The sequence below is a fragment of the Protopterus annectens genome, chromosome 7.part0 (genome assembly GCF_019279795.1).
Source record: "Protopterus annectens isolate FY-2018-M chromosome 7.part0, PAN1.0, whole genome shotgun sequence".
In the NCBI taxonomy this organism is placed as follows: Eukaryota; Metazoa; Chordata; order Ceratodontiformes; family Protopteridae; genus Protopterus; species Protopterus annectens.
The window spans coordinates 393,692,989-393,981,346 of NC_056739.1; the positions used below are offsets into that span (position 1 = coordinate 393,692,989).

Consider the following 288,358-nt stretch of genomic DNA (forward strand, 5'->3'; position numbering starts at 1 on the left):
GAGCCACTGTGATGAGTCAGTCAGATCCAACTGAATCGAGATGTGTTCTTCAAGGAACAATCACATTTTGACCATGGATGCTTCAGACTCTGTTTTGGGGTCTTACTCAAGAAACCTCACAATCCAGAACACATGAGGTAACAGCATAAGAAAGAAATTGTTCACTTTTCAAGGCAACAATGGTTGTTATCCTGGCTGTAACCACATTAAAACCCATATGGAAACCAGGGGCTATGCATTTTATCACAGAACAATACCACAATTATATGGTATATAAACAAGCTGGACAGTACACACCATTAGAGGCTAGTGATGAGTGTGGCAGACAGCCCTATAAACAAGGTTGCCTCTCAGAGCCACCTACATCCCATTATAGTAGAACATTCTGGTGGATCATTTGACCAAGCTATAGGCAGATCCTCACAAATGGATGATAGACATTTTTCCAAGGATAGTTCACAAATGGGATGTTATAGAAACTGACTGTTTAACTTCAGTGGAAAAATGACAACTGCAGAAGTTTTGTTCTAGAGCACCTCACAGGAAACTTGGGCAGTAGACCCTTTTTCCTTGAAGTAGGCAGGTAAAGTTTATTTAGGTGTTTTGCTATCAAGTACCATAGCAATAACAATAAGGTATAAAACAAATTCAAAAGAAATGTATGCATATCATTAAATAAATGAATATACATACATCAACTAAATAGTAAAAAGATAAACTTGTCAAAGTCTAAAACAATACAAATTTTGTGAAGATCATTGACTAAACTGGGCATATCAACATTAATTATAGATGAAAACTAATGGAAAGAGTGTAGGTATTGTAATTAACAGTCTAATGTTATCTTAAAAAGATGCGTTTTAAGGGACCTTTTGAATTCTGATAGTGTTGATGCCCTATGTAATCACTTCAAAAAAGTTCCAGAGATAAGGGATCTAACAGCTCTATAACCCAGATTCTAGAGGTTGACAGATAAGACCAAGGAGCCTGTTTAATTTCTAGAGTGGAAGACCAAAGGACCTAGCCAGGACATATGGAAATTAAACCACAATAAATTGCGGAAGACTCAGATCATGCAGGGCTAAGTAAATCATAAGCAAGATTTTAAAGATCATATGTGAACAAAAAGGCAGTCAGTTGAGAGTCTGCAGGATAGGAGTGATATAAAGATGCTGAGAAGTCATGCTGTGGAGTTCTGAATCTGCTTTGAACATTCAAGCCCACTATCTGGGAGCCACAGATACAGGAACTGCAGTAATCAAGTTAAGAAACCAGGGCATGAACAAACACAAAGTGGCCATTTGGAGGAAGAAAATGCTCAAGGATAGTGATTTTAGAGATGGAAATAGGAAGCCTTAAAAAAAGTTACCACCTGATCATGTGTCAGTGTGTCATTGAAAAATCATACCAGTATTTCCCACTTTCCTCAAAAAATGGTCTGTCATCACTGTAAATTACAATGGGATCAAGAGTTGAACAATTAGATTATCTCAAGGTGCTATGTCATGGTGAGTAACTTGAATGTGTTATGATGCAGGGGGGGCAGTCATTTGATGCTGAATGTAAATCTTCTAAAGAATCTGCAGTAGACAACAAGTCTTGAGGGAAAGGAAATTAAAGCTATGTATTGTTTTCCTAAAAATGTCTCTAATGAAGTATCTCAGTAAAAATATACACACACAGATCAGTATTGGGCCTAAACTAGAACGCTATTGCTCTCCAGATGTAGCAGTGCATACAGATGTTGAATGTATGCCTGATATAGCCCAGTAAGTATAATCTCTGAGGTAGGAGGCAACAATATTAGGACAGCAGTATCGCCACAATAGGTTTGAAGATGATCAAGTAAAATTATTAAACTAAATAAATAAATAAAAAGTAAAATTATATGGTCTACAGTGTTAAACACAACAGAGAGATCAAGGTTGACTAAAATGGAATACTCCTGATCCCTTGTTGATCCTCACTACAAGCAGTCCATTCAAAACCCAAGTAAAGTTGATATTTTCTGTGTCTGATGGTGATAGCACACTGTAAAGGGTCATGGTACTGCTGACGAACCTATTCATGCTGTGTCCAAACAACGTTCTCTCTAACCTTACCTATAAATGAAAGGTTAGAAGTGATATGATAATTGTCCACCCTGTCAGAATCAAGAAAATATTTCAAGGATGGTGTCATCGGGTCTTCCTTTAATAAAGTTTGAAAGACCCTTTTACTAGAAGAAGTGGTACCAGCCTGGAAAATCAAAGGTCCAAGCATATCAAGACAGGTAAAAAAAATAATAATCCTATGTGGCATGGGTTGAAACCACAAGTAGTAGCATGCATGCCTGTAATCATGGAAATCCAATATTGATAGTTAACCTCCTGAGACCTATGCCAAATCCAATTAATTAGCTGCTCAGTTGAACCACAAGAAGCTATCAAGCTTATTATGGAAGATGGCACAGTCTGCAAGGAGGCAAAATAACAGAGTAGCCAACTCACACCTAGATGAAAGCAATCTGTGGGGAAAGATGGTCTGGATTACTATGGCTGTCAATCACCTAAAAGAGCTTGGAAGTTTGCATTAATATAAAAGTGATAACTCTAGAAGTGATAAGAAGGAAGCATTTTTTTCAGGATCTCCACCTAATAAATCACATAGTGTTCATGAAGCCTAATGTTGGCAGCAGAGCAGGTTGTGTACCACCATTTAATCTAGTCTTTACTGCTGCCATCTCAAGAGACAGACACGCATGGAATAAAGGCTCACATGGCTTAAGGTGAAGGAGGAGTATGTGAGTCTGAGGCCAGGATAGCCAGTGTTGAGTATACCCTTCTAATATAGACTACAAGTAAATCATTTAGGTTTCCTGTGCAGATCACAGAGCGGAACCAGTGAAGAAGGGCAAATTAATCTTGAGTTAAATCTCACTAATCAACACTTGTAACAAGTTCAAGATTGCAGGGCTATAGTTTGGTCAGATTCAATGAGAATCTGACAAAGTGATGGAATGACCATGAAAATGGCAGGGGTTTAAACCCCAAGTAGAAGGTATGTGTACCAAGCTGTAATATTTGATATAAAGTATGCCTAAAATGATGGATACTAGGACCAATCCAAAGTCTCTTCTCATTCTTGAAAGGAAATCCTGAGTGACAGTTTGTCATCATCAGTCCAAATGTTGAAATCACCAAGGATTAACTAGGTAGATGGCAAGAGCACTGGGGCGATAAGGAAATCTGTGAACTCCTAGAAAAATGTTTTCAAATCATCTGGTTGGCAGTAAACGAAAAGAAACCCACAACTTTCACCTGTACTGCAGACATATTCAGAGGTTAGTTGCCCCAACCTTTAACTTAATCTTTCTCAGTGGGCAACAGCAAAAAAAAATTGCAATACCACCATTGAATTCACCAGATCTCAGACACTGAACAACAGGAAACTCAGGAGGTGTTAGAGTAGCAAAGTGTGGCCTGAAACTATCATCTAGCTAGGTCTCTGTGATAAAAACAAGGGTAGCATTATGCAGGAAGTCTGAAATGTGACTAGACTGTTTGTGAATGGACCTAACATTAGAGTAGAGTAGAGCATCCAGAGAGTGGCGAATGAGTCAACATTCATTTTTTTCAAGATGGCAGCACCCAGTGTGGCTGTAGCTGCTTCGGCTCATCAGGAAAATGTGCAGTATTGTTTAATTTTATGTCTTAATTAAAGGAAGTAACAGGATCAGACAAAAATACAGATGTGAAACTAAACTAAAACAGAGATACTGTGCTAGAACTTCGACTATTAAGCTCTCTGTGTGAAAGGCTTGCTAAGTTACTGTCTGCGGGGCCTGTAAGGCCTACAACACACTACAAACTCTGGAGTTAGAAATCATGCTCAGACATGGTCTGAAGTGCTATGTGCAAGCAGAATCGACTTTTACCAGTTACAGAAGGAGGAAAATATGAAATAGATGTGAAAGATCATGAAAACATAGATCTCTGGCTGGAATCACTGCCAAATTAAAAGCTAACCCCTACAGGCCTGCACTTCCATCTATTTTGCTGGCAAATGTTCGCTCCTTAGAAACAAAATGGACTACTTAAGACTAGACTTGACTACTCAAAGCAAGGTGAGAAACTGTTATCTTCACAGAGACATGGCTAAATTCCAGCATTAATGATAGTGCAGTTTATGTGGAGGGGCTATCATTATTTTGAGCAGACAGAACCCAGACTCTCAGTGGGAAATCTTGGGCAGGAGGAGTCTGTATTATGTCAACAATAACTGGTGTTCCAAATGTGAGTTGGTTTCCACTCACTGCTCTGAAAATATAGACTACATGTCGCTAAAATGTAGACCATTCTACTTTCCTAGGGAATTTAATGTGGTTAGTATGACAGCTGTATACATTCCTCCCAGTGCTAATATAAATTAAGTACTGGCAACATTATATCAGCTGATCAGTGAATTGCAAAACCAGAATCCAGACCATGTTCACATAATAGCAGGAGACTTTAATCAGGCCAATCTGACATCAGTTCTACCACATTACTATCAGCACATGGATTTTGCAACTAGGGGTGAGAACATATTAGAAAAGTCTATACCAATGTCAAACTAGCATTTAAAGGAGTGCCTCACCCACACCTGGGAAACTCAGACCATCTCTCTATAATGCTAGTTCCAGCATATAGACCATTATTAATCAGAGGGAAGCCATCCAAAAAACAAAGATATGGCCACAGGGAGCAGTCTCAGCACTTCATGATTGTTTTTAAAGCACAGATTGGAACATGTTCAAAGAGGTGGCCACTGTAAACCAGCACATCAACCTAGGTGAGTACATAGAGTCTGTGATGGGATATATATCAATGTGTATGGATGATGTGACAGTCAATAAGAATATCACCATACTGGCCAACGAGAAACTCTGGCTTACAAGTGGGATATACAAACTTCTGAGAACATACAATGCCACCTTTAAGTCAGGGGATAAGAATGTCCTTAAGTTAGCCAGATTGATTCTTAATAGGGGTGTGAGAGATGCCAAATGTGCCCATGGACAGAAAATTCAGAGTCACTTCAGAGACCTAAAAGACTCTAGGCATCTGTGGCAAGGAATTCAATCCATAACTGACTACGGGTCCTTATCTTCTCAGTGCAGTGACAGCCTTGAATTTCCCAATAAGCTCAGCATACATTTTAGCTGGTTTGAGGGAAAAAAACAACACTACAGCAACAAAAGTCTTTACCAGCCAGGATGATGAAGGGCTCTGTCTCAACCCAGCCGATGTTTGGAGGACTTTACGCACAGTAAACCGAAGGAAAACACATGGACCTGACAACATTCTGGGACTAGTACTCAGAGACTGTGCTGAACAACTGTCAGACTTCCTCAGTGATATCTTTAACACCTCTTTGAGTCAGGCCATCATACCCACATGGTGTACACAACCATTATACCATTGCCCAGGAAGTCTCCACCATCAAGCCTCAATTGCTACCACCCCATAGCTCTCACCTCCACTGTAATGAAGTGCTTTGAAAGGCTGGTCAAGGACTATATAACATCAAGACTTCCTGCAAATTTTGAGCCACTCTAATTTGCATACCGATCTAATTGCTCCACAGTAGACGCTATTTCATTGGCACTTCACTTATCTCTGGCCCACCTGGAAAACAAAAACTGCTATGTGTATATGCTATTTATAAACTTCAGCTCTGCCTTAAGCACAATCACCTTCCAGCATCTGATAAAGAAACTGGTTCAACTGGGTATCAGCACCTCACTGTGCAACTGGATAGTAGATAGATAGACCCCAGACAGTATGTGTTGGCAAGAACACCTTGGAGAGCATCTTTATGAACACCGGGGTACCACAGGGTTGTGTCTTGAGCCCCTTGCTGTTCACTTTGCTGACTCATGACTGCATCACCAGGTACAGTTGGAATTACATAATTAAGTTTGCAGACGACACAACAGCTGTGGGTCTCATCAGCAATGATGATGAAACAGCCTGCTGAGAGAAGGTTAACTAACTGATTGTGTGGTGTGACAGCAGTAACCTGACAATGAATGTGAACAAGATCAAGGAGATAACTGTTGACTCCAGAAGGAACCATGGAGTGCATTCTCCACTTAAAATCCACAGAGAAATAGTGGAGAGGGTAAAAAGCACTAAGTTCTTAGCGGTACATGTCGCAGAGGAGTTGTCATGGTCCTTAAACACAAATTCCATTTTCAAACGGGTGCAACAGCATCTCCATTTTCTGTGAAGAATGATAAGAGCGAACCTTCCACCTCCTGTTCCCACAACCTTCTACAGGGGCACTAGAGAAAGCATCTTGTCAAACAGTCTTTCGGTATGGTATGGAAACCTGCTCTGCTTCCGATCGGAAATCTCTCCAAAGAATGGTGAAAGTGGCTGAGAAAATTATTAGGACCACTCTTCCATCTATTCACGACCTATACTTATCTCGATGTCTCAGCAGAGCCCCCAAAATAGTCAGTCTCAGGGGCTTCACTCACCCCGCTCATGGTATGTTTTCCTTCCTATCATCTAGCAAGTGCTATTTCAGTATGTGGTGCAAAACCGCCAGATTCAGTAAGAGTTTCTTTCCATGGGTCATTAGACTACTCAGCTCTACTAATAACATGCATGATGATGGCCATCAGATGTAGTACATATCTATGCTGATGAGAACTCATATTTTTGTGCAGTAACTGAAATGCTAGTTTCAACTCACATTTTGGTGCAATAAACCCAATCGATGCGAAACTAGCCTTCTTGTGCAATACTGATAACTGTTGGAATTCTGTGCAATAATGCACTGTTTAGGTTCATAAAATGTTTTGGGTGTTATGTCTGTAATAGTTTGCTGTGATGTAGTAATGTCTGTTGAAATGTTTCTTGTCATCTTTTGCACATTGAGTCTGGAGAAATGAAATTTTGTTCAGTTTGCACTGTTGTGTGAAGTCTGAATGACAATGAAGTTTACTTTGACTTTGACTTTGAAAATATATGGCCAGTAAAAAATGCTAGTACCCTGTGTTCACTATATGCCATGCTAGGTTATGGAAAATGGGGCATTTTCCCTTCCGCGGTAGTGAGCGGATGCCAAAATGGCTGGATGATCTCCAACCCCAGCCCCAATTCTCTTCTGGCACCTCGTCTTGTGGTATGTGGCATCCACAACACACTTCAAAAATGTCTGTGTCTAGGAAGGCAAAAAGTGGCAAGAGAAGGTTCCTAGAATAATTGGTTAGAAACTCCATGAGCATAGTGAAATTTAAGCCCTCTTTGAGTAAAATCAAAACACAGATGATGGCTCCATCTAGGCATAAACAGTGAACAGCTAAACAAGTCCAAACAGTATGTGAAAGTAACAAATGGGCTTTTCAGTGCAACATCTAAACATGAGTACAGTCAACAATTTTGTGATAAATGATATTTGCTTAACTTTATGGTCTTGGCATTTCCAAATGAAAACTAAAACATTTAAGATGAACAACCACCATAGAGGTAAATCATGCAAGTAAGCTACAAGTCCAGTAGTTAATTAGATTCCAAATACTTCTGGCGGTGATCTGTTGAGAAGCTCAGCTTCCAAAAGTTGGATTTGGTGTGGCTGTACTGTCTTAACACGTGAAGTGGTATAAGGCTATTCCATTAAACTGGGGAAGCTAATGCAGCTAAGCATATTCAACAATGTGATAAAATTCAGACAACTCCAAAGTGGTAGTGTGAACGATGGGAGTCCAATGTGGTAGGGTGAACTATGGGAGTCCAATGAAATCCAATAAGAAGAAAGAACAGCAGAATCCACAGAATCAGTACAAGTAATAGAGTTCCGTCTTGAGTCAAAGTAATAAATCCCACCCCCCACCACCAAACGTATGCTGCTATGTCTCTCACTGACCTGAGCCACACTGAATCTGTGAGCCACAGAGTGCCTCTTCTGCTGTTAGCATCAAGCTTAACTGTGTAAACTTGTGAGCTAACCCTGAGCTGTCAGTCTCGCCTCTGTACAAGTCTGTAGCAGCAGATAAGGACATTCTTTTGTTTTGATGGTTCAGACCTCAATACGTTTGGATGAGGAACTATAGTCTAAACAAGAATCATGGCATAGTTCACAGAAATATTTTTATTAACAGTTGCCTGTTTAACTGCAGTTTATCTCAATAATTGCATCTATACAGTGCAGGAGCTTCCCTTTTATTCAGTTTGTTAATCTGATATAAAGCTAGTTCATCCCGTTCAGCAACACCTCATTTTATGATTTTAAGTTTCACATTTACAATGCTTCATCACATAGCTGACTCCTCAGCAGATCTCTCAAGTGAATCGTTATTTGTTTGTTTTACTTTGAAGTGAGTAAACATGCCAACAGAGCATTAATGAGACCAGACACCTGCTTATTAACAGGCACAGCTTGAGAAAGTAGTCACCAATCTGTGCTGCAGCGATGAAAATGACTTGATTTGCATCTCCCATAACAACATAAATGCATGCCATGTCAGAAATGCTGTGCATTACCTCTTTGTCTTTCTGTATAAAATCCTTATTTATGCGACTTATCTAAGATGCTTTCCTGCATAATTTGCCTAAACTTTTTCTTTTAGCAGTGAGTATTTAATCATTGTCCGAGCGTAGACCGTTAATTTGCTTTGTAATACTATGTTGTGATACTTTGGCATCTAATGTAGTTGGACATTTTTCTTGCTGACGGAATAAATTGCAAAGCTTGATTTGTGTGATGGGGAATGCAGTCCTGTCCATACCAGGCCTGTATTCTGGTAAAAGCATACTCAAAGCCATTAGGACACAGTTATTTTTGTATGATGAAGGAGGAGAGTCAGCAATGGGGATAGATGTACTTTTGTGATGCTGCTGTATGTAATGTCTGTCTGAGTCCCTTGTGTAGTTGGTGGTATTAAACAAAGGGTTTTTCTAAAGTAAGTGTAGGGTTGGGATTAGGTTAAGAGTTTTCTTGGATGAATGAGGAAGTATGTGTGTGTGTGTGTGTGTGTGTGTGTGTGTGTGTGTGTGTGTGTGTGTGTGTGTGTGTGTGTGTGTGTGTGTGTGTGTGTGTGTGTGTGTGTGTGTGGGGGGGGGGGGGTTGAAACCACTAGCCTTAACTCCAGCCCTATGACTTACCTTAGAAAACCCATTGCCTAACACTATTACTACAAAAAGGAAAGCAGTCCATTTTCCCTTTGTGATCATTTTTTGCTTCAATATTTTGTGATGCCTTTCTTATCATTGTTGTAGTAATCTTTACAACTGGGATATTCTGCTGCAGTAGACAGTCGAATTTCTGGCCAGCATACCAAAGCCTTTACTTCTTCCAGGCACCGTACATCAGACATATTTCTATGTCCAAGGCGTAAGGTACATAAGTGACATATAAGGGCCTAATCTTCAGAACTTCTTTACTGCCAGTCTGTGAATTTGGTCTGTAAAAATGTTCACTGTGTTGGTTCAACTACCAAGCCTTCTCAAGATAAGTGCCCCATTGGGGTCTCTACCTACCTGTTTCTTTTCCTAAGCTTACCAATTTACATGTCATCCAAGAAGGGAAAATGAGTGTGGGAGGCAATTCCCCATAAGGATAGATACAAGAAGTGACTTTTTTCTTTGGGTGCCACACACGACCATCCTCGATGTGACATTTATCAGGCTTTTGTTCCAAAGACTCTCTAGCTGTCTGTCATCCCTTTCTATTTACTGCAAGAACTACCATTTAAAACTTTTAGCTCAGGATATCACAGCCTCTGAATCTGTTTGCCCCAACATTTAACTACCACTTTAAAAGAAAGCTAAGGCACTCATTGAATCTGTTGCTGTCTACCCTCCACCAGACATCTCCATCAGGTTGGATGAAGAACCTGAGGACCATCCAGTGCCAGTGTCAGCTCCATGTCTAGTGACCCTGTTGGAGGCTGACATGGGGCTGCCTACCCACACTTTCACTGAGGCTGTGCCTACACCTGCTGCAAGCAAGGAGAGGCAATCTCAGATTATATCTGAGAGGCCTCTTGGGATTCCCCCAAACACTTGTTAGGGAGGAGGTTCCTGGTAACCTTATTGAATCTAGGTAGCAGTCTGAGATTCATAGAATGGTTATGGCTGAAGTTCCTTTGAAAAAGAAGTAGAAGACCAGACATGTGGCCACAGTGGCTAAAGACCCACTCAAAGAATGGCAGGATTTTACTCAGAGACTTCTCGATGTTCTTATGGCTTTAAAGCTCCCTCAAGGATTGTCTGTCTCATCCTCTCTTCCCTGGCCCTCTACTACTTCTAAACATCATAGGAAATCTGATTCATCTGATGAAGAGTTTGATTTAGAGTCTGGTGAGCAGTCATTGGTGTAGTCTTCTCAGATTCATTCCCCTCTTGCAGTAGGGTCTGAGAAGGAGGATTCCCTTTCTGCTGATCTTCCCATGGAATAATTATCTTTGGAGATATTGCAGTACTTAAGATTGAACATTTTAAATGGTATTTTCCCCTGGTTTCTGACATTCAGAATATGTACTATGAACACTTACAAATTGATTCACTTAGGCTTTCTGCAGTCCCTCCAGTATCAGATACTCTTTTGGACACCTTCTCTTTGACTACTCAAGCCCCTGTCTACAAGCCTTCTGTTTCTAAGAAGTCTTACAGGTTCTATAAAGTCCCTGAAATGCAAAAATATTTGTATAAAAGCCCTTCCTCTGACCCTACTGTGATTTCTGTGGCCACTGATAAACCATCTAAATTGCTGTCTTGGTCTAAGCTTTGTCCTTCTTATAAGGACAGTCATACTATAGAAAAGTATGGAAAAAAGTATATACTTTTGCTGCTTTAGCTTTCAGGATCATTAACTACCAGAACCATATGACTAGGTAAGTGCTGAATCTTCTTTCTATACTTGGTGGCATTCTGACTGATATGCCTAATTCTGAGGCAAAATCGTCTGCAGTTTGCATTCTGAGTCCTGCATCTCAGGTGGCTCATCATTCTATTAAGTGTAGCTATCATGCTGCTGATGCCTTCCATAGAGCAGCTGTTTCAGGATCTGTTATGAGGAGGTATTTTTGGTTACACTTGGAGGCTGTCCATTAGACAACCAGAATATTTTTGTCTCTGCTGCAGAGCTTTTTAGAACCCTTCAGGATAAGGGAAAAGTCATGCAGGATCTGAAACAGATATTCCTTTTTCTGTTCATAAATTCCAGAGAAATTACCTATCTAAATGTTCTTCTTTTGTTCAAAGGCAGTTGAGGTAGCTTCCCCCATGAACAAGCAGTCTTCCAAGAGTGTTTTTCCTTACAAGCCTTGTCAAGATTCTAAGGGTCAATATCCTTTTTTCCCCTGACAAATCTTCTTCCATTTCAGATTCAACCACTTCTACTCCTTGGCCATATTCCTCTTTCTCTCAGAGTGACTCGTGACTCTTGTCTTTTCTTGCATTACAAGAGATAACCACAAACCCTTGAGTGCTTTCCACTATCCAAAACAGTTATTTTATTGTTTGGAAGTCCCTTCATCCCTTCTCAGGCCTTCCCCAGCCTCCTCCTTACCAGATCCTTGTTTTTACTTTGGTCTGTTGGGATATTTTGGTACAGGAACCATCCAGCCAATTTCTCCCCTGCTGCAGGGCTCAGGTTTATACTCCAGGATGTTTCTACTTCCCAGAAAAGATAGGTCTTGGAAGTCCATTCTGGATCTCTCCTTTCTCAATATCTTTTTAAAGGTTCCTTCCCTCAGGATGTTGTCTCTCCAGATACCTTTTCCTATATTTCCTATATTGCTTCACCAAGCTTTTCTGGTGTCTCTGGATTTGAAGGATACTGTGGAATGTTTTAAGTTTCTTTTCATCAAGTTTGTGTCAATCTCTTCTCAGGGCCAAGTGTTTCTAGGATGGAGGATTCAGACCATTCCAATGATGGCTTTGCTTCCTCCTCCTCCCAAGGTCATATCATTGACTCTGTCTTTTCAATTCCTTCTTCATCTTTCAGTCCTTCCTGGAAGGAAATTTCTTTAAAGGAAAACTCCACCTTAGAACTCAAAAACATGTCTTTTTCATTATATCTTTGTTTTCTGGGCTATTTTATTGCCTCAAAATCACTCCAAGTGCTTCTTTTACAATTGTAATGTGTTTCTCTCAAAATGGTGGATGATGAGACCTGCCTTGGTAATGTGATCTTGTTTTCTTGCTTTCATTCATTCTTCCCAGAATGCATTTCAAGTCCTCTTTGTATGAGTAATGCTAGACACAATGAAGTGGTGTTTTCTCATGCCATTAAGATAGAATGGCAGGACTGTGAAGCACTGTCATCTAACACACCTTCTGTAATGGAGTTGCTTCTATGTTTCCCTGACTCTGTCTATGACTATGTTTCCCCTCATTTATGCACCTGTCAGAGCTTCTTGTATGCTATAAATAGCTGTTCGTTACTAACAGCAAAAGAAAGTGGTAAATATCAGGCTTTTGTAAAGGGATTATTTTGTAGTTCTAAAAGAAGTGACAACCCTTCCCCACACTCTCATGCAGAGGTGTGAAAAATCTCACTGCAGTAAATGATCCTTGATGTGCATTTACAGGTGACAAATTGTAGGCATAGCTCTCAACTGTACATATTTTTGCCTCATATGTTTATATGGTTCTCATAACATTTTGATTTTCTGGTAAATCACTGCAAAACATTGAGAACTGAAGTCAGAAAATAATGATAGGCATTTGAATTTCAGACTTAATTCCCTTCAGAAAATGCATGCTAATGCAACACCTCTTATTCTATTAACTTTCTATGTTTGTAAAAGCAACATTTAAAAATTGTCACTATTTTTGGGCCTTTGTACCCCATTATTCATGGCTTTGTCCAGATTTCTTGTTCTAAGAGGTTGAGATATATGTTGTAGGCCTCCAAATTAACTCTGTCTGCTGCTTCCCAATGCCTTTAGTGGGACGTTTATTTCTCTTTCATGAATGATGCTGAATTAAAATGCGCTTTACTCGTTCCTTAATTTCCTTAATGTCATGTTCATACTACTTTTTTTTCTATTTCATATTTATTTATAATTTGGTAACCAGGAAAATGAACTGGTCCCGGGAACCTTTTCAGCCATAACTCTGGCTACATTGGCAATGATAATAAGTAATAAATGCACTTAACAATACGAAGAAAAAAATACTGACAAAGATATTGACAAAGATTGCATGTGCTACATATAGCCAATGTGTGACAGTGAATAAGTAAAGCATTAAGCAAAATTTACCAGAATTTATACATTAATAATGCTTAACTCTAATATGCTACGTTTATTATAAATAATGAATTATATGTACCAGTATTGCATATAGTATATGTGTGTGTAAGTATGTGTACAAAAACATATGAGTGAGTGCATGTGTGTGTGTGTGTGTGTGTGTGTGTGTGTATAAAATGTAGAACTAAAATATGAGCCTGTGTGTGTACTTCATGTCCGTTAAAGTAAAACAAATCCAAAATAGAAATTTTGTGTAACTGTATATGTGTGTCCACACACACACACACACACACACACACACACACACACACACACACACACCCACACTGATATATATATATATCAGGTTCCTATTACCTGATCGAACGCTTAGGTTAGGGAATACCTAAAGGTTGATCTGGTAATAGCGAAAGCAAAAAACCACAAACGGCCGATTTAAAGCAGGGAAAGAGTCCCCTTGGCTGTTATGCGGATTTTGCCCCTTTCCCCACTGTAGAGGGATCTCGGAGTTGGTATATTTAGTTAAGGGGTTGTGGGGGGCACAGCCCCCCCACTTCATTTTGGTTTAAAATTTTTTTTTGCGGCCGAGGGAATTCATTCCCTACGTTAAATCGTCTGTTTGCTCTTTTACTTTTTCAATATTACCAGGTCGACATTTAGGTATTCGCTAATCTAAACGTGTTATCAAGTAACATAGACGCTATATATCTGTGTATGTGTGTGAGTGTATAAAAATGTATGTAGCATGTAGAATACTATATGTGTGATGCAGTACTGTGTTTAAATGCATGTCTGACTGTCTGTCTGTTTGTACATTTAAACACAGTTAAGTACTTCTGATTTCCTTTTCTTAATGTTTTAATGCGAAAGTACATAGTAAACATATGTTAAAATAAATTCCGCTGTATATTATGGTTGCCATCAATGGTCACATTTCATTTGTGGACTACAAAATGTTCATGCATTCTAACAATGTAAGGAATGACTCAAAATCAGTGGGAATCTCTTACCATGGATTTGTTTGTACCAGATATGCATCCCCCTCTGTGAGGATGCCATAAAAAAGCATAAAGGACCTTTTTATGAACATTATCAGTGCACCTAGTTGTTAGGGTTGCCACTTGTCTCTCTTTCTGCAGTTTTGTCCTGTGTGTGTGTGTGTGTGGGGGGGGGGGGGGGTTTGAAAATGGTGAATATGTTAATACTTTACAAGAAAAAAATTCTGACTTTTCTCTAAATGTCATAGAAATCTTTGATACTACATTTAAGTTATATTAACATATAAACTATTATAAACAACCAACATTTAAAGCTTAGCATTTCAATACTGTGTTGCTTATGTAAATTCGTCAGAAGAGGTGACATTTGCTTTTAAACCCCTGACTGATCTAATTGCTTTGTTTCGCTATGAAAGGGGAGTGTTAAGTTCTCCTCCTCTCTGCAATAAAAACAGTGGAAAACAGTTTCACAGATTTCTGTTTTTTTTTATATCACCTGTTGTGTTCCTGACATTAACAGGATTAACTGCCAATCTAACACTGACAGCCATACCTGACAGGGTAAACTACAGATATATTTGTGTCTATGATATGTCATGCAGGTGAAGACAAATTCTGTTAAAAAAAAGTAGGTGGGCTTTCATTTCCTTTGAGTCCAATGCAAGGAAATGAACATTTTAAAAAGTAGAAGCAGGTTTCTGGTACCTACACAATACTGGAACCATATTATAGGGAGAAAAGAAACTCACGGATTGAGTTAAACTGTAAGAGAGGGTGGAACTTTCATTTATTTTCTGAGGTTTATGGTATCCATCATTCTCATGGTCTCTTTTGCCAGACACCATATGATAAAATTTCAGCATGATCTCAAAACCATTTAGCTTCAACATTGCCATCCTCTGGATTTTCCTGTACATCTCTTGCCTTGTCTCAAGCTTAAACTCACATTCCACTGGTGGATTCATTAGGTTTCCCAGAATCCAGGCCTGCTTTTCTGGGTCCCTTTTCCCTCTCATTTAAGAGCTGTACACAGATGCTTCCAATCAGGCTGGGGAGCCTCCTCCAACAGTCTCACGGTCCAAGGACTTTGGTCTTAACAGCTGGGTGACCATATCAACATAAATGAAATGATAGCTCTGTAGCTCTCCATAGGTTCATAGGTGTGTACTAGGCTAATGGCCCTGGAGCCTTTACAAGCCTAGCCCATTGGATTATCCTGGCATTGTGCCACCCGTCCTTAGTTCCAAGTGCCTCTGTTGAGTAGAGCCACTGGAGTGATCCCCGGGGTGAATTTTCTATTTTCCATCCACTCATCAACATTTCTCTTGAAGAGGGTCAGTGAGGTGCTCTGTTATGAACCTGTCCCTCCAGCATGTTCTGTGGATTGTGGTAATGAGGTTGAGGTCTTTGGAGCATGTGGTGCGGAGGGATTAGGATTTCTTTAGATGTAGCATTTCTAACAGAGCTGGGTCAGACATGGCTTTGTAAGTCTAGCAGAGATCACCTCTAAGTAGCCGATATGAGACAGAGAATAGTTGGAGGTTTTTGAGTCTGTCCATATAGGACAAGTGTTTAAGGCCTAGGATTCTCTTTGTGAGGTACTTTTGTGGCTCTCCAGTTGTTGCAGGTGTCTTGTGAGGTACATGCCAAATGGGGCATTGTACTCGATGATTGGCCTAATGAGGGAAGTGTAGAGGGAGACAATGACCTCTTTCTTCCTGGATGCAAAACCCTTAATAATGAGATGTGCCACATAGAAGGGCTTTCTGACCACAGTGGCAATGTGGTGGTCAAAAGAGAGGTTGCTGTCAACCTGTGTTCCCAGATCTCTTATAACCTCTTGAGTGTTCAGTGGACTACCATCGATGTGGTAATTCATGGAAACTGGGTTTTTCCCAAAGGTGATGACGACATTTTTTGGCATTGAACTTAAGGCCATGGTTCTGACACCAGTCGTTGGTCTCAGTGAGCCCTTTCTATAGGAGGCCAACATCACCTGGGACGTTAATAATAGCTCCCAACTTGCAATCGTCTGTGAACTTTGTCAGCCAGAGTCCCTTCGTGTTGGCCTGGACTTCTGAGAAGTAGATGCCAAACAGGAGCGGACCTAGGACCAAACCCTGTGGGATTACACTCATGGCTGGTCGGCAGTCTGACTTGGAGCCAGCTACATTCACACTGTGGGTTCTATCTGTGAGCCGGTTTGCAACCCACCTAGTGATATAGGGGTTGATGCAATGCCTAGCTTAGTGAGTTTTTCTATGATTCCTGAGTGGGGAATGGTATCAAAGGCCTTGGCCAGATCAAGGTAGGCTGTATGAACCACCTTGCCTTCATCCAGTCAAAGAAGTCGACCAAGTTGAGCAGGCATGATCTACCCTTCATAAAACCAAACTGTGCAGGATCCAGAGTTTGGAGATTCCCTATATCCTTGCTTATTAGGTCCACGATGATGCTTTCCATAGCTTTGCATATCAGACTCATCAGGCTAATGGGGCGATAGTTCCCAGGGTCTGTAGTCTCTCCTTCTTTGTGGAGAGGGATGACTGTAGCAGTGCACCATTCAATAGGGACAAAGACTGAGGTGAGGCTGTGATTGAACAGGGCACACAGGTGAGGTGCCAGTTCACTCCGTAGTTCATGTAGGACACAGGCAGGGATATTGTCAGGTCCTATAGAAGCTATATTCTTGGCCTTGGACAGTGCTGTCTCAACCTGTGCAGTAGTAATACTAGGTGCCTGACAATCTACTGATATTGTGATTGGTCATTTTTGGGGGGAGAGGGGTAAACTTGGCACTGAATCTGTCGGCCAGTATATTGGCAATATCTGTTGGTTTGGTATAGGAGGTACCATTGTGCAATAGCTCAGAGCAAATCTGGACACTGCCGTGGAGATTCTTTACATAACTGTAGAAGGCCTTGTGGATGTCTTTACTATCTGCTGCAGTTCTGATTTCATAGTTAGCTTTAGAGGTTTTGATGAGGGATCTCAACTTTTTGTTGAGACTGATAAGGGAGTTTTTCCAGTCTTAGGACTTCACCTTATTCCACATCAGTTTCCTCCTTCTTTTGTAGAGTTTGTTTATGGCACGGGACCACCAGATTGGCCTCCTTTTTTGGAGGAGAGCATCTTAGGTCTATTGGATATGGCAAGATCCATGCATTTGTGTACATGTTCGTATAGTGCATTGGTGTATGATTTGGCAGTCATGCAACTATTCTCCATTTGCATGGGTGTAGTAAAGTTAGCCACCTCTTTTTTTAGGAGCCCAAAGTTATCTTTGGAGAAGTTTTTTTATGGTGGTTACCATTGGGGGGGGGGGGGGTGGATTTCTAAGGATTTTAGTTTGTGGTCGGATCTAACCAGGGAGGAGTTGACTATTGATGTAGAGCAACAGTTCCCCATGTTAGTAATGACCAGGTCAAGGATGTTGCTACCTCTAGTGGGGATAAGAACAAGCTGGTCCAGGGCATTGGAATTAATGAATTCCAGGAAACATTGGGCAAGTGTATTGTTACATGAGTAGTTTTCCCAGTTAATGGTAGTTGAAGTTGCCCAGTATGAGAGTGTTAGGTTAGACCCTAATATTCCCCATGGTGCTTAGGAAAGTGGAATGTGAGTCTTGGGACATGGTTGGGGACCTATAATAGGCTACAACCTGAATTGCTGTCTTACCCAATGTTAGCTGCATCTGATGAATCTCTGATGCGTTATGTTGGGCTACCAATCTGGAGGTGTGTGCATCCTTTATGAATATGGAAACACCACTGCCTTTGGAGCTTCAGTCCAAGTTCTGGGGCCGAAAGGTGTTGAATGAGTTATAGCCTGGTAGTGCAGGGGTACTTTCTGCTGCCTTGAACCAGGTCTCTGTTGCAGCACAAATGTCAGTGGTCTCCATTTTAAGGAGTGCTTCAAGTGAGTGCATTTTACGATTTAGACTTCTAGCATTGAGCAGCATGACCCTCAGATTGCATTTGTTTGTAGCTGTTACAGTGGTAATTTGGTCTTTGGAACACTGCCTAAAAAAGACACTATAGGGGTGGCAAAAGCCTTGGCCAGTAACTGGAAGCCCAGGGGTGACAGATGCAGGCCATCTCTGGCAAAGCATTGAGGTCTGTCAATCATGTCATCCCAGGCAGACAGATATTGGATCCCCTTAGAATGACGCCAGAAACTTGGCCAATTGTTGAAAGCAATCATTTTTTGCTCATACTATGGTATCAGTCTGGGTGATGGTAGGATGCTGCTCAGGGCTAGGGTCATACCCGCTTGGGCTACATAATCCAAGTGCTCCTCCTTGTCTCTTTTCATGTAGTCCAGGGAGGTACATATCAGGTCATTCACTACCCACATGTACAATGACAGAGTCATATTTGTACCTGTTGTTGAGGGACCTGAGTGCATGCATTATGTGGTGGATCCTGGTGCCTGACAGACAGCTGACTGTTACTTTCTTCTTATTAACCTAGTGAGTGGGACATCAGTGTGCCTCAATATCGAGCCACCTAAGACTAGTGTGTTGGGCATGCTGTTTTGCCTTAGGGGCTTTGGTTGAGTGGTACACTGTTTAGGACAGTTATGTGCCTCGTGATTAGTGTTGTGTTGTGGTGGTCAAGTGTGTTTCTGCCTTGGAGGTCTCTGTTGTTTGGGTATATTTTTATTAAGAGCCTCCACAAAGGTGGGTGTGTGGTTTGTGTTTTTATGTGAAGGCAGTGCTGATGTGTGTTCTGGAGGGCTATGTGTTCCATGTGGTGAGGTGCAAGTGTTGATCTTCTCTTAACCAGCTATTCTGGTCTTGGCTGGTGAGTGCGTGGCTTCCAATTTGGATATATAAGTGCATCTGTCGCAAGTCTGAGTGTCGAGGGGTAAGAGGAGAGGGTTGTCAGTGTACATGAGGCAGTTGCTACATTGCCTCAGTATGCCCAAGTTCACCAGGTTAATAGGGGAAAGCACAGGGAACTGACCTTTAGACATGCCTGGAGGGGTGGGCATTAATAATAAGTACTGGAGCTGTTTCCTTGTAGAATGTTTAGTGCTGGTAGCACTTTTGTGTGCTGCAATAATTGCTACAAGAAGTCTGGTAAAGTGCTAGACTAATAAGCTAGTAAATGTGCAGGAGAGGAGAGAACTAGCAGATCTAAGGGAAAAATTGAAGAGCAGACTTTGGCACCGCTCAGAAGCTTACAAACAGTCCTGGATACAGCAAATCTGTATCTGGACTAGACTAGTTACAGGAAAAGCGGGAAACAAGCACAAATGTGGGCTTTTAAACCAGAACATTGAAAGAGATGGAAAAACTCCCCAAACAGCCAATAAACTACAATTTCTGGGCCAGAAGCCGCTCCTCTTGTTGTAGATAGGCTACCTAGTGCTTACCACTCCCACTGACAAGCTAGAAGGCTTCCCTCCAACACAGAAAGGCTTGGGGGGGGGGGCTCAGAAGCTTACAAACAGTTCTGGACATAGCAAATCTGTATCTGGACTAGACTAGTTACAGGAAAGGTGGGAAGCAAGTGCAAATGCAGGCTTTTAAACCAGAAAGTTGAAAGAGATGGAAAAAATTGCCCAAACGGCCAATAAACTACAATTTCTGGGCCAGACACCACTCCTCTTGTGGTAGATAGGCTACCTAGTGCTTACCACTCCCACTGATAAGTTAGAATGCTTCCCTCCAACACAGAAAGTCTTGGGGGGCTCAGAAGCTTACAAGCAGTCCTGGATACAGCAAATCTGTATCTAGACTAGACTAGTTACAGGAAAGATGGGAAACAATTGCAAATGTGGGCTTTTAAACCAGCAAGTTGAAAGAGATGGAAAAAACTGCCCAAACCGCCAATAAACTACAATTTCTGGGCCAGAAACCAATCATCTTGTGGTAGATAGGCTACCTAGTGCTTACCACTCCCAGTGATAAGTTAGAAGGCTTCCCTCCAACACAGAAAGGCTTGGGGGGCTCAGAAGCTTACAAACAGTCCTGGATACAGAAAATCCATAGCTGGACTAGACCAATTACAGGAAAGGTGGGAAACAAGTGCAAAAGTGGGCATTTAAACCAGACTTTCCATTCCCTTTGGCTCCCAGATCCTCTAAGAATTTTTATAGACAATACCACCATTATGTGGTACATCAACAAGTAAAGGGGCGCAAAGTGTTAGCTTCTTTGCGGGATGACTCTTCAGGCCTCGGATTTTGCAATCCACCATCAATTAATTGCTCCTTCAGGTGGTTTACATTCCCTAAAGCACAATCTAATGACAGACAACTTGAGTAGGTCCCGGACAGATCCTCATGAATGGATGCTTCACAGGGAAGTATTCCTGGACATTAGACATCAGTGGGGCACTCCTCAAGTAGACATTTTTGCCTTCCCTGTAAATATACAACTTCCCAAGTTCTGTTCTGTGGTACTAAGCCCTCTAGCTTAGACAGTAGGTGCCATGTCTTTTCCCTGGGATGGAATGTTTCTGTATGCTTAACCCCCTCTTTCTCTCTTACCAAAAGTCCTGAACAAGATCCTCTCAGGATGGATGATCTTACGCAGGACAAGGGATCTCTCATTCACCCTTATGTGTCCACCATTCATTCAACTCTATGGGTGATAGAATTTGGTTCCTTTTAGACACCAGTTTTCTGAAGATATACTTTAGGGTTTGCAGGAGGTCACAAAACCCACTACTAGAAAATCCTATGTGGCTAAATGGAAGAGATTTTCTATTTGGTGTCTCAAGCATGAGACCTGGACCCATTTTCTGTGGGCATTCCTATAGTCCTTTCTTATTTGGGTGAGTTGTTCACTTCTGGTCTGGCATATTCGTCTGTTAAAGCTTATTTGTCGGCAATTTTGGCTTGTCTGCCTTTGGATCCACCCCTTACTTTTAGTTTTGAAGTCAAACAATTTTTGAAAGGTGTCCTTCGTATTAGGCCCCCAAGAAAGCCTATTCCTCCTTCTTGGTAACTTAATTTTTGTTCTTGATAAATTAACTGTTTCCTTTTGATTCTACAATCTCCTCTTTCTTGCAACACTGCACTTGGAAGACTGTACATTTGGTTGCTCTTACTTCTGCCAAGAAGGTCTCTGAGGTTTAAGCACTCACAGCAGTTCCACCTTTTTGGTTTTTCACAGAGACAGGGTCTCTTCATACCACTCCTTTTAAGGTTCTTAATGACTTGTCCTTGACTCAAACAATTAATCTTCCTCCATTTTCCCCTCTCCACAGAATGCCAGTGAAGGAATTCTTCACACATTGGGTTTACATAGACTGGTCAGGTATTACCTAGACAAGACAAAAGATAATGGGAAATCTGATCAGCTTTGTTTCTTTTCTTTGCAGGAAATTGGGTGTGGATGTTTTTAAGCAAGTCATCTCCACCTGGAAATCTAAGGTCATTTCTTTTTGCTGTTCTGTTCCTGGCAAGAAGCTTTCTATTCCTCCTGTTCATGCTCATTCCACCAGGGCAGTTGTTTCTTCTGGTGTGTTTTTTAAGAGTATGGATCCTAGATCCATTTTGGAAGCTGCTACTTGGCCTTCTGTATATGCCTTTACTAAATATTACAAGTTGGATGTGACTTCTGGGGCCAGAGTGGGTTTTACCAGGTTCATTCTCCATGTGTTCTTGGAGGGCTCCTCCATGGCTTTGTCCTGCCATCCTTCTTTCTTTCTTTTGTCTATCTTCCCTTCCTCAATGTTCATGGCTTTGCTTTTCCTCTTAGGTTTCTCTGGGTCTTTTGGGGCAATTCTGTTCTGAGGATTTGGCAGTTGCGCATCATTTATGTACCTTATACTTTGGACATAGGACATACATCTGCCGTATGTCACCTGGAAGGCGTAAAGACTTTTGTATGTGACCAGGTGTTCAGCTCTCAATGACAGGAAATCCCAGTTGTGAAGAATACTGCAGCAGTAAAAAGTAGGACATCTACTGCTATGATAAGATCTTACACACCTGTACCTTTTTCAGAATACCAGTATTGATCAACTGCATTTTGATGCTTGTGCATTTTTAGTAAATCATCTTGTATCCATATATATAATTATATTATCATTCATCGGCTTACAGTGCATTGAGCTCTACATGCTGAAAACTGCAATTATCAAAACAACAAATTCTTGAAACTGGCCTAATTTAAAAGGAAAGCAAACACTTTACTTTTCTGATCAGCCCACTTTATGTCTGCGTGTACTGCTCTTTTAAATTTGTCTGAATAATGGTACAGTTAGAAAAAGGGGTTTTGGATAAGGTAAGGTGTAGAGCTGGGGTTAGATGCACCAGACATTTTAGGGTTAGCACATGAGTAAGGATATAGTGGGGGGAACCTCTCTCTTGTACCACCTTACTTGTGGGCTAACCCCAGTCCTACCAGTTGCTTTACCAAAAACCCTTCCCCTATCAGTACCACTACCAAGACAGGCACAGACACACTTACACAACGCATACACAGAGAAGCATACATACATAACACTAAAACTATCAGCTTCCATAGCCCTTTTTCTAACCCTAGCCCATTAACACTCACACATGCACACACTCAAAAATATTAAAACAGACCCTCATGTACACCTCACTTAAACCACTCAGTCTATCGCCATACCTAGCCCTTATTGTAGCCCTTAGCACAAAAATCGCCATACCTAGCCCTTATTGTAGCCCTTAGCACAAAAAAAAAATACTTATCTGCATGGAAGCACAGTTCACAAACCACACAAAAACCTTTCATCCATTTGTTGATATCTCCTATCATTATCAAATGGAGCAATTTAAAATTGCAGCTGTAGACTATGTGTGCTGAACGTGCATTTGATAAAGCAGACTGCATCTGTAAGTGAAGATTATATTAGAATATGCTCACTGTCTTTTTGTGTTCATTTATGTGTAAGAACCATGGTTTTCTACAGTTGCTGTTTTCATGTCCCTGGCTTCATCCTTTTTTCTTGATCAGTACTGATCCATGTGACATGCAGTGGCTAGTCACCTTAGCAATACATTCAGGTGCCCCACCATCCTTTCTGTTAAGTAGCAGCTTCTCAAATCTAACTTTAATTTTTCCCCTTCTGTTTGCTAAAACCTGTTACAAGGGTCTTGGCAAACAGCACGCATCTGCTAAGTGACTGAACATGTTATCAAGAAAATGCCATACATGTGGGAGAATTGGGTACATAGTGTTTCTAGAAAGAGATACATGTTTTAAGAATTCATTTTGTGAAATGGATGAAGGGAAGTTTAGTACTTATTACTTGCACATCATCCTGGCTGAGAAAGAAAGCACAGAGAGTGTGAGTTAAATATTTCTTTTCTATGGTGAGCAAGGTCTTGGCCTTCAAAAAATTAACTTTCTGGAAAAAAAAACAAAACTAGAAGGGAAGCCTGTGTACTTTTAAGGTGTTATTGGAGGAAATGTTGCTATAATGAATATGCTGAAATTCAGGGAAGTAACACCATTAAAAATAACTTATATGGTATTAACAGAACTGTGACACCCCAACACTGGCCCGGTAATCAAGGAAGCTCAGTCCTGACCACTGGCAAGTGGGGGACATACACACTGGGAGGATGACAAGTACACATACAGTAAAGTGCAATTTCCCTTAAGAGCACACAAATATCACAGTCAGTCTGGGACTGGTTTCTCCCTCTTTCCCCAGATCCCCAGTAAGACTCCCCACTGGCACAGCTATAGAGTTGAAATCTCAACTGAGTGGCCAAGCTAAGGCCTCCAGCACCCTCTCTGTCCAACCAGTGCTTTATGTCCCTGTCCAAGTAGCTCACACACACACACACGCACACACACACACACACACACACACACACGCACACACACACACACACACACCTGGCAAAGGCTGGCACAAGTTTAGTACCTATGCCCTCTTCTGCCCAGACTATAAGTTAGTTTCCACTGCCACCAGCCACTACTTATCAGCTACTTTAAGGCCTTTAGCAAAGGGTCTCCAATCCTACTTTGTAATGTTACTATTATCTAAATGGTAGTCTGACCAAGAGCAAGGCTATTAGGAGTGCCCTGCATAGTGATACATATGCAAGTACTCTCAGAGCTTAAATATTTCTCACAGACATCAGCCACAAAGACAGGTTTAAATATATTTAGTAATAAATAATAAAAGACAAGACAATACTCACTAAATCATCACAGTAGTGTCAGAGTTCAAAATCATAGGAAATATTTAAAACAGCATTGCAGGACAGTTTCGAATAAAGAAAGAAAACATCTAAGCTATACTTCATTATATTCCTAGCTGTAACTAAGAGAAATTACTGTACCCTAGTTAACTTACTTACAGAATAACAAGCAGGTATAAGTGGTGAGTGGATGTTTCCAGGTCAAATACAAAATACAAAATGCCCCCCACCCCACCCCTAGAGTTCTTAAATTAATATCAGATATTACTGCTGGGTTAGCTTGGCTGACATCACTTTATGTCACCTGACTTTAGTTCCCAAGCTAACCCCCCCCCCCCCGTTGTCAGAAACTATCAGCATTCAGGATCTCCCTGTGAAAGATACATAGCCTTCAGATGTTTGCAGATCTTGAAAGTCCTAAAACAATAAAACACTTCTACATCTCAAGCCTAGTAATTATTTATCTTTCAGTGCAACACAGAGAGTCCCCTAGTATAGACATCCTGTCTCCTGTTGACTGTAACTGAAAGATAACATCTCTTGTCAATGGTCCAGTCCAGCGATAAAGTATTTCATTCTCAACTATTCTTAAGTTTTGCAAGTTAAACTGCATACATCTAAACAATTACAATAGTGTATAAAATATCTCTTCAGTACACATTTTTACAATATAACATACAGTTCTAATACATTTGTAAGGCATGCATATGAATCATGTTGACATTAATAACTGACATATAATTATTTACAAAATTCCAGATAATGGCTGACAGTATTTCTTTTTGTTACAAGAACTTTTAAAAATACTGGGAGTTGGTGATGTGAAAGTTGTTATTATATAACAAGTGAAATATAATCTTTGTTAATATTTAAAGGCATTCTACTAAGTTTGCTTGGCAGGAGTTGGCTATCTACAAACAAGTTAAAACTAAGGAAGTAAATTACTTTAATTCTGAAAATGAAGATATAAAAATGTCAATACTTATCATGAAGTTGTATTCGTGGAGCAGGGAGAGAAGTACTATTATTATGCCAGAAGATGCTAAACATAACTTCTTTAAGAGTGCTTATTAAAACAGAAGAGGAATTATATTTTCAGGCTATAAATCTTTAAAAAAAAGATACATCCCATAAATTTTCAGATTTCAAACATTGCAAATATAACTCTTGTGAAATAATAATCTGGATTTTATGTAACCATGGTGGTTGTATTCAAACCTGGTGAAACCATCAGCCTAAGTGTGGAGGTTAATTGGCAATTAAGCATTTTCTTTGAAAAGGATACCTTATGCTTCAGCTAAAGACCATTTTACATTGTTTGCAGGATTAGACATGAGTCATGCTAACAATAAATTGTTTTATGTGTTCATTCTATGAAAGACTTGATTTATAAATACCCAAACCAATACTTATAGCAATATAGCTTCTTGCCTTTGGGGGCTATTATTTGCACATCCTTTATTTCACTTTATTAAAGTATCTGACACCTGTCTGAATAGATTTTCATTCATAGTGTATTCTGTGTGCCATGAGTTCTTTGATTTGTCAAGTAAGAACTGAATAGCCAAGACAAGTTTTTTTTTTTACAATATAGTTTCTAATAACTGAGCTTATTTCACTGGTAAAGAGTATGTAAACTTTATGAAAAAAATATAACTCCTTATGTAGTGTTTGCTCTATTTCATGCTTCATTTAATGACTTTAAAAGAAAACATTAAAGACTTTGAAGGAAGGGATGAAAAAATGAAATATAATACTGTGGAAACAAAACCTGTTGTTGAAGTAGAGAATTACTCCTCAGAGTTCAGGTTTATAACTTCAGCAGGAATGTTTATTTCATAGCGGCAGTGATTCATATTTGGTTTGGGTTTTATCAAATTTGATAACAATTTAAAAAAGTGACCTCAGAAGCATACTCATGAGAAAAGCACTGTAAGTTTGTATTGTACACCTGGAGAATAAATTTGAAAATTTTATTTTAATCTGCGTGTGCTCTGCTCCTATGCTGTGCTGGATCCAAAGTCTTCTTAAGACACAGTTAGTTTACTGGTGAATCAGAGACACAGAGCTTTGCATGACTCCATCTGTAGTCTGATTAAAGCACCAAGCCTTTCAAATTGCACACTGATAAATATATTTTGCAGCTATAAGCACAGTTGCAAATAACTTATTTTATAACAAACAACACATACTATTTCTGTCAGATTGTAGCATATATTTACAATGTTTTCCTTCATTACAAATATGAATGATGACTTCTACAAAATACCTCTCTCTGTCCTTCTCCCACATAACTGAATTACTACAATTGCTATATAGAGTGCTAGTCACGCACATAGATTATGTTATTTCCTCTTGGTATCTTTTTTGACCTTCTGTGGGAAGTCACATAATGTCTGTTTTTAGACTTTTCTAGTGTCCTTTTGTGATTTACTTGCAATCACTTTTGCTGATGAGGATGCCATTAACAGAAATCTGAAAGGAAACATCTGTACAAGCTGTTCCTATAAAAAAAAACATCACATATTGCTGAGTTTATAAAAAAGGATGTCTGTTAATAGATATTTGTTCTGCAAATATGAGAAAATCATGTAATGCTTGTTTTCCAATTCTGATGCTGTGAACAGAAGGCTGTCTGTTATAGATATAGTATGAATGCACATTTTAAACTCTATACATATATTCAAGCAAACTTTTTCTTTCAGCATATTTACAACAAAATTAATTTCAGCCTTATATTCATATCTAACAATTCCCTCTGTTTTTAAACATACTCAAAACACTTTATCTAGAAAACACATTAAGAAACAAAACCTTTAGTCTTCTTTTGATACAACAAATCAAAATGCAATTTTACATAGTCAATACAATGATATAAAAGTATTACTACCAAACCTGAATGCATTTAACAATTTTTTCTTTTGCAGAACATTCTGTGAAAATATTTCATCAATAATGAACTGTGTCTGCTTTAATTTAATTTGATTAATTTATTCTTTGGCAATTACAAAGTTTCATTTATGATTTAGAACTGTTCCATTAACTATTTGCAACTGTTGAATTAACTATAAAAGACAAGAACTATGTGCTACTGCAAGCATTTATTCACTGCAGGAAATATACAGTTTCAATGTCATTTGAACCATAACATTGTGGTCATGTCTCTGAACTGCCCATCCACTTTAGTTGACTGTGAAGTGTACTCTGAAGAATGCTATTTACATATTAGTCCATTAGCTGTAACAATATTTTAATATATTTTTTTTATCTGGGGTAACCAATACTGATACAGATAAAATGGTGGTCCAAAAACCAATAATGAGACTCCAACTTAAAATCAGTGATAATATTACAACTTGACAAATTACTTTTGAACTTATTACAATGTATCCTGTACAGTATGTATTTACGCAGACTGTTTGCTATATATGCATTTCAGTCTACTAGGTACCCTGAACCCATTTTTTTTAAAACAAGGTTTTTTTTACACATATTCATTACTAGACATTAATTTCATTTGTACTGAATTCTTCTGCATTTGTACATACAAAGACTATCATTTTTATTGAATTATTTTGCATTTGTACATACAAATACTATAAAGTACATTTAGTCTAATCTTACAAATTTAATAACATTAATATTAAGCAAAATCTTGGAAAATGTTTATGTCTCTTTAGAAATATCTAGTGGAATTGGCACCAAAGGCATACGTCCTGTTATTTTAAACTACATACTCAGCAATTAGAAAAATTCATGCTTTTTTTATACCAACATTGTTTTGCCAAAAAATATTAAAAATAGTGACCATTCTTACTATTAGAAACATTTATGCATTTTGCATATCTTATTCTCTCTTGTATAGCTTTAATAAAGCAATTTTAAACCCATTTCTTGTATAGCTTTGCAGTTTAACATGTTGCAAATACAATTTAATACTAAACAATACAATAATAACTAGCATAAAATATATTGGACTTTCAGATTTAATCTGTTTACCAGTGTTTCTTATGCACTAATACATGTTTTTTATTTCTCCCCATAAAAGAGTATTGTCAAGAAGGAATTAAATATTATTTCTTCCTGTAGCTCTGTTTCAGACCCTTGTGCAATACTGCTCACATAGTCAGTGTAAAACTGAGAAAGTACCCCTCCCCCTGTAGTATTGCACTATTGTTTATCTGCTTTACGCTGTGAGAATAGAATGTATACCATTCCAATACTTTGGTTATACATTTGCTTTATTAGGTTACTAACAAACTATGGACTTTTGTTCGATCTGATCATTTTTTTATCAAGCTTTTGCTGTTTATTACCACTAGTAGGTATTTACACCTTCCTGCATAATTGATTTGAACTATATGTATACTATAGCCCATTTGCTGGCTGTACTTGATGCAACTGAGTTTTTTTACTTTTAACCTTTACTTGCAAACAAATTATCAGTGACATCTATGCACAATTGTGACATTTTATTACAATTACCAAATAGTGTTGCATGTAAACATTTTAACAATTATGTTTTAATAACAATAATGCTTTAGAAAAACTCAAGCTACTTGTATGGCAGTCAGTCTTGTTTATCTTATCTTTTCAACATTTCCTGTAACTATTCATCTAGTCTAGGAAGGTCTGAGCTCACATTTTAGACTCTATAATTAATTATTTTGACATTTTTCCTTTAGTTTGATTGTGATTTGCATAACTATGCATTTATACTACAAAAATAGACATAATTTTATAATTAGCTTACATGGATTTCAGTATTTTTTTATTTATTTAACTGCTCTGCCATTCATTTTACAAAGACTGTTTGACTAATACCATCTGTGATTTTATTTCCTTTTAAAATTCAGAACTTTAACTGTTTGGGGTGGTGCTACTATGTAATTATATAAAAATTGTCAAAAACAAATAGATATTAGTTTAACTAACGCATATTTATAGTTACATTATTTATATTTGCTGTTGTCTGCCTGTTATTCTTGTGCATTGTAACAGATGTATTTTAGATGAAAAGAACATACATGCATGTCTGTCTTGTATCTGTTTATCTTTATACAAGCATGTCAGTCTTGTGACTTTAAATCTTTACTCTTATTAACTATTTTTGTTTAATTTTTATACACTAAAACTGTGTGTACCTTTTGGCTATGCTATTAGAATAACAGTTATATGGTCTACTTTACTGTACTACTGATAAATGTCTTGACTTAACTGAATGAAAGTAAAACATTTAAGAATGATTTGTCCCTACCATCCTACCATGTATGCTTAACCATTTTCAAAACATAAACATATTATAAAATATATTTCTTTTGTACAAATCAGCTGTAGTTTCCTGTTCTTTTTAAACTCAGCTGTTATATGGAGGAAGTCAGTTTCTGTCAGTTTAGCTAATTTATTTTCTTTATCCTGCAACTGCTGTTCAAGAGTTTTCTCATAGTCTGCCTTATATGTCTCAGGAGCCTGTTCTGCTGAATCTGAAACTTTTAAGCACTTTTGAAAAGATGTATGTATAACTTGTCTAAACTCCCTGAACTCATTGTATCTGTCTTTTAAAAGTTTATTACATTCTTTTGTAACAAAATGTACTAGAGGTTCTATCAGTAACTGATTTGACTGTTGTTGCAATTCTGAAATAAACTTTTTACATCTGGTGACAGAACATAACTAACATTTGAATATAATGTCAACACATTAGTGGCATGCACTATATTTTTATGACATTGTACACACAATAAACATTTTTTATACCACACATGATTTTGTTTCAGATACCAGTCAAATATTGTAATCCATTTGCATAATGCCTTACTATTAACTTGCAATCCATTTGCATAATGCCTTACTATTAACTTGCCCTAATAAGGTTTTACGTTTGTTAATATGCAGTATATACATTTATTCTGTTATTATTATTACCTCTATGGCATTCATACTATATGTAACGCAGAATAATTTTCTTACCAGTCAACAGAGGCAGATGGCCAAGCTGCTTTACTGTAGATGGTTGAAAAGTCTCTGTAGTCACTTGTAAAGTTGGTACAGCAAAACTGGCAGTTTCAGTCTTACAACTTTGTCTTGTACCTTTTTTGGAGAATTTATGGAACTGCTCACCTTTCTGCAATGCAATCTCACTGGATTTAGACGTCTATTGAACTGTATTATTGCTGCAAACTGTAGAAAACTGTAGAAATCTGAAGTATTTCACATAAACTTTACTGTGCTTTTACAGGAGTGACTTTATACAAGGCATTACCCACTCACTCCCCCTGTTTTTGGATACAGCCTAGGAACGTTGTTAAAGGGTCACCATTGAAAAATTTATTTTAATCTGCGTGTGCTCTGCTCCTATGCTGTGCTGGATCCAAAGTCTTCTTAAGACACACAGTTAGTTTATTGCTGAATCAGAGACATAGAGCTTTGCATGACTCCATATGTAGTCTGCTTAAAGCACCAAACCTTTCAAATTGCACACTGATAAAGAAATATATTTTGCAGCTATAAGCACAGTTACAAATAACTTATTTTATAACAAATGACACATACTATGTCTGTCAGATTGTAGCATATATTTACAAAGTTTTCCTTCATTACAAATATGAATGATGACTTCTACAAAATACCTCTCTCTGTCCTTCTCTCACATAGCTGAATTACTACAATTGCTATATAGAGTGCTAGTCACGCACATAGATGATGTTATTTCCTCTTGGTATCTTTTTTGGCCTTCTGTGGGAAGTCACATAATGTCTGTTTTTAGACTTTTCTATTGTCCTTTTGTGATTTACTTGTAAGCACTTTTGCTGATGAGGATGCTATTAACAGAAATCTGAAAAGAAACATCTGTACAAGCTGTTCCTATAGAAAAAACATCACGTATTGCTGAATTTATAAAAAAAGATGTCTGTTAATAGATATTTGTTCTGCAAACATGAGAATATCATGTAATGCTTGTTTTCCAATTCTGATGCTGTGAACAGAAGCCTGTCTGTTATACATATAGTATGAATGCACATTTTAAACTCTATACATATATTCAAGCAAACTTTTTCTTTCAGCATATTTACAACAGAATTGATTTCAGCCTTATATTCATATCTAACAAAAGTGTTGTGTGGAACTAGTTGCTGTCTTAAACAATTCCCAGGAGAGAACTGTTGAGACGTCCGCGGTGGTGCAGCGGTAGTGTTGTTGCCTCACAGCAAGAGGTTCTCCCATTCAATTCTTGGCTGGAATGCAGGGAGTGCTTTCTGTGTGGAGTCTGCATGTCCTCCCCGCGGTTGGGTGGGTGTTCGAAAGACATGTGTAAATGGGTGTGCCTTCATTGAAGGTTGAACGTCGAGTTGGCACCTTGGCGTTCGTGAAAATCTACTGCCAATCATTAGCGGACCAGAGTTCCACTGTGGCGACCCCTAACTGGGAAAAGCCAAAAGACAACAACAAAATTTTACTAATTACTATGGGTAATGTTTCTTCTATGAGGATGCATGTAGATCACCTATGAGGTAGGCTCATTTAGAATAAGCCACTCTGAACCTGAAAAAAGGGGTATAAGATTCACTGAAAAGTTTTGAGAGTCACAGGTTTAACACACAAAAGAATCCAAACAAACTGGCAGAGTGGTCTGAAACTTAAGAAACCACTAGTGGATAAATCTACACCAAGACGTTTATTCACCATGGCAATTCACACAGCAAAAATGCTTAGCACAACATTTAATTCATGCGCTTTTGTCCCATTTAGAACATAGACTTTATTAGAACTACCTGCAAGGAGTCACAAATCCAAATGTATACACAAACAAATTAGTAAATGAATACTCAACTTGTAAAAAAACTGTCACATGCAACATCTAATTTAATTATCGCACATTAAATTAAATAAAATAAATTCACAAGCACTGCATTATGTATCAAGTCAGGCTGCTGGCAGTTGTTCTTGCAATGCGGGCAACCTTACCAAACTTCTTACACCCTTTTCCCAAGTCTTGAGCAGTCAGAATTCTGACATACATTGTGAAACACCAGGTTTTTACCAAACTTTCACAAGAAATCAAGGAAGAATTACATTACCCATTTCCAGACATTCACAAGGAGGAAACACGGTACAACAGAGCACTTCACTTGTTTTAGTTTTGGCTAACCAGCAAGGTCTTCCTACCCCTAGACAGAATGTAACTTTCGATTTCCAAGACTAGATTAGCAGACCCTCCATGTTTTCAGGACATGTATATGCCGAAAACAAACTAAAGACTCCTACTATTGAGGCAAGTTTGGTGACTTTAGAAAATGTTATTTAAGCTTAAAAATTTACAGATAGATAATTGTTTTTTTTTTTTAAATGGAATTTGTTAAGCACAACATATACAAAATTTCCTAATGGAGTTGAGCAGGATCCACAATTTTTTTGATAAACTGGTGTCATTTTTTAATAGGCAGGGTTTGGAATTACTTAACTTGTCATTATGTTTAATTGTAACATTACGTGTAAGTTTAATGGAAAAAGTGAAAGTATTGAACAGTTATATTCAACAGGACCTAATGTTTTCATTGCACAAGTTAAATTATGAAAGTATGTTTAGGAATATTGAGACGCAAGTGGACATTAGGAATAGGAAAATCAAGAAATTGGAAAGGGATGCTAGGGATAATCAAGGCAATACAGCTTCTTGACAACCAAGTAATAAAACAGTAATGCCTCAAAAGACATATCACCACTGTCACCACAAACCCACTAGACACAATGTTGACAATGTAGGTGATTTTATGCAAGAGCCTTTGGAATTAGTGGTGACTGGGGGCCCCTGAGAACCATACTCATTTGGCTAATGAAACAATTGGTTATAAGTTAGACCATTTAGATTATCCCCCACTCAGGAAATCCAAAAGACTGGCACAGAAGACTAGTTCCTGGAACAGATCCCCAAATCCATCCAATTAGGAAGTACCCCCATGCCCCCCCTGCAAAGATCGGGGGAGGGGATGGTGAACCAAGGGAAATAACTAATCAGCACTCAAAAATAATTACAGAACATAATCAGCACTCAAAAATAATTACAGAACATGGTGGTATTTTACTGATGATGGATAATTTTAAGATTTTAATTACAGTTCCTTAGAGATGACTGTTGACCACTTTCATTTGTTTAAGAAACTTGTATTCCCAGTAAAATTGTCAATTTGGTGGATCTTTTAGTAGAACTAAAGATTTTCACTAGAAAACTAAATCCAGCCATTTAGTTTGATGGTAAATCCTCTTTAACTGCTACTCAGTTTAAAAAGAAAAGTGTTTGTAATTATAGCCCCCCCACCCTATGTATTAGTTTTAGTCTTTGAAAAGGCTTGTGAATCTGACATACATAACATTTTACCACTAGTTTTTATCATGGAATCAGAAATTTAAATTCTATTCAAAAGGATCTTTTGGATTCACTTACTACTAACCAAAATATCAGGTTTATGAAACCTAACAGGGGAGGGGTGTAGTTTTATTTGACACCATTGATTAAACAGTGAAACATATTGTATGGTATCACGTAATGAAATAAATATAGCTTATCGAAAGATTGATCTATTCCTAAACAATTGTTTACTTCAGAGTATATATCAACCATTCAGCATTTGAAATTTTATCTAATAAAACACCTTTTATACATACTATTTCTGGGATCCTGAAGGTCCACAAAAACCTTCACAACCCTCCTTTTAGAGCGATAGTTTCTGCACAGGGTTCAAAAACCTATTCAAATGGGGTATGTGTAGACAGGTTGTTAAAACCTAGTGGCAACCAAATAAAACATATCTTGAAAGATTTATTGGAGTTTTTAGTCACATTACTGCTGAATTGGGAGAAAAAAACACTTTACCTCTTCACCATCAATGTAGTGGATAAATTTACTTGTATCCCTAAAGACCAAGGGTGGGACCTGTTTAGTGAACTCTTATCCAAATTTCTATGTTTAGACAATAGTCAGATTTCCTTGGTGGTACACCTTATTGACTTGGGGGTAATAATTTTATATACTTTGAAGAAGAGACATATAAACAAGTCAAGGTTGTTGCGATGGGAGCATCTTGTGCTCCCTGTTACATGAATTTGGTTATGTGACTTAGGAAACCAACTATATTTTTTATTCAACCTATTATTAATTTTGCAAGGTATATGTAAGATTTTTAGATGATATATTTATTCGTTGGAGTGGTACCATAGAGGTTTTGCATGAGTTTGGCTACATCAATAGTACCATTTAATTTTTAAGATTCGCATATTCTTATCACTTGGAACATATTAATTATTTAGATGTAACGATTTACAAAGAAGGTTCCAAGTTTGAGTCAGTCATTTATAGGAAATCCACCTTTACTAATGCATACCTTAATTTTGAGAGCTTTCATCCTTTACATTATAAGAGGAATTTGGTAAGGGTTGCCAGATTGACCTTTAAAAATTAATAAATCACTAAAGAACTAGATATTTGAGAAAATATGTTTTTAGAAGGGGGCTACCATTTATCTTTTGTTAAACATATCAAGATGGAGATTATTAAGAGGTGGGATAATAAATGTATACCCATCCTTTGGCAACTATTAGTGAAGAAAAAGGATGAAGAAAATCCTACAATTATCTCTGGTTTTGAAAAAGCTCTCATACCTTATAGTACAGGTATGGAAAAGGTTAAGGAATTAGTGGTAAAGAATTGGACCATCTTTCGAGGGAATGAAGATTTATAAAAATTACTTGATGATTCTTTCCATATTGTTTACAAGACTTTATCAATTTTTAAAAAAAGATATTCGAAAAGTCAGATAGTAACTGCAATAACTCTGACAAAAAATGTAGAATGTGTGGACAATGCACATATATTTTGGTGGAATTATAAGATGTTGGGAAACATAAATTGCTTTTAAAATATGGTAATTGTGACAACAGTGGCTTAATATACATAGCAAGATGTGGCACCTGCCCTACCTTCTATACTGGAAAAACTGAGAGGCAACTAAGGAGGTGAATATATGAACATTGCTATGATTTTGAGAGACAAAATATTAATAATGCATTATATAAACATTCCATCACTTTTGTAAATTTTAATACTTTTTTGGGGATTCTTGACTTCATTCCCCAAGACCCCAGAGGTGGGACATGGGGGTAACAGAGTACAAGGAATTATACTGGCAATTAAAATTAAATGCCACTTCTCGTCCAGGTATAAATGACAGCCTATCTATTGTTCCTGTCTTAAAAATGAAGGCAGCCAAGTTATGACCATTATCTATCTTATAACAATTTAGAATTTTTAAATTTTTTTCATTATTGATTTTAACTGCATTTCATAATTACTTTCTAAAATGATCATCTTTGTAATACACATAAAGTATTTTACTAATGTTTATTTTTACACTGAACAAAAAATTCATATTTATTATTTTGTTCAACTTGCCAGTTTTTTGTGCTTTTAAACACACATTTAATATACTTCTCACACAAGATTATTACATTATATTTCATTATTAATTTATTTTATTCTGCTGCTTGTTTCAGCTTTGTTTGTGAGTTTACTTTATTTCATTTAATGCATGATAATTAGATGTTGCATGTGCCAACTTGTTTTTTTTTTTTACCAATCAAGTATTTGCTGTGGCAAATAAACTTCTTGGTGTGAATTTATCCGTTGGTGGCTTCTTTTGGACTGATCTAGCAGTTTGGATTATTTTGTTTGTGTTATTGGTGTTTCAGAATCCATTTTTGGCATTATTTTAACAGTCACTGGTTTGTTACTAAAGTCACCTGATATACCTGTGTAGCTACCTGTTGAATGACTATTAATCTCTGTTTTGAGGGAAGACCAATGTAACATGAACTCTTTAGATTAAACCTATGTGTGAGAATTATGACTTATACTTACTTGAAAAAATTTAGTTTAGATATCAATGGAATCTCCTTTATTGAATAGAATGGGAATGTTCTCTGCTGTTAATTTGTAGTAAAGACCTAGTTATCTGCCCAGACCTTCTTTATAGCAAAGGGAAAGTAAAGGCTTTTCTATTGCATCTAATATGTTACAATTTGTTAATAATGTATCAGCTGATATAGTGCAAAATCTGTTTCCAAGCATTTTCTGTATTTGAGTTAGAATACTTAAGGGAAGTAATGTATGCACTCAAATGATATGCCATTAGATGATACAGTACAAGATGTCCGTGGTGATCCAATAGAATTTTTAGCTTGCTGAGACCAGATTGTTCCTGTTCTAGTTGTCTTACCATAAGGTTTGCAACCATTTAAAGTGCTGAAATTTTGGTCCTAGGTATAAGAGCCATAGTGGGTATGAACTTCAATATATGGAATATATGATAAACCCACTTCAAGATCTGTCTTCAAAATGTTTGTCAGTACAAAAATCTTAATTGGCTGCCATCAAACAACGGGCCTTTTTTCTACTTAATACCTTAACATTTAACCGCCTTTATGATCCATTGTCCTTCACTCAAGAGCAAACTACTCCTTTGTTTCACAGAATATTCCCTTTGGAACCATAAGGGTTGCTTTTATATAGACCTCCATATCAGCTTGTCCTGAGAGAAAACTCCTCCTCCTCTAAACTTGCCCCACTTATTTTGAACACTCCCTCAGAAGAGTTGACTAATTGATGATGTGGTATAGTTCTGTAAACAGCTAAAATCTCACCTCCACTATCAATCCAAATGTATCTGCTTCAATAATAATAGATAATTAGTATAATCTTATCACCCTATAATTCTGCTTTTGTTGCTAACCCATGGGCAGCTGATTAGGTACAATTTAATGTAGTCATCCTAATATTCATTCAACTGTTTGCAAATACTTATAGTCTTAAAGCTATTTTACCTTAGTGTATTTCATGTTACTTGTGATAACATTTCTTTTTCCTTTATGTACAAATTTGAGTTTTGTCCTGTTTCTGTGTTTGGGCCAAAATAGGTTATAAGTTTTGTAAATGTTTTCCTTTGTTGCTCCTTCAGCTATTTTGTCATTTGATTTAATTCCATTTGTAAATGCCTTGAGATGTTGGATGAAAAGAGTCTGTAGACCAGTCCTCTCTTCCAGTTAATAAAATAAATAGACTCAAAAATTAAATCACTGCCCAACCTCATGATGTTTTTAGATGTGCTTGATAGCTTTCACCTGCTCTACGCTATCATGAGCTATGGATAAAAATAAAAAAGCTGTAGTGTACAGTATCATAGAGCTATCAAGCACATCTAGAAACATCATGTGGTTGGGCAGTGTTTTAATTTTTGAGTCTATTTATTTTATTAACCGGAAGAGTACACTACAGCTTTTTTTTTATTTTTATCCATAGCTCATGATAGCGTAGAGCAGAAGTCAACAACTTGAAAGATAAGAGCAACAACTTTGTTTCAGTTTTTCAGAATGGATGACCAAGTATTTTGACTCCTGGTAAAGAATCTGATTTATACAACAAAGATGCATTATGATTTTAACAGCAAAAACATGTTGATTAACTTCAACAGACTTCATTTTTAAACGTTAGTCTGCAGTACAACACATAGATCCCTAATAAATTAGTCTAAGCCTTTATTTGACTTGTACACTATTAGAAATACATTGGTCTATATCACACTCCTGACTACCCTTAACTAACCTCATACCAGCTTTCACTGGGGGGCAGAAAGCATGGAGCACCATTTATACAAAACTCGCCAAACTGCAACTAGTATTTTTTTTTATTTTCTATCTAATCATGCAGAAAGCTTTGTTAAATTGTAACTGCCCATTAGTAAACAGAATTATTCTTGTTTAGAATACTAACATGATCTTGTTAATCTGCAATTTGTAGTGAGCAAATAAAATACACCTATCTCCTTAAACTGTAAGTCTGTAAACTAATTGTGTGGAATTTGAGCAAAGCCACTATATATGTAAGTGTTCAAAGGTACATGCGAAGCCATTACAACTAAATTATATCATTTTAAAGTTTAACTGCAATTCAGAGGTGAAATATTGTTAAGAAATAGTCCAGTATAGACTACAACTGAATTCCAAACAAGAATGTAACAAAAAAGTTAAAAAAATGGTAGAAGTTAAAATGGGTTGGAAGAGATGAGGTGTTTTCAGTTTCACTTCATCAGTATTCTTTTTTCGTAATTTCTTTTGTATTTCTGACTATACGCGCTAGGGCTTATTCTTCACTTCAAAGTAGCACATGACCCTTCTTCTGTTGTCTGGCTCTAGTGTATAGTCTCTCTCTATCTGGTTGTACTTCTGTTAATCTTGTACTTTAAGGCTTTAATATTAAAGTATTGTTGTTGAGCACAATTTTAATAGTTAACTTAATTTACCTGACTTGTCTTGTATTTATAACTCAAACGTATGCAATTTTTTGCTTAAGATTGTCTTTTTGTCTTTATGGCAGCATTTCTACCATCTGTGTACTTGCCTAAGTAAGGCATGCAGAGGTTTTTGCAGTTGTGAAAGTGTTTTCTGTTATCATTTTTTTTATGATGAACATCCATTGTAATGTAGCATTATAGTCAGCTCTCTGTAAATAACACTATTTCTTGATATTGATACAGAATACAATTTTGTCTCTGTAGCCATTTTGCATCAGTGTTAACCACTCAAAACAATACATTTCAAAACTATTGCAGGCAAATGCAAAGTTAAAATAAGTAAAAGAAAATGCTGTCCCTTGGTCTCATCTTAGTATGCTGTGTTTCTGGACAGCAGCGGGTTCAGATTTGTTTATACGGACAACATTAGTTTTAAAAGAACAAGGTTTAAATGTACAAAGTAGGAAGACAGAAATGTTTTAGCTTTATTCATGTGCAGTTTATAGTTCTGTAATGTCTTTGCTCTACTTTCCTATTTCATTTCTGAAAGGAATAACTTCAGGGCTAATTTTTAACACCTTTGGCAGACTTTTGTGTCTTTCGTTTTTTCCCGGTAGACTAATTTAAAATAAAAAAATATTTTGGGTTACCAAACACAAACCGATAGACAACCTGAAAAATGAAGTATCTGACATTTCATGTTGATTTGGTGTTAGGGTGGTATTCCCTTAGAACCACTACACTTTATTTTCCATCTGTTTTGTATTACTTCCTTGAGAACCAAACAGCAGTTTTCTATGGAATATGAGATCACGCATTTTTAAATGGGATTAATTATAGAAATCATAAAGTGACAGTAATCCAATAATATCGGAAACTCAGTTAGAAGTCTGAGTTGCATATCTTTATTGTGAACAGTGTGCTCTACAACTTCCAAATAGAAAAATCTGTAAAATCAGTAAATTGTTTGCACTTCTGAAGTCCACAGCAACACTTTGTGGGGAAACGTGGCTCAAATAATCATTTGGTAACCCCCCCCAAGTTCCATTTTATGGTGGCTATGTGTAGGTTACACTGTACTCCTATAAATGGTAGTGCAGTTTACTGTGTAGCATTGAACAGCAGTATGTGGGACATAATATATAGTCCCAGGTTCTGTACTTTGGAGAAACAGTTAATAGTCCTATAGAATCATTGTTAAGATATTTTTAGCTCAAATCTAAATAAAGATATGTATTTTCCTTCCGTTTGTTGATGAAGTAAATATAAACCACCACTTTGGGATATATTTATATTGTCAAATATGCAGAAACTTGCATACTGTCTTTTGTTGAGTACTTCCAGCTTGTATGCTCATGGCTGCATGCTGTAGTCTGGATTACCATCTACACATTATAAAATGGGCAAAGTTGTTTTGGAGGATGGTATACATCCCTTTGTTATGTATGTCCTAGTGCTATGTTTTATCAAAACAACAGATCCCTCATTTATTTCTTAAATGTTATATAACATTGTACACTCCTGAGAATAGAAATATATGTAGTGGTATAGCACTGTTTTGTATTGGTGAAAGAGTTGGTTGCCTCCCCAGAAGAAACCTGGGGACATGTACAGTACTTGCTAAATTTAATTGCATCCTTGGTCAGTCTGTTTACTTAAAAGTTAAAACAACTAAGTAATAAATAATGTAATAAAAATAGGGCATTTTAATTGGTTTTTGGTGAACTAATGGTGAAGGTGTGTGCTCTTGGTTTTTGATGGAAGGCATGGACTATCTAACTCATTCAGTTTTTGGAAAAAATAAAATAAACAGTCTCAGCAAAAGGCAGGTAAACAGACATTTAAGAAGTGGCAAGGGGGTTCCAATACGAATTCTGGAAACTCCTAAAACCATGGAGAGGACAATAAGTCAGAATGACTATTTAAGAGACTTTGTTCCCCCCCCCCCACCTTGGCACCCCCTTTGTCTTCCAGAAAGTCTGAATCTCCACTTTTCTCTTTGGCAACAGATATTTTCAGACAAATGGGTTCTGAAGATCAGTTGTCAGAGTTACAGATGGCATTGGGCAGAGCTTCCTCCTTTCCATGGGATAATTCCTCATCCTCCAGACAAGACTCTTATTTCCAGCTGTCCTCCATCACATGCTGTCCCAGGGAGTGATACAATCAGTTCCCTCTTCCCAGATGGGAAAGGGGTTTTATTTAAGGAATGTTTTTAGTGCCAAAGAAAGAGAGTGCTCAGAAAACAGTTCCTGATCTTTATTTCGTGAACCCGTTTGTGATAGTGCCAAAATTCAAAATGGTGTCGCTTCACAACCTGCTGCTCTTCTTCCTCATTCAAGTTTCATGGTAATGGGATTTAAAAGATGCTTATCACATACCTGTTCATCTAGATTTCAGGTGTTTCTTAAGGTTCTGTGTGTCAGGATCATATTATCAGTTCTCTTCCTTACACTTTGGACTATTTACTGCACCAAGAGTAATTACAAATTGTCTAACTCCAGTTATGGCCCATTACAGGTTACAGGGTATCCACAATTTTCCTTATTTAGATGACTTGCTTATCTTTGCAGAGTCTCTTTCAAAGTGTCAGTAATCTCTCTCTCTTGGGTGTCAGTAATCTCTATCTTGGGTGAGAAATATCTTACGCAGGCTGAGACTCCAAGAAAACATTCAAAAGTCTTTCTTGACTCCTCCTCTCAGGATTGTGCTTCTGGGGTGCCAACTAGACACTGCAATTCAAATAGCTTTTCTACCACAGGAAAAAATAATCTACATCTGTTTATATGGTTTTCCACTTAGACATTGGGGATTTTTTCTTACTTTTTTTGTGCTCCTTGGGGTTAATGTTGTCCAGGAAGGGTAAATGTCAGTGATAGATTCCCCATATAGACTGTCACAATAAGTGTCTTTTTTGTCTAGGAGCTTCTCATGACCATATGTCTTGTCCTGTTTGCATTCCAAAAGCTCTTCACAGTAGACTTTCTTCCCTTTCTTTGTACCTTGAGAAGTAGCATTTTAAGCTTCTCACTAAAGCTACAATAGAAGGAATCTCCCGCCCCAAGGGTCATCCACTAGGGAAGAAGAAGGTGCAAAAGGTGCGACCGGAATCTTCCACTGTCCAGCCTCTGCCAGGTGTTTCTCCCATTGCATTCCAAAAGCTCTTCACAGTAGACTTTCTTCCCTTTCTTTGTACCTTGAGAAGTAGCATTTTAAGCTTCTCACTAAAGATACAACAGAAGGAATCTCCCGCCCCAAGAGTCATCCATTAGGGAAGAAGAAGGTGCAAAAGGTATGACTGGAATCTTCTGGTATTCAGCCTCTGACAGGTGTTTCTCCTGAGGTTGTTACAAAATTGGAGGTTCACTCAGCTGTGTTGTCATATTTCTTTGCCACAACTATGTCAGAGGCTGGTAAAGGTCTGGCTGACAGCACATCTGAAGAAGCTTTGTAGGCATCCATCTCGGACATTCATGGGGAACCACGGCTGTTTCTTTCTGTGGGACCTAGGGGAGTTCCTCAGTTTTTGGTTGGGGAAGAAGTTCCTATTATGGATCTCGACTGCTGTCCAGGGTCTGAGCCTTCTCAGCTTTCTGGAAAGGATGTTCCTTTAAAAAATAAACAAAAAATTAAACATGTTTCTTTTGCTCCTAGGATTCCACAACGTGAGTGGAAGGCCTTCACACAGGGGCTATTTGCTGCTTTAATGTCCTTAAAGCCTCCTCAATGGGTTTCAGTTCCTGGTCCCCCTTGGTCCTCTGCTCCCCTTAACAGGCGTAGAGAACAAGAGTCTTCTGAGGATGAGTTGGATTCGGATAATGAATCCCTGACTTATTCTACTCAAATTCCATCTCCTTTAGACTATGAGTCAGAGAAGAAGGAATCTGTTAGGCCAGATGGTCCTTTTGAGAAAATTTCCTTTGGGACACACTCTCTAGGATGATAGATTTTTTTAAGTGGGATTGTGCTCAGGTCTTTGATATCCATAAGAGGTACTACGAGTTGCTAGAGTTGGGCTCCCCTAAACCTGCGACTATTCCTCCTGTTTTGGCTACTTTGCTGGATGCTTTTTCTAATGCATGTCATGTGCCTGATTCTCTGCCTCCTGCTCCCAAGAAGCCTGACAGGTTTTATAGGGTGCCTGAGGATTGTTCTTTTTGCTTTAATTTCTCCATATCTTTTGGGTTTCTAATACCATGATGGGAATGGACCCCATTCCTAAGTCGAAGTAGGATTAAAGTTCATGAAATTAGTATAGTTTCAATCTTTGATGTCAACCAAAAGTGCTCTTCACAGCACCTGCAATGTGCCCGGTAATGACTCCTTCTGCAATTTGTACAGGATTACATGGATTGATAACATATCTAAATATGATTGTAGATTCTTTTTTATAAGACCCGTTGTTCCTACTACTATTGGAACAGTTTGGGTATCTTTCTTCTACCATTAGTATGTCACAACCAGCAACGAGGTGTGCAACTGTTTCCATTCAGTTTTACAAAATCTACATTTGTCTGTTTCTCCCACATGTTAAATGAACTTTGTAAACCTGCGTGTACTGTCTTGGGCTGCCAGTATTAACCTTTCATCTCTTGGTTTGAATTCACTTGTCCTTAACCATTTCTGTGTTCATTCCTGATCAACATGAGGTTCTTCCAGAAGATTTCTATACTTGCAACTATATTTATGCATTTTCCACATTTTTTGCCTTCTCATCTGGTCCTTCACCTTATATTCTTTCTTTTGTTTTTGGCACATTCAGTTGCTACCTGACTTTTATCTACTTCTGGTTTGATTTCCATTCCTGCTTGATGCTGATATGCTTCTGCTAGATGAAGCAGAGAAGTCATCTTAGATTTATTCTCCTCAGGTTTCAAAACTTTCACTATGTTTGGGTTTTGTGAGCTCAGTAGATATGTGTGGAGTCCCACGATTGCAGATCTATACATGCAATCAATTTCAAGGAGGCCCAGCCCTTCTTCAGAATGGGGAATTTATAATCTTGGTATATACTGATTTTTATAAATCATATGGTGAGTATGAAGCATCCTTCTTGTTTTCCTATCTAATCTATCAAACACATTTTGGGGCCAGTCACCCACTTCAAAACTGTAAGTTAGGACAGGAAGAGCAAATTGGTTTATAGTTTGGATTTTGTTCCTAAATGTCAACATTGTTTTCACAATTAATTTAAGTCTTTTAAAGTATTCCTTACTAAGTTTTATTCACATTTGTTCATGTTTTACTGTTGATCCTTCATCAGTTCCCAAATATTTATACACTCCCTCTTGCTCAAGTTATTTTATATCACATTCTTGTCCCAAACTAATGTTTTCCTGGTGCTGAAATTTTGCTGCTTTAAAGTTTACTTTTGCACATTTATCAAGACCAGACGACATTCTTATATCATCCAAAAAGGTTTTGACAACCTGCAGTTGTGCTTTCAGTTCCTCATCTGATTAGCTAGTTTTAAATCTTCGACAAAAAGGAGATGTGAAGTCTTTACAATTTGTTGTTTTCTAGGAGGCAAATTATAGCCATGGCCTAAGCTGTTAAGCAAACAGCTTAATGGGTTAAGGGCAAGGCAGAATAGCAACGGTGACAGAGAGTCACCCTGGAATATCCCCCTTTGAATTTTTATCTATGGAATAATAATTTGTCCTTTATCATGGCTTAATTGCAAAGTGGTCTGCCACTGTTTCATGGTTACTGTAATATAGTCGATCAGTGTAGGGTATATCTTAGACATTTTTAAGCAATCTTTTATCCATGAATATGGGATACTATCAAATGCTTTTTTGTGGTCAATCCATGCCATACTTAGATTCTTCCCCTTTTTACAGTTCTCCACTATGACTTTATTTAACAACAAATGATCCTTTGTTCCATATGACTTTCTTTTATTGCCCTTTTGTTCTACTGCCATAATTCAGTTTTCTTCTAAATGATTTCTTCTAAATGTTTAAATAAACAACAATGCTGTTGGTTTGTTTAAGTCCCTTCAGGATAAGGGTAAGGCCTTACAGGAGCATAAACATGTGTTTGTTTCCCCTGTGCCTAAATTTTAGAGAAACTACCCCACTAAGCCTACTTTTGTTAAAGGCAATCCCGTCCTACTAAAGGGAGGAAGAGTGGCAAACAGCCTCCTCCTGCTAAGGCTATTCAGTTTTCAGGGACTCCAAAGTTGTCCTTTCCGGACAAACCAGGTGCTGTATGACTCTCCATCTCTTCCCAGCCACATTCCTCTTTCTCTTCCTGTTTGGCTTCAGATCACTCAGGATTCTTGGGTTCTGCCAATTATTTGTCAGGGATAATTCATGGTGTGGAAATTCCATCCTCCTTTTATGGGCATTCCTCAGGGAACAACTTCCCCTTTTCCCAGAGGTTCTTCAAAATCTCTTGACTCAGGTACTATTCAAGAGATGCCTGTGTCCCAAAGGGGGGAAGGGTTCTACTCCTGACTGTTTCTAGTGGTCAGAAAAGAGGGAACTTGGAGACCTATTCTAGACCTCTCTCATCTAAACATTTTTCTAAATGTGCCTTCCTTTTGGATGTTGTCTCTTCAGATTCTGTTTCCTCTCTTGCTCCCTCAGGCCTATATGGTGTTTCTGGGTCTCAAGGATGCTTATCTCCATATTCTGATCCATCCACTTTTCAGAAAGTTTTTACTTTTCTCTGTTGCTTTCTGGCATTTTCAGTTCTCTGCTTTGTCCTTTGACCCTTCTATTTCCCCACTGGTATTCATCAAATGCCTTGCTCCTGTGATTGCTTTTTGCAGGCTTCAAGGGTTCCAAATTTTTCCTAACATAGATAACCTGTTGAATCAGGCATCCTCCTCTCCAGAGACCCTCTTGCAAAATCTTCATTATGTCGTTTCTCTTCTTCAGAGCCTGGAGATCACTATAAATTTCAAATAGTCTTCTCTGACTCATTCTCAGGATCATGTTTTTCTGTGTTGCAGGATTCAGATGGTGCCATTGCTTGCATCCCTGCCCCCTCCAAAGGCCTTAACTCTCATTTCTTTCTTTCAAACTTGTCTTCCTCTGGTTTCCATTACTACCAAGGAATTTCTGAGAGCTCTGGGTTTCATGGCATCCACCATTCCAATGCTCCCTCTGGCCAAACTTCACATGAGAAAGTTTCAGTGGTTTCTGAAGTCAGTGTGGCTCCAACATGTACATCCCCTAGACTTTGTGGTTCCTCTTCTTCCTTGTCTCAGACAGGAACTTCACTGGATTCAGCAGTTGTCTCTTAATCCAGTGATCCCTTTTCATCCCTTGCTTCCCTCTCAGAAATTGCTCACAGATGCTTCAACATGGGATGGGGGGGGGTGACCTTTAGCTCCCTAAAGATACAGGGAGTGTAGTCGCCTCATCTGCAGAAGGAGCACATCAATGTCAGAGATAAGAGCTCTTCTGCTGGCTGTTCAGGCATTTCATCCTCTTTTCTGTCCAGCATAACTCTCAACAATCAGGGACAAATCTCAACCGAATCAGGGACAAACCCACAAATAATCAGGGACAGTCAGGGACACTTTTAAAATATTAGCACTATTAACTTGAGATATTGACAGAATAAGATAATGTAAATTAATATACAGCTTCTGAAGTAAAAAAGTTTATAACTCTAACTATTATCATTACACTCTTTTCTCCAAAAGTCACAAGTTTTAGGAGGGATTAAGAGGAACAGAGCTAAAATTTGAGTCAAAATCAGGGACAATTAAAAGGTATGCTGTCCAGGGCCACTTAAGCTGTTCACAGACAATACCACAGTGATGTGGTATAGCAACAAACAGGAAGGAATGAGATTATTTCTTCTTTGCCAGTTGGCACTTCTGGTATGGGATCTTGCTATCAAGTATCTAGTGACTCTTCAGGCAGTTTATATTCCTTCCGGTCAGAACCTTGTGGCAGATGCTCTGAGAAGATCGTTAACTCAGTCACATGAATGGATGCTTCACATGTGTTTCTGGACATTATCCACCAGTGGGGTACTCCTCAAGTGGATCTTTTTGCCTCCCCTCTGAACAGGCAACTTCCTCTCTTTTGTGCCAGAGTCCGAGGTCCTCTTTGGCAGCAAGAGCACTGGTTCCCTGTACTTCTGCATCTAGCCAAGGACAATCATCACAAGTTACCTCACAGGGTGAATCAAATCACAAAACAAGGGCTCTCTCATCCATCCTCAACTGTCCACGCTTCAACTGGGACTGTGAGTGATAGGATTTTGATTCCTCACCAGCACCTTTTTCTGAGGCTGTGCTGCAAGTCCTGCAGGAGGTCAGGAAACCTTCTACTAGGAAATCCTACTTATCCAAATGGAAGAGGTTTTCTACTTGGTGTCTCTCTCGTAACCCGGACCCACTTACTGTGGATGTTCCATCGGTTCTCTCTTATTTGTCTGAGCTGCTCAATGCTTGTTTGGCCTATTCTTCTGTTAAGGCCTACATATATGCTATCTCTGCTTGTTTGCCTTTTTCTCCTCCTTTAGCTTCTAGATTTGTGGTTAAACAATTTTTAAAGGTGTCCTTAATATTAGACCTCCCAGGAAGCCTGTTCCTCCTCCCTGGGATCTTAATTTGGTTTTGGAGAAGTTGGCTCAGGCTCCTTTTGAGCCTGCTGCTTCAGTTTCCTTGCTATATTGTTCCTGGAAGACTGCTCTTTTGTTATCTCTTACTTCTGCCAGATGGTTGTCTGAGTTGCAGGCCCTTATGGCTTGTTCTCCTTTTTTGGTCTTTCATGAGGACAGGGTGTCCTTGTACACTAACCCTTCTTTTATGCTTAAGGTGGTTAATGAGCTATCACTGAATCGGTCTATTAACCTACCTACTTTTTTCCCCTGTTCACAATTTGACAGTGAGAGGGTGCTGCATAGTTTGGATGTGCATAGGCAACTCAGAGTTTATTTGGATAGGACTAAGGCTATTAGAAAATCTGATCAGTTATTTGTTTCTTTTCATCCTAGATTTTTTGGACTTGCTGTATCCAAGCAAACTCTTTCTTCTTGTATTTCTAAAGCTATTTCCTTTTGTTACACTTTTCATGGCAAGAGCCTTCCTTCTTCAGTTAAGGCTCATTCTGCTAGAGCTGTGGCTTCTTCGGGTGCTTTTTTCAAGGGCTTAGATACTCATTCTATTCCTGAGGCAGTTACCTGGACTTCTGTGCATACCTTTACCAAGTACTACAAGTATGATGGTATTTCTAGAGCTGGGACTGGTTTTGTTAGTGCCGTTCTTCAGGGCTTTTCATGGGGCTCTTCTACATCTACCCCCTCCCAAGTTTCCTCAAGCTTTGGCACTCGCCCATCTGTTAAGAATAATGCAGTAGTGAATGTAAGGACATAGTTGTGTAAGATCTTTCCATAACAGTAGATGTCCTTGCCTTCACTGCTGCAGTATTCACTCCTCCCTTCATCTCCCTAGTCTTTTACCTTCCTGGATGTACAGGCCTGAACGTCACCATTATGCCCTACACTACACAAGGAGCATTTGGGTGACGTTCAGCGTACCTTTTAAAAGCAACAAGTAGTCTTTGGTAGAATGGCCAGACATTTGGGCTTCAACAGCAGGGAACCCCATTTAAGAATACTGCATCAGTGAAGGCAAGGACATCTACCATTATGGTAAGATTTTACACAACTGTACTATCTAAAAGATGCATACCATCACATTCCTATAGTCAAAGGCTTCAGGAAATTTCTCAGGTTTTCTGTCTAGGTCTTGTTATCAGTTCTGTGCATTACTCTTTAGGTTATCTGCAGCTCCAAGGGTGTTTTATAAAGTGTCTAGCTCCAGTCATAGCTCATTGCAAACTAACTGACATTCACATATTTCCTTATTTAGACAACTTGCTTATCTTTGCAATGTCTTTTCCCAGATGCCAAGTCATTACAATTGGTTTCTTCTCTTCTGACCAATCCGAGATTCCAGATGAATATGTAAAAATCCTCTTTGACCCTGTCACATAGGACTGCCTTTCTATGATGCCTTATAGACAACCTGCAGCAAAAGGCTTTTTTGAGACAATAGGAGTTAGATTTTTATCTGGGAACTTTCCTGAGCTTCAAATCAGTGTCAGACTTCAACTAGGGAGTATCTTGGAGTCCTGTGGTTATTGGCATCTATGATTCTCATGATTCCACTCACCAGGTTACACATGAAAAATATTCAGAAATATTCAGTGTTAAAAAAAAAAAAAAAAATTAAAAAAAAAACAGGCCCAGATTTTCATCTTCTAGAATTTCAGATGCCATTCCTGGGCTTTGCAAAAAAGGAACTGCACTATTAGAGACTACAGATAAAAGCAAATCCATGTTTACAATTTTCTCCTCTTCCTCCAAACCAATCTATAACTATAGAAGCCTCAGATTTTTCTTGGGAAGGGGGTAGTTTCAGTGCAGGGTAAAAATGCAAGGCTTGTGGGATCCCTCAGATAGACCAAAGCACATAATGTCAGAAATGTTGGCTGTGATCCATACCTTAAAATCTATTTATCATTTATGGCCCCACTGCTTCAGGCGATTACAGAGAACACCACAGTGATATGGTACATCAACAAGCAAGGGAGTTCCAGGTCATACACTCTGTGCAGGCTGGCTATGACAACTTGGGGAAGTAGCTCCTCAGCACTTCTTAACCCATTAAGCATCTTGTAGTCTGTATAAGCAAAGCATAGTGGCAGACAAGCTGAGCAGAACTAGGACAGACCATCACAAATGGGAACTGAATGACTGTGTCTTCCAAGGATTGATACAGTTATGTGGAACACCTTGCATACATCTATTTGCCTCTTTTTAAAACAGACAACTGAACAAATTCTGCATTTGGCCTCATTACAAGTAGGCTTGGAATTCAGGTTCATTTTCATTCCTATGGATGGGAAAGTTCCTTGTATGCATTTCCTTCCTTTCCACTGATATCCGAGGTAATTCTGAAGATTCAGAAGGACTCTCCAAAAATAATTGTGGTGACTCCCTTTTGGACCAGGAAACACTGTTTCTCCTCTCTTATGGAAGTGGCCAAGGGCAATTACCACACGCTGCCTCACAAATTGAATTTACTGACATAAGACAGGGGGGAGTTTGATACACACCAGTCTCAAAAATCTTCAACTAACTGCTGGGATGATCCACACCTCTTTTTAGAGTTGGTGCAACAGGGTAATAAAGGAGGCAAGAAAACCTGCAACTAGAAATTCTTATCTTAGCAAATGGACATTATTTTCTTTTTGGTGCCTAGCCAATAACCATGTGGCTCTTTCAGAGATTATGTACAACTGGTCCTGAAATATATGTGCGAGTGAGTATGCTCTGGCCTCTTACGCCTTTTATCAAGGTATACCTTGTGGCCATTTCAGCATGCCTATCTATGATTCCTGCCCTCCACTTTCTTCTGTGTTTTTGGTAAAACAGTTTCTTAAAGGAGTTTTATAACTGAGATCTTCATGTAAACAGTTTTCTCTTCCCTAGGATCTTAACTTTGTGCTGGAAAAGTTAACCATATTTCTATTTGAACCTGCACATCAAGCAGATCTACAGTAGGTATATATATTGTACTTCACATCCTTATAGACCCTGTACTTCACATCCTATTGTCTATAAGGCATGACAGTTTTAGACGTTGGAATCTTTGAGTAATGGACTTACTCCAGCATTTCTTGTGCTCCCTCTGGTAGGAGGGATCGAATACTCATCCTGTAAATTATGAAAACAGGAACATTAACTTGTCTTTGCAGACTTAGTCTAGCGATACTTTGGATGGCTCATATGCCATAAGAAGCCTGCACTAAAGCAGAGATGGTTTGCTCAGTAAGAAAATTGTACCGTATTGTTGGTTGCTGGAGTAACTTATTCAGACTGTTAAGCATTGCAAAACAAGTACAGCTGTAGGTGTTTACATTTGCATATTCCTTCTGGCTAAAATGCAGAAAATGATTGATGCCTGTGCTAAGTGCTGATCTGCAAATGTAATCATGTACATTTATAATGGGGTGCAAGTTTGAATTGGGGTTAATTGGAGTTCTGTATTATCATACATTTTTTTTAAGTACATGTACATTCCATGCCTAATATGTCAACACATTAGTACAGTTTTTGGTTGGTAATTGTTGCTTCTCTATCCATGTACCAGTGTGTGCTTGTTTACTGTGCCACCTCAGACAATAGACATCTATGTCATTTCCCACTTCTCGTTTCAGTTTTGCATTACATTTCCAGATTACATATCCATTAGGTGCTTGATTTTGTTGGTGTTTCTGCCAGATGCACAGGAAATGTTTTAGACAGTCACATATTGACATCACACGAGTCTCATTCTACCTGTATCTGACTCTTCCTGAATGCCTCATCAGCCTTGAACAGCTCATTTACCGTACTGAGAGGTGTTTCAAGTCGATTCCATCCCACATACTCCTCTTCATACAGAACTGACATACCTTTAGTTCACTGTGCTCAGGGCTGTAATGGTTTTCTTCTAATTTGTATGCTGTATTTCTAGGTACATTTCAAACTCATTTTGAGCTCATTCCTTGTCCTCTGTTTTTCCCACTTGGCATAAGTTGTCCTCAGTTATGGGTACTCTTTTTAAATACTTTGTAAACAGCCTGTTAATCTGTCTGTTTCATATGAACCTGTTGCCTTCAGACTATGTCAGTGCTTCTTCATGCTTTTCTGTAAGTTGCATGACGTGACCAATGTATAATGTGTGGCCATGCCACATTTAAACTGTAAATTCTGTTTAAATTTATTTAACCCATTGCTTACACTCTGCTAATTATGTATGCTTTATAAATGGTCTTGCTGTATTTGTGTTGACAGACTTTGCTTCATGTTGTGCATTATTTTTGGTTCTGAATTTGTCCCATTCATAAGAGTGCGTTTGTTCAGATAAGTGTACAAATAAAGACCTGCAGATTTTCAGCTGTGTACTACGTGATTAAGGAGAGTGAGAAGATATTTGCTTTAAATTAGATGAGGGTATTTAACTGGTTGAGGTGCAAGATGCAATAATTTTCTCACTGTTGTACAAGCAGTTTTACATGACAAGTGAAACTGTGATGGCGGTGAGATACTGAAACGGTTGGGTGTTACTGACTTTAAGGAATTGTATATCTGTTTTGCAAGACCTAAACTGCGAAAGCACTTTTAAGAAGAATGAGGAAATTATAGCTGCAGGTAAGTTGTGCAATGTGGTGTGTTTATTTTTGATATTAGAGAAAGAAAAGAAGTTCATAGATCTGCATGTAACTCTCTTCAAAGAGGTGGAGGGTGTATTTTTTTTTTTTTTTTGCACTGTCTATATTAGAACAGAAAGTCTTTTTTTAAGTAGAATTTTCTGTCTGGCTTTCCTTGGTGTATCTGCAAAAATGCAGCATTGTTTTGACTGGCTAGATTTGCTGATATAAAAGAAGAAGAAGAAATAGTATCCCAAAAAGTCTCTTTTTATCTTTTGAGTGGTTCATGCCCCTTTCTGCCTTTAGTTTTGCTGCTATGTTTGCAGCTATAGTGTGTGCTGAACTTTCACATTTGTGAAATACTTTTGTTTAAGGTTACAAAATAACAGACTTTTTTCTTCCATAATTATTCATCATCCCAAACCTATTGTCATTTATTTTAAAGTCAGATTAAAATGATGCAATGTTGTTGACATTCCTTTATGGTTGATGAGCAGACAATACCTGGGTGGAAAGGCAGCCTTATACATGCTGTATAACTTCATTTGGCTGTTCTAAGAGTCTCAGGAGCAAATGCATGTTCAAGTTATTGCAGCAGTAAGTGTGACGTAGACAGGACAATACAGAGAGATTAAACAGATCTTTGAATACATCACGTTTTAGTTAATAAGTGTTTAGTTAATAAGTAGTGTAACTTGTGTAATGCAACAATTGTTGCAGCCTTTTCTCACTTCCATATCTGGTTGCCTGCTGTCATGGATGAGTTGGACCATATCTACTTGCAGAGACATTAGTTTCCTGAGTGGATAACTGTCTTGTGTAGGACACGAGAGGACTATACCAGCCATTCTTTTATTGTCACATACAATGTGTTTTTCTATGAACTTGTTAATGGTACAGAGTTTGGTGTGTTTGAGTGTGTGTGTGTTTGTGTGTGTGTGTGTGTGTGTGTGTGTGTGTGTGTGTGTGTGTGTGTGTGTGTGTGTGTGTGCGAGCGTGTGTGTGCGTGTGTGTGTGTGTGTAGGTAGGAGGAGTGCTGTGCTGCTGACAGTTGTATTAAATACCTCTAAGCACAGTGAAGAGAGATGGTATGTTTAATAATGAGGCACATGAGGGCACAGCCCTCTCTGTGGGATGTTGCCTTCTGCATTACATATGTGTTTGCAGTTACTTTCATTCTATTGTGTTTACTTGGTCGTTTTTATGATTGCTATTTTACATGTTAATATAATATAATATAATATGATATAATCTGCCTGTACATATTATACTTGTCAGTACTTGAACTTGCATCTCGCTACTGTCATGTTCAAAAAATACATGCACAATGTCTCATTCATGCAGGCACATCAATAACGGTAGAGAACATAGGTATACAAGTGGCTAAATATGTTAATTAACACATTTTAAGTACTGTGCTAAAATATATATATCTGTACATTGCCACTGTCTGTGTTTCTGCGTGCATGCACACTCATGTTTACTTGTGTAAAGGTTTGCATTTTGCTTAACTGCTGGATTATTTTATCCACTGAACAGTACAGAAAAAGAGTTAATTCTTGGCAACACAGTTGTGCAACAAAATAGTTCTCCATAACAATTCACTTCTTATAAGCGGAGTTGTTGAAGGTCAGCTTCTTTAGGCTTAAGTGAAAAGAGGAAAGATTTACAGTAAGCATACAATAAAATACAAGATTTGGTTGCAGCTAAGTGTCATATTATGTGCTTAACAATACTTGGTTGTGCAGCAGCTCTTTGTTGTACTAATAAAAAATAATTAATGGATGCATTTTACTGTATTGATTTTATAACTTGTGTAATTGCTGATAGCTCCTAGTACCTTGAATATTGCTTGCATTTTTGTCAGCTGTGGTACTAACTGCATTCATAATGTACTACTTAGTTTTGTAAGGTCACATCCTCTACAGCTGCAGCATAGATGCATGGTTGCAGTTGTTTTATTAAACCAATCTGTGAAATTGTAAATCTGCAAGACATTTTATATTTATTACATATTCAAAATAAAATATATCTGAATGACTCTACTTAGCAGTCCATTTTGCTTAAAATCTGAATGAAGTTTTAATTGCACATGTATTAAAACAAGCTTGCATCGGTTTCCTTGATTTTCCCTCACTGGCCCTATACTAGGGTCATGTTGAACCCAGGGGAGGCTAAGGTTAGTCCAGTAGACCTAATGGATGAGGAAAGGGGTTGGGGGAAGGAAAAAAATCCCCCAAAAATTGCACAGCAGATAACAACGCATCTAACTGCATAGGCATCCCACTTGTCAACATGCCCCCCTTTACAGTTCTCTGAGGTGCATAGTTTTACCTTTCAATTTTTCATAATAGTACAATGTACAATTATATCTCTAATGGTGCTTTATTCTTTCTTTGATATATATATAGTTTTAAAGATCTGGCCATTTTTTCCCTGTCTTATTAAGTTCAAGTTAACCTGTTTGATAACATCAGTGGAAGCAAGCAACACAAATGATATATCCACAGCAAGCAGTTTATTTTAAGCGCTTTCGTCGGCCTTAAGCCTCAGACTTCATCAGAATGCTTCTTGGTTTGGTACAGTGGTTTTGGTTCTATATGCTTCTCTGTTTGATAACATGAAGGTCTCATAGAGAATAGATCTGTTTGTTTTTGTACCCTTTTTGCTCCTTCCCTCCCCTAGCTAATCACTTATTTTCAGGATACACTTGTTACCCAGATTTCATGGCCTACCTGTTGCTCCTGGTGTGCTTTTAAAGTAAAGCATGACAACTGAATGGCTAATCATGATAAGTATAACAGATCCACCACCCGCAGCCCAGATTTGTAGTAACTGTATGTGTATGTTTACACAAGTATTACAATTTGTATGCAAGACTCATGTACACTCTTCTGCACTGTGTCTTATCTCTGCCAGTAGGAAGAAATTCTGACTACCCTTTGTATACTTAGTCCTCATTGCCCTCGGCATGTCTACAGTCAGAGCACCACACCACTACACCAAATCAGCTATGATGTCACCAGTCAGGTTTTTGTGGCTTGTACAGCTTGAACATGGACTCCAATCAGTTATGCCTGGTTTGAACACCATTTCTTTGCAATTACATGCTGCACATTGTGCTGTTTGTCAAACATTACAAGCAAATTAAAAAGCTAACTGTCTTGTAGAAAAAAATCAGAACTGAATTTTTGCATTGAATCTCAAAGTTTTTCTTCTAATTTCTTTCATTTATATCTCTCCAACTGTAACTTAATTTGCTAATGCTGGAATTAAGAAAATCCTGTCTGAGTTATTGCAAATATTAAGATTAATAATTTCCTTAGAAGACCACATGTTGTATAGCAGAACATGAAAAGTCAAAACCCTCTGCTTGAAATGTAAACACTACAAGAGAAAATGTTAACAAAATTAAAATAATAGTCTCACTGACTGTCTTATGGAAGCTAATGCTATGACGATCTGTACCCCTAAATTTTGTGGCTATATTGTCTGTATGGAAAAGGCAAGACTTTATCAAAATGCAAGTATTTCTTCTTTTGCCAATCCATGGTGGGGGAACTTCCTGTTGGGGTTGATTGCTACAGCTGTGTGGCTTCTCCTATACCTCTACCTCCTCCCGATCCTATTATTCATGCAGCTTCACTTGGGTGTTTAACCCCTTTGGGCTAGAGTCATTGGCAGACCCTGTCACTACCAACAACAAGGAGGAAGAACTTTCCCAGAGGCCACCACTGTTCCATGCAGAGGTTTGCTTCACACTGCAGTTACAGTTTTGTCCTACATGACAACATCATATTACACAGGATACTGCATGCTATGGAGTATGGTATTCTTAGATAATTCCTCCCTGGGCCCAAAGATAGCAACACCTCCACACCAGCCCCCATGCTTAGCCTAGCTTCTGCTTGTAGTACCAGTCTCTGTCAGGACTATGACAGCACTATGACAGCACCATCATGTCATCCTCAAACCTCCCCCAAAGACAGATGAGCTGGCAAAGCTTCATTATCCCTTCCTTCTACTAACATCTCCACCTGGAACCCAAGATTAAACTTGGGTCATATTCAAGGTCCTATCCCTCTGTGCTAACACAACTGGCTAAAATGAAAACTTTCCTAGTTGATAAAACTCATTCTGCAATTGTAGCAGATAAAATTGTTCATTAACCAAATATTACCAAAGTACTGAAGCCCACTCGCTATCTGCACCCCCAACCACAGGCATAGGTAGACTGTATCCCTCCCTTTACATCATTGAAATAACAGTTGTCACAGCTCTCCTGTTACTTATCCCTAGCAGCTGTGACCAGCACTACTGGCATGCTGAGCATCAATAGCTGAGGCTTGGCACACACAGCCCTGCTCCTTGTACTGACATATCAGGTTTGCATCAAGTTAAAAAGTTTGACTTTTTTAGGTGATATAGATCCCCTCTGACTTATTATAGCAAATGAAATTAAGTCAGAATATGGCACAACATGAATATGCACAGGAAATAAAATAAGGACATGTAATTGTATGGTCTTATGGAAAAATAAAGACCTTTTTGGATTAATATAGTCATGTTAAGGTAATTTTTACAAAGCACATAGATGTAAGATTGTAGAACAGTAAAATAATATATTTAGCAGAGGGTTGGAATGTGTTTATTGCAATATGCAATGTAGTTCTGACTTCTGAGAGTCAGACATGACATATGGGTAGAAGAGTTGCTTATGCTAGCTAGGTATTATTTCCTTCTTCAAGACCGTGTAATTTAATTATCAGAATAGACAAGTTGTATCTACACTTATGCTGAAAGTGTACAAGTTATACAGACAAAAAATAATGATGAAGTTATATTTCTGATTTTAGTTTCTACTGCCTGATAAAATCAGTCATAACAGTTTGCTTACAGTCCCTTCCAACCCTCAGAAAACCTCACTGAAGACAGATCCCAAGGAGGTCGCTGAAGAGATTATCTTGCCCATAGCATATCTACTCTAAATGTGCTAACGAGCAGGGAATTGAACCATTTCAGATCAATTGGACTTTGTTTTACTACATTAACATTAGCATTAGCAAGTTCCACTGGACGTAGTGCTGCTAAACATGATTTGATGACTTTATAAAACAATTAAAATAACCCTTAGAACTAGATATGTGACTTGTTAACAGCCACAACAAAATCTGTTAAGCTTGGGGAAAAAATTAAATATTTTAATAAAATCCAGTTGAGTGTGCATTTGATGCAGTGTTTAATAACCAACAAAATCTTTGAGAGTTAAGTAAATACCACTACCAGAGGTTACAGTCTTACCTGACAGTTTGTGAAGACCTTTCAAATACAGGTGAATTCTACTTGCAGTATCAAACTTATACAATGAGTACAGTCTGTGTTCTCTGTAACTACTACCTGAGAAAAAGCAAATATGCTACTTTTGATTGTACACTACTGCAACATCCCTGAAATATCTTCGAGAGAGGTATCAGAATCTGCAGATTTCCAGCATCTGCAACTTATCTTGAAACAATGTATCATGTAATTGGGGAGAGATGTTATTGTATCCTTTAGGAAGTCATCTATCCTAGACAACTACCACATTAACAATACACCTTTAAGAGCTGACCCATTTGTTCATGATTTGCTAACTTATGTGGACAGTGACCTAACTTTTGACCAACAGGTGTCCATTGCAGTAAGAAAGTCCTTCTGTATTGCACAACTTATAAACAAAGGGCTTGTGTCTATATCTAGGGATGCCATCATCCCACTTTTCTCAGCCCTCATTAGGACAGTCACTGAATATAATGCCTCCGTTGTCATGTACCTATCCGGACACATGCAACAACTGGAACGCCCACAGAGATACCTTACTAAAAATATACAAGGCCTAAATAACATGTCCTACATGGATTGACTCAAAGCTCTATCACTATATTCACTATCCTACAGACTGCTAAGAGGTGACCTGTGTCTGTCATACAAGGCAACCTCTGACCCAATACTGATGGATTTACTTTACATCAGTAAGTCATATAGCATCAGAAATACTTGGTCTAGGGATCAAAAACTCTTTGGCAACATCAATAGAATGGTTTGGAGGGATATTTATATCTCTCAGAAGATACCACTACTCTGGAACAGACTCCCCATCCACATTAAACAAATTTCAGCCCTGTTCATATTCAAGTGCAACTGTGATCTATGGGTGGGAAACAGAAGATTTACCCCATGTCTGTCCCCTGTACTACTAATGGACAGAGGCAGCTCCTAAATGCTTTATCCCATGCAGGGGTCTCCTAAAATGATCTATGGTATGATGCCAGTTATTCTCATTATGGGTAATATATAATTATTGACCACAGGATGGTTAAGGCCAGTCTATAACCAAATGGGATAGTTTATTTGAAGCAGAACAAGGGAAACTGACTAGGGTTAAAATGGTCTGAATTGGCAACTAGCCTAGTTGTTCTTCTTTTGGCTTTTCTCGGTTAGGGATCACTACAGCGGAACTCTGGTCCGCTAATGATTGGCAGTAGATTTTCATGGTGCCAAGGTGCCAGCTCGACGCCCAACCTTCAGTGAAGGCACACCCATTCACGCATGTCTTTTGAATGCCACTCGACCGTGGGGAGGACATGCAGACTCCACACAGAAGGCGCTCCAGTCGAGAATCGAACGGGAGAACCTCTTGCTGTGAGACGACAACACTACCACTGCACCACCGTGGCTGCTAATGGCAGCTAGCCTAGTACTTACCTATAAACCTATGAGACTGTGGTTAACAGACTGCATCTGTTAATACAAAGGCCATTTGACAGAGACAGCGTTAGAATAAAGAGTGATTTGCAACTGTGATGTAATGCTATATTAATAATAAAATCAGCTGGGATGCTTTCTGTGCTCATTTGTGAAAGGGCAAAGCTGACTTGCCAGAAAAATAAGTTTGCATCTATTAAGACTGTTGCCATTTGAATAATTGTCAGGTAATGTGTTATGAGCAGATCCACAAAAACTTGTCTGTTACAGATCACAGCAGTGTTCTTTCCAGAGATGAAGGCACCAACAAGTAACCATCAGCCTGCTGTGCCGAAAGATTTGTAATGGAGGAAAAAAGGAACAAGCCAAGGTAAAAAAAAGATTGGTTAAAAAAGGGTTTGCTTAAGAGTAAAATCCATTTCCCAACTGGTATAAACCATGTCTGTATTTCACAGACAAAATATGTTTGTGCTTTCACCTCATATGATGTAGAAGCTATTCTGACGTGAGCAAATTGCTCCTGAAATGTGTATTCTCTTCTCAAAAAACAAAGGAGTGATGGCAGAATGGGCCCTTATTTTGTTATTCTCCATATAAAAATGTAGCTGGAATAAATAGTAATGTGACAGTGTTATGAAGTGTTGCCTGGCATACACATACAAATGTGTACCATGGTAAGAGATGCCGTCAGGCGTAGTTATGTTTACATACATTTTACATGCAGACAGGTATCTGTGAAGCAGTTTTACACATATTGTTTATGTAGCAAACAGATTTGCAAAGGGGTGGAGTAGAAGGATCCCCTTGCAATTAAGATTTAAAAGAGACATGTCAGTCTGAAGAGGCAGACTAGTTATTTACAGAGCTTAGTTACTGACTTGACCTGTTGCTATAACTATGTTAACTAGACAGCACTGTTACTATATAACGTATCTGGATAGGTCATTTACACAGACTGCATGTTGTGCTGTTTAAAATATGAAAGAGAATGTTTTTGGTCTTGTACTTGTTGTAAAACATAAGGCATAATTCCCTGTGCTGTATGGAATACATGTCACTGTACTTGCAGATAAGAAGTATACTTCATTGTCTACAAGTTTGCTTAAAAGTTCCCCTTCGAAGCTGTGATGGCATCATAGATAATTCTAGAATAATTATAAGAGATACAGACGTTTTAGTCTCTGAATGTAAAACTATCAGAGAGAAGATCACAAGTTGGATGCCATCTGTGTGTGTGTGTGTGTTTGTGTGTGTGTGCGTGCGCGTATATATATATATATATATATATATATATATATATATATATATATATTGTTTGTGTCTTTCGGCTTTTCCTGGTTAGGGGTCGCCACAGCGGAACTCCGGTCCGCTAATGATTGGTAGTTGATTTTTACGTACCGAGTTACCAGCCCTGATGCACAACCTTCAATGAAGGTACGCCCATTCACGCATGTCTCCATGCAGATGACGCTCTAGCTGAGAATCAAACTGGACAGCGTCTTACTGTGAGGCGACAACTGTATATATATATATATATATATATATATATATATATATATATATATATAAATCTCATAACAGTGGACTTTATTTTTGCTCAAAAAGATAGTCTAGACTGTGTGCACATTGCTTATAATAGTTAGGGGTAAATACAAGAACTGTGTAAAGTAGTACACTTGTAGTTTAGTTACAGAGGTAAAAGTGTTAGTTACAGTAAATAAAGGAGTTGCATAAGGAATGCCATGTGTTGCAATCTGTGAAGAAGGAATGTAAGATTTTGTAGCCATAATTAAGAAAGCCATTTGATAAGGACTAGCATGTAATATGACTGGGATGGAAGGAGATGGGTTTGCTTCGGTATAAATCACAGGAAGTTAGAAGTGGGTGGGAATGGGTAGATGCAGGGGAGAGGAGACGAGTGGGCAGCCTCAGGCCACAGAGAAAAATATGAAAGGATCTGATCAGCTGAAGGTGCACCTTCTTGATTATCTCTTTATTAAAGCAAGTAGGAGCTTGAAAACAATTCTTTAAATGTAAGCCATACCTGCAGCGATGGTTTGAAACATATATATAAGGAGACTAGAGGGAGACCATGCATTTATGAGAAAATAAAAAGGAAGTGTAAACAGAGGCTGCTGGGATATGATCGCTGGGCTCATGAAGGGGTAAGAAGAAACTGAAGCATATCACAGATAGGATACAGGAGGGGGATACTAAGAACGTATTCAAAGATACCCAGGTCAGGCATGGACACTACATCTCATCAAAGACATCTTTTTAAAATGTATCCCCTAGAAACAGACAACCAAACTAGAAGAGGAAAAATATTCATGAGGCAGTAGAAATGAGCATTAGAAGGAGACAGTAGACTTGCAAGAGTCTGTAATAAAAATACAAGGATGAACAGACAAACACATTTTAGGTTTTGTATCTTTAATATAACAACTAAACTAATAAAATAAAGTGGTTACACAGAGGGAGACTTGAAATGTAGTAGCAATACTCATATTGGCTTCCCAGTAGAGGAAGAATAAATCAGTCTTCTCCCCTTTTCTCTTAATTAACCAAACTACATATCTGACCCCCATTATCCTCTAAGCTAACAGTTAGAACCTCTTTTTTATGTGGTAAACAAATAATAACCCATTTAGGACTGATTTGTAGAGCAGTTTGTTGGTGAAAAGACATTTAACATAACAGGGACAGCTTGCCAAAGTAGCGTCCCAGTGGATGTAAGATGGGAGCAAACAGTGTAGAGTTTCCAAACATTCAGAAACATTCTTACCATAAAGAATAGATGCAATTTCTTTAGAGATATTAGCTAATCCAGAAGAAATGGATATCACCTATGTGTTATCATTAGCTGTGAGAATACAGTGCTTTCTAAATACAGATGTAGTGTTGCAGATATTGCTGCAGTTTGTTGCAAATAACTTGAAGAATTATACTATTTAATGTCACTGTTATTTCTCTCACTCTGTCTCTGTAATTCTTGTTTCCATCTTGTGTATCCTGCTTGTATTGCTCTGTTGTAAGCCCATGTCATAGTATGTTTAAGTTTAAGCATGCATTCATCAGGCAACATGTATAATTTCTACCCGTCTGCTCATTTGGCATACATTTATACATATGTTTCTAGTTGTACAACTTTTCTGATGTGAGGGTGCACTGATCAGTCTGTATGTTATTCTGCCTTTAAATATTTTGTAAAGGAAGTATAGCAAGCATTTGATCTAAGTGCATTTTTTATTTAGATGAAAAAGGTAAAACATCCAAATCATTTTAAATCGGATCATAACACTATTTGTCCAAAACATAGAATCTAAAACAGCAAAGACAAAATGAAGCAGTTAGACATTATGATTGAAAATTACCACACTTTAATGTATCCTACCTTAAAGTAACAGTATGTGTAAAATAGGGGGTCTATATTAAAAGACCGAAGAGGTGTTTCATTGAACACCTCTTGGTCGACACATAAAGAGCGAACACACTAAAGTGCGAATGCTCAAAACAGCGATTTTTTTCCCTGGGAAAGAAACTGCATGTCCATCCCCGTGGGTTTGCCCCTTTCCTCACTGTAGTGTGATCTCGGAGTTGGTATATTTAGTTAGGGGGGTGTGGGGGCGTAGCCCCTCACGTTATTATGTTTGAAAGTGTGTGTGTGTGTGTGTGTGTGTGTGTGCTAGATGTTTCTTTCCCAGGGAAAGAAATCGCTTTTTTGAGCGTTCGCACTTTAGTGCGTTCGCTCTTTATGTACCGACCAAGAGGTGTTCGATGAAACACCTCTTCAGTCTTTTAATATAGACCCGAAATAGCGTGTAGGACAATCTGAAAAAAAATGATTAAATAACTGTGCTGTTTATCTTTCCTGTTTAATAGTTACAACGAATTGTTCACAAAATAGTATTTGTCATTTTTCCCGATTGACTCATTTATATGTAGTAGGAATAAGAATCTAGGTATTATCATAGTAAAATTGCTAGCACAGTTGAAACATTTTTTCATTTGTACCAGCTTCTCTCCCCTCTTTTATTCCACAGACAGCCCTCATCCTATGCTTAATTATTTATTAGGTCATAGTTCTTCTTTCCACCCTAGCGGTATCTTGGATCCTGAAATTAATGTATTGGTAGTTTATTCACAAGATTTATTGTAGTCCATAATTAGTAGTGAAGTCACACAGCCACAGCGAAGCCAATTCGATTGTTGCGACGGTCAAATTCTGTGTAATAACGGCCAATAAAGCTTGCTCCTAGGATCCACAAAGGCCCTTTAGGGGGTGGGATATCAAGGCCCATGAAAGCAGCAACACAGACTTCTTCACCAAACTGGGACTGCTGCAAATTCCAAAGGAAAATATAAAATTGTCAGAAAAAGGTACAAATAACTAAAAAGAAGCAATGATCTCCTACCTACAAGTAGTTAATTACTTATTAGAGAGCAGTTTTCAAATGGTAATAAATCTTTTAATGTAAATCTAGATGTCTCATTAAAAAAAATAGCACTTATACTCCAATACAGCTGTATGTGGAAAAGATCAATGAACACCATGATCAGACACATCCATATCAATACTTTTCATCTTATTTTTATGGAAATAATGCAGCATAATGTAACACTTGCTAACCATTGGTTTAGTATGTACATTTAATGTTTCAGCTCCTTAAGACCTTGCCTGTGATCTACAATTATACTGTGTAAATCTTTGTAATCTATACTACACACAGTTTATTAGGAGGTTTGGAACATGAGCAATGAAACCTAAATTTCATAGTAAACAGGCTTGTGTATGACAGAGCCAAACCATTGTTGACCCACTGTAATCAAATTTAAGTAAAAGTATGTTATTTTTTTTCTCTTCTAAATTCTTCCAAGTAAAATAGTGAGAAATTGAAACTGATGTCATCGTGAAGAGGGCCAATGAGGGCAATTTAGCATTTATCATGTGACCAGCGGTGGGAGCTCAGTCTGTGTCTTCAGGGGGACAGACAGTAGTATGCAAAAATACAAGGTAAAATTACAAAAGGTGACATCCCGAAAGAGCCTTGGGTCTTCTAATTACTGTGTTACAGTGTTAATATTAGAACTTGGACCTCTGACATTACCACCCAGCCTTCAAGTATGCAGAGTCCAAAAGACTGTCTCCACACAATATGAACATTATCTGTTTCTGTAAGACAGTTTAGTTTGCACAATTGTCAAGTATAGCGCCTATGCAAAATGTTAGCTTGAAACATAATTCAATGTGATATAAGTTTCTAAATGCTTCATCATACTTTCACGTTACATGAACATTGAGACTCAACTTTCTATAATTAAGATTTCACATGAAATTTAATCATTTTATTAGAAGCCTTCAGCTGTAAGCATGTGAAGTATTTGTTCCTTTGCATATAGTTTTAGATTACTTTCCTAGAATTTTGCAAACCCCTTTCATAGATAAGCTATGTTGATATATGTGGGCACACTCTCACCAAAAAGTGATGTGAAATACATTTTAGAATGATGACACCATAGTTAGTTGAACAGAGTATATTGTGTGTCTTGTATAGTGCTTAAGATGTAACATTATTTGCAATGAATTAACATCAGCATTTAATTAATTTATACAATTATTGCCTTTGACGCCTTATCCCATTTCAAGGATCAAAACCATCCAATGATTTTGTTGCAAATGCTTACTGTAAGTCATTTAATAAATTGCCTACCTTGGGGTATCCATCTCCTACCTACAACTATAATTAAATGTTATTACTCTTGCTTACCCTCCCTCAGCCTGTTTAGGGTCTTCACTGGAATATTGATTCAAATTGGAGATCACTTCAAGACTTTCTGTTAGTTTTTGGCTTCTAGTGACTACTGTTTCAGCTACAGTCTACAGTAAACGTTTAGATTAATCTTAAGCACTTGGCTAATAATCCCTCTCTCTATTTCTACTTTAGCTTTGTATGCATATTGACTGTTGATGGAAACTGGATTCTAACATGGGTGCACGTAAGGGCTTCTTATTGCTATTTTGTCTCTCTCTGTGCTTAGGTTTCCTGTTGCAGTCCTCAGCTGACTTTGTTGGTTTTCTGGCTTGTTCCCAAGGTAAGCAAGGCTAAATGATTAACATTCAAAGCCACCGATTTTGAAAAGATTGCATGCCTCTGATTACTGGTGCTGGAGAGAAGGTTAGTGATTCCCATTATACACAAGTGAGGGCAGTGATTTATGGCTTTGTTGTGCTGTATATCCGTCTGCACAGATAACATCTATAGTTTCTTAAATTCCCTATAACTTTAATGTCTTCAAATTTCTCAAAGCATTGCAGTATTTTCACATTTTACATCACAGTTCCATTAGACTCTGCTGTGTCTTTATATAATGTGTAAACCACATAAAATCAGTAACATTTCTCATATGGCATTTTATAAAACATTTTTTGTCATTTGTCCTGTATTTTTCAGTGAGTTCCTTTGTATGTTCTCTGTCCCCCCTACTGCAGCACTTCAATTGTCTCCTCAGAGTCTCCTTACCAACTGTTAATATTCTGTTTTTTTCCGTCATGGTTTGGTTCCTCAGTCCAGAACTTTCTCCCTCAAATGTTAATTCATTTTATGATTGCTGCTATTTTCCTTTCGTATTTTCATACTTTCTCTATATCTTCTTCCCGTTTTTTGCATCATCTTTCCATCTAGTGTCTATTTCCGAGTAAAGCCTTACTCAGCCACACTTTGACTCCACTCTTTGATAATATGCTACCATATGCCCTTCTTTCCATGTACTCACTAAATTTGTCCTGACTTTCCCTGCTGCTAGTTACAATTCCAGTCTGTCTCTTTTCTTTGCCATTTCCAACTTTGCCCTCAACCCCAGACAGAACTGCCATGAGCATGGAATCTCCTCCTTGAGTATCTGTCTCCCGACTTGCCTAGCCCAGACAGGATTGCCATGAGTATGGAATCTCCTTCTTGAGTATCTGTCTCACAACCTGCCTAGCTGTTTCCACAGCAGTATGATATTCTCACCTGATCACCACATACATAACTAGTCTGCACTCACCATGTCACAGTGCTATCCACCAGCAGCATGATGTCAGAGCCTGACCTTTCTCTAATCTCACTAGATTTCTATACTCTCTGTAAATTATTCTGGCGTACACATCTCCAGATGGACCCATCCTGTTTAATAATTTCATCCAGTCTAAAACTTCTTCCCAAAGATGGTTTTCCTCCCAGCCTGTTAATTCTTCTCTACTCCTTTCTTAACTTCCCCATTGCTGCCTGGGTTGCTGTTTTCCCTCAAACTTTTGTATATCCTACCTTTCTGAGTCTTTTCTCATCACCTTAATTTTTACTATTTTGGGAGGACTTTTCTCTTTATATTTCCTTTGTCCTTTTGCCTTATGTACTCCCTTTCCATCCCCCATTCACACATTCTTCACAAATGTTTAGTAGAAGACTCTATAAAACAACTAGTTTCCTTCCCTTATTCCATACTTCTGGCAGAGTTCCCCAAAAAAGGGCCCATCCTTCACCTGTTTCTCATTTCAAATAATTTAACATGTTGATGTTTCTCCTCTTCCAGTGCCATAGCTTCTTCTCTCCTTCCTCTGGCATCCCCCTTTAGAACATGTCTACTATTCTTTCCATCCATATACCTTTTACAGGTTTTATTGAAGTTCTTCACTGCCCTATTTGCCCCATGTTCAATTACTTGGTGTACTCCTTTATTACCCCCCAGTTGCTGAGATAGATGTATCTCTGCACTGCATCCTTTACGATCTGCTCCTCCTTACTCCCAGATTTCTAACTGCTCTTAGCATTTCTCTTGCTGTCCTTCATCTTTTCACTCTATAGCATGCTTATCTGATCTCTTCCATCCATTTTCCTGAGGTTTTATTTGATGGTGCCTCCCCATATAGATTACATGTGATAACGTCATTCATCTCACCAAGCTAATCCTTCCTCCCTGTATATGCACATTTCCCACCCACTTATCTGACATGGTACCTATCTTTCCCTTCAGATCCTGCCAGTTTCTCTTCTTTACATGCTCTGCTTTTTGAAAAGCTTTCAAGCCCATCTATTTCATAGGTTCATAAATTAGTACTAAGCTAACTGCCCTTTGCGAGCCATTTTAAGCCTAGCCAATTATCCCTTGTGAGACTCAAACCCTGCACCTTGTGTTTGTAAGGCAAACACCTTAACCATTAGGCCACCCTCCCAGAAAAAACTTCTGCAAGGCTCGAACTCAAGACCCTGTACACTATAGTCACAGAAGTTAACCACTAAGCCATTATAGCAATTTCATAGCATTTCTCCTCACCATATGTTTCTTTGAGTTACACTGCCCCGTCACCCTTCTTTCCTGTGTTTATTACTACTGATTTTTAGGGGATGTTATTCTAGTTCTGCTTTTAGTCAAATGTTTCTAAAGCAAGGTGGCGTTAATAATTCTTTACCTCCCCTAATTTTGGAATACGGCTGTGTCCAAACAAATAAAACACTGCTTCTATTGCCCTTTCTATTGTATACACTCACACCTCTTTAAATTATTTGCACCAAGCATTCAATTACCAGGAAAAATAAACCTGATAATAGCAGATGTCCCTACTGAGTCCCAATTCTCATTTCTATTTCATCCAATAATTCTTTACCTCCCCTAATTTTGGAATACGGCTGTGTCCAAACAAATAAAACACTGCTTCTATTGCCCTTTCTATTGTATACACTCACACCTCTTTAAATTATTTGCACCAAGCATTCAATTACCAGGAAAAATAAACCTGATAATAGCAGATGTCCCTACTGAGTCCCAATTCTCATTTCTATTTCATCCAATAATCCCCATTTATAAAAAGTTTAAGGGATCCCGTATAGAGTAGCTATGTCTTGGGTTCACCTCCATTACTTTTTGCATCAATTCCCATGGCACACAAAATATTTTTGCATATCCTAAGTTTGCACACTCAATCATGTTTCTGAGAAATGAGTAGTTCTAATACTCTTCATTTGTAGAGTAGGATCATGCTTTGCAACCATATTAGTTTTCTCAGCAGCATCACTTTTATATATTCAGGACTGAGCCATGAAGGTATATGACCTGTGTGTGGTTCCACTATTAAAAGGGTACTGGCTGAGTAAACAAATGCAACAAATTAATTGATGAACTACATTAAATACTGAATGAAGTATAGAGATGTTTTCCTATTGATTTTGGCCATTTTCACAGTGACCTTGTTGGGACTTGGCAGAAAAAACTCAATAGTTGGAAGGAAAAAAAAACTTAACACACAAGTAACTTCATGATACAAGAAGTAACCCTCCCATAATGCTAATACAAAAATTCAGCATGTGGACTTCCGTTTAATATGTAAAAATTCTGCCATGGACACATCCATTATTTTATTCTTCCAGTAAAACCTGGGGCTTCAGTGGTCTTCACAGGAAGCTGAATTATGCGTTGCATCACATCGGTGAAATAAACACCGATTTCACTGTCAGGAGCTTTTTTCTTAACATCTCTTTTGTGCATGGCAGTTATTTTACTGTGCACAATTCTTTGACTTCTAAGGTGTGCATATCCATTTGACCCGTAACCATAAATGGTACTGAAAAGCAAGTGTTACATAAGTCTGACTCTTAACTGAAATCGTACTGAAAGGCAAGGGTATGGAATCCACTGATTCTCAACTGTAAGTGGTACTGAAGGTAAAGGAGTCCCTAATGATCTGATTCTTAACTAAAATGAAAGGGATGAGGTCTGTAAACACTTGACACCTAATTATAAAGGATACTGAAAGGCAAGGGGAGATTAATCATTTGATCTGTTATCATAAATGACACTAAAATACAAGGAATGCATAAATTAAAAGGCAAGAGGTGTACAACTATTTGATTACTAACCCTAAATAGGGTTGAATGATATCGGAAGGCAAGGCATGCATAACTGTCTGACTCCTAATCATAAGTGGTGCTGAAGGGAAAATAATTCCTTACTATCTGGCAACTATAAATATTACTGAGAGGCAAGGTTTGTGTAACTGTCAGACTCCTAGCTGTAAATGGTCCTGAATGATGAAGGACGCCTAACTCTCTGGCTCCTGACCAAAACTGAATACTAATAGGCAAGCAGTGCAGGTGTGTGTCATTCTCCAGGGAGTAAGAATTTTATATACATTACAATCGACTTGCTGACCTGCTTGGTTTGTGTCTGTAAAACAAGAAATAGGTGATTCAAACTGCAGAAGCTCAAAAACCTTACCTTTAATATGTAGTTTTCTCCTGTTAGCATGAAGTCCTTGCCCCCGAGGTGGAAGGAAATGCTGGGCATTGTATCAATTCTTCCACAATCTACAAGGTACTGCGTGTGAGGGAGAGAAAAATGAATGGTGGAATATCATCTTATACTGACATTTAAAGCATGTTTCTATAAAATGTGGTAATTCACAAAGCTTGCATTAACCTTTTTATACTGATCTGGAAGCCACACTAAGATGCAAACATCATTTTGTATAATAACAAAACCATACATTTAGCATGCTAAATCATTTTACTGAGACCCTGAAGCTTCACTGCATATGTATTCATGGGGTCTATATTACATTCTCTAAAGCCGACAATGTTGAATCTGAGGGGGTGCTTGGGGGCTTGCCCCCCTGCCTACACCGTTTAGTTTTTTTTATTGTTATTTTTTTCTGAACATTCGATGTTTTAACAGTTCGATCACTAAAGGTCGACCTTTAGTGATTCGAACTGTTAAATATTCGATGTTCTAATATAGACCCTATTCATGTTGGTACAAAACTAGATACAATTCTGCATGCAGCTATACTTAAAAAATACTTCAGATAAAAATCATTAAAATAATAACTATGATTTGGTTATCAAGTAAAACAGTTTCACAACATGAGAATGTAAACTATTGTATTTCAAAATAAATGCTTCATTCGTAGAGTAATAATTTCCAGCCTCCTTACTTTCACCTATTATTTTAAACTTGAAAAAGTGTTTTTCTCCTGCCACTTTTTAATAATGAAGCTGATTGGCACCTTTCACAAAACTGTTGAAAGTGAGTGTGTGTGTGTGTGTGTGTGTGTGTGTGTGTGTGTGTGTGTGTGTGTGTGTGTGTGTGTGTGTGTGTGTGTGTGTGTGTGTGTCTATAAACAAGACGTGTAGACATAAGGATGAAGCATTTTACAATTTGATTAAAAGGAATGTCAAGAGCTCTGGGCTAATCTGAATATAATAATGCCAACCAAAAAGACTGAATCAGTTATACTAAGCAGGACAGATTTTGCATTATAACATTGTTCTTCGTTCAGTTATCTAATCTGCTATTTTATTTCAGTCATTTAGTGACATTGAGCTTATCATGAAGGGCGTTTGTCTATTTTTTTTGATGCAACCTTTTAATGCCTACCAAAGTTGTACAAATATTTAAGAAATCTACTTGTCAGGCCCATCATCAAAAGAATGTAATGGATATCAGGAAAAAGGTAAGGCAGTTAATACATGTTTAGTGAAATATATATGGTTATATTAGATTCATGTATTTGGGGCACTGCTCAACTGTGAATCTGTATATATGTATAAGTTTCAGTGGATATCCGACTATTTTAAGGTAACTCTTGATGTTAAATCTTCATGCACAGGTATTTAGCATGGCATAACATATAAATACAAGACTATTATTTGGGCATAAACTCACAAGTTGTTAGTAATGTGAAGTTGTGTTGTATTGTCTGCAAAATAATAATAATAGTAATATATATATATATATATATATATATATATATATATATATATATATATATATATATATATATAAATGATGGAGCATGCAGGCTACACTCCAAAATCTGCAACAATATATAGTTCCTGTGCATATCCCACTAGAGTGTGTCCTGAAACAGAGACTGAATGGCAGAAAGAATGGACTTTTACATATCAAGTCTGAGATGGCCATTTCCCTGGAATATTCTGTTTTCTCTGAGGTATGGTGATCTCATAGTTGCTATATGTAAGTTTGGAATGTGCAGAGGGGGCTTGCCCCCCTGCAAAAAGAAGTTTAAAGGAGAAGAGTTATGTTCTAGATTTGTTCTCCTAGATTTGTGATCTATTTTTTTAAGTCTGCCAGCACTCAGATTTTTGAGTGCCGGGATTTCAGTAGGGAGCTGTATAACTATTGTAATGCGTCTTTAAAGCTGTTGAGTGCTAAAGCACACAGGACAGCCACCACAGATCAGAAACAGAAAGCCACACAAGAAAAAAGCAAAAAATGTGGCAGAGTGTAGTGTTTAATACTTTCTAAAGTAATTGGTTGATCAGAAGTATACACTGCTACTGGTTGCTGTCTTTGTGCAATGTTAAGCCTCTGACAGCTTTAAAGGCTGTAAGCACTTCATGTCTAAACTTTTTTTCTCAAACGCATTCATTGAACAAGCTAAAACTTCATGCACTACAAAAATTATGATCGGTGGTGGTGCTGCGGTAGCGTTGTCGCCTCACAGTAAGACGTTGTCCCGTTCGATTCTCAGCTAGAGCATCTTCTGTATGGAGACATGCATGAATGGGCGTACCTTCATTGAAGGTTGTGCATCAGAGCTGGCAACTCGGCATGTAAAATCTGCTGCCAATCATTAGCGGACCGGAGTTCCGCTGTGGTGACCCCTAACCGGAAAAAGCCAAAAGATGCAACAAAAGTAGGAAAGGCTTCTCAAACACATCTACAGGCTTGTTTTCAGTATGTCCAAGGGACAGACAGAACTTAAATAAGCTTTATTAGCTTTTTGCAGTGTATTATTACTGACTACAATAAAAAGTAGGGAAGTAAGTACCAGGTTACATGAAATATTGATTATACCATAGTTCATATACCATTTACATAAAAGCACATGGACAGTAAAAGAAGAGGCACCTGCCATTGTTCACCCTAGGGAGATGGCCTTTGCTTTGTAAGGCCACCTACTAAGCTGCAAATGCAATGCTAAAATAATGAAGATTATCAAAGTTAGGGTGCAACATTTGTCCGATGTATTTGGCTCACGAATTTGAACACACTTTCAGTTGTATATGGTAACATTGTAATGCACAGCTATTACAATTATAGGTCATTGACACGTGGAAATTTTGCAATTGTTCTAGAAGAGATTAGTTTGCATGATGAAAACAAGCTCTTTTGGCACTGCCTGCCACAGGAAATAGCAGTTGTAGCAACGTATGAAATGTTGTGCTTAATGTACTCATGAAAAATTTAAATGAAATGGCTGTGTTTTAAGCAATTTTTTTAAACTACTCAAAAATGATAGTGGTACAAAGTGAAATATAGGCATTTCTTTTATTAATTGTAGTCATTTTAGAATATGAGCTCATTAACTATTCAGTATCCTTGGCAAATAGCTGTTAATTGGAGGGTTGTGCATGCATCATGGTATTATGTGATATGATTGTGTTGAGATAAAAAGCAAACAATTTAACATGGTCATTTTACTTACACGTGGAATGTTAACAAAATGGTTACCTTATGGACATTTGTTGAAATGTTCCTAGAGAAGCAGTAACTTTTTTAGTTTATAAAAAAAATCGTTAAGCTTGTATTGGCTTATACTTTAAAGAGAGAGATACAATGATTATGATGATTTCTTGGGGTCTAGGAAGGTAGCAGTCTATAAAAGTGACAAATGTAATGAGCGATGGGTTAAAGTAAAAGTGGTGAGTAGGTGATGGTACGATAAATGGGGATAACGTCTCTGTGTTCCAAAACACAGCATTAGGTGGTGAGGTAATGGCTAGTCACTGCTCTATAAAGGTGAGTAAGCATGTATGCTAGTGATAAAAGAAAACCACACTTGGGCAATGCACTTATTTCTAGGACTTAAGCTGTGGAATTGGTAAGCCACCACTGTACATTAACTAGGACAGTAAATATAAAGGGTTTTGATATATCAGCCATTGTCTTTTCCACTGGTTTTGGTAAAGAATGTGATGTGCTTAGTCAGCAGATGGTATGCCTTTGTTTTGCAGAATGAAGATGCAGTTGTGGTTCATTTCAGGATAGCACTACAAGAATGGGCTACTGGTAGTGACCCTGTGCAGAAGAGCAGGCTTTGGGCTCTCTGACAGTAATGCCTACATTTTGTGTGTGGATGTGTACATGTGTGTACATGCATTCATGATAGCATTGGTTTTCTTAAATGACTTATTGAGGTGTGTGTGCGTGTGCGTGTGTGCGTGTGCGTGTGCATGTGTGTGTGTGTGTGTGTGTGTGTGTGTGTGTGTGTGTGTGTGTGTGTGTGTGTGTGTTTGTGTGTATGTCTGGAAAATATAAAGTTCTTAGACATGCAGCATTTTTTTTTCATTTCGTTTGTGTTCTAGCTGGATTGATTTGCAGAAAAAAGAATGTGGTGCTATACGCTCATCATTATTTCACAGATGAGGCACTATATCCTTATTACTGATATACAGCACTGCTTGTTAAAACCAATAGCTATCAAACATAAGCCTGACAGAAAGGGTTTTGGGAGGAAATAGCAATCCCAAATAGATGTTGTGAGACACCCATCTTGATGTCCATGATATGGCAACAATGCAGACTTCAGCCCTCCTATATGACAGATAACTAGTGTAACCTTTACAAACTCCCTTGTGTTTCATGAGAATGAGATGCACCGACTTCTGTTTGAGAAGTCAGCTTATGCAGCAGTTCAGTGAGATATCTTAGCCTTCCAGACCCCCATTTATTGTCATTATCATGAAGACAAGTAAGAGAAGCACACCTACTGAGTAATGATGTTAAGGTCATTACTAGAAGTTACCCAGGACATTCTGACTTAATAATGATTTAAATATGGAAATGGACAGTTTATGCTCTTTATTGTAAGCATTAGACTAACAAAGGGAAGACCAGAGCTGTAATATATGGTACATGGTAAATTTGCTGTGGTTTCACATGACTGGATAATGCACTAAAGAATCCACTAGTGAAAGGTTTCCCATGTACAGATACGCAGAGCTTGTATCATACTGCCACATCTATTTTTTTTTTCCAAAATCTCTATTTCAATTTTCTTTTTTCAAATAATAACAACAATACGGTAACTCAAAAACACAAATAAACAACACAAATACCTTTCTAAAGAAAACAGACAACAATCTCATTCCAAGAAAATTATATACACACACACACACACACACACACATATATACATATATATATATATATATATATATATATATATATATATATATACAATATATACACAAGAAGTCACTACATCGTCAAGTAAAGTATGAGAATACTTATGTTCATTTGGTCTCATAAGGGATAGTTAGAAAGGGGATAGTCTATATATAAAGTAAAAATAGAAATTTGACCATTTATTTGTATGTTTAGGGAAAATATCTAGTTACACATATACTAAGAAAAAGGAGATAATGCAAGAAAGACTGGTTATACTACATTCATTTCTGATTTAAAGGTTAGCTTTTCATGACAATTTGTAGGCAAATTTTATTTGTCAAGAATTATATTTAGCAAGTAACCCCAATATTTTTGGTAATAGCATTTGTTTTTTGTTTTTGAATAAATTAATTTGTGAGATGAGATATATTTGATAGCAAGATTGCTAAAATTTTCCCATGTAATTGGTGACATGACATTCCAATTCTTTGTAATAAAGAATTTAATAAGGGCACACATAGTAATAAAGACATGTTTTAATATTTTTGGGAGTTGATTGATATTAATGTACAATATAGCTGCTCCCAAGTAAGGGTTGATTTTTCATATCCCATCTTCTCTAATCTTACTCTCAAGGAACACCATAAGCTGTGTATTTTAGTACAGTTCCATATGACATGTAAAATATCAGCTGCTTGATCTGGATAATGGGGGCATATAGGCGAAAAGTTAGGATTTAATTTATTTAATTTAGATAAGGTATAATATAGATTGTTATTTACCATAATTTGTGTATATAACAGCTTCTTGAAAGGAAGGAATTTGATTGTATTTTCAATGGCTAGTTTCTTATTTTCTTCAGTCAGTGATTGATTTTTCGTTTGCCAATAGTTTGAAAATAATAAAGAATTCTGATGTTTTGCACTCATTACAATTTTATAAGTCCTAGAAATTGCTTTCCCTTTAATCGCAAGATTTTCAAGTATTAATTTAACTAAATCTATGTTCTGTAAGTCAGTGTATATTTGTGAGAATTTGGCATTTATAAGATGATGAAGTTGGTTAAGTATAATACTGTATTTCATAGGAAGTTTGAGTTCAAGTCTCATTTGCCCCGTGTTAGAGTCTTTCCATTGGTCTATATCCCATATTGTGTAATCTTTTATCAGGGGGTAGTTTGTTAGATTTACTGGTTTATTATTTATTAGTAAATTAGGATTCAGGTGTAATGGTTGTATAAGGGCAAAAGCGTCAGCTAATTGCAATGATTTAAATAGTTTCTGTGTTGTAAGAATCATGTTTTTAATTAGTGGGTGTAAATTCTTCGTGCATATGCTAGCCAGGTTTAAATTCAAGAATGGTAAGGATGTGATATTACAGCCAAGGGATTTCAACTGTTCATACCAGATTTTGGTCCACTGGGGTGTCCAAGTATTTATATATGAGTCATAGTTTATTATTTGTATTAGTCTGTATACAGTAATTATACTATAGTAAAGCTTAAAATCAGGTAACCCCAATCCCCCCTTATCTTTGGCGAGTACAAGTTTTGCATATTTAATTCTGGTAGATTTGGGATACCATAAGAATCTTGATATAGCTTTTTCCATGGCAAGGAAGAAATTTTGGGGAATATTTGAAAAGGTAGCATTTAATTGAAAGAGTATTCTTGGTAGAAAATTCATCTTGACAACACTAGCTTTTGACAGTAGAGACATATTAATGTTCTTCCATCTATCCATATCGTTTTGAATACTAGTCCATGTAGTTAGTAGGTTATTGTTTATAATATCTTTGAAGTCTGAAGTAAATATTATTCCTAGATATTTTATCTGGTAATTTATTTTGATCTCACTCATAGGAAAGTACAATTCTTTATGCCCTATAGGATTGAGGGGAAATATGCATGACTTGTTTAAATTTAAATTATAATTTGAGACTGCCACATCTTTTAAAATGAATTTAAAAGTGTGACTACTTATAACATGTTATACTCCATATAAGCCACGTAAGATCCTTTTTCCTTAATTTATAAATGAAGAATGCATTAAAACTCCAATCTAGCAACCTACCTGCACACTTGGGAATTTGGTTCATGGAACACTGATACCAAGATAATACTCTTGAACCATTAGAAAAACATACTGTTATAGAACATGATTTCATACTATATAACTTTATTTTTTTAATATTCAACAAAATGGGGTACCTTTTTAACATTCTAAGAGACTTTTTAAAACATCAGTCCCTAACATTATTTCATTTTTATTTAGTATATTTTAAGTTATAAATTAGCTTATAACAAATCAGGTAGGCTAGTTGACTGTTTCCCCAATATTTCCCTAAATTAACTTCTGACACTTGTTGTACTTAACTGTGTATCTATGCACATCTGTGTTGACCCAGTTAACAAAATCTAAAAGTGAGGTTTTCTGTGAAAGTATTTTTACTTCCACTCAAATAATATATTTAATTCTTGCAGATTCATTGATTCTATGTAATAGCAAATGAAATAATGAAATAACTAATATGTGATATTAGTTATTTCTTAATATGGGTTGGGAGGGTGGCCTAATGGTTAAGGTGTTTGCCTTACAAACACAAGGTACAGGGTTTGAATCTCACAGGGGATAATTGGCTAGGCTTAAAATGGCTTGCAAGGGCAGTTAGCCTAGTACTAACCTATGAACCTATGAAATAGGAAGCCTCACACTGACATCTAATAGGGCAATATTCTGTCCATTTATTAAAAAATAATTACTGTGTATTCATGTTTAATAATCAATCATCAACCATGAAAAAGGAAATAATCAAGCACTTTAAAGTGCTACTAACAATTGCACCTCTCAATAATGTTTAATTTTCTGAAATCTAAAGTATGATCTCCTTATTTTTATAGACTGCTTCAATAAAGTGAATGTAATAAACCTATATTGATAAATATATGTACTATTTTCCAGATTACTCCCCAAGTATGAAATCATTAATTTAGTATTTGGGTTGTAGCCCACATTAAGCTGATTAGATTTATGGTCATATGCAGAACCTGACCCGAAGTTGACATGTGATGTACATCTAACGATGCAATGGTCATTTTCTTTTAAAAGCCTACCAAAGTAAACTACACGTGACTTTCTGGTCCAATTATTTTAGCAATGCATGTCAGTCCATTTATTTGTAGGTTGATTGGTAATTCTTTCATTTCTTTCGGGATAAAGGTTTTTCAGTAGGTAAAAGATGCCATTACAACACACATTTTCCTTTTTAAAAAATGTCAGTTGTGTGGATAGTAAATGAAGCATCATAATATCAAAGCTATTTAAATCTTTGTATTTAAGAACTTTAAAAATGAAACATAAACTGTAGGAAATCTCCATTTAGAACGTATATATGTATTTCAGAACCAGCATTTTCTTGAATGGCTTTTTTTTATGATGACTAAGATTTCAAACAGCTCAATTAATTTCAAGCTTCAATTGTGATGTTATTGAATATACATGAAGATCCTCAATTGTGTAATATAAAACTGAAACAGTTTTGCAAAAGTGTAAATGGCAATCTCATTGGCATTCATTTTAATAAATGAAACTGAATTGTGAGATCAGAGCGATGCCACTTTGTCTTTTTTTTTTTTTTTTTGTAATAAAGTGCCTGCATTTCTGACTGTTAGATATGTTTTGTAGATTTAAAAAAAAGTTTTAGTATGCCATTAGGAAAGTGCAGATTTCTATTTGTTTTCATTATATATTCTAAAATATTAATAAACGCATATATTATATTACTAATGTCTTCCAATACATAATAATGTTTTTTTGATTTTATTCACATCATTTTGTTTCCTTTTCTATCCCAAATAATGGTATCTCTTTGTATAAAAATGGAAATTTGTTAAAATGAGACATGAATTACAATTTAAGAGACTCTTATTTTCTCTATAATACTTTTAAGGTATATAATGGGGAACAGTAATGCCAAGATGAGTTTCTCTGGCAGGGCTTGTACCTGCCATACCCCTGGGACTTTAATCAGTTCCAACAGCACTGTATCTGAGAGAAAAAATACTTCCTTTTATGTAAGAAAAAAAAAAAGCAAAAAACTTATAAATATTTATGTTGCTATACTTAAAACTTAATGCATTCCTTTTCAAGAACTTAAAAGTGCTCACCTCACAAATTGAGTACCACTGTACATGGCAATTCTGATATACATTTTTGACTGCCTATCAAGTCATCAAGACTAGCTTTAAAGGTAATCAAAATAATGTTTTCTATGACCTGTAGAGGTAGCAAATTCATTAATCATAAAGGACTGATCCTTTAATTTTTTTAATATTTCTATTTCTTTAAACTTTGGATTTTTTCCTAGGTTTCATTTACTGACAAATTTGCTATAATTTAACCATACATGTATTACAACTAATTAACGATAAAACATATTAATATTGTAAGTATTTTTCTTAGTATAAAAAATAATTTTGAATATCTAAGTTCCTGGTGCCAGAAAAAAATTCTTGTCACATCACTCAACTAATTCCTGTTGTTTATCCAGAGGTTAAGTGATTTGTCATTTCAAAAGTTTTAATGATTGTTAAACATAACAGCGTCCTTTTTTTATTCCTCCTGATACCGACTTAATACCTACCACATTCTCTTCCCCCTTTATTGTTCTACCTGTTAACAACTTTCTTCAAATGGTTTATACTCTTTCCAAACTCAAGGAGCACTAGCTCCATTGTTCCTGATAGTGTTCCAGACTGTTTACAAATATAAAAACTGCATAGTCCAAACTCTCCAAATCTGTTTAACCTTAGTCTCTCCATAGGCTATATACCTGAAACTCGGAAAAAGGCTGCAAATGTCCCCCTCCACAAGAACAGTCATAAAACATACCATGGAAACAATAGGCTCGTCAGTCTCACAAGCATTACCTGTAAACTACTATCACTGAATAAACTGACAGCTACATAACTGACTACCAGACCTTCAACACTAATAAATTTGGATTTGTAAAGATAGGTCATATTTGGTGAACCTAGCCAGTCATTTTTTTGGCAAGATTGTAGAGGCTTTTCTTGATGACCTGACTATCCATAATGCCTATCTTGAACTTGCTAATACATTTGACACCTACTTGCACAGTTATCATAAACAAACAATTTAGTCTTAGCATTAACACTTACATTGTCTGCTGGATTGCTAATTGACTTATGGGCTGAATTTGTATCGTCCATATAGATTAAATCTGCTCTAACTGCAGAAAGCATCAGTAGCACATCTCACGAGGTTCAGCCTTGGGTTCTCCCCCATTTGGCATTTACTACTAAGAGAAAATCAGCCATCAAAGGACTATGGATAACCAAGTTTGCAGATGACAACATATTAGCTGCTGTTGTCATCTCACTGCTAATATAACTAAATTATTCAGTAAGGCCTAGATCAGACTTAAGTACAGCATAGTTACCTTTTGTAAGATCCCTATCCCTTTATCTCATCATATCACGATCCCTATCCCTTTATCTCATCATATCACGATCCCTATCCCTTTATCTCATCATATCACGATCCCTATCCCTTTATCTCATCATATCACGATCCCTATCCCTTTATCTCATCATATCACGATCCCTATCCCTTTATCTCATCATATCACGATCCCTATCCCTTTATCTCATCATATCACGATCCCTATCCCTTTATCTCATCATATCACGATCCCTATCCCTTTATCTCATCATATCACTGGTATTACTGGTAAAATAGTCCACATTATTGAAGACCTTCACACTCATGTTGAAAATAAGCTTTTAACTGTGGCCAGAAAGTTGTCCTGCCTTGCCGACCATATCTGTTATGGCAACTCCTCTTGGTACAAGGATGCCCTTGTCTCACTTTCCTGATTTACTGCTGTGTTATCAGACTCATGATTGAATACACTGCCTTATTTGGCATGTACCTATATAAGCACCTTGTATGACTTGAAAGACCCCAAATGCTCCTAACTAGGAAAGCCTATGGTTTACGCTACCCCAACAGTCTCTATTTTTCTACTCATTGTTTTGCACTGAGAGTATTGGCTTGCATTTTATGCTATGAAAGACCCCTTGCTTTTCAACATAGGTCAAACAGCTCAAAGAGTAAGACTAAGATAACAATGCCTACTGGAACGATAGGTTCTTTACACAATCATCACCCACCTTTGGAATAGACTGCCCCTGCACATCAAGCACAGTACCACCCTCAAAAATCTTTAAAGCAGACTCTGTCTACTGCATAGGTAACTGTACATTCATGCCAGGCATTAATACGAATGAGCCCCCATCCTAAGCTAGTCTAGTCTAATCATTGCAAGGATTATATGGTTAAGTGTCTCAAGTACCCTCTAGCTATAATAAGCATGGTAGGACCTTATGAACCTATACAAGTGACCATAGAATAATCTGACCAGAGGAGGAAGTAGAGTGCTTGGACACTTGTATTCGGTGTTGCATATTAAAAGTTTAAAATCAGGCAAATTCAAATGTTTCTTTTGCCAGGTGAGTACATTGTTTCATTAAAATTGTATACCTTTTGACAAATCAGTAACATTCGCTTGTTAGGAAATTGTATACTTTTTTTGAATGTGAATATGTGCTTAATTGTTTTCCTCAGGTGATCAAAACTTATGTCTGAGCAAACACTACAGTACTTTTAAAGGACTATGAAATATGCTTGTAATATTGATTCATTATAATTAGAAACTGTCTCATATAAAGATGGTCAGTCCAGCTTTGGCTTTTCATTTCCCCTGCATCCAGCCAGCTACTCTAATGCAAAGGTTATATGGGTCATAGACTGCCTTTTGCCCTCTGTACCATGGAGCTGGAACTGACTGATGCTGAATGGCAATTGTCACATTTATTTTTCTGTGTATTCTGGGTAACCTGGATCAAATCTGAGTAATGTCACCTGTGATCAGCATTCCCACTGACTTAGCAAACAGCAAAAAGGTAACTAAAGTAGGAAATGTATGTAACTGAGCTAATATAGTTGGAGGGCACTATTCATCGATTAGGTAGCAGCCATTAGAGTGAATATTATTCCTCTGAAACAACCAAAAAAGTATATGTACTTGGTGTGATGGGCCTTATAGCTATAACAATGAAAACCATGGAGTTTAAGAACTGATTCCAGGAGACAGACTTGTGGGACAGATTTCCTCAAAATGTTTTCTGTAACTAGTGCTCTAATAAACAATCTGCTCTTACACCTTTTCTTCGTCAAGTTCTCTGAGTAGTTTCTTCATTATCCTAAATTCTCTGCATCATGGGTTCATGAAATACCTGAAGGGAAATATATTGAAAGACCTGAAGGGAAATGTATTGTATCTAAGATAGCTCCAGAGTTACTTGACCTGTCTCAAGCTCGGAAATCTTATAGATTCATAATTCACAGTTTGTGCAAACTGTGTATTCATCCTTCTCACTCCGAATGGTGGCAAACTGCAAATGATGCCAGCTACTAATTACTATATTTAGATCAAAATACTTTTTAGGAATATGCAGCACTGAAGAAGTACTTCTGTAAGAATTTCTTAAATATCATATTTTTGCACAAATTTGTCTAGAATAAATGCGTACACACAATGATTATAGTTAGCTGTGTGCCAAAGGTATCAGATGTATAGTTAATACTTTGTGTGTGTGTGTAAAATGTACAAACACATTTTTTCAAGCTAGTAAGGCTATGTAGTAGTAAGTGATAAAAGACTGTAATGCTAACATGCAAGTGAATACATTTTGTCCTCTGTCCTTACAATTCAGAATCCATTCTAACTGAACATTAGGTATGGATTATACTTTGCCTAGATTGAATGCCTTGGATAATTCATGATTTAATGACTAGGGCAGAATCTGAGTCATTATTCTGCTATATAATTCTAGTTACTGGAGATGCAGAGACATTATATTTAAAAAAAAAATTAGGAAGTCTTCTGTAGACTCACTAGAAAAGAATGAATATATTTCTCTGAAAAGGAATCTAAATATTTTACAAATATAGCTGGAATTTGTTAATTTAATGTCTTTTTGTCTATGGTCATCTTTGACTAAAACACACCATTTTAATTACCTGGGAGTGGTCACTCTTTGTTATATCAAAGCCTGTTCATCTTTGATGGAGGCTCTCTGACAAATAATTAAAATTTACTCCAAAAGTGTTGTGGCTTCATTGCTTGTTATATAGGGGGGTACAGGTCATCCCCTCCCCTGTATAAATATTGGTGGTGCTTTTTCTCCACATACTTTTTTCGAAGTTTCATTCACTTTTTTATCCTTAATGATTAACTTTAACTAATAGTCTATGATTAAGAAAACTGCATCAGTCTATTTCTCTTACAAAAAAAACCTCTTTGCTAAGTTGATGAATTTCCAAGTTGATCACATTAGTTTGACAGGTACAAGAAGCAGAGCCCCTTCCACTGGGGTATAGAGTGAGGAAAGCAATTCATGTGCAATGCTTGTGCTTTTATGGTTGCTCTGGCATGCTTTGCTTTAGTAAACTAGTCTTGCACCAGCTGTACTACAAATATTTAAACCGCAAAAGCTATATTATAAGATAAGTAGATATTCTTCTTACTTACTTCTCCCTCAGCAAGTTCAGTAGCTCCAATTGTTTTCATCAGGGCGGAGACATAGCCAGCAGGGCCAGTTATAAAGGATGACCCAGTGTCAATGATAGCTGAACAACCATCGGAACAGAATAGCAACTCTACACCAACATATACACTAAGGAAAGACATAAGAAAATAGTCAGCATATAACATAGAGTAATATAATACAGTGAATCATTTAAATTTCTCTTTTCCTTAAAGAGCTGGATTCTAATGAAGCAAAATGTTTCAACTAGGTATGTAAGTCCTTGCTCCTGAAGATTAAGGTCAGTGCAGTTAACACTTTAAGATAATCTGAACACTTTTCATATTTTAAGTTTTATAGTAAGTCACCAGCTGTTAAAATGGAATTTCTTTCTTGACTGTGGTTCATATTGAACACAGCAAGGGCTTAAACAGTGAATATGCAGGTCTGCATACCTGGATACCCAGAGTGACTATTCCTGAGCATGCATGCTTTATAATGCTGTCAAATATGTTCTCTTTATTAATAGTTAAAACTGTTGCTGTCATTCTATACTTTTTTCATATGTATCTTTGGGCCAGAGTCGTAGGCATGGTACACAGTCCATAGGGCTACTGCTCCAGATATTGCATAAAAACAAGGTAAACATAAGTTCAGGATGTCCAGCTTACTCTGGCTAGTGCCAGTATAAGTTTAGTGCACTTAAACTACCTGTGGTGTGCAGGAGCCATGCAAATGATAGGATTACATCAATAGCACTATTAATGCATTATAAAAACAGCCCTACTGAACACCAGGACTGTCACCTAATGCAGCATTACTGCTTACCTGCATCCATCTGCAAAATCATATTGTGTCCCACTGCCATGAATGAACCACTGCTGAATACCACAAATGTCACCTAACATAGCTATGCTGCTCAGATGCAGCCTTCTGCCAAATTACTGTCCCTCATCCACAGTGGGTCCACTACTGAACTCCATGTCTGTTGCCTAACACAGCACCACTGCTCAGATGCAGCCATCTACTAAATCATACTGTGTCCATCTGCCATGAAGAGCCAGCTATATCAGTGAAAGCATCATATGAAATGAAACATTAATAGTTAGCACTAACACAAAACAGCCTGTACCTAACAATATCTAAACGAATGTCCCCTAAACAAAGTAAGCAAAATGTACTTTAAAATCTGCATGATTGAATTCCATTTTTTCTCCAAGCAGCAGCCAGTGTAGACAAAGCAGAAGTAATTACCATTCAACAAGGACTTTACAACAAATACACCTTTAGGGAAATGCATTCTGAACAAAAAAATTATGAAAAAATCAATTTTCACATCCATATGCTTCATGCAAATGAAGGGGTATAATCAGGCCTCAGGAAAACTAAGTTCACATTTTCCAGTGTTAGTATAAACCTATCAAAAGCAAGGCAGGGTTCAAATGCAGAATACAGGTAATCATACAATGAGCTGTGTGAGTCTGTGTATATATACACACACACATTTATATATGACACACACATGAGTAATCTCGTGTGTGTGTGTGTGTGTGTGTGTGTGTGTGTGTGTGTGTGTGTGTGTGCGCGTGTGTGCGTGTGTGCGTGCGCGTGTGCGCGCGCATGTGTGTGTGTGTGTGTGTGTGTGTGTGTGTGTGTGTGTGTGTGTGTGTGTGTGTGTGTGTGTGTGTGCACGTCTGTGTGTGTGTTTGTGTGTGTACACTTTGCAGACAAATGCTTTATCTATAGGAATACAATGTAGCAAGATGGGTTTGTCTGCTAACATACCATTCCTGTGCCTTATTACCTACATAGTGCATGCTCTTGCCAGATGAACCTCATCTAAGTTCATGTTATTTGCCTATAAAATCCCCCAATAAAACAATGAATAAATTAAAAGAGAATAGAAGGCATACGCCACTGAAGAAATGGGTAATTTGTATCAATAGAGGGGAAAAAAGTCATTTTGCTGATTAGATTGCTTCTGTCAGTTATGCAGATGTGACTTAGTATTGTATAAAAGTGGGTTAGTGAAAAAATATTATAGCTGCAGAAATGCCCACACTGTGATATTGATGTCCTGCAATATGATGCAGACAGCTGTCCTGTTCAACCCTCAACAAAAGGAAATTTCCCAGCTACAGTCAGATGTGTGTTTTATTATTGTACCAGCAGCTTCCTTTTGTATCTCCCAGCAGCACTACATGTAAATATGAGAGGTAATGTCAAACCGTTATTAATGAATGAATGAATTTGATGTTTTGCTAGATCTCATGGAGTCTATATAATATGTATCCCCCTTGTGTACTCATGCACACATTTATTTGATACTTTCCCAGTTGAAAGCTTCTTGTATTTCCTATCTCAAAGCCCCCTGCCCACCTTACAAATGTATGGTGCTAACCTAGCCATAACCCTATATCTACTCTTCCCCTAACCCTAACCCTTACCATAATAGTATTCCAGTTTTGCTGTTTGGATTTACATATATAGGGCTTTTTTAGTGTGAGAGAAGTATTCACTGTTTTGTGATTAACTGTTATGTGTTCAGTATCTCATGAAGTAATTATATATATATATTACATATTAGGTGTATGTATTTGTTTGTTCAAAAACCTAACAAAAACTGGAGTATAAGGAATCTGTAGACTATGCTAACTAAAAAAACAATATTAATCTCTGACTAAATACAGTTCATTGTATATTTTGCTGCCAGGTAATTGCCACTCATCCATCTTGGATACCTGTCAAAATGATGCAACAACAGCTAAATTATGTCTGTGAATCCCTGTGACCCTTGTTGTTATCTGTTTCAAAAATTGCAATAGGGCCTTGACTCAAAAAGCAGACCCATATTCTTAAAATTTAAATTAAAATTGAAATCTTATCAAGTGTAAGAAACTAAATTATGTTTTTTTATTTAAATAACTTTTGTTTTGAGTTTGTGTGGCTTAGGGTTGTTTTGATGTATTTTATAATATTCACTGCTTATTTAAAAAGCATTTTGTCATCAGCTGATTAGGTAGAGGGTGTGTTATATCATGCAATTAAGTATGTAGGTATATAAGTGAGCTCTTTGTTTTAACTTGTATTACTCTGAAGAAGTCTGTATATCTTTTGATGAAAGTGCTCAGTTTTTAATAAACATCTTTTTGGTGAAATTCGCTTGTGGACCCTTGGTGTTTGTGACCACTTTTGGTTTGTACCTCTCCTACTCCTATCCTTTGGTGTTTTGGAGTTCCTTGGTTCCAGCTCCATATTCTTGTTAAAATTAAGAATTTTATATCAGTGAAAACTGCCTTTTTATGCTCCTTAGGAATGCAACATGGGGGGGGGGGGAGTTGGCATAATGGTTAAGGTGTTCACCTTGCAAACAGAAGGTGCAGGGTTTGATTCTCACATGGCGTAATTGGCTAGGCTTAAAATGGCCCACAAGGGCAGTTAGCCTAGTACTAACCTATGAACCTATGGGAAGACATGTCCTAAGGAAAACATTTGAAGGCTATCATGCTGACATTAAATCTCAATGTTTCTAAGATTCATTCTCACAAACAGAAACCGCATCTGAATAACAGAATTTAACATAATACTGAGGAACAGAATATTGGCAGACTACAGCATGCAAGCTGACTGCAGTAGAATGAGCTGTATCATAAAACAACCTACATGATTAGTGATATCCCAGAATAACAGTGTTATCTGTCAGACAGAATGGAGCATGCCATGAGTAAAGTATAAATGGAACAAAATATCTAGCTGCCAAAGATTAGAATGCTAAAATTAAAAACAAAAAATAATAATAGTTTATAAAAGATTTCAAGAAGTCTGCCTATAATTACCACAAATACCTTTTTACTCATATAGCTAAAGACCTTAGTAAGATCTGGAGGTCTTGGTTTGATTCTTGGTAACTTTACAGTAAATCTGCTGCAGTAACAGTAGAAAACGTTTAAATGTTACTATTGTAAGATTCTGCTATTAGGTAAGCCCAGCTGCCTCCTTACTCAGGGGCACAATTTACAAGTCACTACACACACACACACACACACACACACACACACACACACACACACACACACACACACACACACACACACCTCAATAAGTCATTAAATAAGAAAACCAATGCTTGTTTCTGTTAATCAAATGTTAAACTCACCCTTTCATTTCAATTTGCCAATATCCTTTCTTATTGGTGTACAGATAGTGAAATTCTCCAGTGTAGTAGTCTGGGTCTGTTCCTCCTAAAATTATTTCACCACCAGGTTTCAGGCGAGGATTTCTATTTCAAAAATGCACAATGCATAGAAGACAAATAGAAAACAATGTATCTTTTATCGCCGTTGTTCAAAAACTTCCCCGAAGAATTACAAAATGCTCATTGCAACTACATCCTGGTGTATGTATTTTGATTTTTTTTATGACGTTAGAATATTCTGCTTGGAACAAGGCAATTTACAACAAACCTGGCAAAAATTAACCATTTACAAAGAATGGAAGAAGCTTTCTATTAGCAGGTATCTAATCAACAGCCTGCTAAAAATCTGTATTTTTTTGTTAATATTGGAGTCAATTTATATTTGTACTTTAGCCAAAAAGCTTTACAATACCAATTTAAAGATCAAAGTATCATTTGTAGCCATAAAATAACATTATCTATGAGTGAAAATGCTTGTAAATATATAGATTGCACATTTATTTGTTTATTGTAAAAACTGATAAACCTTTCCTACCATTTCCATTTACAATAGTTGTTCATGTATGAAATGTATAATATTCCTATGTAAATGCTCATCCATTAGGTCAAGATAGTGAAAGTATATTAAGTAAACACAAGCTGTGTCAATGACTGTTTTTTTCCACTTTAAGAGAAAGAATACCCAGATTCATTGATGGGTTAAAAATCTAGTTTGAAGCTGAATTTTTAAGAACCGCTATCCTTGCTAGGTATCTAATATTACATTGTAATCAGAAGTATTAAGTCGTAGGTCAATATTTAATTCCTAAAAAGACATACCTGCTATAATATACTGAGAAAACTTCTTCCTGAAGAATCTGTTCTGATATAATACGATCAAACACTGGTGTGATGCCATCAATGGCTACATTGGGATAGCCCATTCCAAGAACACCATCAAATTTGGCAAAAACAAATGGAAAGGCAGGCATTGCTGTAGCTTCAGCAAAGACTTGGACAACCTGAATTCCAGCTACCTGGGGATGTAGAGAAAGACAACAAAGGATATCAAATCAGGGCATATATAGTTATGAAGGAAGTGAGCAATAAATTCTGTAATAAGCATTTTATTAAGTAAACCAGAAAAATATAATTATATTACAGGATAATGAGATTTATTAAATATCTTTTAAATGTGGGATGGTATATAAGCCCAGGATGTATGTAAAATGTAACAAAGGGTATGTAAATAAAGCTAAGAATGGCCTGATGTTATACTTTGTATTTCACTGAACCATCAGCATAATTAAATAAACAATCATTTAGAATTCCAAATATTGACTGTATTGGTGATGCACTGTAGCAGTATGGAAAGAAGAAGCAATAGAATGAACTGTGAAGTAGCATCCATATGTAAGCTTTGGTGCAGGACCAAGCCTGATGGTTCCTTTACCTGCACTGAATTAGCCCAGTTGCTCCTTGGTCAAAGGAACTGGGGATTCCTGAGCAAACTAGAGCCCTGCAGCCCATTTTTTCCAGCCTGGATGATAGTCAGGTGGGAGGAATTGTGGCCAGCTTTATTGCTCCTGGAGGGTAGCATGCCCTTTTCCCCCATTGGAACATCCCCTCCCCCTCTTCTGAGTTCCACAACAGTTGCTTTCCTGAGTATTCAACTTGACTCCCCGTCTATCTTACACATGGCAGTGTAAACTTGATAGACTCAAGATTCATGGGGTTAGTCCCCTATTGCTATTATTAGTTATCATCCACGTGGCAAGCCAGATCCACCTCCCTCCCTCCAAGATAGCTGATCAAGCCTTGGCCACTCACTCACATCATCCCCTGCCAGCTCCTACAAGTGCCCAAGCTAATATCCAAACTCTGATTGCCTGTAATGTAGTCAGGGCATTATCTGTCTACTCAACAGAGTAGCCACATTATATGGGCTTCTTGAATATAAGATTATGGATGGCAACATAGAAGGCCAACAGCCAGGTTAATCAGCATACATAACTTCACTGCAACTTGGACACAAGTTTACCACTTATGCATTTGTATACATTTTACAAATGACCCATCAGTTATTCCTTCAACATCAGTTCTTCACTGAGAGACTTTAGTTACAAGGTATCTCTTAATAGCAACATGTCTTTTTTCACAAAGCATATCTTTAAGAGAGTCTAGTTTTCTAGCTATTAAACTTCCAACATTTGAAAGGCATATCTACACCTCTCTGTCATAAACCTGTAATACAACAGTCAGATCTCAAGACTGAAATGACACCATACCTTCTCAAGGTCTGCAACTTGCAGGATTCTCTTAATATTTATAGGTATTCCGTTTACCTTTTATTGCATGCAGATTTCTAATATTATGCTTACACTTTTTTATTTATAGGTATTCCGTTTACTTTTTATTGCACGCAGATTTCTAATATTATGCTTACCCTTTTTTATTTATAGGTATTCCGTTTACTTTTTATTGCACGCAGATTTGTAATATTATGCTTACACTTTTTTATTTATAGGTATTCCGTTTACTTTTTATTGCACGCAGATTTCTAATATTATGCTTACACTTTTTTATTTATAGGTATTCCGTTTACTTTTTATTGCAAGCAGATTTCTAATATTATGCTTACACTTTTTTATTTATAGGTATTCCGTTTACTTTTTATTGCATGCAGATTTCTAATATTATGCTTACACTTTTTTATTTATAGGTATTCCGTTTACTTTTTATTGCATGCAGATTTCTAATATTATGCTTACACTTTTTTATTTATAGGTATTCCGTTTACTTTTTATTGCATGCAGATTTGTAATATTCTGCTTACACTTTTTAAATTTCTGAATCTCCTCTTCTTCCTTCACAGCGAGTTATCCCGTTAACTACCAAAGATGTCAGAATCTCGTATGCCTTATTTACTATTTTATACATTTGTCTTGGGCATCATTGACAAATATTAGGATTTCCTACTTTCATTTTGTGTAAATACTTACACATTTATACGTTGTGATTTTGGAGTCAGATCATTACAATCTGATTTCAAATCGAGAAACTAGAACATTTTTTCTAGATGTTTTTGGAGCACACCAAATAAAAATCTATTGATTAGTGGTTAAGATGTTTCATTTTAATTATTTAAGTTAAAATATATATATTTTCTGAACTTCTGTAAGGATCTGAGGCTTTAGTTTTGAAACCGTATTTCCAATATAGATTGTTTTAAATAATTTTCCCATGGAAATTAAGACTTTCAACAGACGTAGAAGCATATGAAAATGAAGAGTCAAAACTACTTCCAGCATCACATTTTAATCTATGATTGAAGTTTTTCCTTAGTGCTAAATTTTTCTGTCTTAGTGGGCTTCTATTGAAATCGCCAACAGCCATATTTCAAGTACTGCTGTAACTAGAAGATAAACAGCATATTACATATTACTCTTTCAAGGCATGTTATATTTAACTTCCATGCCAACAACAGCTTCTCTTGCTAAATTAACAACCCCCCCAAAATAAAAGTTGAAGTGACATATGGAGTTTCTATGGTGACATTTTTAACACCTAAAGCTATTTACATTTGGCAGTCATAAATTAAATTTACTTGTATAAAAACACATGTAAATGTGTGTAACCATGCAACCATCCAAAACTAGTAACCAGTCAAAGGTCCACATAGTCCTGGACTTCTAAAGTCACCAGTAAGTTCATAATATCATAAACTCAGATTGAAATATAGGTAAGACTCTTGAATGCATGTAAATATGAACTTTAATACACACATTAAGTGTTTTCATCTACAGCACACTGGATTTCCTTAGAATGTTTTAACTACTATGCAGTGCTACTTAAATTAATTCTAAGAGCAATCATTAAAAAGTCAATTAATCAATTAAACAGTTAAATAATAAAAATGTCTACATTACATATTAATATCACAAATACTCACTAAAACTGCTCATTTACAATATAAATGCAAATATCAAAACACACATTTAAAAATCAGCATTAGACATGAATATAACAAAATATAACAATAATAATTATCCACATGGTTTATTTTGCACATTTCTTTCCTTTCTTTACTTTGCAGCCCCCATTCTAAGAACAAGTTGAATAGAAGCAGGTTTGTTTTAAACCTGGTCTAACTGTTAGCATCCAATTTAATTTGCCAGAGCAATTCCTTATACTACAGCCTGTTTTCCCAGTACCCCCGCCTTCAGAATTTGGGTGAACAATTTCCAATATACCAAACTCAAATTTCATAAACCCTCCACATGTCAGTGAATGTTTATAAAAAGCGTTATTCAAATAGGCCCTTTTCATATCACATAAATACTTGTATAAAACAGACTATATTCTTGTTTTGGTTACAATTTGACTACCACAATGCACATTTTTCAGTCTAAACTACATTTTTTTGGTAGCCTTAATTTTTAACTTTTTTCATTCTGCTATCAGTTGACTATTTTTCAAAGAATTTCAATTGAAACTATGAGAAATTATAAAAAAACAGTGATGTAAGTTAATTGCCTAACAGCTAATTGGTATTATATTAAACTGACTCTATGAATATTGCATATCATTGCTTCCAAGGAAATACATTTATAATGCAGTACTAATACTTAATTCAGGTAAGAGTTGTGAGGTAATATACTTGTTCAATTCTCTGTATTAACCCACTTTATTAATCATCAGCTGCATATCTCCTGATAGGTAAACCACATCTGGGATCAAAACTACAGAAGTCTTAGTAGTGTTCCTAAATTCCACATCCATATATGTAATTTTTCACAGAATGAATTTGTGTACGGGACAAGGAGAGACCTAGTTATATAGAACATAAAAAATTCTGCAACTCAAATTGTTTGTTTGGACATAGCTTTGCAATACATATCTCCCCTCCCCTACATACAAGCACACACAGACAAACGCATTCTTTTGAGACTAGAATCACCACACAAATTGCATGCCTTTTACAATGAAATGCACACACATTTATCCTTTGTCACTGATGGCAAACTGTGGTTTGTTAATTCTTCTTGTAGGAGAGGCTAGTTCCCGCTTACTCCCCCAGCTGGGTGATTAATGAGGGAGCCTCCATTACAAATGGAATTAACATAAAAGACAGTTTACCAATGTGATTATTGTGCCATGTAATATGATCTTAAATTCGACTATGCATTCATTGTGGGGTAGGTGTAAGTAAAACAATACCCTCCACATTATTTTACAATAATCATAGCTTGAAAATAAGTAGTGGATATTTATGATATTGTTGTGGTGAATTCACCTAACTTGGTATAACCATTGACATACTGTGTGAACCTTATAATTTACATAAACTGATCCAGGGAAGGTAGCTATATTAAAACTATATAAGTATTTCATATGCATGACATTGCAAGGTCCTTATGTCAATTTCTGCATCATGCAAATCAAAATAAACTGTCCTTGATTTATTCAAGCTTAATGATCATTGATTCTGTTTGTTTTGCATGGTAAATTCTGGGGAAAAAAATTAACATCCAGCTATATTGACATATATGTGAGAGCCCAGTCTCGGTGGAGTATTAATAGAACAGCTGCAAATTAACTGACACCTGTACTGCAGAAGTAAAACCAAGTGGACCTGGTGCAGTTGAGCCTGCTGCAAACTGGTGCTCATAGTATCTCCCCTCTGTTTCGTTGCTGAATTGCTTATCCAATCTCTCTTCCCAGTCCTTTCTAATCTTCTCTGATTCTTATTATAATTTTGCATTTTTGGAACATATGCTTTCTCCTTTCATCTTGGAAGCCATACATAAACAGCATTTCTCAAACTGAGTGAGAAAGGTTCCATCACTGCATTTCATGTAACTTTCTGTAGAAATCAAAAATCTTATTTCAGACTCACAGGTTAAAAGAGAAAATCATTACTATTAATTGATATAGGTAAACTATATATTTTTTTTCCTTTACTGTAAATCCATGCTCACCTTGAAAGCATCTATGAAATTCCCATCTTTAATCCAGTTACTGCCAATGTCATAATATTGTGCTTGTATTGCCTGTGTTCTGATTCATTTTTTTCTCATTACTCTAAAATTATAGATGGCAGGAACAGCTTTCCACTCCTTACACTGCCTCTTAAAGGGCCTATTGTATTTTATACATTAAGCTAGATGAATCACTAGTTCTTTACATTCTCTGTAGGTGTGTGTGTGTGTGTGTGTGTGTGTGTGTGTGTGTGTGTGTGTGTGTGTGTGTGTGTGTGTGAGTGTGTGTGAGTGTGTGTGTGTGTGTGTGTGTGTGTGTGTGTGTGTGTGTGTGTGTGTGTGTGTGTGTGTGCACATTCATGTGGGATTGTGCAGATAATGGGCAGATGCCTTGTTCAGGATGAGGTGTATGGCTCCCATACCATTCTGGGAGAGGTCCCAGCTCTCTAATGATCCTGCACTGGATTAAGTGGGTAACCAGAGAATGAATTAATGAAATATTAAACAAGAAGGATACTTCATTACTTATGTTTCATTTTCTATATGCAAAATTTAACATGCTGTCTCCTCCTCTTCAAATTTTGTATAGTCATCTCAGCATATCACAAAGGAAAATGATATGCTTCCTACGGATAATATGCGAGTAACATTCCAAAGCAAAGACAGTGCAGTTCTGTCTTTTCTCTACCCTGCAAAACCATAACCACCATCTGTGAGATCTGTATCAAAGGTTATTTAATGAAAGGCAGACAGAATCTGTAAGAGCGGAGAATATGATGCTGGTTGCAGGAGGTATGGAAGGAGACAAAACACACTAAATTTATTAGTAATTACCCAACGTGTCAGGGTGGTGATGGTTGACTGTCTCTCTGAAGTGTATATTATACAACCTCATGCACTAAAATTTGTCAGGCTGAGTGGTTAAATGATGGGGACTGTTTGACTCTTATGTTGGGTTTATCACAGTACACTCTATCTGCATTTCAGATGGCTGTCACATAAAAGAATTACTTTTTCACCAACCATCAGTGATGAGAGTTTTCTATGTCAGAAGCACATGGGTAAAAGGGGTGTGCATTATATAATAATATTACCTTTACCATGATGCAGTTTCAGAATATTGCAAGTTCAAATTTCAGGGAAAATTACTGACAGCATTTCGTCAACTGTAAATTAAGGGCAAGCAATGTGAACCTACAAGACAGTAGTAAGGTGACACGTGGCACTCTGAAAGTCTGTAGTGATGCCATCAAGGTACATTATTTTATTTTCACAGTTATTGGGTAGCCATTATCTAATCTTAGTATTTTATTTCCTACTGCCATAATAAATGAAGTACTTGTAGGAAAAAAATATCCAAGAATGTTAAGCACATAAAAATGTGTAAATTCTGTTTGCAGTGTGCTTGATGGAAGTAATATTTGTCATCACACACCGTATTCACATGAAAAGCATTATGCATAAATCAATGTGGGAGACTGCTGCTGAGGTTAAGCGAAACAGTGATTGATGGCAGCATTATCTTCTGAACTTTGATTTCAGTGCAGAGCATGGTGTTGACACTGTCAACAATGATGGCAGGTTAGTGGTCATGATGTCCATTAGATGTATTGAACTACCTCTGTAGTAGATTAGACTGCATATGACCGAATGCTGCTGTATTTGTGCAGAACACAGTGTTGACACTGTCAACATTGATGGCAGGTTAGTGGTCATGATGTGCTTTTAGATGTGTTGAACCACTTCTGCAGCTGAGCAGACTGTACGTATAGGCAATACTTCGAAGACCTTTCTACTGCTGTTTCACATACACAGCACTGTCTCCAATGGATGCTGTTGTATATGTCCAATGTAAAAATGCTATGACAGAATAAGCTGTTATATTTACTTTGCACTCCTGAACTACTTGCTTTTTAAAATCTGTGCAGTTAGAATTTTATGACAATAATTAGCATTCCATTAATCTCAGATTATTTCCTTAATCTTAAAATCAGCTACATAAATTAATCCTTGAGCATGCTTCTCTCTTGGCATTTCTCTCTTTTTTTCTCTCTCTGTTTTGATGGTTCATTGGGGTATCTGTGCATGTTATTTTCTCAGTTTTGTGTTCTCTACTTTAATGATTTGTTTTCTTGATGGTGATCCTGAAAATGGTCCATTGTAATCCATATTGTAACTGTGTGAGCACATTTAAAGTTATTTTATTTGTGCTGTTTACTCTTAGAAAAACTATATAGTCCTGCTGTGGTTCATATCTTAATCAAAAAGAGAATATAAAATGCGGAATTGTACATTATATTGTCAAATTAGTCATATGACTTTCTTTATTAATCCAGTCTTAATGAAATTGTTTTATTTTTAGTTTATTAATCTATGAACCAGGTAAATAAACTTGTTATCATGGAACATTTTCATGCATGCCAAGGGCAAGGGGCAGTTATGGATACTTCTGAGGAGCCAGTTGACCAGCACGCCTTTAGAAATGTAGAAGTAATCCAGAGTACACTGAGAACCTATACATGGAGAACATGAAAACTACAGAGAGATGATGACCTGAACATCAGAATCAAATCTCAGACCCTGAAGTTAAGACCCTCATTTTAACAAATGAACAATCATGTTAAGTTTTTCTGTAATGTTGTAGTGCTTTACTATGCATGAATACCCACAAATGTACATCAATTTACGTTCATTTCAAGGTATTTAAAATCAATTATTTGCATTTTCTTTGTCATTTTTTTCCAAAATACTTCAGGCTGGGATTTTCTTTTCTCATGTTATCAAATGCATAATGCTTATACTGATGCATTAGTGTTCTGTGTCATTGAAATTTGCTAGCTTCCTGTGTTAGTTAAAGTTCTGTAGCATCTCTAGAATTTAACACTGCCTTATGAGTTCCCCCATATTTTCGGTAATTCTCTATTATGTAGTAATCCTAAATTGTGTACTTAAAATTCATGATATAAGCAAAGTCACCTCCTCATGTCAAATTGTTCTTAATTTTTTTTTATTAATTAAATATATTATGTACATAAGTTATACACATAGCTATGTAATATATCAGTGACTTAATTAAAAAAAAGATTTCTTAGCCAGCATTATAAAATATAGCCTTCTAAATCCACTAAAAACCAAGAAGCAAACAAAATGATAGTATTACAAAGTAGTATTGATGGCATTAGCCACAAACCATTCAAACCACATCACTGCATAAATAAGAATAGACTAAGAATCCCCTCTTCTTCTAAAGAATTTGGTTATTTTTGCTGTATTAATATGTAGATATATTTCATTGACATATAATAATATCTACAAGGTCAACCACAACCTAACATTATTCTTTTAACATGTTTAAAACTGTAAAAATCCACAGACAGATCTCAATCCTAACTACATGGCTTGAGATAGCCCTTATGGATATGTGCCTTTACCACTAAATTTTCAGAATTAAAATTATTTCTTTCATGATTACATCCTAACTTAAATACCTTTTCCCTAAGTAAGGAGTTACTCGAGCAATGCTTCACATCAGTAACTATCCTTAAATGATTTCCCTTGACAGTGTTTAATGTAAACACTACTCTAACAAAGGGAAATTTTTACATGATGCCAGTCACAAAATAAAATAGCCATTTGGGTAAGGGGTCACCTTCATTTTTGTTAACACCTGTTACCATTGTGCATGGTTTACATCTCTGATGCAGTCAACATACTATATTGTCAAATAATTATTATAAAACAGTCAAAGTTTAAGCAATGTTTCTGTGGCTTAAAGACTTCAAATTGGAGTTCAGTACACTAAACAGTGATTGTGTACAGATTCAGATGACTGTGTAACATGACTAAAGTCCATGAGTATAATATAACTACAAACTAAAATAATGGCAACAGATAAGTGGACTATAAAAGTAGTATGGATGAATAGCTTCCCCATGAGATTAAGAAAATAGCTTGTGCCCCCTGATTACTTCAAAATTAGGTGGAACAGAAAGACTGGTGTGTCATACATAGATTCATTTAAGAGAGAACCATGGTGGCTACTCACTGTGACAACATCCTGGCTAAGAAAACCTCGGACTGTTCCAGAGCCGTACTGAATGGAAAATGCTGTTCCATTTGCAACATATGTCTTTGATTTAGATGAGTCATAGCGGTTGTGTGAATCTGAAAATAATAAGCAAAAACCATGACAAGTCAAAAAAGAATATAGACGTGTAAAGTATATTCGACTGCCATTTCATTCTCTCTATATAAATTTGTCAACATACACATTATCCAAGATGGAGTTATGAGAACAGGTGCTACCTCATGCAGAGATCACCTTACACCATCCATCACTTGATGCCTTTATTGTGCTTTGGGATTCATATCGTTGGTTGAACAGACCTGTTATTCTCCTTTCTAATATTATGAGAGCCACTGATACTCTCAAGTCACTGCATTCCTTTCCTAGGGATGCAAGGATCTCAGAGCTAAGTATAATTAAAGAAAAAATGCAAGAATCTCCTCTTGTTTATGGGGTATGGGGGATAAAGCTGAAATCCCATATACTGAGTTCATAGTATTGTTTATATGAACAGTGAGTGCTATTCAAAACACAATGTGTATCTATATTTTTCTAATGGTACTTTATGAAAATAATTGAATGTAAAGGTAGGAAACTACTACAGTATGCCAAATTCTTCCAGAAATCTTGTTTAGTGGTCACACTACCCTTCAAATGTATTTCTGATTTTTTTTTTTTAGTTCAAAGACCCCCCCCCACACACACACACACACACACACACACACACACAAAAAGGCATTTTTATGCAATCTGCAAAGCTGTCAGATAAAAAATTACAGTAAACTTTGAAATTACATATCTTCAGAGAATCCACTGCCGATGACATGTATTCCATTGGCATCTGACTCCCCAATGTTTTCTGTCATGTCACCTTTCCATGATTGGGTGAACAATTTGGTTATACTGAGAGACTGAAGTTCTAGTCAGTTGCAGGGTGTTTGTTTTTTTGCCATGGTAGTGTGATTATGGATTTGGTATAAAGGTGATATTGTTTGCAAAGTCCCTCAGATAGAAGTGCAGGCAGGCTTATTCACATACAAAAAGTGGGTTTCAATACTTTTTGTTTTCAGTGGTTTGAGTCCCAGTCTTTCAAACAGAACCAGTTCTAAAAGTGATGAAAATGTGTAAAATTCACCGAATGTTTTTTGATATTCCCTCTGAAGTTTGATAGCATAGGTTTTGTGTAATAGGTTGTGAATACGTTTACATTTTGAAATAAAAGGTTCAAGTGCCATAGTTTTATAATTGACATTACTCTATGTAGCCAGATTAGAGCTCAGAAGTCTAACTATTGATGGTGGCAATTGTACATATAGGATCAATTGGATAATTATGAAAACTATATAAAAAATTGCTAATCCTTCATTTAGAAGGTTCTACATTGCTGATATACTCCTATATACTGGTCATTCGGTATTTAATAATGGCCATAATATAGTTACAGCACCTGATATTGCAGACTCATTGTTTGATGGAGTGCCAAAGGGCTGGAACAGTTAACTTCCTGAATGAAATAAAACATGGCCCATAATGTCCACTGGTTTAAACAGATCTTGCAAACAGATGATTTAAGTATAATACAAAGAAGAAATAGTAGTCTATTAATTATTAAACTAAGCAAGACTCTCATGCAAAAAAAAAAAAGAAATTGAACATTTAATGGAACAAGAATATGCACATCACGTTTTTATTGCTTTCGTGTGGGAGGTAGATGCCATGTTCTAATGGAAAACTGTGTAAAACCAAAAATCAAATTGTCATGTCTGAGGCTGCCTGCTGAATTCTTCAGATGGGAGTTGAAGCCTTGATCCTCCATTGACTTTTATCTTATGTTTTATGACTGTTGCATGTGTCTTGAAATATTTTCTTGATTGTAACACTTGTTTATTTGCTGTGCCTTAATAATAGCATACTATATTCAAATAAGCTATGCATTCTTGATATGTATAATGTATATGATCTAAAACCTTGCCTTCAAAAGGCAGAAGTCCCCTGAAAAGATGCATATATGTCAAAACTAAAGACATTTTAGATAAACACAGGAACTCAGGAAAGTATTTACAAAGAAACTGCAACCCCTCTCCCATTTCAAGACCTATGAAATATGTAAATTATATAAAAGTTGAGCAGCATGATTGCCCAGTGGTTAAGGCGTCTACCTTGCCTCCTTAGGGTTTGGGATACATTCCTGAACTTTGGTCACTCTCTGTGGTTATCACTGTCCGCATCGGTTTTCTCTTGGTACTCCAGTATCCTCTCGGCTTCTGACAGAGTAATTGATTACTGTAAAGTGAACTAAATATACATATGTGCCCACAGACACAGACATGCCTACCCTTGTGACCTGGGTAGTAACTGAAACAGGTTTAAGACCATTTCAGTTAATCCATTTACAAATATATGGATTCAAATCACATTAAATAAAAACCTCCTAACTTAAAAAAAAAGTTTCAGTACAATGACTGAGAACTCTGCAGTGATGCCAAAGCCTTTTATAATGCAATGAATCTAAAAGCTTTATTCATTGGATATTAATACACACTCTGCAGACAAGGCTCACAGTACATCTGCCGGATAACCTAGTTTATGCGTAAAACACAGATGAAAGGAATTACGGCAGGAAATATATTCACAAGTTTGCTCCAGCATCCCTCAGTGGAACAGGATGAACATATTTTTTCTAAAGATATATTAATGCACATTGGCCCACAGTTAAGCAACAGGTTAGGGTAGATGGATGGTACATTGTCAAGGAATAACAACCTACCTTGATTAGCTTGTAGACAGAGCTAAGACTTTTATTGCAAATAAAATAAGCACTGTATTTCAACTTTAATTAAAAAAAGTATTAAATGATGGGGATACCGTATTTACTTTATACCCAAAGTACCTACCATGTGCACATACACACTTGCAAATCACTGGCTGTTGCTCCTTTCCTGTTCTTTCTTTAAGTGAAGAAATGTTTGTTTACTTAAAAACAAATAAATAAATAAAGCTATTATTTTAACTGTGCATTGGAGCTGGTGACAGCTGATAGACAGACGCATGGTGCCAGGTCAAAACATTTGTTATACATGTATGGCACAGCATGCAGCAGAAACACCAGAGTTTCTGGCCTTTTAAAAGGGTTGTCACTGATATCCACCAGTAACCTGAGGTAATGGTAAAAGAGGAAAACTGAGGTCCTTGTTTAATCTAATAAATATTAACTAAACTGAGTGTTTTTTTTAATCTTTGCAGCCTTTGTATTAGTCTATTGTTACTGGTTAAATTTAATATTGTCCAGCCGCCAGGACCAAACTGAAGATGCAGTACATCAAGATTTTTAAAATGTGGGAGTACTACATTTGCTTTCTTTTTACAAAAAGGGTTAATGGAAATTTGATATATCTGTGAAACAGCCTATTTAGTCTGAAATTCTTGGACTGCTGCTTGCATTGAAAGTCAGATGACTCAGTATTGCTTAAGTGAGTGTAGCTACTCTTTAACTAATGATAATTAGTCCAGTCTTCACTACAGCGCAAGCTTTGAAGTAAAAACATACTTATTCAAATATTGTGGTAATCTATAATTGGTGAAATACTTATGGAAAATTTGTGACTGGTTAAAACTATGCAGTGTTTTGATTTCAAACATTAATATAATGTTGAACTAATTTCAGTAGATGTTATTACCTGGAGTTGTATTAGTGGAAATAAACGGAGCTGTCTCCTCTTAAGTATTAAATAAATTAATGTCTTTTTGTTAAAACCATGAGTATAAAGGTTTGTTCTTTACAAGAAGAACAATACAGATTTTAAAGCAGTAAATTCCCTGCCATTTGTACCTCTGATTTTCAATCAAATGGCATTTGTTAACAGTTTTAATTAGTTTTAGCACTTGAATTTGCTTATTTGTGCTCAGCACTTGTTCAGAACTTGTTGTAAGCACTAAATAAGCTACAAATTACTACAGCACCTAGAGGTTTTTGTACTTACTTTCCTCACTTGCTTAGAGAAAAACAGCTCTTGTACTCACTTTCCTCACTTATCTAGAGGAAAATAGTTTTTTATTCAGGCATGTCCAAGGGTCAGCTCCCAGTGTTCTCTCCTGTCTATCTGATGAATCTGGGCATCTTGGGGAAATGTAGCAATTGCTTCATGTACACAGACAACCCTCTCCTCCTACCACCCAACACTACAACCTGTGAGAGATGCACTTATCTAGCTAAAATGGAGGTAAAGCTCTCTCCAACCAAGATTGAACTTGACAGTCAAGAGGAGAAGGGAAACACTTGCACCACACCATACTCATCACATAGTCCCACTAAACCTGCGCCACCAAAATCCACACATAGAAACACAAAAACATTCGCGGAGACTCTCAATAATAATCTTCTCAAGCTACAGAGACCTCCAAAGCAGAAACGCAAGCAACCTCCACCCCCCAACACAACCCAAATGACACATAGCTCACAGACTCAGTGTGCCACTCAACCGCAGCTCATAAGGCAAAACAACGTACCCAACACACTAGTCATAGGTGACTCTATAGTCAGGCACACTGATGTCCCACTCATCAGGCTAAACAAGGAGAAGGTTACTGTCAGCTGCCTGTCAGGTGCCAGGATCCGCCACATAACCCATGCACTCAGGTCACTCCACAACAAGTACAAATATGACTCTGTCAATGTCCATGTTGGTGTGAATAACCTGAGATCTACCTTCCTGGACTACATGACAAGAGACATGGAAGACCTCTCTGATCTTGTAGCCCAGGCAGGTATGACCCTAGCCCTGAGTAGCATATTGCCATCGCCCAGAATGATACCACAGTACAAGGACAAAATGATTGACTTCAACAATTGGCTAAGCTTCTGGTGTCATTCTAAGGGGATCCAGTATCTGTTTGCCTGGGATGACATGGTCGACAGACCACATTGCTTTGCCAGAGATGGCCTGCACCTCTCATCCCTGGGATTCCAGATACTGGCTAAGGCTCTTAACGCCCCTATAGTGCCTTTTTTAGGCAAGGTTCAAATGGCAAATTCACCACCATAACAGGAGCAGGCAAGCAGAAACTGAGGGCAATGCTACTCAATGCTAGAAGTCTAAATCTCAAAATGCACTCCCTCGAGGCACTCCATAAAATGGAGAACATCGATATCTGTGCACTGACTGAGACCTGGTTTCAAGGCTCCAGAGAGCACCCCTGCATTACCAGGCTATAACTCATACCACACTCTTTGGCCACCTAACCTGGATCGGAACACCAATGGCGGAGGTGTGTCCATATTCATTAAGGATATCCACACCTCCAGGCTAGTTGCTCAGCATAATGCATCCGAGGTTATCCAAGTGCAACTAACTCTGGGCAAAACTGCAATCCAAATTGTAGCTACAGATCCCCCACCATGCCCCAGGATTCCCACTCCTCTTTTCTTGATATACTGGAAAATATTAGGGTTCAACTAAACACCCTAATAATGGACGATTTCAACTACCCCACCATTAACTGGGAAAACTACTCATGTACCAACTCCTTTGTGCAACACTTTCTGGAATTCATAAATTCCAATGCCCTGGATCAGGTTATCCACTCCCCCACCTGGGGAAACAATATCCTAGACCTAGTCATTGCCAACATGAGTGACTGGTGTTCTACACCTGAAGCCAACTCCTCATTGGTCAGATCCGACCATAAGCTAATCACCCTAGTTATCCACATCTCGTCCCCACTCCCCATTAAGGAAACCATGGTAATAAATTTCTCCAAAGCCAACTTCATGCTTCTTAAGACAGAAGTGACGAACTTCACGACACCCATGCAGATGGACAATACAGTTATGACTGCTGAATCCTATACAAATGCACTCTATTAGCACTTACACAAGTGCATGGATCATGTTATCCCAAACAGAACCAAGACACTATCCTCCAAAAAAAGAAGCCAATCTGGTGGTCCCCTGCCATAAACAAACTCTACAACAGAAGGAATAAACTGTTGCAAAAGAGAGTAAAATCCCATGACTGGAGGAGTTCCCTGATCAGCCTCAGTAAGAAGCTGAGATCCCTTATAAGATCCTCCAAAGCTAGCTACGAAAACAAAATTGCCACTGATTCTAGGGACAACCACAAAGCATTCTATAGCTATGTCAAAAATCTCAATGGCAACACCCAGATCTGCTCTGAGTTACACCACAACGGCATGAAAATTACAGAACCAACTGATATTGCCAATATCTTGGCAGATAGGTTCAGTGCTAACTTTACCCCCCCCCCCCCACCCTCTAAAGGGCCCATATCTATACAGGAAGAATGCAGAGTCCCTGTAATCACAACTATGCAGGTAAAAGCTGCACTCTCTAAAGCCAAAAACACAGCATCCATGGGACCGGACAACATCCCAGACTGCATTTTACACGAACTTCAGAACTAATTGGCTCCCCACCTAAGCACCAATTTCAGTCATAGCCTCACGTCAGGTTTTGCGCCCACTGAATGGTGCACAGCAACAGTTATCCCACTCCTCACAGGGAGAGCCACCACTGATCCTGGGAACTATCACCCTATTAGCCTGATGACCCTGGTCTGTAAGGCCATGGAATGTATCACCATGGAACTCATAAACAAAGACATTGGTAACCTCCAAATTCTGGACCCCACCCAGTTCAGGTTTGTGAAAGGCTTTTGACACCATCCCCCATTCTGGAATTATAGCTAAACTCACTAAACTAGGTATAAAGCCCTACGTCACAAGATGGGTTGTCAACTGGCTCACTGACAGAACCCACACTGTAAAAGTTGCAGACTCCAAATCTGACTTCAAACCAGTGACAAGTGGAGTACCACAGGGTTCAGTCCTGGGACCTCTCATGTTTGGTATCTACTTCTCTGAAGTACAGGCTAACACAGAAGGCTTTTGGCTAATGAAGTTCACAGATGACTGCAAACTAGGAGCCATAGTCGAGTCCCCAAATGATGTGGACATCCTACAGAAGGGCCTCACTGAGACATGCCTGGTGTCAGAGCTGTGGCCTCAAGCTCAATGCCAAAAAGTGCATTGTAATCCCCTTTGGTAAAAACTCTGAACCCATGAACTACTACATAGGTGGCAGTTTACTTAATGCCGAATGTGTGCTAAGAGACCTTGAGACACAGGTGGACAGTAGTCTCTCCTTTGATAATCACATCGCTCCAGCAGTCAGGAAATCCTTTTATGTGGCACACCCTCATCAAAAAAGGGTTCTCAGCCAGGAAAAAAGAGGTCATTGTTCTCCTCTACTCGACACTCATTAGACCAATTATAGAGTACAGCACCCTTTTTGGAATGTACCTCACAAGATATCTGCAGCAGCTGGAAAGGCCACAGAAGTACCTCACAAAAAGGATTACTTGCCTCAAACAGATGCCTTATACTGACCATCTCCGTAGCATATCGCCTACTCCAAGGTGATCTCTGCCTAACATATAAAGCTATGTCAAACCCAGAGCTGTTGGACATGCTACACCTAAAGAAATCCCAATCCCTCCAAGCTACATGCTCTAGGGACCTAAACCTTGTCACCACAATAAACAGGACATGCTGGAGGGATAGATTCCTGTCCCAGAGACTTCCCATACTCTGGAACAAGCTACCCATCTATGTCAAGCAAAGTTCCTCATTAGCACTCTTCAAGAAAAATCTTGATGAGTGGATGGGAAATAGGAAGTACACCCCAGGGATCACTTCTGTGGCTCTGCTTGACAGGGGGCACAGGAAAATAACTTTCTTGGGTGGCGTAAGCCAGGGAACCTTGTTTGCTAGACTTACTTAGGCCCTTGGGCCGATAGCCTAGTATCTGCCTATGAACCTATGAACTGAAGTCTTTTACTATTGTGAATCCTGACTTGCAGTTTGCTTCTTCATTTTATGATGTACAGAAACTGTACTGTGAGTTTTATTTGAAGCTCAGCACAGAACGAACTGTCATATGTCTGTGGAGGACTGTGTGTAACACAAGTTCAGTGTACTTGGCAAGAATGTCACTTTATCATGTAATATTAAAACGTGGTTAGCTAGGAAACTCTTGTTTTTATGATATAAACATTTGCTAAGTTTGCTTAGAATTGTGAACTTTAAGGTTTTTGTTGACTCCTCATAAAGTTAAAAAGTAATGGTTTAAGCTTCTTGTTAATGGGTGTAGAATAGCTGACTTAGTATCTCTTACAGTAGCTGGTTCTCTACTTTCCAAGGTTAACAAGTAAACCTGGTCTTGTTTCTAATACAGTGGAACAGTAAGCTATTATAACAATGCAGATGTGCACAACTATATGTTTCACTCTAGTTAAGGTGTTTGATTCCTATTGGACAGTGTTAATAACATCTGGAATAATTCGCTGGTGATGTTATTTTAGACCAGTGGTCATGTATGTCTTAATCCAAAGCTGTATTTTTTACATTGTTTCTATTACTTTCTTGAAACTCACAGGTGTTAATAAACCAGTACTGACTTTTATTTTTGTAAAATGTGTTTTCCTTTAACTAATATATTTAAGATTCCAGTCTGTCTCATGGTTAAATATAGGTTGACAGATGTTCTTTGTGTTTCACTGTTGCAGTCATCACATTTGGGTTATCTGCTTGCAGTAGCCCTCAGTGGGCCTGATTGACAAAGTTTTGGGTCCTGCGTCGGTTGCTGTCCCTTCTTCCGTGAAGTCAGGTTATCAGGGGTATAAAACATGCAGCCGACACCATTACATCAGTCTTTCTTGCTGTGCGGTGCCCGAAGCAGAAGCAGTTCGCAAGTGCCGATCGACCGACTCCTGAAATTTTCATTTTTGAGTTTCAGAACCGAAGTCTTCAACTAAATGCTAAGTACCCCATTGGGGAAACTTTTTCTTGCTCTAAACCGATGTCAGTAAAAGTAAATAATTGCATTACTTGTGGAAAACAAATACCTCATTTGTATTGTATTCCTTGCCTAGGCCCTGACCACGACATACCTTGCTGTCAGTTTTGTGCCTTATTTAAACCACAAACTATATGTCGTCAGTATATTTTTGCTTCTAAATATTTTGGTGCTCGGTTCAATTGTCCTGTCTTCGGTAAGCCATCCGACTACCGCTATTCTGAATAAACGCAAAGATAAAGACAGAGACAGGCCACCTATAGCCAAAGCTGCCAATGACGCATCTCCTAAGCCAGTCACTAGTTCACCGGTAATCAGTGAGGCACTTTCGCAGCCCCTGATACCCGCTAGTTCAGATTCGCAGGTCTCTACTGAGACCCATTCGGAGTCTAGTATGCCGCAAGATGCTTCAACTGTGGAACCTGTGGATGTCTCTACCTTGGATGGGTCCGGAGCCGCTGTGCAGGCACCGGCTTCTGAGGGTGTATTCAGGCCTACTGACTTGCATATTAAACTGATGCCATCTTCTTCTTCAAGGCCTAAAGCTCGAACCATGCCTAGAAAACTGACGCCCAGACCGCATGGTCAGGCCTCTATGCCTAAAAAACAAATGATAAGAATGGCTGAAGACCTTATTACTTTAATCAGGGGAAGCCAGCCTTCCCCCTCTAAGAGACCTAGGGCTGAGTTTGCTTATGATACTTCTGACCAGGATTCTGAATTTTCTGCTTCCTCTGATGACCAGGATTTACCCTTATCTACCTATGAGGATTCTGATGCTGAGGACTCTATTCCCTCTGCCTGTCCCCCAGAGGATTTCTCTTTTGGTGAAACCTTGCATACTCTCAGGGAGCATTTTCATTGGGAAAGTCAGGATTTCTCTGATTCTAAAAAGAGGCTTAGGGATTTCTTACTACTGCCCCAGCACAGGCCTTTAGCCATACCTCCTGTACTAGACATTGTTGATGATGCCTTTTCTGAATCTAGCTTTGCCCCTGATTCTTTACCTCCTGCTCCCAGAAAATCTGATAGATATTACAGGGTCCCTAACTCTCACAAGTTCCTTTTTAAAAATCCTACTGCGGATCTTAAGACCATTTCACAGGGACCCAAGGGCCTTAAAGCTACCAAAAATCCTACACCCTCTGATAGAGACTCCAGGGTGCTGGATAGATGGGGTAAGAAGACACACACTTCTGCAACTTTGGCCATTAGGGTCTTAAACTGCCAGTTTCATATGTTAAAGTATCAGCAGCATATTATTGGATTGCTTAAACAGAAAATTATGTTGATTCCTGATTGTGCTGAAAATAAGGATTTACAGGATTTACTGCATTCAGCTGAACAAGTTGGAAAACATACATTGCAATGTGGTTTTGAGTCACTAGAGGCATCTTGCAGGGCTGCTGTAACTGGGTCTGTACTTAGAAGGCATGCTTGGCTTAAGGAGCAATCCTTGCCAGATCATGTTAAAGCGAAATTACTGGATGCTCCCTTAAACCAGGACCGCCTATTTGGCAACAAGGCAGAAGAAGTTCTTAAAAAGATGGAGGAAAAAGCTAAATCTATGCAAACTGTTAAAAGATTTTTTACAAGTACAACCTCCAAGGTTTAGTAGGCATTGGCATTCCAAGAATTGGTCTTTTCCTGCCTCTTCCAGACCTTCTCAGTCCAAACCTAGATCCAGCAGAGCTCCCAGGATTCAGTCCCAGGGTATGCACAGGACTAAGCAGTAGGGGGCCTCCACTTCCAAATCTGTGAGTAATAACACTCCCCCCTATGGTAAACTGTCTCAATGACTTCTTTTTAAAACTTCCAAGCACTTCTCAACTGACTGCCCCTTTGGGGGGAAAGATTGCTCTTCATGCAAAGAACTGAGAACTCATTACCCAGGACAAATGGAATTTAAATATAGTGTCCCAGGGATACAGATTTCACTTCCATACGTTACCAACACCAAGCGGATGGCCAGATCTATCCCCAAATCAGTGGGCAGAGGCCCAAAAGCAAGTACTTTCTCTCTTAAGCATGGGGGCTATTCAATTGGTACATGAAGAGGAAAAGGCACAAGGTTTCTACTCAAGTCTTTTCCTGGTACCCAGAAAAGACAGTTCATGGTGTCCTATCCTGGACCTGTCTACTCTAAACACCTTTTTGTTGATTCCAAAATTCAAGATGCTGACTCTTCACCAGTTGCTCCCTATGCTAGGCAAAGATGCCTGGTTGGCAACACTAGATTTAAAGGAAGCTTACCTGCATGTCCCAATCAGGGAATCTTGCAGAAGATACCTATGCTTTAAAGCAGGCTACATGCACTATCAGTTCTCTGCGCTGTCCTTTGGCTTATCTACTGCACCCAGGGTATTCACAAAGTGCCTAGCTCCAGCCATTGCATTTTGCAGGCAAAGAAATATTTAAATATACCCATACCTGGATGATTGTCTAATTCAGGCAGAAAGCCAGGACATACTTTTGAATCATCTGGCCTTTGTCAAAGGGTGCTAACTTGTCTGGGGTACACCATAAATGAAAAGAAATCACACCTGGTACCCTGTCAACAAATTATATTCCTGGGAGCAAGCTTGAATACAACTTCCCAGATGGCTTTCCTCATGCAAGAGAAACAAATTCATTTGACAACCCACTTCAAACAAGTGGCCACAAAAACCCTGCTATCTGCAAGGCAAATACTACAAGCCTTGGGATGCATGGCCTCCTGCATTTTTCTAATTCCATATACCAGACTGCATATGAGGAAACTACAATGGTATCTAAAAAGCTTATGGTATCAACATTCTCAGGATCTAGAAGCAATGATTCCTATCATACCTTGCCTACGCCTAGAGTTTCTTTGGTGGGCAGAGGCCTGCCACCAAAACAAGGGACTACCATTCACACTAACCCCTGCCACCCAAACCCTAACACCAGACACATCAGACTATGCATGGGGGCTCACCTGGCAGGGAAGTGCATTCAGAGCAAGTGGAACCCAAGTCAAATGCACCTGCATATCAAATCAAAAAGAAATGTTAGCTGTACAGAATGCACTTACAGCCTTCAAGGACCACATTCTTCCAGGGCAATTAATGGTAAAGACGGACAACAACCACTGTTATGTGGTACATAAACAGGCAGGGGGGTACACATTCTTACCCCCTCTGCAGACTAGCCATGGCATTGTGGAACACAGCCTTGAGCTACCAAGTGCATCTACAAGCTCAATTCCTGCCAGGAAAACTAAATACACTGGCAGACGAACTAAGCAGAAACCTCATGGACCCACATGAATGGAAACTGGAACCAAGGATATTCAACATGTTGACAAGCAAATGGGGGAGCCCAGATATAGACCTGTTTGCCTGCCCCCAGAACTATCAGTTGGACAAATTTTGCAGAAGGACCCCACACAAACAAGCTTGGAAAGTGGCTGCTCTGCCCTTCAGATGGAAAAAACTATCAGTTTATGCCTTTCCTCCTCTGCCTCTGCTCTCCAAAGTACTACTAAAGATCAAACAAGACAAACCAAGGACAGTTTTGATTGCACCAGACTGGCCATGCCAACACTAGTGCCCCCTCTTGCGCAGTGTGTCACTGTTGGCCCCATGGCACCTGCCTCTGACTCCTACCCTATTGTTTCAGCAGGAGAACCAGATCCTGCACTGTCAGCTTCAAACACTGAACCTAGCAGCCTGGCTAATTACCTAATCTCTCCTTTACCATCCCTCAGTAAACCAGTGACGGATATCATTTTAGAGGCAAGGAGGCCTAGTACTAGAAAATCTTATGCTGAAAAATGGAAAAGATTCTGTGCCTGGAACCAGTCTCAAGGGTTGAGCACAGCAGTGCCCAATTTACCTCAGATTTTACAATACTTAACTGAGATGCATCACAAGGGCCTGTCTTTCTCCTCCATTAAAATGCACACCTCAGCCATTTCAGCTCATTATAACACAGAACCTCCCCTCTTCTCACATCCACTGCTCAAGCAGTTCCTCAGAGGGGCCAAAAATATACGACCCACCAGGAGAGCTCCAACTCCACCCTGGGACCTTAACTTTGCATTGGAGTAACTCACTCTTCTTCCTTTCGAGCCAGCTGCTACTGCAGAGTTAAAATTCCTTTCTTGGAAAACAGCTTTCCTTTTAGCAATCACTTCAGCAAGACTGGTATGTGAATTACAGGCCCTCATGGCAGTGGAGCCTTTCATCATCTTTCATGCGGACAGGGTGTCCCTCAGGACCAATCCCTCCTTCATGCCCAAGGTGGTATCCAGTGTAGTCCTTAATCAGTCCATTCATTTGCCAACCTTCTTTCCTAACCCACAGAACAGAGGGGAACGGATACTACACTCCTTAGATGTGCACAGACAACTTAGATTCTACTTGGACAGGACTAAACCTCAAAGGAAATCTGACCAACTGCTGATTGCATTTGCTGCAGGGACAGAGGAGAAGGCTATTTCAAAGCAAATCATTTCCAAATGGATAGGCTATTGCATTCATTTCTGCTACAAGCACCATGGAAAAACTATCCTACAGGGGATCAGACCCCACTCAACCAGGGCTGCATATACCACTACAGCCTTTCTCAGAGACATCCCTATCAGGGACATCCTAGAAGCTGCTACATGGAGTTCTGTACATACTTTCACCAAGCATTACCATCTGCCAATTTTCTCTAAATCCAGAGCTGGCTTTGCCACTGCAGTCTTGCAAGGCCTTATAGCTGGTCCTAATGCTATCTAAATTCCTCCTCCCATCCTTAGCTTTGGGAATCTACCCAAATGTGATGACTGCAACAGTGAAACATGAAGAACATAGTACAGTTGTGTACACTTACCATAAATGTAGATGTTCGAGTGTATTCACTGTTGCAGTCCTGGTTACCCTCCCTCCAGCCCCCTGACTTCTTTTGACTGTACCTTTACTCTCCTTTACTATGCTCAAAAGCTTTTTGATGTATTTGCTTTTTTGTTGGAGGTATAACCTTGTATATTTATATATTTAATTGCTTCCCATTGGGGGGGGGGGGGGCACCTGATATCTGGGGCAAGAAAAACTGATGTAATGGTGTCGGCTGCATGTTTTATACTCCTGGCAACCTGACGTCAAAGAAGAAGGGACAGCAACCGATGCAGGACCCAAGTCTTTGTTAATCAGGCCGACTGAGGGCTACTGCAAGCAGATAACCCAAATGTGATGACTGCAACAATGAATACACTCAAACATCTACATTTATCGTAAGTGTACACAACTGTACTTTTAATTGCCAACTCCTCTTACCTGTCTGAGTGAGTAAATGTTAATTTGTTATCATTAATAACATATGACATCAAGCATACAACAGTCTTTTCTTGACACCTCCATACTGATGAATATTGACTAGACTAAATATCTACTGCTTCTGTCATCTTGATCAGCACCCTCTCCATAACTGCACAAGGGCCAGCTTGACAGACCTGTAATTCTGAAGGGAACATTTTAGAAACAATTTCACAGATAGGAAATACACTGCCATTTTCCAGTGAACACCGCCATCAGCTGTAAAGTCAGAAAGTTTAGAAATGAACCCCCTAGGAATTCTTCTCTAGCTTACAAGGTTAACATATACTTTTGAGAACTCTTAAACTGGTCAGATTTTTTGACCATCAGTCAGCAAATAGCAAGAAGAATTATTAACCCTCATTCAGATGATAGTGTTTGGAGCCTATTATAATTTTCCAAAATCAGGGAAAAAAGATATAGGAGATTTTGACCTGGTCAGAATACTTTTTAAATAACCTGCAACTCATAAGCGGCATTGTTTGCAGACTCTCCCTACACCCTTGCCACCCCAACTCTGTTGGAGTGACAGGCTTAACTTTTTTTTTTTTTTTTTTTAATTACAGCCTGGCATCCGAGATGTGTGCATGTGTGAAACCAAAATAGCTAAAATTACTGGCCTGGGTACTAAGGCTGTTTGTGTAGCTATCAACTGTCCCTGATTTTTGACTCAAATTCTTGGTTTCTTCCTTCTTTGTGAAATATTTGTTTTTATGTAATTATACATGTATTTATTTAATTTTTTTTGGGGGGGGTGATTATTAAGGATTGCAGTCACTAAATAATGACAAATATTTGAGTTTCAGGCCTCATATCTTTAAGAAAATGCACGCTAAAGCATATAAGAACAATATTTAAAATCTTTCAGTGGGTTTTAACATTTGTTTTCCATTATTTTTTGCTTTGTCCATGAATCTTGGGCTAAGAAGTCTAGCAGTATGCTATCTGTGAATGAAACTATCCCTCCTTTCACAGAATGTCCCTGATTTTACCTCATAACTCTATTCCTTATAATTATGTTTTTCTGACAAATTAATTAGGACTGCAGTCGCTAAATAGTAATTATGTGGCCTTTAGAAAATGCATGCTAATGCAAAAACTGTTCTATCAACTAAGTATTTAAGAACAATATTTAAAATGTGTCCATGCGTTTATACATTTTGTTCCTCGTTATTTTGGCTTTGTCCTTGATCGTGCATTTATACATTTTGTTCCTCGTTATTTTGGCTTTGTCCTTGATCGTGCGTTTATACATTTTGTTCCTCGTTATTTTGGCTTTGTCCTTGATCATGCATTTATACATTTTGTTCCTCATTATTTTGGCTTTGTCCTTGATTCTTGTGCTGAGAAGTTATCAGGTATTATTTTTTATCACAGTTAGATGAGGTGTATACAGAAAACTAGTTATATCTGCTTGGGGGTAAAGACTGTTTGTAGATGAAATTAACTTAATCTTTTTGTCATTTGTTGAGGTTAAACAGTCAGGCTTTGCAGTACTGCTGTGCCTTTTGTGGGAACAGGTGGGAAGAAACTTGGAATAAATTACTTTGTGCATAAGTAGTATGTATTTGTTTCACCACAGTCAATAATGGTGTTAAAACTGCTTTGGACAAGGGCTGTCTATGGATAATGTCTGACACTTCTGCCGTGATCAAGTTAAACAATCATTAGTATGGCTTTGCATAAATAATATGTATTTATGAAAATCAAGTTAGAATATTTTACTGTGGCCATTTTTATCACAAACTGACATTTCAGGTACGCACATGTCAAGTGGCTGTAAAGAGTCGGTACTGTTAGACATCAATGCATTATAATGACATCAATTTATGTTGCCTTTTCTGGTTGAAATGGTTTGAGGTGAGTATTTTTATTATAATTGGTTATTAAATTTTCTTTTACTTATTGCTGGAAAAATGTCCATAACTACTCAAAGTTAAAACACACACACACACTGTTTGGTTTATTAAAGCAATAACCGACGACGTGGTGTGGTATATTGAAGATTTACCCACTGTTGGTGTGGTTTAAACATGAGGATGAAGCCCGAGTGATTAAATAAAGCCAACTGTGAGCAAATTTCAACATACCACAACCACGGTGTCAGTTATTGCTATTATACAATGACATTATTTAAGAAGAAAAAAAAACATACTTTTCTTAAATAATGTCTTTGTATAACAGCGCATTAAATAAAGCCAACTGTGGGTAAATTTCAACATACCACAACCACAGAATCGGTTATTGCTATTATACAATGACATTATTTAAGAAAAAAGATACTTACTTTTCTTAAATAATGTCTTTGTATAACGGCACATTACTGTTCTTCCGCTGGTTGTGGTATATTGCTTCCTTGTTTTGATGTACTGAGCATGTGTATGGGACTTGTGTCCCATGTATACCCAGTACATCAATGCTTTGAAACGGAAGCAACAGAGAAAAGAAAGTCTCTGTTGCTCCGTTTTCTCTCTCTCTCTTTTTTTTAATTGTAAAAATTGGAAGGTTTTGGGGCACTTTATACCAATGGAAATAAGTCTGGGTGACCGGACCTTTTTCCGTTGGTATATTGTGGGATTGACAACAGGCACGCTGTTTGGGCTGGGCCAGTCAGCGTGCATATTTTCGAATAGTAATAGGGAGTCATTGTATAATAAACAATAATGTGTTAAAACAATCTGTTTGGTAAGTGTACATTTAAAACGGGAAGTTAAATCCATAAGTTCATGTCCATTTATGTGTGCGTGGTAAATAAAAAATATGGAGGGGCCCATAGTTTGAAAACTGCCTAGGGCCCAGGGTACACTTAATCTGCCACTGAACATACCCGACTTGAGATTTCATTTAGGACTGGAAAACTCTAGTCACAAATTCTTACCTAACCTTCTGACAGTTCTGAGCCTTTTGACTGCATTATTATAAGGTATGTGGAAGTGGATAAAGATTAATGAGCAAGCCTTAGAGGTAACCAAGACAGTGATTATTTTGGACAGATTTTGAACTCATTTTAATCTTTCCTTGCTTATTAGGTTGGCATGTGATGCTTTGCTTGATGAAACTGGTACATTCTATTACACACTTTTCTGGATGTAAAGAAAGAGCCATTGTACTGTTATCAAGGTCACTGATGAAAAGCTAAGCTGAATGTAGCTATGTGTAGATAGATAAAGAAATTATTTTCCTATCTTGGGTAGTAAAGAAATTCAAACAGCACTAATTTTGGAAATGATTTGCATTAATCATAGATCACCAGATCCTGGTTACCATGTATCACTCCCAACATTGAGATATCTGTAGTGATCACTGCAGTGACATACCTCTTGTCACTATCACAACACGACTTGTGATATAGATTGTAAGGTGACCAAGGAGCATGGTACTGCTGAAGGATTGGTAAGACTGCTGTATGAAAAATGCATCAGTCCATCATAGGATCCATTGCATCTGTTATATACCTGGTCTGTTGGAACAGCTGACAGCAGCCAGCAAGCACATTAGGAAAGAAACACAAAGCAATGCAGTGATGATCATTTTTCTACATGGGATTAGGGTGTCGCATCGACTGTTGCCACCTCTATTTAGTGTCACTCTCCTACCTTCTTCAACCATTATGTATGACTGTTGCAGGTCTTCTCTAACACAAATCCATCAATCTCTTGGATGGATGCCCTTGTTTCCTCTTGTCATCTTCTTGTCTTTCCCAAATTGTCTTCACTAAATCATGAATGTTGTAAAAGTGCAGTCAAAAGAGAATCACTCTCTGTACCCTACATTTGCAGGCATAAAAAAATCTCTGTATGTGAAATGGACCTTATTATTTTGAACCAAAATAGTATTTTCTTTATTGCACCTGAGTATTGGATGCCATTTACAGGGGCAGCTTGGTGACTGTAAAGTACTGGTTTGTAGCTATGTGTTGGACTGGCATTAGCCACTGATTCAGATGATCCCAGCTGCACCACCTTTATTACACTTGCACCCCTCATAATGATAATCCCATGCATAAGTCAAATCTGGTAGCAGTATTATGTACAGTGTTGACAATGAACAGACATAGTGACAAGTGACGGATTTCAGACAGAGTCAAACCTTGTACAAATAGAAATGGAATACAAGAGTTCCAGTCGTCCTTCCATTACCTGGTAAAAAAGTGATTATCTGAGAGATTAGTCCAATGTTCAAGAATGCCAGCAAATATAGCCTTAATGTTCAACGCAGACCTTATAGTTTACTGGCAAGTATTACATCTGCAACCAATGAAATGTTATCAATGCAGTTTTTAGATAGAAATCTGGCATCAGGATTAGCACTACAGAAGTCAGCTGATAGAGGGACAATGCAGGATATGCATTTGTAGCTGAAGAGTGACAGACCTGATAAAAGTTTTTCTATGGGACTTTAATGATAATATCAGATTACTGATATGACTAGTCTGATAAAAGATAGATTGTGAGCTTTGCACACAGCTGATGTTAGTAGTGGTGCTTTGATACAGCATGCAGGTAGTCTCAGATATTGCAATGTTAATAAAAATAATTATTTCTGCAACCAGATGACTGAGATTTTAATACACATCAGATGTACATGTGACCTTTCATTACATTTATAATGGATGATCCTAGAATGTCTACCATGTTTAGTAATATGAAATGGGGCACTCCTATTGGAATGACCTTCCAATATGGTGAATCACCATACTGGAGGACCAGAAAGATCTCTAGTATGTGATTTCACCCATGGATAACAAATCAGTTAGTTACAGTTATAACCATGTCTTCCACAGAAATAGATCTTTAGAGATCCTAACCAGAATGCAGTAAAAACACAAGCTTTATTCTGAGGGGAGGATAACATTTTTCTAAACATATGTTATCAAATTCATTCCTGGACCTGGGGAAGATACGTTAGGAAGTAGTAGTACTACTTACATGAGTGAGCACATGAAATGGCATACTAGAGCTTCTTTCCTTGTCTGCCAGCCTTTATTCATCTGTGTTGTTAGCCTGTATCAGATTCAACACAGCACTTATCAGATTGATCACAACACTAACAATTTTCACATTCTTTGTAGAAAAAAGAGGGAAATGGAAGAGAGTAACCCAAGTGGTAATTTTTCGGGATTATTTCAATCCAAGAAGTAGGCTCTCAACCCAAAGAACTTCTGACCCTAAAACCCTCATCCCTAGCTCCTGTTGTGAGGGTGCTGCTCCATATGACCTGTCATTAAAAGATTGACTACTAAAAGTAGGCTGTTGCCTGAAAGACCTCTTATTATAAAAGTTTTTCCTGCACTGACCCTTCCTGTACAGCTGACAAGTTTATGTGCATTTATTCTTGTGTTCTCATTTTGTAAAGCAAATGCCAAAGATCCATGTCTAACAGGATCATAGGGAGATTCAACTGTTTCAAAAATCCAATTGTGAATTTTTAGGGCTTCCATTTTAAAAACATCTATATTCTTCATGCAATGGCAAGAATTCAATATTTAAATGTACAAAACAAGCAGTAGTAAACACATGCATATACTTGTGGGAGAGTTTGGGTGTGACATTCAGTACATTAATGACATTCTTACTTTCATTAACCACTTATGTACAGTGATAGCTTGAAGAATTGGGTCACTGATACACTGCATTGTCATAACAAACTCAATGCTTTGGTACGGACAGAACCAACAGGATATGTTTTCTTGACCAGCACATCAAATATTGTAATATATTTGTGTGAAGATATAAAAGATTTCTTCCAGAAGATTTTTTTTTGGTTTTACAAAAAACATATCTTGTTCTAAATGGAATGAGAGGGGGTTTAAGTTTAAATCAGTAACCATAACTGTCAATCTGCATAAACATTCTGCCCAAGTTGTTCAGACCAGCTACTTTGTGAAAACATATCTCCTTTGCATTTAAAATATATGTCATTCTGCTTCTAGATCATCCTCAAAGGCAGAGAACCATGCATCTTGGATACACAACAGATTTATTCTGATTACTGTTTAGCTGTTCATCCATTAATTTCAAATTGTCTTTAAATCTAGTTTGTTAGAAAATGACTCTCTTCTTCCCTTCTGAGATACCTGGTGCCATCATGTTACTTCCACCATATTCATCTGATTCTACTACAAGGGAAGTCATGGAATACTTCTGTTATTGGTCAAATTTTCTAAAGTTATTACTGCAGAATTCATCTTAAAAATTCAGTACATTTCTGGAGATTCTATTCAGCTGTTACCACTTAACTATGCAGATTACCACTTTAGTCTAATTGGAATGACTGCAACCATTCTTTAAAGTACATGATTTTCAAAGTAGTGTGAATAACTCAGTCTTTTGAAAAGTATCCTTAATGGCCTCACTGGCAGAAGTTGTGAAGGCATCTTTTTGCCTCTGATATATTTTCCCCTTTTGGCCCTGAATTGCCATATCATCATAGAACCCCATTCCCTTTATGTATGTATTTGTTCTTTCCCATTTTCTGAAATCAGAAGATAACAGAATAAATGAAGATGGATACAAAGATAACTGACGTATAGCAAGTGGAAGAGGTTTTTGTCCATGTTCCCATATAATTTTCCTGTTTTTGGCTGGAAAGAGTAGTACAGTATTGTTTTGAGGACACCAGGAAGGAGAGGTCAGAGCTTGGGATCAGGTTTATCAACTAAGTGTTAGGAAGTTTTTATTTTTTTCAAAAAAATTGTTTGCCAGAGTTTTAGAAGATATATACAACTATGTTCTAGCAAAAATATCTTCTACCTAAAGCTATAAATAACACGAACATATAAAAATCTATCTTGGCTATCAATAAAAAAGAAATAAAACAATAGACTCTCATATAAACATTTTAGGGTTACTATGATACCATAATATAATCATTTGGAATGTTATTTTTAAATTTTATTTAATAAAACTATTAATTTAGGCCAAGGTTTGAAACTTAGGCTTATCATATTTCTCATACATATTATATTTCCTTAGTATAAAAATTAATACTGTCTAAAAATGCCTAAAATGAAGATTTATTCCAGTTTCACATTATAACCTTTTTGTGATCCATTGTAATACAAGAGGGCATGGAAGCGTTAAATAAGCCTAACCATTTTAATATTTCAAATGAATCTATCCAGAGAGATTGGCGAACATTTGTGTACCACTCTAACATATAATTAAGATGTTCACAATCAAAAAATGTGTATCACAAATTTGTTTTTATATTATTTTTCACTCCTGTAAAAGGTATAATTTTTATTACATTTCTGCTTATCCAGTAAAAATCATAGAAAGCTCTGGAGAAACTTTCATGTAAATAATTTCCAAAAGGTAGAATTAAGTTGTTCCAATGTGTGATTTCAGGCTAATATTTTTCTATTAGAATTCAGATGAGGATGTGGATTTTTATTAAAATAATTATCAGAAATATCTTTCAGTGTTGTAGCCAACTGGCAGTGTAAACATTGGCTCTAAATGATTTTCACTGTTGAAGTGATACCCCAACACCATGAGCAAAAATGGGGAAAATAGCAGATTGGTGTAAGGCTCTAACAGTTTGTATAATATGGAAAAATACAATTTAAAATAACAGCTTATATTCAGAATGAATGTAAACATTATTTTATGTGTCACATTAGGGTAAATTAGATTTTAAGTATTTCAACCAATGAATTAAAAATCTGTCACTCCACTGTTGTCCTCCTTTATTAGGTGTATAAATACTAATGTACTGTCCATCGGAAGGATATAGAGAACACAGTATTTCAAGGCATGTCTCTTATGATACATTTGAAAACTGTTAAGATAGTTTGTATACATCATGGCTCTATATTATAGTGAATATAATTAAAACATGAATATTATCAAACTGTAATTCCAAAACAAAAGCATGGTAGAAACAGGAAGTGAAGACCACTCTTTTAATCAAACCATAACTTTGGTTAGTGCATTCACTTTCTTCAGATTGAAATAAAGTTTATTCTTTTTAATGTTATTTAAAAACACCTGATCAGATATGACTAGATAGTATCTATCTATCTATCTATCTATCTATCTATCTATCTATCTATCTATCTATCTTTTTATCTCATGAATATATAGTTTAGTTTTTATGAAAGCTAATTGGAATAAATTCTAATGCTAAGCATCAGAGTTTTTTGTTTATATAAACACACAAAATAATTTTATATGGTGAACACTTTTGTCTTAGATCACATAGAAAAAAGGTCTTAGAAAAGATGTCAAGGAGCTAGCATTGGAATGAAGGGAATATAGTTTGTAGATACATATGAGGACATATCTGTTCTCTGGATTAAATTAAAATGTGAAGTTTTAAAGTGAACTTAGAAATGAAGCACTGTGAGCACCCCGAAGTTTAGTTAGCTAAAGACAGATAGTGGAGATGGTCCAACTATTCATATCAAAATAATTATTTCTTAGTACTGCTGCTTGGTGTCTTAGCTTAGCTCAAATAGCTCAGAATTATTCTTTCATATTTCATAGTTTTAAAGTGAAGGGAAACGAAGAACTTAAAAGCATTGCAATTTATTCTGATTAACATCTAAGTAAGCTGAGGTATGCATTTTTGTATGAATGTTTTAAGCAATGAGCTGGTGACATTAGTCTAATTTCTTTGGCCATGGTTGATAATATGAATTATTAAATAGTTTTAACTTTAGTCTGATGAAGTTTTTGTTAAGAAGAAAGTGCTAGCTGAACTTGTGGTTTGAATAGAGGTCTTTATTTTTTGCTTCCTGCTTTGACATTTTTTTTTTGTTTTAATTATACCAAGTATAATTTTATTGTTAAATTTGAGAGTCCTTAGTCTTATAAGTAATAGTTTTACATAACAATTAATGCAGTTTTTGAAGCCTAATCATGTCAATAATCAATTAAATATATTGCTTTGAATAAAGAAACCATGATATAAGTTTGAACCCTAATCCAATCCCGCCATTTTCATAACTTTTAATTTTAAAATGAAATTCGGAAATTAATAGGATGCCATATGAAATTTTAGCAGGGGTTTATTAATTTGCTAATACATTTTAATGGTGATAAAATCTCACTTTGAATTGTATATAAATTATGCATAATGTCAGTTTGCTAAATGGAGCTTATCTTCAGATGTAAAATATAGTTTTGTCTATCTCTCTAAAATTGGGATTTATTTTACTTTATCTAAATTAAAAGCCATTGCATCAAAATGAATGAACCTTTTACATTTCGGTTATGTTTATTCAAACAAAATCAACTATTTGTTTGGATTTTGTTTTATTACTGAATTTGATTTAATGGCCAAAATATATTATCAGTATGTAGGAAGGACATTGTTTTATTAGCTATGATTAATAGTCTGTCATCAACAAATAATGCCTTTTATTAACCATACTATCAATGTAACTTTTTAAATAATTTTAAATGCATCTGCTAACAGTACTATGGTTACCATAAAGGACTAAGGATATTTTATACATCCTTGTATTTATGGAATTTTAATTATTGTTCCTTCTGAAAGAAAATATTATATTTTTGCATACCTTATATAGCAATGGTATAAATGTTTTATAAAGACAATGAACTCAAGTGAGTATTGAATAGAAAGCTTTTTTGTATATTTAAACTAATTACTTTTAATTTCTTATTATTAAAATTAGCATGCTCTATTGTTCTTAATTATTCTTAATGTTACCTTGAGTTTGTGTACTCTATTAATTTTGAAGCTTTTTGTTTGTCTGAACTATTTACTGTTTCTTATGCTTATTATCATCTGTTACTGCAATTACTGTTTTAGTATCATCTTGAATTTGTGTTTTGTAAAATGAAGCCAAATCTTCATGAATAATTATGGGAATGAATCTTTTCTGCATGACAGACATGATATATGATGTTTATTAAGCAAAGACATGGGATTATAGGAGTTGCATAAAGAATAATCTTGTCTCAAGACTGAAACAATGATAGAGTATTTCCAAGATTAATTTTTTTAAAATTTATAATTGTGTTATTAAACATTCTTTGTAAATGTTTATAGCTCTCAGGCAAAATACCATCAATCTCTAGTGCATTGTTTTCTTTTAGAATTCAGATTTGCTGATTAATTCATTTTCTTTCATACAATATATATTATATTTAGTATTGTTGGTAAGATATTTACTTTTGGATACTCTTTGTCATTGATATATAAGTCATCAAAAATGTTTTATAATTTCCTTTGTGCTTATTATCTCTTTTGTTAGAGTTTTAATACACTGCATATGCTTCTGATTTGGATGCATTGTCATCACTGTGCCATATACTATGCATGCCCTATGGAGTTATATAAAAACTGTTTGAGTTTTTATGGCCCTAAATATGTGATAAATGTTTTTTTTTTAGTTATTGTACCCAGTCTTAAATGTGATGTTCTGTTTGTTGAACTTTAGCTACTGACATTTAAATTTTATTGGACATTAATGATTTTTCATACAAATCATTCAATTTATTTTTGCATCAAGAAAATGTCTTACTGTATAAACAACATTTTAATGAGTACCATAATGTGACATATTTGCTATCATGTTTTCCTTAAACAGGATTAAAGGTATTTTATTAATTAACCATTCTTTAACTATTTTTTTTCACATGGGTGATTAATTTTATACCTAGCATTTCAGTGTTTAAAAGGTTCACATAAGAGTATTATGGTACAAAATTACACATGCAAAAGTTTTTTTAAATGTGGATTTTGGAAACATATAACATAAAAAATGTATCTATCCTTATCACTAAGTTCTAAGGAGATATGACCAATCCACATAGAACAATAAATTAGAATCTTGTAAATCAAATAAATCCTTCAAATTCAAAGTTAATGTCCATTTTTACAGCTTTAGCTGAAGTACATATCAGTGTCCAGTTCAATGTACTTGCACCTTTCAACTTAGCAAACAATTAAAACTCTGCTATTATTGAATGTCCTCTTATTTTTCTTGCAATATATTCAGTAATATTTTACACTCCTATGTAATGTCCAATAAATATTAGATAAACTATAGTTCTTATCTTAAATTTTAATTATATTGCAAACCATAAAGTTTGTCATTAAAGGAAGATTAAACTCTTTGCACTAATGAATGTTTCTTACATAAAATATTTTTTTTTTGCTGTTTGATGAAGAAAACATTTTATAACACTAACCATTTAGCTTATGCATGTCATATTTGATTTGAGAAGTCTGTTCTACAGGCAACATTAGTTTCTTTTAAATTGAAAGGAAAAATGGAATAATTCTTGTTTGATTATTCAGAACATGTGTGTGTGTGTGTGTGTGTGTGTGTGTCTGTGTGTGTGTCTACACACACACACACACACACACACACACACACACACACACACACACACACACACACAATATATTTGCAGAAAGTAAGCAACAGAAGAATTTGTAGACCTATAGCTTATATAAGAACAATTTTCCAAGCATAGTACCCATCAGATAAATGAAACGCAGCATGGCAGCTATCAAATAATTGAAAAGCTTAGAAGCTTTAACAAGATTATAAATGCGTTTATAAATAAGAAAGAGTGTACTACTATTAAGTTTTAGCTGATGGACAGGGAGGAATAGTGAATGATGTACTACATATTTATACAGTTATCATCAGGTCCCAAATTAAAGGTTAGGGTTTAGCTAGTATAGCCTATATGTTAAATTAGGGGATTGAATATTAAATCAAACCTTGTAACTCCACCAGTATTTCTTAACACCATTCTACATGCAGATAAGACTGTTTTCCCCTGTGAGATGTCAAACCAGAGATCGTTACAACATATTTATATCAAGGCTCCAAATTGTTGAATGTATAAGCTGGCATTTGACATTAAAAATGTAAGCACATGCTGTCAGAACCTGGAAAAAATCCCTGTCATCTGACACTATGGCTTTATTAATGTAAGCTATATACTCAGTGACAGTATCTAATACAATAAATTACTTCCCAATAGTTACACTTCAAAAATATAAGCCATAACCGTTCCCAAATTAAATATAAAGTGTTTAATTCAGTGAATAAATAGATGTATTTCACAACCATTGGTTTCTGCTAATGGTTGTCATCAAAAGATACCTACCCATCAAGATAAAGCCTCATTTTTGTAAGCTGCACAAAGTCTTCATGCTATACTAATAACAGAAACCATACTCCGTCTGATGTCCTCCAGCAATTTATCAAAACAAAAGTTTGATGCATTTCATCCTGTGGGTGATGCTCTGCAGTACTAAGCATGCTTTACTATATGAATTATATAATATCTTAAGAAGAGGATGAGCAAACAGTCATATACTCTATAACCATGTAGCATATTGAAGGAGAACAGAACTCCACAACTAGATGTCCAGCTGTACACTATACCATTCACTGAATCCTCAAGTCAGTTTTCCCACAACATCACTGTCTGCCATCATTACTGATGCAGCTGTCCATATGTGCAAGGTCCCAATGGCAGGGGAAAGTCAGAGAAGGAGTGAATGTATAGCTTAAATGCCCTTTTGGCTGGCACCACCACTTATCAGCACTTAGGCAGGCATCCAACTCCACTTATATGTTATATGTTCTCTTATGTTATATGTTATCTTATGCTATATGTTATATGTATCCAGCATCTGTTAAGCTCCCAGTAAACCCCTGAATATTCATGTAAAAAGAAAATATACTAATAGACAAAGGAGTAAAATATCCCAGTGATATAACCCCTTTGTTGAGAAACCATTATGCTTCTAATATAACAAATGTCTCTGCTGTATATGTGCATTTTAATTCAATTATATCTGCACTTTAGTAAACATAATTCTACACATTTTTGATTGATGATCATAATGAGGGGCAGCTGTAAGTAAAAAGCATTTAATGATTTTTACCATCACACAAAAACAATTATATTGTTGTCTGTTGAGCACTTTGTTCAAAAGTCATCTCTAGTAAACAAGCATCTATGATAAACATTCTCAAAGGCAGCAGCACTTCTTTCAAATAGCTGTTTATCTAAATCAGTAGTGGGACCAGTCAATGTAAAGCAAGTATAAATTCATCAACCCTGACTGGATACATGTTGATTAATTTGGGAGAGTTTGGATGCTGGATGGTAACTCTTGAGAACAGTGTACTGCTGATACAGGTGAAAAAAGGAGATGACCCTGCCGAAGGGCGTGCGGAGATGTGTCAATCAAATCTGCACTAGAAATTTAGTACTTCTTCAACCACCATCTCAGATACACAACACTCAACACCTTCTTCCTATGGATTTCATACTATACTAAACAGAGATGTTACTGCATTACAAAGCCATCATTAAAATAAATGCAAAGGCAAAAGTGCAGGTGAAGAAACAATATATAACTAAAAACATATTGATTGATTCCAAGAATCTTGCTTTTGTGTTAACAAGGAAATAACTCACAAAGTATATAAACCTGAAACACAGAAGCACAAATAAACTAAAAACACCTCAAAAACAAACAAAAGTAAATCTTTTTGAAAAATTACCTAGTTCAAAACTATGGCTCTTAACATTGTAATGAACTAATGAATGTTCTTGGTTCATTAATATACAATGCATATTAATTATATGTAAAATTAAAAGAAAGTTTAGTAAGTAATGGTGTAATAAATTATTCAATAAACTGTTATGAATCATTAAGTAAAATAAGTAGATATTCAAAATGGAAAAACTCATTACAATTTCATTTTCCCTTAAATGAAATGCAAAATTAAAATGTTTATCTATGTAGCAAATATTTTCAGTACAACAATGAGTATTTTATTGGTAGTTATTTTATTTGTTTTAATCCTTTGTAGACCCAGTTAGCCCCACTAAGCTAGTAGTCTCTTTTCAGAGGATACCTAAGGTGGTATTTTTATACTATTAGGAGAAATTTGACCAAGGCATTGGGAAACTTCCTCATCTTGTTTTGAATTGTGCCATTGTATTTTACATCCATCTAAACTACCAATGACTCAAACAGATGGGACCTCAGACTTAACATTTCATCTGAACGGCAATAATATTTGACTTCCAAGAAACTATAGTCATAACTGATTAGCTTTTCATATAATCTTTGTTTCTTTGAGGGAATTATAGTGGCTTTTGGTTGATTGCTAGAAGTGAGTTTTTAGCTGTTACCTTCAGTATGTCTCTTATGTGATGCTTGACCAGTCTGTAGAATACACATTTAACAAAAACATTATTGTAATATGTCAGAAAGCTTCATTTAGTGGATAAGAAACACTTCAGCCTATCAGGGTACGGAAATAGACTTTAATGTCCTTTTGTTTCAAACTTTTAACAATGCCACTTTTTCTCCGGCATCTTCATGGCATAATTGCCCCAACATAGTAAATTATTTCCAGTTTTAACCAGAGGATTCATTCATGCAGTTATAGAAGCAATTCATTGCAAATACTGCAACCGTTACCTAGGCAAAGCACTGAGACCTGATGAAATGGTTGAGGGAATTATGAGCCCTTTCTATCCTTGTGAGCAGTCCAACTAAATGTATAAATCTTTATATATCCATTCTGTAATGAAGTTACCATGTTTTCAGTCCCCCATTTCAATTATACAACAAATCCTTATATTTTTCCCCCACGTCTGTTTTTCTAGTTCACCAATTTGAGAGTCAACATATTATATTGTTTCAGTAAAACATCAACACATACTACTTTGTCACCTGTAAACATTATTAATAAGGTTTCCATGTCATAAATCTGCAGATTATGCTGTCAAAAGAATTTTATTAATAGTGTTTATATCTTGGGTAAAATTTTCTGAAATATTGTCCATTTGTACTTTGATATCTTCATTTTTTTGGCAGGCTCTAGTAGTTAAGAAATCTGCTGAATCCCTTTCAGTGAAGATTTAGTCTGTGAATTTCTTGAATTATTTATCGTTGAGCATGTAACGTTAACTAGCAGTAATGTGTAGGAATACCAAATAGCATAAAATATGCAATTTATAATTTCAAAAGATACATTAGCTAATTCCTCTTTTGAGCTAGTAAAAAATGGCAGTTGAGACTTTTTTTCCAGAGGGAAGGCGCATTCTTTCCTATCAGAATACTTGTTCTCTGAGCATCTCTCAAGAAGTGCCTACTTACCTGCTGTCTTGGATAGAATCCCATGAGGTAGCTTTTCCAATCATTATTTCACCCTCCCATGTTGATCAGAAAGGATGGTTATTTGGCTAGCATGCCAAGCCCCTGACTGAGTGCACACTAGATGTCATGTTTAGACTAAAGCATTCCTTAGTTGAGTTCAAGGGCCACATAAGCTACACCTTCCACATGGTGTTCTTTCCACAGACTATCACTTGCATCCCAAAAAGCTAGGGTTATCCCTTAAGCCCTGCCCCTACATGTTGGGCTACTCATAATTCTAGTTAAACCTTACTGACATGGTGTTATATCTCTACACCACAGACATGACCATCTTCTTCTTCTTTTTTTATCTAAATGGTACAGACAGATCAAAAAACAAAAGTTCACCCACATTACAAAGACAGGAAATTGTCTTATTTATTGTTCTTTTTACATGTTTTCCTCATAAGTGTCTGACAACTGTCAAAGTCACCTTCTTATAGTACTTCAGATCATTTTTACCAGCAAGGGTATGATCCAACCAAAGAGGCTGTCATTCAGGCAACCTTGAAGGGAGTTTGCTCCTTGTGCCTGTCTACCTACCACTATTAAATGTACCTGTGTCAGGACACTCTTCATTGCAGTGGCCTTTGAATCAGGCTACACCCGCCCACCCTTGGCTAAGGCCACACATATTTAAGGACAGACCCTTATTGTCCCTTGGCTAGTGAATAACCTAATGGGCCAAACACACAAATGTTTTAGTTCATACAATGGTGAAGGTGGGTACATTTCTGTAGAAATCCCACAGCACCACCTTAGGAATCTACATATGCTCCTGTGCATCTTGCCTACAACTGAGTAGCTGCATGGCACGCAGTTTGTTTGGTGTGGATGACTTCACCCCTAAGTGCTGCATGCTATCACCTGCATTTTCTTGTACCCAGTAATGCAGGAACGAGCATGTATTCCTGTTCTCAGTACAGGTGACATGGTTCTGGCTACTTATTTTTAGTCTTCCTCTATAGCTGTTTCAACATCTTGGAAAACAGGTCTTCCTTGCAGTAGGGCTTCATCTTTCTCTGACACAGAACTGGCAAAACCAATATTAATTTTTGTGCAACCGCAGAATAAAAAATGATCTCTTGTATTCTCTTCTCCTGAGTCATAGCCATTAGACAAAGTCAGACTACGCAGTTTGAGAGGCAAATGCACATTATTGCTTTGGTGTGTGGTACAAAACATTTCACTTGGTCCAATAAACTAAACAGCTGTGTGTGAAACACCAAAATAGAGTAAAGCAATGACCTGAAAGTTGACAAACCTGAGACGTTGCCACAAATGAATCAGTCTCTCTCGCTCTCTGTTTCTCCACTCAGACACTGAGCTGGCCCCGTACATCTGTTATGCAGAGTTCACTTACTAGTGGTCAGTAAAGGTAATAAAGAACAAAACACGGAATTTATAGTCATGCACTGCGTACGTTTTTTTCTTCAAATTTAAGGGAAAAGACCAGTGTGGGGATGCTGACCCACTGCTTGTCTTGAAACCTGATTCTCTCCATTGAAAGTTAATTATCACCCATCATCCCTTGCAATTGCTACTAATCTCGAGTGTAATCTGTCGTTAGATGGCCTGGGGAGTTAGTTTTGATGTCTGAACTCCAATTCACAACTAAAGTCTGCAGAGAAAGTGATGGCTATATTTGTTCAGCATGTGCAGTGACAGGTTCTTGGAAACAGCTTCTGAACAGAAATCAGCTCCCCCTCTCAAAGCAGTACTTCAGAGATGGGCAGAACAGATGAACTATTATGTATGCCTTCAGACACTGTGCGGTTAGAGCCTTAAGGTGAAAATGATTATTTTAAGCATTACACAAATTCATAATTGTCCCATAATATCCAGCAGATTAGAATGCCTGCAGATTTTTTTTAACCAAGTTATAAAATGAGTAAATATATTCTGTAAAATGTTTAACTTTTTTGACAAACTGTGTATTCAGTGGGTTGCACTACTGAGGCAATTTCTGTGTTTTTAGATAAACACAATAATTTGGATGCAGCATTCTCTCAACATAAATGTCTAGGCAACAAGTCAAAGTTTTACACCCCAGCCAGCAAAAGTGCTCCAGGCACCAAACCAAAGTTTTACCCCCCCACCACCACCATCCAGCAAAACTGCTCCATTAGTGTACATACTACTTTGCATATGGCCATAGGTTATGCATTTTATATGAAAGGATTGTTAAGATTTTGAGGTAAAAATTAATACAGGGATTTTGACCATTCTCTATTTAAACACTGTCTGTACTATCAATAAACTAATATAGCTAAGGCTTAGAAATGCAAGCATGAAACATTAACATGCTACCTTTTTGCTGGCGTTAAAGCAGTCAAAATAGTTGGCTTTCTAAGTTAAGGCCTGCCAAACCCATTTGAGGGTTACTTGTCAGCAAACTAGCTAAGTGCCACAAAATAATAAATCCATGACACTAAACAAGTGACCATTTTTCAATACTTATTCACGCTGTTGCCACATTTGATTTGCAAATAGCGGATACGACTCACTAGTGAAGTAGGCAAGTATGCCACAATGTTTGCATGTATTTTGACTAAATTTAAACATTCCTTTGTATGACTGCTTTGTTTTACAGCTGTGTTTTGTTTAGTGCCTTTACATTAGTGCTTTATAAGTAGCCCTTTGTTTGTGGTGTCCTATTCAAGCTTTGTTGGCATTATTGTTCACTGTAAGCTGAGCTAGTTATCAACAACATAGAATACAGTAAATTAAGTAAATAAACACTTACAGCAGGCTGTGTACAGTGGAGAACATTTGGAGGACGGGACCCACAGATTGGCCGAACCTGTGTCAAACACCACCTTAAACGTCTGAGGAGGTGAACCGATGCTGATCTCTCCATAATACTGAGTCTGCAAACAGAATAAAAACAAATTACTAGACCTTGCAAATGCCAGATTTCTCCACTGCTGTTCTTTATTATGGACCTTTTATTGCAAGTAGCGTGTCAATAAAACAATGTACTTAATAGACCTTTCTGTAACAGTAAAAAGGCAATTTATCAGATGACCTGATATGCCGTATACTAACATCTGCAAAATCTATTCATTTTAAGATTTTGTGTCTAAGTAACAAGTCAGCAATACAACAGATTATAAAGTAAATCAGAGAAAATCCAAAAATGTTGATGTTCAAAGTGTCTACTGCATGATTTAAATTCACAAACTAAGTTATTAATTACAGTGAGACTAAAATACTTTGAAAGATAGTTGGTACATAAACAGAAAATCACATTTTTTAAAGACAAGACACATGTACAATAGCAATACTCATCTTCCATTATGGGATAAATTAAGGTTATTAAAATGTTAATTTTGCCAGAGCAGCTATTTTATGTGACTAACAAACTGATTTTTACCAGAGTATCATTTGCTGAAAACAAATAGTTTGAAGGAAAACATGATTCTATATCATCATAGACTGAAGGTTAAACCTGCTGTCCCACAGACCTGTGTGGTGGCCTAAATGATATGTAATCAGAATGAACTATTGAATATTAGGCTTGAAATTTTAAGTAATAGCTTTTATTCAGATTACTTCTGATATAGAGTTTGATTCTTATTGATAACGGAAGCTATGTCGAGGTGAAAAGTGGGCAGAAGATATTTTTTTCCACATTTCTTATGAAACTTATCACATTTATAAAATGTTTTTGAATACCAATATAACTTTCAGATACAGAATAGGAGAGAAAGTACCAAACCAGAAAATGGATAACAGCAGGGATTCAGAGATGGGATTTGGATATGCTGAAAGCTGTGCCAAAAGGGATTATTTGACTTCTGCTAAGGAGTCACCAGCTCCATGGAGTAGAGGGGTAAAGTCTTGACGACATTGCATGTAACCTGCTTTTTAACAGTGTCTTCTGCACCTGTAGGAGCTAGCAGGGGAAGATTTGAGTGAGCAGCCAGCTCACACACCCTCGGTGGGCTACGGTTCTTCACAAGGGTGACACCTAAAAGGAGCACTAGGAGTTACCTCATGGAGTTAGAGCCTGCTGAGCCTGTATTGTCATGGTTCCTTATAGGTTCATAGGTGTGTACTAGGCTAATGGCCCTGGAGCCTTTATAAGCCTAGCCCATAGGATTACCCTGGCATTGTGCCACCCGACCTTAGTTCCCAGTGCCTCTGTCAAGTAGAGCCACTGGAGTGATCCCCAGGGTGAATTTTCTATTTCCCATCCACTCATCAAAATTTCTCTTGAAGACGGCCAGTGAGGCGCTCTGCTTGACATGTATGGGAAGTCTATTCCATAGCATGAGCAGTCTCTGGGTTATGAACCTGACCCTCCAGCATGTTCTGTTGATTGTGGTAATGAGGTTGAGGTCTCTGGAGCATGCGGTGCGGAGGGAATGGGATTTCTTTAGCTGTAGCATTTCTAACAGAGCTGGGTCAGACATGGCTTTGTAAATCAAGCAGAGATCGCCTCTAAGTAGGTGACATGAGACAGAAAATAGATGGAGTTTTTTGAGTCTGTCCATATAGGACAAGTGTTTAAGGCCTAGGATCCTTTTTGTGAGGTACTTTTGTGGCCTCTCCAGTTGTTGCAGGTGTCTAGTGAGGTACATGCCAAATGGGGCATTGTACTCGATGATTGGCCTAATGAGGGAAGAGTAGAGGGAGACAATGACCTCTTTCTTCCTGGATGCAAAACCCTTAGTAATGAGATGTGCCACATAGAAGGGCTTTCTGACCACAATGGCAATGTGGTGGTCAAAAGAGAGGTTGCTCTCAACCTGTGTTCCTAGATCTCTTATAACTCCTTCTGTGTTCAGTGGACTACTATCGATGTGGTAATTCATGGGAACCAGGTTTTTCCCAAAGGGGATGATGACACATTTTTTGGCATTGAGCTTAAGGCCATGGTTCTGACACCAGTCGTTGGTCTCAGTGAGGCCTTTCTGTAGGATGTCAACATCACTTGGGGAGTTAACAATAGCTTCCAACTTTGTCAGCCAGAGTCCTTCATGTTGGCCTGGACTTCAGAGAAGTAGATACCAAACAGGAGAGGACCCAGGACTGAACCCTGTGGGACTCCACTCGTGATTGGTCGGCAGTATGACTTGGAGTCAGCTACTTTCACACTGTGGGTTCTATCTGTGAGCCAGTTTGTGACCCACCTACTGATATAGGGGTTGATGCATAGCTTAGTGAGTTTTTCTATGATTCCTGATTGGGGAATTGTATCAAAGGCCTTGGCCAGATCAAGGTAGGTTGTATGAACCTCCTTGCCTTCATTCACAGCTCTGGTGACTGATTCAAAGAAGTCAACCAAGTTGAGCAGGCATGATGTACTCTTCACAAAACTAAACTACATGGGATCCACAGTTTGGAGATTCCCTATATCCTTGTTTATTAGGTCCATGATGATGCATTTCATAGCTTTGCATATCAGACTCATCAGAGTAATGGGGCAATAGTTCCCAGGGTCTGTAGTCACTCCTCCTTTGTGGAGAGGGATGACTGTAGCAGTGCACCATTCGGTAGGGACAAAGCCTGAGGTGAGACTGTGATTGAATAGGGTACACAGGTGAGGTGACAGTTCACTTTGTAGTTCATGTAGAACACAGCCAGGGATATTGTCAGGTCCTGTGGAAGCTGTATTTTTGGCCTTGGACAGTGCTGTTTTAACATGTGCAGCAGTAATACTGGGTGCCTGGCAATCTACTGGTATTGTGATTGATCCTTTGGGAAGAGAAAGGGGGGGGTGACGTTGGCACTGAATCTGTTGGCCAGTATATTGGCAATGTCTGTTGGCTCAGTATAGGAGGTACCATTGTGCAGTAGCTCAGAGCAAATCTGGGTATTGCTGTGGATATTCTTTACAAAACTATAGAAGGCCTTGTGGTTGTCTTTACTATCTGCTGCAATTCTGTTTTCATAGCTAGCTTTAGAGGATTTGATGAGGGATCTCAACTTTTTGTTGAGGCTGATAAGGGAGTTTTTCCAGTCTTGAGACTTCACCTTATTCTGCATCACTTTCCTCCTTCTGTTATAGAGTTTGTTTATAGCAGGGGACCACCAGATTGGCTTTTTGGAGCAGAGCATCTTGATTCTATTGGGTATGGTGAGATCCATGCATTTGTGTATATGTTCGTACAATGCATCAGTGTATGATTTGGCGGTCATGCAAATATTCTGCATTTGCATGGGTGCCGTGAAGTTAGCCACCTCTGTTTTTAGGAGCCGAAAGTTAGCTTTGGAGAAGTTTTTCATGGTGATTACTTTTGCGGGGGGGGGGGGGGGTGGATTTCCAAGGTGATTAGTTTGTGGTTGGATCTAACCAGGGAGGAGTTAACTATTGGTGTAGAGCAAGGTCACCCATATTAGTAATGACCAGGTCAAGGATGTTGCTATCTCTAGTGGGGGTAAGAATGAGCTGGTCCAGGGCATTGGAATTAATGAATTCCAGGGAATGTTGGGCAAGTGTATTGGTACATGAGTAGTTTAAGTCACAAAGCGAAACTGTTGCAAAAAACACAAAAAGCAGCTGAGGAGTCAAAGAAACCCAGTTGTACTTTCGTACCTTGTTTAAAAATGTACCTTCGTACCAGATAGTAAAGAGCCGATAATCCACTGGGTAAAGAACAAAGTTTTATTCACATCAAATGGAAAGCTGGTAAGCGCTTTCGTCCTGAACCACAGAACTTCATCAGACAAATATAGGGGTGGCAAAAGCCTTGGCCAGTATCCGGAAGCCCAGGGATGACAGATGTAGGCCATCTCTGGCAAACCATCGAGGTCTGTCAATCATGTCATAACAGGCAGACAGATACTGGATCCCCATACAATGACACCAGAAACTTAGCCAATTGTTGAAATCAGTCATTTTCTGCTTGTAGTGTGGTATCATTCTGGGTGATGGGATGATACTGCTCAGGACTAGGGTCATACCCGCCTGGGCTACAGAATCCAAGAGCTCCTCCATGTCTCTTTTTATGTAGTCCAGGGAGGTATGTCTCAGGTCATTCACACCCACATGTACAATGACAGAGTCATATTTGTACCTGTTGTTGAGGGACCTGAGTGCATGCATTATGTGGCAGATCCTGGCGCCTGACAGGCAGCTGACTGTTACTTTCACCTTAGTCAACCTAGTGAGTGGGACATCAGTATGCCTCACTATCGAGTCACCTATGACTATGGTGTTGGGCATGCTGTTTTGCCTAGGTTGCTTTGGTTGAGTGGCACACTATTTAGGAGAATTATGTGTCTCATGATTAGTGTTGTGTTGTGGTGGTTGAATGAGTTTCTGCCATGGAGGTCTCTGCTGTTTGGGTAGATTTTTATTGAGAGCCTTCGCGAAGGTGAGTGTGTGGTTTGTGTTTTTATGTGAAGACAGTGCTGGTGTGTGTTCTGGAGGGCTATATATTCCATGTGGTGTGGTGCAAGTGTTGACCTTCTCCTCTTGACCAGCTATTCCGGTCTTGGCTGGAGAGTGTATGGCTTCCAGTCTGGATATATAAGTGCATCTCTCACAAGTCTGGATGTTGGGAGGTAAGAGGAGAGGGTTGTCAATTTACATGAGGCAGTTGCTACTTTGGCACAGGATGCCCTGATTATGCATTGGTATTTGAGAGGAACTTTGTGCAGAGGCATGCTTCCTCATGCTCAAAGGAGCTCTCACTGGGAACTGCATGCTCCCAAAGACAGAGTAAGCTGCACCCGCAGACCAATAAGGTACCCCGCTCCCTAACACCTGTCTCTGGGGAAAGGAGCAGTAAACAGCATTCATGTGCAGGAATGATGGGCCTGTAGGGCTACTGCCTTACCTGGGGAATGAATGGGTTGATTAGGTGACAATAATGAAGGTATCAGACAAAGTCCTGGGGAGGAAGCACAAAAAATATAACAGCTAGGCAAATATGAGGAAACAAAATATTTTTGCAGCATTAAATATTTGGATCAAAAAAGCATTATCAAAAATTTCAGTCTAATGTCATGACAATAGCCAGAAGCTCCACAGAGTTTTCTGAAATGGAATCAAGATTTAGAAACTAATACAAATACTAGAATTTGTTAAGATGGAAAGATAGCAAAGGCTTTACATCTATAATGAAAAGTATTCAACTAAACTTTTTTCTTAAAGATTGTATTTAAATCAGGGAAATACTAAATTAAAGTAATCCAGCTACAAATTCATTATGTTGGCAAGGATGTTGAAGGGCATTTTAGTACTTTCTGTGTTTTTATGCAAAAAATCTGAGTGGTAGGTAAAGGACCAACAAATGGTAAAGGAAATTTGCTTTTTAAATATCTTATTTTACCATATGTTGTATTTTATTTTGTTATCAGAATGGGAGTAGATTATTAATCTGATGGACATACAAACTAGTTTTATATTGTTCAAACAATGAATAATAACCAAAAGTTCTTATCCAACAGTGTAAATCCCCCTCTGTTCAGAAACCAAACAATAAAGAACAAGCCAAATATAAAGACAGAGAGGTAACCAAAGCTGCTCAATAATCCATTCATAAAGTGCCTGTAACTGCAACTGGGATATTCTCCAAGAACCAAGCTTAGATTTAAAAGCAAAAGAATTTATTTGATAAAATTGTTGTCGGTTATCAAATAAATTCTTTTGCTTTTAAATCTAAGCTTGGTTCTTGGAGAATATCCTAGTTGCAGTTACAGGCACTTTATGAATGGATTATTGAGCAGCTTTGGTTACCTCTCTGTCTTTATATTTGGCTTGTTATATTGTTCAAACTTGAATTAATTTACAAACTCCAAATGAAGATTATTTATTTTGCAGGTATGTTAACTATAACAGTTGGACATAATTTCAGTTTTATATATTTATTTATTTTCATTTGATAACCGGGTAGTGTCTAACTGGGCCAGAAGCCTATTTTCATCTGAAACCCAGGGAGAAAAGCTCCAAGGAAGATTACAGTGATTTTACATTTGATATAATGACTATTAGTATGTTTAGAGTGCATAAAATAGGACAAATAGTAGTTCAAATGCAAAGTTCCTAACATAGTATCTAAAAGCATGTAACAATGGTAGTACAATATACAACTATACTATTTATACATGAGAAAAACAGAATATATGTTAATAAAAATGTATATATATATACATATATATATATATATATATATATATATATATATGGGTCTACTTTACATGGTCGACTGTTCAGAAAGTCGACTTTTATATGGCCGAGACCATATGATCGACTTTCGAAAAGCTGACCATGTAAAATAAACACATAAAACACAACAAACACTTTACCTTAAACTGTTAGCAGAGATCGCACTACAGTGCGGAAGAAAGAAATTTTCCTATTCCGCACTGTATGGAGATAGTGGTTCCCCATGGCTGGCTTTTTGAAAGTTGATCATATGGTCTCTGCCATATGAAAGTCGACTTTCTGAAAAGTCAACCATATGAAGGGGACCCATTTACATATATATATATATATATATATATATATATATATATATATATATACATATATATATATATATATATATATATATATATATATGGATCCCTATCACATGGTCGACAGGCCAAATGATCGACTTTCATTTGGTCGACAGTTCATTTGGTCGACAAGCAGTTTTATGTGGGGGGCTTTGCCCCCCACACCCCCCTAACTATATATATCAACTCCAGGGTTGCACAACATTGGGGAGGGGGGAAAATCTGCCTGTCGACCAAATGAATGGTCAACCAAATAAAAGTCGATCAAATGGCTTGTCGACCATCTCAGGTAGACCCATATATATATATATATATATATATATATATTTTTTTACAGAATAAAAGTGCAACAGTAGTTAAAGTGTATACAGTGGCAACAGAGTTGTACATCACATACCTACACCACATTCACAGTGCAATATGATGCAATTAAACAGAGACATACAATCCAAAAATAACAGGTCTATATTAGAACATCGAAGTTTCAGAACTTCGAATGTTCTAATATCGACACCTAATAAGCGAAAGCTGAAAATAGCGAAGTTTTAGATAACCAAATTCTTTCCTAGGGAAAGAATTTGGTTGTCCGTTCCTGTCGCTTCGCTATTTTCAGCTCTGTGGTGGAAAGTTACGGTCGAGTTCAGGTAAGTGTGTGAATTGTGTGGACGTGAGGATTAGGGTGGGATAGGTGAGTTATGGTTAGGGCGCGGGTCAGGTAAGTATGCGAATGTGTGAACGTGAGGGTTAGGGTGGGATAGGTGAGTTAGGTTTAGGCCGCGGGTGAGGTGTGTGTGCGATAGTGATGGACCTTAGGGTTAGGGTTTGGGTTAAGGTAAGTGGGTAGATAGTGGTGTATGTACAGTTTAGTGTAGGTTTAGATGTAAGATTTTAGGTGTATGTGTGTGAATTGCTGTTGGTTTGGTGTGTTTGTGTTGTGTGTATGTATTTTGGAACAGCAAATTTTTTCCCTAGGAAAAAATTCGATGTTCTAAATTTTCTGAATTATCGGTTTTTGGTTACTAGGTGTCGATATTAGAACATTCGAAGTTCTGAAACTTCGATGTTCTAATATAGACCCAAAAATAACACATGGGATTATACAGAGCTCTATGATGCAAAATAACACAGAGTAATTAAGCAACACATTCCAGGAATTTACAGTGATGGCCAGATTTCAAAAGACTTGTTATTAGTCCAAGTGACTTACGCTGAGTGTATACACAAGAGTACGTTACTTAAACTAAGAGGAGGTCTTTTGGCATCTGGTCTCCATTGTAAGACTGTTTTATATATAGGCCTTATACCAGAATAGCCCATTTGAACTAAGAGCAAGCTAAGTGCAACTGGGTCAGACTTACACTAGACTAAATCATTTACACTGAAAGCAAATCTTTTGCAACATGCCCTGAGTATAATGCAAATTAAAGGAAAGCATGACGATGGACAGAATCTTTGCACATGATGGAAATCGAAGTTATCCCAGCCATTCCCTACTTACTTGCACAGATTAAGGTCAACTCACTTCAGGGAAGACCTCCCTGACAAGGATCAGCTTGCCAAAAAGGAAGGGATAACTTTGGACGAGAAGGGGGAATTCTAGAAACTGCCATTTGTTTACTGCCTATCCACTGCTGATCTGAGTGTAATAAGAGAAGATCTATGCTCTTTTAAATTGTTGTTTCTGAAAAATAACAGGAAGGGTGGATAATGTTCAAGTAGTGCTATTCAGCTATAAAAGATGTATGTAATTCGATGTAAGCTTTCAAACCTTAAGGGTTGCACCAGTTGGAAAATCTGCACGTATAAGTCAGATTTGCAGAAACTGTGTTTTCAGTATTATGGTGGGATATTAGGATGCACACCACTTAGTGTTTCTACTTGTCAATCAGAAAACTTCAACACAAAACACTTTAGTAAATAGAAGTATAACATATTTTGAGGAGATGTAATTTTCTCTGATGCAATAAGGAAATTCACAATTGCCTCTTTTTATAATAGACAGATTTTGCAGAGTTTAGGAACAATATAAATCTTTATTACAAAAGAAAAAAACTGTGGCTAATTACATGGTGAATAAGCCAGCTGCTCCTAGAGGCACAAAATGACATTTGATCTTAATACTGTACCATATGAGAGAAATGGACACTAAAATCTTTTGATGTTTTTGGGTGGGTATCTGGTGCTAGGGACAGATTTTGAAATAGAATTACAATCTGTCTTTAAGCTATTGCTACTATATTTTTTTTTTTATGGAAAACAATTTCTAAATTGGCCAAACCATCTGGCAAGCTTGGCACGTTATAAAATTTGATTATTCCATGAATGATTCTAACTATAGAACTGCCACTTCTTATGTTTTAAGAAGATGTGCTCAGTATAAAACACAGTCTCTCCCTGCAGAAGAGGAACAATATTTGGAAGTGACATTAGACCACAGCTGCTTTGTTGATCCTGCTTCAAAAACAGTTTTAAAAGAGTTGAAAGATTAGGGTAAGACCATGAAAAATATAAAACAATCATTCTACCCACCTGTTCTTAAATACTTGTGGAATTTTCTACAAAAGTCTGACTCTTTTGCCATAAACAGCTTAGACCACAGCAAGAAAAACAGAAATGACAATACCCAAACTAGCAGTAGGCCAGGAAATCCAAGCACCAGCAGTATATGGCAACAACAAAACTACAAGTTTACAACTCCGTTGTACATTACACATTACGTTATAGTATAATGTCGTACTAAAAACTGTTAGCTATAAGTTATCCATAATGCGTTTTATGCACCAGACGATTATTATTTACTGCAGGATCAAGTTCCGCTATTGGCTGTCAGGCTCAGCTTGTTTATATTGTACTTTATTTAAATCAGGGTATACTGCATGATGAAAAGGAGAGATATGCCCATTAAGTGTAATTTATTGTACAATAACGTTATGTTAAAAGCTGTTTAGTTCTAATTTGTTTGCAATGCATTTTATGCACCTGACATCTACTCTACACTTCATGACAACGCTACACCACCGGCTGCCTGCTTCAGTTTGTTTACGTTGTATTCATGCATTTGACAGCTATCACGCACGAGATTCTAATATCAACACATCAATTTTTAGGATAAAACTAAGTGGTTTACAGTGCCATGTATATCTTTTAAAAAACATTGTTCAAATAGATTGATTAATCATGATTAAGAATAATGTTTTAAAGTAATGATTGTGTTTATTTATGATTATACTAAATGCGCGTTTTCTTATTCAGGATACTGATGATCTAGCTATTTCAACTGTTGGTGAGCCTTCACAGTTTGATAAATCAGTTGATTAGATAATTAATTGTCAATTAAAGTTACTCTTCCCGCCACATTTAGTATAAAAAAGGGAGAGTTTTGTATGTTTTTTATATCTGAAGAAGCGTAGGTTATCCTACGCGAAAGCGCTCATTTGTTTGTCCATGGAATAAATCTTTTTTACTTTTACTACGGAGACTTTGTAAGTGGATTATTTGAACTTTCATTTTGTGATCGTGGTTAGACTACCGTTTGCTGCTATACAACAACAAAACTACTTAGACTGACTGGGAACTCTACATCTTTATTCAAGGATTCTTGCAACAAGTTAAGACATTGCAAAAGCAATCTGTGACCGTTTTTTTCATTGTATTATTTTTCACTATTTTCCTGCAAGTGAGTGCAACATGTCATGATCCTGGTGATATATGCACACATAATCTTACCTGGGGGATCTGGCTTCTGCAACCCTGGTTCCCACTTGGCAGACATTTCCCAAACTCCTAAACCATACCCATAATCCCACAATACACAGAGTTGCCTTAAACCCTACCCTTAACACAGAGAGTTGCCATAAACCCTACCCCTAATACAGAGAGTTGCCTTAAACCCTACCCTGAACACAGAGAGTTGCCTTAAACCCTACCTGTAATACAGGGAGTTGCCTTAAACCCTACCCTTAACACAGAGAGTTGCCTTAAACCCTACCCCTAATACAGAGAGTTGCCTTAAACCCTACCCTTAACACAAAGAGTTGCCTTAAACCCTACCCCTAATACAGGGAGTTGCCTTAAACCCTACCCCTAATACAGAGAGTTGCCTTAAACCTTACCCTTAACACAGAGAGTTGTCTTAAACGCTACCTCTAATACAGAGAGTTGCCTTAAACCCTACCCCTAATACAGAGAGTTGCCTTAAGAGTTCAGTTCACACCACCTCTTTAGTTAGGCTTTCCTATTGTGTTAAATCAATTTCTGATCTTGGAAACATTGTACCTGAAATAGACACTTGTCTGCTGTGCTAAACAGATAGACACAGTAAGTTCACAAAAAGTAGAGATGGAACTTACCCATTTAAGTTGCTTTCTAGGTCATGGCTATATGAAAGAGCTTTTAAAATAATACATACAGTTTCAAAATGAAGACAAGTGGCAGTTTAACTTATAGCTCCTAAATGCTTTGGTGTGCCAAGTGACCCTTTGCAAAGGATAGTGAGTACTGTCTCGTACACTTGTATTTCTAAAATGCAAAATGTCATTTCCTCTGCAACAGAATTGTAAAATTGAATTCAGTCATATACTGTGCAGATGCAGCCAGGCTACCATTGCAAAACTTTAACTACCTTTCAATAAACTTGGGCTCAAAGCAAATGCTAGAAAGTGTAGTATCATCACTTTTTACTAGTCAGCTGCTCTCCTAATCATACTGTATAGGCAACATACCACTACAAAATGCAGTTAGAGACTTGGGATGTTGGGTTGATAACTCCCTCTCTTTTGGCCATCATGGACAAAGCCAGATCTAGCACTAGGTGACCTAGGCAGTTGCCTAGGGCCCATGCTGTCTTGTGGGGGCCAATAAAAAATAAAATCTTATGGAAATAAAACAAGTTTGATGACTTCTGTGACCACAACACAGTTTTTGAGACCTCATGGGAGACTAATGTAAAGAACAACGAGGCCAAGAAACCTCAGCATTAGTACAATGTCCTAACGTAAACTGTGGGACACTTGATTTATAGCCAACAGATATTTAGATGAGAGATCCACTGTCCTGTTTAGAGCCCATTTGACCATGATCCAGCTCTGATCATGTGACAAAGGTTGTCAAGAAATCCTTTTTATTTAGCCCACCTAATTACCAAGGTAATATCAAGGTCTAAAGAGGTAATCACTCCCTCATACTCAACATTGATCAGGTCTGTTATCAAGTACAATGCCCCCTCCCCCAAGTTGTATCTCATTAAACATGTCACTGTAAGTCTTCAAAAGTTCCTAACTAAAATGATCACAGTTCTTAAGTCTCTTAGCTGCTAAGACTGGCTGGAAACTATACCTTCAATCAGTGCTTTTATAGACTTTTTAGTAAACCTAAAAAATAGCACCAAAAGTACGAGTCCTCTAGTCCTCTTCAAGAAGACCGGGATGTTTTTTAGCATACTCATGGGAAAATAAGCCTCCACATTTCAGTAGCTAGAAGACACTCAAAACAGGTACATACTTCCTTAGTAGCCATGTGCCCATAAATAACAGAGACATTGGCATGCAAAAGTAGTGTGCGACTGCTGTCTGTGTGTGAATCTCCTTTGGCTCTTCATTGCTAACCATGACCTATGATAGGACACCAAGATACAGGTATACAACTGTTTGTCACTATCCATACCCTTCTTTCAAGATTCAAACATGGGTGAATTGTTGGGATTATGTAATGTCATTAAAACATTGTAGCTGTGTTGGGGGGTGGGGGAGGGATTTGGCCCCTGTACTTGGACATCTCTATATATACTAACTCTGAGGTCAATGTACATCAGACTAAGGGAAATAGTCTGAGGTACTGCAACATCGGACTTAGTATGCAAATCCCCATACTTTCCCCACTTTCAGCCTCGCTGTTCTGAGGACTGCAGTTATGGTCCCTGGAATTTCATTAAGGAACTGATCATCTGGTATCACTTGTTGCTGACTGGCTACAAGGCTGTATGTTCAGATGCCCAGTACTTAGATGTAAACAGAGTCTGTGTTCCCTGCTTACTAATGGCCAGAGATCATGTGCTGGAGAAAAGAAATACACACAGTGAAAGATGATGTTTAAGAAAAAGATATGGACATTATAAACTGGCTTATGCTGTCTGTCAGCTGATCTCACAGATACCATAGCTTCTATAAAATGATGATCTTCTTTGAATTGAAATGTGTACAGAAGAGAAAAGCAACCCTCAACAGTGGGCGGCTGTCCCACTCAGAGCTGCTTTCAGATTTTGTTTGGTCCAGGACACCATTAACAGGCCAGCTCAGGAACTTTTTATTTACAAAATAATCCAATATACTACTACAGGTCTGGAAAGCAATGGCATTCAGCAGAAAAGCTAGTCAGTCCTTTGATAAATGTTATTTCAATAAAAATAAATGAGTGTTATGGTTTACGTAAACCATATGTGATCTTCTTTAGACTCTTCACCCACAGTAACAGCTTTATTTATAAAGACTCCAGTACAATGATACAATCATTACATCACTTCCTCAAGTGTCTTAAAGGTCCAGCCACCCTTTTCTTTAAAATATTTTTTTAAAACATTTTAAATATAAAATAAAGATAGGACTGACTAGCTTTTCTGCTGAATGTCATTGCTTTTCAGACCTGTAGCAGTAATTTGGATTATATTGTAGTTTGTATCATGAAATCAGAAGCTTGGACTTTTTATTTACACTTTCTCTCTACTGCTTGTTGACCATCAGGGCCCTCTCTGCCAGTCTTCCCATTCATTCCCCATCACCAAAGAGTGAATTGACTGGGAGGAGCCATCATTAGACAACATTTAGGGGAGGCTTATGGGTTTTTCTACTTGTTTTCCCAGTGGATGCTCAACTTATAGAGCTGAAGGTGGAAATATAATGGACTGTCCTTGCTGGTTGTCCCTCACTTCTCAAGGGTGCTGCCAGCAAGCCGCCTTAACCCTCTCCCCTCAAACACAAACTGTTTTCCCTGGTCTCGACCACAGAAATTTTACTTACTTATGTGGTCCACAAGCACCTGCTACCACCACAGCCCCCCAGAGAAGTATTTAGCTTCACTCCTTTCACCCCCACCTGGTTCCTCCTGTGCCAGGGCTGCTAACCAGCCCTGGCCCCTTTAGGGTGCCATCCCTCTGCACCACAAAGCCAGGATGCCTTAGGCATTTTTGTTCCACAAACTGAATAAAATTTATCCTTATCCTCATCAACCACATAAATATACCCAGCCCCATGTGGCGCCATCTTTATTTCTTGGATTAGCTCTCGGCTGCAGTGCATCCCTGGCTCTGGCGTCCATTACTATTGTAAGTAATGCTCTGCTGCAATTAAATGTATATATAGTTGCATTTCACCTATAGAAGTGAAGGCAAGGGTTTTCCAACAACCAAATGTTCAATTGTTTATCTAAAAGTATACTTGTCTTATTATCACCGTAAATGGCTACTTGTGTATGCATTTTGCACATGGAACTGATACACGCTGCTTTAGTTACCTACAGGAAGATCCGTGGATACTTTTACGCATAATGGTTTTATTTTATACAGAAAACGCTAAGTTAGATTAGCGTTTTTGGTATCTAGACCGCATGCATGAGGAACTTGTTATATTTATACTTAAAAGTTACTTTACATAGCGTGTTTAATATTATGTGGCTATATGTTGAACCAGTTAGACTGCTTTTGTGTCTTACAACTGTAGTAGCAAGGTACATGCATAGTACTGCCTCTTAGTCTATTTATGGTAACTATAACAGCACCTGAAAAGCAAAAGGATGTTTAGTGTTTCTGTACTGCTGTAAAACTCAATGGAGGTGCCTAATTCGTTCCCAGGTATCGGTGTTTTTAGAACTGTATAGCAGTGGGTATACGGAATTGTTAGAAATCACTGAGTATTTTAAATTATATAACTGAATCTACCTGGCATTTTTAAATTATATAACTGAATCTAGCTGGCATTTTTACTTCATTAGCTATTAAGTACATTCAGAATAGCAACTAATTATACCCAGCTTAAGTGTTTATATGTTCACTATCTTGAACTGTTATATACTCAGTAACTGCATCCTTAAACTAGGGGATCTGAGTCACAGCTTTTAATCTGTACATTAACATAATTGCACTGTTAAAATTCTGCCTAGATAACTTTAATGAACCTAATGTGTGTTTTTATTGTTTCATTCACTACTTTTTGTTAGTGTTGAATTACCTAAATGCAACTACCTAAAATAGCTTAAAGATTTATCTAATACTAAACAGCTACAACATTGCTATTTTGACTTTTTGTGAGAACTGTCATATATTTTATACCTGCTTAGTACCATTTTTATATGCCCAACTATTAATATACTGTTTACTTTACCACTTTGTTTTCTCTCTCCCTTCATGTAACTAGCTCTCCAACCTGCTTGTCCTGAACTAGGGTATGAGAATCTGCCCTGTCTGACAACCAAGAACCTTACATTAAAGTAAAACCTGCTGTCTCTTCCTTAAGCTAAGGAATAGAGCCAAACCTCTCCCTGAACCTCATTCCCTCAAGGAAACAAGAAAGTATGTGTTCTATTACTACTGTCTGTAAAAGATAAACTTGAATAAAATACTTCCAGGTTTTTAAAGTCTGCTCCCTAGCCAGGACAGCCAGCAGCCATAACTTTCTCTTTTCCTCAACCTCCATACCTTCCCCTCTTGTAGCCTCTGTATTTAACTCCTGTTTTCCCTCCTTTATTCCAAGACCTGCTCTGCTAGCTCCCATGTGAAACTACTGTTGCAATATAGCCTTTGCCCACTAGATGGCACATTTTCCCTAGTATTACTATCCTTGAACATCTATCCTACTGTCTTAAAACATAATTCTCAGGCATCTAGTTTTTCTGTTACTTCTTTTCATTGCAGTCCCACTCTATCCTTACATTTTTCATTGTAAATTACTCAACTACCCTGCCTACTGTCACTAGAATTAAGGTCCTTACTTCCTCACCTATCTTCACTTAAACTTACCTCAGCAGTCAGCACTCCACTGATTATTCTTATGGGTCTTTTTCCTTAACTGGCTCTACTCGCACTGTTCGCCCTGCGGGCTCACTCCACCCCTACCCTGCCCCCAATTCTCACCTTCCCCCAGTGCTTCTACATTTATACACCCTAACCACACCCCATCCTTACAACCAATTACAAGTCCCAATTCCTTAAAGTGCTAGAAACTACTTCCCACTAGTCTTTAACTTTTGTAAACTACCATTACTTGCCCCTATATATTAACCTATATATAATACTTCTGCAATGCCATCCATAACTACCTCATCACACCTGAAGTTCTTACTCTTATTTTCACTCCACCGATTTTATCTATACCTTCTCTACTTACATTCTATGAACATCTTAACTGCCTAGGATTTCATTACCCCACAAAGCAAACCTCCACACCAACATTAGCAGGCTCTCAAAGCCATACAAACACACCCTGCACAACAAGCTACCCACCAGCAAAGTGTCATAGACTGACTCACATCAGATATTACAGCCCAAGAGCTAGGAAATTCCAGAACCTAATATGTAAACTTCTAAAACTTACACTTAGAATACAATTCCACTCCTTAATAGATGGAGATATACACCCTAATCCCAGCCCAAATTCTATCAAGACCACAGAGCCCCACACCCCAACTCCCTCTAACACACAATTCCTCACCCGACCCCCTAACTCACTCCTGATAGCCCATCTCAACATTAGGAGCATAAATAATAAGGTTGCCCACCTACACCCTCTCATGGATGTACATTCATTTGACATCCTATGTCTCACTGAAACATGGCTCAAACCAGCAACAAAAGACAATGAAGTTATTCCTCCTGGATACAATATCTTGAGATTAGACCGTAAAGCTAAGAAGGGTGGGGGAGTAGCTATCCTATACAAATCTGGATTACAGGTGACCTCTATAGACTCTAAACCACCTCTAACTAGTAATGCTGAAATCCTTATTTCCCAAGATTCAACTCAATAAATGTAAATCCATCTATATCATCTGTGTTTATCTTCCCCCAGGCAATAACTCGAGCACCCTAGAAGATATCCTTAGCTGGCTTTCCACTAACTATCCCCAAGAAACCATAGTACTCGGTGACTTTAATATCAACTGGAGGAGCTGTACCACTGGACAGCCTACTACTCATATTGACCTATATGATTTTACTCAAACCATTACATCCCTCACAAGGACCAATAAACTTAATAACAAGGAAAGCACCTTAGACTGGATTCTCATAAATAGTCATCAACAAACTTACAAGGTAGGGACTCTCCCTGAAGATGTAAGCGATCATTCACTCACCTTCATAATCAGATATAAGAGTGACATTCTAAGCCCAACCAACTATAGGACAATAAGGAGCAAGAAAACTTTTAACCCAGACATCTTCCAAAATGAACTTAAGGCATGTGATTGGTTAGCCCTGAAACACCTACCTCTGGAGAAAGCAGTAAATAGTTTAATACTAAATTCTTAGCCATTTTAGACTACCATGCCCCAATACGGAGAATTAGAACTAGGATTAAACCTGCCCCATGGCTCTCAAAAGCAGCCAAACAAAAATCCTCCTTAGAAATAAAGTCTGGGCCAAGTGGTGTACTACTAAAAGTCATGCAGATCAATTAAAATTTAAACAGCTAAGAAATGATACAGAAAAAGCCATACCGTTGGATAAAAGAAACGTTTACTTTCAACTCCAAAAAAAACCATCAAAACAAACCACAAAAGTTCTGGGCAGGCATTAACAAACTCTTACACCTAGGTCATTCTGTCACACCCACCCCATTAGGCTCTGATCATGATAGTCCCAAGCAAATTGCCAATACCTTTAACACTTTCTTTACAGAGACCATTCAATCTCTTGCCAACCAACTATCTCCTGTCAGCTCATCTCTGACTACCTCTATATTTAGCTCACCCCCCTCATTTCACCTTTAGCCTGTTCCTACATCCCTTGTCTGTACCCTTATTCAAAAACTTAAATCAACCACCCCCTCAGCTGATCTACCTGCAGAATATCTGCAAAAAGCTGCAAAAGCCATAGCCTATCTCATTTCCATCCTGATTAATAGAACTATTACTGAAGGAACTATCCAATCTATCTGGAAAATTTCACATATTATCCCCTTACATAAAGGTGGTAACTCCAATGAATTATCAAACTATAGACCTATAGCTATATTATCTCCTCTGGCAAAAATCATGGAGAAATGCATTCATAGACAACTGTTAAACTATCTAATAGAAAATAACTTACTAGCTAACTGCCAACATGGTTTTAAGCCATTTCATAGCACCACCTCTGCCCTCTTATCCTTCTCTGACTGTATTAACAAAAATCGCGATAATAACACTCTATCCTCAGCCCTCTTTATTGATCTCTCTAAAGCCTTCGATATTGTTAACCACCAGTTACTCATAAACATGCTCAAAACTTGTCACTAGATGCACTGGCTATACAATGGTTCCAGTCCTACTTAAACAATAGACAGCAGGCTGTACTATGGGAAAACAACTTATCTACCCACCTTCCCATTGCTGTTGGTGTCCCCCAAGGCTCCATATTAGGCCCTCTCCTATTTCCTATTTTTATTAATGACCTATATTCTGTAATACCTTAGGCTACCTGTATTTAATACGCAGACGATTCCACGTTAATAAGCTCAGCCATGTCTCCATCAGACCTACAGACCCTAACCCAAAATGTGTTTAATACAGTCGAGAAATGGCTTTTACACTGTTGCCTCATCTTGAACCCCGAAAAAACAAAACTCTTACTATTCACTTCCAGCCATAGGGCCTCCCCACTTAACTTTACTGTTATATCTAACAACGGTACTATCATATTTCCTAATCCCACTACAAAACTTCTAGGCGTACTAATTAATAACCGTAACTTTAATACTCATATTAACAGTACTATAAAAACAATCAACAAAAAACTAGGCTCCCTCTGTAGGATCAAACCCTTTCTGACTCCATTAGCCAGGACTACTATTGCCTGTATCCACTTAATCTCTCCACTATCCCTCCCCTATATATACTAATCTGTGTAAAAACAACCTGAACAAGCTGGATATCTCCTACAATAATATTGCCAGATTTGCCACTGTCTCCGCTTTCAGAACCCATCATTGTCTTAATCTCGAACAACTAGGATGGCTAGAGTTGCCAAATCTGCTACTATTTAACCAATTAACAGTTGCCCACAAGATCCTGTATCAACCTACTAATACGCCAATTATTACCAACCTTATCACTCCCTACAATAACCTTAAGACCCTACGCTCATCTAATAAACTACTTGTACAAATAGGTAAAACTAACAATATGGCTGGTGACTCTTTGTTTTCTAATACTGTGGGTAAAACCTGGAACTCACTCCCCAGTGACCTAACCTCCCTTTCCTCAATAACACTATTTAAAAACAAACTGAAACTATACCTTAAATCACATTGGTTATGCCCCTGTGCTAACCCTGACTAACTACCTTACTTATCTCTGGATACTTAACACTATGCCTGTATAAATGCATATCTTTTCTGTTAACCATAAAGGGAGTGTGCTTTTATACATTAATCTAATTGCATTATAAATATCTTCTCATAACTATCCATATATATGTATAAAGATTCTGTAAGCAGAAATGTAAGGAAATGTAAAGAATTGCTAATATCTGTAATATACCTGCATCTGTAAAAACTGTCATATAATATAAATAATACTGTGTTTTGTGGAGCTTTTCTCCCCGGGCCTCTGCTGAAAATGGACATATATCCAGCTGGACTAGCCTGGTCAACAAATGTAAAATAAATAAAATAAATAAAATAGTTATTCATTATTCATTTTGTGGAACATTAGCCGGTGGTCTTCTTTTCTTTTCTTTTTTCTTTTTGTGGTCATGTATATTTGCTTTAGGCACTTTTGTTGAAAAAGATTTGGAAAGTCTATGCAGAAATAAATAAAAAATATATGCAAAAATCAATACACATAAAAAATGCAAACAAAGACAAAACCCTTACTCACACCATAACCTCTGTTTCATTCTGGGGGCCTTGCTCTACAAGTCACATCTGGGGAATGCACCTTCATATCCCTTAACATTAGCACTCCATGCAAACATTGTCAATGCTTTTGAGAAAGAGAATGTTTGCTGTATAAATTTCCTGAACATGTAATATGCATGTCAGATCACTTATGTCCTTCACTCCATATTCACAAAACTCCCATACATCTTCACATCCATAACCTACTATAAACAATGCAGTACACCATTTAAAACATGGGTTGTTTCTGACTGCATGCAATTTGTTAGTGTTATAAAATACTCCCTTATGTATCATAGGTAGAGTATCTATGCAGCACCCTCAATGTCTGCACTCGTAAGCCTACACTGTCCATTCTATCTGTGTATCAAGATTTGCTCAGTCATTTGAAATTGAAATGCAAAGATCTATCAAGTTTTAACATATGACTTCTAGTGATTAGTGAAATACACTAAATGCAGCTAACAGCAGATAACTTCCTGGACAATGTTGATGTAGGAGGATAAAGCCCTGACTATGACCCAGATCCAGCCATGTATAACTAGTAACATGGGTGCCTGAGCTCCTGTGGGCATGAAGGGTATGCTCATTATGAGGAGATGGTGGTGGTCCATGACCATTCACTGCAACAATCCTTAGGAGGAGGGCATTCAACCACCAAGCAATGAATGAGGTAGCCCTCATAATAGGTACTTGAAGGCATATACTGGCACTAGAAGGGCATTGCGGCTTCTGCAGTGGCACAGGATGATCACTGACTGTCCAGAGCATAGGGTTAGGACCAGCAACGCCACCTATATGATGACCTAATGTATCACTCAATTGGAGATACACAGGAAATGGGAAGATTTGGGTGGGGCTTATATGGGGAGGCTTCATGGTCAGCAGGCATGGAAAGAAAGTGTTTAGGGGAAGAAAAGATGATTTCTAATAAGGAAGCAGCATTACAACAGCAAAGGATTACATTAATGATGTTCAGGCAGACAAAACATAAAAACTTGACTAAAACAGCCTTTAAAACTGCTTCATCTCAGACATGCAGATAAAAAAAACAGCAATACTCTTCATGTATTGCTGATACCATGTTACATGATGTAAGAATTTTACCTCCAATTGCAGTTCACTGAAGTTTAACCAGGAGGTAAGTCACTGTATCCCACCAATGAGTTCATTAGGTCATACTGGCTTTTTCATTTAGTGTGCTGCTACTGACTCAAGTTATAACCTTTTTTTGCAACCAAGTGGCAGTGGCAAAACAAATCTAAATTTGTGCTACCTGTGTATTTTAAAAATCTCCTCACAAACACATTAAATCCAGAAAAATTTTATACTGAGCTGGCAGTCATTTATTTTAATGTTTTTGTTTCCCAAATGCACAATAAAGTCCTTTTGTGATTAAATGTGCATCAGCCATCCATATATGGGCGCAAATGCTTTACTATGAATGTCCTACCATGTTTGTAACAGTATACAGGCACCTTGCATAGTAAGGCCGTGTTTGTTACTATGGATGTGCTACCATGTTTGTAACAGTATATAGGCACCCTGCATAGTAAGGCTGTGTTTGTTACTATGGATATGCTACCATGTTTGTAACTGTATGCAGGCACCTTGCATAGTAAGGTCATGTTTGTTACTATGAATATGCTACCATGTTTGTAACTGTATATAGGCACCTTGCATAGTAAGACTGTGTTTGTTACTATGTTTGTTACTATGAATATGCTACCATGTTTGTAACTGTATACAGGCACCTTGCATAGTAAGACCATGTTTGTTACTATGAATGTGCTACCATGTTTGTAACTGTATACAGGCACCTTGCATAGTAAGGTTGTGTTTGTTACTATGAATGTGCTACCATGTTTGAAAATGTATACAGGCACCTTGCGCAGTAAGGCCGTGTTTGCTAATTCCCATCAGTACAGAGAGACTGAAGAATAAAGTGCAGATTATCTGAGGTGTTCAAGAAGATTTCTTTAAAATAATGCCACTGTATAAGAGAAATGCACCATGGCATGGCATGGCTATGGGGATTAATTTCATTACCCATGGTGGAGGAATCTAGTTGGATATCTTGGCCTGTGATCCCATATCCATACAACACCCTCTGCCGTGGGTAAAATATAAGTAAGCCACACCCTGCCATGATGCATTTATTGCCTTAGTATTTCCTTGCTTTTCCATGAAACGTGTGCATTCCTTTAGCTACTATCTTTCTATATCCAGTGGGTGACATTACTCTGTTTTTGACATATGTTTCCTTACGTATAAGGTTGTAAGTAAACTGCAGGCCACCAATCTGAGCTGAATCCTAGTATCAGATGCTGACCTTAGAGAATGACAACTTTTTAAGGCTCTGGTTAAATTTAAAGGAGCAAAAGATGAAAACTTACATCAAGGTAGTTGGTGAGGACGGTTGGTGCAGTCCCATTTCTTGGCACCGCTGTGGTGTACTTTCTCTCTCTCACTTCTGTAAAGATATCTCCTGGTTTCACTTTCATATCCCTCAGAGTTTCTCTAATGGATGACATCTTCTTCAAACGAATTCTACCAAAACAAACAAACAAACAAAAAAAAATGGGTAAGCTATCAGGTGGCAAAAAGTCTGTATAAATTGCTGCATAAACAAAGTATAGTAAACAGTAGAATATTGTGTGCTGTGTTTGATTATGTACCATCCTGTTTGAATTAAAAGGACTTAAGGCACACACTGAGACCCTCCTGATAAACTAATAGTTTATAGTACCCTGAGGAAAACATTTGGACTGAAACTTTGCATATAGTTTTAACAATGACTCATTAAAATATGCACACGTACACACTACACATGCACATATATGTGTGTATATTTTTTTTATCTGATGCACTAGTTGTGAACCTTAAATCACTAGAAATGTAGTACTATATGCCGGTATATGATTTTTTTGTGAACAGCCTGGATACAGAATTAATGGAGGTTCACTTGGCTACATCCATGTGTTCAAATTTTCTATTTGATTTTAATGGATGCCTCTGAAGTATAACAATGAAGGACTAGCTAGCCAGTAACATACCAGCCTAGCAATCTGTTTATAGAAATCTTATTTATTACAAGTAATGATTAATAAATAAAACTTTTCAACACAGCTTTCAGTGCACTCTTCAACAAGATACTTTTCTGGGGTTGTAGGCCTTCTCTGTACACGTCTAGATTTGTGATCAGTTTGAGGTCACTGCCCTTGATGATAAGGACAATTTCTGGATCCCAATAACCCTGAGCAGAAAATCAATATTTTGGCCATCTATGGCTTATCACACAATTACCATGTATGAAATTATGTGGCAACAAGTAACACATACATTGCATGGCAGGAAATGTAGAACTTGCAGCAGTGACTGCATGTCTTAACCCTTAAAACTATAAGGTCAATTTGCCACTGAATTAAAAATAAACCATGATTCCACCACTTTCGCTGCCTAGGTATAACAAAATTGGAGCTTGCAGTTCTCATGAAGATAATTACTTTTAGGGGAGACATGCGCACACCTCAGAGGTAGGTGTTTCAATGACAGGGAAATATGAATGTCCCAAGGATGGTGGTGGTTTTGTGATGGAAAGGAATGAATGCCCTAGAAAGTGGGGGTGGGGTGCTTTGTCAAGGGGTACACAATATTCCTAGAAGGGAGATGGTTCTGTTATGGAGAGGCATGAGCTTTCCAGGAGGAAGGTGGCTCTGTAATGGGGAAACATCATAGTTCAGGAGTAAGTGGGTTTGTGGTGGGATACATAAATGTACCTAGGAGGTAAGAGGCACTGATGGGGAGAAATAAATGTCTTCTCATCATAGAGCAGCCCCTCGCTCAAACTCCTGAGGACAGTGTCCCAATGTGGGACTGGGGTTCTATAATGGATGAGACAACAGTTGGCTTTCTGCAGGGTAGTTCACTGATGTTCTCTGGTGTGATGATTATGCCACATAATATTCGTTTTTTTATCTGTGAGGTCTAGAGTCTTAGAAGCTTAGAGTTCATTAGAAGAATTGCAAGATATCCCTCTTCCATAACGGGGATAAGTCATTTTCCAAAGGAGAGGTAACCCTGTAGCAAACTTAACATGCAAGCAGTTTTCATTCAAATAGAGATCAAGAAGTAACACAGACTGACCAAATCAAGCTTCCAAAAATCAGCACGATCTTTCTTAAAGTAAGCCTATAACAGATCCAAAGAAAATTGCACTAGGTCCACAAAGATTACTTGTAAAACAAACAATAGACCTGGGAAGGCATACAATAAATCTCGCAGGCAGTCAAATTCTCTTCCTTTAATGTAAACAAGTGTAACAATTCTGTAATAATATGGTCTGCAAAGCATGCCTGCATCTGATGAAGTTTTACAAATGAAAACATAATTCAGGACGTTAATGCAGAGCTTTGTTTTTGTGCTTTGGTTGTGACATTAAAGGAAGATAATTTGACTGTCTGCAAGCTTTATTGTACGCCTTCCCAGGTCTATTTGTTTTACAAGCCTATAACAGACTTACTAGTTGGGTACATGCTTACCTAACATTGGTCTTGGATGGTATGGTCTTGGTCTAAAACCACAGATATCAGAAGTCATGGCCCCTCTGACCACTAGGATTCCACCAAAAAATTCATAAACACTTGCACACTCCTGCTCATGCACTAGAGAGACATTTAACTGCATGCCTGGTATACAATGTACAAAACGGTTTGGTAGTATGTAGATGGGAAAAGACTGAAAGATGGGTAAAGTGGCAAGAAAAAAATCTGAAGGATGTTATTTAATCAAAAATATGCTGGTTAGGAAGGAAACAGTGAGATGTCCGCGATATATATTCTAGGTCCTGTGTTGTGCATTCATTATGACTGTTTTATTTTCTAGTTATAAAACAGCCACACATTTGCAAATTCAAAGACTGACTGCAGTAGTGTCTACAATAAATCAGAGTAATAATGACCCCAATGTGTCTGTAATAATATGTTTTGTAGCAAAATGGACTTGTATGTGTTTCTGATTTTAAAAGGGGAGGGATGAGAGTCTTTTCCAAAATGTATACTTTTTTTAGTTAAATGATGGTGAAAGGAGGTTTATAAACAAGTAAAAAAATCCTTCCCTATATGCATTGCCATCTCTGATACAAATTGAATATTCCCTTCTTCACATAATTAGAAGACAGCACCTCTGGTTCCGGGTTACAGAACAGTACATCCAACCTTTTGTGCTGTACTACTATAAAATGACATCGGATGGCAGTAGCTGACTGCTGCATTTGCAAGACAGCAGCTTGCAAGCAGCGCTGCAGAATTTTAAATTCAAAATCCTACTCTGAACAAGAATTTTAATGCATTTCTCTATAAGGCTTAGAAGTCAGCTAGCAGATTATATCACCCTTGTTGCAAATGAGAAAAAGTATGTGGCATCGTATAGATAATCTCTGTTGCTGTGTAAACTGTCTGTAGGCAATTTATTTATAAAATAAATAAATAAATAAACACAAAAACTAGTAGTCTTAAAATTTCAGTGATGAGCTCATTCACGATAATTTCCAAAAATCATGAAACCCATGTAGTGTTCCAAAGCTACAAGCCTTTGTCACAAATAAATGATCTTCAGTAAGAAAAAATCAGAAATACTTTACAATGTTAAACATATCAGCTTTTATACACTTAGGTATGTGTGGAAAATATATGTATTGTTTCATTTTAAACCAGCCTATTCCAGGCAAACAATATAAAGAGGGCCATAAAAGTGCATTTAAGAACAGCAAGTACCCTGGTTAAGGAAAATACTACCTATCTATTTGCAACCCACATTCCAAAATCAGGTATTAAGAAAGCATAACATACATATAAAAGACTGACTTTTAACTAAAATCGCTTTTTGCTAACTAATGCAATAAAGCCCTCATGAGGTCTATGACAAGAATTAAAATCATATACATAGGTAGATAATTAAAAAGAGCGAACTAGATAGAAACAAGAAAAAAACATACATTTTTTGGGGGGTCTGTAAACATGAAAACTGTCATGACAGGTTTTTTTTTCCAACTACATAGAAATTACATTTTTTCTGAGCTGTAAATAACTTAGTTTTTTTGCACACTAATACATACGGATGGATGCTTATTAGATATTATTACACAGATATATATTTATAGTATTCTAATTAGATAATGTTTAGGGTTAGATAGCGATATGTTTTTTCTTTCTACAATGAGTGAGTAAACCACCATAAATTGGTGCGAAATGGGTAGAACAAGTTTTCAACTCAGTATATTTTGCACATCTGGTAAGTCCCACTAGGCTAGTTGCCTCTTTCCAAAATAGAGCCAAGGTGGTATTTATACTACTAGGAGGCCTTTGGCCAGATCATCGAGAAACTCCCCCTACCATGTTTGAAAGGTGCCATGTGATCATGCACATGCACCTGCACTCCCACCAACTCAAACAGATGGAACCTCTAAAGGATGATATGCTCACAAATGAGCACCCCGCTTATGCTGCACTGCAGTGTCTGCAATTTATCTGCCTAGTGTTGGGATAGAACCCTCAGCCTTCTACACCAAAGATGTGTGTGCTATCTGTTGCATGGTTTGTGTTAACACTGCTTTACATGCCTTTTCATGTGTGCATTTATTTCAGAATGCAGGATAGTACACATGTCCTTACTAATAATTCTTATACCCAAGACCTTCTTCCTGTCATACATGTTCCATCGATGGCAGCCTTTTCAAACTGTAGACCTCTGAATGACTTTTGCATATCACAGTTGTGAGCCAGAAGACGATCTTATTCTGAAGCCTTAGAACTGTAATGTCTTAATGCCATAATGTGCCATATTAGACTGAAACTAGGTATTCTCAGCAATCAGGAAACGGAAAACATAACAGAAGTAATACTAAGCATAATTTGTACTTTCTGTCATGACAAATTGCTTAAACTGACGATAACTTTCTTATTGTCATATTTTTTAACTTGTACTTCAGTGATTAATAATTTATTGGCACTCTGTCCAGCAAAACTGCTAGATACTATACATTCAAAGCAATGGACATGTACACCCTTAAAGGCATTCTTACCTTCTGAAAGCATAGCTTGAGCATTGTATAACACAGAACAGCAGTAACCAGACACACCTCATCCCAAAGTTCCTGTTTGTAGCCTCCACCGCAGACACTTTTCTTGGGAGTTATTTTTCTATTTTCCTTTGAAAAAGAAAACTGTTGGACTGCATATTTATATTCTCACTAGCTTTCCACAAACTATTGGTCTGTCATGCATTAGTGAAAAATAGTAGGTTATTAATTTCCTTTGTGGCTCCACCTCTGATCTAAGAAAAAAACTGTGACCCCATTTTCTTATCAAGGTCATACTCATGACATTAAGACACACTTTTGTGTAAAACAGAAACATAATTATCGTCAGAGAGCTACAGATTTCGTCAGCAAATATATCTTTTATTTTAAAAGTTTTTTTCTTCGTATTTACCCAATGTTTCCCAGTTCACAGATGTGTTATCAAATGCAATACTGTCTCTTAAAAATGGGACTTGACAGAGAACGCCTTCATTTACACAAGATTGAGGTAATCATATTTTCCCAGTGCCATTTATTTTCATATTTATTTAGAGGGTTGACTGTTCCCATGGCCAGGAAGGATTGTGTATTACTCTTCCTGAATAACAGAAACAGCTGTTTCAGCAGCTTGCTATAAGATTTGCCAGGGAGGCTAAAGATTTTTATTCATCTTTAACTGGAATGCATTCCTCATTTTTGAAACTGGGGGCTGTTACGTCCCTTTGCTCATTGTGGGGTACTGTCCATGTCTTTTACACAGTGTAAACGTGGAGTAACTATGGTGCACCAACAATATCAAGAGCCTTCGGCATTTCTGTTTGGATCTCATGTAATCCCACAACCTTTCCTGTCTGAAATGCAATATGTTTGGTAATGGACCATTCACACCTTTTGCTTTTTGATACTGTCCTCAGAGGAAGCTATGCTCACCAACTTTGATTTCCTCAAAGTGCCCCATCCTTTCCACATCCTAATGATATATCTAGTGAAGATTAGCATTCCTGCATCATTCCTGAGAAAAGACTACATACAGTGTTCCCTCTCTCCTGTCATGTGTTACCTAATGTTCTTCCAGATCTGCTCTAAGGACATGCAAAAGGCATTCTGTGGAACCTCACCAATTTTCTTCCCCGCAACTGAACCTTTACTTACATGACATTCACAGCTGGAGCCTTTCTGGCTTGTAGAAGGGCTTCTCTCTCTCTTCTCTCTCTCTCTCTCTCTCTCTCTCTCTCTCTCACACTCTCTCTCTCTCTCTCTCTCTCTCTGTCTCTCTGTCTCACAGTGCTGTCATATTTCAGCTACACTTCCTTGCCATCACATCAGCTCCTGGGGTTCTGAGGAGGGTCTTTTCAAGCTTCACACCCCTGACCTCTTCTATTATACTGGAAAAAAAAGTTGTCCTAGAGATGTGAGCTGAATTCCTCCCCTACAGATGGATCCGATATGCATTCCCAGTTCAGAATCCCTACAACTTTGTATTTCCAAGGTGACCAATTGCCAGTGAAGCACTACTGCTGATCAGAGTGTCCAGAACATTTGGACTTAGTTTTGCTTATGGGATTATAAATCTAGTCATTGACTTTTGGACCATGGTGCCATGGTATATCTCTCAAGTGTACTTCATTTATAAGGAAAATCTTTCATTTTTGAGTCTTAAAATGTTCATGATTCCCACAGTCCCACAATGAAAGGGTCAGTCACACATTCAGTGTTAAGAATTGTTTTAACTGATATCCTTGGCAAGAAATACTGAATTAAATTAATTCATCAAAAGAACTTACAAGTATAAAGTAATGCTTTTAATAGTTTTGTGAACCTCTAGCTGAAGTTGTTAGCAAGATGTTAAGAACTACTCCACATTTTGCCCATTTGTTCCACATTGTGAGAGGTAGTGTTCCACATTTTGAGGATGAAGATTGAGAGCTATGTGTCATGGTACTAAGAGCACCTAAGAATGATGGAGACATACAATTAGCCCATAAGTACAGTAACAATTTACCATTCAAGTTGGGGTCAAATGAGCTGCTTCACCCAATTATAGGTTCATAGGTTCATAGGTAGGTACTAGGCTATCTGCCCAAAGGCATTTATAAGCCTAGCCAGAATGTGTTGGCTTTTGCCGCCCCCTTAGATTAGTTCCCTGTGCCTCTGTCCAGCAGAGCCACTGAAGTGATCCCTGGGGTAAACTTTCTGTTTCCCATCCACTCGTCGAGGTTTCTCTTGAAAAGTGTTAGTGAGGAGCTCTGCCTAATGTAGATTGGAATCTTGTTCCAGAGCATGGGAAGTCTCTGGGACAAGAATCTATACCTCCAGCACATCCTATTTATTGTTGTGGTGAGGTTTAGATCCCTAGAGCGTGTGGCTCGAGGCGATATGGTTTTCCTTAGGTGGAGCATGTCCATCAATTCTGGGTTGGACATGGCCTTGTATGTCAGGCAGAGATCACCTCTGAGTAGGCAGTATGCAACTGAGTACAGCTGGAGTTTCTTCAGTCGAGTTGCATAGGGCATCTGTTTGAGGCCAGTGATCCTCTTGGTGAGGTATTTCTGTGGGCTTTCCAGCTGTTGCAGGTGTCTTGTAAGGTACATCCCAAATGGGGCATTGTATTTTATGATGGGTCTGATGAATGATGCATAGAGGGGCACAATGACCTCTTTTGATCTGGATGCAAACCCTTTTGTGATTAGGAGGGCCACATAGAAGGATTTTCTAACCACTTTGGCAATGTGATTATCAAAGGAGAGGTTACTATCTACTTGTGTCCCCAGATTCCTTATTACGTCTTCCGTATTTAGGGGGCTACCACCTATGTGGCAGTTTGTGGGTAGTTTTTCCAAAGGGGATGACTATGCACTTTTTGGCATTTAACTTGAGGCCATGGTTTTGACACCAGGCATCTGTCTCAGTGAGACCCTTTTGGAGGATGTCTGTGTCAGCTGGAGAGTCAATTATAGCCCCTAGTTTGCAGTCGTCTGCGAACTTGGTCAGCCATAGTCCTCCTGTGCTTGCCTGTACCTCTGAGAAGTATATGCTGAACAGGAGGGGTCCTAGGACTGAGCCCTGGGGAATGCCACTTGTAACTGGTTTAGAGTCAGACCTAGCTCCTGCAACTCTTACCATGTGGGTTCTGTCCATGAGCCAGTTGGCAACCCATCTTGTGATGTAGGGGTTTATGTTTAGGCTGGTGAGCTTGTCTATAATACCAGAATGGGGAATGGTGTTGAAGGCCTTTGCGAGGTCTAGGTAGGCTGTGTGGACTACCTTTCCCTTGTCTATAGCCTTGGTAACTGTCTCAAAGAAGTCCACCAGGTTTAGGAGGCATGATCTGCCCTTAACAAAGCCGAACTGAGTAGGGTCCAATTTTTGGAGGTTCCCAATGTCTCTGTTAATGAGATCCATTATGATGCGCTCCATAGCCTTGCAGACCAAGCTAGTCAGGCTTATAGGCCAATAGTTCCCGGGGTCTGTTGTGGCTCCACCTTTCTGGAGCAGATTAACTATTGCTGTGCGCCACTCTATGGGCACATAACCTGTGGAGAGGCTGAGTTTGAACAGGGGTTAGTTCATCTTTAAGCTCATGTAGGGTGCAGCCAGGGACACCGTCCGGTCCCATTGATGTTGTGTTTTTGGCTTTGGAGAGGGCTGTTTTAACCTGAGTGTCTGTGATTTCAGGGGCACTACATTCTTCTGGTATGGTTATGGGCCCTTTTGGGGGTGAGAGGGGGGTGAAGTTTGCACTGAACCTGTCTGCCAGGATGTTGGCGATATCAGTCAGTTCAGTGTATTTTGTGCCATTCTGCACTAACTCTGAGCAGATCTGAGAATTGCCAGCTAGATTCTTGACATAGCTAAAGAATGCCTTGTGGTTATCTTTGGAGTCCTTGGCAATTTTTGTTTTGAAGCTCGCCTTGGATGATTTTATGAGGGATCATAGTTTCTTGCTGTTACTGATCAGGGATGTCTTCCCTTCTTGGGATTTTACTCTTTTCTGTACTAGTTTCCTCCTCCTATTGTATAACTTGTTTATGGCAGGGGTCCACCAGACTGGTTTCCTTTTCTTGAAGGAGTGAGTCTTGGTTTTGCTTGGGATAGCACAATCCATGCATTCTTGTAGGTGCCCGTAGAGTGCATTAGTAAAGGATTTTGCAGCTTGGGCAGCGTTATCCTTTAGCATCGGGGATTTGAAACTTTCCACCTCGGTCTTAAGTAATGTGAAGTTTGCTTTTGAAAAGTTTTTCACTGTGGTTTCTTTGACAGGGGGTGGGGGTGGAATGTGGATATCCAGAGTGATTAGTTTATGGTCAGATCTAACCAGCGAGGGGTTAACCTCTGGTGTGGAACACCGGTCGCCCATGTTAGTGATGACCAGGTCCAATTTGTTGTCACCTCTGGTGGGAGTGTTGACCAGTTGATCCAGGGCGTTTGAGTTTGTAAATTGTAGGAAATGTTGGGCAAGGGAGATAGTACTTGAGTAGTTCTCCCCAGTTAATGTTTGGGTAATTGAAATCACCCAATATGCCCCTCCATGTGGTAGTTAGCCCTCACATAAATGCTGAAATACCTCAGCAGTAGAGCTGCTGACACAAACTCTAGCTATGCAGCACTCAGCTGATAGGTTCAGATCTAAAAACAAATGAAACAGAGTCCAAACTGGCCGAAATCTTTTATTATAAAATGTAAGCGCTTTCAGGTTAAAAAACTCTTCATCAGGCAAACTTCACATAACCATTACAGTCTTTAAATATTAAAACAATTTTAAAAGCAACCAATTACTTTCTATACTTGACCTGCCTTTTCTTTAAGGCTGGTTTTAAAGATACAGAACTATTTAACCCAGGTGGGTTGTTATCAGCCAACTGCATAATCCATCTTAATTCTGCATACTTTGTGTCATTGACAGTGCCACCACCCCCTTTTTTTTCATCTGTGCAACATGCAGAACCATAAAAACAAAAGTATGATCTGGAAAGCTAGAAACATGCTGATATAATGCTGATATAATGCATTATGTTTGTCCTTCTGTCTGATGACAAGTGGTGCAATATTCTTGTTTTTAATTTTTAACTGATAGGCTGTGATTATTCCTACATCAACTTTCCCCTATTCCAAGATGAGAAACGGTGCACTCTAGAGAAGTCTGGTTACAGAGCAGTGTGTAGGGATAAGACCAATTCTACCTAGCTGGTATATTTTGGACTCTGATACAAGCCCATAGGTTTGTAGGTAATTACTAGACTAACAATGCCAGAGGGGCCTTTTTAACCATGGACATGCTTCCTAAATGTATCTCACAAGTGTTGGTATACTCTAGAGTTATTTTAAGGGGTATATACTTGGGCACGGGTGGTCAAGCATTTACAGGCTGCTTATGTCTACTAGAGACATGAGTGCCAGACCAGTGATACCTTTGTGATTCCCCATCCACTGTTCCAACTTACACTTGAATTGGGTTAGGGAAGAAGTCTGCCTCACATAGATGGAAAGCCCCTTACAGAGAAGGGATAGTCTCTTAGAGACACATACCTGTCCCTTCAATATATCCTACTGATGTAGACAAGGTTTACTTCACCTAGTTTGGGTAATTCTGATGCTGTTTGTTGTGCGGATCCATCAGAGTAGAATTGAAGTATGCTGTGGAGGCCAGGTATAAATTGCCTCTCAGCAATCTGTAGGAGACCAAATAGAGGAATAGGGCTGTGAGACAGTCTGCACAGGACATGTTTATGTCTTGTATTCTTTTTGTGAGGAACCACTTTGGATGTTCCAGTTGTTGCATTTACTTGATCAGACACATACAGGAGTGCCATTGAACTAAATGATTGATCTTATGCGGCAGAGTACAGGGGAACAATGATATCCTTGGACTTAGATGCCATAGTCTTATAAGATGCTCAATATAGAATGATTTCCTTACTACCATAGACATATGATAATCAAAGGCCAGGTTACTGTCTGCATGCATTCCCAAATTACTGGCCACTGGGTCTAATCTTAGGGGTGTATTATCAGTGTGGTGTTTTCCTGGGGTACCCATCTTCCCAATGGTTAATATTATGCATTTTGCCACATTGAGTTTTAGACTGTAGCTCTCACACCAATTATTAGTTTCTGTCAGCCTTTCTTGCAGGATATTTATATCTTTGCAGGATTCTATGACTATGTCTAGTTTGCAATCCTTTGTCAGCCAGAGGCCCTTAAAATTGGTCTTGACTTCAAAGTAATAGTTTCCAAAAAGGAGCAGACCTAGCAGTGAGCTTTGGGGGACTCCACTAGTGACTAGTCTCTGTGAAGGTAGATATTCCTATCTTAACTTCTTGGGTCCTATCTGTAAACCAGCTGGCAATTTGAAGTGTGACATAGAAGTTTAAATCTAATTTCATGAGTTTTCTACAATGCCCAACTTGGGGTATTGTCAAAAGCTTTGGCCAGATCAAGGTCGGTAGTATATATCATTTTGCCCTCATCCACTGTTTGGTGACCTTCTCAAAGTATACCAGGTTGAGTTGGCATGATCCACCCTTGGCTAAACCAAACTGGGTTGGAGGGGTTGGATTCAGTGTCTGAATGTTTCTATGTCATTGGTCCCATATGGAAAGCCATGGAAATGATAAACATTCAGATTTATGGGTCTTTAGCTACCCTGGTACATAGATGGCCTTCTCTTGTGCACAGGGATGATAGCTGCAGTCCTGTATTTGCTTGGCACAAAACCCACATGGACATTACATTAAATGTGAGTGGTCTTGATAGGTCATGTCTTATGCTATTACAGTGGCATCCTGGGATGTTATTGGGGTCCATCAAAGTAGTATTCTTGGTTTTGGAGAATGCATTGAGGATCTGTTCCCTAGTGATAGTTTGGGGAGTAATGGTTGGGGATGTTTCCTAAAGGGTGTCTGGGGGTTATAACTGGAGCTCCCCTTGTCAGCCAGTAGATTTGCCACATCTTCCAGCTCAATATAGGTGACTCCATTTACAGGCAGTTCAGCACATTGATGTGTATGACCTTTGAGGTTGCAGACATGGTTGAAGAATGCCTTGTGATTGTCCTTGGTTAGGAGGATATTTTTACCTCCAATTTGGTTTGGTAGACTTGATTAGCTCCCCAAGTTACTTATTTAGATTGAGAGAGTATTTACCTTGCTGAGCACTGTACTTCCTAATTTTTATTTCCTTCCTTTTATTATACAACCTAATCATGCTGTGATTCTACCCTGCTGGCTTGTTTTTTTTGTTTTTATTTTTTTTATTTTTTTACTCAACAAATTTTTATTTTGTTTTTTGAGAAGAAATAAAAAACCAGTAAAATTAGATTACAATTCAATAATAATAAAAGGAACAAAAACATTATTTACAATATTTACAAGTGACCCAAAGGAGAAACCGTACAATAATAATTAATAAAAAATCCAGAGAAGAAGAAGAGAAAAAAAAAAAAAAAAAGTCCACAAAAGTCTATATCTCTTTGAACTCATAAGATGGAGATTGTGTCTAGTTGCATTACTTCTATGAGTGTAAGTATTTTATTCCAGGGGTTGTCTGACCATTTTCTGGGGAACATTCTTTCTTCCTTGACTTTTATCTCCTTTTGTGCAGTCTCCTTAAGTAGAAATATAAAGTCTTCAAAACACGGAGGAGTTGCAGATTTCCATTTCCTTGTGATACACTTTCTGGCAACCGCCAGAATAGTACATAAAAGATATTGATCTCTTTTATACATAACTACTAATTCATCTATATTCAAAAAAAATAAAGACTTTGTTAAAACAAATGTATCATTATAAATAGCTTGAAGAAAATTGCCAATTTTCTCCCAAAACGTTTTAATACAATCATAAAATATATGAAACCAATCCGCTTCACAGCTTAAAGAGCATCTCCAACAAATAACATTTTGATTTGAGTTGAATTTAGCTATTTTATTTGGAGTATAAAAGGCTCTATGCAAAAATTTCCAAGTGAAGATTCGCCATGTTTGTGTATTAGAAGTTAGTTTAATGGAGTATAGAAGATTATTTTTACAATCGTTTGACAGATTTGTTGATAAACCTCTAGATATAAAATTCCAAGTGCTTTGATCTATTTTAGCCTTGTAGACTATTAAAATCTTGTATAGTTTAGATGTTGAATTTGGCCAGTTATGGTTATCATAAATCAGTTCTTGAATATAGTTTATAAGTTTTGGCTTAGACTTGAAGGACGAATCATTAATAATTTTGCATACATTTTTAGTGTAGAGTAAAATTTTCTGGAGACTTACTCTGTCTACATTTATTATATTAAATTCATTTGTAACTTGTTGACTAGTTAATGTTTTAAGATTATTTATGCATTGGGCCCAACATATGAGATTATTAGATTCCCAATTAATGAGAGTGTTATCATGAATTTTCTTTTTAAATTCCTTTGATGTATTAAATGGTAATAACAGTTCAAACCATACTTTTATGTCAGGATTTGAGTTTATAAAGGATCTGAATAAATTATAAATATTATTTAAATATGATAAATTAGTAGGTTTTGTTATGCTATTTTGAAGATTAATGCATAATATATGCCAAAATCTATTTTTGTGAATATAGTGTGATGTATTATTTATTATTTTGTTTTCATTTAAAAAAATAATCATATGCAGAGATTTCCAAGCAGAAGAGAAATTTGGATTTACCCAGTTTAAAACTAGTTTAAAAATGGAGGCTTTGATATACGTCTCTATATCTGGAAAATTAATTCCCCCTAATTCCCATGGTCTAATGTGATGAGAAAAAGCAATTCTATTCCTTTTGGATACCAAAGAAAACATAATAGGCTTTTGCTAATTTCTTTCAGAATTTTTTATTTGGAATTATAGGTATTGCTAGTGCTATATAATTTATTTGTGGTAGAAGAATCATTTTTATTAGCTGCAATCTGTCCTCAAATTTTAGAATCAATTTATTCCAATGTTCCGACGTGTTCTTATTGAGTTTAAAATTTTATTATAGTTTAGTGTCAGAGTAGTATCTATTTTATCAGATATAATAATTCCTAGATATTCTAAAGTAGAGACTTTTTCTCCAAGTATATGATATCTACTCAAGTGAAAGTCCCCTTTCTGTTAAATAAAATATGTTTTGATTTAGATTTATTAAAACAAAGGCCAGAATTTAGAAAAAATTTTCCACTTGCATTTCTAGTTCATGAAGAGATTCATTATTTGGTGATAAAGTTAGTAGTATATCATCGGCAAACAACATAACCTTGGAGTTAAATTTATTATGAATACTTAAGCCTTCAATTTTTGAGTCACTGCATTGTAATTGAAAATAGCTCTATTGATAAGGCAAAAAGAATGGGAGACATAGGACAACCTTGTTTAGTGCCTTTAGTTATTTTGAAAGCTTCTGATGTAAATGGACCTAATTTTACATAGGCCAAATTATCTTTATATATATTCTTTATCATATTAATAAAATTTAGAGGAAACTCAAAAGTTCTAGAATTCTAAATAAGTAGTCCCAATTCACTGAATCAAATGCTTTTTCTATATCTAGCGTGATTATGAGAGCCTCTATATTATCTCTATTTAATATTTCAATAATGGTTTGGATTCTTTGTATATTGTCATAAGCATGTCTGCCATAGATGAAGCCTGTTTGGTCCTCATTTATGATTTGAGTCAAGGATTTTTTAATTCTATTGACTAATATAGACATAAACAATTTGTAATCGTTATTAAGTAGAGAAATCGGTCTATAAGAGCTACAATGGGAGGGGTCCTTGTTCTTTTTTATTGGAGTAATTAATGAATATCGCCAGGAAGGTGGAATTATGTTTTGAGCTTGAATTTCATTTAGAGACATATGAAGTAAAGAAATTGCAGTATTTGGGAATATCTTGTATAATTCCATTATTATTCCATCTATTCCTGGGGCTTTATTATTTTTACTCTCCTTAATTTTGTCATTTATTTCCTTGAGGGAAATGCGTTTTTCAATATCAATTTTTAATTTTTCAGGTAATCTATTTATTATAGGATTGATAATTTTTGACTCTATTAAAATAGTATTGTCTTTATTGTTTCCAAAATGATTAGTATAATGAAATTTAAAAGCTTCTAGGATATCATTTATGTCTGATACTTTTTTATTACCTTTTCCTTCATGTATAATATTTGTAATATTGTTTTCTATATTTTGTTTCTTTATTCTCATTGCTAAGTTATGTAAGTGTTCTGGAGATGTTGAGAGTGAACTAAATTTTAGTTTTTCCAAAGCCAAATTAGTCTTATGAGTTAAAATTTCATTATATTTTTTATTTAAATCTTCAATTTCTTTTTTTTTTTTTTATTACCTGGGAATTCTTTATGTCAGAAGTATTTGTATTAATTTCTGTTATTTGTTTTTGGATACTGTGCAATTCTGATTCCCATTCTTTTGTTTTGTTTTTAAACCAAGATATGATCCTACCATATAAGAAGGCCTTTAGAGTGTCCCATATTATTATATTCTTTAGATCATCAGTAGAATTTATTTCTAAAAAATATTGAATTTCTGAGTCTAGCCATGGTTTAAATTGTTTTAATTTAGTGATGTAAGTTGGTATTCTTGAGGCAAAATTTAGTCTTAAAATCTATTTGTAATTTAAGGATTAGGGCATTATGATCAGAGAGTGGGCATGGGATGATAGAAAATTTTATTATCTTCCTATTTAAGTCTGGGGATATAAAAATTTTATCTATTCTTGTTTTAGTATTAAAACGATAATCACTATGTGAGTATAATAATGAGTTAGATTCTTTGAAACTAAATGAATCAATTAATTTTAAGTTTTCTGTCCATTTCTTAAGGTATTTACCTGTGGAAGAGAGACGTAGGTTCCTCTTGTTGGTTGTCTCAGAACTATCTAGAATACAGTTAAAGTCTCCTCCTACTATTAGAATACCTTTATATACCCTATTAATTAGCTCTATCTGCTTTTTAACTGTAGATAGTCCTATTCCAGGAATCCAATACACATTTACCAGTGTCCAAATTCTATTCTGAAATTTTATTATTACAATTGAAAGTAACCCTTCTTTATCCTCATAGTTGTAAATAATTTGTGGGTTAGTTACACTTTTCTTCCATAAAATTAAAGCTCCCCTATTTTTTTTTTTATATGAGGAGTGAGAGAGAATTAAGTAGTTATTAGGTATCCAGGTGAAGTTGTCATCAGTTTTAAAGTGGGATTCCTGTAGAAATATAACTTGCGCTCTCTGTAATTTTAGATATCGTAGTAAATTTGATCTTTTTATAGTATTATTTAAGCCATTAACATTTAAAGACAACAATGTTATGTCTGTCATTTCTATAGGATATTATATTATAATTTTAAAAGAATACATTAGTAAAGAACTAATATTTATGAGGACCTGTGAAAACATATATGTTAATTTTCCCCTCTTTTCTCTAAGAAGAACACTGAAATGAACAAAACTGTTTCTTTGATAGTTTAACAAATGTTGCAGTTTGGGCCACTGAAAAAAATAAAAAGTGAAAAATATTGTAACAACATACTTTAATTGACTGAAAAATAACTTTACTACATAGTTCCACAAACATGAAGTGCACAGCACTTCTAATCTGATTGATCTGATAAGATCAAACAGATTTTCCCTCAACGTCGACAATCGCATGGAAAAGGATATTCAAAGATGAGCTCCATTAATTGGATCCTGAAGATATCTTAAAATATTAATATTTGATGAAAGAGTGTATCATGCATTAGTACTATGTTCCTTGATAAATCGACTCAATAAAGTAATTAATCTTTTACTAGAAGTTTGTACTTATACTAGAGTTAATGTTACTTTTTTAATGAATGTTCTAAGTAGATGTCTATTACAGCTGAAGTAAATATTTCAGCTTATCTGCCCTCCATAAATGTGGTTATGTTACATGAAGTATGTCAGTTGACCTTCTCTTAACAGAGATAAAATGCATAATAATATATACATTTAGATTATATTTGCATTTATTTTGTTGAACTTCACATTTAAAACAGGTTATTAGTGTGACAGATAGTATTACTATCTTAGAAGGACTAGTCCTCTTTTTTAATTCTTCCTTAGTTACTATTCTAAGTAAATTCTATATAGCCTCTCTATGTACATATGTATAAATATACTCCTATATCTACACCAAAACATTTTCACATATAAACACACATAAATATTAAATAAACTTAATGGGTTACCTAAAAATGTGTGCAATATAATTGAGAATTTGTGTGAGTACTCTTGAAAGGGTTGGTACCTTGTTACTGCTGGAAGATGCCTATTTACTGACCTTATTAACCTTATTAGTAGATTAAGTGGCCCATCAAAAGATGCGTGAATATTGTGAATGAATATTCTTAATTCTTATCACTAAATCTTACAGCAATTAGTGAAGAGTACCTATATCATTTAACTATATTATTTATGAAGTTTCTTAGGAGTGTGATGGGAGTACACAACATTTCAGACTTGGGGTTGTTGCATATTCAGTAACAGGACTCAAGATTGTTCAATACTTGTTGTAACACATCTTAATACAGTTAATGATTTGAAATAACATGTGCATGTCACAAAGAATCCATGAATACATAAATACATGAATACATGGGTCTCACCTCATTCACCAAACCCATGTCCAATCCAATATCAAAACAGTCAAGAACACTACGCTGAGGGTAAAAGCACCTCAACCCCTAAACCCGTTAAATAACTAAACACTAATAAACCTACTATTTTAAAGCTGCTAATATTCTCTAGTAATTTGTATAAGACTAAAGTAATTATATATAGCAACTCCAATATTGCCTTGCAGTGAGACAAGCATAGATTTACTGATCATTACTGAAGTGCCGTTAAATCTAAAATGCTGTGTAGTGGTTGACTTTATCCTGCTTATTACTATACCTAGTATAAGTTCTGCTAACACTTCTATCAGGTATGGTGTGAGGAGGTATGTTATTACTATAGACTTGCACATTACCATCCCACACCATACATAACACTGTTACTGTTTCCAATAAATGAAAGCCAAATCTCATTCTTTCAAGAAGTCAATCTCGACCAACTAACACCCAACAAAACACAAGTTCAACAAATGAGGAGAGACCCAAATACATACATAGTGTACTGTTTATGTAAACATTTCTCTAAAACTTTATAAGAGCAGCTCATGGATGTGTCATAGTGTCTCCCAAAAAATGTATAGTGTGCACATAAATTACATTTGACCCTACCATATTTCCTTTCCTGTTTTTTCCCCATCTGTAACATAAAAGGGAAAAAAAAAAACTGTTGATGTTACTGTATCATTGGGAATCACAGTGAGCATTTATGGCATAGTGGTGTACCCATTAACTGTTAAGGTGAAGGGTAAATACAGCAGATTGTGCTTATCTTCAAAAATAATACAATTTATACATAGAAGTTAGCACTGCACTTATAACTGCAGAGAATGCACATAGCAAATATTGTTACGTAAATAGACATGTTTCCCAATTGCAGGATGTTTTGATTATAGCTTTATTTTATATTATTGGTGTTTTACTAATTCAATTTTAAGGTCCGTGTAAGTGAAATTTCGCCAAAATACCAAAATAACAAAGTCAGTTCCACATTACTGCAGGTTAATGCTAGTCCATTATACAGCTCACGATACTAACACTATTTACTAAATACTTGCAGTATAGGTTACAAACAAAGCAAATTTAGTCATTGCTAAAATTAGCACTAACTGCCAAAACTGATAAAACGCTCATCAATTAGCTTGCTCTAGGTTATTAAGCTGTAAAGGAAATTAAATTACCCATATGAGAGACAAAAAAAAACAGGTAAAGAGGTGATATACTACCAACTGTTCATTACTGCATTCGGATGCTTGTAGGCATCTAAAAGCGGAATATGCAGAAGTATGCATGTATCATTCCTGTCAGGTACTGCATTTATAGGCATTTTTTAATTGATAAGTGGGTAAGCTTACCTGACCTAAAATGCCCTTTTACATGGATGACCCAAACACAGTCTAAATAAGAAGTTCAGAGTCACACAGTAAGAAAATGGGAGCTATCAAAATCAAACCCTGAGCTACAGTCAGTAACAAATCATGGATACAATCTGGCAGCTCCACTACAATGATTAGTTGGGATTTTATCTCACTTTTAACAGACATAGCGCAGTTGAAAACTGAATTTATGTATTTGCTTGCATTAGTTAACTACACTGCCACACTTTTGGTATTTCCCAACAAGAAGAAAGTAACTAAATGGGCTTTTTTATTTATTTATATATATATATATATATATATATATATATATATATATATATTTTTTTTTTTTCCCTTTATTTTAAACATGTGTAGCATACTTTTTCTTTATATGTTATACATTTACCTGTTCGTACTTTTGCTAAAATCTACTCAATTCTTGAACTACTCAGCTTCTGGAGAACAGATTAAAACATAAAGGGGCTAAGAAGTCAGGTCACAGTTAGTATTTTCATTGAATGTTCTAACTGACAAAAAAGACTCTGCAAAAGTGCGCGAAGCGCACCACTCGCAAAACTAATGCAGTGTTCTACAAGCCTCAGCTTATAGACATGTTTCTTAACTTTTAATGGAATGCTGGGCTATGTTAGTGAAGATATGAGGTAAAAAAACTGACTAGAAAGCTCGAGGGTATACTATGAAGCAATAATAGTCTCCAACTGTCAATTAGAATGTTGAAACGCTAGAAGGCGATTTTCTGCCTTTTTTTTTTTTCTTACCATTCCCTTCCTTCTTACTCTAAACAACGCTCTCACATATTCCTGAAGAAATATTCAAGGAATGCCCTTTTTTTTAGACAGACTATAAAGAATTGGATTTAATTTAATAAAATTCTGCACAGTAACTATTAATCAATATGTTAATAACTTTATAATAATAGTGGCCTTTCATTTAAATGCTAATACTCTTGTGAGAGTTTAACTAAAGAAAGCTGGAACAAACAAAAAAAAAACACACAACTCTAGCATCTGAAGATTCTATCAAATCACTACCATATTAATATGTTAACATACAGATTATGATACTTCCTAAATAAAGAGAAAACTAATTATGTGACTGAAGTGTAATGAAATTAAGGCTATGTATAAGAATCATACCTTAGTTAATGCTTTGAGAGAAATTGATTCATCAATGTTCTTAACATCAGTTTTTGTTTTTTTCCTCACATCAGTCCAAGTGTTTTTTCCCGAGGTTCTCTTTAAGGAGGTTGAATTTGACCAGTCCATTTCATCTGGTAGTAGGATTATATTGTTGTTTTTAATGAAGGAAGTGGCTTCTTCACTGGTGTTGAATGATCTCATGTCATTACTATGCTGAATTCTAATTTTGGCAGGATGTGCAAGCTGTGCCTTTATTTTGTTTTGTTTTAAGAATTTCACTAAGGGCCATGTTTTCTTTCTTAGTTCCAAGAGTCTTGGTGAATAGTCATTATCAAATCTTATTTGGGATAGCTTGTAAATGACTGGGTTTTTCCTCCATGCAGTTCTCAATATCAGTTCTTTGTCCATAAATGACAGAAATTTAACCACTATAGATCTTGGAAAAGATTTAGTTGAGGCAGAAAGTGGTTTTCCGATGGCTCTGTGTGCTCTTTCGATTCCATATGACAAGCCTTCTTTCAGCCCTAAGATTTCAGGTAGCCATGAATTCAAGAATGAAATGTCTTCCCCCTCGGTCTTCTCCGGGACTCCAAAAATTCTTATGTTTGTTCTTCTTTCCCTATTCTCCATATCATCTATTTTATTTATTAGCCAAGTATTCTGTTGTAATAGAAATTCACTATGAAGCTCTTCTTCTTTTAGCCTTCCATCAATATCATTTAGAGATGACTCAATGTCAGTTATTTTTAATTGTTGCTGCTGCAGAATTTCCTTAAAGACTTCAGTTTGTTTTTGGCAACTATCTTTAAGGTTTTCTAGGTTTTCAGTAAACCTGTCCATCTTCAGAGATAAGTCTTGAAGAGTAGTTGATATCAGTTGGATTTCTTTCTTCAGAGAAGAGTCTGAGTGAGAATTCTTAGAGTTACTCATTACTAGACAGCTTTGTTAGTCTTCAGGTTTTTTTGACAGGAAAATTTCAGAATTTCTTCTCCAAAGTTGGTAATTCTATTGTTAATAGTTTCACATATAAGATTTATCAAAAATTACTTAGTAATAATAAGATTTTCCTGTTATTTCTAGTATAAATATAAGGAGCTCAAAAACTTGCTGCTATCAGTTAGGCATTAGGCTCCGCCCCCCTTTTTGTTTTTATTTTGAGGTTGTCCTATGCTTATTTCAGGTAGGTACAGCTGTCTCTATGCAGCCACTATCATGACCATACAGATTTCTGTGAACAATGGGGTTCTCAGGGATTGGGGGGAGGGGGAGACTTGACATTTTGCCAGGATGTCACTTAATAGGAAGATTGCCTTAGAATAATTCCCAAAAATTTCGAGTTAGCTAAATTCTTGGGTTTTATTTTTATTTGAAAGGAGACAGTTTCATGGTCTAATCTGACCAATGAGGACATTACACTAGGGGGGGTGCAATGTTCTCCCATGTTTGTGAGGACCATTTCAATGATGTTAACAGCATAGTGAGTGTAGTGTCTAGCTGGTCCATGATGTTTGCCTTTACAAAGTCCATGACTCTCTGGGATGCATGTTTGGGATCATGTATGATTACAAGTTTATAGTGGGTTAGTTAGTCAGCCAAGAATATGGTGTTGAGTGGAATGAGGAGTGTCTTCAGTTTGTTTAAGTATCTGTTATGGGTTTTCTGGGTGATAGAGGGGGATCTAGAGTTTGCAAGGATATGGTATGGAAGTGTGCCTCTGGTAATTTGGAAGTGGAGTAGCTCAAGAACATCATATTGTTTAACCATCTTACAGGTGCGTTTATGTAAATTGAGACAGCTCCACAATTTGCCCCTTCTTGTGCTGTAGCTGGTCGAACTGTGTAGAAGGCATGTAACCCTGCACTGCTGGGGTGCTTTCTGTGGCTTTAAACCATGTCTCCATAACTGCACATATTGTCTTCTGTGAGGAGAGCTTACAGGAAGTGGAGTTTCTTGCCTAGACTCCTGGCATTAAAAAGTAACACTCTTAGATTTTCTTGGGTTGATTTTTCTATGTCAGGAGATTTGTCAGGTTGGCAGTGCCTAAGAAAGGCACTATGGTGATGGATGAGGTTTTAACCAATATTTAAAGGCCTAGAGATGGCAGGTGCAGACCATCCCAGGCAAATCAGCGTGGTCTGTCAACTAAATCTTCACAGGCTGACAAATAATATGCCCCTTTCAAATGACACCAAAAACTAAACAAATTGTTAAAAGTCCATTATCTTCTATTCATATTTTGACATCATCATTGGAGAATGTAGAATGTTGCTCAGCGCTAGGCTCATACCAGCCTGGGACACACAGTCTGTGAGCTCCACCATCTCTCTTTTCATATAGTCCATGGGGGTACATCTCAGGTCATTTACACGATGGGACTATGACCAAGTCATACTGGTACTTGTGATTCAATGAACTGTGTATGTAATCTGGTAGATCTTGACCCCTGATAGGCAACTGACTATGACTCACCTTACCCGGCCTAGTGAATGGGACATCTTTGTATCTCACAATGGATTCCTGTGTGACCATAATATCAGGTTTATGTGATGGCTGAAACATTGTGACATGTGGCTGCATGTATTGTGGTGAGGTTGTTTTGACAGAGTATCTTTGTAGTTGCTAAGAATGCGTGTTGTAAGTGGATCATCTGGCAGGACCTTGTAGGTTTCAGAAGATTACTTTTAAGAGCCCCAAAATATGTGAGTCTGTGTCTAGTCTACATTATGTGTGGCCTGCATAGTTTGTGTGTTTCTGGCAACTTGTTTGGTATTTTATAAGTGCTTGTATATGAGAACCTTGCCTCCATTGATGTTATGTTGTAACTCTCGCATACCTTATCAGCTTGTTTAAGAATTAGGTACTTGTTAGTAAACATGAGACAATTGCTGCATTGCCTCAGGATGCCCATATCCACCAGGCTGGCAGCAGAGATAACAAGGAAGTGCATGTCCATGTAGGGTGGTCTACTGGCCTACAGGCAAGTTTGGGGATTGCTATATTGACCATAGTGAAGTTCAGGTAGTGGGCATGTTGACAAGACCATGGAGGTTAAACAGCATATATGAAAAGAAGACAGAAACGCGTAAGAAGGTTATTGCAGTTTATGTATATACAAATGTTACAAATATGAATGAAACTTTTGAAGATATTAATTATTAGAAGATGTGACAAATTATAAGAAAATGTAAAGAAATAAAATGTGAAATAAAAATAGAAAAAGATATGATATTTTATAACATAAAGATAGGATAAAACAGAGACTGATTTCTTTTTATACTGAAATGCAGTAAAATAAATAGATGTGGTGAAGCAGATGGTAAGTTTATCAGATCATTACACCGTTGTAGAGATTTTAGAAGTAATAAGATAAAATAGGGAAAAGTCTGAAATGGTAAAATGGAAAATATACTTACAATGAAGAACTCAAACAGGAAATGGAACAATTATGGTCAGATCATAAATCTAAGATAGTTTCCTATGCAAATTGGTCTGAAAATTGGCTAGCATTTAAAGAAAGGTATATAAAGGAGTACTTAAAACTGATCAGGCCCTAATAAGGGAGGATAAAAAGTATGGAAGGTTAACATGTGGATGTGAACAAATGGTATGGGGGGAAACAAAGTACTGTAACAAAAAATATGTAAAAATCTAAATAGAATAAAAAGTAACGGTAGTAAAACAAAGCTTTTTTTACCTATAGCAGATACATGAAGTAAAATAATATGATCTTAGTTGTCATGAAAAGTAGAGGGATGAAAAATGCAAAATAAATTTTTGTGAAATAGAAATATATAAAAATAATATAATTGTGAAAAGTTACACACAGAAGCAAATAATGATGTATACGTTTTGAAAAAAAAAGTCTACTTTTTTTTTCAGTAAGTACCTTGAGATTTTTTTACATCCATTTGATTTGCCAATTTCTCTGGTAGATGAAACCAAAGTTTAATGCCTCATCCAAACGCTGACACTTAAGAAGTACATCACCCACCTTAATCCAGACACTTGTGTGCAAACGGAAGACACACCCTTCTCCTCTTCCAGCATGACATGTACGTATACGTGTTGAACTGTAGGCTTTGTAGGTAAAGGCCCTTGGAAGAAAAGGATACCCAGGTGACAACTCTTACCAAGTCATCCCAAGTGCAGGACTTTTAGTCTGGCGATAAGGATTTGACAAACTGGCTTTATGAAGGTCTAGTGCCATTCCGTTCTGGATCTACCCTGATCTTCTAAATACAGTGCCTTTCTTCCACAATGGACCCTTTAGAAATCTATTTATTTATTTATTTATTGTTATTTTGTTTTTATATTTGTTAACTGGGTTAGTCCGACTGGTCCCAGAGAGCCCTTTTCCAGCGGAGACCCAAGGAGAAAAGCTCTAAGAAAGTAATTCGTAAAATAAGAAAAAAAAAAACTAACAATTCAAGTTGTAAGATACTTAGTACAAAAACAGATAAAGAGAATTAAACAACAAGAATATTTACAAGGCAAAAGTACAGTATTTTGAGAATGCAGTAGCAATATGTTTGAGAAATTTGGTTAGCATTAAGTTATATACAAGGAAATATAGCAAATGCCTTAAAATAAAAAAAATATATTTTCCAATATGTAATATACAATTCAGAATAACATTATGACATAGTACATCGAAGATGCATTTAATAGCATGGGTATTAACTGCAGACAGAGTAGACAGTTTAGATAGGAAATACCAGGCAGATATGTTAATCGAGAAAAGAAGAAACATTCTTTAGGTTATTTCCTGACAAGTATAGATCCATGCATGTTGGAAATGAATTTTTAGTTGCGTTGTGAATTCACAACTTTTGGTGGTGGAGTGTATTTCACAGTTTTAGCACTAGCAGCTGGGAGCCACTGGTGTGGAAGTGTTAGAGGTCCTCGAACTGCTATAGCACTAGGCAGGGTTATGCTTGGTTTGTGCGATTCTTTGTCCTCAAGAACTTTTCAAACCTTTTGGGTACATGCAATTGTCTGTTCTCAAGAGTACTTAAAATCTTCTCGGGAAAGATGACTTCCCTACCACCCACCTTTTCACATTTCTGATCTTCCATATGTTATGGTATGCCCAAAGTTTTGTAAAGTCTTCTTGTGAGGACAGATCAAAATTCTTCCTCAAAACCTGTGTAAAATTGTGACAGATTCTGAAAATGGTCCGTGCATGAAAGGTCTTCAGCATCATAATCTGTACTCCTCATTTTACCCTTCAAAATCAGAGTTGGGCAAAAGAATCAGGGAAACAGGATCCATTTTCTACCGTTAGGGATGGGGATAATGGAGGGGTTGGTCAGCAGGGGGCTTAGCAGTTTTGTGAACTGAAGTCTCGTGGTAAGAAATTACTCTCTGGCATAAAAATAAATAAATAAACAGTGACTCAACCACTCAACTAATGTCCACATTAAGCTTATCTTAGGATGACTTCCCTGTAGCCAAAGATGCTAACAGCTGATGTCCAAATTATGTCAATTCATAAATATTTGGGGTGGAAGACAGGACCTAGACATGAGAGACTGAAGCAGAAACTACTAGTGCAGAAACTTTATTAACATCTTATTCTAAAGTAAGGGTAATAGAACCCCCAAATGCTTCCACAACAGTGCTATTTGTATCTGTTATTGTTCATGTAGTCTGTGTCTGAGATTAATTATGTCATCGGTGGAGGGTTTGTGGTATTGCTCCTGTTCCACTGATATCAATGTATACATCTTAACCACTTGGATGACATTCCATATAGTTATTTAAAGCTCACTTGACAAGATGGGGAGGAGGGGGGGGGGTGACTGTTCCAAATCCTTCCTCTGTAATTATTTATAGTGCAAATAGATTACGTATGTTTCTAAGGTGCATGCTCTGACAACTGTTCTTGATTACAGCTCCTGTGATTCAGACATGGGGGCATTGATCAAATGGTAGTAAAGTCCCTGAGCTTTCATATTAGGTTTTCATAAAACTATTTTTTGTGGGGGGGGGGGGGTAATGCCATATTGTACAGATGCAGACAAATCCTTTTCCTCCCAAAATTCTGGGATACCTAATGTGATACTTAAACTGACCATCAAACTTTGGTTAAGATACAAAGAAAATGGCTTCTACTTTTGTTCTAATGAGTGCTGTGTGATCAAGTAACATTATCAAGTCATTATCTTGGGCAGATATCATGTGCCACTGTTTAATGGCTTAGCTGAATGCCCTAGTTATGCTGCAGTACAGTGTTAGCAATGGAGTATAAATCCAGTTGTTGATAATGGGTGACTTTAGTGCACATATCAGGACAGACAGAACAGGATATGAGGCCTGCCTGGGTGGGGCAACAGGAATGAAGAAGGAGAAGCCATTCTAGACTTCTGTCCGCAAATGGCTTGATAATAGCCAACACATGGCTCAGAAAGAGAGACAGTCACAAGATCACTTACAAGACTAGCTAACAAGCAACTCAGGTAGACTAGTAAGGAAAAGACACTGGGGTAGAATCCATGATTGCAAAGGCATCCCCAGTGAAGCAGTCAGCCCACATTATAAACCATTAGTTGCCACAATCAGCTGCAAGCAGTGGTCAGAGAAGGCTCTAAGGTCAACAGAGACCAGACTGAAGATCTGGAAGTTGACTGAAGAGAAAGTACAGCAGTTCAAGGAATTACTCTGGGCTCTAGCACCCCAAGAAGAGGAGGAAATAGTTGGAGTTGAAGAAGAGTGGCAACGCCTAATACAGAAAAGACATGTGGCTCAGAAATAAAGTACATAAGGGAAGCTGGTGGTGGAATGCAGACATCCAGGAAGTCATCAAAAGAAAGAAGGAGTGCAGGAAGAAGTGGGAGATAGAAAAGACTGACCAGGCTAGGAAGGACTACTGGTTGGCTAACAAAGAAGCTAAGAAAGAAGATGCAATAGCAAAGAATAGGGCATTGGGGTACTCTGCCAACTTCTGGAAAGTGACTCGGTAAGGGGCACAAAGAATCTATATCAGATTGCAAGGTAAAGACAGAAAGATAAAGAAGATAGTCAGACACCCTGAATAAGGGATGTCAACAACAACCTTCTCACCAGTCCATAGGACATCAAAGCCAGATGGAAGGAATATATCCAGCAGCTTCTGAATGAAGAAATCCCCACAGAAGCTGTACTGCCCCAGAAACAGCCTACGATGAGAGAAGAAGAGGATCCCACCTTAGAAGAAGTAAGAACAGCACTAAGGAAGATGAAGTCAGGGAAAGCAACAGGCTCAGATGAGTTACAGCAGATATGATAAAGATGCTGGGTGAGATAGGGGAGAAATGGCTCCTGAGGGTACTAATAGCAATGTGGAGAGAAAGGTGTATCCCAGATGACTGGAGAATAAGCATACTCATACCAGTGTACAAGATCAAAGGGGACATCCACAACTGTGGACAGTACAGAGGCATCAAACTCGGGTCTATATTACATTGACAAATGCTTAAATGTTCGAATCTCTAAAGGTTGACCTTAGTACAGTTTGTATTTAAAATAAAACAGAGGGAATGTATACAGTAATAGATATATTTAAAAATGTGAAAATGCATGTGGACATCTATTTGCTAGTTAGATGCATATACACATCTGTTGCTATAATATATGAAGAAATAATATAGTTAGTTAAATATATGTATTTCTGTTTGGTAGCATACATATATTCTGGTACAGCTTGAGACAAGCTGAATGTTCAGTGTCTGAAACATACTTCAAGGACTATAGATAAAAATGCAGCTGCGAGGCAAGCACAAAGCATTCAACACAGGCATCTGCTTTTCATTTGCATCATTCTGAACATCAAAACAGAGGGAATTACAATATTTCACGAATAAAACCTAGTTAAAAAAATGCTACACAAAACAGAATACAAGACAATTTCAGTTGTAAAATGCAAACAAATTGTATCTTTGGAAGCATAACATTTAACACAAATAGAACAGCATGGTTAGCTAAACAAGGTCAGGCATACATAAACATAGAAAAAATAATCAAAGACTGACATAAACATTTCAATAAACAGCTCTATCTCTGTTAGATGATGTACATTACTTCAAAAATGTAACAGATCTGATGAGAAGACAACATGTAAAAATGTCATAGTGTGTAGACAATAACACAAACATAAGAATAAACTCAACAGGAGAAGAAAGGGTATGATTTCTACCAATACTCTGTTTATTTGTATAAACAACACAGTAATACAAGGAAAAGGACCATAGGTTAAAATACCATTTTGGGTAACAGGCCAATACTTCATACAGATCAAATGGTAAAAATACCGTCCACTTGTACTATGATAGGACAACGATACCAAAAAAAAAAAAAACAATATTGCACTTCAATATTACATTTCCAAGTTTTAAACATACCAACTGTAGATTTAAAAGAGTTTGGTATAAAATCTATTAGAACAAGATATCTCACAAATTGTACATTTACAAGCACAAGAGAATCTTACTATTTAGTAAATCATTAGAAGTATCTTTGCTAGACAGATTACAATTTAGTACTATCTAAATTTGTAAATTAAACAAAATATTGTGTGAATGGACAATATTGCCTTCAAATTTCAAAATGTTTGTTAAAGTGGCACCACAGTTTGTAGGTGTGGTTTTAAATAAGCCAGTGTTAATAGTAAAAGACAAAAACAAACGCTGACACTGCCCATAATTGGTAGGACATATTCACAAAATAGTCATCATCTGGGACCAAATTGCTAAGTTGGTTAATGCATCCTGTGTTGGTAGTTTTAGGGGTCATAATAATAATGACAGCTTGAAATTGTTTTATATGCTGCAGGTTACAAAGAGTTGCAATAACACAATAAGTTATAATTGTAAATATGAGCAAAGTGGTAAATGTTGTAAATAGCGATGCTAATGAAACAAATGCAGTCTTTTCTTTAACTGAAGTTTAGTATGTTCCTCAAAATAAAGAAATAAGGGGTACCTGAAAGAATAATAGTTCACTGTCTTTTCAGTAGCATGACTATTAGCTTGAACAAAAAGTTGTGGCATAGCTTAGATTTTGGCATCCATATAAAGGAGTATGTTACTGAGAAACAAAGTCTGTAAAAATAACTGTGCAGATGGCAGCTGGAAGGACATCAATGAAGTAAAGAGATGTAACATCAAGTTTCAGATAGTGCTGGAACACGACATTTCAGATAATGCAAGACTGAGTTTCCATGGATCATCAAACTACAAAGAACCAAGGACAAGGGAGCAAAGGAAAGCTGTTATACAAAAAAAGAACTGTTATACATCAGATTCTGAGAAAAAAATATCAGACTTTTAGGTATAAATATGAGAAGTGTATAAACAAACTTTGGATATTTGCCATAGAGAGCTGACAGCATCTGTGTTACATGCTTGTAGATCTGAAAAGAAAATTGTGATAGTAAAGCATATTATCTGAAACAGTTATCTTCGTGTATGTATTGTACTTAGTACAATACAGTAATAAGACTAGGTGATTACAATAAATAGTTAAATGAACTGTGGTATGCATGTAAATGCAAATAACAACAAGAATCCAACAGGAAGATGTCATCATTTTTTCATACTGTAGCTAAACGTCTTCACTGACACTTGGGGTTTTCATAAGGAATGACTTCAGGTTCTACCTCCATGATCAAACCTACCAACTGTGGGTAAATCCTCAGTATACCCACACCCATTCATCAGTTATTGCTTAATAACCTGCTGGTATTTTGTATTCTACATATGGAACTCCCTCTGGCTAGAATTCCTTGCAATGACAGTGAAAGAATGCATATATTTTTAAATGCTAAACTGTTACAGCAGTGATGTGAATAAACTTGACAATTTACTCTTGTCAGTAACAACTGTAACATTATCTTTCAACATAAAGCAGGTAGAACTGTTATCCTGAATTCACCTTTTTGTCTTTGTTGATCAGGAAAGTCCAACTGGGCATTGCCCTTTTTCTGCTCTTTCTAGTGAGAGTGGCTCAACCGGTGTCCCACTTATCATTGATGCTGGAAGATCAAAAGGTTGTGGGTTCTATTCCCACACTGAATGCTTGGATTAATTTTCTAGCACTAACAGTGCAGTGCAGCATAAGGGGGAGTGTTGCACTCCATAGTGTGCCATCCTTCAGACGAGATGTTAAATGAAGGTCCCATCTGCCTGAGTTGGTAGTAGTTGAGGTGAATGTAACTGATACCCATGGCACTTTTTTGAAAAAAGCTGGTGCCCTTACAATATTACCCATAGTTAGTATGGAATACTACCTCATGTTTCCTGTGAAAAGATTCTGTGAATCTTCTGGGATTAACCTGGTCACAAAATTGTAACTAAATCAATAAATAATAGTGAGTGAAACATTTTATTTATTTTTATTTATTTATGTATTTTTACATTTGTTTACTGGGATAGTCCGACTGGGTGTAAGCCCATTTTCAGTAGAAGCCCAGGGAGAAAAGCTCCACATACAAAATGGACAAAATTATTACAAAGACAAGTTGGACAATTTGTAAAAAAAAGAAAAAAAATCTTATAACACAGTCAAAAATTATGTAGTGTATACAGGTACAGTGACAAAATAGGAATGTTATAGTTTAAGGAAAATACAAGTAGACTTTTTATCATTTTGTAAAGTAGAAGGTTCAAGGTACAGTGAAATAGTAGCAAATAGGGATGTTACAGTTTAAGCATGAAATCCTTTGTCTTAAACACCAGTATCTAAGCTGTTTCTTAAATGACATAATTTTTCTTACACCAATAGGCAGTAGTCTAGAATAAGACAAAGTCCCACAAAAGTCTCTACAGAGGTCCTTTAATGAACTAGACAAGGTTAGCTAACACAATGTACTTTCACATCACATGGAAATAATTTTCTGACATTGTCAAAACTCACATATACAATCACAGTTTGAAATCTATATGTAACTCTCACAGCTATATTTTCCCTTTTGTCAAGAAATGGAATGAAAAAAAAACTGATGTGCAAAAGTCAAGTTTTTGTTAGAGTACAGGGTAATTATCTGTTTTTGGAGTCGCCAGTCACTGAATGCTATTTTACAGAGGTGCCTGTAGTGACTTAAATGGGTACTTCTGAGCATATACTGTAGTTGATGTGGAGTGGGGTTAAAGGTGAATAATAATGCTACTGAAGTAGTACTGCAGATGGGTTGCTGAGAAATCTAGCAGTTCTGTAATAAGGGCTCTCAATATCTGTATAAGGCAAAGGGGAGAATGTCTGCACCTAAGCCAGTTCCACAAGATTACTGCTTGCTAAATGAACCTCAGTTAGTGAGCCAAGGAAAACAGATTTATTGTCAAGATTATCTGAAATAATAAACTATAAGGAAAGTCTATCCTCTAAAGCAATATAAAGACATCTTTCTTAAAAACTGTCTTCTATAGCAACAGACGATTATTAAAAACAAAACAAATGGAGCTTTTGGCATCCAGCATCACAGTACCTCTGGGTGATCTGTTATTTCCCTGTAGCCCCCACCTTGTCAGGCATTATTGCTTTATTATATAACATACCCTGAAGCACATCCGCAATAGCATCACTAGGGGTTTTACTTTCATGTCCCCCAAACTGCTGTAAAGGAGAAATTGTCCTTAACTTAAAACAAAATGCATTGTTATTTAACTGTCTGGGACTTCTAAGTACTTTGGATGCTTTACTACCTTGCGTTGTCACTAACCAACATTTTCTCTTAAGAAATTCTATAGCATAATTTCTATCAGGCATTTTGCTCACCATTTGCCAAAGTAAAGTAATTAATAATCACAGTTTTACAAAATAGCATTACCCCAAATGAGTCTGATGGAATGACTAAATTGTGAAAGTAACAGATAACAAACTGGCAACATAGAAAGTGATATGGGGCACTAGAACTGTATATTTTTAAAGGGGTCAGGTTAATTTTTCCCCAAATAGCTGGCCAAGCAACCATTTACGGCACTTAGTGAAAGAGGCTCCAAATTACTTTCTTGCTTGATATGCCGATTCTTCAGAAATTGTTTAAAACATTCTATGTCAGTCCCACTGTTCTTATGAAACAAACTCAAAATAAAACAGCACTTTTGTTTTTGTTTCTTAGTTTTCTCTGAAACTTCCTCCATTTTACATTTTATATGAAGTATCTCAGAATGGCTTCGCTTGTGGTAGAACTGCAGGTTAAAAAGCTTGTATCACTTATAGGGCACAGTACATATTAATTTAATTTATACATTAAGCACAAAACTACATTTCTAAATTTGAGTTTTATAATGGTATTAAAGAAACAACTGTTTAACGAAAGCTGCAGGCATAAAAAAGGTGAGAACACATGTGAAAGTAAACTGGCACATCAGCATTTTATAACATGGAGCAGCTCACAAAAACAGAGCTTTACAAACGGTATTACTGCTGTTGGCATGCAGTGATGGGTTTGCTATGGCTATCCCATGACCATGATGGGTTTCACTAAGATGCTTGGGAAGAGGAGGAACAGGCTGGAAAACGATGATTGTAAGTAGTTTATACCGGCTAACGTATTCTCAGGGACAGGAGTTGTTGGGGTGCCACACTGCCACTGCATGGATATCCATCTGATACATGACCTGATGTTTTTCAAATGCACAGAAATGTGTAGGGAATGGACCTGCTAAAGTTTGCGCTCTGTGGTTAGCGTGTTGGTGCTGGTGTGTAGTAGACAAGTATCCTGTATGTGGCTTGTTTCTGACTTCGGTCCACTACTTAAATAAAATACTCCAGCCTTATAGTCTAGAACTGGGTAAAGCAGTTATTGAAGTGACTGGGTGCATGATACATATAATATTCTTAAACTGTACCATTGAAAATAAATGTTGCTATCCACTGCATGATTCTATTGTATTACTGCAGAACAAAGTGGAGGCTGAATGTATGTTTTTTAAAAATGCATAATAAAAAAAAAAAAAACAAGTAAAGAATGCGGTTATAAGCCAGTCTGAGTCTTAACAAGTGAACAGGCATGCTACTTTTCCCTGAAGTATTCACAAGTGTTTGAAAGTATTACTCTGATGATTGAGTGGAAGAAGTATAATTGCTTTTTATGTAGGAGCCTATGTTTAATCATAATTATGTACTCCAGATTATATATTACAGTGGGATAACAAGTCTTGTGGGTCACTTACTTTATAATGTTGAGACTGTATAGAAAACACACAGTCACCAGTTTCTGACCCTGTGCAGCTCTGAACTGAAATGCCGTCTCCAATCATATGATATTCCCAATAAGCATTTGACTTACACTGGTCCACCAATAGTTCTGTCACGTTAAAATGCATGAAAGGAAACTACATAAATGCTTTTAAAAATAATTTCTAAGACGTTTTGATGCTGCTTTCCTATTGAATAGAATGTGAACCACAGTATAATTAGGATGCATTGCTTTTTTAAAATGTTTTCACTAGTAAGGGTAATGGGGCCCTTGGTCAACCACTTGCTGAATGCGTGCAAGTAAAACTGATTGCTGAATGTAGAAAAACATGACTGGCTTTTGGAGATAAAATAATCAGGGCCAGTAGTCTAGAGGAAGAATGCAAACCAGGTTTAGTAAATAAGAGGAAGGTGGGCTGGAAATAAAGATGATGGACAAGAACTATTTGTAATTTTATCACAGATGATGTGACTTTGCTAGAAAATGTTCCCTTGTCAACAGCATTGTTGTGAACGTGTAGATATTTTCACCCAGAGAGATGGCTGATCTTCAGGTCTGCAGAAGTTTTTGTATGTGTGTGTGTGTGTGTGTGTGTGTGTGTGTGTGTGTGTGTGTGTGTGTGTGTGTGTGTGTTCAGTTATGCTGAAATATTACACCCGATAATATTGCACTAGACACCCTGCATGAATTTCACAACTGGAAATACTTTATTCATATAGCTATGAAGAAGTCCACTCTGTACAGATAATTTGTAGAACTGGGTTAAATATGACAATAGCAGCAGTGTTTAGTACAAAGAATAGTTATCACAGATTACATTGTGTTAGTAGCTGTTGAATTATATGCAAAATCTATTTAGCAGCTAATTATCTGTAGGCACTTTGTGAAATGGAATTAATAGTTGAAAATTCTTCAAACATTTGTTTCTACTGCTTCTGCTTCTCTGCTTCCTTCCATTAGATGTCTTATAAAGAGGTTGTGATTTCAAAAAATAATGCTAATGGTACAGAAAATGTATTCTTTTAGACAAACGACTCTAAAAGGTGTACAGTATCAACTCTTCGGTAATGTACGTAGATGAATTTGTATTTTTACACATTTTGAACTATTTCATCTCTCCTGTGTAAAAGTTGTTCAGATGATTTCTTTCTGCTTTCTTAATGTGAAACTTTATTAATTAGATTTCTTCGAGTTATTTATACATTTTTATTTATTTTTCCTGGAACTTTTCTGTCTGTTTGCACTGTATGTGCATCCCAACCAGATGGTCCTACCAACTTGAAAAGAAAAGAAAAATGCAGCAAATTAACAAATACAAGTGGATCTAGAAATAAGTATCTTAAAATGATATATTTTTAAAGAGATTCTGGTATGTTATGATCTGGCTACATCCTCTAACTCATCATGAGAGAGTCTGCTGGCTGTTTTAAGAATGTGTAATGAAAACTGTGGCCAATCGTTTTTATTATCCTGTCCCAGTTTTCTGGAATCTGATACCTTCCCTTATTCAGAAGTATGATCATAAGGCCTTCTTCAGGACTACCATGAAACAGTTTTTTTAGGAGGGTTTATTTAAATCCGGATCCAAAAACTGTTTTTGAACTTAACATATTTTAATACTTATGAATGATATGCTATATTTATTTGGTCTGCCTTTAAACAACACATTTTTTCTTTTTATATTTTTACTCTGCTTATTAAGTGTTTTAATATTCAAGTAAATGAATACCAGGTTTTGCTAAGTTTCAAGTATTGGTGTATTTATCATATTTAGTATGCATGCAGAGTTCCTTATTGCTTATTCCTTATTCCTTTTTTTTTACTTCTATAATAGGATTAGACAATCTACAAGACTAATAACCTTGACTCACTGCTGTTTTCCAATGTTTCACTGAATGGATGTAGCACTACATTCCTGTGTACTAGAGTGTGCCCTGTGTTGTAAAATGTCACTAGATATTATTGTGATGATGAACAGTGGCTTGGGAATGGAAAACAGGTCATCTTGATCCATTGAGGGTGCTGCCATGTGTCTCCCTAACCCCTCTCGTGACCTGCATGAGAAAGTCCTCATCATCCTCAGAGAAGTGACCTTTAAATTATTAATGATGACATTGGCTTGCCTGTAGCCATTAAGTTCCAGTACAGTGAACCTGTTTGACGAGCATTAAAGCACTTTTTAACCCATTTTACATTTTTCTTATTTGTGACACTTTTGGGAGCACTTTAACATGTCTGCTGTGTGAAATTACTCTGCCACCATTTCAGTTAGATCTCCATGCCATCCCTTTCATGAGAACAGTAAACGTCAGAAACATATTTCATTAAGATGCTGCAGTTTTCTTAAAGTCATAAAATAAAACTGTACAGAGATGGCTGTGATTTGAGAAACTATTCCTGTTAGTTTTAAAATGAATTAAAAGAGAATATAGCTATTAGCTAAACTTATTGCATACAACATTTTTGTGGAAATGGAAATAGATAAGGACAGACAGTGAAGCTAAATTCAGAATATGTGACCTGAGGAAGGGGTAGTATTCCACATTTATCTTGCTGTAAAGTAGACTAGAAACATTCAAGTTGTTTTTAAAGCATATCTTTTACATCCATTGCAAGGTCTGATATAAAATACCTCATCTTTCTCACCACCTGGAGACCATAATAATCTTGGCCATAAAGGTTGGGGGACAGTTGCCATTTGGTTCACCTAAAATGTATCATTATATATACATGCATAAAGGATGGCAATCCAAATGACTGTTGTGCAGGCTATACCTCTGTGCATGCCATACCAGTCAGTACAGGCCATACCTGTGTGTATGCCATACCACTCAGTACAGGCCATACCCATGTGCAGGCCATACCTGTGTACATGCCATACCAGTCAGTACAAGCCATACTTGTGTGCATGCCATACCAGTCCGTACAGGCCATACCTGTGTGCATGCCATACCAGTCCATACGGGCCATACCTGTCTGTATGCCATACCAGTCAGTACAGGCCATACCTGTGTACATGCCATACCAGTCAGTACAAGCCATACTTGTGTGCATGCCATACCAGTCCGTACAGGCCATACCTGTGTGCATACCATACCAGTCCATATGGGCCATACCTGTCTGCATGCCATACCAGTCAATACAGGCCATACCTGTGTGCAGGTCATACCTGTCTGCATACCATACCAGTCAGTACAAGCCAAACCTGTGTGCATACCATACCAGTCAGGTACCCATCCTTTTTCTTTATCATGCTGTTTTATATATAACAAATGTGGATAACAATATGAAGCAGTACAGCTTATAGGGGAGTGGTAATTATAGTAAATTATAAGTGTGTGGTGTTTTTAACTATTACAATTAAAGCAAGAGTGTTGCGATTCTTTGAGCAGATTGTCTTTCAGTTTTTCTGTAAAGAAAATCAGTGTTTTTTTAATCTGAGGGGAAAAGTGATTCCAGGTAGCTGGTCCAATTCTATAAAATGTTCTTTCCTTGTACTGGTAGCCAGTTAAGTCCAATGAGAAGGTCACAACTGTTGAGTACACTCCAAGTATAGTAGGGCAAGCCTGCTTATCTTTTCTGCCATTTGACTTCTGTGTGTATAAACACCTGATTGCAAAGCTAGCAGAGGAAGTCCATAATGTAGTTTTGGGATACAGACTTGCTTTCATGAGCTTGCCTAGTAGTGGGGGAAAGGATATGGGATATTTTATAGCATTATTTCAGTTGCTTGCTTGTTTTCTTTACCACATTTTCCAGTGGTGCTTAACAATGGTCAGGATGGGATCTAGTATACCCAGGTATTTCTGTTCTAATATATTTGTTTTTATATTATTCAAACTAACCATGATTACTAGATCAGGCATGTTTGAGAGTTTATTTGGGGTAGCAAAGAGCATGGTGGTAGACTTACCTGGATACTACAGTTCATTTATAGAGAAGAGTGCAACTACTCTATGATTGAGGGGAAGTCGATCTGCAGCATACCTCTCATCATGAAATCTGGACAAATCCATAAATAATGGAGGGACAAAGGCCCAAAAATAGGGACAAGTTTTAAATATTGCTCTTACAAACTTAGAAAGTTGATAGAATAACATGTTTTGTGTTAGGATGAATTTTCTGAAGGACATGAAGTCTGAAATTCAAATGTCACTCATTATTTTCTGACTTCAATGTTCATCGATTTGCCAGTGATTTGAAAGAAAACCACAATTTTATGATAAACGGACCAAAACTAAGGGGCAAAAATCTGGACATTCTGTGAAAATCTCTACAGTTGAGAGGTATGATCTGCATACATATATTCTCATATTAAGTGATAGTTATCATGTCATAATAATAATGGGCCGTATACAGACCTCTGAGGTGCACCTATGTTATGAGTGTCTGTGTGATAATGTAGACAAAACAGACTTGGTAGGTTCTACCATTTAAGTAGTTTGTAAATCAGTTTATTTCATTCTTGCCAAAGTTGCTCTTACTTAGTTTATGTAGTAGAGTGTAGTCTAATGTCTGAAAGGCCATTGTTACATCAATAAATGTAGCTCTGATTAGAAGACTGTTATTCATGTTTGCAGTATATTGTATCTGTCACATATTATAGGGCTGAAATTCTATTAACAGAGTTCTAGAAACCATGTTTGCATTCAAACATTTGTTTGTACATATTTTGTTTTCAAAAATTTGGAAAGATTGGATAGACTGGAGATTGCTCTATAGTCATTGCACTGTTTGGGTCTGAGGGGGTTTGGTAATGGGAGAATGATGGTGTTTTGAAATATGTGGGGAATATTCCTGAGGTAAAGTTAAATTGTTAATATAAGCGAGTAGTGTTGCTGTTGCATATTTGTTGCCATCCTTGGGAAAGCTGACTGAAGAGCACTTGTTTTGGTTCCTAAGTATATATTTAAGTATTTTGGTTTCCTTAACTGAAATCATTTCAAAGTAGAATGTGGCAGATTAGGGTGTAAGAAGGTAAAACTGTGGGTCATTTATTTTGTTTGCAAGTAGTTGGGGGTCAATTGCCCCCCTCCCCCAATAATATTCAACATTAGATTGAGGAACAAAAGGGAAAAAAAGTCCTTTCCTTGGACTGAGGAGCAAAAAATAAATAAATAATAAATAAATAAATAAAATTAAAAAAAAATCTCTTTACTTTTAAACAGTAGCAAACTGCTTGATACATTTATAGCAAGCCGCTGCCTCAGTTTATGCCACACATAGAGTGCTAAAGAACTTCAGCTCTGACTGCAAATGCAGTGCCAGCACTAATTTTTGAATGCCAGTAATGCACTCATGACTGATCTGTACCTGCCAATCACACCCTATAATACATTGTGCTTGGGGCAGCTGCCCCCTTCATTTCACCCTAGCTGTGCCTCCGGTTGGGGAGGGGGTGAAATAGATAAATTGTTTCTTCATTCTTCTGTAGAGGAGTGGAAGAAGTGACTATAATATAATCTCTTTCAAAGTTTGAGAATGCAATTAAGAGTCGCAGTTATAATTTTGAAGACTCAACATCTAGCCTGTGTTATGCCATATTACTTTGTTATTCTGAGATATAAATGTGTCCTATAGGCCTAGGAGGATTACCACTCTCATGAAATGTGAAAAAGTATTAATAATACTAATATTTTACTTAATTATCTTATGTGTGTGTGTGTGTGTGTGTGTGTGTGTATATATATATATATATGTATATATATATATATATATATATATATATATATATATATATATATATATATCTTAATCATATTCTCCCAATCACACAAATTTAAGTTACCTGTAACACATTGCACTTAAGTTACCTGACACTTGCTCACTAAAGCAATTATATAAGTCAGCACTAAAAATTAAAAGCACTACACCCTCACTACCCACTGGCCCTTGTTTTCAATTATAAAGGAATTCCCAATATTATTCTAGCATGTCCAAAGGTCAGTTGTCAATCTCTTCTCCGGTCCAGCTGGTGAATCTGGGAATCTTGAGGCAATGTTACAACTGCCTCATGTACACAGACAACCCTCTCCTCCTCCCAACAAATTCCAACACATGTGAGAGATGCAACCATATAGCCAAACTGGAGGCTAAGCTCTCTCAACTCAGTACTGGCATAACCAGTCAGGAGGAGAAGGAAACCACACTCACTACAATTCCAGTCTCACATAGACCTACCACGACAGCAAACCAAACACATAATCACACAAAAACATACTCGGAGGCTCTAAATAAAAATCTGCCTAAGCAGCAGAGACCTCCAAATCAGACACCCAAGCAACCGCTACCCCAAAACAAAACACGTGCAACACATATCTCACAAAGCCAGTGTGCCGAACAGTCACAGCCCTTAACTAAACTAAACAACACACCTGATGCACTTGTAATAGGTGACTCTATCGTCAGGCACACTGACGTCCCGCTCACCAGGCTGAACAAGGACAAGGTCACGGTGAGCAGCTTGTCGGGCGCTAGGATCAGCCACATAACACAAGCACTCAGGTCACTCCAAGGCAAGTACAAATATGACTCAGTCATTGTCCATGCTGGTGTGAACGACCTGAGACGTACCTCCCTGGACTACATGAAAAGAGACATAGAGGAGCTCTCTGAGCATGTAGCCCAGGCCGGTATGACCTTGACCTTGAGTAGCATCTTACCCTCACCAAGAATGATGCCACAATATGAAGACAAGATGATCAATTTCAACAATTGGCTTAAGTACTGGTGTCATTAAAAGGGGATCCAATGCCTGTCAGCTTGGGATGATATGTTCGACAAGCCACGATGCTTCGCTAGGGACGGCTTGCACCTGTCACCGCTGGGCTTTCGGATATTGGCAAAGGCTCTTGCTACCCCCATAGTGCCTTTTTTAGGCAAAGCTCAAAAGACAAACCCACCTCCATAGGTATCACAAGGGATAAGAAACTAAGAGTAATGCTACTCAACGCCAGAAGTCTAAACTTCAAGATGCATGCACTTGAAACTCTCCTTAGCATGGAGGACATCGATATCTGTGCAGTAACAGAAACCTGGTTCAGGGCTCCCAAGAGCACCCCAGCACTACCAGGTTATACCTCATACCATGCTTTTCGGCCCCAAAACTTGGACCGAACCATAAAAGGAGGGGGAGTATCGATATTCATCAAAGATACCCACACCTCCAGGTTGGTGGCAAAGCACGAAGCATCAGAGACTATCCATGTGCAACTAACAGTGGGTAAAACTGCCTTCCAGTTTATAGCCTGCTACAGACCACCCTCCCAAACCCAGGAACCCCACTCGGCCTTCCTGAGAACACTGGAAAATATGAAGGTCTCTCCAAACACCATTATATTGGGCGACTTCAACTACCCAAACATAGACTGGGAGCATTACTCTAGCTCCAACACCCTAGCCGAAAGGTTCCTAGAATTTATAAACTCAAATGCTATGGAACAACTTGTTACCACTCCCACAAGAGGGGAAAACATACTGGACCTGATCATCACCAACATGGGGACTCTATGCTCCAGACCAGAAGTGTATCCCTCACTGGTAAGATCAGACCATAAACTAATCTCACTGAATATTCACATCCAGACCCCACCCCCTGCCCAGAAAACCACAGTGAAAAACTTCTCTAAAGCAAATTTCACACTCCTCAAAACCGAGGTGGAATCCTTCAAAGCCCCCGGGCCTGTGGAAAATACGGCCCAGACCGCAGAATCCTTTATAAACGCATTCTATGAACACATTCAGGAATGCATGGATCATGCGATCCCAAATAAAACCAAGACCAATCCTCCAAAGGCAGACGTCCTGTCTGGTGGACCCCAGCCATAAACAAACTATTCAATAGAAGGAGGAAGCTACTAAATGATAGAGCAAAATCCCAAAAAGGGAAGGCATCACTGATCAGTATTAGCAAAAAACTACGGACACTCATAAAATTGTCTAAGGCCAGCTTCGAGAGAAAAATTGCACAGGACACTAAGGATAATCACAAGGCTTTCTTTAGTTATGTTAGGAACCTGGGTGGTAATTCCCAGATATGCTCAGAATTAGTCCAAAATGACAAAAAATACACCGAACCCACAGACATTGCCAACATCCTAGCTGACAGGTTCAGCGCAAACTTCTCCCCCCCCCCCCCCACCAAAAAGGCAAATATCTATCCCAGCAGAGGGCGGCCCCCTCCCATCTCAGATGCTCAGGTCAGAGCCGCCTCTCCAAAGCAAAAACACAGCATCAATGGGACCAGACGGTGTCCCGAGCTGCGTCCTACATGAACTCCAAGAAGAGCTAAACCCAAACATAAAACTACTGTTCAATCTCAGCCTTACTACAGGATATGTGCCCAAAGAGTGGCGTACAGCAACAGTGATCCCTCCCCATAAAGGTGGTGCCTCAACGGATCCTGGAAACTATCGCCCCATAAGCCTGACTAGCTTGGTCTGCAAAGCTATGGAAAGGATCATCATGGACCTCATAAATAAAGATATTGGGGACCTACAGACACTGGATCCTACCCAGTTCGGCTTTGTTAAGGGCAGATCCTGCCTCTTAAACCTGGTTGATTTCTTTGAAACAGTCACCAAGGCCATTGACGAGGGGAAGGTGGTCCACACAGCCTACCTGGACCTCGCAAAAGCCTTCGATACAATACCCCACTCGGGCATTATAGATAAGCTCACCAGCTTAAATATAAACCCCTATGTCACTAGATGGATTGCAAACTGGCTCAAGGACAGAACCCACATGGTTAGAATTGCTGGAGCCATGTCAGACTCCAAACCAGTTGCAAGTGGTGTCCCACAAGGCTCAGTCCTGGGACCTCTCTTGTTCGGTATATATTTCTCGGAGGTACAGGCCAACACGGATGGACTGTGGCTGACCAAGTTCGCAGATGACTGCAAACTGGGCGCCATAATCGACTCTCCAGCCGACACAAGCATCCTCCAAAAGGGCCTCATAGAAACAGACAACTGGTGCCAGAGCCATGGCCTCAAGCTAAATGCCAAAAAGTGTATAGTCATCCCCTTTGACAAAAACATAGGTGGTAATCCATTAAGTACAGAAGAAGTAATTAGGGACCTGGGGACCCAAGTTGATAGCAATCTCTCATTTGATAACCACGTGGCCAAAGTGGTTAGAAAAACATTTTATATAGCCCACCTAATCATGAAGGGATTCACATCTAGATCAGGGGAGGTCATCGTGCCTCTTTACTCATCCCTCATCAGGCCCATAATTGAGTACAATGCCCCTTTTGGGATGTACCTTACCAGACACCTGCAGCAACTGGAAAGACCCCAAAAGTACCTCACCAAGAGGATCAAAGGGCTCAAACAGATGCCATATGCTGCCCGGTTAAAGAAACTCCAGCTCTACTCAGTGGCATACCGCCTGTTCAGAGGCGATCTGTGCCTGACGTATAAAGCCATGTCCAACCCGGAATTAATGGACATGCTGCACCTCAGAAAATCCAAATCCCATCAAGCTACGCGCTTGAGAGACTTGAACCTCAGCACTGAAATAAATAGGACATGCTGGAGGGACAGATTCATAACCCAGAGGCTCCCTTCACTCTGGAATAAAATCCCAGTCCAGGTTAGGCAGAGTCCCTCATTGACTCGCTTCAAGAGGAATCTTGATGAGTGGATGGGAGATCGTAGGTTTACTCCGGGTATCACTTCTGTGTCACTGTTAGACAGAGGCACAGTATACTTACCTCGAAAAAGGGCATAGCAAAATTAAATTTAAAATGGGTGGCGAAAGCCAAACACATTCTGGCTAGGCTTATAAATGCCCTAGGGCAGATAGCCTAGTATGAACCTATGAACCTATGAACCTATGAACACCTTGGTGTACTTCAGCTTTCTCGTTTGTATATAACTTACACATCAATATGCTACAACATTTCTCTTACAAAATTTCTTTTCACTAAATAAAAAACATATTAATGTGTGCTCTAGTAGAATATAGGATATGCTTCTTTGTTAGGGACTCTATAGATAATAATCCAATTTGTGCTATATCTCTTTTGTTAATATGTATAATTGTAAGCTATTTTGTAGCTGTTTACGTACTTTATGTTCTGTTATGGTAACTGGTTATTATCGTAATCTTTTTTGGAGCTTTTCTTCCCGCGCTTCTACTGAAAATGGGCTCCTGGCCCAGACAAACACTCCCAGTGAACAAATGCAAAATAAATAAATAAATAAATAAATAGATAAACAAACAAATAAATAAATAAATAAATAGATAAACAAACAAATAAATAAAAACTACTGCAAGTGGAAAGTGTTGTAATAGATTTCAGTTGACCTTCCCGATTTAGAATATTTCAGTGGATCTTTTAGTTAATGGCCATTAGTTGTCAGTTTTACAGTTTCTGTATGTGCTGACTTTGTTGCCTTAGTTTATTAATTATGATAGTGAGTATGATTTCACTGTGGTGGTGGTGCTGCGGTAGCATTGTTGCCTCATAGCAAGACATTGTCCCGTTCAATTCTCAGCTAGAGCGTCTTCTGTGTGGAGGCATACATGAATGGGGCGTGCCTTTGTTGAAGGTTGTGCGTCAGGGCTGGTAACCCGGTATGTAAAAATCCACTACCGATCATTAGCGGACTGGAGTTCCGCTGTGGCGACCCCTATCCGGGAAAAGCCGAAAGACACAAACAAGACACAAAGTGAGTATGATTTCAGAGTCCCTGAGCAAAACTAGGTTAGAGGTTGGAATTGCACTTTACACTACTGCAGTAAATCAGAGAGCTAAGAGTAGTACCTAATGAATTATCAATTGTTTAACAAAACATTTCTAATTCAGACAGATTGATATTACAATATGTAACCTTCTGTCTTATACTGCTTCATTTTGTTCACCCTTCATGTTTCAGTTAGTAGGCCATGCAGCAATTACAATGTGAATGAATGATCAACTTTGAGAAATATTTATTGATCTACACAGAACTTGGTTCACTTGTTTAGATCCTGGCTGAGGTGTCTTCTGTGTAGTGTCTTTCTGTCCCCCCTTTGTCCATGTAGATTTTTGCTGGGTCTCAGATTTCCTCTTGCATCCTAAAGACATTCTGCTAGGTGATTTAGAAAGACTTCATATTGCCCGTTGCTATGTATGCAGTGGATGGGTCTGTGAGTGAGTGAACATGCTGAGTTGGAGTACCATCCCATTTGCCTTAGTTCTCAGCTTTGCTCCTTTTACTTCCAGAATAGGCTCCAGTTCCCTCTGAGACTCAATAAAATGTTTTTTTAGAAAAACTGATGAGTTCTATACCACATAGAGATGAAGGTTTGACTGTGACCCAGGTGACCAGCGTTTGAAGTGGCTCCAGCACTGGAGGAGGCAGGGAGGAAGAAGAGTGAAGGGGTGTGGTGCTATCACCTCACCCGATGGAACATAGGGTTGCTTGTATTTGGGGAACATAATGGAAAGTGTGATGTATCTACTGGAGCCTGGGAAATCTACTTTACATGCTTACGGGAAGGAATAGGTCTGCTTGCTGGCAACATCTCTTGCAAAGGCGATGGGCAACCAGAGTGGACAGTCCATTATATGGCCCTATTCAGCTGCTAAGCCAATCATTTTGCACAGGGAGAGAGTGTCAATGAAAAAATGCTCAAAGTACCTCTGTTGGCTTTCTGAATGATGGCCCCTGCTGGCCAACTCTCACCCTGGTGACAGGGAGTGATTGGGTTGATTTGGCCATCGATTGGCCATCAGATGAGCATCAGACAGTGAGGTACAAAAAAAAGCACAAGAAAAAAAAATGAATGCATTCTCCTGTTCACCGTACAGAGGAGCAGACTCTTAAATATTCTAACAGCAGTTACCAGGTAGGCCAACAAAGACTTTGTCATCTTCTCATGAGAAGTTTGCCCTTTTCTTTCAAAGTTTGTCTCTTATATTTGTGTTGGCTATAGTGAGCGGCAGACTGTCAACTCCTGACAAGTGAGTGCATCACCTTGACATGCTGTGAGCTGAGTAGTAAACAAAATGACATCTTTAAATATTTTTAAAATAGGATATTTTTTACCTTCATTCAATTAAAAAAAAACAATCTGGTTGACCTTGACCTTCACCTGCTAATTACATCTGAGTTGTAAATTGTAATTTAATTTTCTGGTACTTTAGATCATCAGTTATTAAAAAGAGGCAGAGATAGTCTATATATTCACCTGGTAATGGAATGACAGTGGAATGTGTGTAATAATAGTTTAATAATTGAAATCTTTTTGCACCAGATGTCAGTGCCACTTGATAAACTCTTTTCAGTACATCTTAGCTACTGATCAGCAGGCTTATGAAACGTCTTTTTTTGTTCAGGGACAAGATGTTCAAGCAAAGTTAATGTCTTCAGTTAGCCTTTTGCTCTGTCTTGGGTTCACTTGAGAAACAATGGTTATGTCTTTGTTAGATCATGGGTGGTCAACTGCTCCTTTTCTGCTATTATTGGTGACATTTCTGTGTTTGTACGTATGTTTGCCTACAGATGCTGGCTTGCTGAAATTACATCAGGGCTAACTAAGAGACCATCAAAAGGTTATATGAGTTGTCTATGTTAGCCATTTCATCTTTCTGAGTCACTATGTTTAAGTGGTTGTCACAGAGTGCTTATTTATGGATTTAATATTTTCTTCTGGTCAGTCCAGCTGCAGTGGGCAGTGGTCCTATAGAACTGCCCTCATAATTGTCATAAATACAGATGTAAACATTTACATTTAGTTTTGCTAGATGCAAAAAGTGATAGTAAACCTCTATTTCTTTTAAAAAAAGACATATGAGACTCTGAGGTGCATAGGAAGCCAGTTTTTAAAAACTACATATGAGACTTTGATATAAATTATAGAAATATGATGTGCTTACTCAGGTTTGTATAACTATTCTGTGCTTAGCTGTGGTGGGATTTGTACTTTGCAATGTCAGGTTCTAAATACCACACTATAATTAGTATACCATAGCAGCAACATGAAGGGAATGATAGATAAAAATCCTTGATTTAAGCTTAGTAATGCAGCCATATTTTAATCACCAGCTGGTATTTATCAGGTATTGTATTTCAACACTGAATATACATAGGATGTATGTGGCTTAAAGTGGACCCTTTTGTCAGCCCTGCCATTAGCAGAATTCAGCTTCTTTTTGCACATTAGATCTCTACCACTGCTTCATTATTTTCTTTTTAGTGCTACCTTGTCTCCTCATTTCTAAACCTCTCAATCGTCCTAATCCTTATATAAAATGTTATTTATTTTGATTTTTAATAAATAACATACAAGTCAGTATCAATAGCCAGGGCTGGCTTTAGGTGAACCTAGGTGAAGGATTCAACATTGCCTGTCTTGTGGAATCCCTTGCTGCCCCATGCCCCCCTCCCATGCATCATCCAATGCTCCCCCGATCCCCCATTCTTGATTACTCACAGCATCCAGATTACTTTTTTCTTCCTTTTTTCAAACTTTGTCTTATTCTTTCATTTTTTTTCCTGCATTCATTCAATTATGTATTTAATGTATTCAATGCATCCTCACTAAGCAAGACTGCACTCTGATAATTGTGGAGGAAATAACTGCGTTAAGACAGAGGTCTGGGGGCTGCTAGGCCCTCTGAAGTCATGGTAGTTTTAGATACTTTCATGTAGGTTTTAGAGTTTTTTTAAATGATGGCCTGGACAAAAAAAAAAGTTTGAAAAAAGAAGTTCAGTGTTACATTTCTGCTTTACTTCTTTCCAGCATCCTTTCAATGCAACTAACCAAGACTACACTTTAATACACGTGGAGGAAATAACTGCATTACGCTGAGGTGCTGCAAGGACCCCAGAGGCCATGAAACTTTGAGATGCATTTTAGTTTTCTTCCAACCTTTCAATCTATTGATGACCTGAACAAAAACTGAGAGTAAGAAAAGCAATTCCGTCTTTTCCTTCTTGAAAAAAAAAATATCCAAGGTTTAATGCTGTACACTGGCAAAATAGCAGTTCACAATAAACTGAGAAGACAAATGCTTGCAATGATACAAAGCTCATACCTGGAGTAGTACCTACCTGCTTAACTTCCCACAAAACATAGTCACCCTCTGGCGTTAGACTGGGATGAAAGTGAAAGCACAAATGGCTCAGTCATATATTTCAAATTGTTGCTGTCATACAGACACATGTATAGCATGCTTCATCATCACCCCTACTCCTAAAATACCAAAAGGCACTCACATCTGTGAACCTCTCTGATGTCAGACTGGTACAAAACTGAAAAAAACAAATAGAATAGAATCTATATTAACCTGCTGCTGTCAGACATATAAACCGTACACCTCCTCACCCTCCCCCAAAAGATAGCTACCAGTAAACACCTGTTATGTTTGCTTGTGAAGAAAAAAATGGTCACGATAATGTTTCCAACATGTTGTTCAAACATATGCAATGTGGGGCTAAACTTCTTAGTGGTAATATATTGAAAGCATTTATGTGTTATGTCCAGTTTATAAAGGATAATTAGGGAGGGTTGTAATTGAAGTGTTGAGGAATATAACAATTTGTGCAGTAAGGATGAGGCAAAATGGTAGGGTTGTATGATTTTTTTGAAGTGAGTGTTTGCATAATATAATGTTAAAGGGAATCTTCATCTTGGAAAACAAAATGTGTTTTTTTTACTGCATCTTTATTTTCTGCATTATGTTAGGGCATCAAAATCACACTAGGTGCTCCTTATAAAATTTGAATATGTTTTTCCACAAAATGGCCAAGACGCGGCCTACCATATTAATGTGATCTTGTTTTAGTGATTTTATTTGTCCCATTCCCAGAATACATTTCAAGTCTCCTTTATATGAGTCATGCTAGACTTAAGGAAATGATAATGTCTTCCTATGCCATTGAGATAGAATGACAGCATTAAGAGTCACAGGTATATTATACAACATCTATAGCAGAAGTGATTGCATTATTTTCCTGAATGACCATCATATACATTTGTTGGAGCTTCTTTTAAGCTATTCACAATGATTCTACAGCTCCAGACAAAGAAAGTAGCTAAATTACAGGCTTCCGAAAGGATTGTCATTTTGTAGTTCTAATGAGCACTGACAGATCCTCACCGCACTCTTCCTAAGCTGTTAAAGCTATCACTGTAATCCAAGAGCTGTTAAAAAGCTCTTGAGAACTGGTTCTGCTCCTACATCAATAGGAAGATTAATCTTGTTGTTTTTTTCCTGATTGTTTGAGAAATGTAGTAATGTGCTTATTGTTTTTGCTCAAATGTATTTTACAAACACAGCACAAAAAAGTATAACTATCTGTTCTTAAATTTGTGTAATGATTTTTTTTAAATTTTGGCACAAATGCCTTCATATGTTATTTTCCCACTTCAGTTGCATTGCTACACCTTGATTTGTTATAGTGCAGCACATTGACACTTTATCAAAACCATAATAATTGAACGTGACAAATCAGTATTTCTGCATGTAAGACTAGAATTTATTTCTATAAAACTGTTGTAGTTACAGAAATACCTCTTACAAGTGGTTCACTGTACAAAACAAAACATCATTAGATGTCTAAAGTGGGAGGTTAATACCTGAGATTGTGCTGGGCTAACAATGCCATCATCAAATGAAAAATAATTATTTTTATCTCATGAAAGTCAGCTTAGTAATGTGCAATGCTGGTTGTTTATACTACTTTATAAAATATTAAGATGCCTTAAATGGTAGTATCACAGCTTTCTGTGACGTTTAATGAAAGGTCAGAAAATACTTTTTTTGTAAATTTCATATTTGCCACTCTTCATCTCCACCCCCCACCCCCAAACAGGACAGAACTGTCCAAATCAGTACTGCTCTATAGAGACAGAGACATGATAGTAACCCTATCATCTTGTTGCACTGATACTGTTTGTCTTTCTCTCTCTGCAATTAAAGGCAGTGGAAAACAGTTTCACTATGCCTTTTTTTAATAGCAGCTGCTGACATCAGCAAGCTTGATTGCGTATATAAGATTGTGAGCAGTACCGGACCGAAAAAAATATACAAACGTTTTTGTGCCTGTGGTATGTCATGCAGGTGGAGGCGGATTCTTCTGCCAAAGTATGTGAGGGGTTAAGTTTAAAAACAATGAGATGACTTTCCCTAACCTTGATTCTAAGGCAAGGAAATGAATGTTTTATAATATACTGACAGGTTTCTGGTACCTAAACAGTTCACCTATGATATGTAGTTCTAGAATGCATGGGTATGTGTTCTGGCAGCTCATACTAAAGGTGTAAAACATATTTAAAAAAAAAAATGAGACTCCGTCACAGTAAGGAACATACACACTAAAATGTAGAGCTACTATAACCATCCATCCCCTATAATTCCCATACTAAGGGTTTTCTCTGGAGGGGGTCTTTTCCCTAAATTTCTCAAGCATGTATATACCAAAACTGAGGTTGTACCTCCATGCACTAGATGGATTCTTCCAGAATAAGCATGCATTTCATTTTACCTAGATCAAAAGTCTGAATTGCATTGTGTATTGGACATGTCATGGTTAATCTTTTCTTTTCAGGTGTTGGTTGACAGTCTTTCATCATATAGACACTACATAACTGGCTTGGGATATGCCTGAAGGAACTATGGGCATATTGTATAAAAGTCCCCTGTTCCCTAGTATACCCCACTTTGTACAGGTTTGAAAATCAGAAAGGACAAATGTAAGCCGCATTTGACACCAATCCACCAGTGTATTGCAAGACATGATTGTGAACAAGAAGGTAGCTGGAACCAACATACATGAGAGTTGCCAGACACAGTGAGCAGAAGGGTACTTGTCAACACGCAACCAGTGAGCTTGCAGGCTAGATATGCAAGACTGATGTACTGGCACCAATCCATTAGTACACTGTGATATCAGTCAGGTTCTTAGCATTATCCCACTATATGGCTTGTATGTGGTTCATCATCACCAGCACTATGTGGGAAAGAAGAAACATTTTATCTGGCATTGATTTGATGAAAGTTGTACTGCAATCCACAATAGTTAATTTCTCCAGCAAGTCTGAAATGGAACTAAACCTACTAAAGTGAGTTTGCCAGCTGTGTTGACACAGATGTTTGAGTGCTTACTATGATATGCACTCCATCTTTTGAGTAGCATACCCAGAGATGGAGAAGCCCATCCAGGTAGGACTGAGTGAGACAGATCTCATACAGACAACAGAAGCATCCTCTGAAAAAACAAAAAGCTAATTGTGAGCCTGTTTATTGTAACTAGATGCACATGGAATGGAATATCCAGACAGTAAGAATAAGTGGACTGGAGATGTCACAGTAGGAGTTAAACTTTTACATTATATGCTTCTATTCAGGACAAGTCAAGAGACAGTTAAGGCAAGAAATCAAACCAACCTTTCATGATGGCCTTTCAGCAACCAAGGTTCACCCTCCATGCTAAGCAGGAGGGTGTGGGGATCAAATGGATATTTAAGATGATAGCAAGTTTTAGATACTGATGACACATATCAAGGGAAAAAAACAAAATGGCTCCAGTTAAAAAAGGAAGTGATAAAACCTGGGTGGATTAGCATTTTGCTGCTCTGATGACTGAAGTTTATAGACACCTATGAGAAGACAAATGGCATGCGTTCCAGGTCAATGTACATAGTCCTGTCCTGTCTGGGTTTGTATTTATTTGTGTTTGACAAAATAGCAATGCCTGGTCACATTTGTTCCTTTTGAGACGGGCAACAAAACAATTTTGATCCATGTCAAGCTTATGTCTCTCTAAAACTGAGTGAGATGTGATGGGTCTGGAGGTATGTGGTTGACATGCTATTTAACATCAATGACTCAGAGGGGGTGTGTCTGTTTTCAAGGCTAAGCTTAGACTGGCTGCCACTGGCTAGCAGGGTAGTGATCAGAGTACTTTGCTGATAGTACTTTCAGTCTGACCCACCTCTAAAGAGGGTGGACTTCAATGGTCATAGATGAATTGTTAATTGAACATCTTAATGGAATGGGAAGGTTTACATAACATAAATTTGGCAAGCAGACCGCATTTGCTGCAGAGTGTGTCATTGAGCTGACATGTTAAGAAGGCAGTGAAGGATTTCTGCTGTTAAAAGCCACAAATAACCATCAGAAAAATGTCTATTTTTTTCAATATAGAAATAGTCATTGCAAGAGCATGGAGCTCCTTGTATCAGGCAAATAAAACAGAAAGAGAAAAAGAAAGGGAATCAGTTATATATACACTCCATTTTGCATTGTATATTTGAAAAAAATCTGCATTGGAAAACAAAAATCCACTGGAGTAGTTTGTGACACATTGCAGTATTATCACAGATTTTTACAGTTGGGAGCTTTTGGGACATTATTTTATTGTACAGTTGATCCGCGGTGGTGGTGCTGCGGTAGCGTTGTCGCCTCACAGTAAGACGCTGTCCGGTTCGATTCTCAGCTAGAGCATCTTCTGCGTGGAGACATGCGTGAATGGGCATACCTTCATTGAAGGCTGTGCGTCAGGCCTGGCAAGCCGGTACATAAAAATCAACTGCCAATCATTAGCGGACCGGAGTTCCGCTGTGGCGACCCCTAACCGGGAAAAGCTGAACGACACAAACTAATTTTATTGTACAGTTGGGGGTACATGTCAACATTTTCACAGGACTATACCCCAGCATTCTGTTTGCTGTTATCTATGCCCTCTCATTGTGCTTATGGTGGTCCAGATCAAGCTTGATCAACATCCCTAGATAGGTTTCTTGCTTTGCTATCATAAGCTCTGCTTCCCCACCTAATAAACATGTTTGCTGTACTGCAGGTGTTTTACTTTACATTTGTTTGCTACCATCTCTCTGCCTACTTGGTCACCCTTTCCAATTTGTTTCTTAGAATCTCCTTCCCATCCTCCACTTCTGCATCTCTGCCTGTCATCTTGGAAGAGGCTGCTGCTGTTCTTTGTTCACTTAGATATATATAGGACAGACACACTGAAGAGTACTGGGCCTGAGACACACCCCTGTGATGCACCATTTGTGATTTTATAATTTCTGACAATTTCCTTGTCATCCCAACCATCACCGGCCCACCATTTAACCATGCAGCAATTAATTTCCTCATTCTCTGTCCTATCTCCTGCCTCACAAACTTTCATGTCAGTGTTATGTGTGGTATTGTGTTATAGGCCTTGCAGCAGTCCAGATAGATTACATCTGGTGGTAATCCATATTAAGCTTGCATATTATCCAGTCAAGAAATAACATCAGGATTAACTGACTATCCCCTTCGATCACGAACCCAGAATATCCTACTTGTGTATATAGCAGTATTTTTGCACCCTTTGGTATCTCCTCCCCTTTCATACTTATTTTAGGGTACAATCCTTGTTAGCCAAGAGATTGTTTTCAACAAAAGCAGCTTGCCTTTCACTACAGATTCTGTCAATGACTTTTATCACTGGTGCCAGGTTAACAGGCATGTAGTTCCCCAGGATTTTCCTGCTGCCTCCCAACAAAGTACTACTGCTTCCCTCTTACAGTCATTTGACACATCTACGCTGGCCAGTAGAATCCCTTGAAGGTTTCAAGTTCAGATTATCAAGGATGCCTGATGACCCTGGAAGTCAGCCCAAATGGTGCCTCTTCTTTCTTTTCATTGGATAGCTATTTCCTTCTCCAGCTCCTCCTAATCCATCCTAGTGTCCTCAGACCATTCTCCCCATGCTGTGATGCCACTCTTTTAGCATGGCAGCCTCCATTACGTTTTCTTCCTGAAGACTTCGGTAAAGTATTAATTCAGTGTTTCTGTATATAATCAAGCTTGTCTCCCATCAATTGCTTACACTAGACTGGTCTCCCTCCTCTTTCCTTCCTGCTGCACAGCTTAGCAAAGCCCTGCTTTCCTTTCTGCAGCCCCCCTTTAAACATGTGCCTTTGATTCCATCACTGTTTTCATTGCCATTCTGCTTGTCTCCTTGTAGTTTCCCCACCATCCGTTCACTTCTCCCTTTAACCCCCTGTATGCTGTATGTTTTGCACTAAGTACTAGCCTCACATTCCATTGCAGCCACATTGGCTTTGTCTTTTATTTTTTTCTTCATGCTACTTCTACTACCCTTTATATATAACCCTGAGTACTCCATCCTTCCCCATTCCCATAGAATGTTCACATTTTCATTTTGCCTCAAACTCATTTTTTATCTTCTACCCTACTTAGCATAATCCACCTGTCTAAATTCCACATAGTTATCTCCCTTTGTATTTTTATCCTTGTTGCTCTGTAAACCACAAATGACATGATTGCTAATGGTTAATTATTCCTTGTTGCCTCACAGCACGAGGTTTTCCTGTTCGATTCTCGGCTGGAGTGTGGGGAGTGCCTTCTGTGTGGAGTCTGCATGTCCTCCCCGCGGTTTGATAGACATGCGTAAATGGGTGTGCCTTTGTTGAAGGTTGAACATTGAGCTGGCACCTCGATGTTCGTGAAAATCTACTGTCAATCATTAGCGGACCAGAGTTCTGCTGTGGCGACCCCTAACCGGGAAAAGCCGAAAGACAACAACAGTGACCACAGCCATTATAATCACTAATCTTCCTTTTTCTTGGTTCAAAGTCTATGGACACAGGTAACATTTATAACTCTTATTTGTCATCTCTGTTCCACCAACCTAGGCACTGTCATTGGTGTCTATCTGCACAGGGACATCAGTGGCCACCTTGATCATGCATTCTGATGTTTTACTGATGTTAACCCAGCAGAAAGATTCCACTATAACCTGGTTGGCCATGAATACTCTTCCATTAATTCCAATGGCAAATTCTCAGAATCATCTATACAGTCCACACACTGGCTATTATCTCCTTCATGTCCAGCTCCGGTTACTGTACCTCCTATCAGTAGCTCAGAAGCCTTTTACCTTGTAGTTATACCACTGCTAACTCTCTCTCAGTCATTATTGGTTGGTTTACCTGTGTCATACCTAATCTCTTTTTCATCCCTCAAACAGTATTTCTGCATTCCCTATTCTTGGAGCCCCACCCCTGGTTGCCTTTCATCATATGCCTTCTAGTCCTCTTTTCCACCTGAGACATTTTCCTGTTTAACTCTTCCTGTTGAATCATATTCTACTTAGGTACCACTTTCCTGTACCATTAACCCATTATTTGTACATTTAGCTGACTGACCGTCCCTGTACTGTCCACCCCCTTCTTATTTCCTATGGGATGCATGTATCTTCATGATCGCTTCTGCTGCTGCTGCTTCATAATTAGTCACTTGCTTCTGTCTGCTTATACATTATACTTTATCTGTCTGTTTATATGTTATACTTCACTAACTTCAGCTGTGTATAAAGTGAATGAGATTGCAACTCTTTGATCACAACTGGATAAGTTGCACCTCATCAATTGTTTCTGATAGAAAATCATAGCTGGTGCTGTAACTGGTACAGCTTTGACCTAGATTCACACTTTTTTTCATATTTTTCACTTTTCTCCACAGATTTTTCAACTATGGAATAAATTAAGGGGTGTACAGTAGTGGTGGTGGGGGTAAAGTCCTCAGATGTGGGATGCAGCAAGACTTGTCCCTGGAGACTGCATTTTGTTGTGTTCTTCATCTGGACAAAGTTGTAACCATTTATGTTCATTCAGCTGTAGCTTCATCTAGATATAACTGGACGAGCCATAGGAAGAATCTGTTTCTGACCTTCCACCCTGGCTTCCTCCTTCTCATCTTTCCTTGCTTCCTTTCCCACAATCATTCCTTCTTCCTCTGTTCTTCACCACTTGCCTGCATCATTGGTCTATCCCTGATCATGTTCATCCTTTGCTTGTCTCCCTCCTACCTTTTCTTATCCTGACCTGTCTTCTGGCCTTCTATTCCTTACTACTATGTTCTTTCTTACATGACTAGCCAGCTGCTTGCAATCATTAGCCACCATATTATCTTCAGAAGATTCCCATTCTCCTGCACTCCCTATAACATCTCCCCCCCCCACAAAATTCCCTGAGCCAGTCCTCTGCACCTTTCCTGAGCATCTCCCTTCTCCTGCATTCAGCAAGTATTTGTACTAGGGTTTTAAATCACTTCCCATCCTTGGGACACTTTCTCCCCACCCCTTGATTTTATTTTCTTAGTACTTGTATCTCATATTCCCATACTTACAAATACCAGGTAATGGAAAAGGCAGTTTGTCCTTTATACATGTAACCTGATAGACCGTTACAATATTCCTTGAGTGATAAACCTTCAGCTTGTAAAAATATCGATGCTGCTTTAATAGTAATGATGTGACTCATTGTACCAATTGCTGTGGCAGTGCAAACAAGGTCCCTGCTGTGGTCCTTGTAGTGTACCACTGGTAGCTGTGGACTAGGTAAGTCTGTTGGGTTGTGAGGCATAAGAAGCTGATAGATCAAAAGCAAATGTGTTTGTGAATGCAATGGGAACAGTATGGGGCAAGCCAGGAGGACTGGGTGGACAACTGCACTGTTTGTTTTTAGAATGAAAACAAACTGTTAACTTATAAACACCAGCTAAACTGCATGTCAGCTGCTCTTTTCAGGTAACTGAAAAAATGACTCCTGCTGTGATATCTACCTTTCCTTCCCCCATACCCTGTCATCTGCCTATTAATTTCTCTATATAGTACTCTATAGGGTATACAACTTGTCCTGTTATAAAGCCAAATAGTTAGCATGTACAGCACAGTGGTGCAGCGATTAGTATTATCCCCTCACAGCAAAATGTTCTCTAGTCCGATTCTCATCTGGAGTGCCTTCTGTGTGGAGTCTGCATGTCCTGCCTGCATTCACATGGGTTTCTTCTGAGTGCTCCAGTTTCCTTCCACATTCCAAAGAGATCCGTCTCCCCAGGCCTCCGCTGAAAATGGGCTCTGTCCCAGTTGGATGTTCCCAGTAGACAAATGTTAAATAAATAAAAATAAATAAAATGTTTACAGCTTGCCCCAAAAGTAATTTCATAGCAACAGAAATTAAACTTCCATGAGTTCATGGCTAGCTATTAAAGAATATATTAAACTTTAAGTATATGAACAAATGAATCCAAGTAAGCCAGCAAAATCACTCTTGAAAACTGAATCCAAGTGTAAGAAAACAGAAGCTGATACCACGGCAAAAGGTTTATTATTAAAATTCCAGCGTACTAAAAACAAGAGATGAGCGCTTTCGGCTTTTTGCCTTCTTCAGATCTGAAGAAGGTGAAAAGCTGAAAGCGCTTATCTTTTGTTTTTAGTATGTTGGAATTTTAATAAATATGTTTTGCTGTGGTATCATCTTCTGTTTTCTTACACTTAAACTTTAAGTATAAGAAGATAAGAGGGCAGGATAAAGAGGTAGGGTTAAAGTATTAATCAGATGAAAATTTAAGTCAACTTAGAGAAACTTTCACTAAAGGAGGAGTTTACGAATGGATCTGTATTTGTTAGGTATTAAGTGATTTTATGTAAGGAGTATTAAGGTTTTACATAGGGACATAGGGATTTTCCTTAAATGTTTCAAATTATGAGAGTCAAGTGTGATGGGTCATTACTCTGGGCCAGCAATCAAGGAGACTCAATGCTCACCACTGACTCCAGTGAGGGACAGTCACTAAGAGGAAAGATGGATTTACACAGTATTATCAGATGCAGGTCCCTGCACTAAGCACAATTTCCCTTAAGAGCATACACAGAGCACACTCCAGACATGAGGCTGGACTCTTTCTCTCTCCAGGTCCCCACAAAACTCCACACTGATCACTTTAGAGCTCTGTGTCCCTGTTCCCAGTAGTTGACACACCTACTTGGATATCTGAGTTTCACACACACACATAGACACCTGAGAAAAGCTGGCACAGATTTACTGTGCCCATTTCTGCCAGGCTCTGAGGTAATCATACTGCCACCAGTCAGCTACCGTAAGGCTCTTACAAACGGTACTCAATTATGCTGTATGAAATTAATACTAATACAGATGGTAGGGATCAAACCAGCAAGGCCTTCAGGAGCAGCTATAGTGTCACTAAAACAAGTATAAATACTATCAAGATGTTAAAAGTATTCTCTAAAGGACCAGCCACAATGATTGGTGTTAAAATATTTAATGATAAACAATAAAACAGAAAACAGGAGAATACCGAATTCAATAAACAACAGAGTTTCAAACACAGAGATATAAAAAATAATACAGTTGGATAGTTTCTCACAGATGCAGAAAATAATACTAAACTATTCTCACTAAATGTCCATGACTAACTAAAGAATTACTGTTCCCTAACTACTTACTAAAGCAAGGCAAGCTGATGTATGCTGAGTGTCTTACCACAGCAAAAGTCAGATGATGTCTCTCTCTATCTGCGTGGATGTGTGAGATATATATCTTGTCAGAAATCTTTCCTGATAGGTTCCAAAGTTCTGTTGTGAGACTTCCAAAGAAACCAGATGCTGGTTAGATGATGACATCATCTCTGGTCACCTGACTGGTACAACACATGCAAAGAGCTTTGTTAAGATCTGTGGCAGCATCTGAAAGCTATAATACAATTTCAAACTTTCCACCCTTCCAGGGTTCTCTAATAAACATACACATTTGATAAGTTACAACAATACAACCTAATATACATTCATACATTCTTTCTGTCATGCAGGACCTACTGTTGATGCATTTTTAACACAAGTAACTTTACAAATATATTTTAACTCAAACATCTTTACAAATCAGTGTGATAGTCAAATAACATAAAATTCTTTACAAAACTCCAGCTAGCTATGCTGGGATATGTACACATGTATTGACCTACTCTCCCTGGCACAGATGGCACTACCTGATAACATCACATCTCTTTCTCCCTCTTTGAAAACTCAAGCTAGTTTTTCAATTTACACTGGAAAAACATTGCTTGAGAGAAATGGGCCTGTCTGGGAGCACATTAACCTATACCCTTTCTTAAGAGCCCATCTGCATTGGCATTGCTGACCCCACTACGGTACTGCACTGTCATGTCATATGCCGGCAACCCTAGGCTCCACCTTAATAACTTGCATTTTTCTGGCTGGCATGATGTAGCCATGTTAAGGGATTGTGGTCTGTAACCACAGTGAATTTCCTTCCATACAGATAGAGCTGAAGTTTCTGCAGTGCCCATACTATGGCTAGACATTCTTTTTCTACAGCTTTATAACATTCCTCCCTGGGTTGGATTCTATGGCTGAGATATACAACTGGGTGCTCTTCTCCCTCTGAGGAAACCTGGCTGAGTACAGCCACCCACCCTATGGTTTGAAGCATCCACTTTTACAACCAATTATTTGCTGTAATCTGGACTGGCTAACACAGTGGGTCCTCCCAAAACCCCTTTAAGCTTTTGGAATGCCTGCTTGCGATCTGGGATCCACACTACCCCATCTAGCATGTTTTTCCGCATTAGGTCTGTGATTACCAGACCCCCCCCCTTAGACTCCTCTTGCCATCCAATGCAAATAGTCAGCAGCAGGGCCTCCCTATCATGGTAAAGCTTGATCATGTTAACATGGTACAGTTTGTGTCCCTGGCTCCTGCCTAGCAGGTTTATCATGTAATTAACATCACTGATCTTCCTTACCACTTCAAATGGTCCCTCCCCAAGCTGCCTGCAGCTTATTGTATCTGACAGGAATGAACACCTTAACCTGCTGTCTCACAGTATACTCTTGGGCTCAAGAATTCCTGTCATACCAGACCTTTTTCTGCTGTTGGGCTCCTGTCAGAGTGTTCTGGGCCAAGCCCATAAGCTCCCTAAGCCTTGTCTTGAGGTTTAGGACATATGCCACAACAGACTCCTTGTGAGAATCACACTCACCCTCCCACTCCTCATGAACCAACTCTAAAGACCCTCTCAGCCTATGCCCATACAGCAACTCAAAGGGTGAAAAACCTGTGGATTCCTGGGGTACCTCTCTGTATGCAAACAGCAGAAAGGGCAAATATTTGTCCCTCTCTCTCTTAAACTGGTCTGCAAACACCCTTAGAATGGTCTTTTGTGTAATGTTTAACAACTCCAAAAGACCATTAGTTTGAAGGTGGTAGGGGGTGTCTTTAGATGCTTCATCCCACAGCAGTTCTACAGACAAGCCAGCAGGATAGATATGAATTTGGCACCTCTGTCAGTCATTATTTCTCTCAGGAAACCTACCCTACTGAAAATGTCTAACAAAGCATTTGCCACCTTCTCTGTCTCAGTAGAGAACAGGGCCACCATCTCAGGGTATCTAGTAGCATAATCTACTACCACCACGATATACTTCTTCCCTGTGGAACTTGGGGTACTGAAAGGCCCCACAATATCCATAGCTACCCTCTGAAATGGCACCTCCATCACAGGCAAAGGCATCACAGGAGGCTTGACTTTGTCTCTTGCCTTGCCTACCTTCTGGCACTGTTCACAGGTCCTGCAATACCCTTTTACATCCCTTGCAATCCCAGGCCAATAAATGTTCTGCATACTACATCTCTTGGTACGCTTTCTGCCCATATGACCTGCTAAAGGAATGTCATGGGCTATGGGTAGAAGTGCCAGATGGTAGGCTCTGAGCACTACCAACTGCTATTTTACCTCACCCTATAGACCTTCCTCAGGATCCACTCTCTATACAAGAACCCCTTGTTCCAGTATGCAGTCTCCCCTTTTCCTTAAGAATCAGGTGCCTCCTTAGCTACCTCCTTCAAGCCTCATAATGTAGGGTACAAAAGCTGAGCCTGTCTCAGTTCTACCTTTGTAACCCTTCCCAGCTCTCTCTCCACTGGCAGCCCTGTCTCTTTTGACAGCCTGGGTACTACCACTCAACTCTGCCCTTGCAGTCACCCTGTTTTCAAGAACATCAGTACCTACCAGCATCTGTGGCTCACTTTCAAGATCACTGCTACAGTGTAGCTCCCTCCCTAAAATAGCCACCTCACCATCCCCAGCTTGGGTCTATATCATTTTATCAAATTGCTATTTAGCAAATAGCAATTCATCTAATCCCTATTTATCGAGTGGCATTTCAGCAAATGATGAAATCTTTCCCATGGTAAGGAAGCACTTTGCCAAATGCACACCAGAACAGAAACTGCACAAAATCAAACCCACCCAAATGGGGGACTTCTCCACCCACACCCACCAATGTGGGGAGCTGCACTCTCACACCCCCAACTATATATACCAACTCCGAGATCACACTATGGTGGGGAAAAGAGCAAAGTTGTTGTGCTGGTCAAGTGCCTCCTTACCCTACTCATTTCATTGTTTGCTGAAATGCTGTTTGCTAAATAGGGGTTCGATAAATTGCTATTTGCTGAATAGCAATTTGATAAAATGATATAGACCCCCCAGCTTCAGATATGGGGTCTATCTGGATCTCCCCAGGCTACCTGACCCACATGCCTGTCTCCAAGCCTGACTGCATGTAACTGCATGCACACAAGATACTGCATTATCAATATAATTCCCTATCAAGACATATGTAGGGATATCCTCAAACACACTTACCTGCTTGATTTATTTTCCACCCACCCAGTCAAGGTGAATCTTGACCAAAGGTATTTGGAATGGGATCCCTCCTAAAGCCCTGACTGGTGTGGACTGCCCAAGCAAGTACTGCTCCTCTTTAACCACTGCAGGCTTCACAATGGTTATGTTAGAGGCTGTGTCTATCTTAACAGTGGCCTGTCCTCCCTCCACTAATATAGGATACAAATTTTGTTAATAATTTGGTACCCCTGTTGTCTCCAGACAACTTACCACTGGCATGCTGTTATTCCCACTTTCTGGCTCCATCACCTTTTGTTCCCCACATTGCCTCAGTGGACATTTGTATGCTACATGGCCCCTCTGGTTACATTTAAAACATCTTACCCTTGACCCTGGCCATGTACCTGAACTAGTGGGGTCCCCTGCTACTAGTGTACTCTGTTTGGGGTGGTTTAGGCTGCCCACCATGGGTTCACCTATAACCATGTACAGCACTGTGTATCCCCTTCTTGTGCAGCGATGCCCTGCTTGCTAAGTAGAGATACCCTTTTCTTCCCAGCTCATCTGCAGAGTTGCACTCCTGGTCTGCAACCAGATTCTCATGTCCTCAGGCAAAGTGCTAAGGGCTTTGTCCCTCATCAAAAGGTCTGCCAGCCCCTCAAAAGTGGTTACCTGACACCCATTCACCCATCTATGAAAGTAAGTGCTTAACTCATCAATGTAATTGCATACACTTTCGTCTGCCTTGTGTCTATGCTCATGAAAAGTTTTTCTGTAAGCTTCAGCTGTTAACTTAAAACATTCCAGTAAACATTGTTTTACTTTATCATAGTTTAAACAATCAGTATAAGACCATTTCAAAACAGCAATTACAGCTTTACCATGGAGTAAGGGGGTCAGGAACAGTACTCAGAGCCCTTGGTCAACATTATACTGTTTACATACTCTTTTAAATATAAAACTATCACCATATGTAAACTGTGGAAGAAATTTGCTGACTTTTATTGCTTCTGGGGTTCAGTTTTTCCCTTCCCCATTATCTCCATGACTCTGATGAAGAGTCACCATCTCCCTCTCATGCTGGCACTGTTTCTCTTTTTCTTTGGCCTCCAAATGCTGCAGTCTCTCTGCTGATTCTAATCCCATCTACTTCTCCAGTTGTTTGACCTCCAGTTCAAATCTCTTTAACTCCAGATAGATTTTTAAGTCCTCTGAGGAAAATGTGAACTGCCCTGTTTCTGAAGACTGAACACCCCATCACAAGACTGGTTGTCTTCCGGGTTGCTGATCCATGCTGCAGCTGTGAACAAGGCTGAAATCATTTCATTTTTAGTCAGGTTGGCATGCACCAGTCCTTTGGCTTCACACACCTTGGCCATCTGGTTCTTTTCAACTTGCTATAATCCTCTGCTGACATCCTCCCTTGCTTGCATTCCCTGACTAAACTAAACTAACAAAAATAAATAAAACTGTTGTGAACATGAACTCTGTATGTTTACCTTGCAGCTGCTGAGAGTACACACACCTTCACTGACAACTGCCCACCGGCTACTGAAGTTCAGTTAATATCCCACTGCTGCCACCAATATGTGATGGGTCCCTACTCCAGGCCAGCAATCAAGGAGACTCAATCCTCAGGACTGTCTCTGGTAAGGGATGGTTACTAAGAGCAAGGATGGATTCACACAGTATTTTCAGATGCATCTCCCTGCACCAAGCACAGTTTCCCTTAAGAGCACACAGGAAGTAAGCTCCAGACCTGGGGCTGGTCTCTTTATCTCTCCAAGTCCACACAAAACTCCACACTGACCACTTTGGAGCTCTGTCTCCCTCTTCCCAGTAGCTGACACACCCACTTGGATATTTGAGTTTCTCACACACACACACACACACACACACACACACACACACACACACACACACACACACACACACCTGGGAAAAGCTGCCACAGATTTACAAGCTGTGCTCCTTTCTGCCCAGACACTGATGTAATCATGTAAGCTACCCTAAGGCTCATACAAAGGGTACCCAATTATACTGTGTAAAATTAATACTAATACAAATGGTAGGGTGTGACCAAAGTAGCAAGGATAAATACTCTCAAGATATTAAAAGCTTTCTCTAAAGGAATGGCCACAATGAAAGATATTAAAATATTTAATGATAAATAATAAGACAGAAAACAGGATGTCAGGTGCAGGTACAGGTCCAGATGTCAGATATTTTTTTAAGACAGATCATGAGATTGAAAAGGTTGCTGATATGTTTAAGGGACAGAGTTCCAGGAGTGGGCTACATAGCTGGAATAGAGAGAGTTTCCTACTGGCAGGTGTGGCTTGTAGGTAATGAGGTGCATTTTGTTTACAAATCAATGTGGCCTAGCAGGGGGTGTACATATGTCATACATCTAGTAGGACTTTGCTTTGTTCTGGTTTGTATATTAATTTGTGGAATAGGAGCAGTTTGCCACACCCCAATATTAGTCATATCACTCCATTATCTATTAATATCCCAGTATTCATGATTCAGGAACCATAATGTCCCATGATTCAGTGGGTAAAACCCCAAGTTTTGAGAACACAGGTGGAAATGGTAGAATTTTTGTTTTATCATTTGCACAAAAGGTTTGTACTAGTTAATATGTAATAATTACAGCTTAGGCATGGCTAGTAATAGATTCACTCTGTGAGTGATGCATAACCATTTTGCTTTCAATTATACAATGATGCTGCATTGTATCTGCTAATGAACCTTCAAATTCATAGTTGTAACTGTTACATGAATTTTGAGACAGGGTATGTTCTATTTTAAGGATATTTTTTTCAATCTTTCTCAGGTTTTGATTGCCTTCTCGGAAATGCTAAATTTATAGCAATGTTTAGGTTTAGTTTTTTCCCTCTCTGTAATGAAAAGCTGAATGAGGAGTCTATCCAGATACCAACGTATTTATAGTAAACTGTTCAGAGAGTTTGATTTTCTATTGGGATATTAATTAATAATGGAATGGTATGGCTAGTCATGTGGAATGCCAGAAAGAAATTTTTGGCATACCACAAATTATTTAATGTTTGTTGATTGGGTAATAAATTGGTCCAAAGACCATTTTTAGCCATGGTCAAAGCCATGTAGACAGTGGCACAATACAAAATTAGATGAATGAGTTACAGAATATAGACTTCCAAGATGGCTGCACTCTGATCAATAGCTTAAATTCAGCTAACCCAGTGTGAAAAAAAGAAATTGAGAGATAGTAACGTTTAGTAAATTCATTTACTGGCTAGTAAGTACACTGCCTGGCTGCCAGCAAAGAAGAAACTTAGAGACTCTAAAAGAAAATCAAATAGGAAACGTGAAGAGAAAACACTGACTGGGAAAAATCCTGCAGCTGTTCAGTAAAGAGAAGTTCAAGCTCCAGATTTGATGTAAGACATGGCTTCCAGTATTCTAGAGGAAAAACAAGTAAAATGTGCTCAGAGCTGATTAACAAATGGCTGGACAAGAAGCTTTAAACAGATATTAAGATGAAATGATAAAACTGTAAAAATCAGAGTTTGAAATGAAGAAAAGGCTGGCTGAGTGTGACACTGTTCAAGAAGAGAGGTTTAAAATAGAATTAAGAGACAGACCATGCAGACTGTATACATTTCATGAAGACACAAATAAACAACTGGACTGGTATTCCAGAGCAAATTTTATTAACTGAAAGGGCACATTTTGTGTACTTCCAAACTTGGCCAAGAGAAAGCAGCCAATACCTCTTTAGTAAATATGCAATCCTAACAGCAGATATTTGATCCTGATAGAGGCGAAAAGTATTAAGAGGTGGAGACAGAGTGTCTGTGGTAAATGATTATTCATTGTCCACCAAGTATAAGAGAACTAAATTAATTCCAACAATCAGGGAATGTTGAGAGGCAGGTGTGATAGTCAAGTTTCTGTATCCAGCTGTTTTCATAATATTTTTTCCTGGAAGATCAAGTTCATTTTTTGATGCAGAACAAGCTCAGGAGGGAATGCAAATGTTTGTTGACAAAAAGTGAGCCATCATGCAAAAGGGAACTCTGCTTCTCATTATTCTGATAATAAAACTCATAAAGAGACTTCATCCATGAAATCTTTTTTCCAAAGGAAAATGCCTGAAAGGCAGAGGAGCTGACTAGAAGAATCAGAAGTACCTTGAAACTAAACCAGAGATAGCAAAACATCAATCACATTTGTAAAATATGGCTGTACAAGAAAAAAGTGTAAAGAATGGACTTTTGTTGATTCTTTTAAACTTGGTGACTGAAAGGCTTTTGCCCCACTTCATGCCATTAATGCTTAGAAGAACTGTAAGGAGAAGGGAAGAGGAAGGAAAAGTAACTGCAAATAAAACAAAATCTGTTCTTAATAGTTTTTTAGTAAAACCTTTCATGATATAAATTACATGTTATATAGTAATCTATTTTTAGATATTGTATGTGATAAAGATATTAGAGTAAACAAGTGTCTTTTTTCTTTATCGTTTTTAGCATTAAGTAATGTTGGTATTACAATGCAAAAAGAGAAAAAGGCTGGAAAAAAGCATGTTTATGTTAATAGACTATAATCTTGGGTTGAGGTGGGAATGGGGCATAAAAGTACACCGATCATAATATATGTACAGCTGGTATTTTTCTCTTACTTTTTAATAGGTGAATGTCTGTATTAAGACTGCTGGTTTAATAAACAAAACAGGTTTTAAGTGGAGACAAGTAAATAAGAAAGCACTGAATGCAATGAGAGGTTTTGTTTTAGCAATAAATGCTTCAGCATGACTTCAGAAGCCTGCAGTTGAGCACCATATTTTTTTCTTATGCTTCCATGGAGACAAGCTGATTATAGGGCAATTAAAAGCCAGAATAGTGGTTTCTTTGAGACTAAAAGTTAAAGTTTTCTTAAAGCATGTAAATTGTTTTTCACATCTGGGAGGTGAATAAAGATAAACCAAGAGCAGGCAGCAAGTAGTGTAAGTAGGAGCACAGGCAGTAACATGTGAATTAACATGGATACACTTAACTTTAGGCCAGATAATGCCTGTATGTGCAGCTGTCTATTTGGAACAAATGTTCCTATTAGGAGGGTTAAACTTCATTACTTGAGTATGTACATCATTGTGTGTGTTTATATCATGTTAATACATTAGGAGGTGTTCTGATGGTGTTTTTTGAGGGTTTTCATTATAACACATTTTATTAGACCTTTTTGTTTTAAGTTCAAATGGACAGGATGAGAAACAACTGTCAACCTGCCAAACATTAGTAGCTGCATGTATCACAAAAGCTAGAAATAGACCTCTAAAAACTGTCATATATATATAATAGGAGTGAATAATAACCTCTTATAATGGTGACACTTTCCATATTATCTTGGAAAGTGAATGGTCCCACAGGTATAGACAAAAAAGGAAAGAGTGTTGAATCATATTATGAAATGCCGAGTGAAAATAGCAATGCTACAGGAAATGCATTTGGAAAGAAATGATCACGTGAATTTGATAATGAAAGAATTTCAGGATGAATATTCAAAAGAGTATTAGGGACAAAGGAAAAGAAGAGTACTTATACTAATTGCTAAAAGAGTTCCGACAGAGATGAAGACAAAAAATATATTGGTAGATTTGTGGTCTGGCAAAGGAGGATGATTACACTGGCATGTATTTATATTCCAAATAAAACTGCTATTACAGACCTTAAAATAATTTTGGGAGGAAGTCATCTTTCAGCAGGGAATATTACTTATAGGTGTGGACTAGAATTTGATTTGCAACAGCGAGGGTGTATCTGGTGGGACTAGAAAGGAAAATATAAAAAATGTTAGATTTCTGAAAAAATATGAAAATATTTGGTGTGGAAGATGTAAATTCAGTAATAAAAACTCTGAATTTACATATTTTTCCCCAAGGTATAATAACTGGGCTAAACTAATCAGAAATTATATTTCATAAGAACATGCACGTTTAATTGAGAGCTTTGACACACATCCAGTACTTATTTCAATCATGCACCACCAATAACTAACATAAAAAAGAAGGGTAATGAAGTAAAAATGAGACATTGGTGCTTTTCCACCTATCTGTTAAAATGAGAGGAATTTAAGGAATGGGTATTAGAAATTACTTGGAAATTATTAGGGAAGAGAGAAAATTTTTCACAAGTTACAATCAGTGAGTTGGATAAAATGAAAGTGGAGTTTAATAATAGGGTAGAAATAAAAGAAAGAGATGGTTAATAAGTAACAAAAAATATTTAGAGGGACTGACAATGGTTAAAGTATTGTAGAATAAGGGGAATCTCACAGACGACAGACAAAGAAACATCAAAACTGTAGTGTTATGGAGAAAATAAAGGAGTACCTCGATAATATGCATGAGTTTAGAAAGATTGCTGCTAAACAACTTAGGCAACAGAAAGTTGAAAGGGTTGTTTCGAAATGTTAGGAAGCCTATAACAAGAAAAATAAACAGAGATCCAGTATAGGTATTGGAGATATTTCATAAATATAATGAAAATTTGTATAAAGCAGAGAAACGTGGAAATCAAGAAAAAGCACAAATGGAAATATTTATTGAAGACTTAAATATGCCAAGGTTAGAGGTAGATGAGGCTCAACAATTAACTGTTAAGATAGAAGGAGATGATATAAAAACAGTGAATATATGGTACTCAGGTGGAAATTTGAAAGTTAGGAGGGAAGAAAGCGACAAAGATCTGGAAGTTTTTGGTTAAAAGTATTTTAAATGGGGGGGGGGGCTCACCAACATCCTATAAAAAGCTGTGGTGGCTGTAAAAGATAAAGACTGTAATGACCAATCAGATCCTGCTTCATATAGGCCCATTTCAATTTTAAACCATGATTATAAAGTGTGTATGTTTGCAATGGCTAAAATGGCAAAGCTGATGCCAAAACAGACAGATATGGATCTTTGTGATTTTGCCGAAGGGAGGCAAACATTTAATTTATTCATTTTATTTTACATTTGTTTACTGAATTCTACTACTCAGGTAGGGGACAGGCTAGAATTGTGGTGAGAGAGAGGATTCAGAAGGAAGTGAGGCATATAATCAGAATTAAGGACAGGCTCATGGCAATCAGACTCCAGTGTAATGACCGGGCAGTATTCATTATCTCAGCTTATGCCTCACAGTAGGGTTGTGATAGTGAGGAAAAGAGTGCATTCAGACAGCAGTTGCAGGACCTACTAGACAAAGCAGGACAACATAAATTGGTGTTGATAATGGGTGACTTGAATGCACATATTGGGACAAACAGAACAGGATATGAGGACTGCCTGGGTCCACATGGGTGGGGCAACAGGAATAAAGAAGGAGAAACCATTCTAGACTTCTGTCTGGCAAATGGCTTGATAGTAGCCAACACATAGTTCAGAAAGAGAGACAGTCACAAGATCACATACAAGAGTAGCCAACATGCAACTCAGGTAGACTTCCTCCTAGTAAGGAAAAGGCACTGAGGTAGAATCCATGATTGCAAAGTCATCCCCACTGAAACAGTTGGCCCACAGCATAAACAATTAGTTGTCACAATCAGCTGCAAGCAGTGGTTGGAGAAGGCTCTAAGGTCAACAGAGACCAGGCTGAAGACCTGGATGTTGACTGGAGAGAAAGTACAGCAGTTCAAGGAATTACTCAGGGCTGTAGCACCCCAAGAAGAGGAGGAAATAGGTGGAGTTGAAGAAGAGTGGCAGTGCCTAAAAACAGCATGTGTTAGGACTACAGAAAAGATATGTGGCGAGCCAGGTATGGCAATAAGGTACATAAGAAAAGCTGGTGGTGGAATGCAGAAGTCCAGGAAGTCATCAAAAGAAAGAAGGAGTGCAGGAAGATGTGGGAGATAGAAAAGACTGACCAGGCTAGGAAGGCCTACTGATTGGCTAACAAAGAAGCTAAGAAAGAAGTTGCCATAGCAAAGAATAGGGCATCGGAGGCACTATACCAATCTCTGGAAATTGACTCAGTAAGGGACACAAAGAAACTATATCAGGTTGCAAGGCAAAGACAGAAAGATAAAGAAGATAGTCAGATATCCTTCATAAGGGATGTCAGCAACAACCTGCTCACCAGTCCACAGGACATCAAAGGCAGATGAAAGTAGTATTTCCAGCAGCTTCTGAGTGATGAAAACTCCACAGAAACTGTACTGCCCCAGAAACAGCCTACAATGAGAGAAGAAGAGGAGCCCACCTTAGAAGAAGTAAGAACAGCACTAAGGAAGATAAAGTCAGGGAAAGCAACAGGCTCAGATGAGTTACAGCAGATATGATAAAGATGCTGGGTGAGATAGGGGAGAAATGGCTCCTGAGGGTACTAATAGCAGTGTGGAGAGAAAGGCGTATCCCAGTGTGGTACAAAAATCTGGGTAGTAAGGGTAGAGCAGATGAAGCTAAACGGATGGAAATGAAATGCCTGAGACAGGTGGTAGGATGCACACTGTGGGACAGATGAAGAAATGAGGACATAAGAGCAGAAGCGAAAGTAGCTCCAATTGCAGAAAAGATCAAAGAGAACAGGTTATGATGTTTGGGCACGTGTAGAAAAGCACAAGATAATCTGGTGAGGAAGATTTGGGACAGACAGGAAGAAGGTAAGAGGAAGCAAGGACATCTAGCAAAGAGGTGGATGGATTGTGTGAAAGAAGATCTGTGACAGTCGAGCATGATTGTTGAAGAAGGCAGGAGTGTGGCACTGAATTGAGATAGTTGGCGACAGTTAACATGATAACCCAACCTCATGTAGAAAAAAATCGGAAAAAAGAGAGCTGATAATGATGACAATGATTTACCAAGAGAGTCCAACTGGAAACAAAGCCCTTTCTCGGTCAAGGCCCGGGGGAAAAGCTCCTCTGCTTGTAACAGTTGACTAATATAATTTAAAACTTGCAACATAATGAGACAATAATATACAACAATAGAAATATATACAAGAATGTACAGAGAATTATACAATATATGGATGTAGGGATATCTGAAAATTATATTCTTTGTATTCATTCTTGCAGAGAATGAGAAAGAGGGCATAAAGAGAGTATGAGAAAGAGGAATAATACAGGTTAGAGGGCTGAATGACTAAAAAAAATAAATATTATAGAGTTAGTAGAAAATGGTTGGAGAAGAAGGAGGGGCAAATTGAGACTGGAGGGGTTAATAAAAGAAATTGGGCTAAGTGAATGATGATCCAGAGGGAATCAGAATGGAAGAAAATACCACTGTTGGTGGGTATTGGTACAGAGAAAACATTTGACAGAGTAAGCTGGGATTTTATGAGTAGGGCAATGGAAGCATTTCCATTCCCTGGAGCAATAATAAGGTTACTTAGGAAGATACAAGAGGGATCAGAGGCAAAAATCAAAGTGGGAGGGTTCCTCTCTGATAAGTTGGGTCCAAAGAGAGGAACCAGGTAGGGGTGTCCTCTTTCCTGTTTGCTATTTGCGTTATATTTAGAACCATTAGCAGACAAAATAAGGGACTCAGAAATTCAAAGATATAATAGGCATGGTAATAAGGAAAAGCTGGCTTTATCTGCAGATGATGTTTTGTACCTGACAAAACTAGAAAAGGACATCTTGGTATTGTGGAACATTCTGAGACGGGGATAAAAAAATAATGAAGATGAAACAAGAGTTACAGCAGGAATACCAATATTTTTAGGGACATGATAAAATTAAGTATATAGGAGCATGTTTTTTAAAGAACTCTGTTATGGCAGTTAAGCAGTTCACAGTGAAACAGTGGGAAGATATACGTATGTCTCCCAAATATGCAGCAAAGTCTAGAAGATTTAGAATTTTTGCTTGGAAGCATTTGCATAGGTATTTTATACCCCACGCAGACTCCAAAGAATTTTTCCCCAGATAGATGACATATGGTGGTGGTGTGACGAGAAAGAAAGAGATAACTGGGAATATATATTTTGGGAGTGTTATGAATTGACAGACTTAAAAAAAATTCTGCAGAGTACTCTGTCAGAAATACTGGGTGAGCAAATGGGTGTAACTATAGAAATTATTTTTTTAAGCTGGGATACTGGATCTGAATTGCCTAGGCATAGTAAGGCCTTGTTAAGTTATATTCTGGTGGCTGCCAAAAAAGCAATTACTAGAATATGAAAATCTAAGTCTAAATCAAGCATATATGAAGTAGTGAATATTATAACAGAGATAAAAGAATTGGAAGTGGGATCTTTAAAAAAATGTTAGGAGCAAATTACATAGAAAAAAGTAGAAATTGTGGGAACAATACATGCTGAAAATGTTTTGGAGGTTGAGTGAGATTTAAAGGAATGCAAGAATTAACCAACATATGTAATGTTGGATTGATTATATTGTACAGATGAATATATGTGCTGTATAATGCTTGTAAACATGAACATGCTAATATGGTTTGTTTTCTTTTATATAAACATACGTTTGCATATGTCGTACATAATAATTCAATAAAGGTGCTTAAAAAGTTACAGAATATAGATGGCAAAATTGATCAACTAGAATACAAAAAATGTTTTACTTCCTACAGATGGCAGAAATGGAATACAAATAACAAAAGGAGAATAACTTGACTAGAGCCAGCATGCCTGAGAGAAGCATTCACTAGCATAGGCTAATGTATATACTTTGAACTAATTCTACTTATTATACATTATTATGCAGAGAAAAAGCATGGCAATGCAGTATGTGTCAACTACAGTATAATGCATCTGAAACATGAAATGTGGAAAAAAAATATTTTCTAATTGACCCCCTCCCTTCCATCTACTCATAGCACCCTCTCTTGTTGTATATGTTCTTTACAAGTAAATAGATATTGAAGAGAATGAAAGTAGATATGAATGAGGTATATGGAACAGAAAAGGGGAGATAAATAATAGATATTAGCCAATGTCACTGAAGCAATTACATTTGTTTTCATTAAGTAAGTAAAAAAGGACAGACTTCTTGAAAGATATTTAAGATTACCAATTTGCTTTGTCTTCCCATACTGAATTCCAGCAGACAGGCAGGGTCAAGCTTGGAAAAAAGATCCTTCACAGGTGGGAAGTGTGAAAGAAAGTCTTGAGTGAAGCAAACTGGAATTGTGCAAATATCACATTGAATGTGTGGAGTTTTTGATGTGCAGTTTATTAAGTAGAGGAGGACAGCATCTTTGATTAAGAAGTTTGATTATGCTGAGCAAGGCTTTGTTTCTGTCATCCACTGGAAACTAGTTTTCTTTACTTAGAGTGAAGCAACGATAATCAAATTTACTGGAGAAGTGAATGAATCTAAGTATTTGTTTTTCAGATTCTTTGAGCGAAGTGTGGTGGTGATGAAGGATCCCAGGTAAATTATGGGGAATCCATGTTCAAGTCTAGGGAAAAGTACGTTAATGGCTATAGGGTATGGGCTTCAACAGTGAAAATATGAGAAATCCTACAGGAATGTTTAAGTCTGAGCTAAAACTTTATAGATTCAGGATTCAAGATGGTTATGAAAGTCACATTGTTGAATAGCATACCTTAGTGTCTCTGCTTTGTGATACAGTGGAGAGGGACAGTGACAGGATCTGTTATGAGAAAATTCTGAGGTTGCTAAAGATTTTGGTGGGTATCATATAACATCCAAGAACTTTTCACAATATTGACAGTCAGGTTATTTTTAGAAGGCAATTCTAAATGGAAATAAAATCAGTGTAAATTTATTTATATAAGCAAAACCCAAACCTACTACCTTTAAGAAGCAGAATATCATCACTGTAGAGCAATAACCAAATGAATAGTTGCACAAGTGCAGTCCGCAAGAAAAACACTGAAACCCAAAGTAGAAGGAACTGCTTGAATTCTGATGAAGTCCCCGGTTTGTCAGGGACGAAAGCGCTCAATTCGATTGTTCATTAAAGAGTGGTGTGGAAACCTATTTGTCCTCCATTGTGTGCAGTTCCTTCTACTTTGGGTATCATTGTAGAGCAAACGGTTGGCGTGTGACCCAAGGAAGGTCATGCAGGAAGAGTGAAAATGGAAGAGAACACGGTATAGTTTATCTTGCCTGTATTAGCTTTAAAAGGGTTAAACTCTAGCACGGCTAGTAGTACATTTCCTCTGGAAGATATGCTTAGTCATCTTGCATTCAAGAGAATGATAGCATGATATTGCGTAGTGTCTGCTAATGTGTTGAACCTAAATTTTGCATGTGTATCCTTTTGAAAACATTTTAAGAGGGAGGATTACTGCACCATTGGAAAACATTTTGAGAAAGTCTGACTGCAATTTTAGATGCACAGTGAGCATTTTTTTTCCGATTAATAACTTGTGAATGTAAAGATGTACATTTTGTTTGCTATAGTCTGGTACAATGTAATTATCAAACAAGGAAATTAATAAGAAATCAAGTACTGCACCTTGGGTATCCCTGGAAGAGATGATTTAGAGGTTAGTATTGGTCTACTCTAATTTGACCATAGGTGTCCTTTTTCTGAACCACCTCATTGGGCCAAATGAAAAACCCATTTAAAGTTTTGGGTTAGTGAGGTAAGGAATGGCTTGGAAAGCTGAATACTTAATCCTGTAAAAGACTATTTCACTTGGTAGCCCTGAAAGTGTATTTTATAAGTTAGCCAGGAAAAGGGCATTTAAAATACTGTCTCCATTTTAAAGCTTCGTTAGACAGGGTAGAGGACTCCTGTTATATTCATGTAGCCCAATGTTTGTTTGCAGACACATCTTTTGATATCTTAACTCTCCTTTTTTGATTTCATTAATACTGAGCTGAAGTATTCATGTATCAGATGTAGATCCTCACCGTTCTTGTCTTCTATTATCCAGGAGCGGCCTTAGGTCAACTGGTGCCCTAGGCAAAAGGGCTCCACAGCGCCCCCACCACACCATCTTGTGCCCCCATCCTAGTCTACTTACACCAAATAAATGCTGGAAAAGTGCCCCTACTAGAGCGGTGCCCTAGGCGGCCGCCTAGTTGGCCTATGCCTAAGGCCTGCCATGCTATTATCATTTATTAATCTTCATTATATCCTTCCTCATTTTTATTTGTTTTTTTTTTTGCCCCATGCACCAAGGAAGAGTTTTATATCTCTTCCTAAGTAGGCTATCCTTTTCTGTTTGGAACTTTGCTTTCCATAGGTTCATAGGAGGTTACTAGGCTAATGGCCCTAGAGCCATTACAAGCCTAGCCAAGTTATACCCAAGTTACCCTTACAGGCTTAGCCATGATATCTCCTGAGTGAGCATGGTTAGATGGGTGTTATTTGCAGAGCTAGTCTATATTCAGCACTGACTATCACTATCCATGAGGGACATGGGTGCCATCCCTGGGGTGAATTTGCAGTCTCAAATCCAATTGTCCAGGTTGGGCTTGAATAGAGTCAGTGAGGAGCTCTGCTCTACGTGAATTGGGAGTCTATTCCAGGGATGTGACAGTCTCTGGGAGACATATCGGTCTCTCCATCCTCTTCTGTTAATGTCACAGGCTAGCTTAACATCCCTGAAGTGAGTGACTCTTATCTCATCTGATTTGCGGAGGTACAGCATTTCCATTAGGGCGGGGTCAGAGACTGCCCTGTAGGCTGGGCACAAGTCACCTTTCATCAGCCTATAAGAAATAGAGTACAGTGACAGAGCTTTCAGTCTATCCATGTAAGTCAAGGTTTGGACGCCTTAAATTTTCCTGATGAGAAACCTCTGTGATCTCGCCAGCTGCTGCATGTGTCTGTTAAGGTACATGCAAAAGGGGACATCATACTCTGTTAGTAGTCTAAAGGGGTCTAGTACAGTGGAGTTATAATGTTCTTAGTCCTGGATGTGATGCCCTTACTTATGAGATGTGCAATGAAGAAGGCTTTCCTTACCACTGTGGAAACATGGTGTTCAAAGTTTAGATTGCTGTCAACCTATGTTTCCAAGTCATGCACCACTGGGTTTGAGCTTAGGGAGATGCTGTTAATACTGTAATTAGCAGGGAATTCCTCTTTGTCAAAGGGGATAACAATATAGCAATAACCCACGCCTGGGTGTGGGTAATGCTGGATTTACCCACGGTTGGCGTGGTTTGGTCCCGACAGCGAAGCCAACCGTGGGTAAATCCAGCATTACCCACACCCAGAAGTGGGTTATTGCTATTATACAATGACATTATTTAAGAAAAAAATAATTACTTTTCTTAAATAATGGCATTGTATAATGCCTCCTTGCTGCCCTTCCGCAGCTGTCTGGTATTCCGCGGCAGTTCTGATGTACTGCTCATGCGTATGCCTATGCAGTACATCAGAGCTGTGGGCAAAAGCAACGGAGAAAGCAAGATCTCCATTGCTTTTTACTGTTTCGCTATGTTAAATGGGTTTAACATAGCGAGACAGCTTTAAAATAAGCAACGGAGATCTCCATTGCTTATTTTAAAGCTGTCTCGCTATGTTAAACCCATTTAACATAGCGAGACAGTTTTGAAAAAAAGCAATGGAGAAAGCAAGATCTCCATTGCTTTTTACAAACTGTTTTGCTATGTTAAACCCATTTTTCTCCATTGCTTTTTTCAAAACTGTCTCGCTATGTTAAATGGGTTTAACATAGCGAGACAGCTTTAAAATAAGCAACGGAGATCTCCGTTGCTTATTTTAAAGCTATCTCGCTATGTTAAACCCATTTAACATAGCGAGACAGGTTTAAAAAAAAAAAGCAATGGAGAAAGCAAGATCTCTGTTGCTTTTTACACACTGTGTCACTATGTTAAAGGAGTTTAACATAGCGAGACAGCTTTAAAAAAAGCAACGGAAATCTCTGTTGCTTTTTTTAAACCTGTGTCGCTATGTTAAACTCCTTTAACATAGTGAGACAGTGTTTTAAAAAAGACTTATACTAATGGAAAAAGTCCGGGTGACCAGACCTTTTTCCATTAGTATAAGTCGATTTACAATGTGCATGCTGGCCAATCAGCGTGCACGTTTTGGAATATTAATGGGGGGGTCATGGTATAATGCATTTTTTTTCATTTAGTTTTATTCCATAGATTTGGCACCAGTCGTCTGCAATATGTTAACATCACTGGGGACTCAATGACTGCAACCAATTTGCAATCATCAGTGAACTTGGTAAGCCACAGGCTGTCTACTTTAGCCTGAACTTCTGAGAAATATATTCCAAACAGAACAGCACAGATCCTTGTGCTACACCACTGGTGGCTAGTCTGCTGGTAGAGGTGGAGTCCCTGACTTTGACAGTGTGTATTCTGTCAGTGAGCCAATTGGCTACCCATCTAGTGATGTAAGATTTAATCCCCAGCTGGGAGAGTTTCATGATGATACCAGAGTGGGGGATTGTGTCAAAAGCCTTGGCTAGGTCAAGATAGGTGGTATGCACTGTCTTACCCTCATCCAGGGCCTGGTGACATTCTCAAAAAATTCTACCAGGTTTAACAAACATGATCTTTCCTTAATGAAGCCAAATTGGGTTGTGTCGAGATTTGAAGGTCACCTATGTCCTTGTTCATTAGGTCCATGATGATTCTTTACATGGCCTTGCAAATGAGCCTTGTTATACTTATGGGTTTATAGTTCCCAGTGTTGGTTTATGGGCCCCCTTTGTGCAAGGGGATTACTGTTGCTGTCCTGCACTCTGGTGGAACAAAGCTAGTTCTCAGGCTATAGTTAAAGAGAGAGCCAAGTGGTTCTGCTAGGTCTTCTTTTAGATTGCTAAGTAAGCAGCCTGGGATGTTATCTGGTCCCATTGAGGCTGTGTTTTTGGCCTTGGAGAGTGTAGATATGAACAAGCTAACTTTCCTGCTTCAGCTTTAAGTAGTATTTTTTTTCTGTACCCTGATGTTTTTTTCTTACTCAGTGGATATTCATTTTCCATAAAATTTGATTCTAACTCACATGAGAATCACAGTGATTTTGAATTTTTGATTTATATATTTGATTTACACTAAGACCTGTTGTTTCTATATTAGCAGTTTTGTACATGCTCACCAATCCTTAAACCACTATTAGAAAAAATTGCCAGAGCATTTCTACAAAATTCCTACGTTGTGTTAAATTCTTTTGTTTTGAATATTTCAGTTCTGATTGTTAGCTCTCCCATATCATATTTTAAACAAGAAACATTGTTAGCTCTCCCATGTCCTTTTTTAAACAAGAAACTTTTTTTAATAAACTATCACTTATGGCATAGACATTCATTCATTTATATAAATGAAAACAAACCAGATTGACATATTTTCAGTTGCAAATGTTATATATAACTTATAAATATATCCAGACATTTTCAGATATTACAAAGTTCATTCAGTTCCTGCATTCTCTTAAGCCTCATTCCTCCTCCCAAAATATTCTGCATGTATTGTTCCCACAATTTCCATTTTTCTATGTAATTTTCTCCTACCCTTTTCCAAAGATCCCACTTCCAGTTGTTTTATCTCTGTTACTATATTCACTACTTTTAGTACAGTTGGTTTAGAGTTTGATTTCCATTTTTAGTAATTGTTTTTGGCAACCACCAGAATTAAACTCAGCAAGGCTTTACTATGTCTAGGCAATTCCGATTCTGTATCATAGCTTAAAAAATCATTCCTTAGTTACAGCAATTTGCTCACCTGGTGTTTCTTTTGCAGTAGTCTGCAGGGAATTTTTAAAGTCTGTCAGCTCATTATACTCCCAAAAAGTATGTTTCCAATTATGTCTTTCTTCCCCATCACACCTCCAACATTTGCAATCTACCTGAGGAAAAAGTCTTTGGAGTCTGCTTGGGGTATAAAAATACCTATCGAAACACTTCCAAGCAAAGATACTAAATCTTCTAGACTTTGGTTTATATTTGGGAGCCATATATAAATTACCCATTGTTTCTTTCTGAATTTTTTTAACAAGTCTGTCTTCACAACCCATTCTAACCCCCTCTGATTGATTCCTATATTTATCATACAATATTGTATGTACCCTACTAATTATCCCTTTTTTTAGCAGCAGCTTCTCTTCTAGATTCTGCTAAAAACTCTAACAGTGCTGGTCTTTGCTTAGGATACTCCTATGTCTTTCTCTTTGCCTATACTCTGATATCAATCCTTGATAGGAAAGACAATCTCTACCCTGCAGGCCAAATGAATTCTTGGCCTCTTCCCATTCAGTTATCTTTCCCTCTCTAATTATTTGCTCCCAATACCTTGGATTTTTTGCCAGTTTTCTCAAGTAAATTCCAACCTCTCCTGCCTATTCTGTGTACTCCTAACTGTAGTCATAGCTAGCAGCATAATCTATCTCTTCTCTATTCCCTGTGTTTGCTTCATTCTTAAAATACTTTCTGCTACTTTATGAATATAATATTCTGTGTGGTTATTGTTACTCCCCTTAAAAATCTTCATCCACAGTTCCAGTCTCTTCTTGTTTCTTGAGCTTTCCACCATCCCTTTCCACTTTGAATTATAGCTTTCAGCTTGTGCTATGTATAGGAGCCCTAACTGTGTATTTCTGAAATACCCCTTGTTCTATTGGAAGGATCAACTTATCCCACTTGGCCTCTTCCCCTCCCAGACAAAATCCTTCAACTCTTTATTAATTGTTATCCACAACTTCTTCTCTGGTTGCTAAAAATATGACTGACCTGTATATAAAACTAAAGAGACTAACAGCATGTTCACTGCTTGTATCTTGCGATCCATAATCATAAAACAGAGCTTTCCAATGTCTCAGTTTTTGTGTTATCTTTTGCTTAGTCTCTTCCCACATATCCTTTTTAAAGCTTTGTTAGACAAGATACAGGACTCCTGTCATATTCATGTAGGCCAATGTTTGTTTGTAGACACATCTTCTGATATCTTAAATCCCCATTATTGATTTCACTAATACTGAGCAAAAGTATTCATGTATCAGATGTACATCCTCAGTTCTTTTCTTCAGTCAGCATTTACTTCATCTTCATTATATTCACTATATTATTCCTAATTATCTTTTTTGCCCCAGCCACCATTTTATCCCCATAAATACAGGTATTGCTGAACCAATTCATGTGTGTGTACATATTTTACAGCTATTGCTTTTGTTTTATCTTAATTAATTTTGTATCTTAAAAAAAGTCTTGAAATCATCAGTGTTGTCTCTCTCACTCTCTCTGTATATGTATATTTGTGTGCGTGTATATATTTTACATAGAATTTGCATTCATTGTGTATCATATGTCATGGTTTTGAGGAGCTACGTGTAAAGTGGGTGGAGATGTCTCTTTTTGTGTGTGTGTGTGTGTGTGTGTGTGTGTGTGTGTGTGTGTGTGTGTGTGTGTGTGCGGGGGTATAATTACAGTTGTTTACATTTTACTGTCCTTTGCAGTGCAGTGTTGCAGACAGAGAGCAGAAACCATTTTTAATGTTTATAGTTTCTCCCCTTTGTCCTACTGAGGATGTCTGGGGACTGGACAAAGCCCCCCCCCCCTCAACATGACAGGTGCAGGGTGACTTGTCCAGCTTGTAAAAACACATGCACAATAGATCTGTTTTTATTTATTAATTTATTTATTTAATCTGTTCATAGCAGATTTTTCATGTGTGTAATTGTTTCATGTTTTAGTTTCTGTAACTCTGGTTTTGTTGGTTGGTCTTTGTTTGAGAAGAATCCACTTCTGCTTAATAGTGGGTATTAGTTCTCATTATACATCCTTCTTCAACCTTTAATCAGAGAAAATGCAGTAAAAAGTCTCCCTCACAGTACATCTTAAACAGTAAAATAAATGAAAGATCTTCAATATACCAAACATTGATAGACTTCAAAATGCAAAAAGTGCAAAGAAGCTTGTGGAAATAGTACTATAATTACAAAGCATGATGTAGAATGGATTGCAAAAGTAGTGCAAAGCTGATGGAAAAACAGTGTGGAATGATCAACAAGCAAGTACTTGTTCCACAGATGAGCAATCACACACAGGTAAGAACTGTTCTGCTATAATGAATGCAATCATCTGGATAGTGGTGGGAAACTGCTTTGGGTAGCTTGTGGTTTTATTTTAGATCTTGGAATCAATGTAGATAAATGACCTGCTCATTCAGGTATCCATGTAAGGTGCAACAATGAGAGTGGGGCACTCCAGCATATCAACACCATGTTATCCTGTAAGACATTAACTACAAATATTATACTGATATTTAATAAAAATGTTTCTCTAAAAGTACATGTTTCTCAATCCGACTTACTCAGAATGGCTCAGTGATATTTGATGCTTAAATTTCAGATTTATACAATCATGCACATATCATCCGTCATGTATAACAGTCTTGCAGAAAAATGACCACTCCATGTGATGTTATTTTCCTTAAATGTTTTATTGAGTTTATATCAATATATATTTAATAACAACAAAGAAAAACAAAAATATTAATACTAATTTTCCAAATAAATTGAATGACAAGGATTGTTTACAATATCTACAAAGTATGTCAGAATATAAGAATTAAGACTGAAATATAAAATAATAAAAAATCACTAAAATGAAACAAATTTTAAAATAAGAGATTTAAATCATTAGAGTTTAAAATCCTGTAGAAGATCAGTCAACTAGGGTATCATTTTCTAAATAAAAGTGTATTAATGAAATAACTTTAAACCAAGGGTTCTCTATTAATGGCTTCAGAAATATTCTTTGTTTCCTGACAAATTATTCTTTACCAATGACTACCCTTAGTGATGGCAAGAAATCTTGAAAATGAAGAGTCTTCTTCCATCTTTTGGTTATGGCTTTTCTTGCCACTGCTAAGATTGTTCAAATAAAATAGCAGTTCTCTTGATTTCTCTAAGATATTTTGTGGAATTAAGTTACATTTTTACTTGTATATATATATATATATATATATATATATATATATATATATATATATATGGTCCATGACAGAAGAGTGAATGTTCAAAACAAATGTTGCAACACTGAACCCACATCAACAAAAACCCAGAAAGACAAAAGCAAGTCCAGGATCATAATGTTTCTTTTTTTGCAGGGGGTGGAATCTTGCACCCCCATACTCCTGCTAATTATATCAAGCTCTGAGATCATACTACAGTGGAGAAAGGGGTAAAACTCTAATCCTTACTGTACAGTTATCCTGCACATTGACAGTCCATAGTGTTTGACCTTTCTAGGTTTTCGGTGATGTAGGTTTGGTGTTTCAACATTTGCTGCTGTGAATGTTAGATCTTCTGTCATAAACCCGTGTGTGTGTGTGTGTGTGTGTGTGTGTGTGTGTGTGTGTGTGTGTGTATAGAAAGTGTAGAACATCTTTGAGTTCACATTACCTCAGAGCTAGAAAAAGTGTGTTTTTTTTTAAAAAAATAGTATTTCCTGTAGTGTGAGATAGTAAAATCTCAGAGATGGTATAGATAGGGTGAAGGTTCACGAAGAAGCAGCTGCCCCTGGAAAAAATGTAATTTTGTACTTTTCATGCAGGTTTTGTAACGGATAAGTCAAGTATGTGGTAATACTGTTTTTTATACTGTACATCTTGATAGTAGGTCTCTTTCATAGACAAACTGTTGTAATACCAAAAGTCATCTGTGGAACTTTTAAGGCACTTTTTTCATTTATTTCACCTACCTTTATTGTTTTTTATATAACAGCTCGATATATATATATATATATATATATATATATATATATATATATATATATGTGTGTGTGTGTGTGTGTGTGTGTGTGTGAGTGTGTATTTATAAAATTGTTTTTTTTTTTATGTTATATGTTACCTTTTGAAATTTCTCTGCTGTACTGGAGTAAGGATAAATGTATTTTTAGTGGTAGAATACAAAAATGTTGGTATTAAAAAGTGCAATATAAGTCTTTGCTATGTTAACTTCTGTGATAATGGTTGTTATATTTTCTGTTTTAAAATTTAAACCTTCAGTTTTCTTTTACATATTCTATCCTATTCTATTTTACATACAATGTCACAAAAAATAATTTTACATAAAATATTTTTTACGTATTCTTAATATGTTTTTGTCGATATGGAATATTTACCTGTCTTGATTGAGGGATTACTTCATTAAAAATAGAGTTTAAGTAACACAGTAGTTGAAGCCCCAATTGTACTGAGAGGCAACTGTCCCACATTCCTACCTAGGGATTCTGTACCTCTTAATTAACATAACATCTGCTAGTGTTGGGGTGGATATCCCATTTCAACAAAATGGTCCATAAATGTACAGTTTCATTTCAATGTACTTGATTTAATTTGTTGGTATACAGTCAGCTTCACATGAAAATCTTCCTGTTATATTTTTGCATTGTCTGCTTTACTCAGAAATTGATTTAATTAATTGTGATTGCATCATTTCCCTTAGTTCTCTTTCAGCCGTCTTTGTAATCTAACTTGTTAATTGATTTCTGACGTTGTTGATCTGTGTCTTTATTAGAGAGTTTTAAGTGACTCTGCCACACATAAGTTCTAAGCCTTTCTGTAGAATACAGGAAAGAAGTAAGGTCAAAGTTCCCTTTATCAATGTAACTCATTATAATGCAATTTTTATCACCTAATTACCAATCTAATTCCTCCTCTCAACATATCTCCATATTCCTATCCCCCTGTCTACTAGTCATATCTCTTATATTATATAGCCATTGTATTTATTGCATATATTTGACACAGTTTATTTTACATCTGCTCTTTAACCTTATAATGTTGAAACTTTTCTCCTCAAGTCTCCATTGAAAATAATCTTTTTCTCAGTTGTATCTTCCTGATAAACAAAAGGAATGAGTGAATAAATGAATAAATAGATTCATAATTTTTTATTTTATTTTATTTATTTTGTTTTTTATTTAGTGGGTTTGTCCAACTGAGTTTAGTCAAAAAGCCCTTTAAAGCAGACAATATTGCAAACATTTTTAAAGAGACATTCAATAGTTGCTTGAACAGACATTAAGTGATACACATGAGCAACTGCACACATTTACGAATTAAATTGCATTCACGTGAAACAGACAACTATATCTGTAACAAAGATTTGTATGCAGTTAATAGTAGTTGAGCATTGAGCATTCAAAGTGGTGTATCAGTGAGTGTGTCAAACAAATAATAGATCTTGTGATTAATTGCTTAGAAATTCAATAAAATGAAAGTGAGGGAAGGAACATGATATTGCAGAAAATGTTAATGTTGATGGTAAGAGGCAGAGTATTACGTAGGTTCGATCAGAGTGGTGTGGCGATCAGTGTCACAAAACTATGTATATGGCTCCGGGATGCTTGTAAAACGAATCCATATCGGCGAATGCTGGTTGTGGGGCATAGGACTCTGAATGAAGAGAAATGGTTTGATGATATGGCAAGCTGAAGATTATAGTGGCATTTTTCCTGGAGATAGGTAGAGTTTTAGTTACGTTTTAAATGAGCTTACATTTTCAATGGATTTCAGTGGTTCCACAGTTTAGCTAGACTATTGGAATGTAAAGCATCACCTGTAGTATTAGATGATTGAGTTATAGCAATTAGTAATTTTTCCCTAAAGCATTAAATTCTAATGGGGTGTAGTGTTAAGTTGTTAAAGGCTAGGACATTTTCTGGCTCATAGAGAAGTGTATATATTGTAGTTAGTTGAGAAAGAGTTGGTGATGTGATAGTTCTAACTAGTTTAATTCTCTAGTTGCTAGCCAGTGGTGTTCTCTAGTGTTATAGTTTACTGCACTTGAAGGTTAGTGAAGACTGGGGCAGCACAGAGAAAATACGGCAGTAAGAAAACAGAGGCTGTATGTCTTCTGGCTATGTCACTGAGGTAGGTTTATACTATAATGTACTTATAATGTACCTAGTTTTTGCTGATTTTGTAACCACATATGATACATGCTGGTTGAATTTCAACTGGTTATGTCTGATGTTACCCAATAATTATGTGTGGTTTACTAGTTCTATCATGGTGATGTTGGCAGAGATGATAATAGTTTTGTTTTGGTAGAGATGTGTTTTGGAGTTAAGAAAAGTAATTTGTTTTTTCTAAGGTTTAGAAGTAGTTATGAATTATTTAGAGATGTTTCAATTGATGAGGATTGTTGTGTAAGCTCTTGGAGTTTAGAGAGAGTTCTGGCAGAATAGATTAGGGTAGAGTCAATAGTAAATTGAACTAGGGTTACATTTTTTGTAGTAGCGTAGCAGCCATTGATGAATATGTTGGAAAGTATGGAGCTTAGTATAGAGCCTTGTGGGACTCCAATAGTTATTGTCAAAAAGGTGGAGAATTCATTTTTCCATTTCACTGTGTGTGTTCTGTTTGACAGGTAGCTTTGGAACCATTGCAGTGAACAATTAGTGAGCCTTAAGGGTAAGAGTTTGTAAGAGTTTCTGGTGGGAGACAGTATCAAAAGCTGGGTCTAAGAAAACAATGAAGACTAGGCTTCCAGCATTTTTATGGATGTTGACAGTATTAAAAATTCAGCAAAGAAGTAGCTGTACTGTGATGAGGACTGAAGCCATGCTGGGTTTAAAACAGAAGTTTGTTATCTATTAGTTAGCTGAGAAGCCATGTATGTATGTATACATTTTTCTAATATTTTTGATAGGGGAGATAAAATAGAAATTGGCCAATAGTTTGAAAAATCTGTATTTATTCCTCTCTTGTGCATTGGAATAATGAATGATTTATTCCATAATGGGGAGACTTTATTTTCAGATATGGATCAGTTTTATCAGACCTGAGACTGGATATACAATAGCCTTAGCTGCTATTTTAAGATATTTGCAAGGTATATCATTAGGGGCAGCTGTAGTAAGCTTTAATTTTTTTAGGTATGCTTTGATGGTATCTGTGGGAGTTGGTTGGAATGAGAAACATTGGATGTTATTTGACTAAGGACATCACAAGCTTGATTATTTGTCTGTTCAGTTAATGACTGCACTGTCTATATAAAGTGGATATTGAATAAATCGGCTATGGTATCCTTTTGTTTCTGTTGGTTTGTTGTTGGCTGTGTAGTAAGTCTTGGACTAAACAGTTTATTTACAGAGGCGCAGAACAGTTTTGGATTTTTCTTGTTTGTGTTTTGATTGGTTGAGTAATAGGTTTTCTTATCTTTAGTAATACATTGTTTTATGGGTTTCTTCATTGTCTATATGCTAGTAAAGTAGGAGACATTTTTTTTTTGTCCAGACCTTCCAAGCTTTTTATCTTTGTTTCATGAGTTGTTTAGTTGCTAAGGATAGCCATGGGGCAGGGTTGGCTTTGATACGAGTTGTTTAGTTGCCAAGGATAGCTATGGGGCAGGGTTGGCTTTGATATGAGTTATTGTGTTGCGAAGGATAGCCAGGAGGCAGGGTTGGCTTTCATATGAGTTGTTGTGTTGCCAAGGATAGCCATGGGGCATGGTTGGCTTTGATATGAGTTGTGTTGCTAAGGATAGCAATGGGGCAGGATTGGCTTTGATACAAGTTATGTTTCTAAGGATAGCCATGGGGCAGGGTTGGCTTTGATTTGAGCTGTTGTGTTGCTAAAGATAGTCATGGGGCAGGGTTAGCTTTGATTTGAGTCGTTTAGTTGCTAAGGATAGCCATGGGGCAGGGTTGTCTTTGATATAAGTTGTTGTGTTGCTAATGATAGCCATGGGGCAGGGATGTCTTTTATACGAGATGTTGTGTTGATAAGGATAGTTATGGGGCAGGGTTGTTTTTTGCTGTCTCTATTCTGAATGGAGCTAGTATGTTTTGAACACCTTAGAAGATTTTATTGAACTCTGAAAGATATCAACATCTGTGGGGAGAGTCTTTTTTGACTCCCAGTTAAGGTGATGTAGTGAGTTAAGTGTCTTCATGCAAAGTAGTAAGTTCTTACCAAGCTGTAATGATGTCTTGTGGGGCTTTATTTACTGCTTTAAGATTGGTAAGTGATCCTTTAGCCTGTCTGACAGAATTTCATGGGATATTTTATTTAGAGATGATTACAGGATATAGTTGTGGGTTGATTGTCTGGATGTGGCTTTATTTTATCTACTTGGTGTGGATTTATGTTGGGTAAACTTCTACAGATGTATATTATTGGTTGGAATTTTATATTTTATATTTTGACAATCTATATTAGGATCACCCAATATTATGATTTAATGAGGGATTTTTGAGGAAACCCAGCAGAGAATATCTTCCAGTGTTTTAGTATTCTTATCTGTAGAGTGTGTGTGTGTGTGTGTGAGTGTGTGAGTGTGTGTGTGTGTGTGTGAGTGTGTGTGTGTGTGTGTGTGTGTGTGTGTGTGTATACATATATATATATATATATATATATATATAATATATATATATATATATATATATATATATATATATATATATATATATATATATACACACCACACACACACACACACACACACACACACACACACACACACACACACACACACACACACACACACACACACACACACACACACACACACACACACACACACACACACACATGCACACATATACACCCATGATTGCGATTGTCTTATATGTATTTTTGTTTTAGCATGGTTAGTAGGATTTTTGAGTTAGAGAAAGTTGGCAGGGTGTTGGGTAAAAGGGAGCTATCTATTTTGTTTTTGTCTTAGAGGTACTATTGGAGAGGGGTCTAAGTAGTAGAGGATATTTTTCAAGGTAGTAGTGGAGGGAGGAAGGTGGTTAGGAATGATGCTAAATGTTAAACTGAAGTTTGAAATAGGTGAATATAAACAGGAATGATTTTATAATAGTAGTAAAGTTGTTTGTGGAGTTATAGGGGTTGGGTATTATGGGTGATGAGTGTAGCTATGATGTAGAGTAAGGTGGGGTGTGTGAAAACTGAGGGAGTAGAGTAGCAAAGCTGAGTCTAGCTGGCTTTCTACTCGCAGGCAGTTTATTACAGAAATCTGTTTATACCTGGTACTCTACAGTTAGCATACAGGCATGAAGTGAAAAGGATTTTCTTTCATTTACTGAATGCAGACACCAAAAGCTAGGAGTATGAAGTAACTGGTTTACACAGTGTGATGTTATGGTGAAGTGAATGGACAATGACCAATAAATAAAGGTGCCCTTAAAATGTAATTTGGTAAGTATAGTGGTGCCATGGAATCAATGCTTAAGTCTTTTTAATTGTAAATGCCTGCAGTTAAATGTCAAATGAAGCCTGTTTCTGATATTACCCAAGTTACTTCTAGTTAAATAAGTCAACAAAATCATTTTACTGAAAAATTGGTCTCATACAGTAGATTTAAAATAATTTGACAAAAATCATATTTACCAAATTTAGTTGTTAATGATGCTAACAATGAAACCAGACATAGTGCATACAATTACTCAACCATTAAGAGACCATATACAGCTCCTGCACTTTACATATGCATACATATCATGCCAGTTGGGAACAAATGCAATTTGGCTTCCCTGTGTGTGTTAAGCAGGGCTTCTCCTCTCTATCTCACCCTTAAATTATGACAGTATCCTTGGAAGAGCTGCATATACATAATTGGGTGAAAAGTACAGACATCCCCTTTGTCTTGCCTATGTTTAAGATAATCAGAATTGGACAAACTGCACTTTTGTTCTGGAAGATACAGAGTATGTGCAACTGGTCAGATACTTTTTTGGAGAGCTATACTATTCCATACACAGTGCCATGCCTGATTATTACACTGCCATGAAAGTTTTTGTTTGTTTCTCTCACCAAATGGTTGGCTTACTGTGGTAGGTTATACAATGTCCCCAACCTGTCCTCTTGATGCACACTGGCAACCTATCAAATCACACAGACATGAACCACTTTGGTAGCAGAAAGGGATAAAGGCCTGTTTACCACTCAGTTGACCTAGGTTTGATTAGCTTCTCTAAGGCAACTGATGAAGTGGCAAGGAGGATGGGCATGCCCATCTGGGGGTGATATGAGGGGCATGCAGAGTAATGGGAGATTTCTAACAAAGCCAGGAAGTCAATTACAATGTGCTGTGCTAAAGGGGTAGTAGGGCAGCTTGCTGTTGGCAGTGCCATGCAAAAGTGTGGAGGTGGGGCAGTGATGTCTGCCTGTTGCACATCACCTGAGGCCAGCCACAACACACCATCAGGGAGAAATGGGGTAGGATTAAAGTAGAATCCCCCCAGCTGATGGTAGGGCAGCAAAGACCCTTCCCAGGATGCCCTTATGACCCATACTGGCCCTGACATCAATTTTGGTAATAGTCTAGGAGATGATTGGAGTGGCTGGCAGACCCAGAATGGAAAGTGGGGCACTTGGACAGCTATCAAGATGACTCCAGGGGAGAAAAAAATAATGGAAAAAAACTACACAGAAGTGGCAACCATTTCATTCATTCTGCGAAAGTCTTTCTAGGTACTGTGAGAGAAGGTAACGGGAAATTATAAAATACAGCTGCATTCTGCAGACATCAAAACACATACAAAATGTCAAATTAAACTAAAATTTACCCACCACTCAACTGAATGACAGTTTAAGCATTCAGAGGAAATGTCCTTTGATTTTAAGGATAGTATAAATCCTTGAATTTTGCAGTCTTTAATTTACAGAAATGCTACCTTTAAAATAACAGGACTGTGCACTTCTTCAGAAGTGTATATTTTATTAAGCTTATCAGCACTTTGTTTTTAGTTATTAACAAAAGAAACAGTGAAATGGAAAATAATATTTTGATAATCAGTGTTTATTAAAATTTAGACATTTATTTGTTCAATTCATACCTTTTTCATGAGTTAACTGAGTGACAAAAATTATTAAAATTGTCACACACAGATCTGTAGGTGCAGTAAGATGAGCATAGCAAAGCAATGTTGAGTGTATTGATACAAATACCAAAAAATGATTCTTTCAGCTATCTTGATGTATATTGTGCACACATGTACAGCTGTTTACAGACACCATTTGGCTTACCTATTACAAGGTTTAGTCATATTTCTAACATTATCATGAACAATTAATAACATATACTCCATATTTATATAGCACCAGAAAAATGAACAATAAAGGCTACCACATTACAGTTATGTAAACAGTTCCTAGAAAAGGATTCTGAATGGTCTGTCTAGTTTTTCACAAAGCCTTCATCTGCCTACATTTTGACTGAAGTCTTTACTTTTATTTGATTCCTTAATGTTTTAGATTTGCCGGTGATCTATACTCCTAGGGCCAGAGTTGTATCACTTAGAAATTGATGATTCATGATTAATAAGTCCATTAATAAGCCCAGCCTCCCTATAGAGGCCTAAGCCAGTATCAGTTAACATCTTACATGACATCAGGCTTAAGTGTAGGTTTATAATAGTCTTTGAATGTGTGTAATTGAGTGTATATCAGTAGTAAAATGGCATTGTAGTACGCAAAATATTTGCAATTTCAAGTGTTTCTATCCGAGGAGAGAGAATGATTTGAATGGGGAGCCCAAATTATTTCATTATATCTAGGAAAGACTAAAGGACTTTGAATTTGTTTGAAAGAGGCTCACTTTAACATAATCTAAAAGCCTATGATTTAGAATTATTCCCTCTTCAAAGAACATGTAGCATTCCATCTATGATACTGAAAACAAATATGTAGACTTCTAAAGTGCATTGTCCCACAAGAGTATTTTACACTATGATATCACATGAAAATGAAAAGGCAATGCAATGTAAACTAGCAGTAATATATGATATATAAATAGAAATGTTCATTCTGTACTCAGTTTTAAAGGCTGCTTGTCCCCATCCTCATTTCAGACTGAACATATTTAAGCTAGCTGCCACCCCAGCCCACACAATTTTTCCTTTTTGTAAATAAACAGCTAGTTCATGATAGTTTCTCACAGGTAGAAAGCTAACTCTCTTCATAAGTAGGTTTAACACAAAATAAGTGTAAACTATACTTAGTCATACAAATATATTGTTCCATGGCCTACATTTACATTAATATTCATAAATGAAATAAGTGAACACACCTTTGTCATGTGACTCATGTCCAAGAGGGCACATCCCTTACTGTAATTACTCTGTCTATAACTTTATAGACAAAAACTGTCAAAGTAATATATACCAACATCTAATACTGTTGTATCATGCTTATAATACACAGAAATTCTGGATTCTTGGGAAGTTTAGCTTGGTGTTCATTTGCAGTGCTTTTAAAGTGACTGATTATTAAACATTTCTGCATTTCAGGTGTAGGAAAATGAGTGGCATGATTTTCACAGTCCCCAGAGGATGCTTGCACTGTGTAACAAAATGCTGTAGCTTCCCAGGTATACCTAGAATTGGAGAATACCTTCAGGGATTTCACTGAAATATTGCATCCAGGGATGCAAGTATGTATGACAAAAGTATTTCCATTTTCCATGCAGCCCACATTCTTAAATGTTCCATATGCATGATGAGCACTTTTACTTTCTAAGAAAAGTCTTCTGACAAAAGTGTTTTTGAAAACACACACACACACACACACACACACACACACACACACACACACACACACACACACACACACACACACACACACACATGCACTTTTTAATTATAAAGCCCAGTTCCAAAACACTTGCTCTTGGTCTAAGTAAATTACTCAAGTTTAGGCCTGCTTTATAGACAGGCCTTATATAAAAATGTAAGCTATGCATGATAATTTTATGGCCTCATAAAAGCAGGAAAAAGATCTCAGAGACTGAATCATAATCCTGTATATCAAGTGCTAGCCATTAGTCTATACCAGGGGAGTGCTTTTGTGCAAGAGGAGCACCACACACCCTCTGTGAGGAATGATAAATGGCCTTTGGCTGCTTGATCAGCCCCTCTTTGTTTGGGCCTTCAGCAGCATAACATGAGTACTGTACTAAATCATGATAATGGCTGCAGATGTCAGGACAGGTACTGTATTGCCTCTCAAGGTGAAATCTTTGGAATATGCCAGTAGGCATTATGTAAACTGCTATATTACTTTGTCTAGTGAGATAACAGGTGTGTACTACCCAATGTATGGTACAGATATGAAGCACCTGCCCAGGGCTTCGCAACTGTTAGTATGTATTAACGGATTCTGGGCCTCCACTTTCTGTTTAATGCTACCCACTCTATCTTGTTTCTTGATCTCCTTATTTACTCAAACTTAAAAGTACTTTTCACAGCACATATATGGTCATACTTATGTCTGCGGACTTTTTTATAACATATCTTCTTTGATTATACCTCATCGAGTCTTTATTTAATCCGCTGTAGCCCGACACCCAAAGCAGCAATTATGTGAGTGTATTTTAGAGTAGTTGCTTTGTTTAACTAACACTTTCTCTTTATTTTTGTACCCCAAAACATATATCCTATACCCTGCTCCTCACCTATCATTCTTACTTGCATGCGTTTATAGTTAGTGAAGTGCTACACTACAGTACTGGCTAAAGCAGGATCATATTGTGCAAGTGCCATGTTTCTGAATGTATCTTAAGTAATGGCATTTTACTGTGTGCCAAGAATCTTTTTTTCTGTATCTCTCTAATGTAATCAATACTTCCTCTCAAGATTAAAGCAAACATTAGTATTCCTTATGGCAGCTACTGTAAAAAAAGTCTCTCCACCTGGTTTGCGGTTGTGCAATGTCTCATGGAAAATAATTGCCTCCAGAGTTTGACCATATCTTAACAATGGTATTGTACATCTTGATATGTGCAGGGGTACAGCTTTGTTTATTTTAGTAGTTACAGTGATTTGCACTATGCATATCTGCCTGCACAAAATGTGAAGAAACACATTGACCTCTGTCAGCTATCAGCTAAGTACATAGTAAGACAAGGAAGAGGTGCCCTTGTAGGTCATAAATACGTTGCCTGTGGGTTTAATTTTAGGTGGACTCTTCTTATCTGAGAAAATAAATGTTTTATAACAATTTTTTGATGTTACAGACCATTGTTTCTTTTGCTACAAAGGTATTTATGAAGTAACGTCTGGAGTATGGATTAGTCTTTGAGGTTTTGAAGATTCTTACCATTGATTATGTTTGGAGTAAATTAGGATTACAAGAAGCAGGCCATTTTTTTATCTTACTATGATTACTCTACAATCCACTAACTACATAGCTTTAAGTCTGTCCAAAGAGCAGTATTTCCACCAGTAGCTTGCTGTTTCCTCTATGCAAGGAAATCGTTCATGGATAATAATCAGTAAAGCAGGATCTTTGTTTCTTATTGCTCGTCTAGGTAGAGATGCATTAGTTTACACAGCTTTCCACTGTTTCTGTAAGTTTATTTTCCTCTGTTAGTCTAAAGCACAAACATTTAATATATTTCTCTCAGATAGCAGTTTCTTGTAATAACTGTAGCTGTTTGCCATTCCATGGGAACAAAGCCTGTGGTTAGGCTATGATTGAAAAGGGTACTTAGTGGTGATGCTAGTTCAAGTTTTAACCTGTTAGAAAACAGCCTGGGATGTCATGTGGTTCCCATAGAGGCCATGTTCTTTGCCTTGGGCAGGGCTTTGAGGACCTGTTCTTTGGATATGTAAGGTGGGATGGTTGGGGGAGGGTTTGTTGTAAGTTAAGAAGGGATAAGGGAATGACATTTTCACCAAACCTATCCAGTAGCAGGATTTCTGTGAAGTCAGTGTATGAGATACTGTTGGCCACTAGTTCTGCACATGTTTGGGTCATGCCCTTTAGGGTATCAATATTTATGGGGCACCTTAAAATTATATTCATATTGTAGGATTTCAAGCTGGTGTAGAACCAAATTAAAGTAATAGAATAGTCATGTAAAATTCAAGAAAATCTTAACTGTACTATTTATAAACAGAAAGAAGACAATATAATGTTGATGATTAAGTCTGTAAAATGGAAATATAAATTACATTTTCCAAAACAGTTGTAGTTTGTAATACATTAACCCTTAAAAAATGCATATGATAGGTAGAAGCCGAAAACTGTATTTCAGACTGAATCAAATTAATATTATTAAAAATCTGATTAACAATAAAATAGAAACAAACATTGGAGATATTTTGCATCAATTTAGAAACTACTGTGACAAAACAATGAAGAGCTGGATATGGATGATTTGGAATTACCCAGGTACACTCAAAATGATATAACAAAAATACCAACAGCAGACAATGTTAATTCTGTAATTAAATCTATTAAAATAAAGGATGTTAATAAGCATATCAAACAAACAAATTTCCAGGTAAAGAATGTATTTTTCTTGCAGCATTACTTGATATAGTTTATAGTAGTATACAAAAACAATTCTGTCTTTTGGAGATATTAAATTAACACCAGTATTAACTAAAATAAAGTCCCTAGGTGACCTGTTCATTGTATAGAACCATGTCACGGGTAAATGTTTATTAGTATGTTTTAGGGAATTTTTTACAGAGAGAATTAGAAAGATATTTTAAAATTCATAACATATGAAAACCAATCATGACTAGTTAACTTAAAAAAAATATTGATTTATGTTGATTATAACAAACATGATTTACAATTATTACTCATGATGTAGGGAAAGTATTTGCTTCCTTAAATTAGAGAATTATAACTTCCTGAAAACTTTTATATTGATTGAATAACTTAAGAGTATTATAATTTCCTGAAAATGTTTATATTGGTTGAATAAAAAGTGCCATTCTTCATACAGTTAAAATGAAAAAATGGAGCAAACTACGGTGGCCCTCTTTCACCATATTTTTAGTTCTGACAGTGGAGTCTTTGGCAGTTACAGGGTTTGAGGGATTCAAAATATTTAACTACATACCTTTACAATTAAAGAAGGAACACTTTTATTTGCTCTCCAAAGGTTTTAAGTTTGTACCTACCAGTCAAGGTGATTTAGCTATTTAGTGGACTTAAAGTTATACCTTAGGAAACTTAACCTTGGGATGTACTTTAAGAACTCTAGTGTAGTGGAGAACAATCTTGATGCAGGGTTAACTAGGAGCAGTGTCATTAATCCACCCCTTCATCCCGTACTAACCATGTTTGAGAAATGCATTACAGAGGAAGTATATGAGACGTTTCAGTTGAGTAAGAAAGATTCTATATTTAATTTAGACCCTGCGGAAAAGCAACTGTTAAAGGACTTAAAAAATAGATCTAATATACGCATAATGAAACCTGACAAAGGCAGGGGCATGGTTATTTACAGTACAGAGGAGTACAATAATGTTATTACTACTATATTATTGGACAATGACACTTACTCCCCAGTATCTAAGAAGGAGATTAATATAGCTTATGGTAGAATTGACTCCCTGCTAGAGGAATACTTAGTAGAAAATAGAATTGATGGAAAAACTTTCCATTTTCTAAAGCAAGATAATCCTGTCATTCCTGATGTGTTTGGAATACCTAAGGTACACAAGAATATTAAAGATCCACCTTTTACACCCATAGTTGCTGCAAAGGGTTAAAAACACACCCATTAGCAGTATATATAAATATATATACTATTGGACCAAAGAAATTGTGGAAAAAACGGATCATTTGATTAAAGACTCATGGGTATTTTTGAGTAAGTTAACACAGGAGATATGGAAAGAAAATGTTAGTTTTCTGACCATTGATGGTAAAGATTTATTCACTAGTATTCTGAGAGTCAAAGGGCATCAGTATTTTGAAGATAGTTTGTATAAATTCTCGACAATGACAGGTGATAAAATTTCACTTGTTTTGGAACTAATGGAAATAGTACTTGATCACAACTACATTCATTTCCAAAGTGAATATTACCAACAGACTAGTGGTGTGGCAATGGGGGCAGCTTGTGCCCCCATATATGCTAATTTAGCTATGTTAGAGTGGGAACATCATTATGTTTTCAACAGCCCCTACATGAACAATATATGTCTGTATGTAAGGTTTTTGGGCGATATATTTGTTCTGTGGTTAGGGGGAGGAGAGTGTTCACTCCTTCATGCAATACATTAACAGTATGACCAGTTTTTTTTTAATTTACCTATATTTGGGAAAAGAAAACATCAACTATTTGGATACTGCTATATCTTATACAAATGAGGGCTTTAAATCTAGGATTTACAGAAAAAATACCTGGTGTAACAGTTACTTGCATTTTACTAGTAACCACCCCATATTCCAGAAAAAAAGTTTGGTTAAAGGACAAGCAGTTAGAATAGCTAGGATGACTCCTGATAAGAAGGAACATATAGGAGAGTTTGATAATTTGAAAAAAAAATATTGTGGATAGGGGATACCCTACGGATTTTGTTCAAAATATTTTGAACAAAGTGTATAGAAGGTGGAGTACTAGGTACAAGGCACTTTTAGGTAGACCTTTACAGGTTTCTAATAACTCAAGGAACACAAGGAAATATCAAAAAGCATGTGTAGTGGAGTTTAATGGTTTTACAGGACCCTTCACTAACATTATTAGGGCAAACTGGAGTATGTTCAAACTTAATAAGGAATTACATGAAGTAGTAGGAGATGAGCCCATATTTTCATTTAGGACTGGTAAAAACTTGAAAAGTGAATTTGAACAGGTAGAAGTTAGAAATGTTAAGATCAAACAAGGTACCACCTCCTGTGGAAGATGTAGACAATGTTCGTTTATAATAAAGGAAGGTATTTTGCGTTTACAAAATGGATTAAACAGCAGTGTAGCTTTTTGTAAAGGTAACTGCAATACAAGGGTGTTAGTGTATCTGGCTCTGTGTGGGGGATGCACAGCATTTTATATAGTGAAAACGGAGAGGGCTCTAAAAAATAGGATATACGAGCACCTACATGACATTAAGTCTAAAAAAGAGACAAGTGCCCTATATAAACATACTTTGAATTGCATCTCCCCTAGCAGTTTCAAATTTGGGATTATAGATATTGTAAAAACAAATTACAGGGGAGGTGACATAAGGAACATTTTATTGAATAGAGAGCTTAGATGGCAGCTCAAGTTAAAATCTAGTACACACCCAGGATTAAATGAATATATTTCGATTAAACCTGTATTAGCATTGAAAGCTTCACAAATTTAATAAAATTAATTATAAAATTATTAATATGTATACATTTAATCTAGGGAGGTATCGGGAAAGGGTTAACCTAAATGCTGGTTTACAGCAGTGAATTTGTTCTTATTGATTGTTAATTAATTGAATTGCACAAATATTTTGATTTTAATTGTTTAAACGGTTTCAATTTGTTAAATAATTGTTTGTAATATATAAAGGAGTTGATTTTTAAAGATGGCATCTGATGAAGTCTTGTGCTCAAGACGAAAGCGCTAATTTTTGCCTGTTTGTGGATTAAATAATAAATTTATAATAATAAATAATATAATAATAATAATAAATAGTAAATAATTTTTACTACACCACGGAAGACTGGACCTTTTACATATTTATTGGTTTTGATTTTAATGTTTCTTTTGACTATAATTAGAACTTATTTTGTCATATAACCTTCTGAATATAATACAAACTAATTACAATGTTAATAATATAAAACATTTGATTTCAAATAGGAAAAATATATATTTTATTTCTGATGATACTTGATACACTGGATTTCACTACCAGAATTATTTCATGTAGCAAAACATTGGTCTTATGAACTCTAAAAATCAAAGAGTTACAGAAGATACTTTATGACCATCAACTAAGTCTAAAATTGCATTAAGTAGTTAAGTGCACCATGGAAATGTGGAGGCCTGGAATTCCAAGACGCTAGAATATCTTATACCATCATTTTCCAAAGTGGGAATTTGTGGTTATTTCTTCCCTACACAGATGGAAGTGAATCTTACAGTAATGTGTATGCAAAGCACAGATTGAAAGGAATCTTATAGTAATGTGTATAAAATGCAAATTTACAATATCTGATCAATATCTGCATAGTATTCCAAATAAAATATTATACTATTAAAGTGTATTCAGTATTTCATTACATACCCAACAAATTCAGAGTATATTAATATATTTAAATTGGTCTATAAAATTGGAGCTAATTATACAAAGTAGATAATGGAATAAGTTATTTTTAAGTGGGTTCAGTTGTTTAGATAATAGCACACATATGAACTTTGATACCATTTTAACTAAATATACTTCAGATAAATGATAAACTGAATTGAAATATAAAGCATCTTATGTTGGAAAGATTATAAAATATTTCAAACTTCAAATTTTACCCACAACCTTTACATTACATAGCTTTAAGAATATGAGCAATTCTGAATCAAAACATAATTTATTTAATCTTTTCAATATCATAGTTGAATAAAAACTGTAATAATTGAAAATTCATGACATTTCATGATTTCAGCATGGTGGAGACATAATATCAGCAAGTTTTACAATAAAGGAAGAGAAGTTTGACCAAACGTATAAAGAGTAATTCCTATAGTGATGGAGCCCTTTCACTGAAATAAAAACGCAGAAGCTTAATAAAATCTATCAAAGCAAAGTTTGAGTCTAAAACAACTACTAAGGCATTTTTTATTTATAATTATAATCATAATCATGTAATGCACTGAGCTGATTGTGAACAATGTAACAATCACTGATATTGAAATATATGGCAAACTCAATGTCCAATAAATTCAGCTCTAACTTTACCCCTCTCTCTCCGCCATCTGTCCCTCAAGATATACCTGAAACTGGCTTGCCTCCAGCTATCACAAAAGACAACATCCTAAAATCACTATCAAAAGCTTAAAATAACACATTAATGGGTCCTGACAATATCCATCTATGCATCTTAAATAGCATTTAGCATGATTTATTCACCCCATAATAACATTATTCAACCTCAGCCTCCATACAATTTTTGCATAAAGTGAATGGAGAGCAGCTACAGTCATGTCCTTGTATAAGGGAGGACTTCCTACAGAACCAGGCAATTACAGACCTATTAGTCTGACTCACTTTATATGCAAAGCCATGGGAAGATGTGTGCTGAAACTAATCACTAAGAACATAGGGAACCCCCAAACACTGGATCCTTCTCAGTTTGGATTTGTTAAGGGCAGGTCATGCTTACTCAATCTGGTACACTTTTTTGAAAAGGCCACCAAACCAATGGATGAAGGTAAAGTGGTACGCACCACATTCCTCAATCTGACCAAAGTTTTGACACAAGTTCCGACTGTTCATAGTAGAAAAGCTAAATAAACTGGGAATAAATGCCTATGCACCTACTCTATTGACAACTGGCTCACAGATAGGGCATGTGAAATCAAAATAGTGTAAGTTACTTCCACAAAGAGGTCAGTTACCAGTGAAGTCCCCCAGGATTCTGTGCTGGGACTTTTTCTGTTTGGCATTTACTGCAAGGTCATCCCCAAATGACTTAGACATCCTACAGGAAGTTTTGTCCCAAATAACTGCTGCCAAAAATCATGGACTACTATTTGCCAACAAATGCATTATTGTATCCTTTAGGAAGTTTTCTACCCCATAGAGCTACCACATTGACAATACACCCCTAAGAGGTGATGCAGTTGTTTGGGATTTGGGAAATTATGTGGACAGTCACCTAATTTTTGACTAACATGTCCATTGTTGTAAGTTCTTCTATACTGCATAGCTTATAAAGAAAGGGACTGTCTAAATCTAAGTATGTCATTATCCCCTGATACTCAGCCATCATTAGGCCAATTTTGGCATATATCTGTCCAGACATATGCAACAACCGGAACACCCATAGAGATGCCTTACTAAATGGTTATAAGGCCTAAGCTATAGGTCCTGCATGGACTAACTCAAAGCCCTGTCAGTAGACTTGGTATCCCACAAACTGGTAAGAGGTGAGCTGTGTCTGGCATGCAAGGCATCCTCTGATTTAATACTGATGTTTTACTGCACATCAGCATCAGAAATACTCTGTCTAGGGATATAAACCTCTTCTGCAGCATCAAAGGAATGGTTTGTAAGGACAGCTATATCTCAGAGGATAAGCACCAGTACATGAAACAGAAAACAGACAATTACCAAAATGTAAAATCCAAAGAAATGGCAAAACACAGTCCACAAAACTCAAAACTTTAATGGTTAATCGTTTTCATCTTAAACTTCATCAGAATCACAATAACACAACTTATTACCAGTTTAAATACCCTGTCCCAGTTACTCACATGACCATGACTGACCTATTAAAGAACTTACATTGTTAATGGTAAAATCATTAAAACTACATTAAAATGTAACCAACTACTTGTAAAAATCAAAAATGAAAATAACCAAACATATTAAATATATTCCTACATATATATATAACTATATATATATATATATATATATATATATATATATATAATATATATATATTTAGATTCACTTCAGAAGCTTGAAATACTGAAATCTTGAATTTCAGTATCTTGAGCCCAAGAAGTTGAATCCACAAAACAATGAAAACTGAAAACCGCGAAATTCAAAACCTCGAATACTGGAGGTTTTGAATTTTGCGGTTTTACTACATACACACACACACCATCCACCACACAAACACACAATCACTCTACTACATGAAAGCAGGAGGGTGAGCCCCCCAGCACCCCCCATGTGGGGGGCTGCGCCCCCACACCCCCTGCTTAAATATTCTCACTCCGAGGTCGCACTACATACAAACACACACAAAACACCACCACACAAGCTACTTTCTCATTGCACACACACATCACAGCAACAAAACACACTGACAAACACCACAGCCCCTACCCAAACCCCTTAACACACACAAACACACTTACCTGAATACATGACCATAGCGGAACTTTAGAAGCGTGAAATTCAAAACCTCCAGTATTCGAGGTTTTGAATTTCACGCTTCTAAACTTTCGCTATCATGTGGATTCGGCTTCTTGGGCTTGAGATACTGAAATTCGAGATTTCAGTATTTCGAGCTTCTGAAGTGAACCCATATATATATATATATATATATATATATATATATATATATATATATATATATATATATAAACTTTGGATTTTACATTTTGGCAATTGAGTGTTTTTTTTATATCTCAGAGGATACCACTGCTCCGGAACAGAGTTCTCATCCTTATAAAACAAAGTTCATTCTGTCCATATTCAAGCACAACTTGAATCTATGGAAAAGAAACAGAAACTTTACCCAGGACTGCCCACTGTACTACTAAACGTACTCCTAAATGCTGTATCCCATGCATGAATCCTCTCAAATTATCTGACATGATCCCAGATATTTTCAGTAGGGGTAGTATATAATTATTGACCAAGAGATGGGTAAAACTGATATAACGCCAAATAGGATAGGTTAATTCAAGCACCAGAAGGAAAATTGGTGGTGCTTAAAATGGCCTGCAAGGGCATATAGCCTAGTACTTACCTATGCTTGTGAACATCTTTCCACAATTTGTCTGATGCAAATAAAGCATAATTTTTTAAATCTTCAGCAAGGACTACTGCCTCTCCTTTTTGGAGTTTTTTTTCTCATGGAAATTCATTAATTCATTCTACAGTTTTATCACTGTATAGAAGAGTGAAAATCTTTATCAAGCAAATGTAGGGAGATGTAAAATTAATATTAAAGCAGACTGGCAACACTTTTTATATTTGTACATTTTAAAATAATTGTTGACTGAATTAGAAATTTTTAACACAATCTAAATGTTGCACGGAATGTAATTTTTTCCACAATCTTTTTCTGCTATTTTTGTATTAACTAAGCAGTTAATTATAGTCAATATGCTCATTCATAATTGTTTTAATTATGACCAATTTCCACTTTTTTTGTTTCTGTTAACTGTTGCAAAAAAGATGCAATGCAGCATTGAAATATATCTACTTCTCTCGTTTCTTTCAGAATTCATATATTTAACATCTGTGGTTTATGACAAAGAAATAGACTGAGCTATAATGTTGCCTTAGTAAATTATGAATTCTGGCGAAAATGTGCATCATTACTTTAGGAATTCAGTAAAGATACTATATGAATTGCAAGTTAAAATGGATGAATAACTTAATAGTTTATTGAGTTTGATGTTTATTATGTATTTGTATTGATTAATTGTTTTTTGTAGCTTTAATATATTTTGCTTAGTTAACATGCATTTAATGAGCACTAGTTTATTATTGATAGCTAAATTACTTTCTATGGAAGTGTAATCTCTACATAACTTAAAATGATGACCTTTTCATTTAGCTTAAAGCTCAATAAAAAAGTTTGTTAAAAGAAAAATAATTTAGTAATTTTAATTTCAGTTAACCACGATGCTGCCATAAATGAAACATATCTAAATCACATCTACATATGGTGTTATTACAAATAAAAAACATTTGGGTAGAAAGTGTATGGCTGAGTAAGAACATTTCTAACGTTGTGCAATGGGCACTATACTTACAGTTTGTCCAAATCTTTTTATTGAACTGCTGAGAGAAAATTCACAGAGGATAAGAACTACAATGGACTGAGGTTACTTACAAGCACAGACAGCACTTAAGTTAAATGCTGTAGGGCTTATGGTATTCTTAGTCATGACTGGGTTGTTCAGTTTCATGTTATATTTTATTTATTATATCCTAGCCTGTGATACAAGTGGCATTGGATTTCAACTGTTACTCACAAACACTGGCTAATGTACAATGTATGTACTGTAATTATGTACTATATATGTATTCTACCTATGTTCCAAATTTCAGCTGTACACCACAAATCTATTAATTACCTTTATTTTTAAATTAATGTTTTCTTGTTTCTTCTCTCCAGTGTAACTGTTGATGTGCTGCATACCACTGTAAAACATGTCTGTTGTAATTTGTGTATGTACTGATCATGTCTAAATATCTAAATGTATCTGTAATTATTTTTCTGTGTGGAGCTTTTCTCCCCGGGCCTCTGCTGAAAAAGGGCCTTTTTAGCTCAGTCAAACACCCTCAGTTAACAAATGTAAAATAAAATAAAATAAAATAAAGTGTGTTATTATTTTTTTAAACAACAAAAAAATGAAGTAACATTCCAGTCTTCAATAACTATCAAATAACAGAATATTAAAGCAAATTGCTGAGTCTTATGTCTTCTGCTTAACTAGATCTATATATATTAGACCCAGGGTGATGAAAGATAGGAGAGTCATAACTGCACTCAAGCCAAGTAAAACTAGTTCTTTATGTGAGAAAGATATTATTAGTATAGTGCCAACAGGACAGAGTGACACAAGTTTTGATGCACACCATGTATTATTCTTTGAAAGGTTAAAACAATATATTTTAAATTTTTATTTAATGTCATTGATACCTAATGCTTTTTAAAATCTCTAAAGTACAAGTTTACAGATTACTATAAGACATTAGAATGTAATTGGCAAAACATAAATGCAAGTAGACTTAACATTTCTTATATCCAGAGCTTATCTAAACAATCCTATCTTGGTTTGTGATTTATTGATTCTTACTGTTAAAAAGAGGCGTGACTGCAAGCAATAGTGATCAAAAGCTACTGTGTGTGATGTAAAAATTCCAACTTTTGTCTGACATTCATAACTTGTATGGTGAGAGCAACAACTTTACTGTCCTGTCTTTAGTAGTTAGTTGTATATCGTTTGTGTGATATTTCTGACAAATGTTGATTTAAGCTCTCTTTGAATTCTGTTGTAACTGATTCTGGTTATTCTTTTCTTTTATAATTGTTTATTCATTTGAACCTGAATGTGGATTCCTTAAATGAGTATGCCATTAATGATTTTCTAAAGCATGGATATCTTGTACAGTGTAATAAATGCTGTGTATATTTAAAGGTAACACCTGATAACATTGGTGATGTGTTCCTCATGTCAAAAGTTGGGTAATTTGCTTAACATTATTGGTAGTAAAGACTTACTGATGATTATTACATTTGTGCAATTGGCATGACTTGGAGAACTGTTACACATATTAAAGGATGGACTGGTAGGTAACTAATGTTAGGCAAAGAGCAAACAGAGCACATTTAGGAAAGGTTGTGTCTATTGTCTGTAAAGATCACTGAACCCCTATGAAACAACGCAATGCCACTGACAACCTTGGAATTCTGGGTACCAGTATTTGGCAGTTTGATACGAGTGTTTAGAAGGAAATAAAAAAGAAAGGAGGAAGTTCACAACACATAACAAGGATGAAAAAGAAACTGATAAATGTATGTAAAGTGAAGTAGAGAGAATACATAGTAAAAAGGACACTGCTTTGTTATGCAACACACAGATTACAGGGAATGATAACATTTTTCTATCAGAAAACCTTCAGTCTACAGAAAAAGGCAGCATGTTTCTAAAAGAGAAGGTAGAAAAAAGAGGCAGGGGGCAGGTGAAAAGGAAGAAATCAAAACTAAACGTGGAAGGATTGAAGAACATAACTGTGAGAAAAAAGAAGAAAAAGACAGATGCTGACTACAAGGCTCAAGCTGTGGATGTACAAAGTTAGCTGGATGAGAACTATTTGATTGCAAATGTAATACACAATGAAAACAGTGAGATTACTAAGACTAATGATGATGAAGATCATTCCTTTGTAACAACTGGAGCAGATATTACTGAATTACAAGTTGAAGATTCTTCATATCGCTTCAGAAAAGACATTCTTGTAGTTGGAGATTCAGTTATTAGAGGGACTGATACTTCATTTACAGAAAAGATAATGAACACTGAATTGAGTTATGCTTGCCAGGAGCAAAAATAAAGGATGTTATACAAGCTTTTGAATGCCTTTATGGAAGGAAGTATGGATCTGTTTTTATTCATGTCGGTACAAATGATCTCATCCGTAAGGAGTCTCTGACTGTTCATAGGGAACTTACATTCCTCTTAGATAGTATGGCCTGTACTGGTGTTAGCACATATTTTTCACAAATCACATATGGAAAGGAGAGTCAAGTCACTGTGAATGAAAAGATTTTTGGCGTAATACCTACACGAAAAAAAAATGTCCTGTTTTAAAAACTGGAAATGTGTAAATCGTCCAAGCCTAATTTGGGGCACACATGTACAGACAGGATGGAGTATGTTAGTCAAGATCAAGGAAGAGAAATTTTGCAGTAGATTTGTTGCACCATTTGCCAAACACAAGGCAGGATTCGTCAAGACAAAAATTTAACAGTTCACAGATAGCAACATTTGATGCATTTCTGGTTGTTAAAGCATTAATAATAAAGTTTTATTATTGAAAAATCTGCTACAGCCCCAAAAGACTGATGTTATTGATTTGAAACATGGTTAAAGAACAATGACTGGAAACCAGTTCTGTCAGGGTATAAGTGTTTTTACTGTAACAGACATTCTAACAAAAAATCAGGTGGAGGTGTTATGATAGGGATTAAAGATAGCTATGAGACCTGTGATTATTACATGAAAAGTGACAACACCACTACTATAGGTTGGGTAACTGTGATAATAAGGACAACTTAGGAATATTACAATTGTTGGAGTGTGTAGACCACCAAAGTCAAGTGCTGATGACGTAGAGGAATTCATACATTTCTTGCATGAAACAGAGGAGGGAAGAATAATAGTGGCTGGGAACTTAAATTTACCAGAAACAGACCGGACTAATATTAATTCAACAAAATTAGTAAGGAAATTATTCACAACGTTTGCTGATGAAATTATAAGGATTAATTTGTTAGCAGATAATTCTGCCAAAATGAAATCAAAATCAATGCCCAAAAGATTAATTACATGTTATATGAAGCAAAACAGTCACTATGTAAAAACTAATTATGATGCGTTCAGTGGGAAAACTGTAGAAAGAGTGTAGAAAGTTTTGAAAGAGAAATTGAGTGCAAAATTTCAAAAAAATGTTTAACATTAGGATCTAGGCATACAAAGGCAGGGGTATATATTTCAATAAAAACAAAATACCTGATTAACGTGAGAGACAAAAATAATAAGAAATGGAAAAGAGATCAAACTACAACTTTGAAAATGGAAATAAATAAGCTGGACATACAAATTAAGCATAGTGTGAGACAATATCAAGAAAATTTTGAAGAAAATTTATATAAAGATATTGAGCATAATATGAAACCATTTTACAGATACATAAGATGTGGAAGGAATAAAGACATACATACTGATAAACTGTATGTAGATTCTAAAATTTATTCTCAGACACAACAAATTATAGATATATTTATAAAATCTTATGCAAAATAGTCTGGCTCCACAAAGGGGTGATAAGTTGCTCTAGTGATATCCAGGTAACCTCAGATACGTAAATCAAAATAGATTATATTGAAAAAGAACTATGCAAACTGGAGCCAAACTAAGTACAGGGAGGAGACGGAATTAGTAATAATGATCTGAGAACACTTCAGCAAAAACTGACGGTACCATTATATCTGTTATTTATTAGGTCATATAAATATGGAGAGATTCCTTAAGACTGGAGACATGCACGAATTAAACCTGTATTTAAGGGAAAGGAGAGTAGGACAAACCCAGCACCATATAAATGCTTAAAATTAATGGAAAAGGTAATATTGGATAAGTTATTCTCAGAATTGGATAGGTTGGGACATGAAACCATACATCAGCATGCATATGTTGAAAACAGATCTATTACTACCTGTAACATAATGTTCTATAATAATATAACAACAACTATGAATGAAAAATTGTGCTGTGATGTAATTTATATAGATTTAACTTCAGCATTTGACAGGGCTATACATAAAACACTGATCAATAAATTGCAACAACTAGGTATTGATTTACTCTTGATAAGATGGATAGGTGCATGGCTTACAAATAGGACATGGCAAATATCATACAGCAATGGGACAGGTGAAATTATTGGTTACAGTCAGGGTGTCCCACAGGGCTCTGTCCTAGACCCTTACTTGTTTAGATTGTATCCTTTCAGACCTAACTTTTTCATCTGAGGTGTTCTACTGTCTGGATGCAGATGACCTGAAATTGGGTAAACTGATTACATGTATTACAGATAGGGTATATTTGCAAATGAAAATTACTAAATTGACCATTTGGGCACAGGAGAATAATATGCTGATAAATGCATAAAAACTAAGCATATGAGATTTGGGAGACATAAATTGCAAGGTGAATATTTAATACAGCACACAATAATTGGAACTGTAGATTCATGTAAGGACCTGGGTAGATACAACTTTGAGTTTTTCTAATCATATCAACCAATTGGATAATGATAGTTAAAGAACTATCAGTTGTATAAAAAGATTTATAAAGTCCAGGAAATCAGAAATTATGAAGTCATTGTTTATTAATTACATTAGACCCAAACTTGAATATGGAATAACAATATGGAAATCTTATAAGAAAACAAGCATGAGTAAACTGGAAAGAGTGCAGCGGAAATATACAAAGAACATCCATGGATATAAAAATTTAAGTTATTATGAAAGACTAAAATATCTGAACTTGTACAGTGTCTCTTATAGATACTTATGACGAGATCCTATTCGGGGATATAGGACATTTAGAGACAACTATCTCTGGGAATGTTTGGGGTTATCAAAAAGTACTAGAGAATCATCAGATAACCTATGTACAAGATTCTATAGGAATGAGAGGTGTACTAATTGGTTCTCTGAGAGAGCAGCTGATGCATTGAGTGGACTAGCAAACTACATTAAAGCAACTACTAGTTTAGATATTTTTAAGAACAGCCTGGACACTTTTTATGGGAACAACTGTTTTGGTATATTGGCAGGCTAGAAGGGCATTAACGCCTGGCTTGAAATATTTGTAAGTATGTATGTATGTATGTATGTATGTACATATATCCTTTAATTTTCCTGTGTGTTTAGTATTTACTGCAAGTCTTCCATAATAACTTTTTATTTGTTACCAGACTGTATTTTATATTTCTTAAATGTAACCAGAAACAGCCCATGACCTACTAAAATTCTTTCTCTTTATATTGCCCACTTTACTACAAAATATCAAATAATTCATAGATATTTTCCCATCCTTTTGTTGTGGCATGATCTCAAAGAGTTGTATGCTTACTGTTTTTACTATGTAGAAGAAAACCTTTCAGTGGCACGAATACCAGCATTATAATTTATATTCACTAGCAAATTTGATACTTGAATATTCGGCACCGATTTGCATTAAATGGTATTATTTCCTAAATTATTCTAACCATTCTGTAATAGTGTTGCTTTAAGACACACTCAGACAAGTTCAGTTCATATTGGACATTAGATAGCAGAATGAATTTCAGATCATTTCTCAAATAGGTTGCCTCTGATGTTGGATCTTTAGACCGGTGGTCATCTCCACTGCACCAATATGAGCTCCATGGATATCTGAAACCATTTAAGAATTTCCTGGAAACAGAGTTCATGATATGATGTCTAGCTCTCAAAGGCTATCAGTTGTCCCAATATAATGTTATTTGAGTATACCAACAAGGCAGAAACTACTAAAGAAATAAAAGTACAGTATTTTATCTCCATGTGATTTTTCTAAATATCTCAAATGGCTGCATAAACATTCTGCATCCTGAAAGGTAAACTAGGGATATATAGATCACTGCTAGATACCACTGGTGCACATGCAATATCCTTAAAAGGAAGGAAAACTTACATTTCGGTTGTACTTTATATAAATACAGCAGGCAGAATTGGATGTAGATATAAACATTATGCCATACTGCATGCTGTCTGTGTAAGAAAGTAAACCAAGCTGAACAAGCATATGTAAAATATGTCCAGAATAAAACAAAAAGTCCTGCTATTCTATTTTATAACAGTAATAGCACATGCTGGTTTATGTGGCAGACAGGTATTACTACATACTACTGCATCCTTTTTGGGTGTAATATAACAAAGGGCTGGAGTATGAGAGATTTATCTTATAAAACATGCATTACATATAAAGAATATTCTGTATAAATGTATACATTTAGGGAGAAAAGATAAAGAATCTGAGTATGACACTGTGTATGTAGATTACTGCATGGATATCTGAAACCACTCTACCAATGAGACTTTTGTATTTTCTAGATTATTATCGTGTTTTTTTAGATAATATTCAGTTATAATTGTGCATGTCTGCTTCCTAACTTGCATTATAGGAAATAATTTATTTATGGTGCTTTAAATGTACAGAATTTCTGATTAGGTTCTAGAGTGAATTAAACTATCTACCTCATTATGCAGCATATATCTTGCCATAGATGGAGAGGAAGAGCTTACAACAACAATCTTAGTTTGAGTACCATGCAAAATGAGGAATTAATCTGTTCTTCAAATCTGATGTTTCATTTCTATGTCAAAAATGTGTATGATACATAGAGTCAGATGAAATTAGTCTTTTGTGGGCCAGACAAATGTAGCAGAACACGATGTGCATAATTCAGATTAGTCACATCCATATGTCTATTTCACCTTCATTCTTATAAAGCTGAGCTCTTTTCCAAGAGACAAAAGGAATGGATTTCAAAATCTAAACACGTACAAATGGATGAAATGCTGGTCCAGTGATTCTGCCTCTCATATCACTTGACTTTGGATTCCAGTGGCTTTGTTTGTCTTTTGCCATATCTTAACCCAAAGGAGTTCCAGTTGTAAGAAGAAACATCATAGTCCCTTTTCACTGCCAAAGTCTGCTCTTGGCTGGGTTTCAGTTTGTTATTTGAGAGGCAGAGCTTCCAGAGTAGCTGTAAACTAATCTCCTTTATTTTCTGGTTATTGTGGCCCATTAAAGATGGTACATTTTTGCACTTTTCAGTTTCACTAATCTGGTTCTTACTGATGTAGGGAAGATCTCCTTTCTTCTGCATCTTCTGAGGGATGTCTTTAAATGTGTTACCTAAGAAGGAGAAATGTACAAACTATCATTTAATATTTACTATACAGTAATATTTCATAGTTTTCATTTTTATTGCAGGTTATGCTAAATAACATTATTCTTTATCAGCATGTTTTATCATTGACAGAGATGATTGTACCTTGTAAATACAGTGAAGGAGAGGAGAGGAAAAACACCAGATTTCTTTAATGGATATTTATTTCCCATAAAGCAAGATATTGGTACAACATTGTTATTAAATAAAGCACTTGGTCAACATTTCTTTGCATTTACTTTGTCTTGCTTTGGAGCAAATTTGACTTATCTGAAGACTGCCATATTGGCTACAGTCTCTATACATAGTCATACTTATGGTGTGCTAAACCCATGGTTGAATGTCTTATGAGTTGTCTATTGGTGCTTTGGTAACAGACAAAAACTGCTGTACAAGGAATGGCATAAATACAGCCTCTTCTAAAAGAGGTCTTGTCAGAGGGTCTTTTAAAAGAAACTTCTCTGTGATTTTGACTATCTTTACTTAATGTTAGAAACTGTATGTAGTCTGAACTGTTTATAATCTACTATAAAATGTCATCTAGCCCCACGATAAATTGTCTAATGCCTAAGAATGTATGTATACTTAGGTATAACTAAAAACTAATAATGTCTGTACTTTGTTCTAGAAATCTTATGTATTGTTTAGTTATAACTGTAAAATCTTTCATGTTTGTATCTGTTTTGGTGCTTTTCTCCCCAGGTCTCTACTGAAAATGGGTTCCTGACCCAGTCAGACTTTGCCAGTTACCAAATGTCAGTAAATAAATAAATACATATGTACCTGCCTGACACTGTAGTGCAGAAGGATGCAGCCCTGACAATAACCCAGGTAAATGGTTCGATTAGAGGCACTGGCACTAGAGCAGCCCAGTAGGGATGGGGAAGAGTGAAAGGTTGTGATTTGCTCCCCTCTGCTGGAGGATGGACAGGGATGCATACATTCACAGGCACATTGCAAAGGTATTACTTTCCTGACAGAGATCAGGATACCACTTCCCATACTTTAAGAATAGGAGCATGGTTGCTTGAAGGAAATGTCCTTTACAGAAGTAAGAGGATGTTCTTCTGTAAGCCCATTGCAAGAAATAATGGGCCATTTTGGGGCTGATGATCAATAGTATGTCAATGAAACCTCCAGACTAGTACCTAATTTTGGTGCTGTGTCTAACCTTTGACACTTTGCCATTTTTCAACTTCGGGCACATCCAGCTTTCCAAACAGCTGCTTCTGCTAGGCCCACTCTACACAGCTTGGCCCAGTAACTCCATAATCATTGCTAATTTAAAAAAACTGTATCATGTACATCTCTTCTGCCACCTCCCCTTCAACACATTGCCATCATCCTCACTCAGTCGTCCATTACATCTTAACTTTAACAGCTACTTATTCCCACAGCCACTGATAATCACACACACACCAGTTATGTATTTCAGCTGTCAAGGTCTCCGTTACAATTCTGTCTAACTCATTCAGCTTCTCTACCATCTGTACACATTGTGGTACTCTAAAGGCTACTCTGCTTCCACTTTCATAAGGGCCACAGAGACAGTTGTGAAAGTAACCATTTCAATTATTGTGTCCCACTTAAGCAAGTCCCCAAACACAGATCGAATAGCAAAAAGATGGACTTACATGCACTAACTCTGAAGATGATGATTTCCCCAAATATTCCCTTTTCTCCAAGGTATGGTGATCTTGGAGTTGGTGTATGTGTGTATGCATGCCCCCCCCCCCTGCAAAAAAAGTTTAAAGGAGAAGAGTGATCTTCAAGTGTTCTTTGGCCTATCAGCACTAGCACTGAAGTGCTGACATTTCATTAGGGGGCTAGTTGCCAGTGTCCTTGCCTCACTAACTTCTCACTTCCATTCACCACCACCTATGGGCAGAAAATTATGCAGAATTCAACTAAAATCTGACATGTCATCAGAATAAAATGCCACTACAGTAGTGTTTAAGGATGGTAATATGAACTGCTTTTATTTAGCATGATATGTATACCCCATCATAGCCCAGAATACAACAATGCTGCCAATGCCACCAAACTAATATCTATAGAGAGCAATCCACATAATTGTTAGATGCACACAGACACTTATGTATGTATATGTCAGGGATAAACTCAGAGGTAGAAACCCCTAGTTAGGTACTAATTAAAGCACACATACACATGTGTGTGTGTGTGTGTGTGTGTGTGTGTGTGTGTGTGTGTGTGTGTATTTGGCTTTCATTCAATATGCTGATTTCCTGTAAAAGGGTCTGGTTGAGTAGGTTGAGCAGTGTGTTGAACAATTGCATACACAGCTGATTACCTACTGCAGTTACCTTTGTGAGCAAGATCATGGAGCAGTGGGGATCAGGAAAATTTCCTTTCTACTTTGTCATGTAGTCTTAATGTTGGTATATATAAAAAGCTGTAAGACTGTGACGGTGCAGCAGGGGTTCCGCCATGCAATAACACTGCAAAGTGGGGTAGTAATTAAGGGATGGACTATCAATTGTTTTGGAATGCTATAATTTTGTTTTTCTCATTAGTCTTTGTGTCAATTGGTTGAGGCAATCAATTATATGTGTGTGTGTGTGCTTGTGTGTGTGTGTGTGTGTGTGTGTGTGTGTGTGTGTGTGTGTGTGTGTGTGTGTGTGTGTGTGTGTGTGTGCACACACAGGTTTATTGGGAATATGAGAGATAAAAGAATGGAAGAAAATGCCTGAGATTTGTGAGATGCTCAAGATGTGGGACAGCTGTTTGGTTCTGGGAGTTATACTGCACCAGAGGATGTAGAGTCTGCTGGAGAATGGAAAGCTTAATAAGAACAAAGGAGAGGTTGATATGTTAATGGATTGGATAGTTATTTAATTTGTTTTCATTTATACTTTGACCAGGTTAGCCTCACTAGTTAGTGGCTTCTTTTCTGGGGAGGTGGTATTTAGATTACTAGGGAAATTTGGCTAGGGCACCAGAGAACTTCCCCTACACTTTTCACCACACAGGGACTCTTTTCATGGCAGCTCTTCTTGTCTTCTGGTCCAGTCGGGTGGGTGGCTCAGAGAAGCAGGAAACAGGTTGAAGCAAATATGTAAGTCAAGGAGATAGCCAAGAGGTGTTTTATGATTGTAATGCTGTTAGCCGAACAGTGGATGTGTTGAAATTAACAGACAAGGAATTGGAGGTGAAGGGGAGGTCATGAAGAGAAGATGGTGCACTGGAGATGGGGGGGAGGAGTCAGTTGAGCCTTTTCAAAGGAAGGTTAATGTGTGAGAGGCAGTGGAATTGGATACAGAGGATTTATTCAAGCAGAATGTATTCGAAGGAGAAGTTACAACTCAGGATTGTGTTGATACAACCCTCCAGTCAGGAGGGTTTTGGGATGATATATTACTGGGAGATGGTGGAGGAAAGTGAGCCAGAAGATGGAAAAGACATGCCATGGGGAGAAATGATGGACAGAATACAGAAGGACAGCAGAGTGAGGATATGCAGATGGAAAAAAAATCATATGCTGTCATGGTGAAAGAAGAGATGCATGGCAAGAGAGAGGAGGAAGAAACGAATATCAAAAGAAAAAGACTCAGGTGCGAATTGGAAATGAAAATGCTCCAATGGATAGATATAAGGCATGGGATAAAGTTAAGACATTCAGAATCAAAGCAAATGAGGTAAGAGGATTCATTCATATTAATAGACTTTTTGTGACATTTTTGAAACTGGGCAGAAAATGTAAAAATATAAAGAATATGAAAAAAAGAAAAACTGTTTACCATGGAACTTACATGTACTTAAGCTCTCTTTAAGTGAAACTGAGAAAAAAATTAACATTCAATTCAGAAGTGAAGTTGAAAAAGAGACTTTAAAAAGTATTTATTAAATATGTGCAATGATGTGCTGAAGTTATTAAATGTATATGATAGAGGCTTATGGACTGGGGTGTGGGATTGTAACGTGATACTGAAATTCAAAATGACAGTATTGTGCATATTCCAAGTGTTATTAATATTGACGATAAAGGCTTGGTTAGATATTGGGGTCATCCAAAAACATGCTTTTTGTGTGGGAAAATGGATCATTTAATTAACAAATGTGAAAAAAAGATGTTTTACATGTGGAGGTTTAGGATATGATGCAGGGCGGCCACGTTGGTGCAGTGGTTAGCGTTGCCGCCTCACAGCAAGAGGTTCCCTGGTTCGATCCTTGGCTGGGGTGCCTTCTGTGGGGAGTCTGCATGTCCTCCCTGTGGTTGCGTGGGTTTCCTCCGGGTGCTCCGGTTTCCTCCCACATCTCAAAGACATGCTGTAGGTGGATTGGACACTCTAAATTGGCCTTAGGTGTGAGTGCGTGTGTGTGTGCCTTCTGTGGAAGGTTGGGCGCCAGGCTGGCAACTCAACACCATAAAACTCCACTGCCAATCATGAGCAGACATGTGATCCACTGTGGTGACCCCTATCCAGGAAAAGCTGAAAAAAGAAGAAGGTTTAGGATATGATGCAAAAGATTATGAACTGAAATGCTATAAATGTAAAAAAGTGGGACATTTGGAGAGGAGAGTGAAGAAAAATCTGACATTAAAAACCAAGCAGAGTATTAGGGCGAAACACAGCTCAAAGAAATAATGAAATAAATTGTCATTAATCCGTCTCATCAACCCTCAATCACCACAGCTAGTCCAAGGAATAGACGTCCAAGATAAAAATCAGTTTTCTTTATTGCACACAGGTAATAAAGTAATAAAAAATCTGACATTACTTCATTTTCTTTAACAGACAATGTAACAGAACAAAGTAATAAATATAAAGTTAAAGAAAAGGATGTAGAAGAGAAAGAAATGGAAAAAATATAGTAGTAATAGCAATATGGAACAAATATTTCAAAAAGATGAAGTGAAACGAGATTTAAATACAGTAAATATTGAAGAAAAAGGATCAGGCTTAAGTGAGAATGATGATGTTAAATGGAATATAGTTAAACAAAAAATAAATTAAATTGGAAAATGAGTGAAAGGAAAAATGAAAATATATAAGACTTAAAAAAAGAAAAGGGAAAGGATGAAGACATATTATCATTTAAAGTAGAGTTACGTTTAAAGTTTTGTCATTAAATGTGACTAGTTTTAAAAAGTTGGAAAGGATAGGGATTTTGGAGTAGTGTAAAGCTAGATAGTGATGTTATTATATTAGAAGATATTAGATTTTTATCAAGAACAGAAAGATATCAAACAGAAGTGTGGTGGGGGAAAATGTAATATGTAATTTTTGGAAAGAGACCTGGTCAGGAATACTTATATTATGCAAAGATACTATTAGTGTTGGATGTTACATTTGTCATAACAGGGAGTATTACTGTTATTGACATAGGATGGAAAGAACGTGTTATGAGGATTATTACATTATATTTGTGAGTAGTAAAAAAGGAGAGGGAAGAGATGTTTAGAAAGTTAATACAAGATGTAGCGATTAATATGGATATAATTGTAGTAGGGGACTTTAATTGCAATCTAAGACAACTGAATAAAAAGGCTTATGATGTTAAAGTAGTAAAAGACATTATAAAATATGGACATTTATAAATATGGAATTTAGAAACTTGGACATATAGAACATTGGAGAAAATAATAGAAATAGATTATTTTTATTACCAGAAAGTTTAGTAGCAGTTCCATAAGGAGTTTTACTGACATGGTTTTCAGATCACAGGGCAATACAGATTGTGATAAAGGGAAATGATTATATAAAAATAGGGAAAGGCATACAAAGAATAAATGAAGTGACATGGGATGATAAAGGGAGGAGAGAAGTCATGAGACTATGGAAAGATCATATAGATATGGAAGAATTTTGCAAACACTAGTCAGAATGATGGTTACATTTTAAGCTGAAATATAAAAAAATATATATGACATGGGAAAAATATATTTATGGGAAAAATGATTTATAAAAAATTAAATAATGATATAATTGATTATATAGAGAAGAATGAACATTTCTTTATCAAGGAACAGAGAATATATGAAATGAACAAGAAAAAATAGAACATTTATTGTATAAACAAAGATATTTTTAAAAGATAAAAATAAGAAATTGCTCCATATTTAAGTAAAATAATTAGAGAATAATAGTGAAATGAGGGAAATGAAAAATCCATCAGGTACAATACATAGCACACAAGAGGAGATCATGAATATATTGAAAGAATATATTAGGGCAGTATCTAAAGAGAAGTAAGACATGGAAGGAATGGAAGGTATGCATATTTTCTGATATGGAGAATAAGGATTTAGAAAAAGAGATAGAAACAGAAAAACTAGAACAGGTAATAAAAGAAATGAACTTAGATTCAGCTGCAGGACCAAATGGAATAGAATATAAAATTTACAGAAATCTGACTATAGAGCAAGAAAAGTGTTCATGAAAGTATTAAATGAATTGTTAAAGAAAGGTTTTATATATAAAGAATTATGTGAAGGTATCATTAGGTTTATATGGAAAAGAGGAGAGAAGGAAGACATTCAAAACTGGAGAACAGTTGTACTAAATAATACAGATTATAAGATTTTTATGAAAATATTATACAAAAGGATGGAGGGAAAAGTAGATAATGTTGTAAAGGATTATGTGTTTGGTATGAAAGGTAAAAAAGTTCAAGACTTGTTAATTATTAGGAAACTAGTAGGTTATGTAGTTAGAAATGCTAAGGCAAAAGTAATGGTAGGAGACTTAAGTAAAGCATTTGATTCAATACATCACTCAGTGTTATGGGATACATTTTTATATGTATAATATAAGTCAGAGGATTAAAAGTATGTGTATGTCAGCAGACAAGTAAAATATAGAGAAGATTATGATTAATAGATGGTTGAGTGAATATATAAAGTTAGATAACGGTATTAGGAAAGGATGCCCATTGAATGGTACATTATTCATATTAGTAATGAATGTAATATCTATGTATGTGAATAAGGAGATGGATGCTAATAGTTATATTTCTAAGGATGGGATAAACATGCCTACATTGTTAAATTATGCAGATGACATTATCATTACAACAAAAAAGGAAGTTAGCATGACTATTGTAATAAAGCAAATACAAGAAGTTATTAAGGTCTTTGGGTTAGTATTAAATAAAGATAAAAATCAAAGATTAGGTTGTAAAGGAAAGAGTGGGGAGTTGAATTTAATAAGGAAAGAATTAAGATCCTTGGAATAAGCTTTGGGAAACAAGAAATGATAAATTCTGTACAGAAAGAGAAAAAATAGGAAATAAAACAAGGGTGTGTTTTGGAAGTCTTTAGGCTTTCCTTTAAAAAGAAAGTATACTTAATCAATTCGGTACTGTTAGCAAAGATTACTTATTTAACCAATGCGTTTAGCATTTTGTTGAACTTAGAAAAAGATCTATACAACATAATGTTTTCCTTTTTCTGGGGATCTAGGTTAAACCCTGTGAAAAGAGGAGTGCTATATATGAAAAATGAGGGAGATTTGGGGTTAATAATCCCTATAGAGTACATGTTATCCTAAATTTATATACAGTAAAGAAGCATTTAAAAAATAATGAGGCTACTTTAGTTACAAAAATACTGAGTGTAAAATATAAAACGGAATGGTTGACTTTGTTTAATTCTAAAAAAGAAGGTGTTATAGTAAAGTAATGGAAAATTATCAAGATGAGATTATTTTGTGAAAAAGTAATGTGAAATAAATTGAAAATAATAGAAATCACGGTATGATAAGATTATGGAAGAATATTACTGGATATCCTTGAAAAGAATTAAATGATGAGAATAGGAATGCTATTGCTGCAAGAATGAAAAGATATAAAAGACATATAGAAGGTCAGGATTTTTTATGGAGAGTGTCTATACAAAAACTACCAGTGAAAGTGAATATTGCATATAAAAGTATAAAATACAGAATTTGTTTATATTGTGGTGAATTTGAAACCTGTGAACATGTTTTATACAATGTAAAAGGGTAAAATTGTTATGGGAAAAGATTATAGAGAGAAAATATGTAAATGACTTTAAAGTGTAAGTAATTTAAATATGGATATGATTGAATTTGGTACTATAGACAAAAAAGTAAGAAAGGTTGAAAATCGATAAAACTTTGTTGCTATATTATGGTTGATCTGAAATCAGAGGGTTAAGGAAATCATGTTCAACAAAAAATGGGACTTAGCAATGATGTTGAAAAAATAAGGTTTTGGTTGTGAAAATTGGAGTGGGGGTCAAAAAAGTAATAAGTATGTGTTTCATACAATGAAGCAAAATGTAAATGGTGGATGTGATTTGTAAATAGTATATGTGTGTGTGTGTATATATATATATATATATATATATATATATATATATATATATATTGTAAATAATTGTAAATTTGAATATGTAATGTAAGTATGTAACTATTGATTGTGTAAATATCCATGGATTATGTAAATAAAGGAATCCTACTCATCTTTGTTGCAAGAGGGGCCCATGTTAAAGGAGCACTTCCCGTTTCCATTGCAGGCACAGGGGTAGCCTGGAGAAACAGGTAGGCAGATGGAGAAAGGAGATAATGGAGTGGTGAGAGAAATGGAGGAGAAAATAAATATTGAGATTAAAGAATGTGTGCAGGATTCTGAGGAGACGTTTCAAAGAAATCTGTTTGATGGAGATCAGTCAGCTTATGATGGGATTTATAATTACAGCCCTCCAGTTGGGAGAGTTGCAGGATGATTTAAAGAAATGGTGGTGCAGAGTGAGACAGAAGATTAAGATTTCTCCTTGGGGGACATTAGGGAGAAAATTCAAAAGGAGGATGCAAAATTCAATCCTCAAGAATAGTGGTAAAATGGAAAAGAAAACATGCAGAGAAAGTAAAAAAGGCAAAATGGGAGTAGCAGAAAAAGAAGAAGAAAACAAAAAACAGAAGTACATGGTAAGGATTCAAAGTAAAGAAGACAAAGAAATGGATAGGTATGAAATATGCAACAATTTAACAGTCCTTTGGGTGTAAAAGCACTTGAGGTAAGAGCATTTATTCTTATTAACAAAGAGACATATTTTGAGACTACTTATTCAGTGATAAATTTTCTTGGAAAATATGAAAAAAGACACTAACCCATGAAATCTTTGTGATAAAAGCATTTAACGAGGGGGGGTGATTCGTGTACAATTTTGAACAGAGATGGAAAGAGACTTTGAAAGGACATTTGAAAACTTTAAAGTACTGGACACTGCAAAAGTTTATGATGAAAGAGGTATGGACTGATGGATGGGATTGTAATATTGTGTTAAAAACAGAAAGAAAAAAATGCACGTATACCAAGCATGATAACTGTGGAGAGCAATAGGGTTATTGCAAAATACTGGGGATATCCCAAAACATTTTTTTCTTTTGTGAAAAGAGCATTTGATAAGTAACTATGACAAAAGAAAATGTTATATATTTATGAGGAAGTGGGACATAATGCAAAAAATGTGAATTGAAATGTTATAAATGTATGAATGGATTGCAAAAATGAAAATAAGAGTAAGGACAAAGAAAATTAACAAAGAGAAGAAACTTTAGCCACAGAAGAAAATGATAAGAGGAAAATAATAAAGAGGACATAGAATAAGGTTCTGAAATAAGTGATGAAGAACACATGGATTTGGAGGTGGTTAAAGATAGAAAATAATTCTACTGGTAAATGGGTAAAAGGAAGAAAAAGAAAATATAAAGGGATAATTACAAAAAAAAGAAAGGGACAAAAAGAATATATACAGCTAATGATTGGGGGGTTGTATAATGGTTAAGGTGTTTGACTCACAGACACTAGGTACAGTGTTTGATTCTCACCATTGTGAGGTAAATTGGATAAGTTTAGAATGGCCTATTAAGTTAGCTTAGTAATTAGCTATGATGTTATGAACCCAAGAATCTAAGCAAAGGGAAGAATAAAAATCTGAGTGCTTTCTGTAAATGTGACTAGTATTAAGAATATAGTAAGAAGAATATGGAGTTTGGAGTGGTGTAACACATTTATTTATTTTATTTATTTATTTAACATTTGCTGTCTGGGAAAGTCTGACTAGGACAGAGCCTATTTTCAGCGGAAGCCCAGGGAGAAACAGTCCAGCTGCATGTCTTTAGAATGTGGGAGGAAACTGGAGTGCCCGGAGGAAACTCACGCAAATGCAGGGAGAACATGCAAACTCCACACAGAAGGCACCCAAGCCGAGAATCGAACTGGAGAATCTCTTGTTGTGACAACGTTAACGTGATGTAGAGGTAATTATATTAGAGATACAAAATTTCTTAACAAATGAAGAAAGAGTACAAACAGAGAAACTATGGTGAAGAAAGATAATCTGGAATTTGGGAAATGAGAAATGTTCTCGAATAGCTGTATTCTATAGAAATACAGTAAAGATATTAGATGTAACTTTAGCAAAAATTAATCTTTATAGATTTAAAATGGAAAGAACAAGCACATAGAATTATAACATTATATGCTTCTACTAATTGCAGAAAAAGGGAAAGCTTATTTCATCAGGTTTTAAACTATGCACTGATAACTATGAATATTATACTAACATGACACTTTAAAAAGAAAGGGAATGATAAAAACAATGTTAGAAGTTATAAGATGTGGTAAGATAAACCTTGGGACAAAGTTCTTGGACTTACAAAAGTGGTATATACATACAGCTGAAATAATATCAGACAGTTTAGTTATAGGAGATAGTTGAAACAGGATTTTCTGATCATCTTGCAACATGGTTAGAGATAAAGGAAAATAAGGAATGTATAAAAATATGCAAAGGAATAAAAAGGATAAATGAAAAAGCATGGAATGAAGGACAGAGACTAGCAATACAATTGTGAAAAGATCATATTAACAATGAGAACATTTTGTAAAAAATTGGTTTGAATGGTAAATGATATTTAAGGAAAAATATAAAAACTTTTTTTTGCAGTGGCAATATGATGTGAGAAAAATAGAGAGAGAGAAAAAAAAAAGAATATATAATAATGCATTTGAAGATTTAGACCATAATGATAGGAAGCATTCTGACAAAGAGATCAAGAAAAAATGCAAGAATTGTACAAAAACAAAGATATTCCCTTCTTCCTTGTGAAAAATAAGTATTAAGTCACTTAAGCAGATTAGCAAAGGAAGATGGTAATGTAATGAGAGTGAAAAAAATGTAAAAGGAGAAATAGAAAGAATTCAGGAAAAGATTAACCCTCGGATTCTCAAAAGCTTGCACGGCATGCATGATTAATGTTAGATTAAATTTTTCCAATATGGTGGCCGAGCGATCCACGTACGGGCATGTCTGACGTGCATGAGCGCTGTAGCACTAGTGCTGTACGTCCCCAGCCCCCATATGCAAATCACCCCATTTGCAGGTGAAAAACATGCAAATGAGGTAAATTTGTCATCCAGTAAGCAGGAATCAGGGCGTGCAGGACTAGTGTAATATGCAGAAATGTACTCAGTTAGTAACCGAGTACGGAATTGCAAACTCCAAAACAGAGCTATGACAGCTCCAAATAAAGGCTGCATATCATTGAGGAAGCATGCCAATGGCCAAGTAGAAGGCCATTGGCATTGCAAACAATGTCAAATGTACAGAATACAACTTTTATGATATGTCTACCAATCATGTCCATTGAAGCATAGGCAGCGGGATGCAAACGGGACCGGTGGGGAAATAAGAAAATAAACCTAAAAAAAACAGTCTAACTAAAATCAGTATTCCGCCATGCAAGTAGATGGCAGGCAAAAGGCAACCTGGCCAGTGAGTAGTGGTTGCTAAGGGGGGACACATGTAACTATGCATTAGCAGGCAATACTATGCAAATGATGGGAAGGATAGTGAATCCCGGTTTTCCCACAGGGTCCCAACAGTGTATGAGTATGAATAGCTGAGAGCAAGACTAGGAGGTAGGTGACATCATGTGTGGGAGTATCAGGCATACTGTCAGTGGATTGGAGCCCTGTGGTTCGGGATTGCATCCAGCTAAGCACAGCAAAGCCAGGCAGTGCGTCTAAGCCTGCTCAGCATGTACAACACAGTGTAAGCGGGTGTGCACACCACGCAACGGGATCTACAGGATGATAAAGGAAGTGAACCCAGGAAATAGCAGCATTGCAGTACACCGATTGCGTGGCGCGCCCCCAGGATGAATCAGAAGGGCAATGGGAAGGGAAAGCAGCAGTAGGAAGTTAATCAAGGGGTACTAGGTTCCCTGCCAGGTGAAACAGATTGGAGCCAGCCAATTACACAGGCAGCAGACCAGCCCAGCCCAGAACGCCACTATAAACTATGCAAACACCTACCCCTCCATTTTTTCCCACATCCTACACCACCGGTGTAAACAAGCGGGGAACTTTTAACAATCACAACAGCAAAATGTTAGGGGCTACAATAGCTATCATACAACTTGTGGAAGAGGCTGAGAGTGGTGAGGATGGGAATGCTGCCTACCAACCCACAGTGAGGAGATGGAGAAGAATGTACAGACCCAGGGTAACCTACCAAGGGCTACATGAGCTAGAGATAGTGGAGCGCTATAGGGTGGACAGGGACCTCCTACAGCAGATTGTTGAGCTGTGCCGGCCACACCTGACACACAGAACTAACAGAGGGGAACCCATCCCAGTGGAAATGAAGATATGTGTAGTCCTAAGAACACTAGCTACAGGTACCTTCCAAAATCCAACTGGGGATATGTGGGGATCTCACAGGCATCAGCATCCAGGGTACTCCACCAGTTCCTGGATGCCATGGCAGCACATGTCATGAGCAGGTATATTTCCCCCTCACCTGTGAGGCATTGGCCAGCAGTATGCATCTCTTCCACCAAATAGCGGAATACCCTGAGGTAGTGGGTGGAATAGACTGCACGCACATATGCATCAAAGCACCACCCGGTGAGCAGGTAAGGTCTACATCAACCGCAAGGGCTTTCCCTCCATCAACTGCCAGGTCATGTGCAATGCCAAGGGCACAATACTGAATGTGTGTGCTGGCTGCCCTGGAAGTTATCATGATTCCCACATCTGGCATCTGATGCAGCTGTACCAAAAATTTGCCATTGGGGACATCCCATACGGTCACCTAGTGGGGGATGCTGGATATGCATTGGAGCCATGGCTGATGACACCCATCAGAGATGCACACGCACCCAAACAAGAACTCCATAATGAGGCACACGCACAAACAAGAATCAGAAGAGTGCATGCGTTTGGGATGCTCAAGTCATGGTTCCAGTGCCTGGACACGTCCGGTGGAGCCTTGCAATACTCACCAACTACATGTACCCAAATCATCCTTGTATGTGCCATGCTACATAATATGATCCTGCAGAAACAGTTGCAGCAGGAGCAGCAAGGGGCAGGGCCATATAGCCCCCCCCCCACCAATGCCAAGGCCTGCACAGGCACAGAGTGACATGGAGGAGGAGCAACCTGAGCCTGCCCCAGTAGGCAGAAGAAGGCATGCACAGTATGCCCTGGCAAAGAGGCAATGCATAGCACATACACTGACACAGGAGGGACCCAGGGAATAGCACCTTTCTCTGACTCTCATATACAGTAAAAGGGATGCCAAACATTACACTGCCTGTGCTTAACCATGAGTAGGCAGTGTACTACATGCATCTGACATAGGCAGCCCTGCAGCACCACCCGCAATACTGGGACACCCACAGGATAAGTGACTCACACATGCCAGTTAGGAGGGGGGTCACATACCCAACAACAGTCACAGCCAGCAGGATAGGTGTAGACAAACATAAACAAATGCCGTACTATGGCCTCTGAATGAGGGCTATGGCTGACCCCCACCCAGGCCTACATGGACAGACCACAGCAGGCCAGGTAGTGGGATATCAGTTGTGACAGCTAGGAAGTCAGAAACTAATGTGTATGCAATCAAAAGATAAGAACGGAAGTACACTTGTATGGCATAGCCAGCATGATGGGTAAGACCACTGACAGAATCAGACTACAAGACATACCAGTACAGTCCTAGCAAATGTGTTCAACTGTCAGGTGTGCCCCCCCTACCTCACATAGAAATACAGTAACAGTCAGGTTCTGCCCCCCCCACTCCTGTTTAGAAACATAGAAATAGTCAGGTGTACTCCCTGCTATGCAGACATGTTGCAACAGTCAATGCCAAATGATCAGTGGATACCCTGCAGATACAGCATGCTACCTGTCGGTGTACAACACAAAGGTCAGATGTGCAGTACAAACCACTGAACATGCTCCACACATGCATAACATATGGCCTTACTAGGCATGCTCACACACTTAGAGAAATGAAGGCAATGTCAGTCATCAACATACCGAAAGGTCATACTGGGCATGCTCACACACTTAAACACATGAAGGCCATGTATGTAAACACCAGTGGACCAGACATATTCAGTGGTTGCAATAGTTACTGCAGACACATGTCAGTATTTACCACTCATGCCTTGCACACACAGTGGACAGGAATACAGACATATATGTAAGGACAACACACCATAATATGCCAAAGGTAGATGGATATAGATGTGTGGGAGAGGGTGACCGTGACAAGGAGCCATCCATGTCTGTCTCACTGAGTACACAGCCAAAGGACCCAAAACACATCAGTTACAGATGTCACACACACTGCAGTTACTAGCGACCAGTACCTGTCAGCACCACAGACTATGTGGTCCATCTGCCAGCTATGTAACATGGCTGTACAAGGACATAGTCAGCTAGTTGCCCTAGACACATGTGGTGTGTCACCCCTACATGAATGGTGTATGGGCCATGCACACACTGGCCACCACATAGCAGTACTCTGACAAGCCTGCTGAGGTTTTCCAATGTGTAATACACCTTTGGGAGACTTGCAGGCCAATAATCTCTGTGGCGTGTCCCATAACTGTGTACTGCTGCAGTGTGATAGACTAGTTAGGTAGGAGTTCTAACACCAGACATGGCAACTGTGTGTGTGAGTGTGTGTCACTGTTCATGTGTGTGTCTGTCTCTCACTGACTGTGTAGAGAGCAATGCTTTTAGGTTACTCACACACCTTACATTTCACATACCCAACTTTGGCAAGGCTGCTGATGTCACCCAACTAGGAATACTCCGCTGGGATAGCTGTAGCCCAGTAATTTCCATAGAGTCTGTGCGTGCGTATGTGTGCATGTCTGTCTGTCACTGATTGTGTAGAGAGCAATGCTTTTTAGGCTACTCACACCCCTTACAAGTCAAATACCCTCCTTTGTCAAGGCTGCTGATATCACGCAACTTGAAATACACCTCTTGGATGATCGTAGCCGAGTAATCTCCATAGCACGTCCCGTAACATCATATGGCCTTAGTGTGATTAAGCAGTTAGTTGGGAGTTCTAGCCCCTGACCTGCCAACAGTGTGTGTATGGGTGCATGTCTGACTGTGTAGAGAGCAATGCTTTTAAGTAACTCACACTGCGTACATTTCACATACCCAAAATTTGGCAAGGCTGCTGATGTCACCCACCTAGAAATACTCCCCTGGGAGAGCTGTAGCCCAATAATCTCCATAGCGCATGCTGTAACTGCGTACTGCTGTAGTGTGATAATGTAGTTAGGTAGGAGGTCAATCCCCAGACGCGGCAACTGTGCATGTGTGAGTCTGTGTGTGCATATGTGTGCATGTCTGTCTGTCTGTCACTGACTGTGTAGAGAGCAATGCTTTTTAAGCTACTCACACCCCTTTCAAGTCGAATACCCTCCTTTGGCAAGGCTGCTGATGTCACGCAACTTGAAATACACCTCTTGGACAATCATAGCCAAGTAATCTCCATAGCACGTCCCGTAACATTGTATGGCGATAGTGTGATTAAGGAGTTAGTTGGGAGTTCTAGCCCCCAACCTGCCAACTGTGTGTGTATGCGTGCATGTCTGACTGTGTAGAGAACAATGCTTTTAGATAACTCACACCGCATACATTTCACATACCCAACTTTGGCAAGGCTGCTGATGTCACCCACCTAGAAACACTCCCCTGGGAGAGCTGTAGCCCAGTAATCTCCGTAGCGCATGCTGTAACTGCATACTGCTGTAGTGTGATAATGTAGTTAGGTAGGAAGTCAAATCCCAGATGTGGCAACTGTGTATATGTGAGTCTGTGTGTGCATGTCTGTCTGCCACTGACTGTGTAGAGAATAATGCTTTTTAGGCTACTCACACCCTTTACAAGTTGAATACCCACCTTTGGCAAGGCTGCTGATGTCACGCAACTTGCAATACAACTCTGGGATGATTGTAGTCAAGTAGTCTCTGTAGCATGTCCGGTAACATCGTATGGTCATAGTGTGATTAAGGTGTTAGTTGGGAGTTCTAGCCCCTGACCTGCCAACTGTGTGTGTATGCGTGATTGTCTGACTGTGTAGAGAGCAATGCTTTTAGGTTACTCACACAGCGTACATTTCACATACCTAACTTTAGCAAGGCTGCTGATGTCACCCACCTAGAAATGCTCCCCTGGGAGAGCTGTAGCCCAGTAATCTCTGTAGCGTATGCTGTAAGTGAGTACTGCTGTAGTGTGAATTAGACGTGTGGTTGGGTTCCATCCCCACACATGGCAGTTCTGGATGTATTGTGTGTGTCGCTGTCTGTGTAGGGAGCAATGCATTTTAGGCTAGTCTCTTGCAGTCATTTCAAAGCCCTACTCTGGCAATCCTGCTGATGTCAGTCAGTGTGAAATACACTTTTGGGAAAGGACTACCCCAGTAATATCCATGGTGCTTACTATAACTGCGTAGTGCTGTAGTGTCATACACTAGTTAGGTAGGGGTTCTACTCCCAAACATGACAGGTGTGCGTGTGTGTGTGTTTGTAACCTGTATCCTGTGTAGAGGTGGTTGTGACTGTGTGGCCAATGTGGAGTGGGTTTTGCATTTTCTTATATGGTGGCCATACTATATATCACAATGTCCACTGTACAGGGATAAAACATGTGATATGGCTGAGAGGCCGGGGTGCAGAGCCATACCCAAACATGTGACATTAGGGCCAAGCAATCACAGCAACTCCTTTATTACCCAGAGCACACTCTCACCCCATGTGTCATATACACACACATGCCTAGGTAACAGCCGATATGTGAGTAGTATACTGCACATTCACCACTGATAGTAACTATGGAGTGACAGCAGTGGGACACAGAGGGCATGACACCCAGTCCATCTGTCCAATATGCACATATGTGCAGATAGTGCACCTTCCCCATGTTCTCCAATCGACAACTGCAACACCTGTGGTGCCATCACATGTGACCCACAACAGACATACCATACCTGACAACATGACCGTATGGACAGATGCCACTGACACCAAGGAATGCTGATAGCATGCATACCATGTAGGTGCAGGGTAAAGCTGCTGGCCATTACCAGCTCCTATCACAGGTGGGCAGGACTGGCACATCTGATGATAATCTGTGTTTACAACATGGGCCGGACACCCCAGGTACAGTTCCACATGTCACTGTACATGCATCTGGGAGGTGTGCACAGCCCAGATGCAGTCCATGTCATGGATGAAGGAACACAGACATGGCAAGCGATGCACAGCAATGTCCACATGCAGTAGTCACCCAGGTGACCGGATGGGGGATACAATACCTGCCTGTGTGGGCAAATGCAGACACTACATCCCTGAGCCACAATGGAGACCATCATCATGTGGCCTGATGCCAAGATACACCCATCGCCTAGCTGTGGACAGCTGTCTAGTGCAGTTGAACACCACACACCTGTGCAGACATGCACACATGCATGTCAGTAGTGGCACCCTGTGTGTTTGTGTGTGTGTTGCATGCTGCAGATGTTCACATCCACACTCCCTACAACCCCCATGGGCATACTGCAGCATGCTGTCTGTCAGACACCTTCCCATACCCTTTGCCCGTACAGTCCCCGTATGACCTGTGTGGTGCATGGGATACCTGCACAGTGATGTGATGTGGCAATCCCACAACCAATCAGTAGTACACCTGGCCCTGCCACATATGTCAATATGTGTGTGTCCTTGTGAGAGTGTGGCTGTGTTGACGGTGGCACCTGTTCATGCCGACAGGCACGTGTATGTCACCTACTGTACAGCTACTGTATCCCTGTTGCAGATGTCACTCACCATCACATATATGTTTTGAGTGCTCCACAACAAGTAACCCATGTGGCGCAGCCAATAATTGCAGCAAACTGTGCTAGAACTACATAGTCGTCAAGGGTTTGATACCCTGTGCTGCTAGGTGTGTGACACAACCATGCCTCAGTTTTACCCTCCCACCCCTCCCTGACATGTATTAGCCTCTGTCTGCATCCTCCACCCCCTTTCAGGCGGATGTGGAGATCTACACCTGCTTTATTTAGGCAGCAGCATGTGTAATGTAAGTAATGCTCATTATCAGCTGATGGCCTCTACACAAATCACAGCCCTCCCCTAGCTGATTGCATGTGAAACAGCTATGGTAACATCCCCATCGCCAGTTGTATGGAAACACACTCCAATACCCAGGAATATCATGGTGGTGTCTGCCCTTGTCACCCACTGTGAGCAGGAACTAGATCTGTTGTGGGCCAAACAGCATCCCAGATGGATTGCGGTGTACCTCTAACAACATACACTGTGGAAACAGTGCATCAAACGGGAGGTGGATGTGCCTGACCTGACTACAGCCTGTAAGTGCAGCTATACTGCATTTGGAGTAACGTTGCTTTCACTGTGTTTGTGTGGATATAGTTGATGTACATGTCTCAATACCTGCCATGTCAGTTCCATGTTGATGGGGAATCACCATCTGCAGGGTCATCTGTAGCCTGGGCAGTGTTGGGTCTGTTGCTGCATGTGTCACCCACGGAGCATCTAGCTGTCGACTGCTGAAGGTAGTGTGAGGATTGCAGTCAGTAGATGGAGAAAGCCGCGGCAGTCACAGATGTCATATCCCTCAAAGGACATATGTTGCAACAACCCTGTAACAACAGTAAATGTATGTGGTCATCACAGCAACATGTCAATATTGGCCCTGTGTATGTGCTCCCAGCCACACCTCTGTCAACCTTTGTACATATGTCGTGTATGAAGTGGTGCATATGTGCTGTACACCATACTTTGCGGCATCATATCTGAGAACAAGCCACAGATATATCTGACTGCTACACATGTTATGTACAGTAGGGGATGCATTGCATTACTTACCTGCACATTCTGAGAATGTTCGTACAGTACTGAGGTCTGTGTAGTTATGGTGAATGTCGACAGTGTGTGTAGTGTTGATATGTACCTTAGCCTGTGTACAGGCTGTGGTAGATGACATTGTTTTAGTTCCCCTACTTCCAGATGTTACATGCTGCCCCACTGTATGGTACTGTAGTGGTGTACATGATTGTTGGGCCATAAACACACGTGTCCCATACCACAGACACCCACTAGACCAAACTGTGTAGCAGACCAGTATATGTAGGGCAGTCTGTGAGTGGCACATATGAGGTTGGTGTCGAACACATAGTCCATATACTGTCATACCATGCTAGCTATCCATATGTGGCTGTGGCTGTGTTCACATTGGTTGTGGATATGCACTGTCACACAGGTGTATCCTACCCTGTGCTTTGACATGCCTGTGGAGCCTGCTGTATATGCAGGTACATGTGCATTCCCCCTTGGGAGGTGTAGGCCATTCTTGAGCCAGTCTGCCTGCAGCCTGCACAGTGCATTGTGACATGCCTAGCAGCTGAGTGTACCTACCCAGTGGGATGTCATGTGCAGATACTATCCAGATGTCCTGCTGCCAGACCTCCCCTAGCAGCCATGTATGTCAGACAGGGCAGTGGGATGCAGTGCAGATGTATGTCAATACCTATTGTGTAGTATGTGGCCAGGGCACCCCTGTACCAGTGGTCATACCATTACAGGCCAGGCAGGGGTGTGTAAATGCATGACCTATGCTGGACATTATATACCTGTCAACATGTGTTATACCCATTTACATGGCCATCCACATCCATATTGTGAGGCATGGTACACATGTGTAGCACTAAGGGCATTTGTGTATACCTCTGGAATGTACAGACTGTGTCAGACCCCCCCACATATATTGGCCAATATCTCTGCTGCAGTCCACAGTGGCATTACATGCTAGCAGCAGTACTGTACACTGATAGCCTTTGGATGCAGTTCAGTAACCAGTGGCATACATGTTATGAGCAGATATGACCTGCCACACACACCATGTCTGTGATGACAATCCCAATGACAGTAGCAATAGTCTACTAATATACCTGCTAGAGATACCTGACATCCCCTGCAACTACGACATTGGGAACATACGGGCTGGGGTGGCCTACACTTCATGTCTAGGAACTATGGTGGGAATATATGTACATTTACATATCCAGATAGCCAGACATATGATTACACATGTGTACTACACCCATTTAACACTGTCATGGCAACCACCCACTATTGATCCCCACATCATGTGTGCGTGGTCCCATTACATCTCCTGTGTGATGGACATCCATCCTGCATGTGGGCAGCAGTGCTACCAACAGCATGTAGCAATACCTCATACAGGGGAACTGGCACACTCAGGGCAGCCACATATTTGTAGGAGGATCAGGAAGTACAGACAGACTGTGAGTGGAGTTGTGTTATACATTGTACAGTACTGGTGTTACAGGGTGTGGGTGTACATACTAGTTTGCCATGGAATGCAGTCCGTCTGCATAGCACACAACTGTGGGCCTATCCTCATGCTGGCTGGAGCTGTGCCTATCATGTCTTGTCTGTCCATCACACAGGTCTTGTGTCAGATAATACACTGGCAGTGTGTATGTGTGTGTGTTGCTTGTTACCGGTGCATGACTACATCCATGGCTATCTATACCAGCAATTCCATGACTAAGGGTATGTTACAGACTATCCTGTAACACCTGCAACTTGTGTAGTGTATGGCAATAGTTGTCCACATATGTAAGCAAACAAAACGGCAGAAGCAGATTAAAGGCATACAGCAGAAAAATAAAATAATCCAGTAACAAAACTTCAAAATGCCACCACAGCAAATGTGATACTTAACAAAGTATCAGTGCGATAGATACGATGTTAAAAACCACCTTCAATTCATATTTGAAATAGCAATGTGGCCAAATATCACCACGCCAATGGTTTTTAACATCGCTTCTATCGTGCTGATGTTCTGGCTTTCAGCCATCAAGCATTTAAAGATACGCTGATACATTGTTTTTAATTTTGGAACTGAAGTGCTCAATGGCACACTGCTATCGTGGTGGAATTTGGGTGCATTGCTATTTATATCAGAACCTAAGGTGATATTTTATTATTATGTATCTATCGCACTGATACTTTGTTAAGTATCACATTTTCTGTGGTGGTGTCTTGAAATTGTCCACATATGTGCCTGTATTCCAGCCTCTGTCCATCACCTACATACCAAGCTGTGCACATATGTCATGTTGTTGGTGGTTGATCCATAGTGGGCTGGGAGTATAACACACTGCCATGTCTGCCATCAGTCCACTGCCATTGTAACCCCCACACATATGGTGGGGCTGGGGCCATATATTTGTGGGCGCCACCTACATAATACATGTGTGCCCTCATGCACTGCAGAGCCCAGTGTATGTAACAGTGGTATATGGCCCTGTATAATTGAGTCCGGGGGGAGCACCAGAAAAGACTTAGGCTGCTACAAAATGTGGGGTTATCAGGGCTGAGCTGCCTTAAGGTATCTGGATGTACAGTACCACATACTTCACCTATATACACATTACTGTCATGGATCTGAGTACTGCAGGACTAATGCCCCTTCCATATAAACTGTTCTGTGTGTTGGTGTGCACATGATGATGTCAGTTATGCCAAGTTATGTAGCAGTTACAACCCATGTGTTCATAAGACGTCTATACCACCTACTGTGTTTGTACAGTATGTAGATAGAGGCTGATGAACTACACACCTGGAGTACATACTGTCGATTGTTATGTACCCTATGGCCCAGTGTGTCTTTCTATTGTACAATGTGAATGGCTTGGCCTGGACAGCAACAGATGTGAACCTTTCCAACCTACTGTATGAGTGTAACTGGTCCACTGTAGCATCACTTCGTTGATATAGTTGTCAGTGTCTGAACAGCTATATGGCATGGCATGTAGAACTGTAATAGTACACGATGACAGGTTACCATGTCAGCAAACCTGTGGGTGTTGTTTCGCCTATGACCTCTCTGTGGGTGTATGTTACAGGCAACGATTGTCATTTGTATGGGTGGCACATACAGTGTTCAGTCATTCAGGGGTCAACTGTAGGCATAGTGACTGTTCCATATTGCGTGCACCTACCGTTTATGTTGCGTACTGTACATATGTGTATGTGTAGTCCCATGTATATGTATACACACACACACACACACATATATATATATATATATATATATATATATATATATATATATATATAAAATTATGTATCTGTATACATGTATCTGCATATCTGTCTCTGTGTATCTGAAGCCTGGTAATGTTGATAGCTTCCACATAATACATTCCCCATGGGAGCCAGAATGTACTGCATGATATGTTACATTACCAATAACATGGTGGGATGTAGTACATGTAACATCGTGTGCCCATGTTGCCACTGGCCCTGGTTATGGGATCGCCAACACTTGGTAGTGTATTGCAGGGTGGACGTTTTTGGCTGGGGGGATGCCTATTCGTACAACTCATATAGTGTGTGGTGCCTTTCAACCCCATTAACGTAACATGTAGCCTGTTACACTCCACTCATGTGCCTTGCAGTACCAGCACAACAGTGTTGCACCAATGGGTTGGTAGGCATGGGAATCCCATTGAGGTCTGCCATGTGTGTATATGTGCATGTGTTCATATCTGTAGGGTACACCAGTCCGAGTCCACATACTCCTATTACAATACACATTGCCACACAGTAGTGTGGATATTGTTGTTGTCACCCATAGGTGTGGCAATACAATGCATCACCCTACTATGCCTGTGGTGTGTGCATCGCATGCATATCCCTGTGGTACCACTGTTGTGATATGCAATGGGTTGTTTTTGCGTCGTGACCACTATGTGATAGTGAGTATGTCAGAGTATCTAGATGGGTTCTAGTGTGTACAATACCCAGTGGGGTATGTGGGTGCTGTGTACACTGTCTTTACACCATGGTACACCTTTTATATGGCCCACGTACCACTCTCAGGTGGCCAATGTCACCATCACCCATACATGTAACAGAAAACAGGATACAGCCCAGTTACACATGTGTTGTGGGCAGCCTACCTGTAACACAATGAACACATTGACTAGTTAGTTAGCAAGTATAAAACCAGGTCTCTAAGATGTGTGTCTACCTGTTATGCGTCGATCAATGTGTATATGATGGTATGACACACTATGCATTCACCATATACAAACATTACATCCCCCATTACCATATTGTATGTGTCTGTGGATGGTCTGCATGTAGCACGTGACCTGGTACACACCTCACCCTACAGATGGTATCATGTGTGCAATGACAGCCACACAGTTCAGTAGCACTACATACCCGGGATGGGGTCTAGACACAGTGTCGTCAAGTCAGGATGTGTGTGTATGTGGATGGGTTGACATAAGGGTGCAGATTCTACCTGTACCAGCAGGCCACTGATCATGTTTACATGGCCAGTAGCTGTTCTACATACCTGTGGCATGTGTGCAACTGTACACCACATATGTCATGGCCATGGCGTCATCACACTGAAATACCCCTGTGGAATATGACTGCGGACCATCCTCCTGCTGACACATGTATGCCTACAGCACAAATGGATGACAGTATAGGGATATCAGTTGGTGTTACCAACAGCTGAGATGCATCCTAGCTGCATGGCTACACTACCTAACATGTATTCAGTACACATTACCCCTAACTACATTCTACACTGCCATACATTGCGGCACTCTATCACAGTCACCGTGTGCATCAGAACCATGTTAGCCTGTCCCTGCATCAATGTTATGGATGGCAGGGATGTGACACAGGTATCATCATATGCACAGGGTGTGTGAATGTTATCCTAGCTGCATGGCTACACTACCTGACATGTATGCAGTACACATTACCCCTGACTACATTCTACACTGTGGTAGATTGCAGAACCCGATTACAATCACCGTGTGCATCAGAACCATGTTAGCCTGTCCATGCATCGATGTTATGGATGACAGGGATGTGGCACAGGTATCTTCATATGCACAAGGTTTGTTGCAGGTGTGCCAGAGGCCGAGGGTGGTCCAAACATGTGTCACCATGCATGTGGGTGAGGGGTGTGGTTCCTTGATTGGGGTGTGGTGAGGTGGTGTGTGCCGGTATGGGGACGCCTAGGTGTGGTTGCATAGTGTGTGGGTATGCATGCACACAGTTCTGACATGTGGTTGCCCCACAAGGGGTAATGCTGGACAGCTGCAGACCATACCTGGCAGGGTGTGCAGTTCAGTGCCTCTGGGCATGGACACACCGACTGTGCCTGCCAGGGGTTCCATGGGCACGTACAGGTACAGACCTTGAGGTGCTACTCTCCCCTGATGATGACATATGTCTGCTGAAACCATGTCCCACCTGGGCCTGGCCAGGGCCACATGCATGTGGCCTGCTCTGGTGTGGTGTGGACAGCAGCCCCTGTGGTGTGCTGGGGCTGGTACTGCCGCTACCTGAGTGGCTGTGCGTCCTGGCACATCCATGTTGACTGCCAGCTGCTGGTGTCTCTAGCCTAAGTCCACGCGGGTGTCGCACCACTCCCAACACACGCTCTAGCACAGACATACCACAGTCGAGGAGGCCAACCATCTCACCCCACTGTCTATCCATGACCTCAGTATATTCACGGAAGGCAACAGCGAGTTCATGGAGGTTGCCACTTACAGCTGCAAAAACAGACCTCTGCAGCCTCAGGACCTGTCTGGAGTGCATTTCCATATGTGCCTGTGCCTCCATTACAGCCTGAAACATGCTCCTGGTGGTACCAGTTGTGGCACCTCTGCCAGGGGCAGGATGACCTGCAGTCCTCCCATGAGCATGATGGTACATATGCCAATGTTGTGGCCTTCCAGACATCCAGCTATGCCGACTGCGACCCGACACAGTTGGCATGGACACCACACTTTCCTGGCCATTGCCACCAAGTGCCAGCTGTCCCTCTGCTATGGCCACATGTGATGGGATTTGTAGGGGTACTGTAACTGTGTGCGGGCTTGGGGTGGCTCGGAGGGTAATGACACATGTTGGCGCAGTGCCGGCCTCTGACAACCCCACCTGTGCATCACCTGTACCTTCATCATCATCAGTGTCTGTAGGAACACCTACCTCAGTATGCGTGCAGGAGGGACCATGGTCCACCTCACCACCTGTGGGGGAAACAAATACACATAACAGTACACACACTCACACTGGCAGCCACCTTACTACCTCATCTTCCCTGAGTTTTCAGACAGTCCCACAGTCAGTTACATATGTTCCCCTTCCTGCATGGCACTTGCTAATACACACGCATCACTACAGCCCATTAACATATCATCCCTCTCCATGCCTGCACGTGTGGTTACCACACCTGACCTGTTACTCCATCACCTCCCTGACCTGGGTGGAGTAGGTTTTACATGGTGTCACAGCTGTCACCCTGTATTACCCTGTGTATGGGCAGTAATGGTGTACGAGGCCCCTATATGGTTGGGGCTGCTAAATTCACTACATATGCCACATACCATAGCTTCATACTACAGTCTTGCTTAGTCCATGCCACATCTGCTGCACAAGCGACCCATCATGTCGATGACAGTACTACTTGGATACACTCATTGATGTGCTATGGTAATTCCCCATTGCATTTGTAGTGCTGCATATGTGGGTAGCTGGTTACCTATCTGCTGCTGGCAATATGATGTGTATACCTGGTATGTACTGCACCTCCCAATGCATGCTTCATGCTACAGACCTTGTTATGCTATCAGCTGTCCTGTGTTCACATACCTGACAGGTTGTCCTGGTGTCGAATGTCTCACTCCATGTACGGCGCAATCCCAAGGGGAAGTACTGCCATATGGTCAATCCCACTATCGCCTGTGCATACATGGATACACACACATACACACACACACACACACACACACACACACACACACACACACACACACACACACACACACACACACATCTGACATGCATCGTCCACACTCCACTAGATTGCACTTACGAACACAACCCAGTCTCACACACAACATTTGTACACACAGTCTTCCCATTAGCTAGTGGCAGTATACATGTGTGTGAGGCATGGGCTTTGTTGGTAGGTGATGGCCCCTCCCCATGTTAACACTACACCCATGTACAAAGTGTTACTGTGGCCTGTTCTGCACCCTGCCTTGTACTGTGCACCATACCTTGCAGGTGTAGAAACCATTGATGCATCTGTAGTACTGTGTTGATTATGTCAGCTACAATGCTCACAGCCCCTGTGTGTTGTAGCAACACATACTTGGGATGGCATGTGAACAGCTATCAGTTGTGGATGCCTGATGTCTGCATTACAGATCACAAAATCAGCAGTGCATGTATGACCAGTACATGACTATTACACTGACAACCAGCGGACCTTACCATGGCTGTGAGGGGTGCTCTACACATATCCCAGACCTCTGCATGGTTGCAAGGTCTACTCATGTGCACATCCCCAAGAACAGCAAGCAACCAGGTACCAAAGCACCAAGACCAATAATCCATACTAGTACCTCTGTGCACATGACTAGTAATCCGCACTAGCACCTCTGTCAGGTGAAGTAATAAAGCCACGGATAAAATCTTCAGTGAACACTCGTTTATTTAACAGATTCCAACAATTGTAGAACCATTAGCACTACCACAAAACACATATACGTCTTAAAGTCTCCGTTTTCATTTGATACACTTTATCAGATGTGGGCCATATTCTGCTCCTAGGTCTTGAACCTTCCCCACTATTTAGTTGGCTTGCCTCTACAAGTCTTGTTGTAAGTCTTTACAGTAGTGCTGGTGGTTCTGCAACTGTTGGAATCTACTAAATAAACGAGTGTTCACTGAAGATTTTATCCATGGCTTTATTACTTCACCTGACAGAGGTGCTAGTGTGGATTACTAGTCATATGCACATCCCTTGGAGTGCACACACTGCTGTGATGAGTGCTGTGGGGTCAGGGTTACATCTGCAATGCTTACTTAACCTGCATGTGTGCAGCTGCAGCCATGGTGGTGTTGAGTCACACATGTCCCTACTGTAGGCCGTGTGCCCTGCCACATGTCACATCCCTGTGGACACATTGACAGGATGTTAGTTATCTTGCATGTGTCTGTTGTACTCTTCTGATACCCCAGCATGGTCTCTACTGTGATGCAGTGCATTTCTCAGCAACAAAACGTGCATGTGTACAGCATGCAGTATGGGTAGGTGTGTTAGACGTGTGCATGTCGTATAGCCCATAGCTATTACATGCCCAGTTTATCATCATGCATGAACACGAACCATACTCACTGGCTATGGGTTGCTGCTGTGGTTGTATCCTGGAGGGATCTACATAGGAGTGCGAGAAAGCTGATGTCAGTGACCACAGCTGTGGCATTCATAACAGGTGAGTGCAGCATTACGTTACATCAACAGTAGAATTACACAATATTACAGCTTCTACACAACAGTTTATTACACTACACAGCAGCAGACAAAGTATATGACATCTCAATTTTGCATGATGTACCTGTACAGCTGCAGATGCATACACACGAGTGGTGTACCAATGTGCCTTGGGGCCTTACCTGCATGCTCCTCAGCTGGTGTGTTGTTGGCACCCTCCTCCAAGATGTGCCCTGCCAGGTGTTGATGTTGCGGGCAGACAGGTGCCACTAGGCTGCTGAGAAGCTCCTCCACATGGGTGAGGGGTGGATGGGCGGGTTGCCCCCCCTGTTGCGAGTTGGTCCCCCCTTACGGCAGCTGCACACCAACATACATGGCGAAGCAGGTCGGTGCAATGATGTTGGACCTGCTCATAGCTGCGGTTATGCATTCCAACATCATTGACCCTGTGGACTAGCTCTTTCCACAGGGCAGTCCTCTCCTGCTGGTCATGGGTTGTCCGGCCAAAAAGAAGTACGTAGTGCTGTACCAGCTGGTTGATGATGATGGCCATTTCTGCGGTGCTGTACGTGGGAAGGCGACAATGCGACATGATTCCTGGAAGACATAAAGATGGAAACAGGTCTGAGCCACCCATATAACAGGTTTACCATAGTTCTTAATACACATATGTCTCCCCCCCACCAGATCAGCTACAAAAACACATTCACAGACTGCAATTGTTATGTCAGCTGCTTACCTACCATTGGGACGTATGTTGTATTGTACCAAGCTTTGTGCTATGTGTATGTGCCACGCTTTGTGCTATGTGTTTGTAGCCATGCTCCCTGTGGGGACACTTATCTTTGCTGGCCTGTTACAGACTATTCCACCTGCATGCCATTGTCAGTGCCACCATATATATATGTGTATAAATATACATCTATGTACATTTATTTATTTATTTATATTTGTTGACCGGGAGTGTCCGATTGGACATAGGTCCATTTTCAGTGGAGGCCCGGGGAGAAAAGCTCCACAGTTAAAATAAACAGACAGTAGTTACATTGGATTACATAGTGATTAACAATTTACATAGCAATTACTTACAACATATTTACAGATGCAGAACATAGTACATCAGTAGACAACTAGAATATTTATCTGTGAAGTACATAACAGACATTAACAAATGTTAAAATAAGAAGTTCCTGCTGTATAATAAGTACTAGGCTTACGAGCATCTGAGCTTGCTATAATCAAGGTAGTTAGTGGAGTGGAAAGAAAGGCAGTGGTTGGATGGGGTGGGTGATATTAGAGTGGGAGTTGCAAGGGCATAGCCAGCATGTTTTTAGGTGCGCTTTTAGTAAAGCTTTGAAGTGGGTGCATGATGGTATGGAGGTACTTGTGGGTGGGAGGGAGTTCCATAATTTGGCTATGGTGCAAGAGAATAGTGCTTCACCAGCAGAGTTATTGGCTTTAGTGATCTGCAAGTGATTTTTGTTGCTGGATCTTAGTGGTCTGGTGGTGCGATAGTGTTGGAGTAGATTCTGGAGGGATGGGACATTTAGTGG

At 37.8% G+C, this 288,358-nt stretch overlaps 1 protein-coding gene across 1 annotated transcript; it reads right to left on the bottom strand.

The window, feature by feature from the left end:
- Nucleotides 1–62,435: 62,435 nt before the first annotated feature.
- LOC122805961 (renin-like) lies at nt 62,436–171,679 on the bottom strand. Its single transcript, XM_044076202.1, has 9 exons — nt 171,430–171,679; nt 150,908–151,131; nt 128,720–128,843; nt 96,601–96,719; nt 87,415–87,611; nt 86,557–86,679; nt 82,406–82,550; nt 68,873–68,971; nt 62,436–62,961 (listed from the first exon to the last, which is right to left on the bottom strand). Exons 1-9 carry the CDS (start codon nt 171,677–171,679, stop codon nt 62,800–62,802), a joined length of 1,443 nt encoding a protein of 480 aa, XP_043932137.1. The 3' UTR covers nt 62,436–62,799.
- Between the last annotated feature and the right edge of the window lie 116,679 nt (nt 171,680–288,358).

Bases quoted from the DNA above. Each gene is read 5' to 3' on its own strand.
- LOC122805961 (XM_044076202.1), bottom strand. From the start codon at position 171,679: ATGAGTAACTCTAAGAATTCTCACTCAGACTCTTCTCTGAAGAAAGAA. The intron at 96,720-128,719 runs GTAAGTGTTTAT...TATTATTTTCAG, and splicing joins TCCACTGTACACAGCCTGCT to ATTCACACAACCGCTATGAC. The intron at 62,962-68,872 runs GTAAGGTTTTTG...TGGAATTTGCAG, and splicing joins GAGAAAACTACATATTAAAG to CAGTCCCAGTTTGGTGAAGA.